This window comes from Ambystoma mexicanum, chromosome 5q, assembly GCF_040938575.1.
Source record: "Ambystoma mexicanum isolate Mex_15411 chromosome 5q, UKY_AmexF1_1, whole genome shotgun sequence".
Taxonomy (NCBI): Eukaryota; Metazoa; Chordata; class Amphibia; order Caudata; family Ambystomatidae; genus Ambystoma; species Ambystoma mexicanum.
In genome coordinates, this window is record NC_090933.1 from 1,371,922,705 (window position 1) to 1,372,211,062 (window position 288,358).

At 48.1% G+C, this 288,358-nt stretch overlaps 2 protein-coding genes across 4 annotated transcripts; both read right to left on the reverse strand.

Annotated features, from left to right (window-relative positions):
• Window positions 1-3,023: 3,023 nt before the first annotated feature.
• Window positions 3,024-231,387, reverse strand: LOC138498168 (zinc finger protein 84-like). Of its 3 annotated transcripts, none has more exons than XM_069622049.1 (4): window positions 231,315-231,387; window positions 214,169-214,231; window positions 172,725-174,394; window positions 3,024-4,730 (listed from the first exon to the last, which is right to left on the reverse strand). In XM_069622049.1, the coding sequence occupies exons 3-4, from the start codon at window positions 173,656-173,658 to the stop codon at window positions 3,385-3,387; spliced, it is 2,280 nt and encodes a 759-aa protein (XP_069478150.1). In that variant the 5' UTR covers window positions 173,659-174,394; window positions 214,169-214,231; window positions 231,315-231,387; the 3' UTR covers window positions 3,024-3,384. The 3 variants fall into 3 exon arrangements, with proteins under 3 accessions (XP_069478150.1, XP_069478148.1, XP_069478149.1); XM_069622047.1 differs by lacking the exon at window positions 172,725-174,394 and adding an exon at window positions 194,007-194,183 and having other exon boundaries at window positions 3,024-5,491; window positions 231,315-231,381; XM_069622048.1 differs by lacking the exon at window positions 172,725-174,394 and having other exon boundaries at window positions 3,024-5,491.
• LOC138498166 (zinc finger protein 84-like) lies at window positions 199,092-231,387 on the reverse strand. The gene is made up of 3 exons (XM_069622044.1): window positions 231,315-231,387; window positions 214,169-214,231; window positions 199,092-203,549 (listed from the first exon to the last, which is right to left on the reverse strand). The coding sequence occupies exon 3, from the start codon at window positions 202,752-202,754 to the stop codon at window positions 201,132-201,134; it is 1,623 nt and encodes a 540-aa protein (XP_069478145.1). The 5' UTR covers window positions 202,755-203,549; window positions 214,169-214,231; window positions 231,315-231,387; the 3' UTR covers window positions 199,092-201,131.
• Window positions 231,388-288,358: the final 56,971 nt, after the last annotated feature.

A 288,358-nucleotide genomic window follows, 5' to 3' on the forward strand; every position in this document is an offset into this window, starting at 1 on the left:
ACTCAATTGTCCTCCTTCTGATTTTATTACTAAGTCTAGGAAGTTTATTGTGTGACTGTCAAACTCCATGGTGAACTTGATAGTCGGATGACATCCATTTAGCCAATCTAGGAAATTATAGAGGGACCCATCTGTCCCTGTCCAGATGAAAATAATGTCATCGATATATCTGAATCAGTTTGCAATTTGTGGTTTAAAAGTATTGTTCTCTGCGAGTACAAATTCCTCTTCAAAGGCTGCCATGAACAGGATAACTAAACAGGGCGCAAAAGCAGCTCCCATCACTGTCCCAAATTGCAAATAAAACTGATTGGCATATTGGAAAAAGATTTTAAGAGCTATGCTCATAAGGTTTAAGATGAATTCACATGGGACTCTTTGTTCTCTTGGCGTGTGTTAGTAGTCTCTAATTTTTTCTATTGCCTGATCTTGTGGGATGTTAGTGTATAGAGATTTTATGTCCATGGTCACCAAGAATTTAGTACGGTCATCGTATTGCAAACCCTCAAACGTCTTAATAGTCGCCATGGTGTCTTTGATGTACGTAGGTGTAGCTTTACTAAGCGGTTGCAAAGAAAGATCAATACATTTGCACAACGGCTCCAGGATCGAGCAACAGCCTGACACTATGGCGGGTGGTTTGGTTGCACCTTTATGCATTTTGGGGAGGGCATAGAAGCTTGGTGTTCTGAGTAATTCAAGTACTCCAATTCCTTCTTACAAATCCAACCCCATCGACTCCAAATTGAGTTGCTTCCAAAATGTATGGTCTAATTTCTGGCGAGGGATCTCTTCTGAGGGTGCATTAGCTCTTGTTACCATTTATTAGTTCAGAGACCATATCATGGTAATGGGCATTTATTGAAAACCTCTATTCCCCCCACATTTATTAGCCGATTTGATTGTTAATCTGCTGTCTGCTTATAAGGTGTGTAGTGCTTCCCTCTCTGCATTGGATAAATTGTGTCTCACATTCTGTTTTTGAGAGCCGAGTCTTATAAGGTCCCCTGCGACGCATTTTTCAAAAAGGATACGTTCCTTTGGAATTTGATTATCCAATGGTGTAAAGATTGAAGGAATAAATAACCCAGTGGCCTCTGTACCTTCACCAGGGTCATGGTCTTGGAAAAAGCATTGTAGTCTCAGTTTCCTAAAGAATTTTTTTATCTCAAGCTCGGATGTAAACCGATCTGTCTGATTGGTGGGGACAAAGGATAATCATTTTGAGAGAACATGGAGTTGTATTTGTGTGAAAGTCATGCCTGAAAGGTTCAATACTGGCATTCCCCCTTTGGGATCATTATCAAGTGTTTTTGCCCACCTGTCGCCTATCTGTTGTATGCACGCCTCCGGGGTCCTTGTCTTCTCCTGCTGTACTAGGCAGTGAAATCTGGGTATAACGTGTCCCATGTGCGGTCTCGGGATAGCCTCTGCCTAAAAAAGGTCTCTGTCATCGTACGCGTTGGAACTGTTCATAGCCATAGTCATAGGGATCATCTCCTGTTGAGTCGCTACTTGTGTCTGAAGAAGTTACGCATCTTTTCTCCTCCCCTTCAACTATTAGAGGTGTATTGTGTTTTCTGTAAGTTCTTGTTTTCCAAGAAGTTGGCAGCTAGCTATGGATACATTATTTCAGATTTAAAATCCTGTATATCCTTGTTCAGTTTTTTGGTTTTCCTAGTCAATATATTGGATTTCAAATCCTCAAATTGCTGCTAAAACTTCTCTTAGTTTGTCTTCAGCATTGGTTATGGCCGTGTTGCTGCGAAATGTAGCCACCTCTATGTTGAGGAACTCCTGTAGGGTTGCTCCAATAAGTTGGGCGGTTGAGATAGTCCGTATCATTAGATCCCTGCTGCACTTAGTGGCTATGTAACTAAAGTTGTTTTTTATAAGTCTCATCCTCTAGAAAGAGGCATGATTTATTATGTACCACCAGACCAGCCAGGATATTAGATTTCAGATATTCTCTAAGAAAGTGGCAGTGTAATTCTGTTAAAAAACCCTTCTTCTTAAGTTTAAGTGATTCATCCGAGGAGGAAAAGGCTCAATTATGTGAGCCTGTACACCCTAGATCAAAGATAGAGGGGCTTCTTATGATGTCTGAAATGCGTGCTTCACTGTAGTGCAGCGTAGCATTCTCTGTCATACTATGTGGGGATATGGTGGGTCGACGAAAGAGAGAAGAGAATAGGAGTCTAAAGTGCCTCCTGTTGGAAAGCCCAACTTTCACTCAGTGCCTTCTACAAAAGAAATGTAAACTAACTATGTGTACCAGTATTGATCATAAAGTTACGATCAGTGCACATATTATAGCCCTAAACCAGCCAGACAGCTGTGGGAACAAGATATATACTTGAGGGCAACCCCAACTCTGGCAGGGGCCGGGTAATATCAACAGAATACAAAGAAAAAGTGCCCAGCCAGGGCACATTTTCTTTGAACACAAACACCCAGGACATCAAAAATGACATTGCTTGTTTATTCATTTAATATGGGATGTCATCAGTGATGTCATCCATGACATTTGTGATGTCATCTTTCATGTCCTGGGTGTTAGTCTTAGCAGTGCACGGTGGTGGTGCGAGTTATGGTTGCTTAGCTTACCGTAACTAGCGAATTTCAGGGGGGTTTCAGTTTTACTTGTAACCATAACGCCCCCTTAAAGTTTTTCCAGTGAACATATATATATATATATATATATATATATATATATATATATATATATATATATATATATATATATATATATATATATATATATATGGCAAAGTTGTGGATTTGTGTGTGTCTATTCGAAATGTTCAGCATACTTCCCAACACGCAACAAACCTGAAAATTGACATGTGGATAGGTATCATGGTGTAGACAGTCCAATTTCTTTCTTTAGTAGGAATTACTGTGCGAAGCACGGGTACTAACTCTCTATAAAATGAACTGCCCAAATGTATTTTAAATCATTCATTCAAACAGCAATTTATTCCAATTAGCATATTGCTTAAATAATCTGGTCCATCTCAATATGGCTAGCAGTTATTTTTAATCCAAAATATGAGGCCGTGTGGACACCAAGGTCCGATGTAGTCAATGCATTTCAGACTATGTCTGTCCTCAGGGCTAAGCAAAACAAAAATATCACATACAAGCACATCATGAGAAATGAAAAACAATACAATTACATAGACAAAAAATACAGACTAAAAGACAAATAAAAGTGGTATTAGTGTCATACTTATATGTCAAATGCGGAGGGGCTTTCCCCCGTTATTTAAAAACAATGAAATTATTTTTCCTGCATATGATCATTCTGCAGTTTGAACTGGAGATGTAAAGAAAAAAAAAACTTTCTCCCTTCACTTTCCACATTATTTGCACTACGGTTTCTCACCTGTGTGTTCTCTGGTGGCGATTAAGATCTCCCTTCAAAAGGAAACTCTTACCACATTCAGTGCACTTATGAGGTTTTTCTCCTGTATGCATTCTCTGGTGAGATATAAGACTTCCCTTCATAGAAAATGCTTTCCCACATTCAGTGCACCAATAAGGTTTCTCACCTGTATGTGTTCTCTGGTGGTGAATAAGCTGGCCCTTCTGATCAAACCCTCTCCCACATTCAGTGCACATATGAGGTTTTTCACCTGTATGCATTCTCTGGTGATAAGTAAGATCTCTATTCACAGAAAATTCTTTCCCACATTCAGTGCACTGATAAGGTTTCTCACCTGTATGTGTTCTCTGGTGGTGTATAAGCTGTCCCTTCTGACCAAACCCTCTCCCACATTCAGTGCACTTATGGGGTTTGTCACCTGTATGCATTCTCTGATGGGAAGTAAGATTTGCTCTCGTAGCAAATTCCTTCCCACATTCAGTGCACTGGTAGGGTTTTTCACCTGTATGTGTTCGCTGGTGGTTAATGAGCCTGCCCTTCTGAGAAAATCCTCGTCCACATTCAGAACACGTATGGGGTTTCTCACCTGTATGTGTTCTCTGGTGGTAAGTAAGATGTACCTTCTTAGTAAATTCTTTCCCACATTCAGTGCACTGATACGGTTTCTCGCCTGTATGTGTTCTCTGGTGGTAAATAAGCTGGTCCTTCTGGGCAAACCCTCTACCACATTCACTGCAGTTATGTGGTTTCTCACCTGTGTGCAATCTCTGGTGTTTACCAAGATGTCCTTTCTTAGCAAATGTTTTCCCACATTCAGAACATGGATAAGGTTTCTCACCTGTATGCATTCTCTGGTGAAGACAAAGCTGGCCCTTCGAAACAAACCCTTTCCCACATTCAGTGCACTGGTAAGGTTTCTCACCTGTATGTGTTCTGTGGTGGACAATAAGATGACGCTTCAAAAGGAAGCTTTTACCACATTCAGTACACTGATGAGGTTTTTCACCTATATGCATTCTTTGGTGATAAGTAAGATTTCTCTTGACAGAAAATTCTTTCCCACATTCTGTGCACTTATAAGGTTTCTCACCTGTATGTGTTCTCTGGTGATATGTAAGATCTCTCTTCACAGAAAATGCTTTCCCACATTCAGTGCACTGATAAGGTTTCTCACCTGTATGTGTTCTCTGGTGGGAAATAAGAGTTCCTTTCAAAGAAAAGCTCTTCCCACATTCAGCACACTTATGAGGTTTCTCACCTGTATGTGAGAACTGATGGTAAATGAGACTTGTATTGTGACTGAAACTTCTCCCACATTCAATGCACTGATAAGGTTTCTCACCTGTATGCCTTCTCTGGTGAGAAATAAGAGCTCTCTCTGCTGCAAAACCTTTCCCACATTCAGTGCACTGATGAGGTTTTTCACTTATGTTCAGACATGGGCCATTAGTATACACATTAGAAAGCACCTTTTCACACATCCTGTGCATTGGTTTAAGGTTTCTTGACAGTTTATTTTGTCAGGTGCTTAATAAGAAGATTCCTTTTACTGGACCTTGTTTTTCAAATTGCAAGTGCATACGAGTTTCCTAATCTGTAGGTCATTTCTGGTGACAGGATTTTTCTTCCGACTGAATCTTTAAAAATATTTACTGCATGGATTCTCTGTACATTTACAAGTGTTTCACAAAATCCTTTACACAAACTAGACTTACATTCATAATATGAACTAGCACTCACATTTGGTCTCTTACACATTTGTTCTCTCTGGAATAACGGGCAAAACCAAAAGGCATCTCTTTTTGCACAACAAACACTGTTGCTATCGTTAGCAAACAATGTTGCTATTAGTCTGTAATGCTAGGTATTTATAGCAGCTCTGTTGTTCTGGATTCTACCACGAATGTATTGGAGGAAACCCATTGTGTATTCCATAGCTTTCTCAATGCCAGTTCCTGATCATCTGAAAAGACAACTGGCACACAAACTTTTATCCTTCTAAGATGTTAGTAAATTGCAGATTGTTTCAATGACGCTTTGCACTTTAATAGTGCAGAGAATTTAACTTTCACTGTTGTTGGATTTGTGTGTAGTATCGATCACCTAAAGAAATAAAAGGAGAAGAACATTATTAGTTTCATACTTTCACAACTGCAGGCATCGCTAACAGGGAGAATGGGTCCCAGTAGATGTGATGTGCATTACTTCAGAGGTAATTAAGCAATATAACCCTAGCCGGGGCGAATTAGGAGTCAGGTAAGGCCCTGGGGCATAAGTTAGAAGCCAGAGCGAAGGGAGGGCTTTAATGTTAACCCAGATGCCTTACCCGACAGGTAATGCCTCCTCCCCAATGTGAGGGTTATATTGCTGTTAGTACCCCAGGCATGTTGTACCAGGGTACTAATAGTGTTTTTTCTCAAGTTGCAAAACAGCGTGTATGCTGTTTCTCAACTTGAGGAAAAACTACATGTAGTCCCTTCTCACTTTTCATGGCAGCCATTTTGAGAAAGGTGATGCCCCTTTAATACACAGTGTTCCTGGAGCCTACGATGTATGGAGGAGCGCAAGTTAAGTGGGGTAAGAGGATGAAAGGAGGGGATGGGGCGCACTTACACATTCCCGTGTGGGTTGATGGAGGCCTCCGGCTCCGAGGAGGCTCAGAGCAGGGGTTTTGCCATGTGGTAAAAAGCCTGTTCTGAGCCTTCCGATTGGCTGAAAGGCTGCCACACCACCCTAGACAGGTACTAGTATTTAACCCCTTAAATTCTAAGGACGAATATGCTCATACTTTTTGCATAGACTTGATTAAAGCCCAGCGGTTAAGGGGTTAAGACATTCAAGTCCCATCTATTGGGCAAAGGCACCCTAATAGGTGGCAAAGTAGTGGTCCACCAATGATCAAATACAATATGCAGCAGAAATAGTGGAAGTCATTTTAATTTAGACCCATTAATTATACAAGAGCATGAAGAAAAGCGAATCACACAGCCTGTTGAACTAAACCCTGCATATGGACCACGCTTATATGTGCTAAGCATGTTATATGTGCTAACATTTTAGGTGGGTGTTTGACACCAGGGGCCAGATTATCAAAGATTTGCACTAGTGCAAAAAAAGTGGAGCAAATTAATTTAGCACCAATTTTGCTGCTCTTATAATAGATAATTTAGTAAACAGGTTGAGCCCCAATCAGTGTCTCAAAATGTTTTCACAGGGGGGTGTGGGGGGGAAAATTGGAGTAGGCGGTTTGATTTACTTTTTCACTTTTAAAATCTTTTATTCAGTTTTTGAACCATAAAAGAGCATCATCACATGTCATTGTTACTTATCAATTCATTCAATTTGAGTTCATACATCAAAATAGCATTCAATATGTTCAAATTCTAAAAGCAATCAATTGTAAGAGTGTAAAATTAATAAAATCTGATGGCACTATGTTTTAAGTGGGAGATATTCTAGTGACATGTCATGAACTTTAAATCTCGCAGCCTCCCAGACTGGAATATCACCTAGAACTAAGGCAACAACTCATAATGTAAACCTTATAATATCCATGTCATCATTCCTTATTTCATTGAATCCCAAGATGTTATTTAAGTGGTCTGGTGTGACGTCAAAAAGAAATAACATTCAATTCATCCACACTTAATCTTATGACCATGTATTTTTTTGGGAGGAGGGATTGTAACAGATGGAACAAGTTACTTACCTGTAACTGTTGTTCTCCAGCATGGGTCTGGCATGGATTCACATGCTCATGAATATTCCCCGTCGTCAGGCTGGGAATCCTCGGTAAAGAAAAAAACAGTATCAGTTTCGTTTCTGATCTGTCTTTTGTAGTAGTAACCAATCACTGATCTCTGCGTCATACTGACCACAGCCAATGACTGCCCTCTACCTAAGCCCCGCCTCTGGCAGCCATCTTCAGATTTGGAAGCACGTGAAGTGGTAGTATGACCAAGTGAAGAGCCGCAGAGGGGTAGGCGGGAGGGTTCGCATGTGAATCCATGCCAGACCCATGCTGGAGAACAACAGTTACAGGTAAGTAACTTGTTCCTTCTCCAGCATGGGGTCTGGCATGAATTCACATGCTCATGAATAAAGAATACGTAGCAGTACACACATGCACAACCATGGGAGGTGGCAAAGGCTCAACATTAAGCATTACATCAAACTCAACATTAAGCACCTTACCTCCTCACCAGGCTCACCTTAGGCGAACAGGTTGCGCAGCACTGCTTGGCCGACCCTGGACTCCTCCCTGGAATCCCGATCGACGCAGTAGAATTTCGTGAAGGTGTGCGTCGACCTCCACGTAGCAGCCCTGCAGATGTCCAGCAGGGGCACACCAGAAAGGAACGCCGTGGTAGCTGCGATCGCTCTGGTGGAATGGGCTCTCGGACGGCCAGGCAGCGGTCGGTTTGCCAACCGATGACAGTACATGATACAGCCGGAGAGCCATCTGGAAATGGAAGCCTTCGAGAGAGCCTTCCCCTGATTGACAGGTCCAAAGTTCACAAAGAGTTGTGACGTCTTCCGAAAACACTTCGTGCGGTCCACGTAGAACTTCAGCGCTCTAGCCACATCCAGCGAGTGCAAAGTCCTCTCAGCCGGCGACGAAGGCGACGGGAAGAAAACAGGCAACACCAAGGGTCCGTTGAGGTGGAAGTCCGACGGCACCTTGGGCATGAAGGAGGGGTGCGTCCTGAGCACTACCCTCGTGTCGTGAAAAGTCAAGTACGGGGCCTTGCAGGAAAGGGCCTGGATCTCTCCCACCCGTCGTGCGGAGTTGATGGCCACAAGAAACGCTGTTTTCCACGACAAGAACTTCAACGGGGCCGAGTGCAGAGGCTCGAACGGAGGTCCCATGAGCTTGGTCAGCACCACGTTGAGCTCCCACGCCGGCCTTCACCGGCGGGAACGATCTGAACAGTCCCTTCATGAACTCTTTCACCAGACGATGAGACCACAAGGACGGCCGCCCCGTGGTTCTGGTGTATCGGGAGATCGCAGCAAGATGAATCTTGATGGATGCATGTGCCAGTCCAGCTTTGGCCAGCGTCAGTAGGTACGGCAGTACTTGGGGAGCCGTAATCCGTAGAGGGTTAATCTTCTGTGCGTGGCACCAGACAGAGAACCTCTTCCATTTGTGTCCATAGCATTTAAGAGTCGAGGACGCCCTGGCCTTTGCAAGAACCTCTCTGCAGTCGGCCGGTATGTCGTATCCTCCACACTCTAACGCTGCAGGAGCCAGGCCTGCAAGTTCAGCGACTTCGGGTCGTGATGGAGGATGGCGCCTCCTTCCCTGGAGAGCAGATCCGCGACCACTGGCAGCTTGATTGACGGGGACAAGTCCAGAAGGTCCGGGAACCATATCTGCCTCGGCCACGCAGGTGCGACGAGGATTATCCTGCACCGTGACCTCTTGAGCTGGTTGATGAGCCGGATCAGCAATGGCAATGGAGGGAACGCGTATAGGAACAGGCCCTCCCAGGGGAACGAGAAAGCATCGCCCATGCTCCTCGGCTGGGGGAACCTGCTGGCGAACCTCCGGCACTTGGAGTTCGTCGCCGTCGCGAACAGATCGATCTGGGGTGTGCCCCACCGTCGGAAGAGGCGGCCCACTAGATCCTGTCATAGTTCCCACTCGTGGCACGAGCGCAGCTCCCTGCTGAGTGAGTCGGCGATGGTGTTTTTTATCCCTGCCAGATGAAACGGCACCAGAAACATCCTTTGGGCGACGGCCCAATGCCACAGGTCCTGCGCCTCCTTGGACAGGGCTGGGGACCTGGTTCCGCCCTGTTTCCTGATGTAAAACATGGTGGTAGTGTTGTCGGTGAAGATCCTCACCACCTTGCCCTTGAGGGATGGAAGGAAGGACCTGAGGGCCCAAAACACTGCACGGAGCTCCAGGACGTTGATATGGAGGGACTTCTCCGTCGGGAGCCAAAGGCCTCTCGCGTGCAGATTTTCGGTGTGCGCTCCCCACCCTTCCAGGGAGGCATCCGTGGTCACTGTCTCCTGGTGGCCGGGGGTCTGGAAGTCCATGCCCGCCGTCAGATGCGCGCGGGTGCCCCACCACCGGATCGCTCGTCGGAAACTCTCGTCGAGTGTGATCCTCTCCTCGAAGCTGCCCGTCGTCTGGATCCAGCGCGCGTCCAGGAACTCCTGCAACGGGCGCATCCGGAGCCTGCACAGGTGGATGAGGTAGATGCAAGAAGACATCATTCCGAGGAGGGACTTGATGGACCTCACCTTGGCTGCGTCCGCGACCAGCATCCGCTGCACCTTGCCCAGAATGGCCCTCGTCCTTTCCTCCGACGGGGAGGCCAGAAGGGACACTGTGTCGAGCTTCGCTACCAGAAACAGTGCGTCTTGCGCGGGCACCAGGTGGGACTTGGCATAGTTTACGGAGAATCCCAGGTCCATGAGAAGTTGGACGGTCCTTGCCGTGTGAGCCACGGCGAGCTCCCTCGTCTTGGCTCGGATGAGCCAGTCGTCCAGGTAGGGGTAGACGTGGATCCCCTCTCTGCGCAGCTGCGCCGCCACCGGTGCGAGGCACTTGGTGAACACCCTGGGTGCCGACCGTAGTCCGAAGGGAAGGGCTCTGAACTGATAGTGACGCCCTTGGACCACGAATCTGAGAAACTTTCGGTGCCCCTTTAGGATGGGAATATGGAAGTAGGCATCCTCCAAATCAAACGACGACAGGAAATCGCCCTCCTCCAGCTGACCCAGGACGTGCTGGAGGGTGACGATCCGGAACTTCTATGCCTTGATGAATTTGTTCAGTCGTCGTAGGTCTAGGATGGGGCGCCATCCTCCCGTCTTCTTCTTCACGAGGAAGTATCTTGAGTAAACTCCGGAGCCCCGAAGCCTCTTTGGGGCGAGTTCGATGGCGCCCTTCCTGAGCATCGCCTTTACCTCCAAGAGAAGTTGAGGGACGTGAAGCTCTTTCCTGGCCACAGGGGGGACGCGCGGGCACCTTCTTTGAAACTCGAGCGCATGGCCCTGGGCTAGGGCGTCAGCACCCAACGGTCAGTGGAGATGGACTCCCACACCCTGACGAAGCTCACCAGCCGGCCTCCCACCGGGGTGCTTCGGTGGGGGCCCGACCCCACGGCCGGTTCAGTCCTGCTTCGACGAGGCTTTGCCACCTTGACCTCCTTGGCGACGACGGCGGGGTCCGCCTGACTTGCCTCGTCCCCTGTAAGCTTCCTGCGACGACGAACGGGCCGTTTGACGGTAGGTGGAAAACCCGCCGCCGGAACCTTGGGAGGCGCCCTTGCCTCTGCCGCTCCGAAAGGGCGGCCGCCGTTGCTGGAGAACCCCGAGAGCCCGGGCCGTCTCCGTGTCCGCTTTGATGGCTTGAATGGAATCGTCCACTGTTTTCCCAAACAGGTTGTTTCCATCGAACGGCATGTCCAAGACTCTGGTCTGCACGTCTTGACGGAAGTCAGTAGCCTTGAGCCATCCACGCCGCCTAAGGCACACGCCGTTGCCCAACTGGCAAAATCCAGTGTCAGCGATATCCGTCGCAATCGTGATGGCGTGGTCCGATGCCACCTCACCTTCCTGCAAGATCTCTAGGGCATCCGCCCGCTTGTCGTCCGGTAGGAAGTCCAGCAGGGGGGCCAGTTTGTACCACAGCTCCCTGTCGTATCGGGCTACGATAGCCAAGGCGTTGGCCACCTTAATCGTCGTCGCTGCAGACGAGATGACCCTGCGCCCCATCGTATCCAATTTCTTTCCCTCGCCGTCCGGCGGGGAAGTCAACGTGGAGGCCGCACCCCCCCGCTTTCTTCCTGGCAGCCGCGGAGATGACGGAGTCCGGGGTCGACTGTGCCCGGAGGCACAAGGAGGCCGCGTCCGGGACCCGGTACTTCTTCTCGTACCGATCTCTTCTAGCCGGCGTCGTGGATGGGTTCTTGAGGAGGGCGAGGCCCTCATCCCAAATATCGTCCAGTAGAGGCACGGCGAGGACCGTCTTCCTCTTGGCCTCGCGCCGTTGATAAAGGAAACCTTCCTTCTTCTTCTCCTCAGGGCAGAGCTGGAAGAGCTCGGATGCCCTGGCGATCATGGAGTGAAACGATCCAATCTCGTCGGGTGGGGAAGCCCGGGTGGGAGGTGACGACGGCAGATCCTCGTCGTAAACCTCGTCGTCCGTACCCGTCGCGGCCGTATCAGTCCCCGTATCATCCCCTCAAGTCGTGGACGGGGAGGAGGGCTGAACGGGGCGCGACGGCTGAAAAAGGAGGTGGAGGGTGAATCCTTCTTATCTTAGGGGGGGGCTCCCAGAAGGGCGTGGCTCAGGGTCCCCCGACGGGAGTGGTTCCTCCGCTGGTGGTAACGGCAGTCTCGTCCTTATCTCTGAGCATAAGGACTGTTTAGCCAACAAAATGGCCGCCGAGTTGTCTTGCAGCGCTGGTAGAGGGGAGTCCGACGGGCGGTCAGGGGCCCCGTCGGCACCCTCGACGATATCGTCGTCTCCTGCGTCAGGATCCCTCCCGACGGGCTGGTCTTCTTCCACGCCAACGCCGTGGCTTAAGACCTCGATCAGCTCTTCCTCAGAGGTTGAGGCCGAATCCACAACGACCTCCTGCCCCCCTTTTTCTTCTCCGCCGTGGGTTTCACGAGGGTCCTCTCGATGGGCACAAAAGAGGACTCCCTCCGGCAGGGAAACTCTGAGCCCCGAGGTCGCCACCACTGGTGTAGCCTCCACAGGCTGAGCGAGGGCCGCCGCGACTGTCTCGATAGAGGCCTTGGCCGGATGGATTAAGGCTTTCACCACCCTAGGTGCGCTCACCGCCTTCTCCTTGGGGGGGGGGAACACTGCCTCGCTCCCCCTCCGATGGGGCCTTCGAGCTCGACCAGGGCCTCTCCAGGAGCTTTGCCGGGTGCTCGGCCTTCCTCTTACCGGAATCAGAGCGTTGGCTCGTGGTTGATGGTGCTGGGGAGGATGCGCCCTGCCTGGCGCCCGTAGAGCACGACCGCTCGGCGCTCCCGGAGCCAGCGGACTCGCGGTGCTTGGCCTTTTGTTGGACCCCCGTCGCCGGGGCGTCCTCAAAGGTCTTAGAAGACCGCTCGGATTTCTTCCTCTTCTTCTCGCCTGACGGGCTCTTCCCTTCCAGCCAGTTGGCGAGACGTTGATGGCGGTCCTTCATGGTCCTTCCGACATGTTGCCGCAAAACGCACAGTCCTTCTCCACGTGCGTCTTGTCCTCATGTAGGCAGTAAAGACAAAAGGAGTGTTCTTCCTCCTTAAAGACATTCTGCAGCTGGCATCCAGGGCAGACCCTGAAAAGCTTTCCGGGCGTCGAGCTTCCCTTCTTTTGGGCCATGTCCGAGATGGGCCTGAGAAACTTCTGGAGTCCTCCAAAAGCGTAGCTCGACGATATCTTCACCATTGAGGGGCATAGACGAATCCGACACGGGTCCCCGTTGATCGGATGGAGAGTCGGTGGAGCTTGAGGCTCTTTTTGACCGAAAAAACGAAGTTTTTGAGAAAAAACGTAAAAAAATAGCACTAACGCTCGAGAGCAATAGCACGAGGATCCCAACACTTGAACGTGCGGTAAAAATCTGAAGATGGCTGCCAGAGGCGGGGCTTAGGTAGAGGGCAGTCATTGGCTGGGGTCAGTATGACGCAGAGATCAGTGATTGGTTACTACTACGAAAGACAGATCAGAAACAAAACTGATACTATTTTTTTCTTTACCGAGGATTCCCAGCCTGACGACGGGGAATATTCATAAGCATGTGAATCCATGCCAGACCCCATGCTGGAGAACATGGGGTTTTTAAAACTCGATCATCTATAGCTAAAACAGCAACTCATTTGGTTTTAAACCTAATACTACCCATCTTGTCATGCTATATTTCTTTGGACTCCAACATTTCATTTATAGGACCTAGCTTTGCATGTACTTAGCTTTGCATGTTTGGAGTCGAGAGGGCCGATAATAAGGAGCATGATTGGGTGCTCGCGGCTTCCCCGATCAAGTAGTTAATTTCATATAATTGCTGTGCAACATGAAGAGAAATGTAGCAGACACATTTTGTGGTATGCTAACAAGCAAATATAGTGCAACAAAACAGCCAGATACATGTTTGCCCTAGTGCAAACTTTGGCTAGATAATATGGATTATGACAAACTCTTTCTTGCAAAAATGCCTGGATAATGCACTTTTTAGCACCAGTGCAAATGTTAAGATAAGCTGAACGCTGGTCAGCAGTGTCGCCAATCACACATGTTTTGACCAGTGTATTATGTCATCAGTGACTACATCATTACCCTTGTCAAATGTATAATGCCCAAAACACAAATATATAGCCAACAGCACTATGGAAAAAGTGAGGACTGAATTGATATTTAATTAAACAGTCTCTTCGACAGTGAGAATGGCACTACATTCAAATATTTAAGCCCAAATAAATGCCAAAACCATACTTTGACAAAAAGCAAGCTCTGGCTCCAAAGTCTTTGAGGCGCTGCCAGGTTTCTCAATACATAAGCTTTTGTTATATAAGAGATAAGCCACCTGGCAATAGTGGTCTTAGCCATTTTATTGCAAGGAGAAAGACTAGCGTGAAATACAAACAACTGGTCCGTTTTTCAAAATATTTCATTTACTCTATGTAGAACTTTAACACCCTTGAAATATCCAGATTGTGTAAAGCCTCTTCCTCTGAAGATGAACAAGGACTAGGATGGAAAAACAGCAGGAACATTTCCTGACTCAAATGAAACCATCGGCAAGAAAGAAAACACTGTCTGGAGGACTGTCCTATCCCTTTGTAAAATTAGTAGAGGTTTCTTCTAGGAGTTGGAGCTCTCCCATTCTTCTAATCTGTTGTGGATTTCATTGTAAAGATTAGCATTGCGTCACATCTAGATAGAAATGTAAAGCTTAGCTTGTGTCATATCTAGACAGAATGGTGAAGATTATCATTGCGTCAGATCTAGACAGCATCGCGAAGACTAGCATTGCGTCACATCTAGACAGCATCGCGAAGACTAGCATTGCGTCACATCTAGACAAAATTGTAATACTAGCTTGCATCATATCTAGACAGAATTGACGACGGTCAGCTTGCATTACATCTAGATAGAATTGTGAAGATTAGCATTGCGTCACATCTAGACAGAACTGTAATACTAGCTTGCGTCCCACCCGGATAGAATTGTAAAGATTAGCTCACGTCACATCTAGACAGAATTGACGACGGTCAGCTTGCATTACATCTAGATAGAATTGTAAAGATTAGCATTGCACCACATCCAGACAGGATTGAGAAGATTAGAATGCATCGCTTCTAAATAGCAATGCTACCAACCAACCCCACTAAACAATCTCACCCCTCTGCATACACTTCTCAAACTCTACACAAACACAACCACACCTCCAAAGCACTACAACTACAAGCACTTCACTACATCGCAACAACAAAACATAACACACACAGGCCCGTACAACAACACATGACGGCTACCAACCTAAAAGCACACCTAAGCTCAGCGAATGGTGTTAACCGAACGGAGGTTGCCAACAGCACATCACAGCTCTCTTGCTCTTTTTCCCGCTCATCCTTACTAACCCATTCCACCCTCTTTGCTTTACAGATTCGCCAGAGCACCAGGGACCATTCGGTGGTGATAGTGCGCCGTATAAATGTCCTTTAACTTTAAAGTAACTAAGAAGGTTTGTTCATGAGTGGCTCTAAAAACAAATTTGAATCCCATTTAGATTAAGGCTCTCAAATGGATGGATACAAACAAAGAAGAACTTCAAAATGACACCAAATACCCTCATTCAGAAAAGAAAAATGGTTGTACTCTTTATTAAGGGAGGCACCTATCGCCAAAAGATAATACTTACACATATCAAAATCAACATCAGCAGTGACTAGAAACATCATGAAAATCATAACTTTGTGCACTGAAGCTTGAAGCGGATTCAAGCTCTGATCAAGTGGCCAGTAACAGAAACCACCATTTACCCGTGAACAGTTTACTTGAGGAATTTTTCCTGGCTGCCATCAATCATTTACTTTTCTTTTCCAAAATGGCCACAGGAGCTAAAAACTATTTTTCTGAAAGCAGGCTTTTGAGGTCAGAAATTGTGGTGAGGGACGAGGCGTGAGGCAACTGTCCCTTATGAGTTAGAAGTGCTCTCATTTGGGGGTAGGCCCATCAGAGGAAGAAAAGCCAAATCTGATGATCCCCAAACTAAATCTAAGGCACACAGGCTGGGACTATGATGATCATTGTCCAATGATCCCTTGGACTGCATTAATGTCCTGCGGATCAGAGCAAGTGGAGGAAAGGCGTTATAATCAGAAGAGTATCTCCTGAATAATGAAGACCCTGTCCTCTCTGTGAACAGATCAATTTCAGGAACAACATTTTTGCCTCAATGTTCAGTCTGCATTCATGAGGCAGTGGCCAAATTCTGCTTAGATTTCTCTTACCCTCCAGGTGTGACAAGGTCAGGAAAAAGTGGTTCTGCAGATTTCTTTTTTTTGTAAATATATTTATTGGTTTTTAATAAAAGGAAACAAAATAGTTCAATCCAAGATTATTCAACAAGATCATAAACCATATGAATTAACAGCAAATCGACATCACCTTGAAAAGAGAAAGGGAGAGACAAAGGGGGGGGGGAGAAAAAAAGGGGGAGAAAGGACAAGAACACATCAAAAAATACAAATCTTTAAAACTGCCCTTATCAACATCATATCTACTCTGTTTCATTTGGAAAACACGCTCTCTCTATTGGAAAGAAGTGTCCAACTATGCACGGATCTTATCCTAGAGCCTTAAATTGAACCTTTCCCACTTTCGACACAGACCATCTATTTCTGCAAGTTTAAGCCTAGTATTGTGCACAAGATCACCACAGCCATATTGAAATTGCAGCCAGTATCGCATTCAGGACACAAACAGCAAAACTAGCACACGCATGCAGAAATGGGGTGCATCCTTGGCACTCGTGAGAGAGGGCAGAGCTGCAGAGACTCAAAGCTTCCATGTCTCAAAGGTTGCCAGCATTCGTACCCTGGAAGGAATACGCACTTCAAGGCCACAGGAGAGGGGGAGAGGGGGCTGAGAGCTCTTTGGATGATGTGATCCCACGAGAAGGAGGGCACGGGCCTCCAACCCCCGTCAGTCCCAGTTCTCGAATCTCAAACTGGGTTGGAGCATGTGAATTATGGCGACCTCGAAACCTCCTCTGGGCCCTTTCCTGCAATACCAGTTGCACCTTAAGATAGAGAGCCTATTGTTTTTCTTTTGCATAATGATCAATTAGTTGCACCATCATGGACGATGAAGAGGGTGGAAGAGCCCACGTGGGAGAAGATTGGCAGAAGAGGCTGGGAACAATGGCCTGGCATCCCCATATGGAGCAGGTAGCCAATGTATAGGGTCTCTAAAACCAGCCACGCGGGTTTGCATGGTATGTGATTACGTCATTGATGATGCTGCATGCCTTTTAAAGTGCTGCATATCCTGATTTTGGGCAGAACCTTCAGCAACAGCAGAGCTCTTTGCTGGTGCATTTTTGTAGAAATAAAACTTTGTTCCACTCGCAAGAGCTAGGCTGGGCCCTTTTCCCTAGCGGGTTGCATTTTTTCTGGTATAAGCGTTGAGGGGCTTCCCTAAATTTTTGGTGACCCTGACATGATCCCAGCGACCCCCGAGATGACGGAGGCTTCCAGGCCGCATCTCTGGAGGGGCTGCGCCCTCCTGCAGCGACCAGTCCCAAGTGTGCAACCCACAGAGGTGTGCAGGAGCCATTTTTTTGCTCTTTGGCGCGGGGAGCAGCACCTAGGAGGGTGCAGGCCATTATTGGGACCCTGTGACGGTGGAGCTTGTGTAAACATGCAGATGTGAGTACACTCCTTGCAAGGGATAACAACGATGGTCGGAGTGGATGAGGGAGTGGGTATGCATGACTGAAAGGGGAGTGTAATAGGCCACACAGCAGGTTTGTGTTCTTTTTTATTACTATTATTAACAGGATAACACAGAGTAAATATGAGTGTGGGAGCCCTTCCGAGTGAGGAGAGAAGGGGGTGCCATATTTTTTCATTGTGATAAGGAGATAAGAGTAGGAGCTCCTTATAATTAGTGAGCTCGGCTTCCTTGCCCAATGTATTTCTGGTGGAGGAAAGGGGGAAAAAAGTAATGGTTGTTATTTTGGATTATTATTTTAGTTTATTACATTAGTGTGTAGGATGTGGAGGCCAAGAGTGGGCCTGTGAGGATAGTGTGGGTGTCAGGAGTGTGCCATGTGAGAGTGTGTGTGCAGGGGTGGGTGCGCGGACAAAGGAGTGACTGGGAGGTGGGACAGCAAACTGGTAGTGACATTTGTGATGAAACTGTGTGCAGCGCATAACTATAACATTGTTTTTGATCGTGAGGACTGCCAATATAGGAGGGGGGTTCTCCATTGGAGTATATGTATAGCGCAATGCCATTGTATAATGACAAGACAGAAAAATAGCACAGACAGTGGGTGGTAGCGACACAAGAGGGGATGCCCCGGCCAGAGCAGGTCACCCACAACAAAAGGGATATTTGAACACACAAGTACATTTCTAGCTGCCAAATACAAAGGCAAAAAACTCCAGAAGTGGAACGAGGTCCTAGAGTTGTGGAAAATGTCAGAGGACGTGGAGGATTCAGACGGGTGTAAGCCTCAGAACAATGAAGGTGCCGTCCGGGGGGTAGCATATGTAACAGCGCCAGAGGAAGTGCCACAACCACAACCCTCATCTAGGGAGCTCTACCCACTCAACGCCTGTCCAGACATGAGATACACAAACCTAACATATGTGCCCGCACCCGCCACTGTCCCAACCCCCTTTCAATTGACACCTGGCACAATCCCGCCCCAGAGAGCAAGTCACAAAAGGAGGTAGGTGAGGCTCTGGAAGTAACACAAGCAGAATTTGCCCGACTGAGGGCAACATGGGAGGGAGAGAGTAAACTGGGGTGTGGTCTGTGGAGGGCCGTAGACACTTTGTTTAGATTGGATAGTACAGTGATAAATGATGCACACATTAAGAAGGGGGATGGTGGTGATAGAGGAGCAGAGAGTGTAGGGTATAAAACAGTGAGGTCAGACAGGGACGCAGAAAGGAGTGTGGGACACCGTTGAGGAGGAGGAGGAAGGGTTAGCGCTGCAGGCACCAGAATTATCACCACGGGTAGAGGGTTTGTAGGGGCTGCTATTAAGGATAGGTTTGGGTGGGTGTTAGGCGGAAACCTGTGCAGTTCCCTCTGGGACCACTGCAAAAGATTTACGACTACAGGTGTTTGGCAGTAAACCCACTTGGTAGCCGTCTGTACCACACAGATTCACTTGGTAGCTGTGGCTGAGCAGTCAGACTTCCCTCAAGAAGAGTTAGACAGTATGTGGAGTATACAACATAGGGCAATTCTTCACAGTAAGACAAGCAAACACGCAACAAGGCTTCAGTGTAAAGATATAAAGGTATTTATTTATAACGACACATCTATAGAAAACACTATTACGGCAAACACTTCAATTACAATTACTCTACGAAGAAAAAGATCAATCCCCCTAACAATAGTTCGACAAGTCTAGGTTTTACCAGCATCACTTATTTGCAGACAAAGGTGTATACTTCAACCTAGATGGCACTCTAGTATTCGTTAGGACGGGAGAGAAAAATAAGCAAGTTACGAAATCAACCCGGTTCCAATACTTAACGTACAAATGCAAGGCAAGAAGACAAGAACCACGGTAGATCATAAAGTTCAGAGGCCAGGCCCACTCGGAGAGAGGCGAGGCGATATGTCCCAAAAAGTATCTTAGTGGAAATGTGTTCGAGTCTTTGTAGCAAATTGTTATCGGCAGATTGGACCAGTTCAGAACAACACGCTAGAGAAAGCTTGGAGGCGACCCTATGGAGAGGCGGGGATTAAGACACCTCACTCTATCCGGCACAAGGGAAGCCAGGCGGACACAGTACCTTGATTGTGGAGAGACAGCTCCGGCGGGGGCAGTTGTTCCTGGTGGTGGGTGCACGTCCGGTCTTTGCCAAGAGAAGAGAGGATCTCGTCGAAGGAAAGTTGAAGATCGCTGCACCACCAGGGAAGACACCAGCCGTGGAGTGCTCCATCACAAGGCACCACCTTTTGGTCGCGGTACAGGGGTAGTGGCTATCCGGTTGCCGAGGTGCTCTGCACGGGTAATTCGACCACTGCGTCCTGAGGCGAAGAAAAAGCAAAAGGGACTGGTTGTTCCCACCAGTCAGGGGAAGAGACTCTCCGGCAGGGAGATCTCCTCTGTCATCGGGAAGTGGTGAGTCACTTCAGCAGGGCTCCACCGGAGGCGTCGTCGTTGCAGGTCGGCTCAGCTTTACCCTCGTCGGATTCTTAGGTCCTGTGGCGACTTCTGAAGATCCAGTCCCAAAAGCCCTGCTTTTATGCAGAAAACCCCCATTCATTCAGCCTAGCTGTCAATCAACACACGCTAAGTGGTGAGCGGGGAGGCTCACCACTTGGGCCAATCACACCAGAGTGCAACCGGAGTTGGCAAGGCAACTCGGTCCAGGGTGCCTAAACCCCCTCCCACACCCCTGTGGTAACCCAGACAGAATGGCACCACTTTGTAGGGTCTCTGTACAGAAGCCCGCCAAAAGTGGAACAAAGGGCTCGACCTTTGGTTTAGGAGTGTCAGAGACGAACACAGACGCCATTTTAAAAACCGAGTTCGGGCAGAAAATACCAATCGATAGACTTATTTAAGATAATTAGACCGGTGGTATGTTAGAGACTAACGAGAAAAAGCATCAATCTCTAACAATGGGAAGAATCCCATAGGGTTATATTCGGGGTCGAACATAACAAGTAGTTTCCACTGCCACCAGCCAAAACTCAACGAGGGGGGACGGGACAGTGACCCTCGAATAACAGACCCAGGAGTAATCGAATTACCCCTACTAGTACGTCCACAATAGGATGGTTTGTACTAGTTCTGTTAGTAAATTTAGGTCTAGTAAAGCCAATGGTGACTTTACATGCCCGGGGAGACAGTAGTCAGTCCCCGGGTATGGACTCTATGAGGGAGGTCCGCAAGGACACCCCAGTGTTACAGCACGGAGGGTGCGGTGTAACACACATAGCAAAACATATGAGACCCTATGGAGTAAAGGACCCCATAGCCCATAGAACACATTGACATTCAAAGGAATTGCACACATTCATGTCCAGGAGTGGGACAAAAGGAGTCTCACTCTTGGCAGGATGGGAAAAACAAACTCCAAAAATCCAGCAAAGCTGCTGGGGGACTCACTAGGTTAGGAAATTCTGCCTAAACAGAGAATTCTCCCTAACAGTGGGTAGCAGTGACGAGGAAAAAGGGAAGAGACGGGGTGTAAAGCTAGGTGAGGGTCAGGCACGCAGATGCCACTACTGCATAAAGGACTAGGCAGGGTGCATTATGTACCCTGGGCCCAAATGGATGAGAATAACTTGATAAAATCACACATGCACCTCACTGCAGGGGTTAGGAAGTGGATATATGCATTCAAAAAGCAGTCAGTGGGTATTCCCCAGGGCGTGGAAGACATGAAACGTTTGCTGAAGGAGATCAGGCGGGGATGTGTGGGTTAAAGCAGAGTACCCGGGAGTGAAGCTAAACGATGACCTATATGACGGAGCACCCTTCAACAATATCAGAGCACAAGTGTGGGACGCACTGCGGCAGGCATACCTCGACACACCGGACTTGTAGTCTATAATGCAATACACCATGGGGGACAACGAAGACCCCTCACAGCATATTTTAAAGGTTCAGGAGATGTGGCGGACGGAGAATGGGGACCAGTGGGACTGATCAGTTCATCTTTTTTATTTAGTTATTAAAAGGGGTTTACCCAAGGAAGTTCAGAAAGCGCATGAGAAAATAGTGGGCATAGAAGCAAAGGGATGGCCCGAGATTCAGACTATAATTATACACCATTGTAAGGGATTAATGAACAAGAAAAGGAAATGGGTTGAAGGTTACAGGCGGAGGAAGCAAAACTGGTGCAGAAAAAGTTAGCCAAAATAGCAGTTGAGGGGGTGGGTGGACTCAAGTCCCTGTACCACGAGTACCAGCAAGGAGGTCAGCAGCAAGGGTGGAGTGGGTTTCGAGGGAGAAGAGGGGGGGTTTGGAGGTATGGGTCCCCACGGAGGGGGTATGGGGCCTTCCCAGTGTTGGAGATGTGGAAAGTGGGGCCATTTTGCAAGAGAATGTAGAAGCAGGCAGGGTGCGGGATACAATTGATACAGAAACCCTAGTCAGACACCGTCAGAACCCCAGCCCGATCAATTTCAGCCCCCAATAGCAACCTCCTTACCCCATTTTTTTTTTTTCAAACGTATTTTATTGGTTTTTGGTGAGGAAATACGTGCAATACAAACATGAAAATTAAACGGTAATGCAAACAAAGGAGGAAATAGTGAGGAGGGGAGAACAGAAGAAGAGGGAAGGAACAACAAAAACAACAACAGTCTTCTTGTAGTAGCGAACTTTTTGGTGGATGGATGGGTCGAGGCCAATGTCCCAGTGCTTCAGGAAGCAGGGGAGGTCACATACAGGGTCTGTCGGTTCGGGCCAGGTGCAGGGAGTTAGTGACGGTGTGATGCTATGGGATATCAGGGGGGTTTGTAGTCAGCGCTGAAGCGTATGTCTCTAAGGAGGGCCTTCCAAGAGTCCAAGGTGCCGCTCTCTGTTTCGCCGCTTGATGTGGTTCCATCTGACCAGGCTCTGGTTTCGGCTGCCGTCCATCTCTCCATCTCTTTAAGCCAGCGTTCATGCCTGGGGCACGATGGCGTCTTCCAAGCCATCGCGATGGTTCTCTTAGCCAGGATGCATGAGATGTCCATTAACCTAACAGCATGTTTGAATTTGCTGGGTCTGGGGTACTTCCCCAGTAGGCACTCGCCGGGAGTCCATTCGTACCTCCGCATTCCGGCGTCCATGCAAGTCTGTTTAGCTTTGGACCATAGTGTCATCGCCCTAGTGCCGGCCCAAAACATGTGGATCATGTCCGCTTTATTGTTCCCACACCATGGGCATGCTGGGGAGGATGTCTTGTTGAAGGAGGCGACCCTGTGTGGGGTCATGTATGTCCTGTACAGTACGTTCAACTGAATCTGGCCGAATCTAGCGTTCCTTGACACTTTTTTGGGGAATATTAACACTCTTTCCCATTCTTTATCTGTGCTCGGGGTCTCAAAGTCTGCTTCCCATCTCGCCCTCAGAGCTTCGCCTTTAGGGTTGGGTTTATCACATAGTCTGTTATAGAGCCTGGAGACTGGTCTCCAACCATCCGTGAGGTCATGCATCTCTTGTAGTAGAGGGTCTGGGGAGGGCTCCTCCGGCCAGCTGTTCCATTGTTTCTTGGTGGTCTGCTTGAGACGGTGGTACCAGAGAAACTGGCCTGGGGGTATTCCTTCAATGGCCTTTAGTGATTCAAAGTCCCTGAATTCCCCTTCCTCAAACATGTCACCCCATGTGTATATGCCGGCTGCTTCCCACCTCCTTGCTGTGGATAAGTCTGCCTCCGTTCTACAAGTGTCTGCCAAGATAGGGTTTCACTCGCCTGATGTAACAGGACCTGGCCCATATCTTCCTTCCTAGGTCAATTACCTGTAGGGTGACCGGGGATTGCCGTGTGGGGTGCCATAGGGTTTCCTTGGGAATCACGTTGTTCGAGGATTGCCTCAGTGGTTCCGTTTCAGCCGAAGGTTCGTCCGAGAGCCATTTCGTTATGTGGCTTGACTGGGCAGCCAGGTAGTATAACTGGAGATCTGGTAGCTTTATTCCTCCCTATTTATGTGGCAGGGATAGGATGGATAGCGACAGTTTGTGCCTGTGAGGTCCCCACAGGAAGTCCTTGAAGATTGCCTCCAGTTTCTTGAAGAAGGGCAGTCGGATATAGTGACAAATGTTCACGAAAAAGTATAGGAATCTGGGGAGTATGATCATCTTGACTATCGCTGCTCTGCCTACCATTGCCAGCGGGAGCTTGGACCAGAATTTTATAGAGCGTCGAAGACTCGTGGTTGCGACTTCTGTGTTGTGTTCATGTATGAGTAGCGGGGTGTGGCTCACGTTGATCCCTAGGTACCGAAACTTGACCAGTTGCCACCCTATTCCTACTGCCGGGAGATCGTTTTCTGGTGTGCCGCGTAGGCCCGCCAGGGGGAACACGGAGGACTTACTTCTGCTGAATCTGATCCCGGAGTATTTCGCATAATTGTCGAGTACCTCTAGCGCTGTTGGTGCGTTGACCTCGGGGTTTCTCAGGTATAGAAGAACGTCGTCCGCGTATAGGGATATTATGTGGTGTACATTGCCCACCTTGATGCCAGCGTCGAAGAGCTGTTGCCTAAAGTATAATGCGATCGGCTCCAGGCCCAGTATGTACAGCATGGGCGATAGCGGGCAACCCTGTCTCATTCCCCTTTGTATTTCCCAGGCTGCTGATACCATTCTTCCCGTTTTCACTCTTGCCATTGGGGAATTATAGAGGACCTCGATCCACCTGATGAAGCCCCCTCTGAAGCCGAATCTCCTCAAGACCTCCCTAATCCATTCCCAATATATGGAGTCGAAGGCCTTGATAGCGTCAAGCGACAACACCGCCAGGTCTTCATCTCTTTCGTATTTTTCGGCGATTATGTGTTGTAGCCTCCTTAGGTTAGCTGTGGTGTTGCGCCCAGGCACAAATCCGTTCTGGTCCTCATGGACTATGGATCCCACCACTCTGGCCAATTTGCCAGCTAATATGGATCTGAGAATCTTAGCATCATAGTTTAGCATGGCCAGGGGGCGATAGGACTCACAGTCGGTGGGTGATGTGTGTCTTGAGTATGGGAACGATTATGGTCTCTTTCATGGTGTTGGGAAGGACCCCATTTGTGTATGCCTCCTGGTAGACTTCGTGGAGAACTGGGGTGAGGATGGGCTCGTACGTTTTGTAGAACTCAGGTGGGAGGCCGTCGCTGCCGGGGGCTTTGCTGGTAGAGAGGGACCTGATTGCCCCTTGCATGTCTTCATGAGTGATCTCCATCTCCAGTTCTTCTCTCTGCTCGGCTGATATTCGGGGGAGATCTATCTCCTCAAGTGTTTCTATAATGTCCTCCGTGGGAATTTGTGCCTCGTGGGCGTATAATTTGGAATAGAATCTGGCAAATGCGTTGTTGATCCCCAGTTGTGTCGTGTGGGATATCCCATCGGCGTCCCGTATCTCCGTTGGGAGGTGCTTGGGGTGTTCTCGCTTGCAGAGCCAGGCCAGTAATCTCCCCGGTTTGTCCGATTCCTTGTGGGATCTGATGGTGTATGTGGTGAAGTCGAATTCCTCCAGTCTTTCCCATGCTTGCTGACATTCTGCTCTAGCTTCCCTCAATTTTCCCTAGGCCTCTGTGGAGTTGTCGTGGGTGGACTCTAGTCGGGAGATCTCTGCTTCTTGTGCTTCGAGTGTTGTCTTTAATTGCCTGCGAATTCCGCCGGCTTTCGATATAATTTCTCCTCTGGTCACCACCTTCATAGCTTCCCATAATGTTCTCCAGGAGGATACCGACCCCTTGTTGATTTCCAGATAATCTTCCAGTTTTCCGGCGAGGTCTTCCCTGAACTCAGGGTCTTCAAGTACCGCAGTCGGCATCCTCCACATAGGGATCGGGGGGTCTGGGTCCCTTTTGTTGCCATAACATGGTTAGTGGGGAATGGTCAGAGATCGTTCTCCCCAGATATTCTGTGGCTGCGGCTCCTGGGGCGAGCTCCTTGTCGATGAACAGATAGTCAATTCTTGTGTGGACTCTGTGCGGAGCTGAGTAGTGGGAGTAGGTCCTCTCGGTTGGGTGGTGTTCCCTCCAGATGTCCACCAGGTTGAGCTGCTCCAGAGTTTCCTCCAGGGCACGGGCTGTGAGGTTGCTCGGGTGGGGAGGAGGCAATGATCTGTCCATTCTTGCGTCAGCGACGCAGTTGAAGTCGCCACCCCATATAAAGGTGCGATCCCGGTGTTGAGTCAGCTTTGCGATCATTGTGGTGAGGTACGCCGGTATTTCGTGATGTGGGAAGTATGAGTTGCCCAGGCAAACCGGGGTCTGTTCCATTGTGCCCCAAATCACTGCATATCTCCCTTCTTTGTCTAGTTCACACCCCTCCATTTGGAAGGGCACGTCCGGGCTTATCCATGTTAGCACCCCTCTCGCATATTTGGAATAGGGGGAACCTCTCACAGTCCGGGCCCATCGGTCTGCAATCTTGGACATTGCCTCCGTCATGAGGTGGGTTTCCTGCAGCAGTGCAATCAAGACTTTCTTCCTTTTGAGATAGGATTGTATGCGATTCCGTCTGAGGTATGAGCCCATGCCCCTCACATTCCATGTCATCACGGTAAATTGTGCCGCCATCGGGACCGAGTTTCGGGTCTGGCACAGGACTCCGTCCCTAGGGTTTGGTTCTGCTTTAATACGCAGTGAGCGGGTTACAAGGAAGACACCGCTGGTTCCTGAGCTCCTGGGTCAAGTCCTGGGCCCATCCCGGTCTTTATTAGCGAGAGAAATTTGAAGACTGTGTAACTAGTGAAACTAATAACAAAACTCAAACTGGTGCGCCCAGCGACTACAACATTGTCGCGGTGCTCAGGCGCTCTCGAGCAGTCGAAGCCCATCCGGGAGGCAGGCGCGAGCTGGGTCAGGTGGGTGCCTGGCCCGACTGGATTCTACGCAGGGGGTAGGGCTAGGGCCTGGCGGCGGAGCCGAGTGAGGCCGTTTCCATGTGATAAACTGAGATTGGATTACCTTCTAGTTTCCGGTGTCTTATTTGCTGGTTCTTTACGGTTACTTGTGAGTTTCTTGTGAAATATGAGGGGGTTAGGCCTCTGTCCGTGGATTGTCCTTGCCGTCGGCAAGATTATTGTCCTCTAGCCACATGTTGGCTGCGTCTGGATTGTCGAGGAATACCACTCTCTCCTTATAAATTACCCTAAGGCGTGACGGGTATAGTAGCCTGTATTTTAGGTTCAGTTGGCGGAGCCTAGCTTTTATCGGACAAATGAATTCCTCTCTTTGCACCTTCTGCGTATAGTCCGGGTAAATGGAGATTTTGGAGTCCCCTCTTTCGATGGGGCCACCCTCCCTGGAGTGTCTTAAGATAGTTTCTCTGTCCTGAAAGTTCAGTATCTTAGCTATTATTGGTCTAGGGTGCGAGCCCGGGGGGGGCCCTTCTGGAGGGACCTGTGGGCCCTTTCGACCGAGAATCCCTGTGTCAGCTTGCCGGCCCCAATTTCTTGCAGCAGAAGGGTTTCGACAAAGGATGTGGTGTTTGCCCCTTCGCTTCCCTCTGGGACACCTAGGATTCTAATGTTGCCCCGTCTGGCCTCTTCCGCCCTCTCTTCCAGGAAGGCAACTTTCCTCTTCAGGTGGGCGACTTCAGACTGTATAGCTGTGGTGGCCTCAGATGTTTCCTCTGTTGATTGTTCAATGGTCGTTACCCTCTCAGCTAAGTTGCGTGCGTCCTGGCGAATTAGTTGGATGTCTATTTTGAATTCGTCGATCTTGGAGTCTATGTGCATTTTTAATGAAGCTATGGCTTCCAGTATTTGAGAGTGATTATCGGCGGCTACCCCTTCGCTCGTCTGGGCGATTTCAGAGGGACTGGCCCTAGCTTGAGTGGGGGTCTTTACCTTGGTGTAAACAAAGGAGTCCATGGTGGCAGCTCTGGTTTTGTTCTTGGCGGCCATCTTGAGGTGGCGGTTGTGGATGCCCTGGGCCTCAGGAGCTAGGTAGCATGCGGGGATGTGATTGGGGCCCCCTTCCGATGCTGGGCTTGGGGCAGGGGGCCCAAGACGGTGTTTTGCTTGCCCTTGGTCTTAGGCGTGCAGGCCCCTCTGGGTGGATGTCAGAAGAATAGGGATATGCGGGGGTTCCCTTTCGCAGGTGTTGCGAGGTCTCACGTACCTTGTCTTGTGGGTCCGGACCGGTGGAGTGTCCCGCGGCGCGTCTGTCTTCTCCTCCTGTGCGCCGGGGTGCTGGGCGATCCTTGCCGGAATATCTGGCGCCGTCCCGGTGAGATGAGCCGCAGTGCAGTCGGTTGCGGCCCCGGGAGACCCAGGATTGGGTTTGTAGATGTGTCCTTGTCCACGATTGCCCAGCCGCAGAGGTGTTCGCCGTTCCGGAGCTTGGTTCACCTCAGTGGGCCATGCGTAACTGCGGCAGGGCCCGCGTAGTGCGCTTATCTCAGCGCGTGTGACCCGGCCCGGGTGACCCCGCACTGTGCGATAGGGGAGCGTCCAGGCTGCGGACCTAGCTCTCGTGCCAGCTGGGCAGCCCCCGGGGGGGTCGCTCTCCTTGTCTTGCCTCCGCTTCGCCCCACCAGGCCGTGGGAGTCCGTTGGGGGAGGGGTTCCCCTCAGAGGCTCCGCTATGCGGTGCGAGGCGCCATCTTGGATTCAATCGGAGCGGAGGGGGGGGGAGAGCCATCTTAGAGCTCCGGTAGTGTCTAGGAGGTCCGATTCAATGGGCCCAACGGTGGTTCGGGTACAGGTCCGCTTCCCACAACAGCACATTCTTCTCCGAGGGCTGGTGCTTCACATGAGCCGGAGAAAAGGATCAGGAAACGGCGTCTCGGCCGGAGCTCGGCAGATCAGCTACCGCTCGCCATCAGCGCCAAGCCACGCCCGACCTCCTTACCCCATGAGATACATCAGGTGTATACCCAATTACCACTGAGGCCCCCAGGCGTGCAAGAATAAAGCCCCTAGATGGGCCGACCGCTAATGGCCCAGCAAAACCCCGTGTAAAGAGGCCAACTGGCCACAAATAATGCAGTGCCGAATGGTACTATAATGCCCTATCATGGGGGGTCAGTGTTATGGAGGGGAACACTTTCACGTTCCCAGGCACCAACACATATCTCGATTAGAACAGCTCACAGAGCTCTTCTGTGTCCAGTCCTGTCACATGCAGGGATTCTCTGGGACAGTTGCCACGGTTCCCTACACAGAAGAGGTGGATATCAAAATAGGAGGAAAAGTGGTGTGCGCACCCTTGTTGTATTCCTTGATAATTGTTGGGGCGAGATTTGTTGACCAAATTTAATATGACCATCTCCTTCACGGATAATACAGGCAAGGGGAGGAGACGTAGTGATTCGTGGCATTCCTCTAGACCCAAACCAGTTTGTGTATGGCATAAGAGTGCTTCTTGATGTGGTGCCCCAGATAGGTAAGGCTTGCTGCCGTGTACCATCTGATTTAATCTTCCAGCCTGTGGTGACCCCTGAGCTTGTAGCAGGAATGAGATACTTTCCCTAGATTTACAGCGTCTAGTGGTGTCAGCTAAACTGATTGTTGTAATTGGGACAGACTCCGATTGGGAGTTAGTGGCGCATGGTATCATGCATCAACCCGACAGTGCCCCTTAGAGAAGTGTTGTAGACCGATGCAGAATGGTTTGCGGACCGCGCTGATGAAATTGTGCTAGCGTTTTGTATCCCCTGTGAATTTATGGTGCAGTATCGTAAGCTGCAATGCTCTTTGATGGCCCTTATCACCCCACCCCACTTCACTGAGATAGACCTAGAATGGGTTCCCGAGAAATTATGGACAAGTGCCCACAATGTGGGACTCTTACAGGGAGTGGCCCCCGTTCGAATAACACTCAAACCAGGTGCTGTGCTGCCATGGGTAAAACAAAACCAAGAGGAAGGGATAAGAGATACCATTGTTGCGCTGATAAACCATGGAATAATTGTGCCTTCTACTTCCCCATGTAACACGGCAATCGATCGATAAAATAAGTAAAAGGGGGGAGTTGGAGGATGATTCAAGATCTCTGCCATCTTACTGAATTGGAGGCAGAATTTCCGGTAGTTAAGAACCCTGCAACAATCCTATGTAGCATCCCTAAAGAGGCGACCCACTTCACTGTGGTAGATCTTAAGAACGCCTTCTTTTCCATACCTTTACACCCCGACTTGCAGTACCTCACTGAGTTTATGCATGGGGAAATGCACTTTATGCACACAAGACTGCCCCAGGGGTACTGCAAGTCTCCCAATATCTTTAACAGTAGGCTGCACGTGGATCTGGGAAAAATTAAGGTGCCCAGTACCATCATTCAGTAAGTAGGTGATATGTTGGTGTGCAGTGATAGTGAACAACAGCGCTGGAAGGACTATCATACTCTTGCAGCTGCTAGTGTACAATGTGTCTACGCTATACGGGGCACCTGATTTCTGTACATGACAAAAGAATAATACATGATCGTGCCGCATCTGCGCACATTCCCTCCCCAGCTCAAGCTGGTCAAGGAAATGCAAAGGTTCCTAGGGTTGTGCAATTACTGTAGATTTTGGATCTTAGATTATGCAGCATATACCAGGCCCCTCTTGCAGGGTCTCAAAGAGGCTCAAAAGAATGACCAAAAGATCATGGAGACAGAACATGCTTGCCAATTTTATGGCCTCAAAGAAGTGATATCTACGGCACCAGTGTTAGCCACCTCTGATTATACACAAGTGTTTTACCTGCCTTTCCAATGGCCAACTGATGACTGCAGTACTCACGCAAAAGAGCACAATGGGCCACAAGCCCCTGGCTTATTACAGCAGAGTGTTAGACTCAGTAAATGAGGGACAATTCCCATGCCAATACGCACTTGCTGCTGCAGCATTCGCAATTGCGAAAAGTTCTGCTATCGTTATGGGATGCTCTCCAACACTATGTGGAGCATGCCGTGTTCGCAATGTTAAAACGCTACAAATCTGCACAGCGGGCATCGGCGCATGAGATCATCCTGTCCAGTCCAAACATGAATATAGTATGATGCAGAACTGTGAACCCAGACACATTTTTTAACAGAGATGTGCACCAACATGGATCTTACAATACATGACTGTGCGACTTTTGAAGCGGAGGAAGACGACATCCCAAAAGCATGAGATAACCCGCTCAAAGGAGGTGAGGGGCAGGTGGGAGTCCCGTTTGTTGATAAGTCAACAACTACTGACCATGGGACTGGCCTGAGGCATACGGGTGTGGCAGTTGTCTGCCTGGTAGATGAGGAGTACGAGATACTGATAAAGAAAATATTGCCAATGCATTATTCGGCCAAAGCAGCAGAATTCCTAGCACTCATCAAAGCAGTACAAGCATCTCTGTGGTGCCGTGTGGCAATCTACACCAACTTGGTGTACATCACCACCACGGTACACGCAGGGCTTGCTCTTTGGAAACAGACGGGGTTTAGGAGGGCTGACAGATCTCCAGTGCAGCATTGTTAGACAAGCTCATCGATGCACTGACTCAACCATCTTTAACGGCAGTCATAAAATGTACTGCCCATACCAACGACATGGACGAGGTCTCCCTTGGTAACGCTGCCGTGGATGCGGCAGCCAAACAAGCAGCATATCTCCCAGTGCCACATGTTTCGAAGTACCCAGTAGTAGCGCATAGCAGGGAACAGCTACCAGCATCCTATAATGCCTTACCAATTGCACAATTGATTGAGTCGCAAGGATGAGCACTGCAGGAAGAAAAGGACCTGTGGTGAGGAGGTGATGTAGGCAATCCCCTACCAACCTCTTGTGGCAACAGGAAACATCAGGAAAAGTGGGTATGCCACATGAACTACTGCTGGTCGCATTCGACCAACTACATCACCCATCCCAAGTCTCAAAACAGCACATTGCCGCAGACATACAGGAGGACTGGTTTGTCCCCAATTTGCAAGAAGACCAAAATGGTTATTCACTAATAGTACTATTCTTACCTTGAGAACAATCCGAGGCATCCTGCCCCACCCTACTGGCTGTTCCGTGAACCACACAGATTACGTGGACATGGGCGAGAGGTGTAATGGATCGCTTTATTTGATAGTTGTTATATGTCCTTTCTTGGTTTGAGGTAGGGCCTTGTGCACACCAGAGGCTAAGTGGGCAGCCACATTTCTGGTCAGAGGTTTTCCCTTGTTGGGGCGTGTGCAATGTATTAACATCGGACAACGGCACACACTTCTTTAATGAACTCTTTAGAGAAATATCAGCATCACTGGGCATAAAGCATCGGATGTGCACCATTTGCCACCCCCTATGCCATCGGGTCGTAGAGAGGATAAATTGATTATTGAAGAGCAAGTTGTTGAAGCTATGCACCACACTGAAAAAAGATTTTGTGCACTGCTTGCCTCTTGCGCCATACAGTTTGCGCACGCAGTCCTGTAAGGGTCACCACTTATCACCTCACAATGTGGTAACAAGACGGCAAATGCAGGCGACCCCATCTCCCATTAGCAGAGCATCGGATGCTCACAGGGTTGCGTCCATACTGGGGGATGAGTTCCAAAGTTATTTGTCTGCCTTAACAAAAGCTATAAAATGTATCTCTCAGCAGATTGCACCAGCCAGAACAGAGGATACGGCCAGCGCTGCAATGGATACACCAGCAACATCACCTCCTCTACAGCTGTTCCTAGCAATTTTGTCTATATCAAGAAATGTGTCCACCGGTGGAGTGAACCTGGACACAATGGCCTCTTTGAGGTCAACTATGCTACTCCCAGGGGCGTGGCTAGAAGGCCATGTGAGCAGACGTGCACTAACCCTTGGAAGATGGAAACATAGGTGCTAGCTCATGAATACACAGAGCGCAGATGCTGATAGTCTGAAGCCCACACAACCAAAGGAACATCAGATATGAGTGAGCGAAGTTCCCGGGGACGGAGACCCGAAAACGCAAAATGGCGGACGTTCCAGGACAAAGAAATAACATGTAGACCAGAAGCGGCACCCATTGCATGAACAGCCGTAAGGCAGGCCGAGTGAGGAGAAGATATATCTTCGGTGTGACAAGGATGAGCATATTATGCACTGGATGACCCCAATTGCAGAGGAATAAGAAGCCGGAGACCGCGTGAGGCGGAGGAGCGGCCGGCGCTAGGACCGCATCCGTATTGCGGCAGGAGCTGCTGGACCTCGCGGCCCGAGCGGGTTAGCGCTCCAGACATCCTGGGGCTGGAGGGGGCGAGCAATAGACCCCAGCCCAACAGCTGATCGGCAGGAGCCAGGGACTGCGACGCCGAACCGCGAATCGCCCGCCAATGAACATTGCTGCTCCGTAGACACGTGTATTCGGCGTGGAGCCCGGCAGCTGCACAAAGAAGCGCCCGGGTTGCTCTGCGCACTGGGGCACACAGAAGGTCAGACGACCGGCGCTGGGACTGCATATGAAGCAGGAATGGGCAGCTGGACCCCATGGCCCGAGCGGCCCTGGCATCCCATAGCGGGAGAAGGCGGGTGGAGCGACCAGAACTCACAGATGTTCGCCCCGGGGCTGCGGAGACAGTAGCCAGCTGTGGATACCGAATAGATGCAAAGTGGAGCCGGCATATGATTAGTGAAACGAGAAATGAAGTGGCCCGTCCGGCGAACATCTAAAATTGGATTCCAGGAAGTCCGTGAGGAGATCTAATAAAACTGAACCGCTAGTATTCCCCTCACCTGAGCTAGTCTGTTAGAAGCAGAATACAGTGCTCTAAACACTCCCCCACCCCACGGTGGAAGTGAGAGTGTAAGGGCCAGCTGATGGGCCCAAAATGGTGGCAGGTCCAGAACAAAGAGGTGTGCTGCAGGGACTATAGGCACTGACTAATACCCCAAACAGCCACAACCACCCAGCGTGCACGAAGCGGAGAGAGCAGGTATAAAGAGTGGGAAACATGAGGAGAGCTGGAGGACCTGTTCGAGCCCGCAGCCAGCCTGGACACAGTGCCTAGTTCAGCTGGCCCACAGTACGGGTGGGTGCTGGCGGGATCGGAGTGAAGACTTACATAATTACGTGGGAGGACACAACCCACTCCTGTAGCTAATAAGTAGTTTCAAGATACCCCTTGCGTAGCCTGTCCGGGCCCAAGCGCTAATAGCAGTCTAACCCCGCTGGGTCTGGCTAGTGGCGAGGCTTGCCCACAAGTCTTTGGCACAACGCCATGTCCAGCAAACCACTAAGAATGAAGAGCAAGCAACCCAAGCTGCACGAATACGCCAGAACACCGCCGGGCCCGGAAGGATCCGAGAGTAAAGACAAAACCCCCGCTGGGAGCGCAGTCACCATGGGCACTAACCAGGAGATCCTTGCTGCGATCGCTGACCTGAAAGTGGCCTGGGAGACCAAACTGGGACTGGCTATGACTGAATTGAAAGCAGCACTGGAGCTTAAAGTCGGGGCAGTACAAGATGAAGTGAACCTTCTCCGGCAAGATGTCAGGTCGCTGGCAGAACGCACAGAGAATTTGGAAAAAGGTGGGCCCGAACACAGCAGACTGTACAACACATAAAGCAGACCTTCATGCCATAGTGCAACGCGTGGGCAACCTAGAATGCAGGGCGGAGGAGGCGGAGGGAAGTGCCCGAAGGAATAACATCCACATTGTTGGTTTGCCGGACGGGGGCTGAGGGACCCAACCATACAGAGTTCATTGAATCTATGCTACTGCAGGAGATAACTGGAGGAGTGTTGTCCCAGGGGTTCGCGGTGGAAAGAGCGTACAGGGCCCCAATGAGGAGGCCGCCGCCAGGAACCCCCCCTAGGCCAGTGATTGCCAAGATCCTGAACTATCGAGATCAGGAAAGAATCCTTGTACACTTCCGGAAGGGCGGAACAATACAAAGGGGAACAGCAAACATAACCGCATACCCAGATTATACCCTGTTGGTACAACGTAGCCGCATGAACTTTGGGACTGTGAATAGAAGATTGCGTGAAGCAGGCCACAAGTATATGTTGCTCTACCCGGCAAAGCTGAAGGTGTTTGACAAAAACAGAACCTTGTTTTCCAAATCCCCGGAGGAAGCTATGGGGTGGCTCGACACGCAGAGCTGCCCCCATGAGTAGGGCATCCAGATGGGAGAAGGAGAAGGAAGAGATAAGTAATCTGTGTAGGTGGCACCAAGGGGTGTCGCAGTCTAAGACGATGGGACTTGATTATTGTAAAATATGTAGCTTATGGGCGGGCATGATCAGGGTATAAAGGGATATGATCCGTGAGCAAGGCTCCCTTGCTTTTAACACAGTAAGGGAGCCTTGCAGAGCTAGTCCTCATACCCCCATTTAGAGTAGCTTAGTTAGGTCTCTGGTAGCCCGGTGACACCCTGCCGGGCCTCTGCCCTCGGCATACCGAGGCAGAACCAAACACGGGGTCCCCTGAGATCCAGGAATGGAGCTGGGCATTTGTTGGCGTTGGGGGAGGGAAAGGGTGGTGTGTGGGGGTTTGTTGTTGGGAAAAGGGGGGAGGGGGAGTTTGATGGGAGTGGGTAGGTAACGAGCCAAAATGAGAATCTTATAAGGCGGGATGGGGCGGAGAGGGAGGGCAGGATATTGTATCTATGGCATTGGGGTGCCTTAGAGTGGATACCTGGAATGTCAGGGGCCTCAATAGTTACTGAAGCGTAATAAAGTAATGATGTACCTGAAAAGGAGGAGGATTGACATAGCATTATTGCAGGAGACCCACCTCACCAGGGAGAAATTGGAGGTGGTCAAGAGGATGTTGAGTGGGAGCATTGCGGATGCCACATACTCGGCCTACACAAGAGGAGTTATCACTTGGGTAGCACCTCATGTACCATTTCAATTGCTTCAGTCTACGGGAGACCCAGAAGGCAGAATGATAGTTGTGAGGGGGATGCTGGAAAACCGGCAAGTATTGTAAACTTATACGCCCCCAACAAAGATACAGCAGCTTACTTTCAGACTCTGTATGGCAAAATTAGCCCCCTATTAGGTGGCGGGATCCTATGGGGCGGAGACTTTAATTGTGTACTGAATCCTAAGGTGGACAGGTCAGATAGTAAGCTAGACAAACCCACCCCGGCTGCAAAGGTGCTACAGGCCATCCTGAGAGATTTTGACCTAGTAGATGTCTGGAGGCAGCTGCACCCAACAGATAGGCAATACTCACATTATGCAGCACCACATGACCTGCACCTGAGGCTGGACTACGTGTTCGCCACTGCCAAGCTGGTAGATGAGATGAGAAGCGCAGAATATTAGGCCAGGGTACTCTCAGGCCACTCCCCCTTGGTCCTGGAGTGGCGACACCAACCCCCTAGAACGCGGATTCCGACGTGGAAGCTCAGAGCGAGGCTCTGCAGGATTCTGGGAGGATTTAACGGAGGCGATCATGGAGTACTTTGAGATTAATACTGGCAGTGTTCGATCTATGGGAACTGTGTGGGAGGCATTTAAAGTGGTATTGCGGGGGGTGGCTATGTCAAAATCCAGAGGGCTCCAGGGGAGCATAGAACGAGAGCTGCAGGGAACAGAGGAAGATTTGGAAGACATTATGCGTAGGGAGGCACCTCTAGGGAGGATGGGGTCAGGATGAGACAGCTACAACAAGCTAGTAGTGAACACTGGGACAGGTTATGTAAATTAAGCTATAAGAAATATGTGGAGAGATAGCATGTGGGGGGAGACAAGCCGGGTAGGTTGCTGGCCTGGCTATGTAAGAGCGAGGCACCACGGCCAGTGATCAGGGAAATTAAAGGGGAGGGAGGCCAGACCCTGGATACCCAGGAAGGAGTGAATGAAGAGTTCCTGGGATACAACAAACGTCTCTATGAGGACCCAGGCGGAACGAGGGACCAAGAAATCCAGGAAACGCTAGAAGATATAGGCTTGCCCATCTTAGACGATTTAGAACGGGCAGACCTGGATGCCCCAATTACATTAGAAGAACTTCAGTTAGTGATTCAACACCTGCCCACTTGTAAGGCTCTGGGGTCAGATGGGCTCCCAAGTGAATTCTACAAAACCTACCAACAAGAGCTGCTTCCCCCGTTGCTGGCTATGCTTAATGAGGCGTATGAGCATGGCAGGTTGCCAGAGTCCCTACGCATAGCTCTCAACTCACACGCTTTTGGCGGGTGTCACCCCCCTTGTAAAGGGCTGACTCACCCGCCAAGCCTCCTGCACGCCCATTCATTCCAATGGGCCTCTCACCCGCCAAAAACAAAATCGGGTGATTTCACCCACCTTTGCAAGACAAATGGTTGAGAGCTATGCCCTACGAGAGGTGGTGATCATTCCGCTTTTAAAGCCGGGTAAGACTAGCACAGACTGCAGGTCATACAGACCCCCATCGATGCTTAACCAAGACAGCAAAATCCTTACGGCAGTGCTGGCAAACAGCCTTAAGCGAGTCATTGGTAAACTGATACATCCTGACCAAACAGGCTACGTCCCTGGTAGGAACATAACTGATAACCATAGAAGACTGCATCATATTATTGATCAGACAAAGGAGGACCCGGGTGAACTGGCGATCATCTTGCTTGATGCGGTTAAGGCTTTCAATTAAGTATGATGGCCCTGCTGTTGGCGACTTTGGGAGGCTATGGAATGGGGCCGTGGTATCTCAGGTGGGTTAAAATGTTATACAGCTCTCCAATTGCAAGGGTTAAAACGGGTGCCACTATCTCAGACAAATGGCAATTTAGCAGGGGCACTTGACCGGGCTGCCCCTGGTCGCCCATGTTGTATATACTAGCGTTGGAACCCTTGGCTGTCTGTCTTAAACAATATAGGGAAATAGGGATCTGCACTGCAAGTGGCCCGCATCTTATTTCATTATATGCGGACGATATACTCTTGTATCTGCGCTTCCCAGAAGAGAACATACAATACATCCTGGAGGTGATGGAACAATATGCTACCCTCTCCGGCATAGCGGTAAATCCCAATTAATCTAGCATGTTCTCCCTGGGGAGATATAGACTTGTCCTACCTAGAGGCTTTCCGATATTGCCAATACCCTGGCGAACCAAGTCGTTCCGATATCTCGGAATTGACATATACCACACGACAGGAGAAGTATATAAACACAACACGGAAAAGGCAGTCGAAGACATTAAAAATAGCATGGGATTCTGGTCCAGACTACCCCTAGCCATGATGGGGAGAGCTGCTCTAATTAAGATGGTAGTCTTGCCCAGACTGTTACACTTCTTTGTAAATATCCCGCATGTGATCCCTAGGCACTTCTTCGCTAGTCTCCACACTTGTGCAGGGGCTTTATATGGCACAACTCCAGGAACAGGGTGGCTCTTTGGAAATTAAAGAATTTGTGCGATAGGTGGGGAATAAACCTGCCGAATTTTGAGTTATATCATTTGGCGGGACAACTGCAATATGTGGCCATGTGGGTGGCTGTCTGAAGAAGAAACAGCTGAAACCACCAGGATACATGGAACCGGCTCCCTACTTCCTTAGAGAGGTAGTGTGGTTGTCCAAGCCAAAGGTACTAGAGATGGCGAGGCTGTTGGCGCTTCGCTGTGAGGTGTGGCAGAGGGCATGGCAGATGGTGGGATACCCGGCTCAGTTTTCTATGCAGGTGCCATTGGCAGCGCTTTGCAGAGAGGACCCCCAATTGAAACAAGGGGTCCGTAGATACTGGGAACCGATGGGCCTGGCCACCCTGGGAGACATATGGCAGGAAGGGGAGGCACTGGATTTCCAGAAACTAATAGAGGACACCGGGTTGCATAAAGGGCAACATATAACCTACTCCAGAATTGTTAAACGAGTGCGAGAAAAGTGGCCGGCGGTGGTGCTTACAGAACAACCGGATGCCACCATGGAGATGATATATGACATCTCGAAGGGTGGGCATGAGATATCCCGCATATATGAGCTACTGGGGTCCAAGGTGGGGAAGGAATTGTTCCAATTGAGACAATTCTGGGAGGAAGAGGTGGGAGAGCCCATGTCGGATGGGCTATGGGCTAGAGCCCGAAGGTATCATAAGAAAGTGTCCCGGAACGCGAGGCTCCAACAAATCCAATTATTTGTCACACATAGAGCATATCTGACCCCCAGTAAGATCGCCAGGTTTGTTGGCCAGTCGACCCCGATGCCCCAGGTGCGGGGAGGAGGAAGCCGGGATGTTACACATGTTCTGGGCTTGTCCGGAGGTGGGAAGGTTTTGGTCAGAACTGAAGATACACTTGGCAGGAAAAGGCATTACGCTGGAGGTGGAGTCAGCCTGGGTATGCATGCTAGGGGGCTTCCTAGGCCACGTAATCTGAGGCACATTAGCAAGATGAAAGACCTGGCATACATCCTGGCCAAACGGAGGATTGCAATGTGCTGGAAGGCAGACCATAGGCCTAGGATAGAGTTGTGGTGGGCTGACCTCATGAAATGGCAGAGGTAGAAACGGCTGCTTGGTTTGAAGCAGTCAGCAGGAGAGGAGGAGGTAGGACCCCTAATCGAATGGAGGCAACTGGTGGCCACCATGGTGGGCCCCCCCAGCCCCATCACAGTGATGATGATACGGATAAGATGAGGACAATAGACCCGCCTGAAGAAGTACAGGCTGATGACATGGACACAGTGGCTCAAGTTAATGGGGCGGGAGGGAGCGGGACTGAAAAACCTATTTTGTAATGTTATGTTGTTAAACTTGAGCATGGAAGTCCTAATGTTTGGTGTGTTGTTATAAAATAATAAAAAATCTTTTTTTTTAAACTATGCTACACCCCTTGCAGTGAAAGTTCGAGAGTTATGGTACTGGGTGCACTTGTCTGATGTATGCAAATCACCCCATGTAGTGCACCCCACTAACTATCTAAAACAAAATTAAACAAAAAGTAACGCACCCTGGCCATTACTTCTTCACGATATAATAAGCTCTCCCTTCAGAATTGCCAGTTCTAATGTAATAATGAATATATAAATAATATACCTTTGTAATCATTAAAAAGGCTTCTGCGTGTTCCTCGCACAGGGAGTGCATTCTTGCACTCCCCCATTCTCTCTTGCCCCCTCTCTCTCTCTCTCTCTCTCTCTCTCACTGAAATGGGTCGGATCACTCAGTGTATAAAAAACAACGCCAGGAGTACTCCTGCATTGCCGCATATTCCGCAACCTAGAACGGCGCTATGCACTGTGTCACTGGATAAGTTGCCATTTTTATGTTTGGATTAGGAATCTACCTAGGGTGTCGTTTTAAAATAGGAGTTGGGCATATAAAAGGGGCGGGGGGAGTAAAAGTATAAACAGTACTAACTGCTTTTTGACAGGTAAATAATGGATCTTATTAATCAACAGAAATAATACAGCGGCCACCGTCCCCGACATATACGTTAATACCACTGCTAGTAGCACATCTGTTACTCTGCAATGGTGAAGGCTGCCAAATTGTTACTGTTATCGTTTTTTCCAAAGGTTTTTTTTTCCAATACAAGTGCTGATTTCAGTTCCCTTGTTAATGATGCCCACAACAGTGTTTTAGGTCGTTCTAAAAGACAAATGAAAAGAACCACGTATGATGCATACCGAGGGTTTGGATCAAGATACAATAGAAGATGTGCTCCATCCAGAATTAAGCAATAGCTGGTACGCAGACATGAGCTTAGTGGGGAGAAGAGGGTTAATGGAAGTGGTTAGGTAGGTTCGTTGATACATGCTTTGGGAGCCCCCAAGGTCTTAATAACACAAGAAACTCCAATTTTGGTGGCTCAATGTTTAGTTCATCTGGCGTTGTGCAGGCTGCCAAGCACTTTAAAAGTGCGGAGCGTGCAATCAGAGGTAATAGATCCTGATCAACTACAATGTGCGGAGAATGTCAAAAATGTCCAGTGTTTACAAAGACCCTATCTGAAGCTGGAAGGTGTAAGGTTCATGGCAAATAAGTGGCAAGAGACTACAATAAGCTAAATGGCAGGTGGACTCGTGGGGTTCTGGGAAGAAGTTCTGGCCCGAGTGAACGAAGTGTGCAGACAATATTGGAATGAGCATGTGGCAAAATTGACATGGAAAGAGGCAATGGAGAAGCCGTAAAGTACAGAAGCAGGAAAATATGAACTGTGTTTAACAACGAAGGGGCTGTTTTTGTGGGGGCCAACCAAAGGTGCAATAAGACTGCTCATAACTACTGGGTGTGTGGTCAGCAGCCATTTCTGCACCTCCCGCCATCATGGAGGGGCTACTGCTCGCTGACCACGTTACACTCAGCTCTCCTCATGAACCTGAAGAGCATATAATAATGGGGTCCCAGGGCTTGCTTGCTTGCCCCAAAAAGAGTGCTGGTTACAGAGAGCCAAGCCAGAAGTCCACTGCCACTCCCAGTCTTTCGAATACTACCAGAGGAAGAAAAGAAAAATAAGTTGTGCATAAGAAAAAGGACCAACTAGTTGTCTCAAGACTCATCACAATTGCTCAAGGAAATGCCAGACGAATATATTTATTTTTTATTTATTTTATTTGTCATTTATAAGGCGCCTATACAACCAGACAGTGTTTCAAAGCATCACAAGGCAAAAGGGAGGGGAAGCAAGGGAACAAAATAGACAATAAAAGAATGATTAAATCAGAAAAACAAATAGTGGTCCTACTAGGCCTTGAGACAATTGGAACATGCAAGTGCAGAGAAAAAGAGAAAGAGGTGGGGAGCAGGATTTAAGTGCTGGAGGGTCCCCTGGGGCGGTGGGGTGCAACAGGTAAGTGCAAGGGCAGATACGTCCCAAGGGGGGGCTTACCACCCAATCTGTAAATGCAGGCCTGTGACAGGCCACCCGACAGGCAGTAGTGGGCCGAGAAGCCAGGGGGGGCAGATGCTGGTGGCGATTAGGCAGATGGCCAGGACCCTATAGGAATCTTGAGGGACCAGGCCGCCAATCTCAGCGACTGTGGTGAGGGTTAGCAGGGGTGGGAGAGAGGGAAGGAGAAGGAGAAAAGTCTTGAGTGGCTTGCAAAACCCAAAGAAAGCCGGTTCAATACGGAAAGAGGGAGACTGTTCCAGAGGAGGGAGCCAGCAGAGAGGGATCTGCCCCCAGCTCTATGCTTGTAAAAGCATTTAACCAGCAGAGAGCTGGAGCAAGATCAAAATGACATAGAAGGAGAGTATTTATTAAGAGATCACTGCAGATGGCTTGCTCCCAGAACCCCAGACAGCCTTATGAATGATGCAAAGGGTCTTGATTTTGATCCTTGCAGCAACCGTGAGCCAGTTGAGAGATATTAGGGCTGAAGATACAGTCCCTGGGCTTGAGGCCAAGGATAGGTCTTGCAGCACTGTTAGTTGGAGAGGGCAGCAGGAAGAAAGAGGCAAGGCTGTTGCAGTAATCCAGCTTGGAGAGGACCAGAGCTCTAAAAGACATTGAGCTTTTGCGGGAAAGTGAGGAAAGGGAAAATGACTAAGGAGGTGGAGTTGAAAGTGGGCCTTCTTGGCAAGGTCCAAAATGTGAGGGGTGAAGGAGAGAATGGAGTCGAAGATGACCCCAAAGATTTTGGCTTCAGTGGAATGAGAAGGATGAGAGCCCATAGAAGGTGGCCAGAGTGCAGGAGGGAAGCGGGGAACGGGTGTCCCGATAGGAAGAATCTGTTTTACTGGTATTAAGACAGAGATCATTGACGTGCACCAGGACTTGATAGCAGACAAGCAGTCCGGGATGATGGAGGAGGAAGGGAAAGAGGAAGAGGGGAGCTTAAAGAAGAGTTGTGTGTCATCTGCGTAACACTGGAAGTGAAGAGAGAAGGCAGAATTAAGAGGAGCAAGAGGAGCAAGGTAGTTGTTGAAGAGCCAAGGCGAGAGGATAGAGTCCAGGGGAACACCACATGTAGAGGTGGTGGAGAACACTGTCGGGAGAGCGATTCTATTCAAGGTACTGCCCATTTTGATGAGAAAAAAAAAAAATAAAAAATAAAAATAAATAAATCGATCGAATGGTACAAGTTGACCTATTTCGTCCAGTACTTTTCGATTTTATAAATACCAAAACATGTGTTGCGGAGGTGTCACCCACTCCCCATGTTCAGTATCTTTGGTCTAGGGTGGTTGCAGAAGTGTTTTCCCCTTTTTCCTCAAAATTGGAGGCGGGGACAGAAAAAAAAGAAAATAACGAAAAAGGGACCTTGCGGAGTCGGATCCGACCCGCGTTAGAGGGACAGGTCTGGCACAGCAGGGTTGCAGGGGAAGCGGCAGTGACCAAGCAGTTAAGTAGGGGAGGGGGTGGGTGGTGGCAAAAGGTACATTTTGGGTTGTTTGGCTGAAGTGCAAATCAATTTTCAGCGAAATTGACAACGGTGAATTCTGTTGCAAATAATTACACTTCGGTCAAACAACCCAGAACACCATTCAAGGCAGCTGGCCAGCACAAAATTTGCGCTACAGCTCAAGCCTGTGGAAATGCCCCGGTCACCTTTGAGAATAAGATGACCTGCTCATTTCCAAAAATGGGTTGTCTAAAAATAGCATATCCTCCGTTCTTTTTGTAAATGCCCCATTTTTTGAGGATCTGGGTCAAAATCTACATTTTTAAAAAAATTGTTACACTAAGAGAGAGGGAGAGTGATGGGTGAGATGTGAAGCAGTGGGTCAGAGGAGGAAGCACTGCACAAGAGAGCAGGGGAAGCAGTGATGTGGTGGGCCAGAAATCTGAGCACGAGCAGAGGTACAGAAAGTAGAGGGAGCGTGTGGTCAGTGAGCCAGAAAGCAGAGAGGAAGCGGTTGGCCAGAATGAGGCAGTGAGCTGCAGATTGGGAAAAAGGATGAGGGAAGAGTGCAATAGAATGGGAGAAAGGATGCAAGATGCAGAAGCAGCACAAAATTATTGTCATGATGCATACCCCCGGGCATCCAGACCACGTCCATCAGCCCCGGGAGCAGGCATCATGTTGCCTTGAGAAAACCCAGCAACCCCTGCTAGGGGCTGTCTGGGTTCAGTCCTAGCGCCTATGGCGCCAGGCTCATAGGTGCACACTTACCTGATGCAGACCATGCTGCAAGAAGATCCAAGCCCATGTGAGGCCTGGAAGGGACTACTTTACCTTAGGGACTATGTTATTACTCAGATGTGGTCGGAGATTAATACCTACCTGGGACTACTTTGGAGGCTATTTAAACCACACCCGAAGAGCAGCACACGCTTCGCGTTATTCTGCATCCAGCAGCGTAACGTTCACTGTGCCAGCAGCAGCATCCTACCTTCTGCAACGCCCGCCTCGAACCTGGAGCACCTAGAAAGAAGGAAAGAAGCAAAGGTTAGAACAAGAGTATTACCTGATTTCTTACCTGATTCATCGCATCTTCAAACCAGAGGAAAGATTTTGTTTTAAACGCGTCTCATTGGCAGCAGCAGCGCTGCGCCATACTCACCGTTCCACGCAGCATCTCTTCGATCCGGCGCTGTCTCCATCTTTACATCGCCGAATCCCGGCCCCTAAGCAGAGCAGAGAGAACAGACAGAGACAATCTCTTTAGCCGCCCTATGCTTACCTGATTTTACCGCCGGAGGTATAATTCATCAGCACGCCACATCTTATGCCGCACCTGTAAGATAAGGAGAAAGCAGCAAGTTTAACCCTTGGCATTATTTACCGGACAGTGTGGGGTAACAGACTTTTACCGGAGCGCTTTCAGCTGTCAATCTTCTTATTGGGTCAAAGCTGCAAGATAAAAGAGGAATTAGACAGGAGTGAATTCTAGACATTTTGAACTCTTACGAACTATATACTTACGGCTCTTCGCCAGGACCTTTTGGAGTCAGAATTCGTCTACAACTCTTCCAATATCTTCAGGCCAGTGAAGTAACTGGTCATCAACGCGCCCCTGTGTGCTTCGCAGGACGGAGGGCTCATCCTTCAAGAATATAAGGTGAGATTGCTGAGAGGGCGCTTCAGAGGTGATTAGTGGGGAGGACAGTGGGGGTGCTATCACTTGAATCCACAAGTGGCTAAATCCATCTCTCCACTTGTAGGAGAATATTTCTACGGGTCAAGCAGACAAGATTAGGAGGGCAGATCCAGTCAGTCATCGCTGCACTACGCATCACGTGGGTGGAGGCTGCAGCAGTCCGGGTCTGACCGATGCCCTTGTGGGAGCCAGGTGAGCGTAACAATAATGAAGGACTGTGTATTGCGGGAGGAATTGTAGAGTGTAAGGTGTGAGTTAGGAGTATGATTTGGAGTGTGGCAGGGGCTGGGCAGTGCAAATTGTGACTTGACAGTGTGACATAGCATGTGAGTATTTGTATGACAGAGTGAGAGGTTAAAGAATGCAAGTTGTGATGGGGAGTTGGTGAGATGTGCGTTTGTGAGAGAGGTGTGTGGGTTTTTGGGGGATTGGAGAACATACAAGGGGAATATTTTCAGCATTACAACTGATAATGATCACTTTAGTTAATACTATTAAATAGGCATGCATATTAAACAAAAATGTAGCCAAATCAAACACTGTTCTGCCAAGCCAGAGACATCTAGGAGTCTTCCTATTAAATTAATACAAAAGATACATAATAATGATACCCCGGCTCTCTTGTAGCCTTGCACTCTGCCTATTTCCTGCAATGTGGCAATCTTACACCCTACAGTTAATACAAAATGTCCCGCAAAATTGTTGCAATAAATAAAGATTTGTGACACAAAATTTGCCATTTCATGCCGCAAAATCCTGGAAGGTCTGCAAAGCAGTACCTAGCGGTGCCATGATGGCTTCAATTGGGGGACAAAATGCACCTTGCAGTACAAAAGATAGCGCAGCTCAAACTGATGACCCTGCTAAACCATGTATGGTTGCCATAGGACAACATCTTCACCATCGATGCACCACCACAATTGCCCCACCTGATCCCAAGAATTACACAGCGCAGTATGCCCAAGCAGGGGAAAGTTTATGTCATGTTTGTAGGGCATGGGTGCTCAAGGAAGGTTTGTTACGCTCACCTGGTCTCTGCAGGGGGCCGGACGGAGCTGGGTGTGGTCGTCTGCCGATTATGCTTCTGGTCTCTCTGGCAGTGAGCTTTGGGTTGAAAGGAAGCAGCTTCTTGGATGTGTGTTTGGTGGACTCTCCGTCCTGCTGGTCTATGCAGGGGCGCAGTTGCTTGCAAATGTCTGGAGGGCCTAGTTTCTTCACTGGTCCTTGAGTAAACTAAGCCTTGCCCAGACTGGCTGTGGCTAACCTTGTGGTCCTCGTTTCACTGCTTTTGACTGTCCTTACTTCATTCTGCGTTATGACTGTCCGTTTAACTATTCACACTTGCTCCCTTGCTCCCCTTTCTCCCTCTTTTCTTTCTATGCGTGTTCTTTGTGTACTTTCACACTTGCTCTGTTGCTCCTTTTTTCTCTATCCGTTCTTTCTATGTGTGTCCTTTGTATTCTTTCACACTTCCTAACCGTGCGGCAGGACTGCTGACTAATGCGTCATTTTCTCCTTGTCTCTGCAGGCGTTGCTTCTGCGGAATCGGATCAGCGTCAGAGGGACTCAGAAGACCTGTGGTTCAATTCTGCGGTGCGGATGGACGATGCTGATCAAGATGGTAGGTAAGTTCAGTTGCGCGAAGTGCTGGTGCTGAGCTGAAGGTTTCTGATGTTGCTAACCTGTTGCCTTGTGTTGCAGGACAGCTGCTCTGTCGGGTGGTGGATGATCAAGAAGACCGAGCGATATTCAGGACTCCCACCGGACTTTCAGGTAAGCAGGGATATTAACGTTTTTTTGCTTTCTTCTTCCTGCAGGTCAGTGGCTGGATCAGGATTGGAGTTCGTGAAACGCCAGGAGCTGAACATGGTGAGCGTTACGCTGCTGGGATGCAGAGCAACGCGAAGCACGGATTCAAACCTGGCCGTGGTTTATATAGCCAGCCACGCCCACGTGCTCAACCAAACCCATAACACTAGTCTGCACGACCCTATTAAGTAATAGGACCGTGACTTCCTGTCCTCCATGTTTGATTCAGATCTCCACTAACCACAATGATGAGCCTGGTGCCAGAGGTGCCAGGACTGAGACCAAGTGGTCCTCTTCGGGTGTTGGGGCCCCTTTTGGCTACTTTTCGGCACAATGTTCCCACAGGGGGTCGGGGCAGAGGTGCAAATGGCTATCATGTGTACTGACCGTGACAGCACTCCTACCTAAGGCCCCTCTCATGGTTGTTTTTCCGTCTGGTCCTGGTTTCGCTGGGTGGTTGCGATGGAAGCGTTAAACCAGCCGCGGCGCATGGACTTGATCGCTGGGCTCCCATGTCGAGTCCTGCTGGCTATATCCTTTCCAGTCCACTAAGTAGTAGAACTTGGACCTGGTCATTTTTGAATCTAGGATATCTTTGACTTCGAATTCTGGTATGCCACTGATTACCACAGGGTCCGGAGGCGCTTTAAACTGAGTACCAGGTTGAATAGGTTTTAGAAGTGACACGTGGAACACCGGATAGATTTGCATGTTTGATGGGAGGGCTAATTTTATTGCCACTAGGTTAATGATAGCTTGAATGGCGTATGGCCCTAAATATCTGGGCCAAAAAGTTTGGGTTCCTTTCATGGGTACATGTCCGGAAGCCAGCCAGATTTTATCTCTGATATGATAAACAGGGGCATTTTTACGGTGTTGGTTTGAGAACCTTTTATGGCGATCTTTGGCCTTGGCCAAGTGCTCAGCTGCTTTCTTGAAGACCTGAGTGTTAGTAGTGTGCAAGGTCTTCACTGCGGGCATTTCCAAGGGCTTAGGAGGGTCCAAACTGAAGGTGCGTGGGTTTCGTCCATATATGATGTAAAACGGGATTTGTCCAGTGCTGGTGTGTAGCGAGTCGTTATATGCATATTCGGCTATCCATAAGATATCCTTCCAGTTACTTTCAGTTTGATGTATCATGCACCTTAGGTATTGCTCCAGCATTTGATTTGTCCGTTCAGTCTGGCCGTCAGTTTGGAGATGGTAACTGGTGGACAGTCGGACATCGGTCTGTGCAAATGTACAGCTCTTTGAGAAGTTGGAGACAAATTGACTACCTCGGTCTGAGATCAGGATTGTGTAACGCTCACCTGATTCCCACGGAGGCGCGGGTCTTGGCAGGAAGGTGTCCGTAACACGAAACGTGATGTGCAGGATTCGGTTGGCTTCTGGGGTCGAACCTCTCCGCACTGTGTGTCGAACTCGAAGGGTGAGGTTTCTGCAGGTGAAATAATATGGGGATTAAAGGTCTGGGTTGTTGAATGTCCCTATCTCTCTCCTCCCAGCTTGTCTGTTGAACCCCCCTCCCAGGTCAACTTGCTCACCTTAGATAGGTGAATGCTGGGCTCTCCATCTGCGTCTAGTGCAGGGTGCCGTTGCCAGTTCCTTCACTGGTGAAACGTTAGCCTCTTGACTTCAGAGGATGAGTACCGTCGTTGTCTGCACGACCGGTAAGTTTCTGGACACCTTTAGTCTGTAAGTATGGCAAGCGCTCTTACTGTCTCTTTCTTTGTCTTTGCAGGCGACGATGCAGAAAGAAGAAATCCGGTGAGTGTAACACTGCTGTTGTCTATGCAGGTGAAGATGCAGCGTGAAGAATCCGAAATGCACAGCGTGGCGGTAAGTAGAATAATGCTGTTTATCTTTGTGCAGATGCAGCGTGAAGAATCTGGAATGCACGGCGTGCCGGTAAGTAAAATAATGCTGTTTGTCTTTGTGCAGATGCAGCGTGAAGAATCCGGAATGCACGGCGTGCCGGTAAGTAAATTAATGCTGTTTGTCTTTGTGCAGATGCAGCGTGAAGAATCCGGAATGCACGGCGTGCCGGTAAGTAAAGTAATGCTGTTTGTCTTTGCAGGCGAAGGTGCAGCGTGAGACACGGCCGCTGCCGATGGATCAGGTAAGCAAACACTGCGTGTGAAAGTTCGTTCTGCTAACCTGTTGTTTCTGATCTTTTGCAGGTGCTGATGTTGCTCGGGTACCGGAATGGTGAGTATAATTCTTGCAGGTTCAGGATCCAAAGAAGAAAAGCTGGAGCAGACTCGGTGAGCGTTCTGCTGCAGATGCAGAATAACGCGAAGCACGTTTCATCAATCGGGTGTGGTTTAAATAGCCTTGGAGTGATGAGGCGTCTCCTTCCACGGCCCCGCCTAGGTAAGAAAAGAGTTCCTGCTTCCAGAAGAGTTCCAGTGGAGTGGAGCTGCCCCACCCAGGTAAGAAAAGTAGTCCCAGTTCACCGAGGACTTTTAAGAGTCTGGCAAGTCAGCAGCATGGTCTGCCGCAGGTAAGTCCACCCAAGCATCTTCACACCTATGATGAGCCTGGCGCTTCCAGTGCCGGGACCAAGGCTTCTGATGAGCCTGGTGCCACCGGCGCCAGGACAAGGTCCAAAAGGTCCCTGTGGGGACCGGCTGGTGCCTAGGATCAGGGTTAGGGGCCTGCTTCCAATGACGTTGGACTGATCCTGGCTCCTTGGAAGCAGTGATCATGACAGATCGAGGGCAACCCGTGTAGACGGACAATTTGTTCTAAGAACACCTTCGCTAAGGTGGGAGCAGTTGGAAGGCCCGTTAAAGGGATGAAGTGGGCCATTTTGGAAAACAGGTCTACCACGACTAGGATGGTATTATAGCCATTGCAAGGAGGTAGGTTTTTGATGAAGTCAAGCGAAATCGTATGCCAAGGAGCAGGAGGTACCTCCAGAGGTTGCAAAAGGCCCACAGGTTTCTGCTTCTGTGACTTGTTTTGCGCACAAATCACACAAGATAGCACAAACTGAGCTATGTCCTTCCGCCATGTTGGCCACCAATAATGCCTTTTTACTTTAGCCAACGTTTTGGCGATTCCTGGGTGCCCTTCCACTAAGGAGTCATGGTAGCTCGAGATGACTTGTTCCCGTAGTTCTTGGTTGGGTAGATAAAGGCGCCCTTGGAAGTAGGGAAGCCTATCAATGATCGTGTGATGCTCACTCCTCGTGGCCCATTCCTGTTCCTTTTTGTTCATCTGGAGCTGGATTTCTTTTCTTAGATAATCCAAGGACGGAGCTGCCGTGAGGCCTAACAGTTTGTTGCCAGGAATGATAGGCCCCGGGTCGGGAGTTGCGTATGCGTCTTCACTGATACCCATGCGGGATAACGCGTCGGCTTTACCGGTCCGTACCCCTGGCCGATATGTCATCACAGAATCATATTCCACAAAAAATAGTGCCCATCGAGTTGACGGGGTGATTGGGCCTTTGCTGTCTTGAGGTATTGCATGTAACGGTGGTCTGTTATATTTGTGACGGTATGCCTCACACCCAGAAGGTAATGTCGCCAAGCTTTAAACGCTGATTTGATTGCCAGGAGTTCCTTGTCAGTTATTGCATAATTGAGTTCAGGCGCTGAAAACCTGTGCAACCAAAATGCTACCGGTGTAGTTGGTTGGTTTCGGGATCCTTCTGTAAGAGAACAGCCCCCATAGCTATGCTGGAGGCATCGGTTTCGACCACGTATGCGAGATCCTAACGAGGGTGACGCAATACCGGGGCCAAAGTGAATCATTGCTTGAAAACCTGGAAGACATTTTCAGCCTTATCAGGCCATTGGAAGCGTCTATTTTTCCACAACAAGGACGTAATCGGATGGACAATCTGGGAAAATCCGGGAATAAACCGGAGGTAGAAGTTTGCAAAGCTGAGCATACTTTGAACCCCTTTTACCGCGGATGGTGATGGCCAGTTGAGGATGGCGTTTACCTTACGAGTATCCATCAGGACACCTCGCTGAATGAGGATGAATCCTAGAAACTCAACTTCGGTAATGTGGAAGGAGCATTTTTCTAGCTTGGCGTATAACTGATGTTGCGGGAGTTTCTCCAGGACTGCACAGACATGAAGAACATGCTCTTTCTTTGTGGCCTAGTAAATCAAGATGTCGTCAATGTGGACTAACGCACAGACGTCGAGCAGTTCACGAAGTATGTCATTCATGAAAAACTGGAACGCTGCTGGTTTTTTGCAGTTCATTGCAGTTCGGATACAGTTGCTTCCTTGAAGGCAATAGTAGCGTGCAGATGGTTCACTGTGGGCATTTCTAAGTGTTGAGGCGAGTCAAGTTCTGAGGTTCGAGGATGTTGCCCGTATATGGTATAAAAGGGGCTTTGTCCAGTTCCAGAATGTACAGAGTTATTGTATGCATATTCGGCAAACCATAGAATGTCCTTCCAATTACTTTCAGTCTGGTCTAACATACAACGCAGGTACTGTTCAAGAGTCTGGTTGGTCCTCTCTGTTTGACCATCGGTCTGGGGGTGGTGACTGGTTGACAACCTCACGTCGATTTGCGCTAATTGACAACATTTCTTCCAAAAATGTGAAATGAATTGACTACCTCGGTCAGAGACCAATACGGAGGGAAATCCATGTAGTCGAACTATGTTTTCGAGAAACTCCTTGGCCAGAATTGAAGCAGAAGGTAATCCTTTTAAACGAATAAAGTGGGCCATCTTGGAAAAAAGATCCACAATAACCAGAATGCTGTGAAATCCATTACATGGAGGTAGGTCTGTAATAAAGTCCAACGATAAGGTGTGCCATGGTGTAGGTGGAATATCCAAAGGTTGTAAAAGGCCAGCAGGTTTTTTCTTCTGACTTTTGTTTTGAGCGCAAATGCCACAGGACATTACAAATGACTTTACGTCTTTTTGCCAGGTAGGTCATCAGAATTCTCTCTTAATTTTAGCTTCAGTTTTCGCAATGCCTGGGTGCCCTTCCATCAGGGTGTCATGATAATTGGAGATGACTAGTTCTTGTAGTTCCTGGAGTGGTAGAAATAGTCCTTGATAATAGGTAGGTCATTGATGACTGAGTAGTCTGAGCCTTTCTTTACCCAGTCCTGTAGGGCTGTTGGATCGAAGAGTTGTTGGATCTTTACCTGAATATCCTCTAGTGTTCGTGAAGTAGTTATGCCAAGAGTTCTTTGTTATGAAATTATAGGCACCGGTTCCAGGTCCGAATATGCTTCTCCCATTCCTATTCGGGATAAGGCATCTGCCTTGCCATTTCTACAGCCTGGTCGATAAGTGATCACAAAATCGAACTCGGCAAAGAACAATGCCCATCGCAGTTGGCGAGACGATTGGGCCGTGGCTGTCTTTAAATACTGCAAGTTTCGGTGATCAGTGATTACAGTAATGGTATGTCTGGCGCCGAGAAGATAGTGTCGCCAAGCCTTGAAGGCAGATTTGATGGCTAATAACTCCTTATCGGTAACCGCTTAGTTTAACTCGGGTGCCGAGAACTTTCTGGACCAAAATGCTACTGGGTGAAGTTGACCGGTTTCAGGATCCTTCTGGGACAGAACTGTTCCCACGGCTATACTGGATGCATCGGTTTCAACTATATATGGAAGGTCAGGGCGAGGATGCTTTAATACCGGTGCATACGTGAATTTAGTTTTCAGTTCTTGGAAGGCATTCTCAGCTTTTTCAGTCCACAAGAAGCGTTTGTTTTTTTGCAAAAGTGCGGTTATAGGATGTACAATGTGCAATAAATCTGGAATTAATCTGCGGTAGAAATTAGCAAACCCGAGCATGCTTTGTACTCCTTTAACTGAACTGGGTGATGGCCACTTGAGAATGGCGTCCACCTTTCGAGAGTTCATTCGAACTCCTTTTGGAGTCAAGATAAATCCAAGAAATTCAACTTCTGTAGTATGAAAAATGCATTTTTCCAATTTTGCATATAACTTGTGCTGGCGTAGTTTCACGAGGACTGCACGAACGTGCTCCACATGGTCTGATTCGGAAGAGGAGTACACTAGGATATCGTCTATGTATACAACAACACAGATGTCAATGAGTTCACGAAGGACATCGTTCATAAAGTACTGGAAGGCTGCTGGTGCATTGCACAACCCGAAGGGCATCACCTGGTATTCGAATAATCCGTACTTCGTGCGAAAAGCAGTCTTCCATTCTTCATCTTTCTTTACACGTACCAGACGATATGCCCCTCGAAGATCTAATTTTGTGTAGATGCAAGCGTCCTTTACTTGGTCCAGTAACTCGGGGATCAGAGGCAATGGGTATCGGTTTTTAACCGTGATCTGATTTAATGCGCGGTAGTCTATGCACGCTCTAAGGTCACCTTCCTTTTTTGGCACAACGAACAAAGCTGAAGATACAGGGGACTTGGATGGACGAATGAAGCCATTGGCAAGGTATTGGTCCAAGTATTGTTGTAGGTGAAGGTTCTCGGGTTCCGTAAGGGCGTAGATCCTATTGCATGGAGGTTGTGCACCAGGGATGAGATCAATTTGACAGTCGTATGACCGGTGAGGTGGTAAGGTGTTTGCCTGCTCCTTTTGAAAAACATCCTGGAATTCCTGATATTCTTGAGGTAACTGCATGGCTGGAGTAGCGACGGTGGCCAGGTCCTTGTTCAAGGTTTGTTTTAGATAACAGCTATGTGTACAATCCGGGAAGGTTATTCTCTTTTCTCGCCAATCAATACAAGGATTATGTTTTTCCAACCAAGGTATCCCCAGCATTATTTGAAACTGCGGGGCTTTGATTAAATCAAACACAATCATCTCTCGATGCCCATCCTGACCCAATAGTGTCATCTCAGTGGTGGAATGAGTTACCGGCCCAGAGGCAATTTCAGTTCCATCGACTGCGGTGATGACATCTGAAGTGATCTTTTTGCAGAGAGGTAGATTCATCCTAGAAGCCAATTCGTGGTCCAAATAGTTTCCTATGGCCCCGCTATCAATGTATGCCCTTACTGCGTGCATACATGATGGCTGCCTTGGATCCATAATGACCATTGGTATGATAAAATGCGAGGTCTGAGTATCCTTCAAGCTCGGCAAGCGGACCTCTATGCTTGTCGGGCGTGGTCGTTTCCCGAGTCAGGCTCCTTGTGGCTTTTATCAGCCGCTCCTACCATTTTCTTAAGTGTTTTTACAGGGCAATCCCGTAGAAAATGTCCCGAAGTTCCACAGTATAGACATAATTGCATTTGCCGCCTCTTCTCCCTTTGCTTTTGCGTCAAGGGTCCTTTAACTTCTCCGATTTGCATGGGTTCAGAGGCCTCTGTTCCTTTGGGGTTAGCATTGGGTTTAACCAACACCCGGTTCTCGGACTTGGCTCGATCAGCCTTTTGATTTTGAAGTCTGTGATCTAACTGGACCACTAAGTCTATGTATTCAGCACAGTCATGCGGTGGGTTCACGACTTGAGCCAAAACATAATTAAGTTCTCCTTGAAGGCCACGATGAAATAATGTAACCCTTTTTTCCTCAAGCCATCCAGTTTCCACCACCAGCCTATTAAAGCTTGCGATGTAGGTTAGCAGATCCTGGTTACCCTGTCGTAGGGACAAACGTTCGTTATCCAGGGCCTGTCCTTGGTAGTGTTGGGCAAATAGTCTTTCCATGCTCATTTGAAAACCCTGAAAATCCCAAAAAATAGGGTCATCCTGATTGACTAATGGGATTGACCAATCCTCTGCACTACTGCTGAGATAGGATAATACGAAGGCTACTTTAGCTTGATCGTTTGGAAAGGCTCCGGGTCTGCATAAAAAGTGCAAACGGCATTGGTTCATAAACACAGCGAATCTTTTCTGATCCCCCGCAAAACGTTCTGGCGGGGCTAAAGGGATATTTCCTGGTATAATCACTTGCACAGGGTTGCTTGATGTAACAGGGGTTGGCATCCCCCCCGAGTCCCGGTAGAGGGGTTTCCCCGCTTGGTTTTGCAATAATTGTCTAGCAAGGTCATCAGTGCGTTCCTTAGAAACAATCAGCTCTCTCCTGAGGGTATTAGTTTCTTGGCGAGCGGCATGTACTTCAGCCCTAAGTTCCCCTAATAATTGGGACAATTGGTCAGTCTCTGAGGTCTCCATGACACCCGGGTGAGGATTTGTAGGAAGTCTTCGCGTTCTGTTACGCTCCCCTGGCTCCGACAGGGGTGTCGGACGCAACTGGACTCCCACGGTCTCCACCAGTGTGATGCGTAGTGCAGAGATGACTGACTGGACTGGCCCACCTAGCTTTGTCTGCTTGACCTGTGGAATTAGTCTCCTAAAGACAGGGAAAGGGAATTAGCCACCTGTGGATTTGATTATTAGCACCTCACTGCGTTCCCACTTATCACCTCCGATATTCCCTTTCACAAAGCTCACCTTATAGTTTTGAATGATGAGCTCTCCATCCTGTGAGGAATGCAGGGGCGCGTTGATGGCCAGTTACTTCACTGGCTTGAAGATATTAGAAGAGTTCTAAAGAGTTCACAATGTCTGAGTAATCACTCTGTCCAATTCCTTTGTTTTCTGTTGCAGCTTAGATCCAAAAGAAAGTCGTCTTGTGGCAGCTGAAAGCGATCAGGTAAGAGTCTGTTATCCAACACTGACCGGTAAAAGTTGCCAAGGTTAAACTTGCTGCTTTCTCTTTTCATGCAGGTGCGGCGAAAGAGGATTTGGCGTTCTGGTGATTAATACCTCCGGCGGTAAAATCAGGTAAATATATGATGGAAAGAGATTGTCCTTGTTTGTTCCCTTGGCTCACCTTGTCGTTTTTTTCCTTGCTCCCCCTTAGGTGCTGGAATCCGGTAACCAAGTGCTGGAGACAGCGCCGGACCGTGGTGGTGCTGCGAGGAACGGGAAGTATGGAGCGGCGCTGCTGCTAGCGAAGCGACGCGTTTAAAATGAAGTCTTTTTCTGGTTCAAAGATGAGTTGAATCCGAAATCAGGTAAGAAATCCAGTAATGTTCTTGTTCTAACCTTTCTTTTTTCTCCTCCTTTCTAGGTGCTCTGGACTCGAAGCACGCGTGGAAGGATGCTGGATGCTGGCTGCAGGCACAGTGAGCGTCACGCTGCAGGATTCAGAATAACGCGAAGTATGTGCTGCTCTTCGGGTGTGGTTTAAATAGCCTCCAAAGTAGTTCCAGGTAAGTATTTCTCCACAACCACACCCAAGTAACAAAATAGTTCCCTAGGTAAAGTAGTCCCTTCCAAGCCTCACAAGAGCTTGGATTCCTTGCAGCATGGTCTGCATCAGGTAAGTTTAAACACATGAGCCTAGCGCCTATGGCGCCAGGACTGATACCCCATATGAGCCTGGCGCCACAGTCGCCAGGACTGTACCCAGATGGCCCCTAACAGGGGTTGCTGGGCTTGCTCCAGATGACATGATGCCTGCTTCCTGGGTTGATGGACTTGGTCTGGATGCCCGGGGGCAGGCATCATGACAGATAGTCTTGATATAACAATTGATGGGACCGCGGAGAGTATGTTGGGAAAGGAGAGGTATGGAAAAATGTGTCTAAGAGTTTTAAGGTGGTAGTGGTAGGACTTTGAGACATTGTTGACTTGGCGTGAGAGGGTTAGGTCAGAATCTAGGGTGAATCCAAGGTTTTTTACTGAATTAGAGAGTGTCTGAATTGCCCATGGCAGATGGCCAAGGTAGTGGGTGTGGAAGAAGTTCAGTGTTCCCACATACCACGATTTCAGTTTTGGATGGTTTTAGCAAGACTTATTTTGTGGTCATCCAGAGATCTATGTCGAGGAGGCAGGAAGCAAGGTCTGGTCGGCAGTTGGGTTTTGAGTTCAGGAGTTTTAGAATTAGTTGAGTGTCATCAGCGTAGTTGTAGCATAGGATGTTGTGTGAACAAATTATTCGTGGGAGGGTGGCCATGTATAGGTTAAACAGGAGGGCTGATAGACATGCTCCTTGTGGAACTCCAGTGTCGACTGGTCGGGCTTGGGAGCAGTTGGTGCAGAGTAGGGTTATTTGGTTCCTATTTTTGAGGAAGGATGCTATCCATTTGAGAGCGGTTCCACAAATTCCTAGGGAGTGGAGGCAGTCAAGGAGGATTGAGTGGATGATTGTGTCGAAGGCGGCGGATAGGTCAAGAAGGATTAATGCGGCACATCCTGCAGAATCTGCCGTGTTTTTAAGGTCATCCCAGATTGAGGTTAGGGTGGTTTTGGTTCCGTGTCGGGCTCTGAAACCTGATTGAGCGGGGTCTACGAGATTGTTGGCTTCGACAAAGGCATTTAGTTGGGAGTAGGCGGTTCGGTCAATGAGTTTGGCAAGGAACCTGGTGTTTGAGATGGGGCGGTAGTTTTTGGGCTCGAGAGGGTGGAGTGAAGGTTTTTTTTATAAGACGTTTGACATGAACCGTTTTGAATGCATCGGGAAAAATTCCAGAGGAGAGGGAGTCATTTATGATGGTTCGTGCGCGTTCTCCTGCGCAGGTAGATGCAAACATTTCTTTGAGGGTTGTGGCTGGGCAAGGGTCCAGCGGAGAGACGAATGGTTTGCGGGCAGAGAGAAGTTTGAGAAATTGGTCAGTTGATATTGGACTGAAGGAGTCAAATGTTGGTTGGGTAGTGGTCGCAGGCAGTGGGTTGGCCGGTATGGAGGATGGGTTGCCTGGTGGGTGTAAGAGAGCTAGTTTGTTGGTTAGAGCGTTTGTTCTTTTGAGAGCTCTGGTGTAAAAGTGGAGAGTGAGTCGCACAGCGAATGTGAGGGGGTCGGGAGGGTGGTGGTGCATGATGGTTTGGTGAATTCGGTGATGATTTTGTGAAGTTATTTGCTGGGGATTTTACAATTTAGGATTCGGGAGTTGTAATGGGCTTTTTTTGCTTTCCAGATTTCGGCCTTTTGCATTCCAGGGATTTATATAGTTGTTTGGTGGTCTTCAATTCGGGTGTGAACCATCTAGGAAAAAGGCCACTGCGGGCTGATGGTTTGCAAGAGGATGTGAGCCGTATTAGTGCAGTGTTGTGCAATGAGTCAAAGGCGTCGGGGGTTAGTTGATTATTGAGTAGGCAAGTAGGCGGAGGAGACTGAAGGAGTGCGTCGGCTAGCTCAGGAAGGATTATTCATTTCTTCCAGCATTTGCGTAGATTCGGAGGTTCAGGTTCGGGAAAGGGGAGCGGGTTGGGTGAGCGAATGGCGAAAGAAACAATGAAGTGATCGGACCAGATGATAGGGATGGGGAGGTTTAGATGTATCAGGTTGTGGGAGGTAAAGATGGCATCAAGTGTGTGTCCTTTCTAGTGAGTCGGGCTGTTTATGTGGGGTTGGATGTTGATTGCGTCTAGGCAGTCGACCAGAGAGTGTGTCATAGGGTTGGTGGGAATGTCGAGTCATATGTTGAACGCTCCTAGAAGGGGTGAGGTTGGGATGGTTTAGTTGGAAGGTGGAAATAGAGTCACAGAGGTTGTTTGAGAATTGTCTATCATAGCCAGGCGGTCTGTAGATTATTAGGAAGCTGTGTGAGAATGAAGGGGGGAGGGATAGTTTAACGAGGAGTGATCGCAGGAAGGAATGGATGGTTGGTTGTCGATGATTGAGGCGTGGAAGTGAGCCTTGAAGGCGAATGCTATTCCTCCTCCTCTAGAGGGACGGTTCAGTGGGATGAGGGCGTAGTCAGGGGGAAGGCTTCATTGGCAATAGGGGCGAAGTCGTCAGAGAACCAGTTTTCGGTGATGAAGACCAGGTCTGGTTTGTCAGAGGCGAGGAGGTCAAAGATGCTGTGTCTGTTTTTTGCTGCGGATCGGGCCTTAAATAGGATGCAATTCACTTCGATAGAGGAAGGTGATGTCAGAGCTGCAGAGATGGGGGTGGGGGAGGAGAGGGTGGAAACTCTAAAGGGGTGGGGTGGTTGATGGTCGATGGGAAGAGTGGGCGGAAGAGTGGGCGAGCAGAAGAGTTGGTGGGTTTCGAGTGGGAGTGGATGGACGCATGTATTGGGATGATCAGGTTTGGCACGGGGGATTTGAAGGTGGGGGTGGGGGGTTAGGAGTTTCAGGTGTGGTCAGTGAGAAATCGAGGCAGAGGGGTTTCAAGCAGGGTGAGGCATGAGGGGAGGGTGGTGAATGGGGGATGAGGTGGTGGGTCGAGACAGAAGAGGCGATGAGTACTGAGAGATTGAGGGGGGCCAGGTACATTTTCTCTTCAGTGTCTTTGTTGTGATTGGTGTGTGGGAGAGGGTAGGGGGGTCAGAGCTGGGTGAGGTTAATCACAGTTTCTATGATAAACTAAACATGGTGCTATTGTTCACGTATTCTAAGTATTATTGTTCTAAGTGTAAACTAGGCCATTGGTTGCTTTTAGGCAGATTTTCAAATGTTCTATTGGGCAGAGCTTCAAGTTGTAATTAGTCACAGATGCGCTGTTAGGCGCACTTCCTAAAAGCTCTTTCACCACAGTTAAGTCATTCGTGACATTTTCAACTACAATTACACCATAGAGGTGCTATTCGGCACACTTTCAAAATGCACCTACAGCGTGGATGCTATTAGCTGGACTTTCGAAATGCACGTATGCCCCAGTTATGCTATTGGGGAGACTTTCTAAATGCAACTTTCTAAGTGCAATTAAGCTACGTGAATGCTATTGGGCAGGCTTTCTAAATGCATTTATATCACAGATATGCAAATTCGACACACTTTCAGAGTGCAACTACACCATAGTGCAGGATGACTTTCTAAATGCTCACTAGACCACGGATATGCTATTAGGCAGACTTTCTAAATGCAATTATACTACAGATATGCTATTAGGATGACTTTCTAAATGACATTAAACCACAGATATGCTATTAGGAGGACTTTGAAAATGCAGACTAGACCACAGATACGCTATTAGGGGGACTTTCTAAATTCAGACTAGACCGCAGATCTGCTATTAGTAGGACTTACTAAATGCAATTAGATCACGGGTATGCTATTAGGAGGACTCTCTAAATGGAGTTATACCACAGATGTGTTATTAGGAGGACTTTCAAATGCAATTTTACCACAGATATGCTATTAGGGGGATGCTCTAAATGCAATTATACCACAGATATGCTATTAGGAGGACTTTCAAATGCAATTATACCACAATTATGTTGTTAGGAGGGCTTTCTAAATGCAATTATACCACAGATACGTTATCAGGTAGATTTCTGAGTGCAAATTTATATCACAGATGGAAGAATTTACAGCAGTTTAGGTACCGGTGTTGAGTGGTAGGGTAGTATGGCGTGAAGTAATTGCTTCAGTCCCCACCCTTGCCACACTTACTTATTGTTGGCTTCTTGCTCCTCCTGCGCATACCTGCAGATACAATCAGGAGCCATCTCTTTGGAGTCGTCCTTTGTCTTGGGTCCTTCGTCGCAGGGCTGCACGGCAGAGGGCTGTCCTGGGAAGATCAGTAATGGCCTGGGTAACGCGGACCTCAGGGCCAATCAGGGCACGGTGGGCGGGTCGGGGGGAGGATTGCAGAGAACCAGGAAGAAGCGAGGGCTGCGGGAGGGAAGATAGGGGCTGGCACACGGATTTACAGGAGTTTCACGGGCTATGGGCACCAAATCCGCACACAATTTGGAAGAAATATTGGGATTGATCACCGGATGGAATCAGAGGCAAAGAAGAGGGGTGAGGGCGCAGGAGACTTGGATAGACGGGTAAAACCATTTGCCAGGTATTGGTCCAGGTACAACTTCAAATGGAGATTTTCCTCTTCGGTGAGTCCATAAATTCGACTGCAAGGAATTTGGGAACCGGGTATGAGGTCGATTTGACAGTCATAAGGTCTGTGAGGGGTTAGAGTGTTTGCTTGTTCCTTTTGGAAGACGTCTTGGTATTCGCTCACCAACGTACTCGTTAAAGCCAGTACCACCTCTCCTTTCACTGAGGAAGGTTTTGTTTGTTCATTCAAGGATGCATCCACTGTATAGCATGAGTGAGCGCACTCATTGGAGAAGGTCAGACTCTTAGCGTGCCAGTCGATTTGAGGATGGGTCTCCAACCAGGGTATCCCCAGAAGCACACGAAACTGGGGAGCTCTGATAAGGTCAAAGACAATGTCTTCCCGGTGGCTGTCTTGACACAGGAGAGTCACTTCTGCTGTGCAATGCATCACAGGACCCAAGGATATCTGGGTTCCGTCGACGGTTGTGACGTGTTCCGTTATTAGGTTTTGACGGCGGGGCAGGCCCATCCTTTTTACCAGATCTTGGTCGATGTAGTTTCCAACTGCCTAGCTGTCCACATATGCATCTTGGACGGTTGGTGACTGATCAGGATCACGGTTGCGGCTAGGTGCGAGGTCTGTGGTTCCTTCTCATTGCTCGGCAAACAGACCTCTACGTTTGCTGGGCTTGGGAGTTTTCCGACACCGGTTCTGTATCTTCTTTGTCAGTCGCTCTGACCATTTTCCTAGGTGGCTTCACCCGACAATCCTGAAGGAAATAACTTGGCTTTCCGCAGTACAAACAACTGCTGTTGCCTACGTTGGTCCCTCTCTGCTTTGGTTAACGGACTCCTCACTCCCACCGATCTGCATAGGTTCAGAAAGGTTCTCAGATTGTCGAGGTGTGCCTTCTTTCGGGCGCACGTACACTGCGCAGCTCTCGGTTCGGGCTTCATCGATTTTTCGGTCCGGCCGTCTGTGATCCAACTGCATTGCCAGGTCGATGAACTCAGCACAGTCTCTCGGGGGATTTACTACCTGGGCTAGGATATCTTTTAGCTCTCCTCGTAAGGCTCGATGGAATAACGTGGTCCGCTTCTCCTGCAGCCAACCAGTTTCGGCGACTAGTCTATTGAAGGTAGCAGTGTACGTCAGTAAACCCTGGCTGTCTTGGCGAAGGGATAGAAGCTCATTGTCCAAAGCCTGACCCTGGGTGTGCCAGGCAAACAGTTTCTCCAGTTCTCGTTGAAAGCCTCCGAAGTCTTGCAGGCAGGGATTGTCCCTATTAACCAATGGTGCAGACCAATCTGCGGAACTGCCACCCAAATACGATAGCACAAACGCGACCCTTGTTTGGTCGGGAATGATCCGGGTCTGCAAAGAAAGTGCAGGCGCCATTGGTTCATGAACACCACATATTTCTTAGGGTCCCCTGCAAAGCGCTCTGGTGGGGCCAAAGGAACTGCCCCAGGCAGGACTACCTGTATCAGGGTCACTGACAGAGTTATGGCTGGTGGCGCATTGCCAGACAATGGGGTTTGACCGGCTTGCGCCTGAAGTAGTTGCCTGGCTAATTCGTCTGTGCGGTCCTTGTTCACAAATAACTCTCTCCTGAGAGCGTTGGTTTCCTGCTGAGCAGCATGCACCTCGGCCCGCAGTTCCCCTAACAATTGAGCTAGTTGGTTGGTATCTGATGTCTCCATGACGCCCAGGCAGAGAGTTGCAAAAGTAGGGCTTCGTGTTCGGTTACGCTCACCTGGTCTCTGCGGGGTGACGGATGGAGCTGGGTGTGGTTGTCTGCTGATTATGCTTCAGGTCTCTCTGGCGGTGAGCTTTGGGTTGAAAGAAGGCAGCTCCTTGGATGTGTGTGTGGTGGACTCTCCGTCCTGCTTGTCTATGCAGGGGCGAAGTTGCTTGCAAATGTCTGTAGGGCCTAATTGCTTCACTGGTCCTTGAGGAGACTGTAAGCCTAGCCCAGACCGGCTGTGGCTAACCTTGTAGTCCTCATTTCACTGCTTTTGACTGTCTTTACTTCATTCTGCGTTACGACTGTCCATTTAACTATTCCCTTGTATGTGTGTTTCACACTTGCTCCTCTTCTCTCTCTTTCTCAGGCATCAGGGTGTGGACATAAAGACAGAACTAGGAGTAAGACAGGACAGGGAACAAGAGGTCTAGTTAAGGAGTTGGGTAGCTTTATTTAAAGAGCAATGTTTTCAGTTTCTTTTAAAAAATCTGAAAATTGGTTTCTAGTCTGAGCGTGGTAGGCAGGCTATTGCATTTTAGGGATGCTTGAACAGGGAAAGAGCGTCCCATTCCATTTGCTTTCTTAGTCTGGATGATCTTAACTAGACCTTGGTTTTTTGATCTCAGTGATCGTCCTGGTTCATACAAGTATATTACAAGGATATTTGCACCTTTAGGTAGGTAGGGGCAGACCCGTAGAGGCAGTGGTGGACAATTGTGGCTGCTTTAAATGTAATGCAGTCTTCTACCGCCAGCCAGTATAAGGCTTTGCGCTCTTCTGTGATGGGATTTTGTTGGGACTTTGTCGGGATTTCTTTTTTATAGCTTTCACTGCATCATTCTGAATGACCTGGCACTGGTCAACACAGCCTTTGCTTGTTCCCAATAGCAGAGCATTGCCATAGTCCAGTCTTGAGAGGGTGACGGCTCTAGCGATGGTTGTGCTATTTTCTTCTTTTTTGAAGGGTCTTATATGCCAGAGTAGTCTATGGTAGTATCTGCAGTTTTTATTTTTTTTAGATATACTATGTGGGCATTAGATCCGAGGGAAAATTCCAAGTAAATTCCCAGGGTCTTCACTTTGCCCGCAGTGGGGATGCTAGAATTCTTTATGTTAAATTGGGTGTAGTCTGAGCTCAATTTTGCTCGAGCTTGGGAGGAGCCAAAGATCATGAGCTCCGTCTTACTGCTATTCAGGCAGAGCCAGTTAGATTTCATCCAAGCCTCGATTATACTGTAGATGGTGGCTATTTTGGTGCTGTCTGTACTGTAGCTTCCACTCAGCTCTATAATAAGATATAATACCATCCATTGGCTCAAGGAACATGACACCCAATGCTTTTCCTACTGCGCTTCACTATAACTACTGCAAATTGTGTATAAAAATATATATCTACTGATCTATGTCTCATCTTACTATATAACTTGTTAATAGTGTATATCTTATATCTTTTATAACCATAACTTTTTGTATTGGCTCTCATCGCTATAGATGCTTCCAACAATGTAACCTCAGTTGGAATGTATCTATGGCGCCACTGTAACTAAGCTTCACAATCCTCTTGCTGCTTCTGCGCTCTGCTACCCTTGGGTTAGGTGCGCATTACAAATAAATAAACAAACAAAGTGTCGTCAGCAAAGTTGGTGAATAGTACACCTAGGTTGTTGAGAAGGGGGCAGAGGCAGCGAAGATAGAGGTTAAAAAGGAGGGGAGAAAAACTAGCTCCCTGGGGTACACCATGGTTTATACCTATGTGGTTGGAGAATTTCTCCCCCCAGTGTATTTTAGAACTACGATCTGAGAGGAAAGAGGAGATGCAATCTATGGCCTCTTGTGAGCAATTTCCTGATGTCGCCAGTGCTTCCTGGGGTTTGTGGTGGTCTAGCAGGTCAAACGCTGCCGATAGGTCTAAAAGCATCAGCATGCCTGTCTTTCCCTTTTCCAAGATGTTCAGCATTCTGGTTTGTAGATCCAGCAGTGCGGTCTCTGTACTATGTGAGCTTCTAAATCCTGATTGCTGTGCGTGAAGTAGATTTGTGTTCGTCCACGTATGTTTGCAGTTGTTTAGTTGCAGCTTTGTTTAGGATTTTTAGAAATTAATTGCAGTTAGTTACTGGCCGAAGGTTTGTCGGATCTTTTTGGTCGAGACCGGTTTTTTTTTACTGGGGGTGCAATTGTCACGGATTTAATAGAAATGGGTACTTTCGTGTCCTTAAAAGAGGTATTTACAATTCTACGGATTAGCCGTGCAAATATGTCTAGGTTTTCAAGTACAATTTCTGGCGGTAGGATATTTTCTGCGCATGATGTCTGCTTAAGTGATGTAAGAAGCTTTTTTGTGTCATTTTTGGAGTTCTTTCACACTTGCTCTCTTGCTCCTTTTTTCTCTCTGTTCTTTCTATGCGTGTCCTTTGTATTCTTTCACACTTCCTAACCGTGCGGCAGGACGGCTGACTAACGTTGTTATTTTCTCCTTGCCTCTGCAGGCGTCGCTTCTGCGGAATTGGATCGGAGTCGGAGGGACTCAGAAGACCTGCAGCTCAACTCTGCTATGTGGATGGACAATGCTGGTCAAGATGGTAGGTAAGTTCATTTAAGCGAAGCGCTGGTGCTGGGCTGAAGATTTTCTGATGTTGCTAACGGTGTCCAGTCAAAGGATCGAAAACAAAAGGATCGAATACAGTAGTTGAGGATACATTTGCACTAATAACCTTAGTTTCAAATAGTCATTTGTGAGAATCATTTTCAAACAATATATCTAATAATAGAGACACTCATTGGTTTTGTAATAATAATGGTTTTATTTTAACATTGATGTAATATTGAGTTTATTTTAATACTGTTTTCTAATGTATTTATTATATTTGTATGTATATATAATTATAAACTGTATAGATAACAGATAATATCTAAATAATATTAGAAATTTGTTTATATATAAATAATATTTGCAATTTTTTTAAACATTAAACATTTCAACTTTAACTTTTTAAACTGGTATACTTTTCACACTGTAGATGGCGATGTTGGATTAGTTATTCTATTATTCAAGTTTTGTTTATGTTTCTAGGCCAGCATCCAACGTATGAAGTCCCACGTTTACGCATTCTTGAGTGGTCGCCATTGTGCGAGTTCTTTTTGTTCGGACAGGTTCCATGGCGTATGCGCTCTCAATTTTTTAATGGATTTGTATTTTTTTTCATGCTGGAGCGTTTTTTTTCTACAGTGCTGGCTTCTTGGACTGTTTTTTTTAAATCAGGGAATGGATTTTTTCTTCGCCTGGATGGATGCTTCATTTGGATTTACAATGCCTGATCACTTGGATTTTTTCTGCATGGATTTCCTTTTTTTTATGTTTTTTTTTCTCCTGGAATAGTTTTTATTTTACTTTTGGATGGATTTCGGATTATGGATTGGTTCATTTTGGATTTCTTGGATTTTGGTACTTTATTTGGATTGCAGATTCAGTGATTTGGGTGAGTTTTTGTTTATTCATTTTAACATTTCAAGTTATAAGATATGGCTTCTAAATACTGCATTGATTCCATTGACTTGAAATTGTTCACTATGTTTGTTATTCTCTCTTCACAATCCCTGTATTCTTTTTTTGTTTATGAATATTTTCCAGTGAAATACTTTGTGTAATTTTTATTTCCTGTGTTGTTTTCTCCATTTTCAGGTGTTTTAGGAAATGCCACAAGTGGGGTTATTTACATTGAATTCTTTGTTTATTTTGCTATGCCATCCTTCCTGAATATTGTTTGTTCTTGGCCAGTTTTCCTTTACCGCTCGGTAACAGTTCCAAATTGAAATTGGGTATTTGGCTCTTCTCCTTGTTCCTTTTCTTGTTAGTTGTCCTAATCATGTGTTTTCTAAATGACCCAACAAATCAGCACATTCGTCCTCATATATTGTGAAATATGGTGTTGCAATCCATGGCTCATAATATGTAATCACTTTGTCCTCTTGTACAAATGCCAATGAAAATATTTGTTTCATTTGGTGCTGAAAATCACTGTTTTCAATGTATTTTGTTCTTAGGCCTAACTTTTGTATTGTTCCCCATATTGCTTGTCCGAAATGAAAAAAACATCCTTGTACATGAGTGTTTGGGTATGTTCTTTGAAAACCTTTCAGTTGACCCTTCTCAAAGTCCATGATTATTGTATTCGGTGTTTTATCTGGTATTACCTCCTTGATTTTTGTAAATACACACCTGTATAGAACTTCGGTTTTGCCTGGCATTAACAAATAAATTAAAGGTATTACTGTTGCATTGATTATACCATGAATGCTAAAACATTGATGAAAGGGTTCTGGACAGGATTTAAATGTTGCTTCTCCGTGCCATACCGTTGAATTTCCTGGATGTGACAAATTATTATCAGTAGTAAAAATCAATATTTTCGCATCGTTAATCTCCAATGTTGCAAACAGAAATTGTTCCCCATTTTCAATTTTTTGTAAAATATCAGGTGCATTTATGTCAAGATAGGTTTGTGGTGCCATCGGCAGGTTTTCTTTCTGCTGTTTTTGTCTATTTATGCTTCTTTTTAGTAGTTTGTGTTGGGTATCTGGATCGCTACATGGAGCGGAATTTTTACATATGTTCTGTTCATTATTGAGCTACTTGCATCATTACGATTTTCTTCTGCATTTTTTTAATTTCATTTATCGACTTTTTTATTATTATCGCTGTAGTATCAGGCATATGGTTGTGTTCTCCTGTACATCTTATATTTTCACCTTCTGTGATCGCTCTTCCTGTACACTTTAATTTTCTATATTCAGTACATTTCCAGTAACTGGTTTCTTTACGTGTTATTTCTCGATTATAGGTGTAGCCTTTGTACACTAAGTGGGTTCCTCCCATTTGAGATTGTATATACACAATTTTCGCACTCATGTATCTTAAACAGCAAAATTTATCGTTAATTATTGTTTGCTGACTCTAATGTGTGTCTTTTACTATTATTTCATTAGTTTCATGCGTTTTGCTTACCTGATGATTTCAGTCACGTAATTTGATTCTCGTGTCAGCTGGTGTTTACTAGTCACTTTCTCTCACGCACTGACAAGTTTGTTTTCAACTGTCACCTGTGCATATGCTCTCTACACAAGGTTCTTTACTCGTCGTTCCTACCTATTGTATTAACCCTTTATCGATCGAGTTTTCAAGTACGATGTTGTTTAACCTTCGATTTTTTTTTTCTCGACCAAATGACTTTTTACATGTTTTCTACCAGATGTCGAAACTTTGACTTTCGATCCTTTTGATTCGATCCTTTTGTTTTTCGGCTCTGTTTTCGGTCCTATCACCTATAACCCTTGCTAACCTGTTGCCTTGTGTTGCAGGACAGCTGCTCTGACGGGTGGTAGATGATCAAGGAGACCGAGCGATATTCAGGACTTCCACCAGACTTTCTGGTAAGCGGGGATATTAACGTTGTCTTGCTTTCTTCTTCCTGCAGGTCGGCGGCTGGATCACGATTGGAGTTCGTGGAACGCTGGGAGCTAAACACGCCGAGCGTTACGCTGCTGGGATACAGAGCAACGCGAAGCACGGATTCAAGCCAGGGCGTGGCTTATATAGCCAGCCACGCCCACGTGCTCAACCACACCCATAACACTAGTCCACACGGCCCTATTGAACAATAGGGCCGTGTCTTCCTGTCCTCCATGTTTGATTCAGATCTCCACTAACCACAACGATGAGCCTGGTGCCAGAGGCGCCAGGACTGAGACCAAGTGTTCCTCTTCGGGTGTTTGGGCCCCTTTTGCCTACTTTTCAGAACAATGTTCCTGCAGGGTGTTGGGGGCAGAGGTGCGAATGGCTATCATGAGTACTGACAGTGACAGGTTCCCCGGCATACCTAGAAGCAGAGAGAATGGAGCAGGAACAAAGAGATAAGGAAGAAAGGAAAAGGTCTGCATGGGAGTTAATGTAGGATTAACGAAAGGGGGAATATTGGGAAGGGGGTCTATTATACCAGGCCTCCAAGCAGTTCAAAGTAAGGTACAAGCCTGGAAATGTAATGTAGGGGCTTAGAGGGGAAGGGGTGTCATTAGGGGTACGGCTAGTGCATTCCTTTAGATGTAGAGTACATGGGAAGTAAACCGCCATTTTAAAATCACTGCAGCCATACTGAAATCGAGGCCGGACCCGGCACTGCAGCCAGCATTGCAGACTCAAGCCACGAACAGCGAAATGAGCACACGCATGCAGAAAAGGGTTACGCCCTGGGCACTGGTGATAGAGGACAGAGCCGCAGAGACTCATCAACCTTTCAGTGTCTCAAAAGTTGCCAGCATTCGTACCCTAGAAGGAAAGCGCTCTGCACATCCACCGGAGAGGGGGCTGAGAGCTCTTTATACGATGCGATCCCACGAGAAGGAGGGCATGGGCCTCCAACCCCCGTCAGTTCCAGTTCTTAGTTATAGCACCTAAATGCCTCCGTCCCAAGACATCTGAATTCTGAGGTACCCGTCTGCCCCGGACCACCAACAATTAAACTGTTAGACCCCCCCCAGGCCTCCCAATCAATCAGAACGCAAGGCCTAGATGCCTTCACTTTTAGGGCATGTGATGTGTACTGCAAGGTTCAGGGAGGTAAAAACAACAGACTTGAAACAAGGCTGGAAAACCACCTTGGAAGGGGCGCCAACGTGTCTGTAACTGAGTTGGGGCATGTGAGTTACAGTGACCTCAAAATCTCCACTGGGCCCTTTCCTGCAGTACCAGGTGCACCTTAAAATAGAGAGCATATTGCTTTTCTTTTGCATAATGATCAATTAGTTGCAGCTTCATGGCCAATGACTATCGTGGGAGAGCCCTCTTGGGAGAAGATGGGCAGAAGAGGCTGGGATCAATGGCCTGGCATCCCCTATGGAGCAGGAAGCCTATGTATAGGGTCTCTCCAAACAGCCGCACTAATTTGCACTGTATGTGATTACGTCATTGATGACGCAGTATGCCTTTTTAAAGTGTTGCATATCCTGATTTTGGGCAGGACGTTCAGTGGGAGCAGAGCACTTTGCTGGTGTTGAAATAAAACTGTTCTCCTCGCAAGAGGTGTGCTGGACCTTTTTCCCTAGGGGGTTGCCTTTTTTCTGGTGTGACCGTTGAGGGGCTTCCCTACAGTATCTCTGGAAATATGGCTAATAATGCTAACTCTTACACATCGCACTGGAAGTGTCCTGCTAATTGGGTCAGGCAAAGTCAGGCACTTGACTCAAAGTGCATACATTTGATACCAATTAGCTCTCCCCACTCGGATAAAAGGCGAAACAAAGAGCATAGTTGGGGAGGTGAGGCCAAGCTTGTGGTACTTACCTTGACTCATAAACTGAAAGACAGTAAAAACAGAAAGAAGCGCATGATTGAAGTGGCAACATAATAGCGTACAATTGAAGGCTGCACGCGTGTGGAGGTGAAGTGAAGAAAGGCAGACCTGCGAATGAACCTTGAAGTGACGAAAGCTGTAAAGTCTGCGATACTGAGTAATGGAGTGGTCCAGTGAAAGGAAGTAACCCACTCCAATGTCTCTGTGAAAGGTGAAAGGTTTATGGCGATAAAGTGAATGAACTGTAAAAGCGAGGTGATTAAAAATGACCCAGAGAAAAGGGGAGAGTAAAAAGGTGAATGTTGAACTTTGGTGCATAATACAGTGAACTACCCAGACTAGGAAGCACTGGGGCAAATAACATAGGAGTGTAAGTTGAAAGCTAGAAAATCAAAGTGGTCCTGCAGAGATCTGTAGAAAAGCGCCACGCAGATTTGAAAGTCTTCGACATAAGGAAACGGTCTAAGCCCGACTGAGGCAGGCCGATGTGAACTTTTGCTTTGAGAGGTCTGAGCCCGACAAAGGGGGACCCAACGTGAACTTTTTGGTGAACTGTGTTTTGGAAGACTTTAACGTGGAAGACCAGACGGGCCTCGAGCCACGTCTTGAACTACCTTTGTATTAGGGGCCTGAGCCAGAGTGTGTCATCTTGCCTACAGGGACAGTCATATTCCGTGCTGTCCAACGTGGGGAGTAGAGCCGACACAGCCACATTTATTTTTGCATACATATTCTCCTTTTCACACAACATATAGAGCAGGCATTTGTTTTTTTTAGCATAGGCCATTTTGATTTGATGGATTCAACTAGGACTGTTTTATTTTTTTTTTGATTGCCGGGAATACCGCCATTTTAGCTATAGGGCAATACAGGGGTTTCTCCAAACCAATTCAAACTCCAATAAAGGTTTTACAAATTGTACCTTTTGCGTCAGTTTCGTACTTGTGATACCATGCCTCCCCTACACATCCCACACATCACGCTCTACATCAAACAAGTCTCTGTGGAACAAAGACGAGATTGGAAAGATTCAAGACTTAAAGACATTAACTTTATAATCTGAAACACTGCCAAATAGATGTAAAGAAGACATGAATGGCCAAAAGGAGCGTTCCGGGTCCGAGATCATCACTAAAAGGTCGTCAGCATAGAAGAGTATATTCAAGATACAGTTTAACTGAAATACCTTTTATGCCTTGGTGCGTGCGTTTTAAGCGAAATAGTTTGATTTATAAATAGAAATGTGAGCCAACGGCGATAAAGGGCATCCCGGGCACAGAGCCTCTGAATTTCATAGAACTTGCAGGACAAGGCTGCGGTGTTGAGTGATGCAGGTGCGCAGGAGACACTGCCCAACAATACGTAGCACGCTTTGCTACATCCACGCACACGTGCCTATAAGAACCAAGGTACGGACCCTCTGTGGCAAGGCCCTCGCAGGACAAACCTTCGATGTTGTCTAAATTAAAATCTCGCAATGTTGTCTAAATGAAAATCCTCTAATGAAGTTCAAGGAGGAGAGAGTTTTAACGCAGATAGTTGTACTTCCCTGAAGTGAAGCCAAATATAAAGTCGCAGTTATGGGGCCATAGATGATAATCTGTAATGGGCATCATAAGGAGTCCCTATAGTTTACACAGAGGACTTCACACACGGAAGATCAAGACAGGAAGAAGGGAAGCCATTACTGAGTTACACAAGCAGCTCTCTTCCATTTCCGAGGAATCATGTAAATGTTATAGTTTGCAGAGAAGATGAAGAAATAACAGGGCCAGAGTGTGCCTTCAATCAGGTAATACAATATTGTGAAATAAAACCCTGTCTCTCTAGATGGTGACACAGTATGGAAAAGGCAATAGGCCCATTGAAGAGGTCATTTTCTGGTTACTAGATTTGCTCCCGTTATGTAAAGTAACTAAGTTATTCTGACTAAAACAGTAGGATCCAGACGATATAGCAAACCTGCCTACATTTGAAAGTCCCAAACCCTCAGGTTTATTTAACGCAATGCCACGCCAGAGCCATTCAAGACTCCCGTCATCTTACCCAAGCACATGTTAAATAAATCTTAGTCACACGCTGGGTGATATAAAATATTCTTGTCATGATGTGCAACATTGGCTTCTCCTCACCTCATTGCACCCATTCCCCATGGCCAGATAAGCAGCAGCTTGCATATCTATTAAAATGAACGCATCCAATAATCTCAGTTTACCACTCCATCATCCCAACCAGTAGCCTCCTCTGACAGTGATCAATAAAGCATATGATCTGTTCCCCAACTGCGTTGATCAGTGCAGGAATCAGAATAATAAACAAGTAGCATTTCAAGGACAACATTAGGAGTCCACAATGAGGGGAGTGGTTTTCTATCACAGATGCAGGACTCATCTCAACAATAGCCACCACGAGGACAATATACTACCTGTAGCATAAATGCAAGACACAGATCAGCATGACAAAGGTTCACCCCCCCCCCCCCCCCAGCATAGACACAGAACTTAGATTAGCAGCCTCACAGAATGTACAAGTGTTCAAGCATGGATATAGGAGGCACATTGGTAGCAATGAGGAAGGGGCAGATGATGGCATCTGCACTAGACATAGGTTACAAGCTCCCAGGAAGGGGCACATGATGGCATCTGCAGTAGACATAGGTTACAAGCTCCCAGGAAGGGGCACATGATGGCATCTGCACTAGACATAGGTTACAAGCTCCCAGGAAGGGGCACATGATGGCATCTGCAGTAGACATAGGTTACAAGCTCCCAGGAAGGGGCACATGATGGCATCTGCAGTAGACATAGGTTACAAGCTCCCAGGAAGGGGCACATGATGTCATCTGCAGTAGACATAGGTTACAAGCTCCCAGGAAGGGGCACATTATCCAAACATAAACAGAGATTAGAGGATGTCCGTGGATTTCAAGTGGTGTTGCCCTGAGTGGACCAAGTAACAAACGATGTATATTAATTATCACTAAAATAATATATTGAGCAACAGTAATGCCAGTTTAAGCACCATTGAGCTTAACCTGAGAACTAAATCACTCCATGTAACCGACCATTGTGAAATATTTAGGGCCTGGAAATGTGGATAGGTTAGCCACAGAGATTAAATGTGTTGCCCATGACCACACACTTTTTGTGGTAAATATGGGATTTGTGCTCAGTCTACAATTTTAACCATCAACTACACTGTTTGCCAGTTCTTCATACAGCAAGAAATATTTGTGAATATATGACATCCATGAACAAAAATACCATGTTTCCTAGACCTGCCAGAGGAAGTACACTAATCAATTAATAAACCATTAAGCGCGACTAGCAAGTGGGCTTCAAGTGGGCTGTTTGCTGTTTGGAAGACTGATCGAGGATTTAACACAGCCTGCCTTTCATATATTACACGAATCCTATGGAGAGCTAAGAAGGAAGTTGACACTACTTATCATATATGATGGACTTTTAAATGAATTTAGGGAAGTATACTATAATTATAGAGTACTAATATGATGTTTATTTGAATTTTTATAGGCCACTCCCCCTTTCTAACGATCGTCATAAAAAGCCCAGAATGCGCGCTCCTGCACGCGCGACTAGCAAGTGGGCTTCAACTGGACTGTTTGCTGTTCGCTGTTCGTAGCTCAGTGGAGCAGTCCCATGAAAGCTGGGTGTAATATGTGCCCGATAAGAAACATATGTATGGGGAGATGCTAGGCGAAGTTAACTTACACAAAAATGGTATCTACGCCCAACAAAGAGAAGCGGCATGCTAAAACAGTAAGTAAAGTGGTAACAAGGCGAGCTAGCATGGCGCTGGCAACAGCAACGCCAATTCCAGTATCGTCCGATATGGACGAGGATGTGCTGGAGAGTGCCCAAACTGTTTCTGAAGATGGGGAAGAATTGTTTAATGTGGAAAGCACTATTCACTCGCAATGCTTGTTTGATGATGGTGTTAAACACGCTCTAATTGTAGATACTGGAATAGAGTTAAATGCAAATGAATCCTTTGCTGATACACCCTTGATCTTTAGCACAGGTGAAATCACTATGCTAAATTTGACGCAACACCTGAATACGATTAATGAAGAACACGATGAACTCGAAGCAAAGAGTAGTAGCCAAATCCTTAATAAGGAAAAGGAATTAGGACAGGCAAGTACTCAAGGTATGATGTTTATTGAATTAAAAAAGCATTCGAGGTTAATGGATGAAATTGTTCTAGCTCTGAGAGCACTGCCAGTACTGTGCAGAACTTTAATGTTGGAATGGCATGAAGGAGCATACAAGATGGATAACATCGACGCAAAGCATCAAACAGAACAGTGCGCGATAAGTGAAAATAATAAATGTCATGCGCAGGACAGCGGAGGTAATTCAGGTGGAGGAAATAGCGTCACATACTACAGAAAAAGATCCAGCAATTTCATCCGTCCCGACTCTCACCGGGGAAGTAGGTGGAGAGAGGGGCCTAAGTATGAATAATACCAAAACCGGTGTTAATACGGGGTCAACCAAAAATAAAAAATAATAATAATAACAACAAAGGAAAAAAAATGGCACCAAGGGTGGGGGACCCAACATGTCGTCTCACAAATTTATGCGAGGAGTAGACCTGCATAATGAATTAGCAGATTTTCAGTCTGAAAGGGATAGGTCTGTACATGAAGATACTCGAAGCACAGGTAAGACCCCGAAACAAAAAACAAATAGGATTCTCCCTGGCTTGGCTCCTGAGTCTTGTAACACTGAAAATGAATACATTGAAGGGACTTCAAAGCTCTCAGAGGCTCTAAAAACACAAAGATGTCTCCGATAGAATTGACAAAAATCTCTGTATCCTTGAAAGAGGTGTAGCAGACATTTTTGACATCTTTCAAAATACCGAAGTAATCGCAAGGGAAAACACGGCGACATCGGCATGTACCATCATGAAAAACAAAAGTAACAAGATAAGTGACCAGTCCTTACTGTGCAAAGACGATCTGATTACAAAAAGGGCTGAAAACAATGGGGAATATGGCAGACAGAACCGATGGGGCTAACCAACACAATGAGATGCCCTATTTAGGAAACAACTTACCCGCTTCAAATAATATGACAGATAAAAGTGAGAATGATAATCTTAAGAACATGTCTGTGCAGGATCTAAATATGGCCATAGACAGGATAATTGCACAAAGGCTTACTTTAGTCACGGATTGTTCCAACTTAAATGGAAGTGCGGAAGAGAACCACCAAAATCGAATCAATCCTTTAATGCTTAGAATTCGACCACGATAAAAAAACCTTAGAGGTTAACAATCGTGCATTGGAAGACAAAGAATCTAGAGAGTCTGGCAAATCAGTAGACCACTATATAAACCACCAGGAAAATTTTAGGGATCCAGTGTTTCCAAATGAGCCACGTTTAATATTGTATTATGTATTTGACGAAGGGGGACCCAGATCTTTGAACAGATCTTGAATTTTAAACTTGTTTGAAGACATTCCAGAATTAAGATTGATTTCCTCCACGGACATGCAACTAGTGGACTTCATGCACAAAATAAGATAGGACTATGTGCGGCTGATTATTACCTCGCCACTGGTTAGAGCGCTGATTCTAAGAGAGGCAGGCTCTCTGCAAAAAAAAGGTTATGACGTTATGACCTACACACACAGGGAATCGAAAAAACCAGATAACTTTAGACCCAAAAATGGGATACAATATGAAGACAGATATTCGGATGAAAGGTCTGTTTAAGGTGAAGGGTAGGCAGTCGTGAATGAAGCCAGGGCATGCCTTAAAGATATGAAAGAGTGGAGAACCCTGGCCTCGTCTCTGAGAGAATCATTAGAAATGATAAAATCAACCCAGAAACCGATTTAGTAAAGGTTCTTTCTTTCGACTTGCATCCTGGAATACAAGGGGACATAAACAGTTATTAAAAAACGAGGAAGATTGCATCAAGTTGAAAGAGTTTGACTTCATTATGTTGCAGGAGACATGGGCCTTAAGTGAGTTATATTTAGATGGATATAAAGGCTGATTAGGTAGACCTAGTGGTGGGCTCATGATTGCATACAAAACAGATGGTAACATAGTTTTCGAATGCTGTCATATGGTGCTAGATTGTGCGATATTAGCCGGTTTTGTTTTATGCGAGTCGAGTCGAGATTTCATATTTTACTATGTAACATACTGGAATGCCTGCTCTAAGCGAAATGAACAATTGGATGATTTGTTTGAAAGCTCTACACGTGGTGTTGGATAATTGGCTGGAAATCCACCCTCTCGGCTTTATTGTATTGGGTGGAGATTTGAATGCAGATTGTGAAGTATCTAAATGCGAATTATTGGTGCACAGTATGGGTTTAGAGTATTGGTCAGGAGGAAAAGAAGAGAGGTAGTCAATGGCTTAACTTTGCCAAAAGTAGGAACCTGATGTTAGTATTTAATAATAAGCATACGTGGCATGCTCGGGGTAAGAGCTCCATAATTGATTACATATTCACAAGTGCGCAAGAAATACTGAGTTGCAGTAATTTAGTGGTTATACCCTCTGTACGAAGTGATCATGCAATGTTGTGTATAGATCTGCCATGGGCAAAAAATCAAGACAACGATGTATACTTCCTCATTCAGATCATCACTAGCAATGATGGTAAGTGCATAAGGTGGTCCGAACACAATATGAATATATTTAATGGAATGTTGTGACAAGAGAATGCAAACTCCTAATATGAACTGAAATATGCCAATTATTCTGTGGAATTGTACGCTGAATACATAGGGCCTCATTACGACCCAGGCGGTAAGTTACCGCCTGGGCCGTGACTTTACCACCATGGCGTAAACTACGTTTACGCCATGGTGGTTGGCGGACTTACCGTCCCATTCCGACCTAGGCGGGGCGGTAAGTCCCCAATCCCCATTTACCCTTCCCCATTCCCATTTTTGCCCCATAGGGCATAATGGGAGTGGGGAAGGCGTTAATTACGCCACCGTAAATTACGGTGGCGTAATTAACTCCATGGTCCCTTAGCGCCATGGATTTTAACACCTGCTAAAAGCAGGTGTTAAAAGCACCATGGCGCTAGGGGACCTCGTAATCAGGCGGTAAGGGTCGGCGCTGTTAACGCTGCCATAAACCCCTTACCGCCTGAGTTGTAATGAGGCCCATAGAAGGCACTATAGAGCGAAGTAAAATTCGTAATAATGCTTCACAAGGGGTACAAAAACATCACAAACATTCCTTTAGCGAGGTGGTGAAAATAAAGAAAAAGACTCTTAGACAGGCTATTAGAGAAATCCAAAAGGTCGCAGGGAGATCGTCTGAGGGAATAGTGAGGATCAAGGTATGCAAACAGAACTACAAAAATTGGCATAAAAGCATCAAGGCCAATATTAATCAAGATGATGGGGAACAAATGCTGAAAGCCATGAATACATCTAATCCACATAAATATTGGTCCATTATTAACAAGGACAAAGGTGTTGAACACCAGTTGCAAATGAACCCAATCGATGCTGAAACATGGCAGGGGCACTTCAGTTTAATTTACACTAACTCTACTGTGGCTTGGAAAAATGATAAGGGGACTGATGGTTGTTGGCTCTTGGATACTACAGAATTAAATATCCTGAACCATATTAAAAAATCTAAGAGTACTTCCACACCAGGTCCGAATTCGTTGTCATTTGCTAACCTGAAGAATGATCCACTCATATGGGCAAAACTAATGACAGTATTGTTTCAGGATATATGTCATAAAAAAAATCCCAGAGGCATGGAAAATGTCTTACTGATATATAAAAAAGGGGATAGGATGTGCCCACACAATTATAGACCTATCACCCTTCTGAACGTCGAATCTAAAATATTCACATCCATGGTGTTAGAAAAACGAAATAATTGGATTAATGACAAAGCGGTTTTAGATGTGAGACAGATTGGGTTTAGAAGAAGTATTGGTATAGATGCAGGGGGGCTCTTACTACATCATTTGTTGAACTCGGTGAAAGGCAAAAGGTCTGAGAATCTTTATGTAGCATCAATGGACTTGACGTCAGCCTTTGACCTAGTGGATAGGCCCACTTTGTGGAAAACCCTAATGTCACTGGGGATCGACAATGGACTACTAAATATTATCATCAACCTATACTCAGATACAGTGATGAGGGTCAGGTTAAACAACAAGGGATTACTAACTGACATCATAAACACCTCAAATGGACTAAAACAAGGCCGCAGGCTCGCAGCCACTTTATTCAACCTATATGTGACTGAAGCTGGGAAAAAACTAAATAAGAGTGGACTGATTGGTCTAAAGATAGGTGGTCTTATGATACGATGGATCACCTACGCTGATGATTTTCTGCTGATCGATGGCTCCAAAATAGGGCTACAAAGACTAATAAATGACTTCGGCGAATACATCTCAGAACGAAAATTAAAAATTAACCCAAGTAAAACAGTCATCTTTCATGTAGGGTGTAACAAGGAGAAATACTCGTGGCAGTGCGGTGGTATGGAAATAAAAAGCCAATCGCTATTAAGATTCCTGGGATATGTTGTACATAAATCCTATTCGAATGAGATAGCAAAAAAGACACTGTTACTGAAAGCAAAAAAAGCCCTGTTCCAAATGAAAGCAGAAGGAAGAAGATTCGGGAAATTTACCATAGCACTGTGTATACAATTCTATAGGCTGAAAATGATCCCAATACTAACTTATGGGATGGAATTCCTACCGGATTCTATGGTAAACTTCTTGAAACAGGTCAAAGCGACAATATGGCGCAAAATACTATTCTTTATACCCACGTGCGTACCATTTGAGATTATTCGGTATGAGTTGGGCTTCACGTCTTTGGCCTGCATCATGAAGATAAAAAAAACTTGCTCTGATGAGAAAATGTCTTACGGCAAAAAATGATTCCCTGTACTATTATATGCACGTAGATAAGAAGAGCAAATTTATGATGGCCTTAAATGAGTCATGTCTCAAAACGCTGGTAGGTGTGGGTTTGTCATTTCAAACATTGATAAGTAAACCAGCAAAAGTAAAAGAAACAGTAAAAGCGTTTGACTGGGTAGAGAACAATATCATACTGTTGAATTCGAAATTATTTGCACACGTGGTATCTTTTTGGAAATGGTGTCCAAAGCCAGAGAATTATCTCTTAAAATACCCCTCCAAGTTGTTTAGAAACAGGATGATGCGCTTTTGTTTTAATGTTATGAACTGTAACAAAATACTAGTAATAAGAGGTTTAAATGCTATGGGCTGTACTGGATGCAGATTTTGCAAAGATACAAAGATGAAAGAATCACTGTTACATCTGTTGTTGGAATGTACCGATTTAAATGTATCAAGAAATGAATACTTCTCCAGATTTGTAAGGGATATTTTGCACGTTAACAGAGAAATTATGGCACGATATGCTACATGGCAGCTCAATAGCATTGAATTTGAAAGTGTTGTCATTTTAAATACCATTTGTTCACTAGAGTGAACTATAGGATGGAGCAACTGCTTAGCTGGATCTTAATTAGTACTCAATATTTTGTAAAAAAAAAAAAGTAATATCTAAACAAGGAACTGTACGATCTGTAAATAATTGATACCACAAAAGCATGGAATCAATTATGAATGCTTTTATTCCATTTTAAGTGAAGATCTGTTTGTATAGTGTGATTTGTTTAGAAGCATGTGAATTTTTGTGAAAAATGTTAGTGGTTGTAAATATGCAAACTTTTGTAAGTAAATATTTGTGAAATATTGTATGAAAATGCTGTAAATTGTGAAAGGTTTATATAAACCAAACAATAAAAGAATAATAATAAAAATTAATAAACCAATATGACAATATGTTTTGGAAAAAATCCTTTAAGAACCATATTATGCACAATAAGCTACTAGTCTTCCATCATAAATGGAGGTGCAGCTGAACTAGAGACCTAAAAGGTTTAACTCGGATGATGAAGCCACCTGTTTATAGTCTGAGTTGGCACAGACTTGCAGATTGCTATACAGGACACGAGGAACATTTGACAATCTTTAAAAAGCAAATTGTTAGCGTCATATAAGCTCACCAGACGCCGAAAGCATGTGCCTGGCCTTCTCCTGTCTAGGAGCCCTTCTACTCGAATTGCCTGGATGACAGGAAAGAGCAGGCAATGGGCTAAATAATTCAACTGAATGTGAGCCGGAAAACCTTTTAATAGAATATGGACCAGTCTTATATAATAAGCCAGGATGTTCTGTCCAGGATCCCTACATTTGTCTGCTTGTTAAGTCAGGATACGAGTCTTGGCACAATGGTTTTACAGTCTCTAATGTGACTACCTAACCACCAATGCCAACTATGCATTAACCTCTTCATAAGGAAAGGTAAATAGACATAACATAATGGCGCTTATTTTTGTTTATATAACTACTGCTTTTAATTGCATGTTGTTTTTTAGCATGGTAAGTGCTACTATCAACATATATGAGCGCAAATGACCCAGCAAAAGGAAAAACTGAGTTGCCATTGCAGGATTGGGTATTGTGGCACGGCACATGAACACAGATTTCTGACATAAGTGCTTAACTCACTGAGCTATCTTCTTCAACATGGAGGCACTCAAACTTATCAGTATCACTTTCAAGAATGATCATTCCATTTGATCAATCTAGTCCCCAAAGAACATTGAAATACTAGGAAGGTTTTGTTACAGTGCATTCACAGAGTGGGGCAACTAGAGTGAGCACTGAATGCATTCCAGGTTCCATTGATCTGAAATGTGCCATAGCCTCAGCAGCCTGTACATTCTCATGACGGGTTTCAAGTCTGTATAAAAAATGTGCAACAACTTCTTTACATCCGACAGCCAGAAAATAGAGCAAAGGAGGAAGCCATTGATAGAGGGTGCCATTGATGATGAGCAAGAGAATGAGAAGGGGAACAGAGCAAGGGAGGAAGCCATGGATAGAGGGTGCCATTGAGGATGAGCAATAGAATGAGAAGTGGAGTAGAGCAAGGGAGGAAGCCATGGATAGAGGGTGCCATTGAGGATGAGCAATAGAATGAGAAGTGGAGTAGAGCAAGGGAGGAAGCCATTGATAGAGGGTGCCATTGAGGATGACCAATAAAATGAGATGGGGAACAGAGCAAGGGAGGAAGCCATGGATAGAGGGTGCCATTGATGATGAGCAAGAGAATGAGATGGGGAACAGAGCGAGGGAGGAAGCCATGGATAGAGGGTGCCATTAATGATGAGCAAGAGAATGAGATGGGGAACAGAGCGAGGGAGGAAGCCATGGATAGAGGGTGCCATTGATGATGAGCAAGAGAATGAGACGGGGAACAGAGCGAGGGAGGAAGCCATTGATAGAGGGTGCCATTGATGATGAGCAATAGAATGAGATGGGGAACAGAGCGAGGGAGGAAGCCATGGATAGAGGGTGCCATTGAGGATGAGCAATAGAATGAGACGGGGAACAGAGCGAAGGAGGAAGCCATTGATAGAGGGTAACATTGAGGATGAGCAATAGAATGAGAAGGGGAACAGAGCGAGGGAGGAAGCCATTGATAGAGGGTGCCATTGAGGATGAGCAATAGAATGAGATGGGGAACAGAGCGAGGGAGGAAGCCATTGATAGAGGGTGCCATTGAGGATGAGCAATAGAATGAGAAGGGGAACAGAGCGAGGGAGGAAGCCATTGATAGAGGGTGCCATTGAGGATGAGCAATAGAATGAGAAGGGGAACAGAGCGAGGGAGGAAGCCATTGATAGAGGGTGCCATTGAGGATGAGCAATAGAATGAGAAGGGGAACAGAGCGAGGGAGGAAGCCATTGATAGAGGGTGCCATTGAGGATGAGCAATAGAATGAGATGGGGAACAGAGCGAGGGAGGAAGCCATTGATAGAGGGTGCCATTGAGGATGAGCAATAGAATGAGAAGGGGAACAGAGCGAGGGAGGAAGCCATTGATAGAGGGTGCCATTGAGGATGAGCAATAGAATGAGATGGGGAACAGAGCGAGGGAGGAAGCCATTGATAGAGGGTGCCATTGAGGATGAGCAATAGAATGAGATGGGGAACAGAGCGAGGGAGGAAGCCATTGATAGAGGGTGCCATTGAGGATGAGCAATAGAATGAGATGGGGAACAGAGCGAGGGAGGAAGCCATTGATAGAGGGTGCCATTGAGGATGAGCAATAGAATGAGATGGGGAACAGAGCGAGGGAGGAAGCCATGGATAGAGGGTGCCATTGAGGATGAGCAATAGAATGAGAAGGGGAACAGAGCGAGGGAGGAAGCCATTGATAGAGGGTGCCATTGAGGATGAGCAATAGAATGAGATGGGGAACAGAGCGAGGGAGGAAGCCATTGATAGAGGGTAACATTGAGGATGAGCAATAGAATGAGATGGGGAACAGAGCGAGGGAGGAAGCCATTGATAGAGGGTGCCATTGAGGATGAGCAATAGAATGAGACGGGGAACAGAGCGAGGGAGGAAGCCATTGATAGAGGGTGCCATTGAGGATGAGCAATAGAATGAGATGGGGAACAGAGCGAGGGAGGAAGCCATTGATAGAGGGTGCCATTGAGGATGAGCAATAGAATGAGATGGGGAACAGAGCGAGGGAGGAAGCCATGGATAGAGGGTGCCATTGAGGATGAGCAATAGAATGAGATGGGGAACAGAGCGAGGGAGGAAGCCATTGATAGAGGGTGCCATTGAGGATGAGCAATAGAATGAGACGGGGAACAGAGCGAGGGAGGAAGCCATTGATAGAGGGTGCCATTGAGGATGAGCAATAGAATGAGAAGGGGAACAGAGCGAGGGAGGAAGCCATTGATAGTCAGATATGGTTTATGGCCAGAATATGTTGCAAATTGTGCTTTTTAAAGAATGTGTGATCAGTAATAATGGTCAATTCTATTAGCTACAAAGGAAAGCAACTCCCCAAATTAGCCCACTTTGGCCAAAAAGTGGCCAATTTGACATGTTTTTTCTTATGTTTTACGCATTGCTATTTATCCTTTCTGCCTCGATACAATAGTCTCATCATTGGCGCCTTGCACCTTTACTAGTGGCGAGGAACTGTAGAGCTGTGGCAAATCTGACATAGGAGAGTGCATACATGGCTGTAGTTTTCCTTAACCTTTTTTTAGCAGCGACAATGGGCCATGCTGAGAATTGCCTCGCTGCATACCTAGTCATGCATTCATTCTTCCCTGGGGATCATATACTGCTCAAGGCCCTCTGTTGGGTATAGGTAGGAGCACTTTAAAGCAGGAAGGTGTTTTGAATCAGGTGTCGTGCTACCTCTCCGTGCAGTGCATAGTCCCATTGATCATGTGTAGGTGTCGCTCTTTAGACATCTGTTAACATTGTTATTACATACGTTAATGAGACGCTGTGCATGGGAAACAATGCACATTGCCCTGCTCTTCAGAGTCATTGTATCTGTAATTGCTCCTTTGCTTAATGACTTCATGATTAACTAGGCAGCGTATTGATACAAATAGGAAGACAAGGGAAAGATGAGGAGGTGTGAACATTGTGACCTATAGTTCAAGTTAACTCACTGCCATGCAGTTACTGCATATTCTTCATCTGCAGTGGAAGGGGTCAGGGTTCATGCAATCCCATAATAAACCCCGTCCGCTGCCCCCTGGTCCGGCTGCCCAATGACATCCCTGCTGCAGTCTGGCGGCTGCCCCCCTCACATCCCTGCAGCAGTCTGGTGGCTGCCCCCCTGACATCCCTGCTGCAGTCTGGAGGCTGCCCCCCGACATCCCTGCTGCAGTCTGGAGGCTGCCCCCCTCACATCCCTGCTGCAGTCTGGTTGCTGCCCCCCTGACATCCCTGCTGTAGTCTGGTGGCTGGCCCTCTGACATCCCTGCTGCAGTCTGGCGGCTGCCCCCTGACATCGCTGCTGTAGTCTGGAGGCTGCCCACCTGATATCCCTGCTGCAGTCTGGCGGCTGCCCCCCTGTCATCCCTGCTGCAGTCTGGCGGCTGCCCCCCTGACATCCCTGCTTCAGTCTGGCAGCTGCCCCCCGACATCCCTGCTGCAGTCTGGCGGCTGCCCCCTGACATCCCTGCTGCAGTCTGGCGGCTGCCACCTGACATCCCTGCTGCAGCCTTGTGGCTGGCCTCCTGACATCCCTGCTGCAGTCTGGCGGCTGCCCCCTGACATCGCTGCTGTAGTCTGGAGGCTGCCCCCCTGATATCCCTGCTGCAGTCTGGCGGCTGCCCCCTGACATCCCTGCTGCAGTCTGGCGGCTGCCCCCTGACATCGCTGCTGTAGTCTGGCGGCTGCCCCCCTGACATCCCTGCTGCAGTCTAGCGGCTGCCACCTGACATCCCTGCTGCAGTCTGGCTGCTGCCCCCCTGACATCCCTGCTGCCGTCTGGTGGCTGCCCCCTGACATCCCTGCTGCAGTCTGGCGGCTGCGTCCATAAGACACGGTAGAGCCGAGGCGAGTGCAGCTTCACCTACCCCTCTGCGGCTCCACTCGAGATGCACACACGCCTCCCTCAGTGCAACACCCTCTGTGCCACCTGACATCCCTGCTGCAGTCTGGTGGCTGCCACCTGACATCCCTGCTGCAGTCTGGCGGCTGCCCCCCTGACATTCCTGCTGCAGTCTGGCGGCTGCCCCCCTGACATCCCTGCTGCAGTCTAGCGGCTGCCACCTGACATCCCTGCTGCAGTCTGGCGGCTGCCACCTGACATCCCTGCTGCAGTCTGGCGGCTGCCCCACCAACATCCCTGCTGCAGTCTGGCGGCTGCCCCCCTGACATCCCTGCTGCAGTCTGGCGGCTGCCACCTGACATCCCTGCTGAAGTCTGGTGGCTGCCACCTGACATCCCTACTGCAGTCTGGCGGCTGCCCCCTGACATCCCTGCTGCCGTCTGGCGGCTGCCCCCTGACATCCCTGCTGCAGTCTGGCGGCTGCGTCAATAAGACACGGTAGAGCCGAGGCGAGTGCAGCTTCACCTACCCCTCTGCGGCTCCACTCGAGATGCACACACGCCTCCCTCAGTGCAACACCCTCTGTGCTCTCCCCACTCTGCCACAACCTGGTGCCCTAGACATGGAAGAGGGACTAGGCTGCCATGGAAGATGGACATGGCTGCCATGGAAGATGGACGAGGCTGCCATGGACGCGGCTGCCATGGAAGAAGGGCGAGTCTGCCATGTAAGAAGGCCTTCTTCCATGGATGAAGGACTAGGCTGCCATGGAAGAAGGCTGCCATTGAAGAAGGACTAGGCTGCCATGGAAGAAGGCTAAACCAAAAGACAACACAGACACAGGGTTGCCACTTACTGGGTCTCTGCTGCAGTGCCCGAAGAGGCCCTTTTTATTCCTTCGAGTCATCAGGACTCATTCTTAAAAGGGCTACACATGGCCACACACCACACTCCTCCTTTACCATAATCAAACTAAACAAAACAGCAACACAAGTCCTGTACCCGTGCCCTCAACTTTGGGGCATTCCAGTCCGCACACCAGTACTATTAACCATGTACATAACCACAGCACACTTTGGTGTTTTCCAGTCCGCGCACCCACATGGTTACCATTTTCATGAAACCCAACAACCCACTCAGATCACAGCGCCCCTATATGCATGGATCAAACTTAATCACGGGGAACCATACTCCGGTCTTCCTGCATGTGCTGGAGACGCCCCTGGTCACTTCTCTGGTTGCAGGATAGGAAGAATGCCTTTTGGCGATCTCCTCTGCATAGTCAAACTGCCTTCTCTCTTGCTCTGCTATCTTTGATTTCTTTGCTGTTGCTGGTCTCATATCTTCCTTTGAGGCACTCCCTGCTACCGGCTGGCGCCAGTGGGCTAGGAGGTGATGGGGCTGGGCAGACCCTTGCGAAATGGACTTTCCCACACCTTCCGTACGAATGTCCTTTGGCTGGGCTCTTATGGGTGTCCAGCAGGCCCCATCCGCACTTCGGGCATAACATTGCGCCCATCTCCTTATGTGGCCACTCCCCTTTTCTTGCCAATTTACTTCCCAGCCATTTGCCTACAACACACACCTTCAGTTTCACCCGTTCCATTGGGGCTTCCAGCTTGAACTGCTGCTTGGAGATATCCCTGGCAGACGTGCGTACCTCCGCCAGCTCCAGGGCTCGTCCCAATTCCAGGATTCTTTCCAAGTTTAGCCCTGGCTCCCTGGGGACCTGCTTCCGCAGATGGAAAGAGCTGCAGCCGTAAATTATCTGAGCCCCGATCTCATCATCCTCAAAGTTGTTCTGAAGCTTGCTATGATATGCATCAAAACTCTCCCCTTCCTCTTGTCTCGCACATCCATTCTGAACCGTTCATAGTCACAGTTGATCATGGGCATGAAGTATTTATTAATTCATTGTGGCAATGGCTGTGGTATATGTTTGGTCCCTGGGTCGCAAAGTCTTGAACAACTTTTGAACTGCAGGGCCTGCTGAGTACAGCAGAGTTAGCCGTTTTGCACTTTTCTCTCCACTGCCTCAAAATACAGTCAAGGTTCTCCATCCATGCCATCCAACAGGGTCCTAGACTGGCAGGTGCTCCTACCACATGGCACAAGCAGTCCATGTTGCTGATACGCCCCTTGGGCATCATCATCCTCATCTCCCATGACGGGTGCCTGATGTTGCATGAACACTCACTAGAAGCTGCTACCCTGTGGTGAGCCCATGCGCGAGCGATAGTATGACCTTACTCGCCACTGCCTTCTGGATTCCTGGGCTCCCCCACGTGTAAGCACATCAACTGGATGTCTGTGAAGTCCTTTGCTGCTCGAGCCGGCAGAGTGCAAAGTCACCCGCAGCACCGCGTCTTTGTGACTGTAATCTCACCAGGAAGAAATATTACACACTGCCACCTGGGCTGTTGGGGGAGGGGGGGCTTCTCCCCATCAGGACTGCCCCGAGAGGGAGCCCCTTGGAACTCACCGCTGGGCGGCCCGGGTGTGCGGCTGCATGTGGTACCACTACTCCTGTTTATTACTTTTCTTTTTGTTTTTCCTTCTGCGCTGACCCGGACCACAGTTAGTCACTGTTGGGCGGCCCGGGTGCAGCAGATGAAGGAGCGGGCAACCATGCAGTATTATTTTTTCCTTTTCTTCTGCTCCGACCCAGAACGCAGCTACAGTCACCATTGGACGGCCCGGGTAGAGCAGATGAGGGACACGAAGAGCCACGCGGCTCTTCCCTACGCTTTGCTCGGCGGAAGGCTGGCAGACGCCCAGCCAGAGGCTCCAACCTGGTGCACCAGCACACACTCACAACCCCCGGCCTAGGCGTGATGGGGGAATGGGCACGGGCAACCACATGGCTTCTCTTACCATCACCGCCAGTGGCCCCAGGATCCTCGAGACAACGCTGGCTATGCCTCTCCTCTTTGGCGGCCGACGCCGTTTCCCCGCGTCCTCCGCGGGTGCTGGGCAGCCAGCAGGTTGCGAAGGACGCACAGATAGGGCATGAGGCCCCGACTCCATCGCCAGTGTGGTGTCCCGCTCTGGGGGCACCCCGATGGAACACACAGCAGCCGTGAGGCAACCAGCTGCACAATGACACTACGATCACGTAATGTGACACACGGCAGGGGGCACCCTGTGAAGGTTCCGGAGCACCTGACATTGTTACTGGCACTGGGGGAACAACAACCAGAATGCACCTTGTCTGTGTTGCAGTGCTGCTTTGCACCCTGACACACAAGAGTAACCTTGCCCGGGGCACTACACAGGGATGCAAAGTGAGAGGAATGCAATACCCATCCACGAAACCACTGTAGAGGACCCAGAACAAACCCAAACATGAACATACTGAGAGAGTGACCCATGAATGCACATTTACATGCATGTGAAACAAAACTAAAACTGGTGCCATGTAGCTGAAGTTCCACCATTCACGGAGACAGCCACAACCAAATACAAATCACCACTGGTGTCATGATGCCTACCTCCAAGGAGCCAGGCCGGGCCCAGCAACCCCAGAGGCAGACATCATTTTCCCCAGGGAAGTCTCAGCGGGCCCAAGTCGGGGCCCTTTGGACTCAGTCCTGGCGCCACGGGCGCCAGGCTCATAGAAGAGGATATGTGTTTAAGTGATTGGGTGCACACTTACCTGATGCAGACCTTGCTGCTTCATCCAGGCCCTCTTGAGGCCTGAATGGGACTACTTTACCTGTAGGACTACTTCACCACCCGGGTGTGGTCGGGGAAGGATACATACCCGATTGGTGGAAGGATACATACCAGGAACTTCTTCCAAGGCTATTTAAACCCCACCCGAACAGCCACACGTGCTTCGCGTTGTTCTGCACCTAGCAGCTGGACGCTCACCGTGTCAGCTCCTGCATCCTGACTTCAGCCACGCCTGCCAGCACCCTGGAACACCTGCAAGGGGAGAAAAGGAGAAGAAAAGCCCTTACCTGCTAAATCTGCATCCCGGAGTCATTTCTCCAACGGCCCTGAAAAGGAAGACATCATTTTAAAGGCATTTTGTTTCGAGCGCTGCAGCGCTGCATTTTACTCACCTTTGCAAGGCGCTTCCATCTTCAGCAGCGATCTTCCGGATTCAGCTACGCCCCGGCGCCTAGAGGAAAAAAGACAAGAACAAAGGTGAGAGGGAGAAAAGGAATAAGGAAAGCTCAGTTTCCTTTTAAGTCTTACCTGTTGGATTATTCCCACTGCATTTCGTGTTCCGCCGCTTCCTGGCATCTCCGGACCCCGGCCCCTATGGGGAAAAAACACAAAGACATTGAATGAGCGAATGCAAAGACATTACCTGAGCGCTCATCCAGAACTGTTCACTTCGGGTCGGCGCCATATCTCCCGCACTCCGAACCCCGGCCCCTAAGGGGAAAAAGACATAAGCATTAGCGCTTGCTGCAATTAGACAACGAACATTATTATTAAGCTTGAACTTTTGAACAGAACTTTACAGCGCCTTACCTGAACAGTCAAGCTTACCTGAACTCCCATCAATCCTCAATCCAGTGAAGTAACTGGGTTTCAACGCGCCCCTGCATCAGAAGCAGGATGGAGAGCTCATCCTTCCACACCCTAAGGAGGGTATCCAACGAGCCAGGGAAGCCAGAATAGAGGGGCCCTTCCTGTCCATCTTCAGAGTTCTGCGCCTTCGACGCCGCGCCTCCGTGGGAACCAGGTGAGCGTTACAGAACGCGAAGCCTTACCACAATTTCCCACCTGGGCGCTATGGAGACTTCCGAGACAGATCAGCTGGCCCATCTTTTAGGGGAATTACGGACAGAAGTGCACTCAGCCCGCCAGGAGACTAATGCTCTCAGAAGGGAACTAATCCTATCCAAGGAAAGAACTGATGATCTGGCCAAAAGGTTATTGCAGGGCCAGGCAGAGCACACTCCTTTACCTGTTTCCGGAGATATTTCTACAACAATGGGTTCGAATAACCCGGTACAAATCAATCTACCTGGACACATGCCTTTGGCCCCGCCGGAACGTTTTGCGGGGGATCCCAAGAAATATGCCGTTTTTATGAACCAATGCTGTTTACACTTTTTATGCAGGCCCGGGGCCTTCCCCAACGACCAGACCAAAGTAGCCTTTGTACTATCTTACCTCAGTGGCTGTGCTGCCGATTGGTCTATTCCATTGGTAAATCAGGATGATCCCATTCTCCGGGATTTCCAGGGCTTCCAGGCCAGCATGGAAAGATTGTTCGCTCGACACTCACAGGGACAGGCCCTTGACAACGAACTGCTATCCTTACGACAAGGTAATCAGGATCTTTTGTCCTATATCGCCACCTTTAATAGACTAGTTGTGGAAACCGGATGGCCTGAAAATAAAAGGATCACATTGTTTCATCGAGGCCTGCGCGGAGAGCTTAAAGATGTTATAGCTCAGATAGTAGATCCACCCCAGGCCTGCGCAGACTACATAGACTTAGTGGTTCAACTTGATCACAGACTTCAAAATAGAAAAGCAGATCGGCTCAAGTATGAAACCAGAGTACCTATCAAGACCCACGTTAACTCCAAGAGTACTGACGTTTCCGAACCTATGCAAATTGGCAGTGTTAAAGGACCATTAATGCAGAAGGAACGAGAGAGAAGGCGACAAATGCAACTTTGTCTGTATTGCGGAACTTCCGGTCACTTTCTTCAAAGTTGTCCAGTTAAACCACCCAAGAAGGTGGTTGGAGCCACTGATAACGAGTTATTGACACCTGGTTCGGGAAACGACCTAGCCCGACAAGCGTAGGGGTCCGCTTGCCGAGCTTGAAAACAAACTCTTTGACCTCACATTTTGTCATGCCAATGGTGCTTGTGAACCCAAAACAGCCTCAGCAGTTGCATGCTATAAAAGCATACATAGACAGTGGAGCTATTGGAAATTACATAGACCGTGAATTGGCTTCCAGGATTAAGCTTCCTCTCCGCCCGAAAGTAACCCAACATGTAATTACTACAGTTGATGGAACCGAAATAGCCTCAGGGCCTGTAACGCATTCCACAGTTGAAATCACTCTGGTGGGTCAGGACGGACATCGGGAAGCAATCATGTTTGATGTGATCAAGGCCCCACAATTTCAAGTACTTCTTGGTATCCCTTGGTTAGAAACACATAATCCGAGAATAGACTGGCGAGCAAAGAAGATAACTTTTCCTGATTGTGAACCAACCTGTTACCCAAGGAATCCAGCTATGGGTCTAGCCTCTGTAACTTCCACCCCTGTACAGCTACCATCTGAATACCAAGAATTCCAAGACGTTTTTCAGAAAGAGCAGGCTAACACCTTACCTCCCCATCGATCTTACGATTGCCAAATCGACTTGGTACCCAATGCACAACTACCTTGTAGTAGGATTTATGCTCTTACTGAACCTGAGAACCTGCATTTGCGCCAGTATTTGGATCAATACCTGGCCAATGGCTTCATTCGCCCATCAAAGTCACCAGTCTCTTCCGCTTTGTTCTTCGTACCTAAAAAGGAAGGAGACCTTAGGGCCTGTATTGACTACCGCGCCCTAAATCAGATAACGATTAAGAATCGTTACCCTTTGCCCCTGATACCTGAGCTTATCGACCAAGTAAAAGATGCTCGTGTGTACACCAAGCTAGATCTCCGAGGAGCTTACCACCTGGTACGTATAAAAGAGGGCGACGAGTGGAAGACTGCATTCCGCACCAAATTTGGGCTCTTCGAATATCAAGTAATGCCCTTCGGTTTGTGCAACGCACCTGCCGCCTTTCAGTACTTCATGAATGATGTTTTTCAGAAACTTATCGATGTTTGTGTCATCGTTTATATTGACGACATCCTGGTGTATTCCTCCTCAGAATCTGATCACAGAAACCATGTTAGGGCAGTTCTTGAGAAATTGCGCCAGCACAAATTATTTGCCAAGCTCGAAAAATGCGTTTTTCATACCACAGAAGTGGAGTTTCTCGGATTCATCCTGACACCTCAAGGAATCCGAATGGACTCGCGGAAAGTGGACGCCATTCTCAAATGGCCATCTCCTAGCTCTGTGAAGGGAGTGCAAAGCATGCTTGGCTTTGCCAATTTCTATGGAAGGTTCATCCCGGAATTTTCTCGAACTGTTCAACCCATCACAGCTCTCCTAAAGAAAAATAAACGCTTTGAATGGACTCTTGAGGCTGAACAAGCCTTTCAGGACCTGAAAACCAAATTCACCTCTGCACCTGTATTGAAGCACCCGCGCCCAGATCTCCCTTACATCGTGGAAACCGATGCATCCAGTTCGGCCATGGGAGCTGTCCTGTCGCAAAGAGACCCAGAAACTAACCAACTACACCCTGCAGCCTTTTGGTCCAGAAAATTCTCTCCACCTGAACTCAATTACGCAATTACCGACAAAGAACTACTGGCTATTAAATCAGCTTTCAAGGCTTGGCGTCACTATCTTCTCGGTGCAAGACACACCATCACCGTAATTACGGACCACAGAAATTTGCAGTATTTAAAGACGGCCAAAGCTCAATCTTCGCGACAACTCCGATGGGCTTTATTCTTTGCGGAATTTGATTTTGTAATTACCTATCGCCCTGGCTGCAAGAATGGTAAGGCAGATGCCTTATCCCGGATAGGCATGGAAGAACCCAATTCGAGTTTAGAACCTGTGCCAATCATACCGGAACAAAGAATTCTGGGCTTGACTTCATTGCAAACCATTGAGGACATCCAAGCTCAAGTAAAACAGCTTTTTGACACTTCTGCCTTACAGGAATGGAGTCAAAAGGGTCCTCACTACACCGTTAAGGATGATTTACCCTACTTCCAAGAGCGGTTATTTCTGCCAAGTAAAGAATTGCAGGAACTTGTCATTACCCGTCATCATGAATCATTAATGGAAGGACACCCCGGTATCGCGAAAACAGAATAAAAGATCAAACGCCACTTCTGGTGGCCTTCTTGGAGAAAAGACATAAAGTCATTTGTGTTGTCTTGCGGAATCTGTGCCCAAAATAAGAGTCAAAAGAAAAGGCCAGCCGGCCTACTTCAACCTTTGGACATTCCACCAGCACCTTGGCACACCTTGTCAATGGACTTTATAACTGACCTGCCTCCTTGTGGTGGTTACAACACGATTCTCGTAATAGTGGATCTATTCTCCAAAATGGCCCATTTTATCCCTTTAAAAGGTTTGCCGTCAGCTTCCACCTTGGCCAAGGAATTTATGGAAAATATAGTGCGGTTACATGGTTTCCCTTCCATATTAGTCTCAGACCGTGGAAGTCAATTTATCTCCCACTTTTGGAAGAAATGTTGCCAACTAGCACAAATAGACGTGCGGTTATCCACCAGCCACCACCCCCAGACCGACGGACAAACCGAGAGAACCAATCAGACTCTCGAGCAATATCTGCGGTGCATGTTACACCAATCCGAGTTAAATTGGAAAGACATCCTTTGGATTGCAGAATATGCATACAACAATTCAGTGCATTCTGGAACCGGACAGACTCCTTTTTATACCCTGTATGGTCAACATCCTCGGACCTCTGACCTAGATCCACCTATGACCATGGAGATGCCTGCAGTAAATCACCTACATTCCACAATAACCCAAGCCTTCAAAGAAGCTACAACCAACTTACAGCAAGCCAAGAAAAAGTATAAAGAAAACGCTGATTTGCACCGAAGTAAAACTCCTCCTTACCAAGTAGGAGATCAGGTATGGCTAGCAACTAAACATCTACCCCTCAAGGGTCAGCGAACTTTTAATCCCAGATTCATTGGGCCTTACCCCATCAAAGCTATTATCAACCCAGTGGCCTTTAAACTCAATTTACCATCCAACATGCGGATTCATCCCGTTTTTCACGCATCTCTTCTAAAACCAGTACAACCTGGAACCAGACTGTCTGAGCCCCCAGGCCCTGTCCAAATTGATGGAGAATTAGAATTCGAAGTGAAAGACATTTTAGATTCCAAGATAGTTAAGTCGAAACTCTTCTGTCTTGTTGATTGGAAAGGATATGGACCTCAGGAAAGATCTTGGGAACCCAGTAACTATGTTCACGCACCACGATTAATTCAACGATTCCATCGAAGATTCCCGCACAAACCAAAACCCCCGGAGGAAAAGACCTTGGGAGGGGCCTTGGGGGGGGGGGGGGGTACTGTCATGATGCCTACCTCCAAGGAGCCAGGCCGGGCCCAGCAACCCCAGAGGCAGACATCATTTTCCCCAGGGAAGTCTCAGCAGGCCCAAGTCGGGGCCCTTTGGACTCAGTCCTGGCGCCTTAGGCGCCAGGCTCATAGCGGACCCCAGTCCTGGCGCCTTAGGCGCCAGGCTCATAGAAGAGGATATGTGTTTAAGTGCTTGGGTGTACACTTACCTGATGCAGACCTTGCTGCTTCATCCATGCCCTCTTGAGGCCTGAATGGGACTACTTTACCTGTAGGACTACTTCACCACCCGGGTGTGGTCGGGGAAGGATACATACCTGATTGGTGGAAGGATACATACCAGGAACTTCTTGCAAGGCTATTTAAACCCCACCCGAACAGCCACACGTGCTTCGCGTTGTTCTGCACCTAGCAGCTGGACGCTCACCGTGTCAGCTCCTGCATCCTGACTTCAGCCACGCCTGCCAGCACCCTGGAACACCTGCAAGGGGAGAAAGGAAGAGAAAAGGAGAAGAAAAGCCCTTACCTGCTGAATCTGCATCCCGGAGTCATTTCTCCAACGGCCCTGAAAAGGAAGACATCATTTTAAAGGCATTTTGTTTCGATCGCTGCAGCGCTGCATTTTACTCACCTTTGCAAGGCGCTTCCATCTTCAGCAGCGATCTTCCGGATTCAGCTACGCCCCGGCGCCAAGAGGAAAAAAGACAAGAACAAAGGTGAGAGGGAGAAAAGGAATAAGGAAAGCTCAGTTTCCTTTTAAGTCTTACCTGTTGGATTATTCCCACTGCATTTCGGGTTCCGCCGCTTCCTGGCATCTCCGGACCCAGGCCCCTATGGAGAAAAAACACAAAGACATTGAATGAGCGAATGCAAAGACATTACCTGAGCGCTCATCCAGAACTGTTCACTTCGGATCGGCGCCATATCTCCGGCACTCCGAACCCGGCCCCTAAGGGGAAAAAGACATAAAATCATTAGCGCTTGCTGCAATTAGACAACGAACATTATTATTAAGCTTGAACTTTTTAACAGAACTTTACAGCGCCTTACCTGAACAGTCAAGCTTACCTGAACTCCCATCAATCCTCAATCCAGTGAAGTAACTGGGTTTCAACGCGCCCCTGCATCAGAAGCAGGATGGAGAGCTCATCCTTCCACACCCTAAGGAGGGTATCCAACGAGCCAGGGAAGCCAGAATAGAGGGGCCCTTCCTGTCCATCTTCAGAGTTCGACGCCGCGCCTCCGTGGGAACCAGGTGAGCGTTACAACTGGCCACGAACAGGCAGTCATGATGGGAGCCTCATTCTGGCGGTATGGATGCACCATTGTGCCAATCAAACCCAGGGAGCGGTGCATGTAGAAAGGGGGCTAGAAGGGACATGGCGCACATTTCAGAGCAAACCTGTGGAACATGAATACACCATGGTTACATGACGGTACTTGTTAGGCATGAGTGTCACACACAATCCCATACACATAGGTCATCATCCACCGGTGCGAGTCCAGTCATCCCATGTGCAGCCAAATGTAATCTGCCACAGCACAGGCCACTCAATCACACAGGGTGCATGTATGGGTCAGATGATGCATGTCCTGAAAGATGATGGATGTATACCAATCAGCCAATCACATTGCATGCCCCCGTTGCACACTCAGATGACCACAGTCCATCCTGTATTGATGCTTATTCCTTGCACACCCAGTGAAGCAACCTAGGCCTCATGTACACATTTTATCCCATGTAGGAGATTTCAGGACACCCGCAGCTCACATGGCTGCTGACCCCTGTGGGGAATCCACAAACTCCAGCAGAACTGGCATATAACAATGCCCACAGTCATACCCGCATATGTGTGGAAAGGACATTTGGTTTGTTGAAGGCACGATTCCGATGCCTGGACCGCACTGGTTGGCAAGGTTGTACTCACTTGTGCCATGCTGCACAACATCTGCTGCCATGGGAATGTGCCACTACCCCCTGATGCGCAACAGGCAGGGGATGGGAGTGACGATGACCATGTGCCCGTTGCCAGGACTAATGCAAAATGGGATGGGGTGGGGGAGGGTCGGTTGCCCAGACAGGCGCTGATTGAGAATTATTTCTGAAGCAGTGGATGGGCACATGTCACAAAGAGCACTTGTAAAATAAATAACACTTGTACACAATCATGAATGCCCTTACTTTGCCATGTTTGAACAGGCATTAAAGTGGAACTGACCCCCTCACTCCACCAAATGCCCAGCACACACACCCCCCTCCACCCACCAACTCCACACCAACTCCCCACCACACACAGCCCCCACCGTCACCAACTCCCCATCGCACATACACCCCCCCAAACACAGTGCATATGGGTCCATATGCCCGGCCGTCCATCTAACATGGACGGTATTGATTCCCACATGCTCTGCCTTCAGGTGAGTACCTTTGTAAATGACGCAGTGACCTACGCCTGGGTGACCCCTGTAGGGAGCCCTCTGTGGGGGTGGTTGAGGCAGATGGCACCGATACAGCCAACTGTAGCTTCTGGCAGAGGAGATTATTTGACTCATGCATCTGTTTGCCATGTGCAGATTGCACCTTGCATAATTCACATACTCACTTGCCAAAACCCATGCTGGCCATGCCCCCTTATCCTCATCTGGCGTGCCTCCATCACATCCAGGCGTGCCATGACTGCATTGGCCGGACCTGGTCCTGTCTTCCGTGTGGGGCTCCTGGGCCTAGCAGGTCTGGGTGGGGTAGTGGGGCTGCTGTGCCTGGCAGGTCTACGCGGGATAGTGGGGCTGCTGTGCCTGGCAGTGCTGGGCTGTCTAGGGGGGCTGCCGTGGATGGAGGGGCTGCCAGCAGATGACCCATATGAAGGTGTGTCCTCATCGCCACTGGTGTGTGTGCGCAGCAGTGGCATGCACAGACATGTGGACTGTGGCTGGGAGTTTCCACATGCTCTGGGGTCCCTTTGGGTGTGTCCATTTGCTGCACTGGACTGTGTATTGGCGTTATGACAGGTACAGTATGCTGCTCTTCACCGGATGAGACACCCTCATCTGGGCTGGTTGTACTCGTAGCAACTTCAACATCCTGTGAGCCCCTGGTGGCTTAGGATGGGCTTGGTGAGGCAGCCCGCGTAGCTTGTGTGCACCGAGGTGGTGAGCCCCTGGTGCGGTGGGGTGGGGTGGGTCCTCTGCCTTGGTGTGTCCTGCCGGGCCCTTTGCGGGGTGGTGGTGGTACTGTTGGAGGAGCGTCTGGGCAGATGTTGGGATGGGCCTGCCTCCTCAACATCAACGTTGCACTCGGATGATGCGTGCGTGCCTGTAGGGGACAGGGCATGGTATGAGGACAGAGCACATCAAATTATTTTCATGCATTTCAAGGCTTACAGGGGGGGTGGGAGGGTGGTGTACAGGACAGTTTCAATCATGCTTGGGCCTGACCCGTTTAGTATTCATGATGTTGGTATTCCTGGGGATTACTACGTGAGGGGGGGACACAGTTCAGAGTTGTTGGCATAGCCTTTTCATGCCTAGGATAGAAATGCACAGCTGGCAGGGAGGGTGGTACTACACCTGCTCACCGGACCTTGATGTGCCCCTGCCAGGGATGTGTGTGCCATGATGCTTTCATGTGTCCATTGGCTGTCCTACTCACAACCCTGAATCTCTGGGGTCGCCTATGTGCACTGGTACAAGGGTGCAGTCGTGGGTAGCTGAGGTCGATCACATGCACTGCACCCGCTCACAGTGCCCGGCTGTTGGGCATACACACTGGGGATGGAGTAATGGCCTATTTACAATGCAATGTACAATGGGGGTGGCTCACCTCCAGCCTCCTGGGTGCAAGTGCATGCCTCTGCTCCCTCAATAGATGTCATGTCAATGAGGGTGGTGCTCTGCTCCTCCCATGGTGTCAGCTCTGGTGTTGGCCCTCCACCAGTCGTATGCAGCAGTCACCTCCATCCCTGAAGACACGGCCCGCTGCAGTGACCTTCTGGCTGATGTCTGCACAGATGGGGTTAAGCCACTGTGAGCCCATCTTTTTTTGTTGAGGACCATAGAGTTCATCCTGGTGGGAAACAAACTCCCATCAGTATTGTGAGTTCTGAGTCACAGAACTTAGGTTTGTGGACCCTGTCCAGAGCAGACTTACCCCTCACAGGCTCTGGAGGCATTTTTTGAGTTTTTTTGGAGTGGATTGCTTCCAGGGGCTCTGATTTTAGGAGGATTGGGATTTCCAAAATGGCCACCACTATGTTTCCCATTCTGAGGGAGACGCATTTCCCGCGGCGCTATTAGCGCACACTAGAAGCACGAGATTCCGGCGGTAACACAATGTTCGCTGAGTTTTAGGGTTTTCAGCCACTATTACCACCTAATGATATTTGCGTTAACGCCCGGGCTGCGTGCGCATGACAGCCAACTCATGATGGGGCGTTGCGTTGTTTGCGCCACAATTTATAGCGTTAATGCAAATACCGTTCTGCGGTATATGCACCCAGATACCGCACAACTCGTGATGAGGCCCTGTGTCTCTTATTTGGTTAAAGGTACACTCCCCAATTGGCTATATCCAAACACTCACTCACCCACCAATCAGACCCAAAGACTCTACGTCTAACCCTCTTGCCTCAGATCAACTGTTCAGATATAGCCTTCTACTCCGAGTGCATGTGTGGTGAGATTGAGAGCCTCCTCTTCTATCTGCAGATTCAAGAACATCTGCCTTCCACAACCTACAAATAAGAAGGCATACTACACATATGCTCTCATTTTTTGCATCAGTGTTTTGATAACTTCAACAAGTAATGCCCTGTGCTGCAAAACAACATCTCACTGCAGCACCCATCCATACACCAAATCAGTGATTTAAAAACCGTTTCCATTCTAAGTGACTCAGTTGTGCTACTACTTAGATCCCTCCACAATTGCACCGATTCGAATCGGTGGATCCTTATCCAAAAATGTTTTTCATTCTCCATTGTACAACATGTAATTTTCTGTATGTTACTAACTGTGCAATTCAATAATAAAAATAATCTCCATTATCAAACTACAGTACATGAAATATTTCACCTACTAAAAAATTGCCTGTCTTATCTGAAAAGTGTGGAACACCACTATATTACACCTGGTCTTTAACTTCGCTTCAACTGCAAGACATGTTCCATGCAACAAAACAAATTGTACTGCAACACCCACCCAAACAGCTCCTTACTACTTTCAAAGTACTTCTGCTTCCATACTTCATCTCCTACTGCCTACACTAAGCAACAATTCCATATTTTAAAAAAGGACCTTAATTATACATTTACAGTACACAACACATATTAACACCTTCTTTTCAATAAGCATTAGCAATGTAACAGTTTCCACTTTTGTGTAGATAGGGAAACGGCACGTCTCAAACACTGCCGTAGGAGTATGAACTAAATGCTTCAGTACATGATCCTCTGAGAGCAGTTCCTAGCAAATGGCAAATAAATATAGTAAGTGATTTAAATGGGCTGGTACTACCACCCTCAGTATCTGCACTTCTTATTTTCTAGCATTTGAGTACCTGCACTTCTCAAAATCTGAAATAGAGTACCAGGGCTAAACAATGTGGCGAGGTGAAAATAAAAGCATTTCATTTAACTTCATCACATTGTATGACTAAGGTCCTGCAGCCTTTGCTGTAGAAAGAAGAAACCTCTCCCCCCTCCTCTCTCCATCACCTGCAGCGCCGATAGTGTCTTTTTCAGTGCTCATCTTGCAGAACAAAATGAAAGGCAGACCCGCATCCCTGAGCTTTCAGAACACTGGGTGCGGAACACTATTTCACTTAGTGGAATTCGCCTGTTACCCATTGGGTCCCTAGAGAGTTTGCATATAAAGCAAGGACTCATTTGGAAAGCCTGGGCCATTACTATTTTAACGTGTTTCTTTGTTATTAGCAGGGCCTTATGTAATATGCAAGTTTCCATAATTGGAGTTGCGATGGAAGGTTTTGGACTGAAAACCTGCACACATCTCCAGTTACCCAACCATGCCTCTATTCCTGTAACTAAGTTCTTGCAAGTAACAGCGCCTCAATGCCCATGGGCTACTTGCGCGCTATATAAATAAATACATTTCCTTGTTACACAATGAAAGCAAGCAGTAACACCCCCGCCCGCCCCTCTTCACTGGCTCCTGGTGCCTTCACGGATTAAATTCAAACCCCTCTGTATCACCCACAAGGCTGTCTGGGGCCGGGGACCACACTATCTGCAACTCTCTCTTACGAAATATTCCCCCTCTAGGCCTCTGCGCTGCTCTGGCACCAGATCTTTGTGTGTAAAGCATTTTGTTAAGCAGAGGGCAGGATGTCAAATGCTTTCCTCAACTGGCTCCCTTCTTTAGAACAGCCTTCTCCTTCCTCTTCTTCTTCTTGAGGAGGACTTTCCAAAATTCCGGAAGCTCCTCAAGACTTCCCTCTTTACCTTCTCCTTCCCCGCTCTCTCCTATCTCAAAGTTGCTTGTTTGGTGTTAGGGCACTTCTGCATCCTCTGGCCCCCGGACCTCTTCACTGAATCACCCTCAGCACTTGCCTCGGCTCACCGTCCAACCTGCGGCTCCAGCACCTGTCCCATTCCACCTCCCTTCTGCACTTGTACCTTCTGAACAAGGAATAGTAGGTTCTCTCTCCCCCAATGCATTTAATATTTTGTAGGAATTTTAATTGTTTCACATCCCCTTGCCCCCTCCCGGTTGCCCTGTGTGCGCTTACAAACAGAATTTACTTCCTTTATAAGCGTCTAACAAGCAAACAATAAATAAATAAAGCTTAGTTAGCAGATATGATTTCTGCTAGTTTGAGATGCAAAAAAAGAACGCCTCAATTTATATGGATATTCAAATGTTCTTAGCACATCCCATAACAATAAACTGGAAGTGGAAGTTTGAGCGACAGAATCACAATTTAATCTCACTATGCATTGTCTGTAAAAAGTGGGGGTCCTCAAAGCATGCCATCTTTTAAACATAAAAATATTAGGTCAAAATCAGTCTGTAATTGAGGAGTGTCTTTGAGAAATTACTGCATTAGACGGACAATCAAATTTAAAGGTAATGACTTACATTATACTGACAGTTTGGTTGAAAACGTTGACAAGTTTCAGCTGAGCATGCTCCAAAGGTCAGCCTCCACCAAGAGTTAAAGAGGGTGTGAGAAGCCAGACGCGTAAACACATAGGGGCCTGAGTGAGCAAGAGCCACCCAAAATCTGTAAATGCCCACTCAGCAGCGCTCTGTGGGCATTTACAGATGTTAATGTTACTGAGGTGGGACCAACTATATGAGGCCCCACATGTTAGACAATCCTGGCTACGCTTCCGGTGAGAACATAACTGAAGTGTGGTGAGACATAGAAATGAACACAAAGAGAATGAGACACAATGAGAGAAAGTGAGACAAATGGACAACTAGGAAAAATGGAGTTGGGGAAGCACGTACAGGGTGAGATTAATTGAAATGGCTCAATGAGCCTTGGCCGGGCTCCAGCACGAGAGCGATTTTAAGACCCTCCTAGGCTGATCCAAGGTCTTCTTGAAGATCAGCGAGTACCTGCACTTCTTTTTTCCATTTAAAGCACAGCATATACTCAAGCTAAAATGGTAGCCTTTACTAATGCTTGTTTTTAACAGCACTTCCCTAAATGACATATAATTCTTACAAATGTACCATCTAAACTCACCTGGTTTACAGCGCCAATTAACTCATTAACTCTCAAGAAACTGAGAACCAGGGATACTGTGTTTCAACCAAGGGTACCTCATAACCACTCCCCAATTCTCCTCCACCCAGGTGATCTTCCCTCACATATGCACTGCCGGGGTCAGGATCCGATAGCGATGGCCTTTACCTGACCACCTGGGAGGAGGATAAATTGGGGAAAGAATTGAGGATGCCCTCAGAGTCCTCACAGTGCCCATTATATCGATGGATTGAGGCTGGTCCATGAGTGCCTAATGATGACAAATCTGCTGCCAAATTCCTGATGAGAGAAGTGTTCCCAGATGGAATGTGATGTTTTGGGGTCTGACAATGGTCCTAATTTTGCAAACAAACTCTTTAGAGAGATTACCAAATTACTGGGGAATAAGCACACATTATGCACAGCATACCACCCACAAGTCAAGGGGATTGTAGAGTGATTGGATGCATTTCTCTACACTAAAATGGTCAAAATATGCCACTCATTGAAAAAGAGCTGGTTTTACTGCCTCCCACGGGCACAGTTCAGATTACGCAACCAGCCAGGCAAGGACCACCACCCGACACTGCATGAAGTGGCGACAGGTAGGCGGATGCACACACTGGTAGCGCCGGCTCAGTGTCAGATGTTCATAAGAGTGCATAAGTCTTGGGAGAATTATTTACAGGATAATTGAGGGAGTGGACATCATGTGTCAGAACTGTGCCTTAGCAGGCATCCACCGAAGTGCACCAACAGTCTGCACCAAACGCAAAACAACCCAGCAACTGAAGAACCAGATCAGTTACAACATGTTGACCAAGTCTATGTAAAGACGTATAAAAGGAAGTGGAGAGTCAAGATGTGCAGGTCCTCATCAAGTAGTCTACACTACACCAACAGATGAGGACCAATTGCCCTGGTCCTCAGTTAATTTTATTGACATTTGATGACTTGCAAAATGCTGTCTGTGCCTCAGGTCTAGAGGTTCTACTTATAAAGCACCAGAAAGTAACGTTAAAGTGTGTGCTAGTGAACACGCAGGCAAGCAATGTCATTGAGCTGACCGGACTGAAGCACCCCACAAAATCTTAGCTGAGGGGCGGGCTTCCGTGCCCTTTAACAGTTCAAAGGATAAGGAACTTCTGGCGCATTTTGTTTCTTCCGAGGCAAATCTATCTGCTCGGCTCATATGATCAAGCACTGCCCATTTTCCAGAGTCACAGGGCCTCCGAGACACACAGGCTGCGTGTTCCTGGCTCTGCAGCCAGTGCCGTAATGAACTCAACACGTTTCTTTTGTCATCAGCAGCATAGCATCTCATGTGCATGATGGTGAATTTAAAACTGAAAGACCACCAGTCACCTTGCAAACCTTTGACAATTAAAGTGAGCAACACAATAGAGCACCCTTTGAAAATGTGTTCATACCCATAAATTCCAATAGCTTGATATGCAAAAAAAAGTAGTTTTCTTTGATGTCCTTAGTTGGATGTTCTTAACACCATACATAACACACTGGAGGTCTGTGACAAATCTCCAAACCTAAGTGAGTTTATGACAAATTATTTTATTGTGTGTCTTAAAGTGCTGAAAATAAAGTGGGTAAATAGATGTTTTGCCTCTTATAGTTTTCCAGTTTTCCATTCAGGATTTGGAAAATAAAAGTACACTGATATTATTTTGGCCCAACATGCTGCTGTAAGGATATACATGTCATGATGCTTGACCATGCAATTTGGGTATTTTGCAAGTAAACCCTACAGGACAGTATTATTGTAGGTCTTGACACCCAAAACTTTTTTGTTCCAAGTAAAAGCATGAAAGAAGGTACCCAAATTGCAGAGTGGGTAAAATCCCTGTTTCGCCGTTTAGCGCAAGTGTGTGATCACTGGCAAATAACGTAATATCACCCCCAACTTCAACTAGAAAAATTGGAGTGCTTATAAGCAGCCCTGCAGATAACGTGCATAATGAGCCGTTTTACGCATTTAATTATGGCAAATACACATGATTTAATTTTCTACTGCGTACCGTGTACGCTTTGATTTATTAATTAAAACAAACATACTTTCCACCACTAGATGGCACTGTAGCGTTTCTTTTGTCAGCAGCATAGCCTTTCTTACACATGATGGTGAATTTCCAACTGAAAGACCAAATCTGTGACAGCTAAGCGAGCAACATAATAAAGCATGCACCCTTTTAAAATGTGTTCATACCCATAACATCTAACAGCTTGATATGCTAAAAAGTAAAGTTTGCTTTGATGTCCTAAGTTGAATATTCTTTAATAACCATACATAACACGCTGGAAGTTTGTGACAAATCTCCAAACCTAAGTGAGTTTATGGCACAACTTATTTTTTGGGGTGATTTTAAAGCTCTGAAAATGAAGTGGGTAAATCCAGGATGTTTTGCCTTTTGCATCTTCTAGTTTTCCATGCAGGATGTGGAAAATAAGGTACAGTGATTATTTTGGCACAAAATGCGGCCAATACGATTTACCTGTTATGATGCTTAGTATGCAAGTAAACTCTAAAGGACATTATTATTGTAGGTCTTGACACCCAAAACTAAATGTTTTGTTCCAAGTAAAGCACAGAAGAAGGTTGCCATGCCCAAATTGAAAGAGCGGGTTAAAATCCCAGCTTCGGTGTTTAGCCCAAGTGTGTAATGCTGGGCAAATAATGTAATCTCATTCTGACTTCAATTGCAAAAATTGGAGTGCATATACGTTTACACCATTACAAAAGGACAGTTATAATAAGTGTAGGGGCACATTGGTGTATACTGGTGCTCCTCGGCTAGTGGCTCCAATACCGCTGCATAGAATTGCATTATTGCTGCACTGGCCCGCCCCCATTCTTGTAACACTGGATTGGACAGGCAGACATAGTGCCACGAGTTGTGTACCAGAGATTCTAGTATAGCGGACTGTGGTAGAACCAACATTACATTTTTTTCCCCCTGTTGCTCCCAGCCACTGAAGGTGCTTGGGCCATCCAGAGTACTGCCCCACACACTGCAATGCCCTGTTATGTTAGGATATGGAGCCTTTCATTTCACACCATCTGCCATTTTCACACTTTCTAGGACCTTCAGGTTCTGAAAGAAGTGGGTGTTTCAAACTCAAAGGAGAGAGCAGTTAACTGAGTGTAACATTGAAGCTGCACTAGAATATTCTTATTGCAATGAGTAATGAAGGTAGATCCCCCTACACAAGTAAGTTTGCCATTCCTCCACAGTCTCTGAAGTTAGTGACTCTCCCAACATTTGAAGGGTTAGTCCCAGCCTACATTTTAGCCTAGGTGCACCCCTGGATGTGTGCACTTGCATTTTGATAGGCAGGGAGGTGAGGGAAGTCTTTCCCCCAAACTGGCGGTGTTAAAGTTTTGCTGTGTGTGCTCAGAAAAATGTACTTGAACAAACGCAGTAAAACTTTAAAGCTGTTACTTTCACGAAAGTCTTACATCACCTCTGCATATTGTGCTTTAAAATATACTATTCAATAGTTGTTCCCCACACCAGACCATGGGAGGAGTTGGGTAGAACAGTGGGGGCAGAGCCTCCAAGTTTGCCCTGCCTATTTTCTGAAGTGGCCCCTCCCACCATGACTTAATTCCCCCTCCTGCCCCCCGAAATGTAGGTTTTGTTGTGCCCCTGCATGGGAGGGGAGGTCAGGTAGGTCAGCTTACTCTCACAAGCCACCAGCCACCCCCACCTCTCCCCTCAAAGTGCTGAAATAAAGGGGAGCGGGAGCCAACACATCTGCAATTATTACTTTACTTGCTGCCTGTTGTAAACCTGCTCTGTAATGTATAATTTATAAAGTTATGCTGGCTGTAGTAAGACGTGCGCTTGCTGTTGGGCTATACCACGAGGAATGGGCCATTACCCCATGCAGGGATGAACGGTTCCATTAGCCTGAACTGAATATATTTGCCAATCGCACATGCAGGGAGGCCATGAGCCACTGGCGCATGCAGAAAAGAGATGCTCAGTTAGCATGTGCAGAGAGGAGATGTGCTGCTGCATGTGTACGGAGGCTATGCCAATAACAGGTCAAAAAGGAGTATGTGCTCTTACATAGCGCTTTTAGCCAAATTCCTTCTGCTTTTAAGCACTGTGGTACCAGTCATTATCCCATTTCGAATGGTACTTCATTTATTACAGCAAAACAGAGCAGAATGCCAGGGGAGCACTGTTGGGCATTGTGATGGGGGCTTGCGAGGACATGTTTGAGTCAGGCTTAATAAGGAAAGGGGAGGGGGAAAATCGGGTACATTTGGCCCCAGTACATTTTGTCAATTTCCAGCACTGATAGTAACTTGTGTGAACAGTCATTCTTCATTATTGCATTTCTTATTAAGAAGCGACTCCTTTGCGGTCTTCCCTCTGTACCACACCCATTAAAGGCTGCGTCACGTAATTGGAACTTGGGAAGTGCAGGCCGCCCTCCTGTCTAGTAGTTTTCTGCCCTTTCTTTGGATGCAACGTTTTAGCCTGTGCAGAAGGGAGCCCTTCCGTTAAGACTGGCAGAGAGCAAATGTGCTGTTATAGCATGGGCAGAGGAGATGCTACGTTAGCACTCACAGAGAAGAAATGTCCCCATAGTATGTACTTCGTAAAGATGTGTCATTTGCGTGTGCCATGGAACAGAAGGGCAATTAGCATGCAGAGCCGAGATGTGCTGTTAGCATCTGCATAGACAGGATGTGGAGTTTGCACATGCTAACTGCACATCCTGTCGCTGCACAGGATGTGCAGTTAGTACGTGCAGGGATGGGATGTGCAGTTAGCATGTGCATAGAAGGCATGTTGTTAGCATGCACATCTCTGTGTAAATGCGCGCAGTTATCACACATGTACAGAGAGTTGTCCCACTAGTATGTGCGCAGAGAAGATGCACCATTAGATGAGAAGAGATGTGCCAATAGCATGCACAGAGAAGAGATTGGAGGTCACTATGGGTAGAGATATGTCCTGTCAACGTGTACAAATATCAGGCTTGCTAAACAGAACATGTTCTATCAATAGGTTAAAACAATGTCTGCCATTAGCATGTGCATAGAGATGTGCTGTTAGCATGCGCATAGTGTAAAGGTGCAATTTACACATGCAAATGACACAAGGTGCAATTTACACATGCAAATGACACAAATTTGCTCTTCAAATGCTAACAGCACATCTCTGAAAATGCTGAAAGTAGATGTGCCTTTACCATGTGTAGAGTACGTGGCGTACTCGTTAGTATGTGTCAAGAGGAGATGCGTAGCTGGCATGTTCAGGGAGGATATATGCCATTATCAAGTGCAGTGATGTGCTGTTACTATGTGCCCAGGCAGGATGTGCCGTTTGCATGTGGAGTACAGGGCTCTGCACAAGCCAGACAACTGATCTACAACGCTTTTGGTCTATGGGTATAATTTTACGTATGCACTGGGTGTATGTGTTGGATAAGTTTTACTCTCTTGCAGAGGAGAAAACTCATTTTTACTCTCTTGAAATTGCATTTAATCTCCAATTTGTTTTAAAATCATGCGTAAAATACTCCCACCTCAAATTATTATCTGGAGCACTGCTTATAAGTGCTTACGTTTACACTATTACAATAGGACATGTAATAAGTGCAGGGACACATTGGTGTACCCTGGTGCTCCTCTGCTAGTGGCTCCAATACGGTCACATAGAATTGCATTCTTACTGCACTGACCCTCCCCCAGTCTCATAACACTTGATTTGACAGACACCAGCCAGTCAGTAAACCAGAAATTCTAATATGGAGGACTAATTTTGGTAGAACCTACATTACATATTCTCCCCCATTGCTCCCAGCCAGTGAAGTTGCTTGGGCCGTCCATAGTACTGCCCCACCCTCTGCAATGTCCCGTTATAGTACAATATTGAGTCTTTCATTGCACACCACCTGCCATTTCTGTTACCCGGGGCTCAATGGGTTAACGCTCATGAGCCCCCTCCGTTGGAAAGGCGGAGTTTGACTGGGCAAGGGAGTTATGGGGCACGTGCGCAGCAAGCGACAGTTCCTGCTTGGTTGTTAGAGAATAAAGAAGTTCCTCCTATCTCTCCGTGTGTGCGTCCTTCATTAGGCCTAGATCCCTAGGCAACATTTGGCGACGAGGATTTCTCCCGCACACTGGAGTCCTCCTCCTGCAGCAGCCCGCTCGTGGTGGGCAACCCAGCGAGCCTCCTCCTCCTGCTCCACCTCCGCGCAACACGGCACTCCGCCGGATCCGCCTCGCCGGACCTCCTCCTCCGAAGCTCCGCGGAAGCGATCCTGCCCGCGCCTCCATCCTGTACCCTGCCCGTCGATGCCTGGCCGTAAAAGAGGCCTGAATCGGCAGAAGCGGTGGACCCCCTTTGCCGGGCGCCGGGTGCACGTGGGCTCGTTCTAGGCCCGACTACCTCGCCCCACGCGCCGCCTACACACGTGCGGGCCTAGTCTCCCAGGCGCCATGAGCACCTCCAACCCTGGGTCCAGCCAGGGCTCTCCTCAACTGCCGCGGGTGGCGAAGTCGATACAACTACGTCTGCCCCCGCCGTTCACCATGACTCCTCAAGCCACCAAAGGCCCCAGGTGGACCGACTGGATGGATGATTTGTCATTTCGTGAGAGGATCCGGCGACGGGGACTCCCCCAACATGAGAGACATTTTCCTCAACCTGGTAGGGGGGGGAAATAAAAACGGTTGTGAAGGCTATTCCGGCCACAGACCAAGACACGTTTCCCAAGTTGATTGGTGCTTTGGACAAACTGCTGATCATCGAGGTCAATCGGGACTATGAAAGATATTTGTTCAACCAGTGCACCCAACTCCCGCAAGAGACTGTCGACGAATTCATCACACGCCTACGAGTGAAAGGGGCGAACTGCCAATTTGATGCGTTCTCGCTAGAGGAAGCCATTCGGCTGAGGGTGATTGAAGGGTGCCTCTCCCCCGCACTCAAGAAACAGCTACTCAAAAAACCGCTCACCATGCCCGAGGTGAGCGAACTTGCCCGCATCCATGAGAGAGTGGATGCGCAGGCCTCAGCCATGGGACACTCCAACAACCCTAAAGCAGACACGGGGGAACTTGTGGCCGCCATACAACCCCCCCGTCAAGGCGACAGGGGCCCTCAGCCATACAGACCGCCGCCAACCTCTTCGACGTCCACCCCGCGTCTACAAAGACAGTGCTACCGCTGCGGGATGTCCTTCCCCCATTCGGGGTCATGCCCAGCCCTGTCCCAGCGATGCACCAACTGCTGGAGAGAAGGACACTTTCACTCCGTTTGCAGGGAGGGCGTACCTTTTCCCCCGATGCGACCCCCAGGCGGCCCCCAGAATGCTCTTCCGGCCGCAGCCCCTGCAGTACAGTCAGCCAAGACCATACCAACAGGGCCTCGGGCAGAGGCGCTATGTTCGAGCGATGGATGAATACCAAGCGGCAGGATATGCCCCACCGTATGATCAGGCTGAACAGCCTAGACACTTCACGGACGAATATGACAACCCTCCTGCAGACTACAGGCCCGAGACCCTCTACCAAGAAGACCAGGCGATGGCCTACTACGCACCGCAGGAACAATACGACCACGACGAGTTTGTGAACCTTATACTCAATAACAAAGAGGCCAGGGAGGCCCCGCAAATCCCGCTCAAGATGGGGAATTGCCAATTTCAATTTATGATTGACTCCGGGGCCACAGTGAACATCATGGGTGAACAAGACTATGACCGCATACCATGCCCACCACAGCTCAATCCGTCCCGTTCCAGAATTTTCCAGTGGGGAGCCGCCACCCCGTTACAGACGGTGGGCCAATTCACCCAATGCCTTCTCCTGAATGGGCGGCAAGTGGATGCGACCATTCACGTGATACGGTCCCTCGCCAGGAGTCGATGCCTCCTCAGCTACCACACGGCTTCGCACCTGGGGCTGATCGAGATCCACGTGAATGTGGGAGACGTAATCACCGCCGCAGCGGCCAACCCCAGCCCGGGGAACGTTGTAGGATCGATAGCTTCTCATCAGACTCAATCGCTCATCTCACAAGAAGACATCGCAGGTGCCTTCCCCAAACTATGCGAGGGGCTAGGAAAGCTCCGGGGACCCCCCATCAAGCTCCACATCGACCCCAACGTACGACCAGTGCCGCAGCATCCCAGAAGGGTTGGTTTCCATCTTCAGGAGACAGTATCGGAGGCACTCCAGCAACTGCTCCGCGACGGCATCATCGAACCGGCGACGGGGCCGACGCCGTGGGTGTCCCCCTTGTGGTGGTACCCAAGAAAGGGGGAAAGATCCAGTTGTGTGTGGACATGAGGGTGGCCAACACGGCAATTCAACGGGAGAGACACCCGGGACCATGTATCGAGGACATGATTGTGCTGCTGAACAGTGCCCAAATGTTCTCCAAACTGGACCTAAATCAGGGATACCATCAGTTGGAGCTCCACCCTGATTCCCGGCCCATCACCACGTTTGCGACACACGATGGGCTCTTCAGATGCCGGAGACTGAACTTTGGAATCTCATCGGCCGCTGAGATTTTCCAGGAGGCAATACGCCAGATCATCAGACCTATAAAAGGGGCTCTAAATTACAGCGACGACATACTCGTCTTTGGATCGTCCAAGGAAGCCCATGACAGGGCACTACACGACACATGCGAAGCCCTTCAGAGAGCCGGCCTCACGCTTAACATCTTGAAGTGCCGGTTCAGTAAAACGAAACTCAAGTTCTTTGGACACATCTTCTCCAAGGATGGCATGATGCCTGACCCCGAGAAGGTCGAGACGATCACCAACCTCGGCGAGCCCCGGCAGGTGGCGGACGTCCGCTCGTTCCTCGGCATGGCGGGATACTGTGCGAGGTACATCCCCCACTATGCCTCCATCACAGACCCGCTGAGGAAACTGTTGCAGAAGGAGTCGTCGTTCGAATGGACACCGGCCTGCCAACAGGCCTTTGCGGACATCAAGCAAGCACTCGCGGAAGCTCACCGTCTCGCATACTTCAACCCACAGTGGCACACCGAGGTGGTAGTGGATGCCAGCCCCGTAGGCCTCGGTGCCATCCTGGCCCAAACCAGTGGCGCGGATGTTAACCCCAGACACGTGGTTGCATACGCGAGCCGAGCGCTGTCGACGCCTGAACTAGCCTACTCCCAGGCCGAGAAGGAGAGCTTGGCAGCAGTCTGGGCGTGTGAGCATTTCCACAACTTCATCATCGGCAAAAGGTTCACGCTGATCACCGACCACCAGGCACTTCTATCACTGTTCGGGAACCCGCACACCAAGATGCCGCCGAGGATTGAGAGGTGGGGCATCCGCCTCCAGGAATATGATTATGACATTGTACACCGCCCGGGGGGGCGACCTCAACCCCGCAGACTACCTCTCCCGACACCCCGTAGGGGCCCCGCTCGCACGGAAGGGTGACGTCGCGTATGTGCAATATGTGGCAGCCCAAGCGCTGCCTCCGGCGCTGTCCCTTGAAAGGGTAGCCGCCGCATCAGCAGCCGACCCGACGACAGCCCTGGCGATCAGCCTCACGACAGCCAGCAAATGGAAAGATCACCACAGAGCCATCCTAGCTCACCCGGGGGTGAACAAACAAGAAATCGAACGGCTAGCCCGAGTACATGGTGAACTTGCGGTGAAGGACAATAATATCCTGCTCAGAGGGTGCAGGATCGTCATCCCCGCCACACTCAGGAGCGAGGTGGTCAGCATAGCGCACGAAGGTCACAGAGGAGCCGAGAACACAAAGAAGCAGCTCAGGTGCCACGTGTGGTTCCCTCTCCTGGATGCAGCCGTTGACGAGTGGGTAAGGAACTGCCACGCCTGTCAGTGCACAGCCCCTGCCGAACGTCCGCCCCCACTGCAATACCTGATCACCCATGGGAACGAGTAGCCATGGATTTCTACGGGCCGACCGAAGCGGGTGACTACATCTTACTCTTCATAGATGAGCACTCAAGGTTCCCGATTGCCAAGGTGGTCAATTCCACGGCGTTCACTCAAGTGGCGGCGACGATAGAAGAGGTTTTTAGCGAGTGGGGGATCCCCAAATGGTTCAAGTCCGACAACGGACCACCATTCTGTGGACACGAGTTTGGGACACTGGCAGAGCACCTGGGGTTCAGGCACATGAAGATCACACCTCGCCACCCCCAGGCAAATGGAATGGCGGAGCGCTTCATGGCGTCGATCAAGAAGACTATACAGAGGGCACGGCTTGACGCAGTCGATACACACCAAGCGCTATGCCGCCTGTTAAGAGACTACAGGAACACTCCTCATGAGGTCACAAATAAGACGCCCGCCGAGCTCATGTTCCGACATGAGGTGCGAACCCGCATCCCGAGAAGTACGGCGCAGGCAGAGCCGGCCGACCATGATCTGCTCCAGAGAGACGCAGTGGCAAAAGAAAACGCGAGGCTCCGTACCGATGCACGGAGAGGAGCGGTGGCGCCGGAGTTCCAGGTAGGAGATGAAGTCCTGGTGCAACAGCCGACGACTAGAAAGACAGACCCGCGGTTTGCTCCAAGCCCCATGAGGATTGTTGCAGTGAAAGGTACGATGGTGACGGCTGAAGACCAGAATAGGGCCGTCACCAGGAACTGTCAGCAGTTCAGGCAATACGCAAGAAGAGAAAACACAGAAGGACCTCAGCGGGCACTCTCACCAGAACCAAGGATGCAGAGGGATGATGAGTGGTTTCCCCCGGAAGGAGATCCCCGGGACATGGGCCAGAGTGAAGCGATTGAAGAGGAGCCCGATCTGGGGACTCGAGGTGAGAGGCCGAGACGACTCATAAAGAAGCCGACGAGACTTGTTGAAGAGTGCTGAGTTATTGTTTAGACACAGAGTGTCAAGTTGATGTTTGGACATATTGTCCAGGGGTAGTGTTACCCGGGGCTCAATGGGTTAACGCTCATGAGCCCCCTCCGTTGGAAAGGCGGAGTTTGACTGGGCAAGGGAGTTATGGGGCACGTGCGCAGCAAGCGACAGTTCCTGCTTGGTTGTAAGAGAATAAAGAAGTTCCTCCTATCTCTCCGTGTGTGTGTCCTTCATTAGGCCTAGATCCCTAGGCAACAATTTCCACACTAGACCTTCACGATATGCAAGAAGTGGGTGTTTTCAGACTTAAGAGATTTAACTGATTTGTAACATTGAAGCAGCATTAGAATAGTTTCATTACAATGAGTAAAGAAGTTAGATGTCCCTACACAAGAAAGTTTGCCACTCATCCAACATCTCTGAAGTTAGCGCCTCTCCGAACATTTGAAGGGTTAGTCCCTGCCTAAATTTTAGCCTAGGTGCGCCTCTGGATGTGACCACTTGCATTTTGTTAGGCAGAGAGGTGAGGGAAGCCTTTCCCCGACACTGGCAGTAGTAAAGTTTTACTGTTTGTTCAGAAAAATGTACTTGAACAAATGCAGTAAAACTTTAAAGCTGCTACTTTCAAGAAAGACTTCCATTGCTTCTCTGCATATTGAGCTTTAAAATATACTATTTGATAGTTGGTCCCCACATTAGACCAGTGGGGAGGGGGTCAGAACAGTGGAAGCAGAGCATCAAAGTTTGTCCGGCCTATTTTCTGGAGTGGCCTCTCCCATCATCACTTAGTCCCCCTCAATTTAGGTTTCATTGCGCCCCTGAGGACACGTCATGTCCATTATCTGCCAAACCTGGAAGTGCCTCAAAGGGAATCAGGGCACACTGTGCGCTACTGAGAAAGCCTCACTCCTGCTGCTGCAATCCTGGCACTGGCCTTTCGTTAGGGTGACCAAATTTTTTTTTTTTTAAACCAGGGACGGGTCATAGAAATTGACATAGGACTAAAGTAAATACAAATACACTTTAGTCCTACTTCTATTTCACTGGCCTGTTGCGGGGGACGCGCTCACAGGCACACTCCTCTCATTGGAGGAGGGCACCTGAGAGGGGATGGGGGAGGAAATGGGGGCATGAAAAGCATTTCACGCCCCCATTCAGGCAGGAAGAGTTGCGCCAGGACCCGATTTCATTCGGGTCCCCGCTTTATTTACAAACCACGGACAGGGTTCATAACATTAAAAAATTCCCAGGACCCCGGTACAAAGGGTGATTTCCCTGGACTGTCCCAGGAAAACCGGGACATCTAGTCACCCTACCTTTCATGCACTGGCCTTCACAGACTTGCCAAGATCCACAGGAGCCTGAAAGCCTTGCCCTCTGACATCACTGCAGATGCAAAGGAGAAGGCCCATCCCCCTGCTCTCTCTTCTGACGTGACTGCAGATGCATGGAGGTGGCCCAGGACCCTGCACTCTCCTCTGACGTCACTGCATGTGCAAGGAGGCAGCCCAGGCCCCTGCTCTCTCATCTGACATCACTTGATATGCAAGGAGGCGGCCCAGGCCCTTGTTCTCTCCTCTGACGTCACTGCAGATGCAAAGGAGGCAGCCCATCCCCCTGCTCTCTCTTCTGACGTCACTGCAGATGCAAGGAGGTGGCCCAGGACCCTGCACTCTCCTCTGACGTCACTGCATGTGCAAGGAGGCGGCCCAGGCCCCTGCTCTCTCATCTGACATCACTGCATATGCAAGGAGGCGGCCCAGGCCCTTGTTCTCTCCTCTGACGTCACTGCACATGCAAGGAGGTGGCCCATCCCCCTGCTCTCTCCTCTGATGTCACTGCAGATGCAAGGAGGCGGCCCATCCCCCTGCTCTCTCCTCTGACGTCACTGCATATGCAAGGAGGCGGCACAGGCCCCTGCTTTCTCCTCTGATGTCACTGCATATGCAAGGAGGCGGCACAGGCCCCTGCTCTCTCCTCTGACGTCACTGCAGATGCAAGGAGGTGGCCCATCCCCCTGCTCTCTCCTCTGATGTCACTGCAGATGCAAGGAGGCAGCCCATCCCCCTGCTCTCTCCTCTGATGTCACTGCATATGCAAGGAGGCGGCACAGGCCCCTGCTCTCTCCTCTGATGTTACTGGAGATGCAAGTAGGTGACCCATCCCCCTGCTCTCTCCTCTGATGTCACTGCAGATGCAAGGAGGCAGCCCATCCCCCTGCTCTCTCCTCTGACGTCACTGCATATGCAAGGAGGCGGCACAGGCCCCTGCTTTCTCCTCTGACGTCACTGGAGATTCAAGGAGGCGGCCCCTCCCCCTGCTCTCTCCTCGGACGTCAATGCAGATGCAAGGAGGCAGCCCATCTCCCTGCTGTCTCTTCTGACGTCACTGCATATGCAAGGAGCAGAGCACACGAAAATCGTCTGTGCTGGAGCAGGAGCTCCTAGCCACTGCTGGAGCTGCTCGACCACCATTACAGCACACGAGGCTGAATCCATTCCAAGATGGCCGCCCGTGTCTTCTGAAGCCTCCCCTCCTCTGTGCTTCCTTCACCTGACCTGAGAAGCCAGATGATTGTCTCTCCCACCCTACTTCTCCACCCATCAGTCGCCGGGAGGCGCAAGCCGGCCCTTCTGGGAAAGGCCCTGAGGGCAAGGCCAACAACTGTCCAGAGACTGTCCTGCGCTGACCAGAGCCCAGGGCCATACCCCCTGCTTGTTTCTTATGAGGTTGTGAGTAATCCATATTCGTCCATTCAATCTGCTCCCTTTATTACCTTACCGGCATCCGCTATGTGCCCAGTCACTGCATTGGATGTTAAGTTTGCTTAAAACATTCGCAACAGTGCGCCACCTTTAGTCAGATCTATGTACTCTACATTCTGGTAGACATCTCTACTATCCCCTCTCCTCATAGACAATCACATTTATGTGTTCGTTACTAATGCATTTGAACTTGTGCCTTTCTGCATTTTAATCGACTGCCTTTTTGGCTCCCTCTGCTAAAATCAAATCTAGGTATGTTTGGATTATGTATTTGAACTTGTGCCTTTCTGCATTTTAATCGACTGCCTTTTTGGCTCCCTCTGCTAAAATCAAATCTAGGTATGTTTGGATTATGTATTTGAACTTGTGCCTTTCTGCATTTTAATCGACTGCCTATTTGGCTCCCTCTGCTAAAATCGAATCTAGGTATCTGTACCCTAATACACTGCTACCGCGGTTACTGCTGCCTTACTTTCTGTGCACGCCACTGCATCTACGGTGGTCATTGTTATTATTGTTTAACATTGTGGGCAATTGCCTATGACAGCACCTCTACCTCAACCACCCTTTTTGTAGATCTGGTAGGCATCTGCTTTTAGACTGTATTAGGCCAACATGCCCTCCACCCTCACTACTCTATTTGCAAGAATACTGCCCACCCTACTCTACCTCACATGGCACACCGGTGGGACAGTACCCAATTACACCGCTGCCTCCCTCCACTACCCCAATCTTCACAACACCATGACTATGCCGTCCATTGCTCACCACACCAACCCTTACCTCAACAACCCAGCCTTATGGCTCCAACATTTTGCTTCCAGACCTTCACCAAACATACCATGTTCTATCACCCTGAGAAATGCCAGACTTGGCTCACGACTCACGCACGCCTCCCATCACTCTGTGCATCTTAACAAACAGCCTCTGACCTCCACCGCTTCCACACCCTTGAAAAACGCATCATCACCTCACCCCAACCTCCCTAACACTAGCAATATTAAGTGTGCATTAATCAATGTCAGATCACTCACGGCTGACCTTATTCTTACCCTCGACCTCGACTTTATGGCTATCACCGAAACTTGGCTACACGCAGCCTCTGGCCCACTACTCTCCCTTGCCATCCCTCCAGGTTACAACATTATCAGACACGATCGTAACTCTAACCAGTCCGAAGGTGGTGGCATTGCCATCATCCATTAAAATGCTCTAAACTTCCACCTCTCCTCTGTGCATCACTTTTCCTCTATGGAACCCCAATCGCTCAACCACCATCCGTTCCATAACCTTACACAGCACAACAGTCAGTGCAATCGGCCTATACGGTTTACACTCCGTAGGGACCTTGCCACCCTTCAAAATCGCCACCACAATCGCTCTCTTCCACAACCTCAGCAAAACTCCACTCTTCCAGATCTCATTGAACAGAGCCAACACCTCCAGTTTACATTCCACTGGTAACTTTTCCAAAAATACATACATGACCCCATCCACCCCTGGACTAGACCACTTCCCCACCCAAATCGCCCCATCCAACTCCACCATAGAAAACAGAACCTCATACTTCTCTTCCCAAGGCCCAACATCCGCCAACAACTCCCGCATCTCCTCCTCAACCACACCCATACCTAGCCTCACTGCCTCCGGGAAGTTCCCTGAACTGTGCACTCCCGCAAAATACTCCCCCAACAAATTTGCCTTCTCCCCATCCTCACTGACCACCTCCACCCCTTTCAACAACGCAGACATACCACCCTGCGGCCTCATCAACCCGGACATCCGCTTAAACTGCTTCCAAACCTCACCCACACCAGAATTACTCCCCAGGGACCCACAATAGCCCCTCCAATATGCACGCTTCCTTTCCATAATCACCCTCTGCACCACCGCCTTAGCCTTCTTATATGCCAACAAATCCTCCAACATTCCCGATCTCACCGCCCTGGCCCTAGCCTTCTTACGCGCCGCCACAGCCCGTGAACATTCCACTGACCACCAAGGAACCTCGACCTTCCCACCCTTCCCCTTCACAACCTCCGGAACTGACGCCGCTCTCATTCCCTGCACCAGATGCTCTTTCCGTTAATCCACCCCCCCATCCCTATCCCGAGAAACAATCAGTTCCTGACATAATCCCTTATACAACTCCCAATCAGCCTTCCTAAAATTCAACCGACTCCCAAGCATCAGGGACCTGACTCCTACCTCACCCCTCACAGTCACCAAAATGCCAGAATGATCGCTCCCCATATCCCCATCCTCACGCACCTCCCAATCACATTCACCCGCAATCGCAGCAGACACCCAGGTCAGATCCAAACACGACAACTTCCCAGCCCTCACATCCAACCGCATGCCCGAACCATCATTCAGCAAAAACAGACACAATTCATCAGCCATGCCCTCCAACAGTTCCCCATTCGCATCCGTCCGATCACTACCCCACAACGTATTGGCACTGTTGAAATCACCACACAAAACGCAAGGTCCCACATGTCCCCTTATCACTCCAGACAGCACACCCACCTCCACCACCTCACACGGATTATAATAATTCAACACCAATACTTCCGATCCCCCTACCCGAATCCCCGCCCCGATAGCCTCCACTGCTCCATCTACCACAATCTCCCCTGCAACCAACCCCTACCGAACTGCCAGAACTGGGAGAGAGAAAATCGGAAAGGATACCCCACCCATAGGGTAAACGGATCAGCAGGCTGAGCACGTAGTAAATTGGGACACCGGATGAACCCGGGGGCACATTCTTCATTAAGCAAGTTAAAAAAGGGGCATCCATGACCCTCCTGTGGAGTTAGTGATCAATGCCAGGAACTAGGGGGAAAAGGACAACTTGGAAGCCCTGTGGGATATGTTGACGCACTCAGATGTGCCTCACTACATCACTTTACTGCAATGGTGAAAGAAGCAGTCCAAAATGACCGTGCTGACTCCTGTGCTCACCAAAATCTTTAAAACTGCGTTTGTGTCACAACAAGAAAAAGGATGCACAGCCTGCCACACACAGTTCAGGTGGGGTGAAAACAAAGTCCTCACTGCAGGAACATGCCAGTGGGCTCTGCGACATTATACATGAAGCAAAGTGAAGGAAACAGCATCATTGTGCTGAAAACCCGAAAATGCCTTTCAAATGGACACTTTCCCAATCTTAAAAAGTGCTGCTTGGCCGCTAAATCCATTAATTTCTCATAAACCATTATGATCAAAAAGGGCCCTGCAATACCCAGGATTATTCATTGTGGCTCAGAGGAACCGGGCCTTATTGAATGACAGCTCCTGGCAACAGTATCGTTGGAAAAGCAAACCAGGGACTGTTTTTCATTTTCCATGGGAAACACAGCTGAAACTTTGCAACAAGTATCAAGAATCAGCTGTGCAAAGAGAGACTCTAAACAAATGTCTGATACATGTATCCATTCTGCAAAACAATTCTAGCACTCAAGACAAGAACTAACAGCTGCACAAAGTGTATATTTGCTGCAGAGGAAAACCGAATTTAAAGGAAATGGTAAAATAGGCTTTTTCCTGACTGAAGGGGGAAAATCACCTATTTCAAAAGTACATTGTTGCGCCATGGCTTAATTACTTAACAAATGTAAAAGGATTTGTAATGGTAAAGACACTTATAAACTGTTTTAATTCTATGTTTAAAGTTAAGATTTAAAAGTATAAATCAAAGCTCAACCCAGTCTGAATGGCAAACTATAGTTAAAAGAAAAACTTGCTCTTTCAGGCTGACCTTGAGAAAGGATGACACTTCAAACTGCTGGCACGGGAAAGGCTAATTGCTGGCTGGGGGCTTGAAATCCCCAGTACAATGGGGCCTTTCAAGTCACATTAGAGATTCATCTTTGCCCTAAGCCAAGACAATAGCAGGCTAAGACACTCAGGGGGTAATTCATAGAATTAAGCGCACAAGTGGCGCACGCGGCTGGCGCACAGTGTGCGCGTGCGAATCCCTGAGCCAGCCGCGTGCGCTAAAATCCATTTCCGCGCACAGCGTATTCATGGATTCCAGCCACCAAAACCAGCCGTGGCGCACAGTGGTGCAGCGACCCTGCAGCAGCGCCAGTTACGCCCCCAAGAACGCCTCTCGCGCAGGGAAAAGCCATCAATATACCCAATCCAGCGCAAAGGGCTGCGCTAACCCTGTACCAGCACGGCAAGCAGGCTACGTGTATCACTGGGGTGCGCGGGAAGTACCTCACGCGATTGGCCCCGTGCGAGCAGGGTACGCGTATCTCAGGGGTGCGCGGGAAGTTCCACACGCGATTTCCGCAGGGTACGTGTATTTCTGGGGTGCGCAGGAATTTCCACACGCGATTGGGTCCCTGCGAGCAGGGTACGCGTATCTCAGGGGTGCGCAGGAAGTGCCACATGAGATTTCAGCAGGGTACGTGTATTTCAGGGGTGCACGGGAATTTCCACACGCGATTGGGGGTACGCGTATCTCAGGGTTGCGGGGGAAGTTTCACATGCGACATCAGCATGGCACGTGTATTTCAGGGGTGCGCGGGAAGTTCCACACGCGATTGGGTCCGTGCGAGCAGGGTACGCGTATCTCAGGGGTGCGCAGGAAGTGCCACACGCGATTTCAGCAGGGTACGCGTATTTCAGGGGTGCGCGGGAAGTTCCACACGCGATTTCCACAGGGTACGTGTATTTCAGTGGTGCGCAGGAATCACCACACGTGATTTCATCATGGTACGTGTATTTTGGGGTGCGGGGGAAGTATCACACGCGACATCAGCAGGGCACGTGTATTCCAGGGGTGCGCGGGAAGTTCCACACGCGATCTCATCAGGGTACGTGTATTCCGTGGTGCGGGGGAAGTTTCACACACGACATCAGCAGGGTACGTGTATTCCAGGGGTGCGCGGGAAGTTCCACACGCGATTGGGCCCGTGCGAGTAGGGTACGCGCATTTCAGGGGTGCGCGGGAAGTTCCACACGCGATTCCATCAGGGTACGTGTATTACAGGGGTGCGCGGGGAGCACCACACGTGAATTGCACGTGTGGGTCCTCCCAGGTGTTCCCTCTACACCCTCCACGGCCCCTGCAGGTGGCTCACACCAAAGGGGCCTACCCTGCACATGTCCTGCAGGCACACCATCCACCATAGCCATGACCCCCAGCCAACCCACATGTCAACTTGCACTACTGCCCACCAACCCATGTCCCCCTGCACCCCCAGTCACCAGGGGCACCCTCCACCAGGCCCCCACCCATGTCTCCCAGCACCCCCACCCCCCAGCAGTGCAGGGGCACCCACCACCAGGCCCCCACCCATGTCGACCACCAGCCCCACCCCCCAGCCATCAGGGGCACCTGCCAGCAGGCCCCGACCCATGTCCAACTCATGTGCCCCACCTCCCCCACCCCCCAGCCACCAGGGGCAGCCTCCACCAGGCCCCCACCTATGTCTCCCAGCACCCCCACCCCCCAGCACTGTGGGCCACCTGCCAGCAGGCCCCCACCCATGTCTAACTCATGTCTCCCAGCACCCCCACCCCCCAGCAGTGCAGGGGCACCCACCACCAGGCCCCCACCCATGTCCAACTCAAGTTCCACACCACCCCCACCCCGCAGCACTGTGGGGCACCTGCCAGCAGGCCCCCACCCATGTCCAACTCATGTCTCCCAGCACCCCCACCCCCCAGCACTGTGGGGCACCTGCCAGCAGGCCCCCACCCATGTCCAACTCATGTCTCCCAGCACCCCCACCCCCCAGCAGTGCAGGGGCACCCACCACCAGGCCCCCACCCATGTCCAACTCATGTTCCCCACCACCCCCACCCCCCAGCACTGTGGGGCACCTGCCAGCAGGCCCCCACCCATGTCCAACTCATGTTCCCCACCACCCTCACCCCCCAGCAGTGCAGGGTCACCCTCCACCAGGCCCCCACCCATGTCTCCCACCACCCCCACCCCCCAGCACTGTGGGGCACCTGCCAGCAGGCCCCCACCCATGTCCAACTCATGTCTCCCACCACCACCACCCCCCCCAGTCACCAGGGGCAGCCTCCACCAGGCCCCCACCCATGTCCCCCAGCACCCCCACCCCCCAGCACTGTGGGGCACCTGCCAGCAGGCCCCCACCCATGTCCAACTCATGTCTCCCAGCACCCGCACCCCCCAGCACTGTGGGGCACCTGCCAGCAGGCCCCCACCCATGTCCAACTCATGTCTCCCAGCACCCCCACCCCCCAGCACTGTGGGGCACCTGCCAGCAGGCCCCCACCCATGTCCAACTCATGTCTCCCAGCACCCCCACCCCCCAGCACTGTGGGGCACCTGCCAGCAGGCCGCCACCCATGTCCAGCTCATGTCTCCCAGCACCCCCACCCCCCAGCACTGTGGGGCACCTGCCAGCAGGCCCCCACCCATGTCCAACTCATGTCTCCCAGCACCCCCACCCCCAGCAGTGCAGGGGCACCCGCCACCAGGCCCCCACCCATGTCCAACTCATGTTCCCCACCACCCCCACCCCCCAGCACTGTGGGGCACCTGCCAGCAGGCCCCCACCCATGTCCAACTGATGTTCCCCACCACCCCCACCCCCCAGCAGTGCAGGGTCACCCTCCACCAGGCCCCCACCCATGTCTCCCACCACCCCCACCCCCCAGCACTGTGGGGCACCTGCCAGCAGGCCCCCACCCATGTCCAACTGATGTTCCCCACCACCCCCACCCCCCAGCAGTGCAGGGGCACCCACCACCAGGCCCCCACCCATGTCCAACTCATGTTCCCCACCACCCCATCCCCCAGCAGTGCAGGGTCAAAATCCACCACCAGGCCCCCACCCATGTCTCCAACCACCCCCGCCCCCCAGCACTGTGGGGCACCTGCCAGCAGGCCCCCACCCATGTCCAACTCATGTCTCCCAGCACCCCCACCCCCCAGCAGTGCAGGGGCACCCACCACCAGGCCCCCACCCATGTCCAACTGATGTTCCACACCCCCCCCCCAGCACTGTGGGGCACCTGCCAGCAGGCCCCCACCCATGTCCAACTCATGTCTCCCAGCACCCCCACCCCCCAGCACTGTGGGGCACCTGCCAGCAGGCCCCCACCCATGTCCAACTCATGTCTCCCACCACCACCACCACCACCACCACCCCCACCCCCCCAGTCACCAGGGGCAGCCTCCACCAGGCCCCCACCCATGTCCCCCAGCACCCCCACCCCCCAGCACTGTGGGGCACCTGCCAGCAGGCCCCCACCCATGTCCAACTCATGTCTCCCAGCACCCCACCCCCCAGCACTGTGGGGCACCTGCCAGCAGGCCCCCACCCATGTCCAACTCATGTCTCCCACCACCCCCACCACCCCCACCCCCCCCCCAGTCACCAGGGGCAGCCTCCACCAGGCCCCCACCCATGTCCCCCAGCACCCCCACCCCCCAGCACTGTGGGGCACCTGCCAGCAGGCCCCCACCCATGTCCAACTCATGTGCCCCACCACCCCCACCCCCCAGCACTGTGGGGCACCTGCCAGCAGGCCCCCACCCATGTCCAACTCATGTTCCCCACCACCCCCACCCCCAGCAGTGCAGGGTCACCCTCCACTAGCCCCCACCTTTGTCTCCCACCACCCCACCCCCCAGCACTGTGGGGCACCTGCCAGCAGGCCCCCACCCATGTCCAACTCATGTCTCCCACCACCCCCACCCCCCCAGTCACCAGGGGCCGCCTCCACCAGGCCCCCACCCATGTCCCCCAGCACCCCCACCCCCCAGCACTGTGGGGCACCTGCCAGCAGGCCCCCACCCATGTCCAACTCATGTGCCCCACCACCCCCACCCCCCAGCACTGTGGGGCACCTGCCAGCAGGCCCCCACCCATGTCCAACTCATGTCTCCCAGCACCCCCACCCCCCAGCACTGTGGGGCACCTGCCAGCAGGCCCCCACCCATGTCCAACTCATGTCTCCCAGCACCCCCAACCCCCCAGCACTGTGGGGCACCTGCCAGCAGGCCCCCACCCATGTCCAACTTATGTCTCCCAGCACCCCCACCCCCCAGCACTCTGGGGCACCTGCCAGCAGGCCCCCACTCATGTCTCCCAGCACCCCCACCGCCCAGCAGTGCAGGGGCACCCGCCACCAGGCACCCACCCATGTCTCCCACCACCCCCACCCCCCAGCATTGTGGGGCACCTGCCAGCAGGCCCCCACCCATGTCCAACTCATGTCTCCCACCACCCCCACCCCCCCAGTCACCAGGGGCAGCCTCCACCAGGCCCCCACCCATGTCCTCCAGCACCCCCACCCCCCAGCACTGTGGGGCACCTGCCAGCAGGCCCCCACCCATGTCCAACTCATGTGCCCCACCACCCCCATCCCCCAGCACTGTGGGGCACCTGCCAGCAGGCCCCCACCCATGTCCAACTCATGTCTCCCAGCACCCCCACCCCCCAGCAGTGCAGGGGCACCCACCACCAGGCCCCCACCCATGTCCAACTCATGTCTCCCAGCACCCCCACCCCCCAGCACTGTGGGGCACCTGCCAGCAGGCCCCCACCCATGTCCAACTCATGTCTCCCAGCACCCCCACCCCCCAGCAGTGCAGGGTCACCCTCCACCAGGCCCCCACCCATGTCCAACTCATGTCTCCCAGCACCCCCACCCCCAGCAGTGCAGGGGCACCCACCATCAGGCCCCCACCCATGTCGAACTCATGTTCCCCACCACCCCCACCCCCCAGCACTGTGGGCCACCTGCCAGCAGGCCCCCACCCATGTCCAACTCATGTTCCCCAGCCAACATGTCATCACAATCTAGATCCCTGGTCCCTATGGTCAGCCTCCAAATGCAAAACACCCACCCGAGTATTGCATCCACCCACTCATAATTGGCAATTACATCACAGAACACCAATTGCAAGTTCCGAAACAAACACATTTCCCTCACATACACCCAATGGGTGTCAGTGAATCACAAAACACATATCATGAAATGCATGAAACCAATGAGATACCACACACTGAAGTTCACCAAAAAAAAATGTATTAAAGGAAACAAATTGAATCAAAAATGAAGAAACAGAAATGTGAATGTACAAAAATGAAAAGAAGCATGTCCGTCAAAAAAAAGCAAAACCAAAAATTAAAATCCAAAGTAATGTTGTCCAAAGTCAATGTCCACAAAACAAAATCCAATGTGAAAAAAAAGAAGAAAGCCATTGCTCCATGGTGAAAATACACAAACCAACTGAACTATGTACATGGCAACAAGCCAGGGTCCATTACCCCAACAAAATAAAGGAAACCTATCTAACTAATGAAAAAAAAATATATACAAAAATGTGGCCAATGTCCAAAAGGTCCAAATGAAATAAAAACAAAAATGAAACCTAACACTACCTACATAACTATGTACAAGGGCAGCGGGCTAGTTTCAAGGCTCACTTGTGGATGTCCCGGGCCAGGGCATCATCGAACTCCTCCTCAATGTCCCGGAGGCGGTCCTCCTCCATGGCCCCGAGGGTCCGCAGGGCCGTCGACGTGTCCACCTCCAACCCCCTGCGGATTGCCTCGAGGCACTCGGCCCGCCTCAGGGCCCTCCGCATGGAGTTCTCCGCCCTGACCATTGTGAGCCGTGCCTCTTCCGCCCGCTGCCGCTCCGCATCTATGGCGTGGCCCAACCGCTGCCACACGGAAGACACTCTGTCCTGGGTCCTCCTGCCCTCCGGCCGATGCCTGCCCCTCCGATGTTGAAGGCCCCGAGCCTTCATGGCTACCACCACGTTGCTGCTGCTGCTGTGCCTCTGCCCCTGCACTGCCTCCTGCTGCCTGCACATCCTCCGCCGGCTGGGGTGCAGTCGTAGATGTGCCCACCCCTGCTGGACGTCCGACTCCCGACTGTGGCAGGGATGCCTCCTCCACCAGCCTGGCCGCACCGTCAGAGGCAGCTCCACAGGGCACCCAGGTGACTGATGGGTGGGAAGATGGCACAGAGGACGACTGGCGCGTAGGGGGTCCAGCTGAGGAGGGGGTCGTACCAAGCCCCATCAGACGGAGCAATCCGGCCTGGGTGACCTGTCCCAGCAGGCTGACGTGGTCAACGAGCCATTCAAGATGACGTGCAGTCTCTTCATGAAAAGACTGCAGGTCACCTCGCATGGCCCGTTGACGCAACGCCACACCAGCCAGGACAGGCTCAAACCGGACCTGGATAGCCACGTCCGCAGGCAGATAAGGCCAGTTGACGTCAGCTCATCCCCTGCCTGAAAACGGGTCTGGACGTCGGCATCCCTGCTGGTGCAAGATGATGCAGGGACAGGATTGCACACAGGCACCTCCGCGGCGGCCTGTGCTGCCTCCTGTCCCTGATCCTGCACTGCACCACTAGCACCAGTGGGATCCCCACCTCCAAGCCCCGTCTCTGGTGCTTGCACGGCCTCCTCCTCCACCAAACCCCCCACCAACCTGGATGACTCCGTGCCATCTTCCCCTGTAGGGCCCTTTGGGGTCCCAGCTGCCCCTTCTGCTGCCGAGGAGTCCAACTCCAACCTCCGCCTCTTGGACATCCCCCCGGCAGCTGCGGCCTGGGACGCGGCACCGGACTCCTCACTCCCCGACGAGATGACAACATGGGAGGGGAGCCGGGCCTTGCGTCTCCGGCTGGCGGTGGGATGCCCGCCGCTGTGCTCCACAGCACCTTCTCCGCCCTCTTCATCAGTTGATGCTGCAGACAGGGAGAAACAAAACACAGGCATCAGGGCACTGTACAATGGACACATACACACATGACAGTTGTACATGAGTGGCATTGGCAAACCCCAGACATGTCATCACAATCCCCAACACACGTCATTACAACTCGCACACATGAGCCATACCACAGTCATATCGCAACTGCCACCACCATCCATACACATACAACAGCATGAGCAGCCAAAGGGGAGCCAGACATCACATGCAACACAGGAAGTGCACCACACATGTACACACACCACCACACTTGCATGCATGTGTACACCTCTGCCAAGTGTCGCAGTGTTCAGACGGGCATCCATGTCACATCTGCCCATCAGGCTTCCACATACCGCTGTCACATGCATCCATGTTGCATCACTGTTGCACCCTTGTCAAATACACACACATGCACATGTACACAGCGCTGATACATGCAGCAGAAAACAACATACATTCGTGACATCACGGACATGTCTCCTCACATACACATTCATCCAAACATGTGTGCCCACACAACTGCATTTGGCATGCAAGCCCACACACACAAGCACCATCCATGTCTCACACATTACAGCCCTCGCATGTGTCAGCCCCACGGCCCTGTACACCCCCACCCATACTCGACCCCATACAAACAGATGTGGAACCTGCACACTACTGAACAATCACCACACGCACTGCTCACAATCAGGATGCATGTACACTTACCGCTCGACTCCAGATGGGTCTGCCTCTCAAGGATCTGGACGTGGAGCGCTGGGGATGTGCGTTCCAGGACCCTCATCTGTTCTTCCGACAAGTGGCCCCGGCACCCCTTGGCATCCGCTGCCTTCAAGAGGCGCCGGGCCTTGTTCAGGGTCCTGGACCTGAAGTCCTCCCAGCGCTTCTTGACATGTTGTAAGTCGCGGACTGCCACCCCCTCCGCGTTGATGGCAGTCACGATGTCAGTCCAGATCCGAGTCCGTCCTTCCTTGTCAGCGCAGGAACTTCCGAAGAGGGCATCATACTGCCCCAGGACTTGCTCCACCAGGACACCAACTTCGGTGGCACTGAAGCTGGTGCCCCTCTGCCTCTCTGGCCGGGGGTTGTCAGTGGTCACAGATGGTGTTTGCCCCGACATGACAACCCCAGAGGCAGGAGTGGGTGGGCAACTGGGTCCTGGGGCTGGGCTGTGGAGCGATGGAATCCCAGTCGGGAGTCTTTGGTTCCAGCAGGGGTGGTCACACCAACAGCACCCCTGGCTGATGTGCAGGCAGCAAATGGCAGGGCACGTGGGCAGCAGGCAGTCAGGCAGCAGCAGATGGCAGGTGGGAGCGTGCTCGGGGCTCTGGGGGGCAGTAGTTCGGCCTTCTGGGCAGGCGCGTGGTCTTCCGTAAATAGGTAATGTAGTTTTCCATAGTTAGTGTAATTAGTTAATAGTTGAGTTAGTTTAAAATTGCTATTCTATTGTGCTTTCATGTGACGGTGCGGTGCCTTGTGGCTTTTGAAGGCATCCACTGTCTGTTCCAGCTGGGCCCTTCATGGTTGTCTTGTGTATGTGTTTGCTGCTTGGGGTCCTTGACTCACATATGCCACTCCTGCCTCCCTTATCCATGGGCTCGCAAGGATGGTTCGGTGTTACAGAACATTACACAAGGGCTTTGGACTGTCATATCTGTGGCATGTCTGGTGCTGTGTGACTTGTGTTGACACCCCTAGTGGGGATGATTTAGGTGTCATTGTCCACTGTTCAGCTTTTGCTAGATGGGGTGTGTCATGATTAATGTGGACATTGATTGCTATGCATTGTGTAGTATGTTTCATATCTTTCCTGTACATGTGCTTGTTGCAATTCATGCTGTAGATAGTGTTCCACACTTTGGAGGTGAAAGATGGACTGATGGTGTGATTTGTGATGTGACTCTCTGACATGGTCAAGTAATGAGATGCCTGATGAGACACACACAGATGACTTTGAAGCATTAATCATGTGTTTCATGCCCTTTCTGCAGGGGGATGAGCCTCCAGAGCACCTTTGCCAGCAGACATGGCCCATTGGACAACGGAATTCCTGACCCGTTTTTGGTGCCCACATGCACATGTGTGCACAAGCAGAGGCACAGTGATTGCAGACCCACATCCTAGAACTGCTGACATGTTCCAAGGAACTCCAGGCAAGGTGAGCATCACAGGGGGCCACGACACAGCAAAGCTTGCACCAGGCGAGTTGCACATGCAGGCTTAGTCACAGCACTGAGGGTGAGCTTAGACGAATATTGGTGTTGAAGCACGCAATGCAGCTCAGATGTATTTGTGGACTGATGGCTGTTGATAGTAGGGTTGTCTGGGACACATGCAGGGGCAGTGGCACATACCCTGTGGTACACCAAGGTTCATTGAGGCACTTGTATCAACCATGTAGCCTTCCAAGACATGGAAAGGGGCAGCTCACAGGGACATACAGCAAGGGACAAACTCGGGTGCAGTGCATGTCTTTTCCACGTACTTCATGATAAATGCACTGCCAACTTTGTTTTGGTCATGGTGGTACGCAACTTGCTCTGTAGTCATGGCTTGCTATATGGGTCTGTCTGCTTACCCAGGGAACATTGCATGTTGTGTGAATTGTGACACATTGGTGTTCCATTTGCCACGCACCCACCAGCGGCTGACTTACTGCATTGACTGTGTATGACCCGTCACAGGGGTGATGTTATGTATGGGTACGAAGCATCGAGCACAGATTGTCCGTTTGCAGAGTAGTTTGTTGCTATGGGGCATGTTTGGTGTTGTGTTTTTGTGTAATTGGCACGTACAGGTTGTTGACTGTGGCTCTCTTTGCAGCATTGCAGTGCTCCTGTAACCGGACCTGAGAGTGCGCAGGCAGGAGGCCAGCACTCAAAACCAGAGCTAAGTGTCTTGTTGTTTTTCTTTCGAACTGCTCTGCATAGGCTTGCTGGGGAGTGTACTGATGCATGGATGTATGTGTGGTTCAATTTGGTATGTTTTTTTTCCCTAATCACCCGTGATCCTATGCAATTTTGAAACCTGTACCCTCTACCCAGTGTTCCTGCTTCCCGTGCCTATCCAAGCAATGTTCCCTGACCCTCTTTCCCCACTGGGGTTGCGGATGCCTGTGTAAGCCCCGAACTTGCAGGAGCCAAAACCCTAGAGGGGGTGGTTGGTTCGTACCACTCCTGAGCCTGGACTACAGAAGGCCATGACAATGATGTCCAAGTTTGTTTGGATTGTGTATGTGTTCATGCAGGTTGTACATTTTCGTGCATTCCCTAGTTTCATGTGTCATTCCTCCTCCCCTCTCCTGCCACTCATTCCAGTCATCCAGTGTGTCTACACCTGTCCCGACTGCATATCCCTGAACCTCATTCCCCACCAGGATCTCAGGGGCCTGTGTGAGTTTGACCTTGCAGGCACCCGGGACATGATGTGGGTGGTTGTTTCATGACACTCCCGCGCCTGTACAGGGGACCTGTGACAGTACACATCCATTCATGGTGCATCATCCTATGTAATGTACCACACATGTCTCACATCCTGTCGTGACATTGTTTTGCTGTGCTACCTTGGTTGTTGCATCATTGTGGTAGTACTTGGCGTTTGTGAGGTACTGCTACGTCAAGTCATCTACTGGAGGGTGTTCGGGTTCGTTTTCATGCCTTGGATTTCGTGATTTTGGAAATGAGTGTGGATTCTGAGGGTTCAGGCATCTTTTTACACACAAGGTGGGAGATGGCCACGAAGGGTAAAGGTGATCCTGTGGCCAGGTGGAAATGAGGGTTGGAGGCTCCATGACCCAGGTGCAGTTGTTCAGTGGGTCATGGTCATTTGTGAGGGAGGGGGGGGGGGGGTTGTTGTTGATAGTTGCGTTGCCCTGCAGTGTGATGGGAACTCTGACATAGTAATGTTGTTATCCTATGTACATGTGTTCTGCTGATCAATGCCTGTTCATGTGTTGTGTTTTCCTTTCAGGTGCGAGGGGATAGTTGTGGTTTGACATGCTGGGGTGTACACATGGTGGATGTTCACATGTGATGTGATGTGTAGGGAACACTGATGGTCACTTGAGTGCACATGCATATGTGGAGTGCATGTCCTTGCAGAACCACACACTTGCACTCGGATGCACTCCATGTACTCCCACCCTTGCATATCCACGTGTACACTGTTTGCCTTCTGGTGCCCACTGTGTCCCGGCAGCACATGTTCTGTGACCGATTATGGTTCTAGTACATGCCTAATTTGATGTTTGATGTGGTCTGTCACTTCGATGTGATGCTAAGGGTGTGCATCACACACAATGGCTGTTCACTGTGCTGTGCGCTGAGCAGTGTGATGCAGGAGTAGGACACTGCACACGTGAGCTGCAGTGTTGATTTTGCAATGCATAATGTGCATGTAGACAGGCATTCATTGTGATGTTACGTCTACGACTGTTGTAATGCATTTGGAAACGACTTATTTTGGGTGGGACATTTTGTTGGTCTGTCATTTCATCTGATTCCGGGTCAGGCATCATTGACCGATGCCACTGCACATTTAGGACATGGCAATGTGTACCTTATCGTTACTGCGTTGGTGTATGGGTATTGCTTGCCATGTCATGTTGATGTTTGGGAGGGTTTGAGTGACATGACAGTGATGGCCATGGCCTGTTTTGCAGGTGTGTGTGATGCACACCTTGCATGTCCGGGTCATCCGCTTCTCAGAGCAACTAGCTGGGGGTAGGTTTCTCTCCGCAGCAGGGCCCTCCCCCTGGAACAGACTTCCTGCCTGACTTGAACTTGAGGGGAACCATCTCCAGTTCTGGAAGCACCTCAAGACCTTCCTCTTTGCTTCTGCTTACTCTCTGCTTCTCCCTTGCAGAATTCTTCACTGGAACTGCACAGGAGCTGCAACTGGGACACTCTCACCAACCTCGGTCCCTGGCCCAGCCACTCTCCACTTGCACTGCCACCCTGGCAGCCCCTGCACTGCAGTACTGTCTCTATATCCCTACAGCCCTCCCTTCACAGCACTTGTCTGCACTTACCTTTTCAGTTGCCACCAGGCGACCTATGTATTATTGTTTTGGCCTACTTCCCCTGTACTGGACTCCCCCCCACCCTTCCCCTTGCACATTTCCCTTCCCCCTACCCCTGCACTTGCACAATTTCAATGACACCTGGCCTAGCAGTACCGTTCTCTGTGTTCCCTTGCCCCCCCCCCCCTCCCTGCCTCATTGCGCCTTGGAATACTTGTGTATGGCCCATATCATGTCACATGTCATATGTGTGCATTTTGGTCACACAGGATAGCTTGTGTTTAAGTAGCTAGGGATGCAGACAATGTGGCACTTCCATGGCAACTATCTCAGGGTGGTAGGGTTGTGACAGTTGACTGTCTCTTTGTCATCATCGATTGTCACCTGGTATGTGCCAGGCCTGTGTGCACTCCGCAGGGGTGGGAGTTTAGGTGAAAAATGTGGCCACAAGCTGGGTCCGGGCTTCCTCGCCACGTGCCTTGTCCCCTCCCATGGGCAGCGCCTGTGCCTGTGGTTGGGGATGTGGGGGCACCACCATGTCCACCGGGACGCCCTGCCGTGTTGCAACATTGTGCAGGACACAGGCTGCCACAATGATCCTGCACACTACTGGTGGTGCATAGAGTAGTTTCCCACCAGAGCGGTCAAGGGAGCGGAAACGTGACTTGAGCACTCCGAATGTGCGCTCCACTATGCCCCTGGTTGCAATATGGGCGGCGTTGTATCTTACCTGGGGTGGTGTGGTGGGGTTCCGGATTGGCGTCATCATGTGGTTGCTCAGAGGGTAGGCACTGTCCCCTGGGGAGGTGATAATAGTTGAGATTATTAGGGTTTGGATATTTGTCTGTGTGTGACTTGCATGCATGTGCAAGGGCATTTGTACTGACCTAGGAGCCATGTGTCGCCATGCTGCCCAGCTTCCAGGGCCCGGCTCAGGGCGGACATTCTGTATATGAAACTGTCATGGGTGGAGCCAGGGTAGTTTGCATAGACAGAGGTGATGATTCCCTTTGCATCGCATACCACCTGTACATTGATGGAATGCCAGTGCTTGGCAGTCATTGGCAGCTTCCAGAGGGGCACTGAAGCTGGTGCCCCTCTGCCTCTCTGGCCGGGGGTTGTCAGTGGTCACAGATGGTGTTTGCCCCGACATGACAACCCCAGAGGCAGGAGTGGGTGGGCACTGGGTCCTGGGGCTGGGCTGTGGAGCGATGGAATCCCAGTCGGGAGTCTTTGGTTCCAGCAGGGGTGGTCACACCAACAGCACCCCTGGCTGATGTGCAGGCAGCAAATGGCAGGGCACGTGGGCAGCAGGCAGTCAGGCAGCAGCAGATGGCAGGTGGGAGCGTGCTCGGGGCTCTGGGGGGGCAGTAGTTCGGCCTTCTGGGCAGGAGCGTGGTCTTCCGTGTGCTTACGCGTGGCCAGCTTGATACGGAGTGATTTGGCACGTGAAAAATCTGCACGTCAGCGTGTAATTCGAGGAAAGGCCCTTAGCGCGTAAGCGCGTCTGCACGCATACGCATTTTCATTGGACAGAAGGCCCCTCAAGCGCAAGCACCCCAGTGACGTGACGCGTACAGACGTGCATGGGCATTAAAGCGCGCGTGAAAAAATGCACGTCCGTGTGTAATACGAGGAAAGGCCCTTAGCGCGTAAGCGCGTCTGCACGCATACGCATTTTCATTGGACAGAAGGCCCCTCAAGCGCAAGCGCCCCTGTGACGTGACGCGTACAGACGTGCATGGGCATTACAGCGCGTGTGAAAAAATGCACGTCCGCGTGTAATACGAGGAAAGGCCCTTAGCGCGTATGCACGGCAGCACGCATATGCGATTTCATTGGACCAAAGGCCCTCAGCGCGTGAGCGCGTCTGAGACGTGACGTGCGCAGGTGTATCCCTCATTGCACATGATGACAGAACACACGTGGATTTCAACCAATCGCATGTGAAAGTTCCCGGCACCCCGGAACACACGTACCCAGGCCAATCGCGTGTACGCTCACTCCCCTCCGATCACACGCGATGACACCCAAATACGGGAAACCCGCGCACAGCAAAAGACGTGCACAGGCGTCAACGAGTCCGCCCACACGGAGGCGTCCCTCACACAGCATAAAAGTGCGCGCAAACAACAAACACGTATATACAGCTACGATGAATGCCCCATTTGTTGCTGCACTGATCGTGGGACACTGCAGGAGGAGGAGAATAGCCAGGGCATGCATTTTTGCACCACGGACAAGCCTTTTTGGGATGCCTGACGACCAGGTCTACGGCAGGTATAGGTTTCCACCCCATATCATCCTGCAACTGTCATGTGTGTATGTGTCCATTGTACAGTGCCCTGATGCCTGTGTTTTGTTTCTCCCTGTCTGCAGCATCAACTGATGAAGAGGGCGGAGAAGGTGCTGTGGAGCACAGCGGCGGGGATCCCACCACCAGCCGGAGACGCAAGGCCCGGCTCCCCTCCCATGTTGTCATCTCGTCGGGGAGTGAGGAGTCCGGTGCCGCGTCCCAGGCCGCAGCTGCCGGGGGGATGTCCAAGAGGCAGAGGTTGGAGTTGGACTCCTCGGCAACAGAAGGGGCAGCTGGGACCCCACAGGGCCCAACAGGGGAAGATGGCACGGAGTCATCCAGGTTGCATACATGCCAACATTCTGTGACCAAAAATCTGTAGGATCTTAAAGTTTCAAAAATAGTCAGGTGAGGAGGTAATGATAGGAATAGGGCGCGTCAGCAGCCCATTGTCATTGAATGAGCCCGCCGCCGCGGGTGCATTCAATGACAATGAGGTGCCTGCCACGCCTTCTGCCATCACGCCAGCTCGGGGGAGCCCTTGAAAGACTCACCGGAGTTGACGTGGTGGGGGGGATAATGGCGCCTTTTGTGAAAGGCACTCGTGGCGGAGGGGCGCCCTTAGCCCACCGCCGTGGGCGCCTTTCACATCAAAGACCTGCATGCTGAGCCTTCACCCGCTACGCCAGCTCAGGGAAGTCCTTGAAAGACTCCCCCGAGCTGGTGTGGTGGGGGGCTAATGGCGCCTTTGGCCAAAAGGCACCCGCGGTGGAGGGGCGCTTTTAGCCCACCGCCGTGGGTGCCTTTGACATTTAAAGCCTGCATGCTGCGCCTTCTCCCGCTACACCAGCTCGGGGAAGTCCTTGAAAGACTCCCCCCCGAGTTTGCGTGGTGGGGGGCTAATGGCGCCTTTTGCCAAAGGCACCAGCGGAGGGGCGCTTTTAGCCCACCGCCGTGGGTGCCTTTGACATTAACAGCCTGCATGCCACGCCTTCTCCCGCTACGCCAGCTCGGGGAAGTCCTTGAAAGACGCCCCCAAACTGGCGTGGTGGGGGACTAATGGCGCCTTTTGCCAAAGGCACCTGCGGCGGAGGGGCGCTTTAGCCCACCGCCGTGGGTGCCTTTGACATTAAAAGCCTGAATACCGGGCATTCTCCCGGTACGCCAGCCCTTGAAAGACTCCCCCGAGCTGGCGTGGGCAAAAAAAAAAAAATAATAATAAAAAATACAAAAATAAAAATCGGTATTTGGTGTCAAAAAAAAATCGGTAGGCGGTAGGACTGCTTAAAAAGCGGTATCCTACCGCCTAAATCGGTAGGGTTGGCAAGTATGAGGTTGGTGGGGGGTTTGGTGGAGGAGGAGGCCGTGCAAGCACCAGAGATGGGGTCTGGAGGTGGGGATCCCACTGGTGCTAGTGGTGCAGTGCAGGACCAGGGACAGGAGGCAGCACAGGCCGCCGCGGAGGTGCCTGTGTGCAATCCTGTCCCTGCATCATCTTGCACCAGCAGGGATGCCGACGTCCAGACCCGTTTTCAGGCAGGGGATGAGCTGACGTCAACTGGCCCTCCTCTGCCTGCGGACGTGGCTATCCAGGTCCGGGTTGAGCCTGTCCTGGCTGGTGTGGCGTTGCGTCAACGGGCCATGCGAGGTGACCTGCAGTCTTTTCATGAAGAGACTGCACGTCATCCGAATGGCTCGTTGACCACGTCAGCCTGCTGGGACAGGTCACCCAGGCCGGATTGCTCCGTCTGATGAGGCTTGGTACGACCCCCTCCTCAGCTGGACCACCTACGCGCCAGTCGTCCTCTGTGCCATCTTCCCACCCATCAGTCACCTGGGTGCCCTGTGGAGCTGCCTCTGACGGTGCGGCCAGGCTGGTGGAGGAGGCATCCCTGCCACAGTCAGGAGTCGGACGTCCAGCAGGGGTGGCCACGTCTACGACTGCACGCCAGGCGGCGGAGGATGTGCAGGCAGCAGGAGGCAGTGCAGGGGCAGAGGCACAGCAGCAGCAGCAATGTGGTGGGAGCCATGAAGGCTCGGGGCCTTCAACATCGGAGGGGCAGGCATCGGCCGGAAGGCAGGAGGACCCAGGACAGAGAGTGTCTTCCGTGTGGCAGCGGTTGGGCCACGCCATAGATGCGGAGCGGCAGCGGGCGGAAGAGGCACGGCTCACAATGGTCAGGGCGGAGAACTCCATGCGGAGGGCCCTGAGGCGGGCCGAGTGCCTCGAGGCAATCCGCAGGGGTTTGGAGGTGGACACGTCGACGGCCCTGCGGACCCTCGGGGCCATGGAGGAGGACCGCCTCCGGGACATTGAGGAGGAGTTCGATGATGCCCTGGCCCGGGACATCCACAAGTGAGCCGTGAAACTAGCCCGCTGCCCTTGTACATAGTTATGTAGGTAGTGTTAGGTTTCATTTTTGTTTTTATTTCATTTGGACCTTTCGGACATTGGCCACATTTTTGTATATAGTTTTTTTCATTAGTTAGTGTAGTTCGATAGGTTTCCTTTATTTTGTTGGGATAATGGACCCTGGCTTGTTGCCATGTACATAGTTCACAGTTGGATTGTATTTTTTGTTCACTTTTTCACCATGGAGCAATGGCTTTCTTTTTTTTTTCACATTGGATTTTGTTTTGTGGACATTGACTTTGGACAACATTACTTTGGATTTTAATTTTTGGTTTTGCTTTTTTTGACGGACATGCTTCTTTTCATTTTTGTACATTCACATTTCTGTTTCTTCATGTTTGATTCAATTTATGTTTCCTTTAATACATTTTTTTTTTGGTGAAGTTCAATGTGTGGTATCTCATTGGTTTCATGCATTTCATGATATGTGTTTTGAGATTCACTGACACCCATTGGGTGTATGTGAGGGAAATGTGTTTGTTTCGGAACTTGCAATTGGTGTTCTGTGATGTAATTGCATATTATGAGTGGGTGGATGCAATACTCGGGTGGGTGTTTTGCATTTGGAGGCTGACCATAGGGACCAGGGATCTAGATTGTGATGACATGTTGGCTGGGGAACATGAGTTGGACATGGGTGGGGGCCTGCTGGCAGGTGCCCCACAGTGCTGGGGGGTGGGGGTGCTGGGAGACATGGGTGGGGGCCTGCTGGCAGGTGGCCCACAGTGCTGGGTGGTGGGGGTGGTGGGGCACATGAGTTGGACATGGGTGGGGGCCTGCTGGCAGGTGCCCCACAGTGCTGGGTGGGGGTGCTGGGAGACATGGGTGGGGGCCTGCTGGCAGGTGCCCCACAGTGCTGGGGGGTGGGGGTGCTGGGGGGTGGGGGCCTGGTGGAGGCTGCCCCTGGTGGCTGGGGGATGGGGTGGTGGGGCACATGAGTTGGACATGGGTGGGGGCCTGCTGGCAGGTGCCCCACAGTGCTGGGGGGTGGGGGTGGTGGGGCACATGAGTTGGACATGGGTGGGGGGCTGCTGGCAGGTGCCCCACAGTGCTGGGGGGTGGGGGTGCTGGGAGACATGGGGGGGCCTTCTGGCAGGTGCCCCACAGTGCTGGGGGGGTAGGGGTGCTGGGAGACATGGGTGGGGGCCTGCTGGCAGGTGCCCCACAGTGCTGGGGGGTGGGGGTGCTGGGAGACATGGGTGGGGGCCTGGTGGAGGCTGCCCCTGGTGACTGGGGGGTGGGGGTGGTGTGGCACATGAGTTGGACATGGGTGGGGGCCTGCTGGCAGGTGCCCCACAGTGCTGGGGGGGCGGGGGTGCTGGGAGACATGGGTGGGGGCCTGGTGGAGGCTGCCCCTGGTGGCTGGGGGATGGGGGTGGTGGGGCACATGAGTTGGACATGGTTGGGGGCCTGCTGGCAGGTGCCCCACAGTGCTGGGGGGTGGGGGTGCTGGGAGACATGGGTGGGGGCCTGCTGGCAGGTGGCCCACAGTGCTGGGGGGTGGGGGTGGTGGGGCACATGAATTGGACATGGGTGGGGGCCTGCTGGCAGGTGCCCCACAGTGCTGGGGGGTGGGGGTGCTGGGAGACATGGGGGGGCCTGCTGGCAGGTGCCCCACAGTGCTCGGGGGTGGGGGTGCTGGGAGACATGGGTGCGGGCCTGCTGGCAGGTGCCCCACAGTGCTGGGGGGGTGGGGGTGCTGGGAGATATGGGTGGGGGCCTGGTGGAGGCTGCCCCTGGTGGCTGGGGGATGGGGGTGGTGGGGCACATGAGTTGGACATGGGTGGGGGCCTGCTGGCAGGTGCCCCACAGTGCTGGGGGGTGGGGAACATGAGTTGGACATGGGTGGGTGCCTGGTGGAGGCTGCCCCTGGTGGCTGGGGGATGGGGGTGGTGGGGCACATGAGTTGGACATGGGTGGGGGCCTGCTGGCAGGTGCCCCACAGTGCTGGGGGTTGGGGGTGGTGGGGCACATGAGTTGGACATGGGTGGGGGCCTGCTGGCAGGTGCCCCACAGTGCTGGGGGTTGGGGGTGGTGGGGCACATGAGTTGGACATGGGTGGGGGCGTGCTGGCAGGTGCCTCACAGTGCTGGGGGTGGGGGTGCTGGGAGACATGGGTGGGGGCCTGGTGGTGGGTGCCCCTGCACTGCTGGGGGGTGGGGGTGCTGGGAGACATGGGTGGGGGCCTGGTGGTGGGTGCCCCTGCACTGCTGGGGGGTGGGGGTGCTGGGAGACATGGGTGGGGGCCTGGTGGAGGGTGCCCCTGGTGACTGGGGGTGCAGGGGGACATGCGTTGGTGGCCAGTAGTGCAAGTTGACATGTGGGTTGGCTGGGGGTCATGGCCATGGTGGATGGGTTGCCTACAGGACACGTGCAGGGTAGGCCCCTGTGGTGTGAGCCACCTGCAGGGGCCGTGTAGAGGGAACACCTGGGAGGACTCACACGTGCAATTCATGTGTGGAACTTCCCGCGCACCCCCGAAATACGCGTACCCTGCAGAAATCGCGTGTGGAACTTCCCGCGCACCCCCGATATACACGTACCCTGCTGAAATCGCGTGTGGTACTTCCTGCGCACCCCTGAAATGCAAGTACCCTGCTGGGATCGCGTGTGGTACTTCCCGCGCACCCCTGAAATACACGTAGCCCGCTCCCCCAGGCCCGATCGCGTGACAAACTTCACGCGAACCCCTGAAATACACGTGGCCCGCTCCCCCAGGCCCGATCGCGTGATGAACTTCACGCAAACCCCTGAAATACACGTAGCCCGCTCCCCCAGGCCCGATCGTGTGAGAAACTCCACGCGAACCCCTGATATACACGTAGCCCGCTCCCCCAGGCCCGATCGCGTGACAAACTTCACGCGAACCCCTGATATACACGTAGCCCGCTCCCCCAGGCCCGATCGTGTGAGAAACTCCACGCGAACCCCTGATATACACGTACCCCGCTCAATCGCGTGTGTAACTTCCTGCGCACCCCCGCAATACACATACCCCGCTCAATCCCGTGTGTAACTTCCCGCGCACCCCCGATTTACACGTGCCCCGCTCAATCGCGTGTGTAACTTCCCGCGCGCCACTTTTTTGATGCGCTGGGACTCTACCGCCTGCCTTCGTGTGGCGGACGTGTTTCAGCTTGTGCATGTCTTTGGCTGTGCGTGGCTTTGCCCTATTCGATTCCATGAATACGTGTGGTTCGAGTGCGTGTGGGCGTTCCGTCTGCTTCCCTGCAGTACATCCCCAGTTACGCCCTTATTTTCGCGCGTTTTTCCCCATTCCGCGCGTTACGCCCCGTGTCCCGCCCACTTTCTGGTGTATGCGCTGAGGCTGTGCGCTTTCACTGTGCGCGTCGTGCCCGCCTTTCGGGATGTTGCAGTGACTTGTGCGCCATGCACGGGTTTGGCGCACATCCCGCGGTGAACACACGCAGGGACTTCCATGAATCGCACACGTGCGCGTGCGCCTGTTTTTTTTCCGCTTGCGCCTGCTTGCGCGATGATTTTCGGCACGTGTGTTACATGAATCGGCCCCTCACCCTTCTAGTGGGAGGGGCAGGAAGCTTCACTCTCAAGGGAGGGACCCCACCCTGCTTCAAAGGATTTGACACTTGCTTACAGTTGAAAGAAAGAAAATAAAACATGCTCAAGTGACAATGGACTTCCTTTTGGTTTTAGAATACCTATTTTGCAATTGAACTTCAAGAAATTAACTTTGCCACAAGAATGAGAACAATTTGAAAAGTGCATAATTCTAAATTTAATTGAATGATCTTTCTTTGAAGACGCGATTGAACCCAGTACTACAAAAGGAACAGAAGTTGTAAAGAATAACCGTTTGTGGGGAAAGTATGGAAATTTTGGACATGACATTTTGTACACATATTCCAGGGGTAAATGCACATGTACGTACAAAATTGGGAAATTTTAGGCCAAATCTTTCATGGTTAAAATTGCCAAAATGCAGCAGAAAGGCAAATCCAGGTCTCACAGATTTGGGACTTGGATCGAAATGTGACCCACGAGATATGTAACATGTGCATCTGATTTTCCTAGAGGTCATAACCACATAAATATGTATTTGTGGGAAAGTTAGATTTTGGTCCCAATAGCTATGGGAGGTTTACAGATCATCTCATAAAACATGACATCCCTTTCTGTCACCCAATCATCGAAAAGCAAGGCAGAGATTATGATTTTGCACAATCCTAGCAGTAGGGGTGTGGACAGTAGGCTTGCCCCTGCCATATAATTTAGAGATGTCATTTGGTATGATAAATAAGGGAACATCACAGCACACAAAACACACAGATTTCTGACTTAATCCTGATTTCTGCGTGGTGCCCTTTTCCTGAATTCTCCATCCTTGTTCCCGATTCCTGATTTCATTACAAAGCCAAGGCCTCAGCATTGCTGAACTCTTTTTCCAGCTAGGCCTCAAAATTCTGAAACAAATCCCAAAACTCAAGATGATTCCCTGGGTCCAGCTGGCTTGCTACTACGAAAGGCTTGCCTGCAGCAAACTCGCCATCCCACTGATCTTCCGTCTCCAGTAACCAGCGCAGTCCAGTGTGCAGTCTGGTAACCAGAACCACCCAGCTGAACTTATTCCGCCAGATGTGCCCTGCTGTCCTTGGTTAGACTGATCTGTGTGATGACCAGAACCCTTGACTGTCCAAAATCTTAAATTAAAGTGGACTGCAAGTATTAATAGGAAGCATAGAAAATCACAGCATACCTTGTTTTGTTCCTTCCCAATCTCTAAACCATCCAATCCTTATCTTAATAACTTGTCACATTGTCAGAATCCTTATTTTCTGATCTATCTTGCTAAGCGCCAATTCTTTAATCATTTTCATCTTGTGTAAATCTTAACCCATCCATCCTACTTCGAGTGATCCGACTGGTTCCGCCAGGAGAGGACACTGGGGATTTGGTGTTTAAGTCATGAATCAACTCCAGAGCTTACTTTGTCCCTCCTTCGTATTCTAGCCGGAATGCTCTAGTCATAGAGTAAAACTATAGTAAATATTTTCTTGTCCAAACTGAGTTCTTTTCTGTTTTCACTGCCTGATTTTTCTAAAACATCCCTCTCATTCAACCTTGCATTTCTTCCTTAGTTTAATAGCTAGAGACTTCATTTCAACTCTGACTTATACATAAGACCTGTAGCTACATCCCAACACAAACCGCACACCATAACAGTGTATTTCATCAATTTTTAAAAAACACGGTTTAGTGAATTTTAGGCGGGAAATCGCATTTCTGCAAAGTTTTACACGTGTGATCGTTGTTTTAAATTATTTCCAAACTTCCATTCAGATTCAAAGTCTTTACTTTTGGTCAAACTATAGCTCATGATTGTTAGCACCTTTCCAATGTTACTCCCATAAAATTGCTTATTTGTGGTTTAAGGAATTTTGCAGGGGGAAATCTTAACTCAAGTGCCATCTTTCAAACAAGCCAAAACTGTTCTTTTCTCTGTGTTTTATATACTGTGTTGCTAAAAGTGATTTTAACTGCCTTACATACCTACCTATCTGTCATTGTCACCACATGGGTGAATGCTGCTCCCTATTTAAAGTATAGGTTTTTATTTGAATTTAAATACATAAATAAATATTACCTTTACCAACCAGCCCGATTCCTGGTCCACTGTGACCTGGGGTTATTTTGAGAAGGGGTGTGATATGAGTGGTATATCACTCAGAATGTTGAATCTATAGACATAATAAAATAATTATTTCATTTGTTCGCTGCATGCTAGGCTGAGACCCGGTGTATCGCCTATTGAAATACTTAACAGGGGGCCCGTGCTGTGATTTTGAGTTCGAGTTACCACTCGTGATGGTCTAACACAGCAGACTAACCTGCAGGGTAGAGACACCTTGTTTGGTTGGTGTACTGTGCTACACTGTACAAGCACCTCTCAAAATAAATACTCCAAAGAACAGGCCAGTCTGTAAAAGTAAATCAACCCTGAAATAATTCACAAAGAAATTGATAGTTCCAAAATGATGATCTGTGTAGAAATCAAAATGGCTAGGGAGCACCTCCTGCACAAGCTTTTTGTCAGGGGTGAGTGGCCAGAACAGAATGAACAGGTCTGGCTGCAGGAAATCACAGAACAGGTTACTGCCATGAACCTGGATGCATGGCAGGACAAGGGCACATTACACCAAGCTCTTAGTGAACTGTACATGGCCCCAAAAGTTAAAGAGGAGCAAAGTAACATTGGCAGAATTGCGGCCTACCTACAACTCCACATAGGAGTGATGCAGGAAAAGCACGCTGCAAACATAGTTCTGGCACAGAATCAGGTTGAAACACTAGAGAGAATCCAGAATGATCTAGAATCTGCAGAACAAAGACTACAATAGAGCCAAGAATTAGAGGCGGAATCTAGACAGTAGGTCACAAACTTAAAAGATCTGGCTCTCCTACAGAAAGATAATGCAGAGCAAGGCACCCAATTACAGGCACTGAAAGAGGAGTGTCTGGAAAGGGTTGACTCTCTGCAACAGAGACAACAAAAGCTGGCTCAACAATTAAAGTATAATCGAGCCTGTGCAGAACAGATAGTTACCCTACAAAACCAAATAGAAACCTTGGAAGACAAAAATAAATTAATTATGAGAGACCTACGCTCTCAAACAAAATTTGATGAGGAGCGCCAGAAATCCAGTGCCATCAAAAAACAAAGGCATGACCTGGCTGAACAGAGGGGCACCCTAAATCAGGAGAGGGACGCCTTAGGTCAGGAAGTAAGCCAATTAAAAACCAGGCTAGAGGGAAGAAAGCTGGCCCTCCAGGAGCTCAAAGAATTAAAAACAGAATATGGGAAGCTACTAGAGCACACCAGCCGGGTAGAGGATGCTCTGAAAGGGAACACCCAGACCAAAGATGCTAAATCTCAGGAGTTGAGTCTCCTGCAGCAGAAATTGGCCCAGTATTCCCAGACCATGCAGGAAGCGCAGAGAGACAATGAAGCTCTCTGTGAAAAGAATGATAGCCTCCACCAACAAGTAGCAATGCAAGAGCGAATCATTGAGACCAGTAAGGCCTTGATAGAGGAACAAAAGGCTCATATGTTTGCTCATCACAAGGAAATAGGGGCGGAAAGAGAAAAGGTAGAGAGGGACAGAGCAACCCCTGATCCTAACATCAGGACCCTTGAACTCAGGGATTCTAACCCCTTCAATACCATGAACTCTGCCAGCTTTATGTCCACTGGCTCATATGAACCAGGGGCCATGGGGATGGTAGACTTCAACAGAGTTGGGAAGATGGGACCGACGTATCAGCGCCCCCCCAGAAATTGATGGACGGGCGTCCCTGTACAGATCCCCAAAGATGAGGGCCAATATCACTGACCAAGAAGACTCATGAGGGGAGAGTCAGGGAACTGGATCCACAAAACTACTGCCTTCCAAAAGATCAATTTGTAAAATTTGGTGGGGAACTCCAGGAAATAGAGCCCAAAGTATACTGAAGACCTCTACCCAGTTAGGGCAGCTGGGGGGGGGGGGGTACTTTGTCAACCCTGGGAGCAGAGGAGAGTCAGAAGACTTTTCTGAGCACCACAGGAATAGGGAAACTAGGCCCACACATTCTGCAAGCCCTTCTCAAGCTCACAGAATCAGGGAGTGCCTAGAGGATCAAGAAGCCACCTCCAGTAGTAGTGCCTCCGAGTCTGAGGACGAGTGGACTCGGGTGACTAAAACCAAAAAGGCAAACAAAATTAAGAGAGCTATGCAAAAAGATCCCCTTAAGCAGATCAAGGCCATTAGGAGTGCTATAACTCTGTATCACAAAAATGCAAAGTATTCAGTCTGGGAACACCTTGAATTATATGAACAGATGATGGACACTTTTCATCAGAAAGATAGACAGAATTGCATCCAGTATGTGAAATGGACATTCTCTCCGGAATACTCCAGTTTCGTTGTGGGACTGGAGAATCAGAATCACTCAAGATGGTCCACCTACAGGGCGGCCAGCTTAAAACACTCCTCTGCACATAGAAACGCCCAAGAGGCCCGCGAGGCGGCCTACAATCTGCAGTGAAGGGAGGATCAGGCCCCACAAGAATTTGTGCAGGAACTCAAACGTGCCTTTGTGCAGACAGGGTGCGCACAGATAGTAGGGAGTTCAGTAGGGAGTTCATCAACACCTTTTTCCAAGCACTCCCCAAATATATAATGACCCAGCTGGTGAGGGACTTTCACAAGAAGAGATCACTGGATTGGGTCATAGAACAGGCGACCCATATTTATGAGGTACAGAAAACTGTAGAGAACAAGAACACAAATAAAAAAACCAAACCAGCCATCACCCCTGCTGCTACTAAGGTGGTGGAGGTGAAGGTTGCCCCATGTTATATCTGGAGGGGGGGGGGCTAAAAATACACCTGTACAAAATCCATCCAGCCAAAGAACCAGAAGGCCCTCGGGCCAATCCCAGACAGGTGGTAGTCAAGTAGGTAATCCCACAAATGGGACCCCCAACTCCCCTGATTACATTAGCCCCCGGTACAAGGGTAACAAACCCATCCTGAAGTATGTGTGGACTCCCCCAGCCCAAGGGGTGGGGGTTCCAACCAGGAAGCTACCAACCCAGGAAACTTCCCTCCCATCTTTCCCCAGAAGGGCAGTAATCCCCCAAATACCGGGTTGAGTTTCATTCCCCGGTACCCTCAAAACATCAACCTGCAAAACAACCCTCCTTTCTTTCCCCACTTTCCAGAGCCTAGACAGTCCAATCCGGGAGAGGGGAGGCCAAGGGTGGAGGGTTACCCCAATGTTCTAAACCCAGGGTACTATGGGAGAAGGGATAGCTACCCTTCCCGTGACGCACCTAGGATGGACCAGAGACCTCCGTACCAGTTAGAACGGGTGTCACAACTGGAGCGCCAGGTCCAAAACCTGTCCCAGGATCTGGGTCGCATGTTGAGGGCTCAGCAGAACCCTCAGATGAACATAGCGGCTCAGAACCCCACAAACCAAGGGTCTGGTACTCCAGAACAATGACAGGCAGAGAACCCCGACAACTCACCGGTTCCAAAGGAGGAGGCACGGGGGAAGGGAGGTGTAAAGCCTTAGAGGAATCTTCCTTCCCCACTCGTGAAAAGCCCCTGGAAACCCAGGAACCGGAATCAAAATCTCCTGCCCCCGAAAGTCTGCAACCCAAGGAACAGAGGGCGGGTAGGAGAAATAAAGAACCTAAAAAGGCCCATTTTGTGGAGGAGGTTAGTGTCCTCCAATTTGAAGGAGAGGGGTCCTCAGAGGACTCTGGGAAAAAGATCTTCAGGGACGGGGGAACTCCTCCCAAAGAAAAATGGGTCCTGAGAAATCCTAATGAAGACTGGGTGAATCTGGGGACTGAGTTGGAATCACCCATCATTGAAACCCAGAATGATAATCTTGGTAACCACACTGCCAAAACCTATTCTGGTGACTGCCTCCAAAAAGGGAGGGGCGGCCCAGAATCAGAGAAAGAAGATTCTCCAGCTCCCCAAAGCCATTCTGGTGATTGTCTCCAAAAAGGGCAGGGGGAGGAGAAAAAGCACAGAATCAGAAAAGGAGGAGCACGAGACTCCACAAACCCCTGAGTGCGAGATTTTACTTTCAAGTTCCCAAACTCCCCAACTCCATTCTAGGGACCGCCTCCTAGAATGGGGCAGCCCAGAACCAGCACGAGAGGAACCCCAAATCTCACCAAACAACCCCTGTATTAACTGCCTCCAAAAAAGGGGGGGGCAGCCCAAGATCAAAAAAAAGGGAGCCCGAAACTCCCCAAATAGCAGTGTGCCAAAAATCTTTGTCATATTCCCCCAACTCCAACACCAACTATCCCTGTGTCGGAGTCAGAAATAAGGAAATTGACCACCCATCTTACCCAGAATGCCCATTACCTTTGCCCCTTGGAAAAGAAAGAAGGTAGATTCTATGCCTCCATCCAAGTGCAAGGGCAATGTGCAATTCCAGCACTGGTGGACACTGGATCCCAAGTCACTTCTGTCAAGGAGGACCTTTGAGCAGCTAAATTCAGGAAGGGGGAGAGATACCAGATCCCTCTCACCCCTCGTCCTGGACAACCCCAAAACTTTGAGGGGTCTGCAGAGCTGGAAATTAAAAATTGGGCACCACAAGATGAAGCATCTGGTCATAGTTGTGACGCCGGAGGGAACCCCCTATCTATTAGGGAATTACATACTCCGTAGGTTGTCTCCCCTAATAGACTGTGTGAATAAGATACTCTGGACCCAGACTCACAGGCCAATCAAATTAAAACAGAGTGTCAACCATGTTAGTTTAAATGGCGCATGCCACATGGTTGAATAAAAACCAGATCAAATTAAGTTTCATCTTCAAAATAATGAAATACCCAATGTTACCATAATTGCTGTGGGACAACAAACTGGTAATGGGAACTCCTCTCCATTTCTGAAAATCAACCTTCCCTCCAGTCTCAAGTGGCATTCCACACTGGAAGAAATACTCTGAAATTCTATACTAATTCACAATCGGAAAATTCCAATTCCATAGCCAAAATGGATAAAAAAACAGCACCAAGTGTAGCTGGCATTCAGAAGAAGGGCGAACAGCTCCTCCTCCCAATTCAGTTAAATGATGGGAAGGAGTCTGTCCTCGCCCGAGATGACGTGAATAGCGAAGAAAGCTTAATCAGTGAAGTATTATTTGGAGAAACTCCCAAAAGACCAGACCCTGCCCACCGTTGAGTCAATTTGTCCATGGGTATGGGGTCTGGAAATTCCCTGTTCCGAACATCGTCTGCTTAGCAGTTGTATGATAAAAATGTCTAGCGGTGACAAAAGCATAGAACACAATTGTTGGGTCGTGCGAGGTGTTCCTTCCGCCTTTTATATGAGCAGTCACATCCTGAATCCTAAAGAAAGCCTTCCAGTCAGCCCTAGTTCTACGGTAGGAAATGGAAGTTCAGAAATGGAGAAGAGGTCACCATCCCAGGCCTCACCTACAGAATCTGCATCCCCAAAGGTGACTTTATGAAAGAAAAAGCAGGTCACATCAACCAACTAAAGAGTTGCCACCCCAGGCACACTTTGCGGCAAATAGAGGAGTCCATAGAAAACCCAGTGGGGATACCTCTGAAGCATAAAAATATGTCAATGTTTACTGAATGCATGTATATCCACTGCTGAAATCCCGAGTGGCGGACAGTAGGGGGGGAAATTGTCAAAACCAGGTTTGCGTTCTATTTTATAGATTTGCACTGATGATACCTAACAACCAAGGATGACCTCCTCGGAGACCCGGAAGGAGAAACCCAAGGAAATCCGGGGTGTTGCTACACACCAGAAAAGATAATCTGAGAGAAGGTGGGGGGGTATCGTTCCACATTCCGAACAGAGCCGGCGAGGAGAGCATGTCGCATCATTCCCTGTTGGAAGAAGGACTTACACCTGACTAAACCTGTTTTTTTTCAAGAAAGAAAAATCCCACTTGCCCGACTCCCCCATGACTGGAAGTGAAGCCAAAGTCACGGGGGGGAATTCTGTGGGATATTTTGACCCACTCAGATGTGCCTCACTACATCACTTTACTGCAATGGTGAAAGAAACAGCCCAAAATGACCACGCTGACTCCTGTGCACGACTAAATCTTTAAAACTGTGTTTGTGTCACAACCAGAAAAAGGCTGCACACTCTGCCACACACAGTTCAGGTGGGCGGAAAACAGTCCTCACTGCAGGACCATGCCAGTGGGCTCTGTCACATTTTACATGGAGCAAAGTGAATGAACATCATCAATGTGCTGAAAACCTGAAAATGCCTTTTAAACTGACACCCAATCTTAAAAAGTGCTGCTTGGGGCTAAATCCATTCATTTCTCATAAATCATTATGATCAAAAAGGGCCCTGCAATACCCAGGATTATTCATTGTGGCTCAGAGGAACCAGGCCGCATTGAATGACCGCTCCTGGCAACAGTATCCTTGGAAAAGCAAACCAGGGACTGTGTTTTTCATTTTCCACAGGAAACGTGGCTAAAACTTTGCAACAATTATCAAGAATCAGCTGTGCAGAGAGAGACTCTAAACAAATGTCTGATACATGTATCCATTCTGCAAAACAATTCTAGCACTCAAGACAAGAACTACCAGCTGCACAAAGTGTATATTTGCTGCAGAGGAAAACCGAATTTAAAGAAAATGGTAAAATGGGCTTTTTCCTAACTGAAGGGGTAAAATCGCCTATTTCAAAAGTACATTTGTGTGTCCAGGCTTAGTTACTTAAGAAATGTAAAAGGATTTGTAATGGACACACTTATAAACTGTTTTAATTCTATATTTTTAAAGTTAAGATTTAAAAGTATAAATCAAAGCTCAACCCAGTCTGAATGGCAAAGTATAATTAAAATAAAATAAAACTTGCTCTGTCAGGCTGACCCTGAGAAAGGATGACACTTCAAACTGCAGGCACAGGAAAGGCTAATTGCTGACTGGAGGCTTGGAATCCCCAGTACAATGGGGCCTTTCAAGTGACATTAGACATGTCTTTGTCCCAGGCCAAGACAATAGCAGGCTAAGACACTCACCCTTCCAGTGGGAGGGGCAGGAAGCTTCACTCTCAAGGGAGGGACCCTACCCTGCTTCAAAGGATTTCACACTTGCTTACAGTTGAAAGAAAGAAAAAACCCTGCTTAAGTTGCAATGGACTTACTTTTGGTTTTAAAATACCCATTTTGCAATTGAACTTCAAGACATTTAACTTTAAAAATGTGAACATGTAATTTTATGATCTTTCTTTGAAGACGTGATTGAACCCAGTACTACATAAGGAACAGAAGTTGTAAAGAATTGGGGAAAGTATTGAAATTGCGCACATGACATTTTGTACACAAATCCCAGGGGTAAATGTGCATCTATGTACAAAATTGGGAAATTTTAGGCTAAATCTTTCATGTTTGAAATTGACAAAATGCAGCAGAAAGGCAAAACCAGGTCTCACAGATTTGGGACTTGGATTGAAATGTGACCCACGAGATATGTAACATATGCATCTTATTTTCTTAGAGGTCAGAACTACATAAATATGTATTTGTGGGAAAGTTAGATTTTGGTCCCAATAGCTATCGGAGGTTTCCAGACATTGTAAAGATCATCTCATAAAACATGACATCCCTTTCTGTCATCCAATCAGCGAAAAGCAAGGCAGAGATTATGCATTTGCCCAATCCTAGCAGTAGGGGTGTGGACAGTAGGCTTCTCCCTGCCATATAAGTTAGTGATGTCATTTGGCATGATAAATAAGGGCACCTCACAGCACACAAAACACACCGATTCCTGACTTCATCCCGATTTCCACGTGGTATCCTGTTCCTGAATTCTCCATCCTTGTTCCCAATTCCTGATTTCATTACAAAGCCAAGGCTTCAGCATTGCTGAACTCTTTCAGCTAGGCCTCAAAATTCTGAAACAAATCCCAAAACCCCAGGGAAACATCTTGATCCAGCTGGCTTGCTATTACTAAAGGCTTGCCTGCAGCAAACTCGCCATCCCACTGATCTTCCGTCTCCAGTAACCAGCGCAGTCCAGTGTGCAGTCCGGTGACCAGAAGCGCCCAGTTGACCTTATGCCGCCAGATGTGCCCTGCTGTCCTTGGTTAGACTGATCCATGTGATGACCAGAACCCTTGACGGTCCAAATTCTTAAACTAAAGTGGACTGTAAGTATTAATAGGAAGCATAGAAAATCACAGTATACCTTGTTTTGTTCCATCCCAATCTCTAAACCATCCAATCATTACCTTAATAACTTGTCACATTGTCAGAATGCTTATTGCAATCCTGTCTTTGATCTATCTTGCTAAGCGCCATTTCTTTAGTCATTTTCATCTTGTGTAAATCTTAACCCATCCATCTTACTTCGAGTGATCCGACTGGTTCCGCCAGGAGAAGACACTGGGGATTTGGTGTTGAAGTCATGAATCAACTCCAGAACTTACTTTGTCCCTCCTTCGTATTCTAGCCGGAATGCTCTAGTCATAGAGTAAAACTATAGTAAATATTTTCTTGCCCAAACTGAGCTCTTTTCTGTTTTCAGTGCCCGATTTTTCTAAAAACGCCTCTCATTCAACCTTGCATATCTTCCTCAGTATAATAGCTAGAGATGTAATTTCAACTCCGACTTATACATAAGACCTGTAGCTACATCCCAACATGCGAAAACAGTGCATTTCATCCGTTTTTCTTAAATGTTTAGTGAATTTTAGGCGAGAATTCGCATTTCTGCCAAGTTTTACACGTGTGATTGTTATTTTAAATCATTTCCAAAGACACCATACTAGTGGCTTGCAATAATACTTTGTGGCGAGAGATGGAGGAGTTTCCACACAACCCAAGTAGGGACAGACAGGAACAGTTATTTTCAGCCATTCAGGAGGATAGGATTGTTTCCCCTGAAATTCTAGAGTCATCCGCTTGGCAGCCTAGTGAGAGGGGTGTGAATGGGCCTGGATTTTTGCAGAACCGCCTGGCTGTAGAGCACTACGCTCTGACCAAAAGTGCATGAACAGGTCTCAACTCTTAGCCTTAGATGGCTGAATCTTTTTCACCATAGGACTGATGAATTTACAACAAAAAAAGACCCTCACCCTTATGGCAAGAAGTCTTTTAGCCTACTCGAAGCCTGCAGCACCGGGACAACCGAGTGGCCCTAGGACCTCAGCATTTTTTAGGGGGTTCTTGGCCAGGTTTCAATGAAGGGACAGACTAAGCCAGAGTTTAGAACCTTGGATCGGCAAAACGTTCTTGAGCATCATGACAAGCTAGGGTGAAAATCCTAAGATTTGACGTACCGTACTCCCCCACCAGTTCCAGCAGCATGCAACACCAGTGGGCAGATGGGTATCCCTCCACTTTTCAGCATCGACTGAAACAACATCAGACCCTTGGCCCTCGTCTGCGACAAGGAGCGGGTACGGTCAACCATACCATCCTGCTCAACCGTCTCCGTGATAACCTGGGTATCACCGATCAGGCCCTGGCTTGTCCGACCACTTTCCTCTCCGATGGAACCTCCCGGGTGAACTTGGGCTCTTCCTCTCCTGTATCTCTACCTGTGGTGTTCCCCAGGGGTATAACCTCTCTCTGGCTGTTCGACCACTACCTGGCACTTCTTGCCCACTGCATTGCCGCTCTCTGGCCCAACTTTCAGTGCTATGCGGACAACACTCCGCTCATTTTCAGGCTCCCTTCTGCCACCTCCTCTCCTTCTCTCATCTCTGTCTGTCTGCTCTCCATGAGTGGTGTGCCGCCCATGATCACTGCCTTAATGTCAGTAAGACTGAGATTCTCCTCATCGGCACACCTGCTCCCTCCTTTCCTATTACTCTCTGGCCAGCCTCTCTTGGCACCCTTCCTTCTCTTACCTGCGAGGCTAAAAACCTCAGGTCATCTTCGACTCCACACTCATCTTCTCTCCTCACATCTCTGACATCTCTAAGAAGTCACACTACCAGCTGCACCTCAGAGGTATTCTTCCTTTCCTCACCTTTCCCCAGAAGCTTACTGTCTGCAGAGCTCTGGTTCTCTCTAGGCTGGACTACTGCAACAGCCTCTTTCTAAATCTGCCTTCTTCTACTCTACGCCCTCTGCAACTCATCCAGAACAGGACTGGGAGACTTGTCCTTGGCCTCAAGCCCAGGGATCGTATCTCTCCAGGACTGAAATGTTTTCACTGGCTCCCAGTGGTGGCGAGGATCAAGTTAAAAAACCCTCTGCATTGTCCACAAGGCCTTCTGGGGCCTGGGGCTTCAATACCTTCAAATCATTCTTCCTAAATATCGTCCTTCTCGAGCTCTTCGCTAATCTGTCTCCAACTCCCTCAGGGTCAGCCGCTTCTCTGAGCAACGAGTTGGTGGTAGATCTCTTTCTTCGGCTGAGGCCTCCCTTTGGAGCAGCCTGCCTCCCTGAAACTTGAGGAGAACCATCTCCAGTTCCGGAAGCACCTCAAGACCTTCCTCTTTGCTTCTGGCTTCTCTCCTCCTCTCCTGAACTCTTGGCTGAATATGCACTGGTCACCTGGGTACCCTCTGATCTCGGGCCCAGGTCCCCTCCCCTGCCAGCTGCACATCTACACTGCCCCCCTGGAAACCCTTGAACTTGGGGGCTGTTTTTGTATCTCTACAGTTCCCTCCAGCTCTTGACACTTGATGTCTGCACTTACCCCTGCACTTGCCACAAGCTGGCTGCCCTTTTTACCTATCATTTTATTTATTGTATTTATTTATTACTGTTTATCCTATGTACTGCACTGCCCCCTGGCCCTGCACTTTCCCTTCCCCCATCGTCTACACTTGCGCAATCTCAATGTCACCTGGCCTAGTAAGATTGTTGTCTCCGTTTTCCCTCTGTTCCCCCTCCCTTGCCTCGTCGCCCCTTGAAACACTTGTGTATAGGCACATTATAATTACCATATTGTCAGAAATAAGGGCTGGGGCGGACGTGGGGTGTTGCAGTTTACCCGGTAATAAAGGTTTGCAGCATGAACAGGCTATTAAGAATGGAAAACAGCCTGTGAACTTCAAATCCCAGCAGCCTCTGGGACCAAGGGTAGTTTCACTGTGCGTGTGCGTATTCAGCTGACAGTGATTGTTGTCAGCTTATTAGCAGGCAAAGCACGGCCCAGGTGCAGATTATTTTGTTTGGGCACAGGGCGAGAGGAGGAAAATTCTCTGCACGTTTTCTCGCACACCGAAGGACTGCAGGAGGAGGGACCGAGGACCGTGGGCCTTGCGGCAGTGAATCATCCAGGGTCCCTGACTACGCGCTACTTCATCAGTCCGGGTAGTTCCGCGTGGCTCGCGGACCAAAAGCTAAGTACTTGTGTGCATGATTCTAAAAGCTTGACATTACGGGCTGCATTAAAAACGGGATTTCCGGCATTTTACAAGTATAGCCTCATGTCGTATACATTACATTTGAAAGACAGCAATAGCGTTTTGTCTCCATTACTCCCGACGTAGGGGGAAGAAGACCGTTCATTAAGGGTGCGAACGCAGACTTTGGAATGGCATATGATTTACCCACAGCAATGGTCATGAGAAGCGGGATACGTTTTGGTCATGTGGGATTAGAAAACACGTGTAATTTCTACTCAGCAAGCTTGGTGCAACATTGTTCATGCTAAGTGATGTTATGTTACTGCTGTGCAAGTTGCTTCTGCATGCCCCCAGGGCCATGCGTTTCCCTTGTTTGGTTCATTCAGCTTGCTGCTACTTGTCCTTATGCCTCATGTTTTTATGTGTCCATGTTATATGTTGTGTGTAACTAGATCATGAAGAAAGCAGGGAGTTGATTAAGTCCATATGGTACAGGAGTCTCAGAGTTCAATAGGCAGGCAGGAATTGGAGAATATGAGTATGTCTAGGTATGTTTATGTATGTTAGGTTTTTACCCGTTGCTCCCCCATACCTATCCAAACTAGGTTTTCCCTCTACCTCTTTCCGGTTTTCTTACTTACCCCCAAACTCTCCCTAATCCCCATCTCCCCCCCATTGGCTGCCACGTGGTACTCTTTGTTTCACGGTGGGAGGATCGAATCCATTCGGCTTCTGTGGTTCGGGGGAGAGTGTTGAAAAGTCTTGCCTTGTAAGTGTTGTTGACACATATACTACATTCCCCACCGCACCCCATTCAAGAATTTGCATCAAATATGGAAGGACTTCATAAACTCTGAAAGTTGGATGCAACAGAGATAGTATGTCTAATCTCACAAAACATCGATTTTTTGATTTCTTTTGCCCTCTTCAAGAAGCACAAGTCAGATTGGAGGACCATCCTCGGTCTCTCTCCAGCCGAAAGGTTCAAGACGTTTACCTAGGGCCAAATCTTGATACCTCTCATCGAGTTTGGTGTTGCTCATTGGACTGCAGAATGCCTACATGCAAATACCTATTTGGAGGCCCACAGAAAGTTTCTACACTTCAACATTCACAATACACACACTATCAACACAATGTCATGCCATTCGGGCAAAATTCTGCACCAAGGTGATGGATGCTGTGATATGCCAACTGCTACGCCAGGGGATCCATATTTACCTATAACCGTACAATTGGATAATTTGTGCATCCACTATTTCTCAAGTACGAGGAAGGCCTGCGTTGGAGACAAAGATATCCCTCTTGAACATGTTATACCAGACTTAGTGAGAGGGATAGGATAGAATAGAATAGAATAGGAGATAGAGTAGCAGTTAGACAAGATGGGAACAAATCAAGAGCACCCCAGGGGGTGCAAGGAGGAAAGTGGGGGAAGTGAGAGAGAGGAGGCCAGCCTGGCACAGCACAAGCTGTGCAGAGAAGAGGGCGGAGGGGGACCCAGTAGGGAAACAACAAGAAGCAGCTAGTAAGGTGACACAACAAAGTTCAACAGTAACCGCAGTGTAGTGGGAACCTAGAGAGTGGGAGAGAGACTAGTGGACACAGCAAAACAGTTACCAACAGATACCAACCGTGGAATAGGAACCTAAAAGAGGGAAAACAGACCTAGAGAGCACAACACGAGTGGAACAGAGACGCAGTAGCCAACAGAACCACATTGGTGTGGAAACCTAGAGAGTGGGAGCACGCCTAGTGGCCACAACAATGTAGTAGGAACATGGAGGGGGGGAAACAGACCTAGAGGGCACAACAGTTAACCAAGAGAGCCCAGTGGGATGAATCTAGATGGGGAAAAACAGACCAAGATACAACAGTTAGCTGTGAGGAGGCACAGCAGCCCCGGGACACAGAAGGGCACAGAAACACAAAGTATGGCTAACCGCAAGAGTGGAAGGCCTAAATTGCACAGAGACAGAGCATGTTAAGCCAGGCAGTTAAGTAGAATTATGTGCAAGGCCAGGCAGTGTAGTAGAGAGTACTAGTGGCTGCTCCCAAAGCACACCTGTCGGTCACTGCTGGTTGACGGCTGAGTGTCATACCCGCACTCTGTGCTGCTACCCCTTCATCGTCAAACACATGCATCACACAACACTGCGGCCTGGTCCTGCACGGTCCACAAAGAAAACTCTGCGTGGGCATAGCGCAACGTGCTACGTATCGATGGGCAGTGTCTCCTACTTTGCACAACAAGTGGCCTCGTCCTGCAAGGGCTTTGCTTCAGAGGGTCCAATCCTCGGTTCTTAAAAGATACATAGCACGTTACGCCCACACCGCGTATCGATGGGCAGCATCTCCTGTGGTCCTGCGTCGCACAACACCACAGCCTAGTCCTGCTAGGGTTTTCCTGCAGAGGGTCCGATCCTTAGTTCTTAAAGGATACACTGCATGGGCATAGCGCAACGTGCCACGTATCGACCGCCAGTATCTCATGCAGTCCTGACTCAAACATCACAGCCGTGTCCTGCAAGGGCATCTGCTCTCACCTACGGTTGGTCAATTTGGCATCATTTCTATATTCTTTTTGGCAGCAATGCAGATTCAGTTTATTTGTTTGTTTGTGCATTTATATAGCGCTAGAAATATCTGAGCGCTGCTTATTTCCCACTTTGTGTGGTGCTCATTTATCGCCCTCGGAAGGCTGAAAGGCTGAGTTTGGCCCTGCCGGGATTCGAACCTGCGTCAGCAAGCTCTGCATGGATGTCAAAGCGAGCGTGTTACTCGCTGTGCTATCTGACCGGCTTGTGGTGTAGGTGTAACCTCGTAGGAGTTTGCGGGTGGTGCCTAAATTGCCTGGCAGCATGTTGGGTGTTGCTAGTAGAGATCTTTATCGTCTATGGGAGTCTGTTTCTTGCTGTATTGCCGTTTCTGTCTGTATGGTGTGGAGCGAGTGATTGTATGTTGTACTTCGTATGAAGGCATGGTTTTGCTAATTGTGCAATGCATGCGAGTGATAATAATTTCCAAGTTGCTATTGGCTCCTTGGACGTTAGGGTCTGTTGCAGCAGTCCTGCGTGCCAGCCCAAATAAAGGTAGTTCGTGCTTGGACTTGGCAGGCCGGAGGTTCAACAGTGGCAGTGGTGAACGGGAGATAAACTGTCATGGTCTGGTGGTTTGTGGTGGTAGGTTGCAGGCCCAGAAGGGGCAGGTTTTCACTCAAGCGTGGCAGGATTGAGACACACCAGTGGCAGCAGCTGGTATAACATGGAATGTGCATTTGTTGGTGGTTGTGAATGTGGATTTGTGGCGCAGGCTTTCTGCTGAATGTTAGTTATGCATGGCTGGGACAACCGCTTCTATTTGTTCCCGCAGGTGGTGGTATTTGAAGGTGTTTGTGTAGGTGTGTGTGTATGCTTCGATTGTATATTGAAGGATGGGAGGAGTGGTTTGCCCAGTCTGTCCTGTGCGTTTGTGTTTTCTGTGCGGCATGTTGAAGGAAGGGAAGTGTGTTATATCCTGTCTGCCTTCCTGCATGGAGGATGTGATGTCATGAGAGAATGTTGTGAGGGATCAGTAATGAGAGGTGGACAACTGCTTGTAGCTTTCTCAGTATTTGACATTTTATTTCAAAATAAAAATGCAAGTAAAACCTAACTATGCCTACTCTAAGAGGGGATTCCATAACTAGTCTAGAATCTAAGGTAGAATCTCCTAACATACACAAAACTGCCCTACACACTAAACAGAAATTAAAAACAAAGCAAAAACATAAAAAGATTACCAGACACCCAGTGTCTTGAATGACATATCTGGCATGGGTAGTTCTTCCCCAGCAATGTCCAAAGTCACTTTCTCCCAAAGAGAATGAAGTCTTAAATTCGTTCTTGAAAAGTTCCAAAAAACCAAACGTTCAGTGAAGCAAACATCCAGGGGTAACAGTTCCTTCTTGGTTTGTTGAAAAGTCCTCCTAAGTGCCACAAAGAAAACCACACAAATGGTAGTTGTTAGAAATCCGGGATCCCGCAGGCCCTGCGCCAGTTCCCAATCTCCACAGTCTAATCCCCATGCGCTTGTTTCATTGCACCGACACAATGTTGCTGCTCCTTTCCTTTGGCGTTGGTGGTTGCCCCAGAGATGGGCATCCGCCGTTCTACGTTCAGTGAAGCGTTGTGCTATGAAACCGCACCGTGTGACGTTGGACGCTCGTGATTGCACCAGCAGTTTTGCATAGGAGAAGGCGTTCCCACCCGGAGCCAGCTGCTTCTGATTGACTTGTGCTTTCTGGTAGCATCTTGCTGACTTTCATTGATCGTCTTCCTGATAAACGCTGCCTGTTTTACTGGACTCCCTTGCCTAATGATTTATTGCCTGAATTCCACACCTGTTAGACTGCCTGCCAAATACTGTTTTGTTCTTGGTTGCTCTGCCCGTTATCGGACCTTGCCTGCATTCGGATTGCCTTCCGCTCATTGTTTGGATTCTGGTTGCTAGTCGTACCCCTTGCCACGCCTGTGCTGCCTTGAGGACACCAACTCCTCTACTCAACAACAGGCACACTGTTGGACGCCCTTCTGATTGTGCTAGTGCACCATCCAGGAACTAAAGCGACCCTTGTGCCACCCGGGTTAGCTTCCTTACTAACCTCCCCCTTTTATTATTTTCACTTTTCGTTTGATCTTGTCTACTGGATAACAACTTCCATTGTCTTCAGCAGTCAACTCCTGTGGCCTTGTCCTGTATTACGCTGGTATGGAACTCGGTTTATCCTAAACCACAGTTCCTCATGATAGGGCTTTTCCATTAATAATATCCTTGTGTCCTTGAGTCAGCTGCCCTATTATTCCGTGATCGCCAAGCGACATAGATCAGGTTAATAACGTACAATTGCAAGAATATTGTCAACCTTATCCGTGGCGGGGCGCTGTTGTGCGGCTGACCAAGATGGCCACCAACTGAGAGGCTCTGGCTACAGCCTATAAATCCTCGTAAATATCCTCTGTCCAGACTGCCCGAATAACCCCGGAACCAGCAGAGCAGCCGGCTGATGGACTTGGGCACCCCGGGGTGCAATAACAGCCCTCAATGTAACTCTGCAGGGTAGCTCTGCTTGGTGGAAGCGGAGGGACCTCGGCAGGCTGACAGAGTGCAGGAGGGGCAGCCACACGTGGTGAGAGCAGCGTGTACTGAAGCCGCGCTGACCGGACACAACCTGGCAGGGCAAAATATCACGCTCCTCCCTGTAAGCTCCAAAGCAGAGCGTTGAATCATACAGGGGAGAACTACACCGCCGCTGCACTGCGAAAAAACCCTCCGGCCAGAGACCGTATCACCAACACGAAGCAGAGTATACGGAACCCAATCGGAAGAACAGCCCTGAACGTGGGGCTTGGCGAGGAGTGGAACTACAAGCCCGTGAGCCGGGTCCACAGTCCCGGGGCGACGTAGGCGACCTCCAGCTACAACAAGCCAGCAAGTCTCCCATGAAGGCAGGAACAACTGCAGCCAATTCAACACCACGGAAGGGGGTGGTTGAGCACCCACCCGCCCTCTCCTGCCGCCCGTAAGACAAAACTGCTCACAACAAGCAAACATGGGAGGGGTGCTTCAACGGGCACGAAGCACCAAACATTGAGAAAGCAGGCGCCCCACCCCCGGCCCTGACAACCCCCAAGCACATGCAAGAGTGTGATAGACAGAGGGGCCCAATGCAGTGCATACACGCTCCTCCCGGGTGGCCACAGGTGCCGCATGGCACTACACAAACGGATCAAAGTTGGGGACTCAAATTGGCCTGAAACTGGTGTCCCCCCCCACTCCCTCTGTCAAAGAGTTGAGGGGTCAAAATTGACGCACGGCAGAGGTGGATAAGCCCCGTCCTTCGCGCGGTGCCAGGGCCTGGACTTCTGGCACCCCTGCAAGTCATGCAACAGGCTGCTACTCCATCCAGCCAGGACACCAAGGTCAGCAACACCTAGCAGGCAATACAGGAGGACCCAGTTACACCCGGAAGAGACGAGCGAGCCCCTGGTGACTCCTCTGCAGGCCAGAACACACTAGAGGGGAGTACGGCTGGACCACAGTGCTGCCGGGACCATGGGGGGCTGAATAGTCAAAGCATAATGGGTATCAGTGCAGACAACCGCTGCACCTGCTAACAGACGGATACACATACTTGGTCCACACAACCCGTTGCCACATCTCAAGTCCCTACCCTGCGAGCCTCCAAAACACTTACCTCCGGATTGAGCGAGAGTAAGCCACCCGAGCACACCCGAAACAAGGGGGGTCCAGGGTAAGCAGAGTACATTAACAGGGCGAGATAAGGAGAAGCTGATACCACAGGGCAACAGTGTGACCAGAGTAGCAGAGCGATCCATTATAATAAGTGGAAGGTAATAAATCCCTATGGCTCAACGACAGGACCACTGCAAGACAGTATTGGAGGTGGTGGTGACTCGGGTGAGACCGTTGCACCCGAGAGAATGCCACACCAGACCAGGGCCTGGTAACATAGCTCCGACAGACAAAGCCCCAAGGATAGAATGGTGAACCCGAAAAAACAAGCCAAGATGGAACAATTTGCACAAAATGAACCTCCACAGACAGCTGCTACCCTCAACAACCCCAGAGGACGACCCAGGTGGACGTGACAGCACTTAATCAGGCACTGCTGGCCCTGAAGAGCAGTACAATCTGGGTGCAAAAATCGACACCCTCACTTGTAAGATGGATGTACCCGCAATACAATTAGACAAACTTTGTGGGTGCATGACGGAAGCTGAACAAAGAATTGGGAAAACGTACAAACTGTAAAGTGTGAAGTCATTTGTTTCAACACGCGGATAAGTAAGCAATCCGCACTGCAGAAGAGTATGTGTGCTAAAAAGACACGTGGGCATCGATTCAAATCCAACTAGTGCTGCAAACTAGTTTTTGGTTATGAATTATATGTATGTTCCTTGTATGTTGCTTATGCCTGCTCAAGGGGCCATGTGTTCTTGTCCTATCATATTGGGAAGATTCCCATTTGTTTGTTTTCATTACGCTTCTTGCAATATGTTCATCATGTGTGTTGCAATGGTCTAGTACACGTATTAAGGTGTGCTTAATCAGATACAGGCAGGGAACAGGTATATGGTGTACGTTTATCTCATGATTACATGCATTCCAGTATTTGAGTATAAGAAAGGGTATACATATGTTTAGATAGGTTAGGGGTTTTTTTTTCCCCTGTGATTCCCCTTCCCTATCCAAATTAGGTATTTCCTTAACCTTTTCCCGGTGTTCCTAATTTCCCCCCACCCCATCCACAACCTCTCCCTAACCCCACTTCCCCCCATTGGCTGCCACGTGGTGACCTGTATTATATCTATCAGGTGCCTGTGCCAACCACGGTGGGAGGGTCGAATTCATTCGGCTTCTGTGGTTCGGGGAGAGTGTCGATCTCTCTCCCCCCCCTACAAAGTGTGATTGTGACATATATGATTGAGCACGCCCACCGATCACTAGCGGCAAACCTCCCCTCCCCAGGAGCACCTGAACGACCCATAATAGCCAGAATCTTTTGCTACAGGGACAGAGACACCATACTTCGGACAGCCAGAGAAAAGAAAGACTTGAAATGGGGCTGCTCCACAATCAGACTCTTACCAGTACATCAATACAAGACCAACGAAAGATGTTCCATGCTGCCAAGTATATCCTGCGAAAGAAGGACGTGAGACACTCAATGTTATACCCGGTCAAGCTCCGAGTCCAACACAATGGCACGACAATGTTTTTCACCACCCCGGAATTGGCTGAAAGATTCGCCAAGAATGTCCCAGACCCAGGCGGGTCGCCACAATGATTGCCTTAAGCACATCGCCATATACTTTACAGCACTAGCTGCTTTGACATTAATGACGAGCCTCCTATTCAGTTTCCCGGGTCACACTAGGGAGCGCCTCGCCACCGAACGATGGCCGATGCCACATGGAGCGTAAAGGCCACCCTCAGTGCCCTATTCCTGCATAGACTGTGGATCTGTTTGACCATGTTCAAGTTGGTTGGTTATGAGGGGGCGGGGGCAAAGGGCCGGTAGGTTGTTGTTTCTGGCATTGGTGGGAGTGGGTGGTTGGACTATACTCTACCAGCATCACTTCTGGCCACAATGAGATAACTAGACGAAGTAGCGCTAGGGTGCCTGGATCCAGAACTGGGAGGGGAACTGAACAAACCAATAATGGAAGAGGCGATCCGAAAGGTGGATCTGTTTGACCATGTTCAAGTTGGTTGGTTATGAGGGGGCGGGGGCAAAGGGCCGGTAGGTTGTTGTTTCTGGCATTGGTGGGAGTGGGTGGTTGGACTATACTCTACCAGCATCACTTCTGGCCACAATGAGATAACTAGACGAAGTAGCGCTAGGGTGCCTGGATCCAGAACTGGGAGGGGAACTGAACAAACCAATAATGGAAGAGGCGATCCGAAAGGTGATCCAGTCCCTATCAAATGGCAAAACACCAGGCACCGACGACATAACCGTCGAATTCTACAAGGCATACGCCGACATCCTAATTGCCAGCCAGAATGCACTTGCGACTGGCACACTCCTGGGATCCACTAGTACTGCACTTATTACGGTTCTATTCAAACCCCGAAAAAGATCCCCAGGAATGGGCTTCATACAGACTGCTATCTTTGATTAACATGGACAAACATCTTAGCCGAGAGACTGCTCCCACACATGGCGGCACTGGTTCTCCCTGACCAGGCTGGGTTCCTACCTAATTGATCCACACAACACAATCTACGGCAATTGTTTGATCTCATGCACAATATAAATCCGAAGACTCCCATAGTGATAGTGGCATTAGATGCAGAGAAAGCTTCCGACTCCGTGGAGTGACCCTTTCTCTTTGAAGTGCTGCGTAGCTCGGGCCTATGGTTGCAATTTTCTGCAGTGGATTAGATTGCTATACACTGCCACGAAGGCAGCAGTATTCACAAATGGGATAGCATCAGAATACATATAACCATCGAGGGGGACGCGCCAGGGCTGCCCCATCTCCCCGATTTTGTTTGCCTTAGTGATGGACCCGCTGGCATGCCATATCAAGGAAATACATGCCCACCGGGGAGTACGACTACAAAAACAGCTCATTATAGTATCCCTATATGCGGACGATATCCTGCTATACGTGAAACATCCACGACTGAATCTCTCCCCGCTAATGCTAGAAATCAGTGAATTTGGTGATCTCTCGGGCCTCAGGATTAATTGGGGTAAATCTGAAATACTGCCACTAACCCTATCGGTGACCCGAGCCGATGTAGGACAGGAATTCCGTCGGTGCCCCCAGGGAATCTGATATTTGTGGGTGCTGGTGTCCACCAATGTGGGTGACCTTTACTCCAGTAACTACTCCAAGACACTGGATGTAATAGAGCATAACGTAGAATCATGGATACACCTCGCCTTATCTCAGGCAGCATGCATCTCGCTAGCCAAATGGTCGTTCTCCCCAAACTGCTCTATTTATTGAATAATGTGTCCATCAGGCCCCACAAAACCATTGGACACAAATAAAAAGCTTAATGGCAAGGCTGGCATGGGCAGAAAAACAAGCGAGAATATCCTAAAATACTCTGGTAATGCCATATGAACAGGGTGGTTTGGAATATCCAGACCTACACCTATACTACCCAACAGCACAGTTAAAATATATAGCAGGACGGGGACCTCAGACACCGGACTACCCACACTCCATACTGGATAGAGCTGCAAACTCTCTGGACGACAGTGTGGTCATTGTGGGGCAAGTGACAACAGATGCCGAGAAGCGGTTCAACCAACAGTAGTGCCATACAGAGCCTGGGGTTACATAGAACAATTGACGAGGGCAGAGACAACCTACTCCCCAGACCTCCCCCTCTACAATATACAAGGCATACCACTGACAAGAGAATTTCAGATCCACCTTCAAGGGCTAGGGGTCCAGACAAGGGGAATTTTATATCCTGAGAAACGCTGTGAACAAGAGGGGAGTGGACAGCAGTGATATTCTTTATGTATTATAGAAACAGGGAAACGCTTCATACCAAAATGGCTCGAATTTCCAAGAGTGCCCCAAGTCCACCCGGTGCTGCAATACGTGATCAATCCACTGTCGTCCCAGAAACTGGTATCCTCTATAAATAAACTGGTGAGGAATAAGAGGTTAGTCCCAGAGCAGAGGTTCAGAGCCACCTGGGAAGGAGAACTTGGGGTGGTGATAAGCGGCGAACATTGGAAAACTATATGCATGCAAACTCGTAAATTATCAATGAACAGATCTAAGCTTACGCACTATAAATTCCTTCACCAGGTTTATTATTCCCCAGATACACTACATAGAATATACCCAGACAGATCATCCGAGTGTAAGAGATGCAAAGCGGAGGCTGCAGACCTATCATGTAACCTGGACTTGCCTGCAAATACGGCTCTTTTGGGAGGGAGCCGAGGAGGTCATGAACTAAATGTAAGTGGGAATATATACCTACAGTACGGCTTTTAGATTTAGTAGTGGGAGACTCCAGATGGGAAAGGAAACTGCTGGGAATTGCCTCAGTAACAGCTCGGCACCTCATAGCAAACGCATGGAGGAAACGTGTGGCACCGGGATTCACGAGGTGGGTGGAGTACATGCACTTATGTGAACAGAGGCAAACTCGGTATGCAAAAACATTAGAAATAGATTACTGGCCACCCTTTCGACAGTTCTATGCTGAATGACAGCGCAATACATTGTCAGGTGAGGAAGGCTCACCCTGAATTTTACCAGAAACGTCCTGCTACCTGCCCCCGTGGAAACAGCGTTGGGGGTTGGAGTATGTTAAAGAACTATCTGTGTGCATGCAACCATAAGCCAAGGCCTACCAGACCATTTTCCCGCTCGTGAATAGGCCGCTCAGACTCAATCAACTATACAAACACCGACCATGTGAAGACTGTAACCCTTGCTAACCTATGTGTCAACAGGGAGAGGGGGTGGAGGGGGTCGGGGGGTTATGGGATTTCATGAGGGTTTAAGTAGATAATGTATGTTGTTGTTGAAATGAAAAATGACAAAGAAAGTTAAAAAAAAAAAGACTTATCCTTGGCATTCATTAACCGCTTTGCTTTTACTTTACTGCTTGGTATTATAAGCGGTGTGCGCTCCCCGCTTTTTCATTTGATTCACATCTCTGTCTGGCCTCATTCGAAATACAGCAGAGGGGTGTATCAAGAGGAATAGCTCCCTCATGTGAGGAGGCCTGGGTTAAGGAATAACCCAGGCTCTTCAATCAAGACGGTCAGGCTGGAATTCATACTCACCTCTTGGTTCCCCATCGATCCCAGTCAGTGAGTAACAGAATCAGAAGCTATAGAAGCATCCGACAATCTGGCTACACTGATGCAGATGATCACGGACCTTCGGTCCGATATGTCTGCAGCCCATGATGCATTACATCATCGGATCGATGCCCTAAAGGATCTAACCCAATCCAGATCACAAGCAGCCTCATTTCCTACTTCTACGACAAAAGCCGCTTTTGTCCTCTCCTACTTAAGGGGTACCGCGGCCGCATGAGCTAACCCCCTGTTAGAAACAAACATTTAAATATTGTATGATTGCAATGCACTATTTACAGAAATTAGCAGGATATTTGATACTCGATACAAGACCCAGGCCACGGACTTCGAACTGTTGAATCTCGGTCAAGGAACCTCTATACTCCTTGGTTATCTAGCCAAATTCAACAAATTGGCATCCAAGACAGACTGGATAGAGAACAAGAAAGTAGCTGTTTTCTATAAAGGTCTTTCCAAAAACCTCAAAGACACCTTGGCCACTGTTCGAGGTTCCCGTAGGCTTTCAGTAGTAGTTGGAGTTGGTACTACAGATTGATGCCCACCGAGTAGAAAGATGGGGTGAACGAAAGCCACCAGTCCCGGTTTCTTCGGCTCATGAACCGACTCCACCCTCATTGCCTCCCCCTGAACCTATGCAGGCAGGGGCCATTCGTGGTCCCTTGAACCCTGCCCAGAGGGAATATCTACGTACACATAACCTATACATCTACTGTTGGTCCTCTGAGCACCTGTCGCGGGAATGTCCAAAGAAGCCTGCATGGAAGGCGGGAAACAAAATCCCGGCAATAGAAGGGGTCCCTATGCCGGGAGCTTCTCTGTTGGACTCCCAGGTCACCACTCATCTGACCACTTTTAGTCTTCCGGTATTGTTTGCAGTTTCTATGGGGGCACCTTTTTGCGCTCAGGCTAACAGATTCAGGTGCCACGGGGAACTATATGGACCTACAGTACACAATTCACTCAGGGGACCCCGCCATAGCCAAGTCCAGCCCTGAAGGTGTAAATGCTGTGGATGGCACATCACTGGTCTCTAGTCCTGTAACACATCAGCCTGCAGTGCTACATATGAAGGCGGACATAGTTTTTAACCTTATCACGGCACTTCACTTCCAAGGTCATACTCGGTCTCTCTTGGTTGCGCTTGCATAACCCAGACATCGACTGGGTCTCCCAAGGAATAGTATTTTCCTCTGCCTTTTGCAATGACATGTATTCAAGAGCACAGCATTATCGAGAGTGTTCTTAGTCAGGTTCTGGTCTCCACAGTTCCCTGTATTGATTCAATTTCCTCTACATCACCTGAAGGAATCCCTTCTGAATATTCATTGTTCATGGATGTGTTCGACAAGTGCAAGGCAGACCTTGCCACCTCATTGTGCCTACGATTGCCCAACCGATCTCATTCCGGGTGCCAAGGTACCTTCAGGCAGTTTGTATTCACTCACACTCCTCGAGGACCGAGTACTCAAGGAATACATTGACAAGGCACTTTCTGTTTCATACATACTAAGTCCCCTGCGGCTTCTCCTTTGTTTTTTGTCCCAAGAAGGAAGGGGACCTCTGGCCCTGCATAGACTACAATGCCTTAAATGCAGCTACGATCAGTTCGGGTCTTTGGCCATTTAAACCAAACTGGACTTGCGGGGAGCGTATAACCTGGTCCGTATAAAGAAAGGGGACGAATGGAAGACAGCTTTCAAGACCCGATACGGGCTGTTCAAATATCTTGTCATCCCCGGCATCATGGACCAATTTGACATCCTGATCTACTCACCATCATATGAAGTACATGTTACACACATCAAGAAAGTCTTACAACGCCTGAGGGACCATCACCTCTACGTCAAGGCAGAGCAATGTGTATTTTACTCCAGGGAGGTTGAATTTCTGGGGTATGATTTGACACTGAATGGAATCAGGATGTGCTGCTCTAAAGCCAGGGCAATCCCTGCAGTCTTTTCTTGGTTTTTAAAATTGTTATCACTGGTTCATCCATTCATTCTCCTCTGTATCGGCCCAGTTGACTGCCTAACCAGTGCCAAACGATCCTTCCATTGGAATCCTGAAGCTCAAAGTGCTTGTACTTCTGCTCCTGTACTACCACACCCCGACCTGGATCTCCCGTTCTTGGTGGAAGCCGACGCTCCCAGTTTCGCTGTAGGGGTGTCCCGGCTCCAACAAAGTTCATCCTGTGGCCTTCTATTCTAGGAAGCTGGCTCCCTATAAATGTGATTATACGGTGACAGAGTGTGAACTATTGGCCATAAAGGACAACTTCACCGAATGGCGACACCATTTATTGGCGCTAAACACAAGGTCACTGCTTATTCAGACCATCACAGCCTGTTGGCTTTCAGGACTATGAAGTGTATCTCTGCCCAACAGGCGCATTGGCATCTTTTTTTCTCAGTTCGATTTCATGAGCACTTACTGTCCAGCCGGTTGCCACACGGGCACTGATGCACTTACCCATTCGTGCGCAGACACCCAGTAGTCGAAGGCAATGCTCCCTTGCTTCTACCTAGTAGGGTGGCCTGTGCTTGTACTCCTCAACCTCCCCTCAGGAACCTGCTACAGGAATGGCTGTCTGCCACCCCGACGAAGTGTCAGGAATGAACCTTGCCCATGTCCAAGGCCTACCCTACATTCAAGGGAGAATCTACATATCGCCTGGGGAGGCGGAGTCCTGTGCTCTGCTATGGTTGCACGATTCCCTGATTGCAGCACACCCTGGCAGACAAAAGACATTGGAGCTCTTGCGTCACTGGTCCTGGTGGCCTTCTAAGTCTAGGGACGTCATCAATGATACCTCTTTATCTGCTGTTAGTGTAAATCCACCCATGGCAAACCTGTGGCAGTACTGCAGCCTCTTCCCGTACCGCAAAAACCCTGGCACATGTCGTCCCTGGACTTTATTGTGGAGTTGCCACGGGTCCAGGGGTTTGATACGGTATGGGCGGTTGTGGACCATTTCACAAAACTAGCACTGTTTGTCCCCTGTTCAGGTCTACCGTCGACTCTGGTCCTGGGCGATTTATTTCTCAAACAGGTCTATCGCTCCTATGGACTACCATCAGTCATTGTCATGGATAGGGGCACTCAATTTACATCTCACTTCTGTGGGGCCCGAAGTTCTTCTTTTTCGATTAACTATCAGTATTCAACTTCCCACTATCCACAAACCGACGGGCAGACCGAACACTTGAATGCTATGCTTGAACAATATTTACGGTGCCTGTGCCCGAGTTATCAAAATACATGGTTGTCTGTTCTACACTCAGCGGAATTTGACTACAACAACTCCGTGCATTGGTGTTTCTCCGTTTTTTGCATTATATGGGTGTCATCCTCGCTCGCTGGCCCTGGAGCCAGACTTCCCTGTGGATAAGCCCCCCGCTCTTGCCTGCGTCAGAGACTGCTATCTGTGAACACCTTCTGCGGGCTTAGGTTCACTGACAAGCACCGTTCACCAGCGCCCGTCTACAAGGTGGGTATGCGTGTCTGTCTATCGACCAAGAATCTCTGGATACCAGGGACGAGGTCGCTCATCCCACACTATGTTGGACCGAATGTTATCACAACTCTGATTAATCCTGTTGCTTTGCGCCTGGCCCTTCCTTCCTCCTAACAGGAGCATATAAACTTTTACATATCATTGCTCAAGACATGCCCATCTGGTATGCGCCTACCTTCCCGTCCGTCCCCTGTTGTGGTGGATGGAGCTGAAGAATATGAAGTGGCAGCTATCCTGGACATGAGCTTGTGCGATGGCACTCCGTATTACCTTATGGGGTGGAAGGGCTATGGACCTGAAGACAGAACTTTGGAATCCTTGGCCAACATCCATGCCCCTGCTTCATTACGTGCCTTTCATGCCACCAGGGGGGGATGCCTCTGCCTATGGGGGTGGATACTGTTAGAAATCCGGCATCCTGCAGGCTCTGCACCTGTTCCCAATCTCCACGGACTAATCCCTATGTGCTTGTTTCATCATGCCGACACAATGTTGCTGCTCCTTTGCTTTGGCGTTTGCCTTCGAGACAGGCATCCATTGTTCTACGCTTGGTGAAGAGTTACGTCAAGAAACTGCGCCGCGTTTGGGTGCTCATGTGACTGCAGCAGTGGTTTTGCATAGGAGAAAACGCCTCGAGCTTTGTAGAAGAGGCTTCCCACCTGGAGCCAACTGCTTCTCATTGACTTATGCTTTCCGGTAGTGTCTTACAAACCTTCATTGATCGTCTTCCTGACAAACCCTGCCTGTTTTCCCGGACTCCCTTGCCTACTGATTTATTGCTTGAATTCTACGCCCATTGTTGAAACCTTGCCTGTTCCATCAGACTGTCTCCTGCACACTGTTTTGTTCTTGGTTGCTCCGGCCCTTATCAAACCTTGCTTGAATTCAATCTGATCAGGCTGAATTCATACTCACCTCTTGGTTCCCCATTGATCCCAGTCAGTGAGTAACAGTAGTCCTGGATGACCTCCGTCCAAGATTGAATAGAAAAATCATCAGCTTTAAGAACAAATATGCTCTTGCAGCCTCTGCAGTGTCTTATATAAAATGTGTCAGGATGCTTCTTCTAGGGGAGTTGCTCTTTCCTTAGCAACTTCCTCCTGGGACTGTTACCGTGAAAGAAGACTCATCTGCCTCACAGTCTACTACTGCTTCAATTTCATAATTTCAATCAAAGGAACATTAGACCACCACAGCGCTACTGCTTCTGCTGCAAATATGCATTTTTTAAATGTTATGCAATTTTGCACAAAACTCTTCGACCTCTACAGGTTGGCAAGGCACTCCTTTTACAATGTACGAAAAAGGCAGCCTCTTTATCTTTTCTTTCAGTCTTGCAGCTACCACAAAGAATCAGTCTCAGCTTCTAGACTGCTTCTTCCTGTCAATTATAACAGCCTCAGCTTCACAGATTGTTTAACAGGCATCCGGCTCCCTTCCATGCACAGCTTCCGATATCCAGAAGTTACCCCAAAGCTGTATTTCCACTTGTCCAGCCTTGGATAACCTTATCAGAGAATTCTGGGTTAGTATTACTTTCAACAACTTCCGAATATCGTGTTCAGATCTTAATTGGGCTAGTTTCACTTTATAAAGAAACAGTCTACTGGCTTGGGTGATGCCTGCAACTTCAACTTCACGTATTGTGTGTTTGTTCTGAATGTTGCAAGTATCCGTTTTCACTTCAGAAACATAACTAGGTATACGCAATATCTTTTTGATGGTAAACTCCAACTTCGTTCCCTTTTATTCAGTCAGTGTTCTACTTTAACAAGGATCGAGAAACAGTTTCTCATATGCAACCTGTGATGTGAAATGTTCTTGTAACACTAAGTCAATTACAACTTCTTGACCAATTACCGATAACAGCCTCCCGCTTAATAGGAGGCACGCAACATCCCGGTAATGGATTTAAAGGCAACAAATGGAAAAGAAGGATTATCTTCTTACGGGAGCACTTTAACTTAAGCTGAAAAAACACGATACAAATTTGATTTGTTATAGAAGACTTCCCACAACTGCGATCATCTTCACTCGCTCCAACTTCTACACAAGTGTGAATTCTGGTGGCTACAGTTACCGGCAAGGTAATTCTTGTGCTTTGGGAATAGAGTTTCACTCACCGGCTCCAAAAAAAACACTGTTTGCTGATAGCAGTAGCAAGAAAGTTGGGAAGGAGAAGCTACTTAGGCACGCTTGGGACACACCCCTCTGCTGCAAAGGTGTCTCAGATCCATCCTTGAAAATGGAGTCTTCTTTTCTCCAGCTTCCCTCGGCTTGCTTCTGCACACAGGGCTCATATGGATGCACAACTTCAGCTCTGCGTTCACAGCAATTAGGTGAACCTGGAAAGACTGCAGACACAGCAACATAGGGCTTGTGAGCACAGGACCAACTCAGAGCCTTTAGATGAAATCTGCTCTTCCTTCGCTCGGACGTCCCTTCTGTGGTCACACTTCCTAGTGACCCGACAGCCTCATGCCTTGCTTCTGCTGCTGCCGACCTTCCAGTTCCCGCTTCCCTCTTCTGCTCCTTCGTGCAGCAGCCTTTTAGGCCCCTCAGGTGGGTAACTGGCTTCAGGTACAGGCCCTTAGGGTTGATTGCCTGACCCTGTCACTGGCTTTCAGTCCTACCTGCTTGTTCTTCAGTTCAGCCCTCTTCTTCGCCACAGTCCACGAGTGATTCTGGGACATGTAGTCCTTTTTAAGGAAATACATTTTTTCGCATTATTTCTAAGTGTTTTTACCTCCCTTGATGTTTTCAGAGACCGATAGGACGTAAAGGGACACATTTTCATCATTCCTCTTGGTGTATCTTTGGCATTGAGGAGAATATATGATTTTAAAATTATGAAAGACCCGTTCTTGGGAGACAACACTTTGTTGGATCACACCCTCAGAGTTCAACCTTCCATTCTTAAAAGGTGGTCGAGATATATAAAAAGGACTATTAGCCAATTCCTCCTTAAATCAGTGGGAAGAGCATCCTCCTTCCAAGGAGAAATACCATGGCTCACCCGGCGAAATCACCCCACCACCCTGGGCCTCGTCTCCGCCCAGATGGTCCTCCTGCAGTACACCACCCCCAGGATTGGCACCAGGAAGTGTCTGCCCTCTGCTGGCCACCTGGAAGGAGACTCTAGGCTGGACTTTAGTGGGGGATTTGCAGGTTTCTCCAAAAGGTTCTGTGAGTGCATGTAATGTTTGTGGTCGAGTGAGTGTTCCACTCCAGGCAGTTGGAGGTATGTAGCCTAGGTGGTGGAAGCCAGTGAGCTCAGCTCCGAATGAACTCGATTGTCACCTGATGAATGTAACTTAATTAAGAAGACTTGATGACAACTTACCTGCTGTCTCCAAGATACCTGCTTTACAACAGGGACAACCTCTCTGGGAACAAGAAATGCTCCATGGATAACACCCTACCTTCCCTTTCACATAAACCTGGCATGTATACTGATTATGTGGGAAGTGAACAGGGCAATTATGTACATGGCCCATTTAACGTGTAAGACTCAGTTTCTGACATGTATTTGTTGTCACCTTCTTGTGAAAGCCAGCACTTCAAGACCGGCAAACCAGCATTAAAAGGGAGAGCATCCACTGTAGAGAGGAACGCAGGCCTGTTAAGCTGCGCGGAGCAGCACAGTACGGAGCAGACGCTGTAGTGGGTGGAACAAGGAAAAAGAACAGAGAATGTTGGAGCTTCCACGAAGGCGGAACCTTAAGCCAGAGAAGGACTACCGAGGCAGGAAGCGCCACCACTACCACGGAAGGCGAGAGTTACCGGCGTCCTGGAGATTAGATGCCAATGCTCCCTGCAGGGCGAGAATGCTTGGAGCAGCACCACCAAAAGGGACAACCAAGAGTATACCCCAAGCTGGGCGAATACAAAAACGTAACCCAGGGGCTGGAGAAGCCCGTAGCCTGCGAAGGGATCAACCAAGAACAGAAACGAATAAGGAAAGGGGCCAGAGAAGTCCATAGCCCATGAGGGACCGACCAAGAAAATAACCAAGATGGAGTGAATAGACCAGAGCATGCAAAGGGACCAGAGAAGCCAATAGCCCGTGAGATGCCAACAACGAGAATACCCCAGGACAGTGTGAACGAAACTAAGCAAGTAGCCCTCAATGGGCCAACCGAGATTATAACCCAGGATGAGATCATCAAAACCAAATAAGCAGAAGGGCCAGAGAAGTTGTAGTCCACAAGGGACATACCACAAGTTTATCCCAGGAAGGGATGAACAAAAGCTACCAAGAGCCCACCTGAGGCTAGGAAAAGCACCAACCAATTGGAAGGTAAATGTACAGTGGACCAGACCAAAAACATATGATGTGAAAGCCCAGCAGGGGCCTGAAATGAACATTCTTGAATTCGGGGTTCCAAGACACCCAGGGCAAATCTGCATATCCCTGGAGAAGGGATGCATTCTGATGGTTGGACGAGGACATTGTTTTGAACACAACACGAACCTTGAGACATTTTCTTTTAAAACATTTTGAGATTTCGAAATAAGGCATGGTTTTTGCTACCTGCTTTGGAGCTTCTGTTTGGTCAACCTTTTCATCTGGATGGGTTTGCGGGCAGTGCGGACATGAGTAGGGCTTGTTAAGTTTTGTTTGATCTATACCATTAGTAGCTTTCTGCATCCTGTCTTCCAAAAGATTGCAGAGAACAATTGGCAAATAAGCCATTGTTGGTCTCCGACTCCAGCTCTGTTATGTTCCATCGTGCATCATTTTCTCTTGCCTGTCAATTCCCCCCTCACCCATTGGGTTTCTTTGTTAGTCCTTCAAGGAGTGATGTGCATTTACAGGTGTGAAGGGAGTGTGCCAACATCTGGGCGTTGTTATAGCATCATATTCCTCTGAACACCAAAGGTCCATAAGTGCCTGAACCATCCCAAAATCATACTTTGACCATGGATTGGCTGGTTTCTTTCCTCCAAATGAATCGTCTGTTGCAAGAAGCAATTTATACAAAAGTGAAGCCATAAAAAAGAATGAACATTCAAATGGAGGTACTAACAATTGATTTTTAATGTTAACACAATGTCATATTGGAAGAAGCTCAACATTCTTATAAGCAGAATTGTATTCATTTTATGAACTTCAGTGTGTAAAGTTTAAAATGGACATATGAGCTTACCCAGGATCAATTTTATTTGGTGAACATTTTTGTCCCCTATTCCTTCTTGGAATTCAGAAATAATGGCAATGCTACTATGCCTAAAAGCCTTTCAGTTTAGTCAGAAACATACTATTTCATTTTCATACTAGCCTGAGTTATATTGCTGCACAGCTCAAATATTTATGTTCCATTTGCCCTTTCTACTATATTTGCAAAGGTCACATGTTTTATTACATGTCCTTAAAATGTAATGGAACACTTGACATTCCACAATCCCTTCACACCAAATCAGTTTCTTAAAATGTAGTGCTTTAAAAGTAGACATCCATCTTCTCTTATGCAATTGTACCTCTATATGCGCTTCTATGACAGGGAACTATGCACTAATCATAAGGATACTGGACAATAGTGGTAAAGCTGTAGAATTTTCTGGAAAAGAGTAAACATAGCGTTGAAGTAGAAGGGTAGTCGGGGTCAGACATGCATTTCTTGGAAATTCTGGCTTCTGGAATAATACTGAAGATTCCAGATCTATGGATTCCATGCTCACCATTGTCTTTTCACATTGTCTCAGGGGGATAGCTCAGGGGCAACACACTCGCCTTGGAAGCAAGACGACATGGAGCAACATAGGCGCTATCCCTGGGTCTGCACATAGAAATCTCTGGGTATTACATACGTTATAAAATAACCAATTATAATTATGTGCTGTGCCAAGTCTAATTATGCAAGTGAGAATACACCTTTTTTCCCAATTGTATTAAAGAGAGCTCTAGATAATTTGAATTGTACGTGTGTTTTGAGGCTGAAAGCAAAATTACATTTTGGGGGTGTACAAATGTAACTCATTTCCAGCGGAGGCATTGGTTAACATAAAAAACGTACAAAAACAGCTCTATTTGCAATTCACACTTCGTTTGCACCCAGCAATTAAAGTAAAATATGTATTTCTCCTTGACGGTTTTTCTACAGGCCCGTAGAACAACTTACATTGGTACTGCATGGCTAGTATCACTGGGCTATACATATCAATGGAGCCGACTGGGAGAAGTAGGGAGGCTGGAATCTATGTGTCCATTGCTTCTAAGTTTATAGTTTGTAGAATTGCTATTTTCTGTTGAGAGCATTTGCACATTCTTGGGGAGTATATGTGGCCAGAGGAGGGCACATTTTAGTAGCTGACATTTTCTTTGGCATTTGTTCATCTAGAGGATTACAGGTTCAAACAGCAGATGTATATTGACACAAGAGAATCCAGCCAAAATGAAGGAAAGGAAAAACAGGAAAAGATGCGTATCAGGAAGCATCTAGATGTCACTTGATTGTGACAGTCGCTTGACACTTTTTTTTCAAAATGTTGCTGCCCTTTAATTTGCCTAAGGTCTTTAGGCAAAGTGTTACATAGGAAGGGTACCTTAACACAGAAGGTGGTCTCCCTTCAAACTATTTCAGAAAGAATGTATTTCTAACAGTGATTCAACCAATCATAATCTGCCACTATTTGTTTTAGCTGGTGGTGACCAAGCGGTCTCTCCCAACCAAACCCTTTGCCACATTCTGTGCACTGATGAGGTTTCTCACCTGTATGTGTTTACTGATGTTAAATAAGACCTCTCTGCTGACAACCATTTCTGCCGTTCGGTGCACTGATAAGGTTTCCTATCTGTGCATGTTTGCTTGTGACAAATAAGCTCTCCCTTCAAAAGAATGCTCTTCCCACATTATGTGCACATACGTTTCTTACCTGTATGTGTTCTCTGGTGTACAGTAAAATTTGACTTTGTAACAAATTCTTTCCCACATTCTGTGCACTGATAGGGTTTCTCACCTGTATGTGTTCTCTGGTGTACAGTAAGTTGGCTCTTCCAAACAAACCCTTTCCCACATTCGGTGCACTGATGAGGTTTCTCACCTGTATGTGTGCTCTGGTGTACAATCAGCTGGCCCTTCCAGACAAACTCTTTCCCACATTCAGTGCACTGATAAGGTTTCTCACCTGTATGTGTTCTCTGGTGCACACTAAGCTGTCCCTTCCAAACAAACTCTTTCCCACATTCAGTGCACTGATAAGGTTTCTCACCTGTATGTGTTCTCTGGTGGTTAATAAGCTGGTCCTTCTGAGCAAATGCTTTCCCACATTCAGTACACTGATAAGGTTTCTCACCTGTATGCATTCTCTGGTGAGAAGTAAGATTTTTCTTGAAAGAATATTCTTGTCCACATTCAGTGCACTGATAAGGTTTCTCACCTGTATGCATTCTCTGGTGAGTAGTAAGATTTCTCCTGATAGAAAATGCTTTCCCACATTCAGTGCACGGATATGGTTTCACACCTGTATGTGTTCTCTGGTGGCGATTAAGATCGCCCATTAAAGAAAAGCTCTTTGCACATTCAGGACACTGATAAGGTTTCTCACCTGTATGTCTTCTTTGGTGGCGATAAAGATCTCCCATTAAAGAAAAGCTCTTTGCACATTCAGTACACTGATAAGGTTTCACACCTGTATGTGTTCTCAGGTGTACACTAAGCTGTCCCTTCCAAACAAATACCTTCCCACATTCAGTGCACTGATAAGGTTTCTCACCTGTATGTGTTCTTTGGTGGTTAATAAGCTGGTCCTTCTGAGCAAACCCTTTCCCACATTCACTGCAGTTATGCAGTTTACCACCTGTATGCATTATCTGATGGGAAGTAAGATTTGCATTTGTAGCAAATGCTTTCCCACATTCAGTACACTGATGAGGATTTGCACTTATGTTCGAACGTGGGCGATTAATATATCCATTAGAGCATTTTTACAACATTCTATGCATTGGGTTGAGGTTTCTTGCCAGTGTATTCTGTCAGGCGCTTAATAAGAGGATTCCTTCTACTGAACCTTTAACCAAATTGCAAGTGTATACGAGTTTCCTCATCTGTAGGTCCTTTCTGGTGACAAGATGTTTCATCTGACTGAAGGTTTAAACATATTTACTGCATGGATTCTCTGTACATTTACAGGTGTTTCACAAAATCCTTCAAACAAACCAGCCTTACATTCACAACATGAAATAGCACTCCCATTTTTTCTCTGTGGAATAATGGGCAAAACCAAAAGGCAGCTCTTTTTGCACAACACACACTGTTGCTATTGTTAGCAAACAATGTTGCTATTAGTCTGTAATGCTAGGTATTTATAGCAGCTCGTTCTTTCTGGATTCTACCACAAATGTGTTGAATTGAGGAAACCGATCATGTATTCCATAGCCTTCTCAATGCCAGTTCCCGAATAATCTGAAAAGACAACTGGACCACAAACTTGTATCCTTCTAAGTCATTAGGAAATTGCAGATTGCATCAATGACGCTTTGCTTTTTAATAGTCCAGAGAATGTAACATTCAAGGTTTTTGGATTTTTTGTGTGGAATCGATCACCTATTGAAATAAAAGGAGAAGCACATTATTAGTTTCATATGTTCACAACTGCAGGCATCGCTAACAGGGAGAATGGGTCTCAGTAGTTGTGATGTGCATTAGTTATGATTTAATTAAGCAATATAACCCTAGCCGAGGGGTGGTGTGGGGTAATTACAGGTCAGGTAATGCCCCAGGGCATAAATTAGAAGCCGAAGAGACTGCTTTAATGTTAGACTTGGTGCATTACCTGAGCATTAATACCCCCCCCCCATTTCAAGTATTATATTGCTGTTGGTACGCCGGCATGTTGTACCAGGGTACTAATAGTGTTTTTTTCTCAAGTTGTGAAACAGCCTGATTGCCATTTCTCAACGGGAGCAAAAAACAGGAACTACATTTAGTCCCTTCACCCGTTCCTTGGAGCCCATCTCCATTGAGCCCATTTCCGGGAAGGAGATGCGCCGGGAACACAGAGTGCTCCTGGCGTGAGCAATGGACAGAGGAGTGCAGGTACGTGGGTGGGGTAATGGGTGCACTGGGCACACTTACCGATTGCCTAGAAAAAAGATGCTGGCCTCCAGCTTGAGGCGGCTTGGAGCGGGGTTTTTGCCATGTGGTAAAGCTTCCGTTCTGAGCCTCCTGTTTGACTGGGAGGCTACTAAACTGCCCTTGCCCGGTACTAATATCTAACAAGACATTGAAGTGGTATCTAATGGGGTAAAGGCACCCTAATAGGTGGCAGAGAAGTGGTCCTCCAATGATTAAATACAATGTGATAGAGGTCATATGCATCTGAAATTGTGGAATTCATTTTTATTTATACCCGTTTCAAGAGCATGAGGAACACTGTATATGGATCATGCATATATGTTCTAACTTTTCAGGAAGGTGTTTGACACCAGGGCCCAGATCAAAGATTTGCACTTGTGCAAAAAAGTGAAGCAAATTAATTTAGCACAAATTTTGCTGCTCTGATAATAGTGGATTTAGTAAACAGTAGAGCCAATAGTAGATATCATATCCAATAGGTATTATCATAAAAGGTATTATCGGAACCAGGAGAACATTGGAGCAGGATGTTTTATTTACTATACTTGCTCTGTAACATGAAATGAAATACAGTAGACACATTGGGCCCAATTACAAGTATGCTACTCCGGTAATATCGTTGTCGGTATTAACATACTGGCATCCTTTACTGGACCGGAGTAGTCCGAGTTGCGATGCCAGTGTCACCGGCATCGCCAGGGACCCACCGTGGCCAGCCACACCGTTGCAGGTATCAGCGTTGACACACGGCAGCCGTGCCAGTGACACCGGCATGCCACAATTAAGTCCACATTAAGAGGTGTAGGGACATGCAAATACTGGTATGGACATGCCGGCAATAACAGATAAAATGATGCCAGAAACACTGGCATCGCGGACCAAGTGGTAATAGGAATCTGGTGTGTAGAAACCTGCCACAGGTGCACACAATCAGCAGAGGTGAAAGCAATGGACTGTGGCACAGCACAAAAGGACCACTCCCACACACACCACACCCCTTCCAAATCCGCAATGCTACCATTAGCACTAGCAGTAGCAAAGCTGGAGGCCATGCCTGCACAGCTACTCATTGAGGAGCCAGTGAGCCAGCGGAGGAGAAGGAGGGCGATTATGGGCCAGCAGATACCCAATGTGCAGGCAGTTGTACCCCACAGGCAGCCACCAATCCCTCACTCAGATCCACAACCTGTACCGGCTGGACAGGGACACCCTCACCACTATAGTGGACCTCATACATGATGACCTGGTGAGCCTAATCAATATCCGGACAGCGCCCCCTCCACCCCCTTGCTGAAGGTAGTGTGTGGTAGTAAACCAAAATAGCATTCCATGCACTTGCAGGCATGCCTAATGTAATAGGTGCTCTCAACTGTACACTGATGCTGAAAATGCATTGGAGGGAAAGGGCCTCCCTGTCCTTGTCCTGTAGTCCTTTTTCATGCGTGTTCTGCATTGTTTTCTGCCCAGGAGTCCACGTGGGACTCCTGGCAGTGCAGCTCTTCCTCTTTTTTGGTTTGGTGTAAAGACCCTTGGGATACCTTTATGGCACCCATGGGTGGGGGTACAACCCTGAACCCCTAGTGTATGTTTTTGGGCACCTTTGTGTGGCCCACAGAGCAGGGTATGGGCTGGTGGTAGCTCCATGCTGAATTTGACAGATGCTCTGAGTATCCTCCATTTTGGGATACCCAGGCCCTGCCATTGGAATCAGTTGATTCCTGATGGAAAACAAGATGGCCCCTGTGGCCTCCAAAATGTAGAACAGGTGATTAAAATGCTTCAAGAAAGAGACAAGCGAAATATGGAATTTAATGAATGCCAAATGCAAATGTGCGACATGCAGGAGGTAATTAATAAAATGAGTGATGAAAACAACTATTTGCAAAACGAAGCAGACAGGCTCCTTAAAAAGTGTAAGGACTTAGAACAGCAAATGTGCATTCCCAGGTCCCAGGAGAGGCAGCAGGGTACTACATTCAATGGAGTGGAGGTAAATTCTGTTTCTACCCAAAGAGCTAGTGCTCCAGTGACTGGGCCGGTGACTGAACTTGGTTGCAGCGCCCTTGGGGGATTTGATACTCCCATTGGGGGCCACCACCAATCCCATACACCTGGAACCAGGGTTGAGTCACCAGGTAATGCAATTCCATGCATTGCAACCAGTAGCCCCATAAAGATAATGAAATCCATCAAAGCCCTGATCAAACCATTTAAAAAAGGAGGGGAATGCTGCATTGAGGATCACTTAGAAGCGGTTCATGACATTTTTAAACCCCTCCAGATCCCCAAGGAACAGTACAGGCAGTATTTTCATTTAACTTTAGATGCTCCGACGGCCAGCATCATAAGGGGATTAAATGAACAGCAGAATATGACATGGGCGGAGTTTGAAAAAGAAATTGGGCGTCATTTTTCTCCTTTCCAGTCATTACAGGAGGCAAAGAAAGTTGCTTACACAATCACTGCTGGGCCTAATACATCCCCTCGCCAGTTTTTACAAGACTTAAAAAGAGCATTTTCTCGCTTTGATGCATCTTTTGACCCCAATTCTAATGAATTTAAAACTGCCTACTTCTATGGGCTACAGAAAGACATATCTCAATCGGTCCGTGAATTTGATCGTGACAAGTCCCTTGAGTGGATTGTGCATCAAAGCACAAAACTATATGAGGTACTCTATTGTCAGGGTAGAGAAAGTGATAAAATGAAAGATACTAGACCTAAATCTAAAGAACCCTCAGCAACAGTGATGGAAATCAGGTCAGCCAAAAAGTCCCTAGAGTCTGCTCAAAGTCTAGGTAAAAATAATTCGGCACCTGAACAAAGGTTTAATCAACAAAGGTCATCACACTCTGCACCAATGTTTCAATCACATGATCCTAGTAAAAGGGGAGAGCTACATCAGCCCTAGTTATTTAGGAGATAGCCTGCCCGGGTAGGATATCAGCCTGATAACCAGAGACAAAATCAAGATCAAAGAAATGATGGTCCCTACCAGACATTGGGGACACAGAGCAAATTGGATCCCAACACCATGATATATGGTAATCAGGATAGACCCCGATATGTGGATCGATTTGCTGATAATGGATACCCACAACATGAGAGACATGACATGAGACAGAACATGAATTACACCCCACGGCAGTACAATGATTCCCCACCAGGGGACTGTAACCAAAGGATGGGCGCACCCCGCCCCCTTCCACAAATGAATCAAGAGTTCAGAAACCATCCCAATAGAATTCACTCACCTGAGAGGTAACAGAATAGATCGAATCAGGGAGAAAACAATCAATATTGATCTAGGCCACAGAGAGGATTCTAGAGAGATGGAAAGATTCCAGTGTCTCGAGGCCAAGTGAAGATGTTGGCTGAACAAATAGGAAGGCTCTGTACAGTACAAAAACAACCAACAAAGGAGGGGGCAGATGGCCATAGCAATGACCGGGGAGCTTCTGAAAAGTGACTAAGTACTCAGGATGCCTACAGTGCCGAAAAGACAGAATGCTCTGATGTAATTTCGCATAAGGACTGAGATGTCTAATGATTTAAAAATGAAAATGCCAATAAGTGAACATGTAACAGAAAGTGCAAATACTTCTGAAAGAGAGGTACGGTTTAACCTAGAGCTAAATCAAACACTGAAGATTTGTACAAATGAAATAAGAAAACCTGAAACTCCAAAAGAACAAAAGACAGATTTAAGAAAAATGACTCATGCATGGGGAATACCAGTAAACAGGGAGTAAGTGGGGATGCTATAATTTCTTCCCTGGACACTCAGAACAATGACCAAACACAGGCAGAAAAAGGAAATACTAAAAAGGAGGGTACAGGTCAATCACCTGAAGAACTCTTTGAGCCACATATTTTTGAAGAGGCTGAAAGGGCTGGTACCACACTAAATGATCACAAATGCACAGCATTAAACAATGACAGATTGCTGAACGATGTTACACATCGTCAGTTGGAGGGTTGTAATGTGGCCCCTGATGATACCTGGATGGATGGGCGAACAGTGGCCACACTCCAAAAAACCTCTGAACATGGAGAAATGAATAAAGTCTATCGCGCAGAAATGGACAAAAAGGAGAGAAAAATGTCTTTCCATTTACCAATGTGTTTAGCCAAAAGTGAAAAAGGCCCGAGAAAGGTGAGCCCCGAAATCAGTAAGAATTTGAGGAAGTTGAAGACATGTATTATTCTCCCATCACTGTAGAAGAAAAATGCCAAACATTTGCAATGATTGACACTGGCGCACAGGCCACAATTATGTCTAAGGAGCTGGTAAAGAGTATCAATGAAGGGAGATCCCCACAAAATCAGATCACGGTGAAGGAAAATCAAGGTCCGGTGCATAACTTTAACGGGGAGGAGGTGCCCATTATAGGTAGAACTGAGGTTGACATAAAAATAGGAAAACACAGAATGAAACAAGAGGTATTAATCACATCTTTTTATGAAATTCCATTTCTGATGGGGACAGATTGCCTGAAAAGATGGTCTCCTCTCATAGATGGGGTAAATGGAGTGCTGTGGTCCTTATCCAAAAAACCATTGAGACCTAAGAAACTAAAATCACAAAACAGCAACATGAATGAATGTCAAACCGTTGCCAAAACAAATGATGCAATGGAGGTTTATCTCCATAATAGTTGCATACCTAGTGTCACTGTTATATTAATGTGTCAAGACAAAATGCAGAGTGACAATGAAAAACTACCTGTACAAATATACTTGGACCCAAGGAAAAAATGGCAGACTGCCATAGATGAGCACACCTTACGTTTTTATTTAAAGGAAAAGACATGCAAACAGGATACTGCTCCCAAAATAGGTTCAGAAAAAACACATTACCACTCTTGCTGAAATACACATGGAAGATGAGCAACCATGGGTTCATGTTGGTAGAAGTGACTGTTTTAAAACAATAAAAGCCACTTTAGCGCTTGAACAGGAAAGGAGCTTCATTAATGAGAAACTGTTGCAAAAAATATTGGAGAGGGAGGAGATACCGAAATTTAGGATTAAAAACCAGTACGTTTCTTGGTTGGACAGTCCAGACTTTGAAAACCGAATGCATGCTAAAAATTAGTATTGGGCAGAAAAGTATTTACCATAATGTATGGATAATGAGTGGAGCACAAAATTACTTTTGCATGGGCAATGACATCACGCACAGAATTTTATTTATTCGTATTTGTTAAGCGCACAGAATCAGCCCTGGGGCATTGTGGCGCTGGTTACAGAAATAGCGCTGGTTACAGGAATAGCGCGACTTAGTTACAGCATAGAGGCATACAAGTTTAGACAACAATATTTAGCAATGTGTGCCTGTTTGGCTGTAGGTAGAGGAAATTTAGTTAGAGAGGTTTTGAGTTTTTTTCTAAATGCTGCGAGGGAGCCTTCCGCTCTTAGAGCGTGGGGGAGATTGTTCCAGAGTTTTGGTGCTATGTAGGGGACACCCCCCCTCCTGCTGTAGTCTTATTGATGCGTGGTACAGTGAGTTGGTTAGTGTAGCACAGTCTGGTAGGTCTGGATGAGGTCGGTCTGAGAATAGTGTCTGAGAGATATGACGGTGCAGTGTGGTGGATACATTTGTGGGTGGTAGTCAGTACCTTGAAGGTGATGCGTTCGACAGGGAGCCAGTGAACAGATTGTCTTGCAAGTGAGATGTGGTCCCTTTTGGAGATGCTTAAGGCTGCTCTTAGAGCGTTATTTTGAGTGACCTGAAGTTTGTTTAGGTTTTTTTCAGAGGTACCGGCTAGGAGTGCATTGCAATAGTCAAGTTTAGCGCCTAGGGTAGCTCTTGCTATTGATAGGCAGTTTTCTTTGGAGAGGAATGGTTTGATGGCGTTGATGAATTTAGTGCTAAGTGCAGATGCTGAGACAATGGCACTAATTTGTTTGTCCATAGACAAGGTTGCATCAATGTAGACCCCTAGCGTTTTCACAGAAGATAGGACTGGGATAGTGCAGTTGTCAATGTTGAAATTGGCATGGCGACTATCTAGCCTGGCCAGTGGGGATTTTTTGGCCGAGGATAAGGATTTCAGTCTTATCCCCGTTAAAACATAGGCCGTTAGTGGCCATCCAGGCTTGAATGGTGGCGTATATGTGTTTTAGAGCCAGAGCGTCTTGGTGGTATGAGCCTGTTAGTGGGAGGAACACTTGGGTGTCGTCTGCGTAGTTGGTGTTGGCAATCCCAAGTGCATCCAGTTTATCGAAAAGGGGCTTAGTGAATAGGTTGTATAGCGTAGGTGCTGTACAAGAGCCTTGAGGGACACTGCAGTGTATTATGGATGGTGTTGCGTTAGAAGTGTTAGAAAAGACTTTCATGGCCCTCCCTTCAAGAAATGATGTTATCCATGAGGTGGCTTGGTCAGAGAAGTGTGCAGAGTGGGGGAGGTGTGAGGTGAGGGTCTTGTGGTCCACTAGGTCGAATGCCGCTGAGAGGTCGAGGAGAAGTAAAAGGGCGGGTTTACCTGTGTCCGGTATCTTGGTTATTTGGTTTTTAAGGTCCAGCAGAGCAGTCTCTGTTCCATGACCTTTGCGGAAGCCTGACTGTCTGGTACCTAGGATGGAGTTAGTTTCAAGGTATAGTTGGATTTGGCTGTGTGCCACTTTATCTAAAATCTTGAGAAGGAAAGGGACTGTTATAGGTCTGTAGTTAGGCACCGTGGGGTCGAGAGTGGGCTTTTTCAGAAGTGGACGCACCCAGGCTTCTTTAAGACTGTCTGGGACAGAGCAGGTCTTTAATGAGGCATTAATGAATGCAGTAATGAGTGGGGCAAGTGGTTCAGCGCAGTTGGAGGGCATGTATCGGCTTTGCAAGTCGATGGTTTCAAATGTTTCAGAATGTCCAGGACTTAAAGTTTCAGAACTAGGTTAAAGGCAAATTTGGGGATGTTAATGGTTTTGCTAGACGATTGAGAATCTGAGTGCCGACTCTGTTTCGGCAGGGTATTTTAGTGGTCACGGATTTTGTTTTGTAGGAGGTCTATTTTGTTGAGCATGGTGGCTTGGATACTGTTGCACCAGCCTTCATCCTTAATGATCTTGTCAGTGGGAGGCACAGTGAGCTCTTTAAAGATGAAGAGTTCTCCTGAGTGGGACTTCGAGTCTGATATTCAATGGTTGTATGATTCAGATTTGGCATTGAAGATGGCAGTTTTGTATTTTTTTGCAGTGTCTTTGAATAAGTCTTTGGTGATGTCGCATGGGTTGGCCTGCCAATTTTTAAGTGCTTGGCGCTTGTTGTTACACAGAGCTTGGAGGTCCTCTGTGAAATGCAATGATGAATAAAAATGCAGTACAGAAATAAACTGATAGGGTTTCACAAGAGATAATATGTTCACTTTTCCCCTTGTGGCAATTCACTCCCCCCCCTATGCAATATAAGGAGATGGAAGTAAAGCACACAGTTTTCAGGAATACAATCACAAGACGAATTTCAGCCCCCCCCCCCCCCCCTAGCAGGTTTAGAGAAACAGGGATGGTTTTAAACACAGGCAAAAGTACTTTTAAATGTGATATGCAAAGAAGGGAAAAATATGCTAAAAAGTCACACTGGCAATGATTCAGGAATGATTAGAGGGAAAACGGATTTCAGCAGTTGCGAGCAAAAGACGGCTATTTTTGACAGGAGCTAATTTTTCAATTTGCGGCAATTTAGTCGCGTGCGTGCGTCGAGCGCGATTACGGAATAACTATACGGAATAGAAAGGTTTTAGGCTTGTTGGAAAGCTTAGGATCTTAGCATTAAAATGAAAGTTAAATCCCGTCCCTAGCACATACGGATCAAAAGATAAAGGACGATTTTGTGGAGGTAGTTTCTCGAAATTAAAGTAAACTTCAGAATGACAAAATGACACTTTTACAGCTTTGAAATGACAGAATGAACACACGATTCCTACGATACAGTTCTGGACAGGTTCAAATGTTTTGAATCAGATTATTTTAAACTAAGAGATGGGTTCTGCATAGGCCTCAGGATACTCACTCCTAATTTTGGAAGGAATGGGCCTCGTCACGGATCTGGTCAACAGTTTGGACTGGACTTCTGGCGGCTTCTGGTACTGGTTCTGCTCACAGCTGTCTGGTCTGGGTCTGCTAGCGGTTCTGCACAGCGGTCTGGTCTGGGTCTGGTCTCTCTGGATACAGCACTGCTTTCTGGGTCTGCTACCGGTTCTGGCAAAAGTTCTTGGCAAAGAATCCAACAGCTTGCCCGGTTGTTGAATAGTTTGGTTAGGTTGCTAGATTCTGAGGCGTCTGAAAAGGATTCAGCTTGTGGACTAGGCCTCTCTGCTTAAGTTCTGTCCTGGTTCTGGGTCTATCTGGAGTGAAGTTCTGGATCTCTGGATATTGTCTGGATTTGACGTCGTCCGGCAAAATGCTTCGCAAGAAAATGGAAAGTGAGTGCGTTGCCTGTCCAAAGCAGTCTCTTTTTATGTGTTTTGAAAATGGGTGTGTGCGTGGGCATAACTAAGCCTGCCCCTCACAACTTATCATTGGCCAAGTCCTCCTCTCTCCCTTGATTGGGGGGAAGGAATGGAGTGTCATTGTGATGAGGTATGTTTTATGGGTCAGAGGATCCTCCCCTTTGGTTTCACTTAAAAATCAATTTTACCCAAAAGACATATTTCCCAGATACACTGTTTGTTGAAATGACATGTACACATATTACTTAAGGTAGGTCTCTGTTCCAACTCTGATGTTTCTAAGAGCTTGGGTTAAAAAATGACAACATATTGCGCTTTTTGGTTGGTTTTCCAATGCTGGGCTTTTACCCAAATTTACACAGAGGTACACCCCCCTTCTGGGCATATTACAGTAATTTACTAGGTCTCTAGCATAAACCTCGTGTCTGCAATATTAATAAATAGCAGGGTTCGGTCCCAGAACACCGGACAAAGTGGAGTTTGGTTTCAAATCGTGAGGGCATTTTTCATATTACGGACCCCCAAATTGTACATTTCTGTGAGCTTAATAAAAGATTTTATAAGCAATTTTATAAGCAATTTAATCAAACATACATTTGCCCTTAATTGAATTCACATATGAGTCTGGGTCCGCCCCCAGAAGCTTGGCTTGATAGAGATCAAATGTCTCTCCTTCCCCCAGAGCACTGTTTACAGTCACAGCTCAAATCAGCATATTCTATTCAATGGAAAGTCTTTTGTGTTGACTGAGGTCAGCAGACCAGGGGGCCACTCTGCATTTGGTTAACAGAAACCTGTGATTTCCTGCCTTCTTGTGTGGAGTTCTGAGGTGTGAAGGCTTCCCAGCCTCTTGGACTGTTAATTGAATCAGACTGTCTTCTGGGAACAGCAGGTGTTAAGAATGTTCATTAACCAGCAAGGCTTTGAAGTCCAGGCTGGCTCAGGCTCCTTTGTCAGCTATTGAAATACAGTTCTCCTGTCAGAGTTTAGACCGCTAGCGCTGGTTAGTGTCCAATGCCAGTACTGCACCTATTTTTGGAAGCTGTCTTGAATTGATACATTTCAATTAGAAAGGATTTTACTTGATAGTATATGATCCTTGCTTGACATGGCATTGATGTGGATCTGCAGTAGAATAAAGTAGAACACTCAACCAGAGTTGGATTTTTGTTTGGTGGTTTCGTGCCCATGATCTTAGCAATTTTTGACATTAATAGATTTTGAACAGAACCATCTTTCTTTGCACTGGTGGGTGGCAGGTCAGGCGACCATTTTGGTGTGCGCAAATCTGCGCGGTTCTCCTGGATTCTGGGGCAAATGTGGGCTTTTCCACCATCTTGGATTTTCGAAGCCCACAGCACCAAATTTTGTAGCATAATAGTTCAAACGTGGGTCAGGACACCCAACATGAGATGACGAGATAAGATGAGTTAGTATGCAAGCATTTAGCGGTGTTCCGATAGATTTGCGAAACCCCACTTGGGCTTTACACAAACTAGCATTTAGTCAAATAAATGCTTCATCTTCATGCAGGATCAATATGGCGAATATTTTTACCACAACATTGATTAGTGCTATTGGGCGAAAGTTGTTAGGATTGTCAATAGGTCCTTTTTTATGTAGCAGAATAATAATGGAAGTGAGCCATGAAGTTGGAATGGTCTTGGTTCTAAAAATAGATCGAAACAAGTCTAGGAAAATCATCGCCCAGAAACTGGGATATTTGATTACACATGGCGGAAGGCCATCAGGGAATGCACATTTAGAAGATTTGAGTTTATGGATAGCATGAATTATGTTGTCATATCCCCAGGGACAAATGTCAGGACTATGACAAACCGAAAGTCCATCAAAGGGCTTAAAAGCAGGGGACAAGGAATATTTATTCAGAAAGAAAGAAGTCCATGTTAACCCATCGATTGAGGATTCTAAATCCATATTCATAGGCATATCAATAGTTCTAATTGATTTCCAAATATCCCTGGTCTTACCTTTGCACAACTTTGACACCATGTCTTTATTAACTTCTAAAGATGACTGCAGACAGATTCTGTGTATCACTGTCATATTGCATCAGAATCCGTTTTTTTGTGCGAATGTATGTTTTTAAATCAATGCCCATCAAGAATTTCTTTATTTTTCGAAATTCACAATTTTTTCTTTGTCTAAGAAGAATGATTGTGTGTAAAGAGGGCAGATAGTGCATCGTGTCTGAAGGAATAGGTCTGGACGTAGAAGCAATAGAACAGAGATGAGCTTTTAGATTCCAGTGCAAAATGTTGTCCCAAGTGCAGGACAGGATCGTTTGAATGGACCCAAAGGTCGCAGTTTACTAGAAAGGATAACCTTCTACATGTGGCATTATTCCACTTTATAGCTAGCATCACCCTTTGAACATGAATTAGAGCAAGGGCTGGATCTAACTTAAAGTGTTTACATGAAGTAACTATCAATAGATGGTCTCTGAGCCTTGGAGTTAGGGTAACAATCGGTGAGAGAAGCTCCAGGATCTTTCTAGACACAGCTACATAATCTATCATAGAAGAATGGGTTCCTCTCTGCCAAGTGAAGTTAAGATGTACAGTAGAGGGCAGCACTACATGAATATCCCAACCTTTCAGGAAGTGTGTTCAAGTTCTTTCATTTTGGATTGAAAGCCTAAAATGGGCAGATTGGAAAGTTTAGGATCAAGCAGAGACAGAGGGTATAGAGTTGCATTAAAATCCCCGCCAATGATTTCAGCCTGACGATTGAGCATGTGTGCTTCAAGAAGAGCACTATGCAGTTCTACACAATCTTGTAAACTGTTGATGAAGTTGGATTCCAGTACAGCAAAATAAGAAACAAGTTTCTGCATTGGTGTACATCGAATTCCACTTCTATAATGAAATATAAATCCGATTCATACATGTGTTTTAGCGTAAATCGCAAGTTATTTATTATAATTGCGAGACCACCTGCTGGTCTACCTGCATTTTATTTAATTGCATGGTGAGAGATAGACGTATAGCCATCAAACTGGAGTTCTGTCAGACACATTGTTTCTTGTATTAGTAGGACAGAAGGCACTACATGAAGTGCAGGTTTTAGCATCCATTTTTTAAGGTTATTAAATCCACAGCAATTCCAAGAAACAATGCGTAAATCGTTCGATTATGAAGTAACTGAAGGGGGAATGTTTGCTACAGCAGCTTTTATAAGCGGTCCTAACCAGGTGAAGCCATTGAGTGCGGTAGTGAGTGATGCCAGTTGTTCGATCATTTGGTTAGTGTTGCCAGGATGAGATGATCAAAACCAAATAAGCACAAGGGCCAGAGAAGCTGGAGCCCAGAAGGGGCAGAACACATGTATATTCCAGGAAGGGATAAACAAAAGCCACCAAGAGCCCACATGTGGCTAAGAAAAGCACTAAACTATTGGAGGGTAAATGTACAGTGGACCAGACCAAAAACATTAGATGTGAAAGCCCAGCAGGGGCCTGAACGAACATTCTTGAACTTGGGGCACCGAGATACCCAGGGTAAATCTGTCTTTATTTATTACATTTTTTGTACGCCCAGACCCGGAGGTGTCACGGCGTAGTTACAGACATTGGGTAATACAATCTTCAACTATAAGAGAAACAGTGCAAACAGTACAGTAAAGCAAAAGTGATAATACATACAATATATATACATAAAATGGTGGCGGTCGAGTCAGGGTGTGAAGGGGCTGGTTCCGGTTAGTATTGGTTGAATAACCAAGTTTAGTGATTTTTTTTAATTGTGGGTAGGAGGTCTCGTTCTTGATGTTGGTAGGAAGAGTATTCCAGTGTCTTGGGGCAAGGACTTTGAAACTACTGCCCCCACTTTCTCTCTTTTGTATCTTGGGATTTCGAGGTGTGCGTTATTATTGGATCTGAGGAGTCTGGTATGGGATTTCATCATAACTGTGTTAATGAGGTATTTGGGAGCTTTGTTGGCAATACATTTGTATGCGATACTAAGGATTTTGAATAGTATCCTGGCTTTGATGGGAAGCCAGTGGTTGTCTCTCCTGATATTAGAGATGTGTTCAAACTTTTTTATGCCTAGTGCAGCTCAGAGGGCTTTATTCTGCAGGAGTTGGAGTTTGGCTATGTTGGTGTTGGATTTACCAAGGAAGATATTGCAGTAATCGAGTTTGGATAGTATTAGCGCTCTGATAACTGATCCAAAGGTCCTCTGAGCAGTATGAGAAAGGACAAGTGATCTTGCCTAAAACAAATGAGCAAATCCAGGCTATAGAGGGCTGGCAGACTGAACTGTGACAATTCCGTTGAACTTATGGACGTCAGGACAAGTGCAACGGAGAGAGATACCTGCGGCGAACTTTATCAGGAAGGACGATGAGAAACATGTTGGGACCGGTTTCAGCCTCCTCCTGCACCGCTGCTGAGAATGAGTTAATTATAAAGACTGTAAGCTTAAGGAAAACGCAGGGTAAAAAAAAATGTATGCTGGCACTGACAATCATGTGCTTCATGAGTGTGGTAGCACCAATAACGACAGCCTTAGTGTTATGGTATGTGGAATCTATACACCCATTGGGAATGTTTTTACCAATAGTTAATATGTCCACGGTTCAGGTGATTACTTATACCTTGTCCCCAATGGAAGAAAGACAGGGAAGGGTATGGGAATACGCTGTTACTGATTATGAACATGACACATGCAATTCTAAAGAAAACAAATTGCTGGGTATGTGCCCATTTACCACAGCATGCTGGGAAAGGAATAGGTTGGTATGTACAGCCATTACCATTAAGTTCTGCATGTAGTGCATCTTTAAGTGCAATGTTCTATGGGAAATGGAATAAGAGTGGTACGAGCCAATTAGAAAGAACAAACATTAATGAGTTTGAGGAAATTATTATGAGACATGTGGGTTGTTCCATATTCCATAAAGCACGTGTGATGATCACAGAGTCAACAGCGAAAAGTACGCGAAAAAGAACACAAGATAGATTGTCCCCACCAGTTAAAACATCTGTAATGACGTTTCGTGTAAGAACAGACGGGAACAAAGATGCAGTTCCACCTTCTTACACAGTGAATAATAACCCGAGAACTGTCCCTTTTTGTCTAAAAAAGAAAGGCTCCTATTCAGAAGGAACACTTACTGGATGCATGAATACAGCGGTAGTAAAATGGGAAATAGAACCAGTATATGTCGGATATCCAGTCTATTTTATATGTGGAGAGAAAGCATATTCTTGGTTGCCCAGAAACTTGGGAGGTACATGTTACCTAGGTCTACTGTTCCCGGGAGTGTTCCTCTTAGAAACAGCAGACATGGCCAGACTAGCCAGATCTAGAACCAAAAGGAGTAGCGAAGGTGTTTTGATAGTGACTGATGTAGCGAAATCATTCATTCCATTTTTGTCCCAGATAGTGAACTCCTATAACATAAGGCAGCTGTCCAGAACACTAAAAGACACCATAAACACAACGACATATTTACTATTTAGCATGACGTTGGAAGAATAAGGTCAATGATGCTGCAAAATAGAATGGCTCTCGATGTGATCGTGGGGGAATTTGCAAGATTGTGGGATCAGCGTGCTGCGTATTCGTAGATGACTATTCCCCTACGATTTTTGAAGCAAGAAAGAAAATGCATGTCCTAAGCTCCGAACTCCCTACTGGAGAAGGGGGCTGGGGAATAGAGTCCTGGTTTTGGGGAATACTGCGTTCTTGGGGATGGAAGTTGATCTTGATATTAGTAGTGGTGTTTGGAATATTCATAACGTGCTGTTGCATACACTGCCTACCGTTAGTTTGCACTGAGGTAACTGAGGGATGTACGAAGGGATGTATGCATATGATGACAAAAAGAAAACAAACTTATGATCGGGATGACCGAGACACAAATGAAATGGAAACAGTGAAAGAATTAATGGCTATAGACATTAATGAAGACGATGATGCTTATAGTAGCATGAAAAACTCAGACATAAGTGCTTTAGACTTATCGTCATCAAAGGATGACACTAAAAGAATAAGACGTTGGGCATACGGTCAAAGGAGGGTTTGTCAGTCTAGAAAAATGGATACCTCTGATTGACGGCAAACGTATTTGGGTGGCCGTGGGCCAACCGTCTCATGCACGATACGATAGGAATACAGGTTTCCGAGTTCACCAATGAACGGCCATTTTGATATAACAAGGATCGCCATTTTGTTTCCTAACAATTGCTCATTGCTTTCTGTTCAAATTGCTTCGCAGCACATTTTATGCTTACACTGCTCGACTGTTAACATTGTTGTCTGAACGTGAAAGGACAAGGCCGCAGGGCTGCGAGGCTAATAAGAGTTTGTTGAAACACAACGTAGGCAGTACCGGGAAAGAATGCCTGGCTCCATCCCGAATGTAGCCTTGAAGCAGAGCCGCAGGGCATTTAATCATTTCATAGCTGCCAGCCAGTCTCGTTATATGGTAGAATATGTTAGAATAAAGCAGTTAAAGGCTTGAATTATGCTCTTCTTATGGCCCCCCCTTTACCGGAGCGCGTCGGCTCCCAGGACGCGAATAGCACCTCATAGATAGCAAGGTCTGGAATGTGACTCTTCCGTGTGTAGCTCGCTTCCAAGAACAGAAGCACTGTGTTCTGTTCAACAACTGAAAGATGCCTCCGCACTTGCAAAATTGCATATTGTTACTAGAATAGATATTTGAAGGTGTCATATTTGTCGAAAGTGTCCATCATCACACCGAGTTCAAAGAAACCCAATAAAGGGGGGTGTTAAACGTGTCACAGCTGATTGTATGATATGCATTTTGTATATATGTAACTGATGTACGTAATTCGTTCTCTTGCGTACCTCAAGGTCTAGAGATACACGTTGCGGGGAGTGAGACCGAGTTGGCCAACTGAGACTATTTGCTTTGCAATAAACCCTAGCTTTGGGAATACAACCTTGTGTCTGGCGTATCTATAGTGTGTGGTGACTTGCCTTGTTTCCATAGACATGAGGGACCCCGAGGGGCCCCTTTCAGCCTGACTCCATAAGTACATTGTAGACCTCACACAAGATAGGAGCCAAGTCTGCTTCAAATTTCCTATAAAAGTCTGAGACTATACCATCCGGATCGCCAAATTAACTTCAGACTCATCAATCATAGCCTCCAGCTGATTTTTTTTATCCAAAGACAACTTGGAAAGAGTAATCTTATCAAAGAAAGCTGCTAAACTGTCATCCTCAGGCTGTACATCTTCTCTATACAAATTCTCATAAAAACCTCTGAAGTGTTCACAAATGTCTTCATTCTTATTTAACCTCTTAAGTGCCATTGAGGTCCCCCCCCCCAGTGCCAATGGGTTTTTTTTTTAAAAATCACGGTATTCACCGCCCAAACCCGCCAACATTTCCCCCCTCATTAAGTGCCACCGACGAGCCAGCTCGTCGGTGGCAACCTGGAGCGGTTTTTACCGACGTGCCGGCTCGTCGCTGCCATTTAAAGGGTTAAACACCAGCTTCCGTCAAAATAGATGAAACATTCATATCCACTGCAATTCCCTTAAGCTTATTAGCCAACAATCTCCCACTCCTATCCCCAAACTCCCAAAACCGTTGCTTCAAATAAAACATACCTTTATCCGCCAAAACCTGTACATAGTCGTTTACCTCAGACTCCAACTTCCTTAGACGTGTCCTGTTCTGTACCGAGTCATTATCCGCACAGACCTCATCTCTTATTCCATCTTCTTAAGTTCTTCCTGACTTTTCTTCCTAGCTTGAGCTGATCCATTAATCAGTTCACCCCCAAGAACTGCCTTAAACCAATCCCAAACAGATGTAACCCCAGCCGTACCTCTATTATCCTCAAAGAAACAACAAATGAAGTTCTCTAACCCCGACGTAACAGTATCATCTTTAAGTAAAGCAGCCTGCATTCTCCATCTCCTAGATCTTCTACCCACAATTCCAAAATTCACCTGCATATCAAGCAAAGCATGATCTGAGATACTTCTTTCCCCAATATTGGAGCTCTCTACCTGATTAATTAACACCTTACTAATGAAAAAATGATCTATCCTAGAGTAAGAATTATGGACAGGAGAATAAAACGTATACTCTCGAGATCGGATGAAGTTCCCCCATACATCTGCAAGTTCATACTTAAATAGTCATTCACGCAATTTTGCACTTATCTTCTCCCCAGAGTATTTGCAGTCAGATTTCCGGTCCAAATTATTATTCATAACTACATTAAAGTCCCCACCTAAAATAATCGTCTCACCCTCCATCTTATCTAGCAACAGGTCCAACTTGGTGAGAAAGTCAACAGTCAGCGAACACGGAGCATAGACTGTCCCAAACGTTATCATTTTCCCATCGTAAACGACATCAAGCAGCAAAATCAGTCCCTCATCATCCGTTAGTATTTTTTTCACCATCACCGGAAGGCCTTTCCTAAATACACTCACTCCCCTTGATCTTGAATCATAATAGAGATTACATGCAAGTACTTTGGACTGACCAAGTAAGCTCCACTTTGCTCAGTTAAATGAGTTTCCTGAAGCATAACCACTTCTGCTCGACTCCTCCAAATCCGCGCAAAACCTTGCGTCTCTTAATAGCACCTCCTATCCCCTTAACATTCCATGTTGCAAAAGTCAGCGAAGCCATAGTACAGCCCTCAAACTCAATATCTTCACCGTGACCACAATACAGTGAGAGAGAAAAAGAAAAAAGAAAAAATGGGGGAAAGGACACATGCACACATACACAACTAAAGCATTTCACGAATGAAAAGTCCAATATACAATCGAACTTGAAATAAGCAAAAATATATACATCTAGAACATCATTCCAAGCCATACCCACCAGAGATACATCCCATGCCCTACAATAAATCAAGATAAGCATAAAAAATTCCCCATTAAGCAAACTAGTAAACACACACAAAAAGAACATATACCAATCCTCCCCAACCCACCAGAAACATGAAAAATAAAAAAGGCGAAAAGTGAAGTAAGACACTTAATGAAGCAAAAACATATGCCAATACTAATTCGAAGAACAGTTCAACTCAACATGAGGACCAAAGCCATCCATGTACCTTTCCTTATTAATCTAGATGACATAAGAATAAAAATAATGTAAAATATCAGCAAACAACTGAGAAATGAAGCATCCCTCCCTCAGTCATAACTATATATAGGCAAACACATCCACCACAACACAGCTCACCACTACATCGTCCATACACCTAGCATATCACAAACTTGCTCCTCCTATAACCCATGTCACCAATATGTAACTCAAGGCACACAGATTGACCTATTCCCACACTCCATCATCCTGAAACACAATATACATTTTTTAAGCCACACAAGCCCACACCATACATTCTGGGTAGACATCCACATCTCTTACCACCCAATCCAACCACACACCTGCCACCTACAACGCTGTCATATCATCTGTTAACAGACCCATACATACATAAACTCTTATCCAAACCTTTCAAGAGCAGATAAAAAAAATATACATATACAAGGACAGTAACCATATCCTGCTCCAAACTATCAACGGAGCAGACTCTTTCAAACCCAATGCAAGGCACCTCAAAAGCGAGTATAACAAATTATACCTATCCCCAACTCCCACCCGCTAAACGCCACAAAGGATGTACTATTATTCAGCTTTAAACACTGTAAATTGCACATAGAGTACATCACGGTCTTGGGGTCTCGTAAGCTTGCCATTCACTGTTCATCCTCCAAGTGAGAATTAGCACCAGACATTGACTAGCCATCAGCATTTCTAATTATATCTACAGCCCCTCAAAGAATTCAATGACAGATGCCACAACATTTTGAAACATAACAGTGCGTGACAGGAGCTTTAAGGTCCAGGGCACCCCCAAATGCATCTGGGCACGTCAGGTCTCAATCACTGCCCCCAACACCCACTTGAAGATGTCTGCCCCCAGCAATCCTCGCACCCCATCCACCCAGCTGCACCGATTACTGTTTTTTTTTCTTTTATATGGCCAATTCAGTTTCCAAACAGCCTCAAGATTCCTCATCAAAGCATCCCTGCAAAGCCCCGTAGTCCAATGCTGCCAGACCAAGGACCACCGTGGCAGACGGGTACATCTCCCCCCTCGCTCCAAGTCACAACGAGGTATCCACCCGCAGTCACAAACTCCCCATGGCCCTACCATGACTTTCTCCACCACCGTGCAGTTCTTGGTTCCTGTTATAGTTCTCCACTCAATGAATTGGCGAAGTAGTATGGTCAGAACAGCATTTCACACCCCTGTGCTGCCAGGCTTTTCCGAAAGTTAAGGATTAGCTATGCATGTAGAATGGCAATTTCAAAATGGCCCCCTGTTCGGGCATGTTTCATTTTTTTCTTCAGCGTGACGAAAACGAAAGGCACACAAACGGAACTGCTTTGGATTAGTAGGGCGTATACTAGTCGTAAGGAGGTGTTTATTTTCACGGTTCAATAAGGATCTCTAGTCAGGCAGAAAGCTGCATTAGCATTGAAACAAACTGTATGTCCTTCGTTCTCACCGACGTGCAATTAACACTGACGCTCTAAGGATTTCAGTTTATATTTTCTAAACAATTAAGAACTCCACCAGCATAAACAGCTTGCTACCTGCGTAATCCTCCGCCACGCCAGTCCGCCATTCCACACAGTTCCGCTCCACAGGTCCGTCCGTATGCCGCCATAAACATGTCCATTCCAAACCAGATGCCCGGAAACCGTGTGCGTTCCGTTACGCAACGTGCGTCAGGTATAATAAAAGAAACAAAGGTGCCTTTCTCCACGCAGCTGCAATGTAAATGACACATGTTTGCATTCAAGGAAACCCAGCATTCCACGACAGTTATGTGAGCATTACCGAGCGCCATCTTGAGCCCGTATTATGAATGGGAGTAAAGTTTCAGATCAATGAAACAAAGCATAACACAAGTAAAACAGTCTCAAGCCATTCCCAAATTACAAGCGCCTACTGGAATCCAACCTTCCTTTTTTCTGTCTATTGACAGTGGCTAAGTCAGACGACATTCCTTCCATAGGGTCCACTTCCAAGTCAGATAGAAAAGTCTCTGCAGCCCTATTTTCAGTGAAGGAGTGCAGTTGACCATCCACCACAATCCTGAAGATAGCAGGATATATCATAGTATTTTAGCTTTTTCTCCTGGGCCTTCACTTTAGCATTATCAAAAGCCCTCCTTTTATCCAGAACATGCCTGCTGAGATCAGTGAACACCATACTCCTGTTACCGCCCCAAGCCAAGTCCTTCAGTTCCCTCGCCCTCTTCAAGACCAGTTCCTTTATGGGAAATCTGAGAAATGTAACTATAAGATGACAAAGTCTCTCACCTAGAGAAGGCTTAGGTCCAAGGGAACGATGCACCCTTTCCATTTCCAAAGTTACCGTTGAATCCAAATTCAACACCTTAGGCAAGATCCTCTGTAGGAAGTACATAGCATTCCCTTTTTCTGCATTTTCCGGAAAGCCAGCAAAGCGGAGGTGATTTCTCCTAGAAAGGTTTTCTTGCTCGGACAGCTTCAAATTAATCTTCGCATTGGCAACCCTTAATTCTCTAATCTGATCCATTAGCTTCCGGGTCCTCATCAATAAGGTTTAGGTGGTCTTCAGCTGATGCAACCCTCTTGGTCACATTTTCAAACTTCTCCTCAGACTTCAGGAGAGCTGTCTTGATCTCCACCATGTCCATTTTCATTTCACTCAGCAGAGCCAAAAGCTTGTCATCTCTATTCTCGTCTGTATTGTCTTTTTACTTCTTCATCCATTTCTGTCTCTTGGCATCCGGGGTATTTGGCAGAGACTGTCATATTTGTATAGGGAAACAGCAAGGACACAGGAGCACAGCAGTTCGTGTTGTTTTTCAATGTGAAGCTGATGACAAAGTGATCTGTCCAATCTACGGAAGGATGGAATCAATAGTGATTTGAGAGTTGAGAGTGAGAATCCAGTCCAGAGTTCTACCTTTGGAATGGGTGGGTTAATTGATCAATTGTGTGAAGTTCATGTCTGAAATGGCTGAATGGAAGGCTGATGCGTCGAGATCTAGGCGGTCGCTGTAGTCAAGGTTTATGTCACCAAGTATGATGCATTTAGTGTTAGGCTTGATAATGAGTGCAAGTAATAGAGGGATCTCTAAATTGGGGTGAGTATTTTTGTTGGGTGATCTGTACACTACCAGAAAATTGGTGGTGGTTTTGGGATTGGAAGTAAATTTAACTAATAGGAGTTTGTATCCCTTTATTTGTTCCATTGGGCAGGCTCTAATTTCCAACCTGGTTCTGGCTATTAGTGTGACTCTGCAACCTTGAATGTTGGTTCAAGGGCTAGGAGTGGGCCTGCGGCGGGACATAGGCATCTTTCGGTGACTACCAGGATGTCAAGCTGTTGATCCACGAGGAGGTCGTGGATTTCTATGGCATGTTCTCCAAGGGAGCGGGCATTAATGAGTGCGTCTTTGAGCGTGGGGGTGAGGTCTCGATGTGGTGTGTTACCTAGGTTTGGTGAGTGAGCAGTGGTTCTGGAATTAGTTAGGTGTTTGGTTAGTTTTTTGGAATGGTCTTTGTGTTGGCGATTGTTTGCGGTGGTGTCGCCTTTGGAGAGAGTATCTGTGGTTGTGGTGGGCTTAGTACCTGTTAGGAGGGTTTTGGTTCTGGCCCTGAGTCTGTTGAGTCTATCAAGACCTACTATAGGTGTTGAGTTGCCGTTTGTCTAAGTGGGTCGGCGGTTTTTGGCAGTATTGTGAGTGAGGCCTGTGATGATAGATACTGCTTTGTTCGTGGTGTTGGTGGGAATATTAGATCTGGGTGTTGTAGGGATAGGGAATGGGGGTAGGGAGGTTAGGAACTGGGTGGGTCAGGGAATCGGGTGGTGGTGCTGACAACCGAATCTGGCTAGTCCTTCATTGGTGTTGATGAAGTATCCTCCTGTGCATGGTATAGAATGGGGCATTATACAGAATGGGAACATGATGGTGGTCAGGAAATCCAGCATTATTTGGAGGGAATTCGATTCCAAGTACGTGTGAAATTCGGCATAATAGCATAGAAGTGGCTAAGGGATGGCTATACTGTACGGCCTTGGTAGTAAAGTATCATTATGAGCAATGAGTTCAGGTAGCCTAGCTAAATCATTAGGTTAGGATGACAGCAATCAGGTCTTACTTAGTCTGATGCAGTTGGGGAGTGGCAGCAAGCAATTCAGTATTAGCAAATAGGCTGGTACAACTGTGGCTTAGCAGCATACTATTCAGCAATTCAGTGTTCAGCAAGTAGGCTGGTGCAAAAGTGGCTTAGCAGCATACTATTCAGCAATTCAGTGTTTAGCAAGTAGGCTGGTGCAAAAGTGGCTTAGCAGCATACTATTCAGCAATTCAGTGTTCAGCAAGTAGGCTGGTGTAAAAGTGGCTTAGCAGCATACTATTCAGTGTTCAGCAAGTAGGCTGGTGCAAAAGTGGCTTAGCAGCATACTATTCAGCAATTCAGTGTTTAGCAAGTAGGCTGGTGTAAACGTGGCTTAGCAGCATACTATTCAGCAATTCAGTGTTCAGCAAGTAGGCTGGTGTAAACGTGGCTTAGCAGCATACTATTCAGCAATTCAGTATTTAGCAAGTAGGCTGGTGTAAAAGTGGCTTAGCAGCATACTATTCAGTGTTCAGCAAGTAGGCTGGTGCTAAAGTGGCTTAGCAGCATACTATTCAGCAATTCAGTTTTTAGAAAGTAGGCTGGTGTAAAAGTGGCTTAGCAGCATACTATTCAGCAATTCAGTGTTTAGCAAGTAGGCTGGTGCAAAAGTGGCTTAGCAGCATAGTATTCAGCAATTCAGTGTTTAGCAAGTAGGCTGGTGTAAAAGTGGCTTAGCAGCATACTATTCAGCAATTCAGTGTTTAGCAAGTAGTGCAACATATATATCAGTCATTGCAGTCAGGCTAGTACATATAAAGCTGATGCGGCTGAGGAGCGGCAAGGAGTCAGGCTAAACAGTGATGTGAATAGATAGTATGAAGCAGTAGTGGACTGTAAGAGAGAGTCTCTGTTGGGCGTGGTGGGCTAACGTTGGCTTTGTGAACGTAGCGTTTGGCAGTGGTTAAGCATATGCTATTGAGTGGATCACACTGCAAGGTAATTATGGGAGGATGGTATGGACATGCCCAGGGGTTGAGCTACCATGGAATACCGCTCACTACGTTGTGCTGTTACTGGCATGCCAGATAATGTAGTAGTGAAGTGTGCAATGCAGCAGGGAGCGTGCTTGTGATCTAGGCAATCAGTGTTAATAGCTTCGCTAGGTTAGCGATCCTCAGGGGGGGCGGGGGGGGGCCACAAGCAGGATAATGCCATAACGCTTACCGGTGGCGATTTTGCTAGAGGCGGTAGTTTGGCGCCCAGCAGCCACGACTCGGCAAGACAGGCAAACACAGGATCCTTGGTTCTGATCCTTTGTTGATCCGGCTAGCACCTTCCAGTGTGTAGGTCGGCCGGAAATAGGCTGCAGGTCGTGGATTAGACCAATCTGCTGGCCTGCATGCGTTGCTTAGCAACGAGGTTCGGCAGGATTCAGGAATCTCAATACGGCCATCTTTGGCTTGCACATGGTATTTGCGTGCCAAGCACGATGCGGGCACTTCATAAAAGGATTAAAGGCGGCCAATATACGGCAACTAGCCCCGCTCAGTGTGTGAAAGAGCCAGATGGGCTATGAGGGCCTTACCCCAGTGAGTTGGGGGTGGGGGGGGGGTTTGAGGGGCTGAGACCCTCCTCTTCTGACGTCCGGTTCAGCAGCATTAGGGGCTCCAGCCCTCGTCGGCAGCTACAGACGAACTGAAGGGCAAAGACAAGATCCTTGGTTCTGGAGAATATCCCTGGAGAAGGGATACAATCTGATGGTTGGATGAGGACATTGTTTTGAACACAACACAAACCATTTTTGTTTAAAACATTCTTTGATGCATCTCTCCGAACTCTGGTTTGAAGTACAGAAACCAGCCACCACTACTTGCTTGGGTGAAGTAACCATGAACTAAGCAGTAGCTTAGTTTATAATTGTATATATTAATAATTAGGTTCTAAGAGATTTGGAAATAAGGCATGGTTTTTGCTACCTGCCTTGGAGCTTTTGTTTGGTCAAACTTTTCATCTGGATGGGTTTGTGGGCAGTACTGACATGAGTAGGGCTGGTTAGGTTTACATTAGCAGCTTCTGCATCCTGTCTGCCAACAAGATTGCAGAGAACAATGGACAAATAAGCCATTGTTGGTCTCCGACTACAGCTCTGGTATGTTCCATCTTGCGTCATTTTCTCTTGCCAGTCACTTCCACCTCACCTATTGGGTTTCTCGGTTATTCCTTTAAGGAATGATCTGCATTTACAGCTGTGAAGGGAGTGTGCCAACATCTTGGAGTTGTTATAGCATCATTTTCCTCTGCATTTACAGAACACCAAAGTTTCATAAGTGCCTCAACCATCCCAAAATCATACTTTGACCATTGACTGGCTTGTTTATTTCATCCAATACTTTGAGATTTCCTTCCAGCACATAGCTGGCTTCTAACAGCTACAGATGGGGATGTGTTGCACATGTTGTACCTGCAACTGTCTAAATATGTTATCTGAATTCATTAAACGAAATTAATCCTGTTATGGTTAGAATTGTTTAGGCTCAAGGACAATTCAGAGAAATCCAAACATGACCATAAGAAAGTTTAATAAACTGACAATTATATTTGTTGTAACATAAAAGTGGAATCGAGATGGTCACACCACTTATTAAAACAAATGAATCGCCTCTGTTGCAAGAAGCAGTTTATACAAAAGTGAAGCAAAAAAATAAATAACATACATTATGGAGGTACTACTAACAATTTATTTTTAAGGTTAACACAATTTCATATTGGAAGAAGCCAAATATTCTTGGAAGCAGCATTTTATTCAGTTTATGAACTTTGGTGTGTAAGGTTTAAAAATCGGCATATCAGCTAAACCAGTATCAATTTAATTTGGTAAACATTTGTGTTGACTATTCCTTCTTGGAATGCAGAAATAATGGCGATATTAGGCCTAAAACATTTTAGGCAAAACATACCATTTCATTTCCATACTAGCCTGAGTTATATTGCTGCACAGCTCAGCAAATATTTCTATTCCATTTGCCCTTTCTACTCTATTCACAAAGGTCACATTTTTTACTCCATTAACTTATAATTGAATGGAACACTTGACATTCTCCAATCCCTTCACACCAAATAAATTCCTTAAATATGAGTCCTTTAAAAGTAGACATCAATCCTCTCGTATGCAATTGTATCTCTATATGCCGCTTCTATGACAAGGAACGGTATGACGTCCTTTCATCGCCAGGCATTTCAAAGCCTGCAATTTAAACATGTACAAAAGTTAATCAAATTTGTTTGGGGGATGGAAAAGGGCAGGTAAGTGGTGGAGAGGGGGGGGGGGGGGTAGTTATAGTTAGAAAAAAAAAAATACATTCGGTGAGGGGGGGGGGGGGGTCGTGGCAGGGGGGAGCCGGAAAAAAACATTCAGTGAACTTTCATACACGTTTAAATTGTAGGCTTTGAAATGCCAGACGATAAAAGGACATAGAACCACAGGAAACTATCTACTAATCACAAGTGATGCTGGACACTAGCGTTAAACCTTTAGCATTGTAGAATTTTCTCCAAAAGGGGAAACAGCGTTCAGGTAGAAGGGCAGTTGTGGCGAGGCATGCATTTATATGAAATTCTGGCTTCTGGAGTAATATTGAAGATTCCAGATTTATGAATTTCATTCTCACTTGTTTTCTCTTTATGAACTTTGTCTTTTCACGGGAGGATAGCTCACGGGCAACGCACTCGCCTTGGAAGCAAGACCATGCAGCGCACACAGACTTAATCCCTGAGTGTGCTTAGAAATCTTTGGGTATTACACGCATTATAAAAAAACAATTCTAATTATGTGTCGTGCCAACCTTAGTCTAATCATCCAAGTGAGAATACACCTTTTCTCCATTTTAGTAGCTGACATTTTCTATGGCATTCGTTCATCTAGAGGATTATAGGTTCAAACAGCAGGTGGACATTAAAACATAAGAGAATCCAGCCAAAATTAAGGAAAGGGAAAGCAGGAAAAGATGCATCTTTAGAAAGCATTTAGATGTCACTTGATTGGGACTGTCTCTTGAACATTTTTCAAAAAGTTGCTGACAATTTGCATAAGGTCCTTAGGCAAAGTGTTACATTTGACGGGTAGCTTAACACAAAAGGTAGTCTCCCTTCAAACTAACAGCTGTGTCAAGAGTCAATTGCAACACAGACTTCACCACATGCATGTCATCTTTGATGGCAGATAAGACTATGCGGTATACTGTATACTGAAATATTCCCTGCATTAAATTACACTGAAATGATCCTTATGTGTATGTTTTATGAGGTGCCTAACTAGGTTAATATTATTGAAGGTTTTGCCACATTCAGTGCACCAATAAGGTTTTTCACCTTTATGTTTTCTCTGGTGGTGACTAAGCCATCTTGTCCAAACAAACCCTTTGCTACATTCCCTGCACTTAAACAGTTCTTACCTGTATGTGATTATGTTAAATAAGACCCCATGCTGACAAAACCATTTCTGTCACCATTTCTGTCAGTCGGTGCACCGATTAGGTTTGCCATCTGTGTAGGTTTGCTGGTGACAAAAGAATGCTCTTTCCACATTTTGTGTACAGTGGTTTCTCACCTGTATGTGTTTTCTGGGTGTGTTTTCTGGTGGCGATTAAGATCTCCACTGAAAAGGAAGCTCTTTCCACATTCTTTGCAGCTATGCAATTCCTCACCTGTATGTGTTCTCTGGTGGGAAATAAGATTTGCCTTCATAGCAAATGCTTTCCCACATTCAGTACACTGATGAGGTTTCTCACCTATATGTGTTCTCTGGTGGGAAATAAGAGCCCTCTTTGCAGCAAAACTTTTCCCACATTCAGTGCACTGATGAGGTTTCTCACCTGTATGTGTTCTCTGGTGGGAAGTAAGATTTGCCTTCGTAGCAAATGCTTTCCCACATTCAGTGCACTGATGAGGTTTCTCACCTGTATGTGTTCTCTGGTGTAGACTAAGCTTGCCCTTCCAAACAAACCTTTTCCCACATTCAGTGCACTGATGAGGTTTCTCGCCTGTATGTGAGAACTGATGGTAAATGAGACTTGTATTTCGACTGAAACATCTCCCACATTCAGTGCACTGAGGAGGTTTCTCACCTGTATGTGTTCTCTGGTGTAGACTAAGCTTGCCCTTCCAAACAAACCTTTCCCCACATTCATTGCACCGATAAGGTTTCACACCTGTATGTGTTCTCTGGTGGGTATTAAGACTTGCCTTCGTAGCAAATGCTTTCCCACAGTCAGTACACCGATAGGGTTTTTCACCTGTATGTGTTCTCTGGTGGGAATTAAGATTTGCCTTCATGGTAAATGCTTTCCCACATTCAGTACACTGATAGGGTTTTTCACCTGTATGTGTTCTCTGGTGGCGATTAAGCTCTCCACTGAAAAGGAATCTCTTACCACATTCACTGCAGCTATGCAGTTTCTTACCTGTATGCCTTGTCTGATGGGAATTAAGATTTGTTTTTGTAGCAAATGCCTTCCCACATTCAGTGCACTGATAGGGTTTCTCGCCTGTATGTGTTCTCTGGTGGTTAATAAGCTGGTCCTTTTGAGCAAACCCTCTACCACATTCACTGCAATTATGCAGCTTCTCACCTGTATGCATTTTCTGATGGGAAGTAAAATGTGCCTTCATAGCAAATGCTTTCCCACATTCAGTACATTGATAGGGTTTCACACCTGTATGTGTTCTCTGGTGTAGACTAAGCTGGCCCTTCCAAAGAAACCTTTCCCCACATTCATTGCACTGATAAGGTTTCTCACGTGTATGTGTTCTCTGGTGGGAAGTAAGATTTGCCTTCGTAGCAAATGCTTTCCTACATTCAGTACACTGATGGGGTTTCTCACCTGTATGTGTTCTCTGGTGGGAAGTAAGATGTGCCTTCCTAGCAAATGCTTTCCTACATTCAGTGCACTGATGGGGTTTTTCACCTGTATGTGTTCTCTGGTGATAAGTAAGATCTCTCTTCACAGAAAATCCTTTCCCACATTCAGTGCAATGATAAGGTTGCTCACCTGTATGTGTTCTCTGGTGATAAGTAAGATCTCTCTTCACAGAAAATGCTTTCCCACATTCAATGCACTGATACGGTTTCTCACCTGTATGTGTTCTCTGATGGCGATTGAGACCTCCCTTGAAAAGGAAGTTCTTACCACATTCACTGCAGTCATGCAGTTTCTTACCTGTATGCATTGTCTGATGGGGATTAAGATTTGCCTTTGTAGCAAATTCTTTCCCACATTCAGTACAGTGAGGAGGTTTCTCACCTAAATGTGTTCTCTAGTGGGAAAGCTCTCTTTGCGATAAAACCTTTCCCACATTCAGTGCACTGATGATGTTCGAACATGGGCAATTAGTATATCAATTAGAGAAACATTTTTCCCACATTCTGTGCATTGGGTTGAGGTTTCTTGCCAGTTTATTCTGTCAGGTGCTTAATAGGAGGATTCCTTCTACTGAACCTTTATCCAAATTGAAAGTGCATACGAGTTTCCTCATCTGTAGGTCATTTCTGGTGACAAGATGTTTCATCTGACTGAAGGTTTAAAAATATTTACTGCATGGATTCTCTTTGTAAGCGTTTCACAAAATCCTTTAAACAAACCAGCCTTACATTCACAATTTGAAATAGCACTCACATTTGTTCTCTCTGGAATAATGGACAAAACCAAAAGGCAGCTCTTCCTGCAGAACAAACACTGTTGCTATTGTTAGCAAACAATGTTGCTATTAGTCTGTAATGCTAGGTATTTATAGCAGCTCGTTCTTTCTGGATTCTACCACTAATGTGTTGAATAGAGGAAACCCATCATGTATTCCATAGCCTGCTCAATGCCAATTCCTGCTAAATCTGAAAAGACAACTGGACCACAAACTTGTATCCTAAGACGTTAGGAAATTGCAGATTGCAACAATGACGCTTTGCTTTTTAATAGTCCAGAGAATTTAACATTCATTGTTTGGGATTTTGTGTGTGGAATCGTTCACCTATTGAAATAAAAGGAGAAGCACATTATTAGTTTCATATGTTCACAACTGCAGGCATCGCTAACAGGGAGAATGGGTCTCAGTAGTTGTAATGTGCATTCGTTTTGATGTAATTAAGCAATATAACCCTAGCCTGGGGGCTGGGAGGACATTATAGGTCAGGTAATGCCCCAGGGCATAAATTAGAAGCCTAAGCGAAGAGAGGGCTTTAATGTTAGACCTGGTGCATTACCCGAGCAGTAATGCTCCCCCACCCTTGTGATGGTTATATTGCTGTTTGTACCCCAGTATGTTGTACCAGGGCACCAATAGTGTTTTTCCTCAAGTTGCAAAACGGCCAGTTTGTCATTTCTCAACTTGAGCAAAAAAGAAAAACTACAAAACAAGATGGCCACCATGGATCCGGGAGAAGGGAACTACATGTAGTCCCTTCACCCTTTCCATGGAGCCCATTAGCAGGAAGGAGATGCGCCAGTAACACTGAGTTTTGACATGCGGTAAAGCCTCTGTTCTGAGCCTCCAGATTGGCTGGGATGCCGCCACACTGTTCTTGCCGGGTACTAATATCTACCCTTCAAATGGGAAAAGCACCCTAATAGGTGGCAGAGTAGTGGTCCTCCAATGATTAAATACAATGTGATAGAGCTCATATGCAGCAGAAATATGGGAAATTAATTTTTATTTACACCCGTTTCAAGAGCATGAGGAAAATCAAATCACACAGCCTGGTGAACTAAACACTGTATATGGATATTTTAATCAGTGCCGTGCATATATGTTCTAACCTTTTAGGAAGAGGTTTGACACCAGGGGCCAGAGCAAAGTTTTGCAGGTTTGACAAAAAGAGCAAGCTCTGGCAGAGGATGCCCAAAGTCTTTCAGGAGCTGCCCGTCTTCTCAATACATAAGGTTTTGTTATACAAGAGACAAGCCACCTGGCAATAGTGGTCTTAGCCACTTTACTGCAAGGCGAAAGACCAGCGTAGGATACAAACAACTGGTCCGATTTTCCAAATGCTTTGTACGCTCTATGTAGAACTTTAAAGCCCTTGAAACGTCCAGATTGTGAAAAGCCTCTTATGAAGATGAATGAGGAGAAGGATGGAAAACCAGCAGGAACATTTCCTGACTCAAATAAGAAACTACCTTTGGCAAGGAAGGAACTGTTCGGTGGACAGTCTGCTCCCTTTGGAAAATTAGAAAATGCTTCTTCTACGACTACAGCTTGGAGCTCTCTCACTCTTCTAGCCGGTCGAGACAGTCACTAGGAATGCGGTATTGCAGATTAATACTTTTGAACAAGCAGCCATAGGGTCAAAATGTTTGTTCATGAGTGCCAATAAAACCAAATTCAAATCAAACGCTCTTAAATGGGTGGATAAATACTCAAAAGACCTTCAAAAAGATGCCAAAAACCATCATTAGAAAAAGAAAAATATGTCTGCTCCTTATTCAGGGAGGCACCTGTTGCCAAAAGGTAATACGTCGATCCCGACATCTGCAGCGGCTAGAAACCACATGAAAATAACATTTTGCACTGAAGCTTGGAACTGGTGCAAGGTTTGATCAAGTGGCCAGTAACAAAAACCACCATTTACACATTCACAGTTTACTTGAGGACTCTTTCCTGGCTACCATCAATCATTTAATGTTGCTCCAAAAAGGAGACGGGAGCAAAAAACTATTCTCATGAAAGCAGGCTTTCAAGGTCAGCAATTGTGGGGAGGAATGAAGCAATTGTCCCTTATGCTAAGTTACAAGAATTCTTATTTGGGGTAGGTCCATCTGTTACGCTCACCTGGTATCCATGGGGACGCCACCCAGCCCTGGTTGGATGATTTGCACTCTCAAACCCTCTCCCGGTCCCTTGGCAAGGCCTCTGGTTAAATATGGGTCTGTAATATAGGAGAGCTGGATTCAATACCAGATTGTCTTTATGTTTACCTGCCTCCCTTGGCCTCAACTCCTTCCTCCCCCTTGGGCCTTCTCCTTACCTTAATATTGTAAAAGGTGAATTCTCTGTCCTGCTCCTCGTGGCAGGGGCACGTAGATGTGGGGGGCGAGCAGCAACCAGTTACTTCACTGGTGCAAGCCCCCCTGTGGGAATCCAGGCCTGCTGCGACTCTGTAGGTTTGCTGCTTTACAGTCTTTATACGCAGTTCTTATGTTCCTCTTAGCTCGAATAATAATGTCTTGCTTCTTTCCTTTTAGGTATGGAAAGGTATTTTGGTGTTATCATGCAGTTTGAAGAGGAGCATGGGCCAGTAGGCGAAAACACGGTGTGCGCGATGCTGTTGGTGAGTGATGCGCGATGCGCGATGCTGCTTCGCCTTTTATATTGCTAACCTGGGTCTTTTCTCAACTTGCAGTTTCGATGTTCGTCGCCGAGTGCCGTAATGTTCCAGCAATGATACTGACCAGGAGATAACTACCCAGGTAAGAATTGTGTGGCTTTCTTCATTCAGTAGGAAACGTGAGTAAACGCTTACTAATGCTGGCTTTCTTTCTCCTCTTTTCAAGTTATGGTATTCCAGGATGCATGCGGTGCCGGATGGGAGTTCGTACCTTCAGGTGAGTGGAACTGAAGTCAGTGATGGATTGAAGAGAGGATACTGTTCCAGGTAAGTTTCGTAGTGTTCTCCCTCTCTGCAGGTCCTTGGTTTCAGATAAGCTGGCATCAAAGTACTGGACACGGTGAGAATTACGCTGCCCACAGCAGAATAACGCAAAGCATGTTCTGCTGTTTGGGTGTGGTTTAAATAGTCTCAGGTAAAGTAGTCCAGGTAAAATAGCCCCAGGCCTGCCACACCCAAAGTAGTCCAGGTAAAGTAGTCCCAGGCCTGCCACACCTAAAAGACTAGACCGCATAGCTCAGTTCCTTGTAAATGAGCCATGTGTGTGCCTCCATGTTGGCTGAACCCCCCCCACCCCCACGTTAAATAGTCCCAAGTAAATAGTCCCATTCTAATGTTGGTCTTCATGATGGTTAAGAGCCTGGTGCCAAAGGCGCCAGGACTGACTCCAAGAGAGTCGTGTACGAGGTTTTAAGGCCTTTGACCTGGCCCTAACTGGAAGGCTGACTTGCCAGTGAGGGCAAGGGGCAAGGGTCATGACAGCAACAGAGGAAGAAAAGCCAAATCCAGAAGATGGAACAAGTTACCTGTAACTGTTGTTCTCCAGCATGGATTCACATGCTCATGAATATTCCCTGTCATCAGGCTGGGAATCCTCAGTAAAGAAATAAATTAGTTTCATTTCTGAACTGGCTTTCTCCTAACAACCAATCACTGAACTCTGGATCATAATGCCCCCAGCCAATGACTGCCCTCTGCCCAAGCCCCTCCTCTCGTAGCCATCTTCAGATTTGGTAGCACGTAAAGTGGCAGTAGGAGCAAGAGAAGAGCTGCAGAGTGGTGGGTAGATAGGAGGGTTCGCATGAGAATCCATGCCAGACCCATGCTGGAGAACAACAGTTACAAGTAAGTAACTTGTTCCTTCTCCAGCATGGGGTCTGGCATGGATTCACATGCTCATGAATCAAGAATACACAGCAGTACACACATGCACAACCATGGGAGGTGGCAAGGCTCAACATAAGCATCCCTTACCTCCTCACCAGGCTCACATTCAAGCGAACAGGTTGTGCAGCAATGCCTGGCCGACTCTGGACTCCTCCCTGGAATCCCATTCGACGCATAGAATTCCGTGAAGGTGTGCGTCGACCTCCACATCGTAGCCCTGAAGATGTCCAGCAGGGGCACACCAGACAGGAACGCCGTTCTAGCAGTGGGCTCTCGGACGGCCAGGCAGCGGTCGGTTTGCCAAACAGTGACAGTGGGTGATACAGCCGGAGACCCACCTCAAAATGGAAGCCTTGGACAGGGTATTCCCATGGTTAACAGTACCAAAGCGCACAAAGAGCTGAGAAGTTTTCCAGAAACTCTTCATGCGGGCCTCATAAAACATCAGCGCTCCAGCCACATCCAGCGAGTGCAAAGTCCTTTCAGCTGGCGACGAAGGTGTCGGAAAAAACACAGGTAACACCAAGGGCTCAGTTAGATGAAACTCTGACAGTGCCTTGGGCATGAACGAGGGGTGCATCCGCAGCACCAACCTCGTCTTGTTAAAAGTCAAGTAAGGTGGTTTACAGGAGAGGGCCTGGATCTCTCCCACTCATCGTGTGGAGGTGAGGGACACAAGAAAAGCAGTTTTCCACCACAAAACTTGAGGTGCAGAATGCATAGGCACAAACTGAGGTTCCATGAGCCTGGTAAGCACCACATAGAGCTCTCACGCTGAGGCTGGAGCCTTACCCGGCAGGGACGAGCGGAATAGTCCCTTGACAAATTCCTTGACCAAACGGTGCAACCACAAGGATGGCTGTCCTGGGGATCTGGTGTAGCGAGAGATAGCCGCCAGATGAACCTCGATGGAGGTGTGGGCCAGTCCCGATTTGGCCAACGACAGCAAATATGGAATTACCCTCAGCGGGTCGATCTTCTGGAACACCACCAAATAGCAAAGCTCTTCCATTTAGGTCCGTAGCATTTAAAAGTATACAATGCTTAGCCTTGGTGAGAACTTCCTTGCAGTCCGCCGGGAGATCGTAGCCACCGAATTCTAGCGCTGCAGGAGCCAAGCCTTCAGGTTCAGAGACCCTGGATCGTGGTGAAGAATGACGCCTTCTTCCCTGGCGAGAAGATCCGTGACCACTGGCAGCTTGACTGGTGGAGACGCTGACATGCTGAGAAGGTCCAGGTACCAGATCTGCCTCGGCCATGCCGTGCAACGAGGATCATTAGGCATCCAGCACTGTTTGAGTTCACTGATGGCAAAGTAACAGCAACAGAGGGAACGCATACAGAAAGAGGCCTTCCCAAGGGAATGAGAATGCGTTCCCCATGCCCCCTGCTGGGGAAACCTGCTGGGAAACCTCTGGCACTTAAGTGTTCATCGCTGTCGCGAATAAGTCGGTCTGGTTATTGCCCCATTTGCAGATCAGATTCTCCGCTAGGTCCTGACGAAGTTCCCACTTGTGGCACGAGCGAAGTTCCCTGCTCAGAGAGTCAGCGACCGTGTTCTGGATTCCTGCCAGATGAAACGGGATGAGGAACATCCCCTGAGCGACAGCGCAATGCCACAAGTCCAGCGCTTCTTTGGAGAGCGCTGGGGACCTAGTGCCCCTCTGCTTTCTGATGTAAAACATTGTGGTGGTATTGTCGGTAAAGACCTGTACCACCTTGCCCTTGAGGGACGGCAGGAACCATTTGAGGGCCCAGAACATTGCCCGTACCTCCAGCATGTTGATGTGCAATGTCTTTTCCTCCAGCACCCACAGGCCTCTGGCGTGAAGACTTCCGGTGTTGGCTCTCCATCCCTCGAGGGATGTGTCCGTCGTCACCGTCTCCTGATGTGGTGGGGTCTGGAAATCTGCGCCTCTGGTCATATGAGAGCGCCCGCCCCATCATCTTATCGCCCGACGGAACCCCTCATTGAACGCGATCTTGTCCTGGAAGCTTCCGGACACTTGAATCTAACGGGCGTCAAAGAATCCCTGCAGTGGCCGTACCAGTAGGCTGCAGAGTCGAATGAGGTAAAATGCATAACATGCCGAGTAGAGACTTGATGGCCCTCACTGTGGCGATCTTCAGAGCGAGCAGCCGTTGCACCTTGCCCAGGATGGCTGCCACGCTCTCCTCCGACTGACGGCAGGCACGATACTGCATTGAGCCGGGATCCCCGGAACAGCGCGTCCTCTGGTGGAGTCATGCAGGACTTTGCACAATTCACCGAGAACCCCAGAGCCGTCAGTAGACGGACGGTCTTCGCCGTGTGGTCGACGGCAATCCTCCTTGAGCTGGCCCGGATGAGCCAGTCGTCCAAGTAAGGTTAGACGTGGATCCCTTGCAGTCGCAGATATGCTGACACCGGCACCAAGCACTTGAAGACCCTTGGTGCCAACTTCAACCCGAAGGGAAGTGCCTTGAATTGGTAATGCTTCCCCTGAACGACAGAGCGCAGAAACTTGCGGTGTCCCTTGTGGATTGGGATCTGGAAGTACGCATCCTCCCGGTCCAACGACGACAGAAAGTCTCCCTCTTCTAGTTGTCTGAGGGACGTGCTGAAGAGTGACCATTTGAAACTTCTGGTACGTGATTTATTTGTTCAGTCAGAGATCGAGAATTGGCCTCCAGCACCCAGTCTGCTTTCTCACAAGGAAGCACCTTGAGTACACTACGGAGCCCCGGAACAGCATTGGGACAAGCTCCATTGCCCCTTTCTTTAGCATAGCCCGGACCTCCAGCAGCAGCTGAGGGACGTGGTTTTCATGACGGGCTACCAGTGGAATTTGGGGACACTTTAGTTGAAACTACAGGGTGTGTCCGTGGATGAGAGCATCCAGCACCCAACCGTTGGTGGAGATTGTCTTCCACACGCTGATTAAGTTCGCCAGTCAGCCTCCCACCGGGATGCGCAGGTGGGGACTCGACGTCACGGCCGGTTCATTCCTGCTTGGACATCTACGGGCTGCCTTTGGGTCCCTGGCAACGACATCCTCCTCCGAAAGCCTTGGAACAGCCCCCGTTGGTCTCTTGGGCCAAGGAGCGGCAGGGTTAGCGGTAATAAGAGAAACTACTGCCCTAACACTTGGCAGAATGGGGAGACTTGCCTCCTGAGGACCGAATGGACAGCCGTCGCTGCTATAGTGTTAGCTATAAGAGGGTTTACGTGTGATGCGATATACGGATTTCCTCCCCCCTGCTGAGTACATACTGCTGTAATTTGTTAAGGCAAAGCCGTCTTTATGATTGTATCAGAAGTTGTATACTTTTTAGGTAAACCATTTCTTACTTGTGGCCTATAACACCAAAACGGTGAAGTGATATAGATGTCTGACCTCGAACGCCGAGGACCAGCGCAGACTGGCTTGATGCTGAAGTGCCTGATGTTTTGCTTTATGCCGTTCTGGTGCTCCTGGGAAATGTAGTTTCCCTTTCCAGCACATATGCACAGTTCAGAATGTGTGGGAGAGTCATCCAACTAAGTTTGCTCGCTACAGAATGAAGTGTACCTTAACATAAGCAGAGTAACTAACAAGATTGTCAGCCAGTTAAGTTACAAACACTTCCGTTTTTTTACAGCTTATCGTAATGAACAAGCAAGGCAGAGGATCAATTGCTACAGTTATCGTTCTGAATTTTCAGTGGTGATCTGGGGTTTAAATAATCTCCCAGCAGTCAATCCAGTCATGCAAAATCAAACAGTACAAAACACAACCTGTCAGCCCAATGCATTCCAAGTGAGTTGTGGCTCATGGGGAACACGTCTCCATCTCAAGCATGTCCCCAGGCAGTGATTATTTTCATATTACTGCAAGCAAACACTTCACTGAAGTGAAACCCTGTTGTCCACAACCTGCAATTTACCTCCCTAGAGTTGCGTGGCTTTGCAAGGCAACTCCGAGTTTGCAAATAAACAGGGTAAATTTGTGAGAGCAAGAGGAGACAGGCAAGCCGTTATCATCCTTAACCGTTAACTGGATACAATGATAGCACAAAGGTTCAGTAGGAGAGAGGTTATTCAAAATTACAGTGTATTTAGTATTCTTACATGGTCACACAGTCTGAAAAAGGGGAAACAAAGCCTCGGCCTATCACTCCGCGACTGATGGGCAGACTGAAAGGACAAACCAATCTATGGAGCAGTATCTCCGGTGTCTTATCTTGCAGCAGCAGTTCTCCTGGTTGAGTGTTTTACGGCTTGCCGAGTTCGCCTACAATAACGTGGCTCACTCTGCTACGGTCTCTCTCCTTTCTACGCCCTCTATGGCCAACACCCCAAGGTCTTGCCCGTCCCTGACACTTCTGTCTCTTTGAATCCTGCGGCCACGGCTTTTCTTAAGGATCTGTCTGCTGTTCATGCTTGTACCCCGGGTGTGGTTGTCTTCCCGTCACCTTCGCCTGGTTGGTTGTCGGAAACTTCTGCCTCGCTTTGTTGGGCCGTAGGTGATCTCCCAGGTTGTGAATCCATTGGCTTTTCATCTGGTTCTCCCGAGCTCTTGGCGAATCCATCCTGTTTTTCATGTCTCCCTTCTCAAGCCTTGCCCCGATTCATCCCGTTTCCGTGCCCCGGTGGCCCTGGCCTCCCCTGATGTCTTTGAAGTGTCAGCTATTTGGGTTCCCGTTGGTTTAGGGGTGGGCTCCAGTATTTGGTGGATTGGACGGGTTATGGCCCGGAGGAGTGCTCTTGGTTTCCGCCCAGGATGTTAACGCTCCTCAGTTGGTGGCCCAGTTACATCGGGATCACCCGTCCTGCCCACGGGGTCGTGGGCCGTTGGGGGGGGGGGGGCTATGTTAGACGCTCCTCTGCACACCAGAACACTGCTAACACCTCCACAACACCTTCCCCGGGTTCCCACACTACTCCCTCCAGGTTTCGAGACTCACGTGATGTGGTTGCCCCAAAAGGACCGAAAGCTGCGTACCGGTTACAATGTACGTGCTCGGGTGCAGCCCTTCCTGCATTGGCAGTTGCCATGGAGAGCATACAGCAGAAGGGGCGGCAGAACGCTTCCGCATCAATCATCTGCTCACGTGATCCAGAGCGGCGTTTCCCACGTGACGATGGAGGGCGTCACAGATGCACGGAGCACTCACCGCTTCTCATCTGTCTTTCGACTCTAGCACTACGTTTGGACTTTGCTCTATTGGTTTACCTTGACTTTGGATCACTCACCTGGGCTCCCTCGGATTATCCTTTTGTACCTTTGTTTGGAACTGTTTACTCATTGCTGAACCTCGGCTCGTCCCTCACCTGCCTTCGGATCATCCCTTGGAACTTTGTTTGACTTCTGCCCTTTTGGGACTCACGCTATGCCTCCAGCCCTAGATTCAGGTGGGCTGTCCTGTGTCCACGTGTGATTCCGGTCCCTGTTGTTCTGGGGACTACCTCTCATCTGAGTCTCGAACCTCCTTCACTAGGTCTCCCGGGTTTTCTAACCACCGGATAGGTGATTATTCAGATCCTGTGATTCTTGTATTCTATTGTATTTGCCTGGTACTTAACTCCATTCTTTCTGCAGCAGCATCGGTGTTCCTGAGGTTCCGTGGATCCAGGAAGCAACATCTCCCACCTGTGGCTCAAAAGGTCGCACAGCAGGGTTCTTTTGATTCCCCTGTGCATCACTTGGGGACGGAGGTCTCAACGGTCTACACGACACTCAAGTCAGAACAGGTCTCATGGGGATCGGGGGGGGGGGGGGGGCTGCCAGGGTGGGCCATGGTGTTCCTAATGTCAAGATCCATGTGCTCCAAGCCTGCCACTGGTGTGCAAGTGGAGGTAATGAAAGAGTGAGGTGGAGTACAGTGGGCTAGTGCAGCATTGCTTCATGAAATTGGCCGTAGAGGATCTGCAGCATTGGCAATTCATCCCGGAAACACGCTGCAAGTCCAGAGAAGGAGAGGTCAATTTATCCCGACAAATCAAAGGCTGAGGCGGCAAGGAATTAAATACATGCTCCTTTACCCAGCAAAACTAAAAGTGCTTCACAAGGGGAGGGCTCTGTTCTTTCAGACTACAAAAGAGGTGAATGCATGTGTGGACACCAGTCAAATTAAACTCATTGCTGAGAAGGACAATAACTCGTAATGTTCAGCTGGTATAAGAGACGTCACTACAAATGAAGTGCACAGGCATGAGTAGACATGACCACCAGAGAGCACGGAGAGGCTGCAAGCTTGGTGAAACCCACAAGCACCTTCCTGGATCTAGAACTGGGAATCTGTGCATTGGAAGCCGATCAGCAGGTTCAGTCCTCGGAAGGTCCCTTTTTTCTACTTGTGGATACCAGGAGGTATCCAGCCGCCAAGTTCCACTAGAAAAGGTGGCGCAAATGGTGGTTACACCTCTACAGACGGGTTCTGGTGGGTGGTTTGTTCAAGTTCAAGGTAGTTTGTTATTGTTACAATACAGCATAGGTTAACAAGGGAGTGGAAGTTGGGTTACTATGGGGGGATGGAAGACCAAGGACAAAAAGGCATAAGAGTATCTGCTATGGGAAGGGAGGGTGGAGGGCATATGCGATATGACAATTGTGATATATCAATGTTGATTTTATATTTGCAAAAATCAAAATAAAATAATCTTCATGCATCTTGCATATAGTACGGGAGTACCTCACAGATTATGGTTAGAGTCTTGCCTCGCAAAAGACAGCGCCTCTCTCTCAGCAATACTGCTCGCAGCTCTGTCCCTTCCACTATCTGTAATGGCGGCTATACCCGTTTGAGCAGAGAATGGTTGTCTAGGACAGCCGTTTCAGTAGTGCCCTTCTTTCTACCTTTACATACTTTATCCCCCGCGGTGAAAGTAATCAGCCATTTCTCTGTCGGGGTTGGAGTTTAGGTCCCCCTGAAAAAGGCTTTGCACCATCCCCAAACTGGAACTTGCCTCAACACTGTTGGGGCCCTGGCAGTGGTCTTGGAAGGTAGATTATAGGAGTTGTTTTGCTTTGAGCTTTTGCTGGCATCTTTCAAATCCAAACGAGCCCAGAGTAGAAACGTTTAAGACAGAAGATAAATGCAGCTGCTTGAAGAACATGGAAACAATTATTCCTCTTACCTGAAGCATTGATTGGCCATCCCGGTCACTCCACCGATCTGCAGATGCTCAACTGCAATGCACCTAAAAAATTATATTTTTTTAGTTAAGTGTCTGTACGGCATCTTGTTCAATTATAATCATTGCATTGCTTTCATTACCATTGTGATGAATCCCTGGATGTCATCACTTATTTCTCCCCAAGGAGGAGCTCCTTCCCTTGAGGCTAGAGCGGTTCAGGCCGCTATCCAGCAGTCCGCCTGTGGGTGGAAAACAGTGGGAGGATCTCATGGGGAGAGACTCCACCTCTGGGGACAAGGACAAACGTCCAGGGAGAAAGCGGTACAATCACCCTCCCAAACCAGCCCTCATGTCCCCAATACATACCCCAAATCCAGACCTTGTCACCCCATGTATATGTTTAGGACCATAGGTCCAACACCTACTTGGACGAAGAAGAGTACAGACTACCCAAGGGAGACTTATGGAACAAGTACTGGGAGGAGGTACGGAACCACGAAGAGTGCTACTAGCAACATAGGTGACCATTCTTCTAGTGGTCCTCAAACTTACATTGAAGAATCTGAAATGACGAGGGTCTAAAGGAAGGGGCAATCATTCCCTGGAGTGTCAGAGCAGAGAACAGAAGAGGTGGCTGACCGGGACACTTAGAGGCAAGCAGCGACATACCCATCTGGTTCGTGCAGACAAAGCGAGAAAGCGAGGGGGGGAGCAGAGGTCCAGGCCTGTGAGGCAGCTGAACTCATGGCCGAGAGAAGATGCACAGCCTAAGAGGAACCAGATGCAGTGGAGCCACTGCAGCACACCGGAGAGCGAGAAGCCACAAGAAACTCTAGACAGAAGCCAGAAGAGCCCAGGACCGGCCGGTTCGCGAGGCTACAATTGAGTCAGGGGAAAGACTGAAATCCCAAAGGAAGATTCATACGAGAGATATCATCTTCTTCATGACAGTACGTGGCAGAACAGCAATACCCAGTCCAGGAGAAGGGAGTCCTTCTCCTGGACCAAAGACATTGGCACAACCTTTAGTTTAGTTACGAGTGTAAGGAACAGAGATAGGGACTTTGACACAGGACGGTGGGTGGACTCCAAGTCATTACAACATACTAACAACCCTGTTAGTATTTAAGTTGAGGCAGGGAAAACCCTCCCAGAATTAGGGAAAGTAAGGTTTTCTCTTTATTTTCTTTGCTAATAAAAATCTTTCGCAATCACCATAACATCTGTGTGTCAGTCTCCTCCATCTGAATCCTTACTTGTGTACCTCATTTCCACTTATGGATGCAATCATTACCCGTAAAATGAGTTACATCAGATAAGAAATTAAAAAAACATGCCCAATACTCATCCAAGTGGAGCACAGTGCCTGCCCTCAATGTTCCTCCCAGTGGAATGCACTGGATTCCCTCACAAACCTCTCCAAGTGCAAATCCCTAGTCACTCTCACAGTTTTCCAATTGCTACACAATAGTTACCCTCACAATACCTCCAAGTGCCAAACATAACCCATCCTCAATTCCTTCTAGTGCAATACCTTGGCTACCTATCCATTCCTTCTATCTTCAACACATTTGGCTAACTAGAGAGTGTGCAGTGTAAAACAACTCCATGTTGGACCATGTGGTTAGTAATGTAGAGGTGGTAGGGTTTTACTGGATACAAGAAATGGCTGAGGTCCCTGCCCACACCAACTTACCCGAGTAGTGGCTGTAGGGTGTTCCGTCGGTGTCCACAGGTGAAGAGGGGCAAACAGGGAAGGGGATATGCCAAGGAAGGAGGCTGCCCTTTGCCTCTGGCCCTTAGCCAGCTGCCCAGGGCGGTTTTCAGAAGATGGTTGCATCAGGTCACGTGATGCATTTGGGAGCCAATCATACCCAGTAGGGGTGGCCAGTCGGTGGGGAGGACTGCCTGCAAACACACAGCAGGAAGCCACAAGATGGGAAAGAAACCCAAGGAAAATATTTAAAAAGCACTGTTACGGAAAGCAGGCTGCCGATAAAAAGGCGCTCACATCCTACAGCACATCATCCAAAAGGCTCTGAAGTCAAAGCGGATAAAGGAATGCTGGTGTACGGTTCTTTTATTTGTTATATGCTCGTACATACTTTTCTCTTCTGGCACACCAATAGGCGGTTTTGCGAGTTTTGTGTATTTAAAAAAAAGTGGAACTCAAGTGACACTATAAACAAATAACCTAAGCAGCTGTGTATCTAAACAATAAAAGTCCAAAAGTCTTTAAAAAAATATATACAAAGTCCATACAGTGCACTGTACCAAAATCTATATATAAAACACCCTACTTCCAGGAGGGTCTCAAGGTCCTTGTTACTACTCTTTTCCTGATTTTGCTCTTGGTGTTGATGGCCCTGTGGCAAGCAGTTCTAAGCTATAGTTGGCAGCAGAAACAGTGTATGGGAGGGGCACAAAATATTATCTTTGTCTAGGCTGCGTATGCTACAAGTAGCCCAGCAGGCAGTTCCAGCGTGGGGGTGGGAGGGCCTACAACTCTCTTAAATCTGTGCCACGTTTGCCAGGTGTGGCCCTGGGAGTCCTGGTAGGCCACCCGACAGGGGGGGAGGGAGGGGGGGGGGAGGGTGGCCCCTTCAATTTTATCCAGCCCAGGAGGGCTGAAAGCCGAGCGCTCACTGCTGTGGGAAGCGTCCGTAATTATTAGTGGCCGGGGCTTGCAGTGCTCCCCTGCCAGTCAGGGGAGTGCCTCAATGCATGCCCGGGCAATGGCGGTGACAGGCGCAGAGTGCCTTCAAACCCATAGAGGGTGTTTACTGCTAACCCTGGCGCTCCGCACCCACCTGCAACTCTATAGGAAAGAGCCAACGTACGACAGTACTTTACTCAGTTTTCTTTTTCGTGTTAGGATGCCTGGCACGGTTCCTTTGCTTTTAATCCCCATACTGGATATAGAGCATAAACAGCTTGTGAATATAGGAATGGACTGCACTCCCGTGATCTCAGACAATGGAAGCACAAACATTGCAAAAATATTCAAATTTTATGTAAAGCCCAAGTCTTGAGGAGGTAAACAGATAACATCTGCAACGCGTTTGGCACCACTCGGTGCTTGATCACATGGCTAATGAAGGGTAGAACACTGCACACATAAATATGACGTCCGTCATCCTATCGATGTTCACAAACAGCCTGGTCTTGGTTGGCGACCATGTTTAGCTACACTACTACACACAAAATGTCATGTCGCCTTCTTCAAAGGCAATATAGACTCTGCATTCAGTGCAAGAAAGAGTCCATATTCAAGCCTGCACTCGGCAGCATCTAACAACAGGGCCAAACTTTTCAACGCCTGCAAGGAACTTGCAAACGCTTCTGCAGCCTCATCTTCCGCTGTGCCCACCCAAGCCCACTGCTTGGCATTGCATCACATTTCACCAACAAAACCTTGGGCATCCTTTCCTCCCACCTCACATTCACCAACATACTCGGAGCCCTCTCACACACTTCTCCCCCCTCTCCCTATTCCCCCCCCAATCACACCTGAGGAGGTTACTAGGCTAGTCTGGTCTATGAAAGCCCCTGGGGCACCCACTACTCAAAAAACCTTCTGCCGACCCTTCTATCCAGGAAAACTATCGCCCTATTTCCATCACTTCTTTCCTGGACAAACTACTGAAGAAGTTGGATCTCAGCTTACTCCCTCACCCAGAATCTGTTGGTTGTCTCCACGATCATCAGTTTGGCTTCAGAGCATCCAGAGGCACGGAACTGCTCTCCTGAACACCCGTGAAGACCTGCTCTCAAATCCTGACGAACTCTCCATCTGTCCTCATTCTCCTTGACCTTTCCTCTGCATTCGACACAATGAACCATAACACCCTGATCAATCATCTCTGTGATACCTTGGGCATCACTGATCAGGCCTTGGCGTGGCTTACCTCCTTTCTCTCTGACCGTTCTTCCCAGGTGGAACTTGGCCCGGCACCCTTACCCACCAGTGAGGCAAACAACCTGGGGGTCATCTTCGATTCCATTCTATCCTTCTCCTCGTACATCTCAGATACATCCAAGAAATCCCACTACCAGCTACACCTCCAAGGTATCCTACCTTTTATCACTTTCCCCCAGAGACTCATTGTCTCCAAAGCTCTGGACTGGACTACTGTAACAGTGTCTTTCTCAATCTCCCTGCTTCTACACTCAGACCTTTACAACCCATCAAGAACAGAACCGCGAGACTTCTCCTTGGCCTCAAGACCAGGGATCTCACCTCTCTGGCACTGAAATCCCTCCACTGGCTCCCCGTGGCAGCAAGGTTTAAGTACAAGACCCTCGGCATAGTTACCAAGACTTTCTGGGGTAGGGGGCCACAGTACTTACAAATCACTCTTCCCAAATACAATCCCTCTAGAGCACTACGCTCATCCTCCTCCAACACTCTGAGAGTGAGCCGTTTTTCCAAACAGAAACTTGGGGTTACACCCTTATCCTCTGCAGGGGCCCCCCTCCAGAATGGTCTCCCTGCCTCTCTCCAGCTCGAGCCAGATCTCCTTGAAATTCCCGGAAACTGCTCAACACCTTCCTCTTCTCCTCTGCCTTCTCTCTACCTCTCGCCTTCTACCTGTCACCACCTCCTTCTACTCAGCTTGCTGACTGATCGCCTAGCTCACCTCAGAATCTTACATGTCCCAGGACCCACACCAGTCCCTGCACTTGCCTCCGGGTCCCCACACTACTTGCCCCCGCACTACGCACTTCCCTAAGAGACAACCCTCTGCACTATTTCTGCCCTCCTGGTCCAGGTGCAACTCCCTTCGCCCATCACCCGCACTTCTGTTTCCGTCTACCCTTGCCCCCTCCCTCCCTTTGCATTGTGCACCTGAGACACTGTTAGGGGCACATTATAAAAGGCACAATACCCTGCTCATATCCCCTCCTATCCTAACTGCTGGTCACACACTGCACTATTGTCAGTTTGCTATGCTTGTACCACCCTCTCCTCCCTGCCCGTCCTGCCCCCAACCACCTGGTAACACACTTGAATTAGCAGAAATGTTGTCAGGCATAGTTTGTAAAGGTGTTACAGGGAAGGGGACACTGTCTCCCGTCCGGTGTCCCACTCCCACTTCCTGAAGATGCCTCACCCAGCTGATCCTCCCGCCCTGGTCCGCCCCCAGGAACTGGATCCAAAAGCAATGACCGTGTACTGGCCACCTGGATGACAGATACCCAGGGACTAGTGGGTGCAACACCTTCTACTTTCTCACAGGGTGCACCATGGGAAATGGAATACACAAGTGACAGAACAGTGCAAAAGGGCATAATAACAATCCATAGTCTGCTGTCACGCCTAGAGGGTAAGCCTGCTAAAGTGCAAAATGCATCTAGCAAAAAAGTACAAAAATGATAATGCAAACAGGATTGCTGGCCCGCCATGACAGGTCTGCTAAAGTGCATGGTGCAAGAAAGCAGCAGGATAATATCCTCACAATCCTATTAAGCTAATTAAGTATCTTATGTGTAAAGATATTCTCAACATGTGTACAGGAAGAGGCAAATGTGTTTTCATGGGGGGGGGGGGGGTTCAGTAGACCACCGGGGATGGCTTGCAAGGGGCGGGGTCATGAGTGGAGTGTAGATTTGTTTTGCTGGGTTGACCGTAGGTAACAAATGTTTTGTTTCGTTTACAGCTTTTTCTATGCAAGCAGCTGCAATGTTATGCAAGTACTGTTTATTATTCTATGGTTAGGGCACACTGTCAGTGGGGTGGGTGAGACTGGGGTTGGATTGTTGGTGTGGGTGGGAATGGGACGTCTGGGCAGATATTTTGGTGAGCTGGGACACAATTGCAGGGGCAGACCACAAATTGCCCCCCATGCCAGCAGAACATTGCTTTTTTCCCCTGGGAGTGGATGTCTCCCATATGGGTTGTCCGTCTGCAAGCCCAGGCTGTACCTCTGGCTGTGCTACGCTACAGATGTCACCTCCAGGGAAGAATGGGGATCCTGCTGGGGCTCCCTGGAGCTGCCGCTTTGCTTAGGGGACGGTACACCCACATGGTACATAGATGTCCGAGGTCAGGGACATCCCCTCCACCCGTCCTGGAGTTGTGGCTGGGCTGCATTACAGCTTTTCCCTTTGGGGAGGTATTGGCACACTGCCGGGACTCCCTGATGGGGAGAAGCTGTAACGCAGGCCAGCCAGAGCTCCAGCAAAGTCGGCGATAATGTCCCTGGCCTTGGGCACCCTTCTCCTATGTGGGTCTTTGACGGGGCTTGTGGGTAATACATTCTGGGTAGATTTGCGCAAGTCAGATCTCTGGATTCCCACGGGTGTCCTCCTTTGGGAAATGCATGGGGTTCCCAGTTTTCCTTGCTGGCTTCAACACCCTAGGGCCAAATCTGTAGGCTGCCCACATGAACAAAATGTGCTGTGCCGAAAGAAAGGCTTGTAGTTACCAGTGGGTTAGCCTTTTCCTTTTGCGTCCCGGTAGGTGCATTCACACATGTGAGGTACCGTTTTTGTCGGGACACCTGTGGGAACGCAAGATGGTATAACATCTGTTGTTGGCGACGTGTTTCGGTGAATGGACAGAGGGAAATGTCTCTGAAATTGGCTGGAAATAAAGACAATTTTCAGACATTTCGCTCTGGCCACCCACCGAAACACGCCGCCAACAACACATGGCCTACCTTCCAGCGTCCCCACACGTGTCCCGATGAAATCGGTACATCACATGTGTGGGCACACATACCTGGGCGCCAAAGGGAAAGCCTAAAACACGGTTAACCCAAAGTCTTTTCCGACAGCTGAGTTTCAGGATTTTTCCTGAATTGCACTCCATACCGATATGGGTGTAGGGTGTCCAAGCCACCAAAGAAAACTGGGAACCCCATGCATTTCTGAAAAAAGGACACCCATGGAAATCGGAGCATTGTTTTTCTCAAAATTCATAGAAGCCATTGCCGTACCAAGCCAACCATGTCCACCACATACCTTTTTTTCAGTATTTTCCCCGCTTTTCCCCCAAACTATGGAATTTTCCCCTACCTAGTTGTTGCCTGACCTGCGCAAATCACCCCTTCCTAAACTTGGAATTTTGTCTACTTTTCAGAAATCTATGCCTTCCTGTCCTCCAATACGGCTTTCCTACCCTTTTCTTCCATTCCGTCCACGCATGTCCAATTGGCAAAATCGCCTACCTCTCACAAAACAGGTGATAACCACGTCAAAATATTTTCCACTCAACCTGTTCTTGAAAGCCAGGACATTGGGGAATCAAGAACAAACCATTTGTTCCTAGCTCTTAAAAGGAAAGAACCACAGGCTTCTTGTACATCATTTTATTGGCATTTTTTCAAAAAATTCCAGATTTCCCCCTTTTTGGTTATTTTCTCTCACCCCTGTACAGCAACCTAGGATTCCTGGGTGGTGTTACGACCCACCCCCTACATGTGGGAAAAAAAGGGGCCAAATTTGGCTGAGATATCTCATGTAGCAAAAAAGTTAATGGCGACATGCCTAAATCACCAAAAAAGGCCTTGGCATTGGGAGGGGGGGACCCGGGGGACCCATGGCACTTAATGGGTTAAACATGCCTCTAGTATTCCAATTTTAAAGAAACCCACGGCTGACCCCCTGCTGGTTTCAAATGTATGTCCTATTTCCATATTGCCCTATCTTTTTAAACTACTTGAACAGTTGGTGTCCTCAAGTGTATACTTTTGTTTTATAAAAATCTTCTATTCTTCCAAGGAAACTGCTCTTTGTTCCGTTGTGAATTCTTTGCTTACTGAACGCTATTCTAAACACTCATCTCTTCTTATTTTGCTGGATCTTTCTGCTGCTTTTGACACTGTTAATCACCCTCTTCTCTTGGCTTCTCTTTCATCCTTTGATTTTTCTGGCTGTTATTTCTTAGTTTTAGTCATACCTGCCCCAAAAGAACATTTTCCGTTTCTTGGGCCGGCAAATCATCCAACACATTTTCCCTTGCTTGCGGTGTCCCACAAGGCTCCGTTTGGGTCCTTTTTTTCTCTCTACAATTCCCCTCTCACTGCGGCTATCTCCTTGTTTGGTTTTACACATCCATTTTTATGCCGATGATACTCCGCTTTTTCAGTGCTTTTCGTTTTTCTCTTCTGACATTCACCTCAAGAGTGTCCTCCTGTTTATTAACTATCAAACAAATATTGGATGTCTACTCACTATCTTACTCTTAATGCTGCTAAAACTGAGGTTCTTTTCTGCTAACACTCTTCCTCCCCCTATACCTCCCTCCTTTGTTTTGTTCACCCTATCCCAGCTCTTGATTTCTTCCACTACTTGCAATTTGGGGCTCCACCTTGATTCTGCCTTGTCCTTCACTCACCATATTTCACTGTCCTGCGCGCCTGTTGCTTCCATCTGCATAACATACGCAAAGCCCGCCCAGTTCTTACATTTCAAGCTACAAAACTGCAGATACCCTCTCTGATCTTTTCCCCGACTGTTCCACCGATCTCTTGGAGCTTCCTGCTACTCGTCTTGCTCCCCTTAAATCTGTTTTAATGCATCTGTCTACTGTGTCTTCTTTCTTTCTGCAACTCCATTTCCTCTTCCCTTTCTACTCTTGGCTGGCTAGCTTTCCACTCTCAACTCAAATTGAATTTTTGTCTTGTCTTCAAATCTCTCCATGATCTTGCACCCGACTATTTCTCCTCTCTGGTTTCTTTCTATACTCCTCTACGATCTCTTCATTCTACATCCCAATTTCTTCTAGTAGTTACCCATCCTCCCTTTGGTCAGTCTCGCTCTCAGTCTTTTTCACTTCTGGCACCCCTAAACCGGAAAGCCCTGCCTCCTTCTCTTCGTTCTATGTCCTCCTACTGCCTTTTTCTTAAGTCGTTGGTGTCCCACCTTCCTTCTTCACCCTGGTGAGCGAGACAGATTGCTTTAATTTTTTTGTTACCATTCATTGTATGTACTGTCCCGATTATCTGTACAGTGTCTTGGCTTAAGGCACTACATACAATTTAAATAAATACAAATATTGGCCAGGGGTACATGGCCAAATCTCCCGATACTGTAGACAGTGCCCGGACTGTCAACTGAAAAACCGAGCTGTGGTACCCAAGGCTACCCGGCAATGAATGTCCCTGGTCCAGCCACCCTTCCAGCGGATAGGTATGGACATTGTGAGTCTATTGGAACCATCCAGCTGAGGACATAAACATCTCCTGGCGATTGTTGACCATGCTACGCAGTACCCGGAGGCATTTCCATTACGGAACAGAACCACAACACAATTTTACAATGTCCTTATTCCCTTTATGGCATGGGTAGGTTTACCCAAGGAATTTGTGCCAGAGCATGCACTAAGTCCACAACACGGCTAGTGTTCGATTATGGTATGACTTAATATGTAAAGTTCATCAAATACATGAATGGCTGTGCAGAGATATAATAGCATTGGTGTAATATAGTAATGCATTGAGATAGTAGCTTGCATACATGCAGCACCTTAAGTAGCATTAGCGTCCAGGAGTAGGCTAGGTCAGGTTACACTTAAGCCCAGTGGCATAAACTACTATGATATGCAATCAAGTGTAGGTGGCTTACATGTACACAACACTTTAAAAAGCAATAGAATGCAAGGATAGGCTAATTCGAGTTTCACCGACTTAGGCACAGTTATGTGTAGGAGGCATGCCTGTGCACAACACATTAAATCGGTGGCGAGTTATAAACACGTGTTAATGTAATCAACAGTGTGTTGGTAGGGGAGAGATAGAGACTCGACATAATGCAAATAACCTGGTCACTAGAGTTTCAGTACATGTCAAGGCAATGGGCCGAATCAGCAGGATGACAGCCCTCTTCCAACCACTAGGCAACACCCGGCAAAGGTTACAAATAAATAAAATGCACCCCATCCTCATCCGGACAGCCCGCAAGTCACTCCAAGAAAGTGAAGGACATATCCATACTGGATATCCAATTGGCCACAACATTCAGCATACCCCGATTGACAGCCATAACCTCTGCCATTTCCCACCTGGACATCAGAGAATAATTTTCAGGGCTGTGCACACCTACAAAATACTTTCCCAGTGCCTCTGCTTTACCACCATCATCCACCATATCACACCCCTCATCAGTAATCACCAAAATACGAGATCCACCTCTCGCCTGCCTGGTCTTACAGCAAAACCCACCCACACCTTCGACAAACAAGTATCACTAGAGAGAGTACTACAAAAATTCCTCCAATACACCCGCTTATGACACCGAATCACCCTCTGCACCAGTGCCCTAGCCTTTTTATAGGCGACCACATCCGCCACTGCTTTAATAAGCATGGCATTCAGTCACCTCCTCTTCCTATCCTGAACAGCCACTGTACAATCCGACGACCACCATGGTACCTCAGGTTTCCCGAAGAGCTCACTTCAAGCCGGGGCCAGTTCCGCCACAACACTCTGAAAGATGTCTTGCAGAACCAAATCCATCTCATCCACAGTGGGTGGCACCCCCACCCCCAAGGCATCACCCAGCCCATCACACCCATCAACCTGATACACACCTCTCAAAACTTCACCCAATCCAAATTACAGAAGTTACACCCCATCTGGGCAGGACTTGCAGACCCTGACATGTACCTCTACGGATATATACCCATGATCACTCACCATGCGTCCTCAGTTTCCGGACACACTTAGAACTGAGACCCAGGTCAATTCCAGATAAGACCCCATACCGGTATGAACATCAGTCCTAGTATGCCCGGGCGAGTTCAATAAAACAAGCCCACACTCAGCCAGCAAGCACCCCAAGAAGACTAGCCCCATTAACATCTGTCACAGCACTATGTCACAACGTATTGTGACAATTAAAATCACCACAAAAAAAAATCTGCCACTTGCCCCAAGGCCTACTCCAAATCCACCACATGAAGAGGTCTACACGGATTGTAAAAATTCTAAACCACCAACACAAACACCCATAAACAACCTCACACCAATCATCCTCAACTCCCCTCCAAACTCAAGTACAGAACACTGAATACCATCCTTCACCAAAATCCCCCACGACCCGCCACTCTATCCTCATTCCTCCCCAGCCCCAAACACACACAGCCCCCTGCAGCAACAAAACACGCCGCCTTGCAAAAAGGGTGGCCACACCTGTAGCACCCCAACGTGTCCCACAAAGGGTGGCCAACTATAGGGTCCTGTATTGTGCAGGATTGTACAGTAATTCTGGACTCTGTCCCGCAGTTTGCCGGTTGGCTCTGCGGGACGCAGGTTGTCCCGACTTGCTCGGTTTGTGCATCTATGGTACATGACCACCTCCCGGCCCCTCTAATAGGAGCAGGTCATATACACACATTTCCTAGCAATCGGAAGAACAGTGGCTGGCAAGTGGCAGCTCATCTGCGAGACACCCTAAATAAGAGTCCTATGGCACTGCACCCGCAGCCGCTGACTGGACAGGGGTGGGGGGGGGCGGGGGCCGCCCCCCCCCCCGGTTGGTGGCCGCCCCCCCCCCCGGTCGGTCGGTCGGGTCAGCGGCTGCGGGTTTCTCCCCTGCCCGCCCGCTGCTCTGCGGTACTAGTGCATGCAGCCAGTGCTCTCGCCAGCCGTGGAGCGTTGATGGGAAGGAAGGGAGGGAGGGAGGGAGGGAGGGCACTGTCTGCTGACTCCAGAATTAGTGAGCGCCAAGGGTGCACATAATCCTCCCCAGGCCTGAGCACCAGCTGCAGGAAGCCGCTTTCCACACACCGTGGCTCGCAATAAGCAGCGCTCAGAGGCCCCAGGGCTCACTCGTAGCGCTAGATACATTATTATTATTTACAAACTGTGAGTGACGCTGTGAGGGCCGCATGCTCCCCTCTCGACCTACCTCTCGATCAGCGCCGCAGCGGGAGCCTCCGCCTCAGATCCCGGCTACTTCCCGCAAACGAAGCCGTGTGAGCTGAACACGCGCCACGAAGCCCGGCCTCTCTCTGCGCCTGCGGGTCACTGCCTTCTTCTTCTTAATTAATGAACGCGTGGGCGGACCCACGCAGGCGCTTCCCCATCCAATTGGATGATGTGCACCTATCCACTATTCAGCATTCAACCTACGTAAAACTCACAATTCCTCCCACCGTCCTGTCTGCCTCACAAAATCCAACAACACACTACTCCTCCTCCTGCCACTCACCCAGTCACCTCCCAACAAAGCCTTCCCACTCAACTCAGCCACACCTTGCGCAGACAATCGAACCCTCATCAATTCTCTCTCTACAGCGTATCTCTCACACCTAAACAGAAAATGTTCCACAGTCTCAGGCTCTCCACATACCGCACATTCCCTCGACTCTCGTTTCCCAACTCTAAACAGATATTCATTGAGCCCCACATGCCCTATTCTCAATCGATTCAGCATTACCTCCTCCCCCCTCCTCCATTCTAGACTTCCCGGATCCACCTTTACTGACACTTTCTCACGAATACCGAACATCCACCTACCTTTTACCCCACTCACCCACTTTTCCTGCCACTCATCCATGATCCGCCTCACCATCACTACCTTTGTCTCATCCACACTCAAAGGCAACCTTACATCAACTGCTTCCCTTCTCATACCCTCACCCGCCGCCAGATCCACTAACTCATTTCCCAGAATGCCGCTATGACTGGGGACCCACGCCAACTCCAGATCCATCCCCCCACGCACACATTGATCAATCTTTCTCCTGATATCCAAAATCACATCCTTCCTATCTCCATCCCCTGCCACAATCGCCTGCAACCCACTCAATGAAGCTGAAAATACCACTACTTTCTCAAACCTCAACTCGCATACCCTTTCAATCGCCATTGCAATCGCCACCAATTCAGCCGTACAAATTGACACATCATCCGTCAGACGCCCCACTTTATACTCCCCAGTGCTTTCCAAATAGTACGCCATTCCCACTCTTCCAGACACCGGATCCTTTGAACCATCCGTGAACACCCTGCACCCTTCTTTCTCTGCCACATATGCCTGACCTAAATCTTTGATCTCACCCCGCAATCCTCGCTTCTTTGACACCACACTCGTCAACTCCAAGCACACCTTAGGAGACCTCATCATCCACATCGGACACCTCACCAGATCCATATCTGTCACAACCATCAACTCGTCCACACCCCACTGCACCCCCTTCTCCCACATGTGAAACCCCAAAGTGCCCCCTTTCCTCCTCCACCGATCCCCATAATAGTCAAACCTCCAATTATACCGCAAACATTCACGTACCGGATGAGCCACACTCTTCGCACTACACTTCACCCACCACCTCATATTCAACACATCCCTTCTCAATCCCAATGGCATCTCTCCCACCAGTACCTGAACCGCATTCATTGGAGAGGACCTCATCACACCCGAACATACTCTCAACGCTCTCGCCTGCACCCTATCCAATCGTAACTTCTGACTCTTTGTGAAACCCACTGCCACCTGACATCCAAAATCTAGCACACTCAAAATCAATCCCTTATATAACATCCGTAAACACTTCTGCTGCGCACCCCACTCTTTCCCAGTCACTGCCCGCAACAAATTCAACCTGCGTTTACACTTGTCTATCACTCCATTCACTTGCACGTTCCAATTCAACTTTCTATCCAGAATCACCCCCAAATATCGAAACTCTTCCACGCTTTTCACCCTCACACCTTTCAAAACCAAATTCAACTCTTGCTGCACTCTTTTCCTTGAGAACACCATACTCACACTCTTATCCACAGACACCGAGAAACCCCATTTCCCACACCACTCCTCCATGCGTACAATCGCAGCTTGCAACCGTCTCTGTACCAACAACAAACACCGCCCTCTTACCCAGACCACACCATCATCCGCAAAGAAATCCACCTGACACCCACATCCTGCCAAAGCTCGAATCAACCCATCCACCATCGCATTAAACAACATCGCACTAATCACACTTCCCTGTGGTGTCCCATTCTCCATCTTCCAAACTTCAGACAGCACCCCCCTCACTCTCACCTGAAATGTCCTATCTGCCAAAAATGCTTTGATCCACCGAAACATTCTTCCCTTCACACCCATCTCCAACAGTCTTACTAACAACCCTCCCTTCCATACCATATCATACGCCTTCTCCAAATCCAAAAAGAACGCTCCCACCAACTCTCCATCACATAGTGCCTCCTCCACCCCAGTCACTAATCTCACTAATGGATCAGCCACCGACCGATTCCTCCTGAACCCACTCTGAAAGTCACTCAAACATCCATTCGACTCTAAATAAAACCCCAGTCGCTCAACCACCATCCGTTCCATAACCTTCCACAGCACAACAGTCAACGCAATCGGTCTATATGACTTACATTCTGTAGGAACCTTGCCACCCTTCAAAATCGCCACAACAATCGCTCTTTTCCACAACTTAGGCAAAACTCCATTCTTCCAGATCTCATTAAACAACGCTAATACCTCTAACTTACATTCCTCAGGCAACTTCTCCAAAAATACATACATAATTCCATCCACCCCAGGGCTAGACCACTTCCCTTTTCGAATCGCTCCATTCAACTCTGTCATCGAAAATGGAACCTCATATTGTTCCTCCCAAGGTCCAACATTCGCAACCACCTCTCTCGTCTCCTCCTCTACCACACCCGTTCGTATCCTCACCTCTTCTGGGAAGTTCCTCGAACTGTGAACCCCCGCAAAATACTCCCCCAACAAATTCGCCTTATCCCCATCCTCACTAATCACCTCCTCTCCTTTCAGCAACACAGACATACCACCCTGCGACCTCATTAATCCGGACATCCGTTTGAACTGTTTCCAAACCTCACTCACACCAGAAGCACTCCCCAGAGACCCACAATAGCCCCTCCAATATCCTCGCTTTCTTTCTCTAATCACTCTCTGCGCCACCGCCTTAGCCTTCTTATATGCCATCAGATCCACCAACATTCCCGTTCTCACCGCTCTTGCTCTAACCTTCTTTCGTACTGCCACTGCTCTTGAACATTCCACCGACCACCAAGGAACCTCAATCTTCCCACCCTTCCCCTTCTCAACCTCCGGAATTGCTGCCACAGACGCCGCTCTCATTCCCTGCACCAGATGTTCATTCCATTCATCCATTCCTCCCTCTCTTCCCCTTGGAACAATCAAATCCCGACACACTCCTTTGTACACCTCCCAATCAGCCTTCCTAAAATTCAACCGACTTCCAGTCATACGTGACCTGATCCCTACCTCACCCCTCACAGTCACCAAAATAGCAGAATGATCACTCCCCATGTCTCCATCCTCACGCACCTCCCAATCACATTCTCCTGCAATTGCAGCAGTCACCCAGGTCAAATCCAAGCACGATAGCTTCCCAGTCCTCACGTCCAATCTCGTACCCGATCCATCATTCAGCAATACCAGACTCAATTCATCCGCCATGTCTTCCAACAGTTCTCCATTCATATCTGTCCGATCACTACCCCACAACGTGTTGGCACTGTTAAAATCACCACACAAAACACACGATCCCACATGTCCTCTTATCACTCCAGTCAACACACCCACTTCCACCACCTCACACGGATTATAATAGTTCAGCACCAATACTTCTGATCCTCCTACCCGAATCCCTGCCCCAATCGCCTCTACTGCTCCATCCACCGCAATCTCCCTTGCAATCAACCCCTTTCGAACTGCTAGAGCCACACCTCCCCCTCTCCCTATCCTTACGAAACAACTAAAAACCTGGTATTACAAATCTTAAATCACCCCTCAACCATGTCTCCTGAATACAAACCACGTCAACATTCAATTCTTCACACAACACAGCTTTCAACTCCTGTCCATTCCTCAACAAACTCCTCGCGTTCCACTGCAAAATCCTCATACCGGTACCCCACTCAACTTCCGCACTTTAACAACCTTCTTAAACACATCTTCTTCTGATACATCTACAACATTCAAAAACCTCCTCTCAGCTTCCACCACTCCTTTCGTAAGATCCGATGAACTGATGGGCGTATTCCCCTGAACTAGATCTAGTACATTCACTATAAAGCACAAAAACTCCGTTTTTGAAACAACTACCATTTCTACACCTTTCACTTCACCCACCACTTTCTTTCTTCCCACAACCTCATCCACCACCAATTTTTCCTTACTCACCTCACTCACTACACGTACTGGTTTCACCTTTGCAATAGCCTGCGCATAAGACAGACCTTCCGCCGCCCTCACCTGTACCACTTCTCTCGCCACCCTGTAACTCTCACATCCCCTAAACGCGGAAGAATGCTCCCCGCCACAATTCACACATTTCTCCGGAGTCCCCACCTTGCATTCCTTTATATCATGCTCTCCACCACACCTCCCACAATGTCTCTCATTCCTGCATGCTCTTGCCATGTGTCCAAATCGTTGACATTTATAACATCTTAATGGCATTGCCACATATGCTTTCACACGATACCTCTGATAAGCCATCTCCACCACCTCCGGACACTCCGTTCTCTCAAATCTCACTGCCACAGTTGTAGACACCACATCCCCATGTGCATCCCTCCTCCCCAACCTCCATGCCTCCACCACCCCCACTCCCGCCAGTTGCTCCTCCACTTCAGACATACTCATAACCACTGGCACTCCATACAGCACCCCCTTACAAGACACTCCACTTTGATCAAACACTCTAACCGCATGTCTACCCAGGCAATGTACCTCCAGAATCTTTGCTTTGCTATCAGCATCCGACCCCTCCACCAACAACCGACCCCCAGCCACCACTTGTACCCGAGAAACATCTCCCACTGCTGCCTTCAACCATCTAGCAATCTCCGTCGGATTCACCCCCAGAAATGTCTTATCACGATTTTCAGGTTTCAACACTACCTTCCACACACTATCAGACTGCACCTTCTCTACAGACATACCGCTCACTGAGGCTTCCAGCCCCTCCAAAGCACACTTTCCTGGAGTCCCCGACCCTGAAATGTCCCGGACCAGCCCCCCTTCAACATCCCTCTGAGGGGATCTGCTGCGATGTCGTCCCTCATTTCCCCCCTCCCCCCCTCTACAGGTGTAAATTTCACAGATGACTTCCCCCTCTTTGCCTCCTCCTCCTCCACCCCCCTTTCTTTCCAACCTTCCCTTTCCCCTTACCCATTCTTACCGCCTCCTCTGAGCACTCTCACTCCTTGCATCCGACTCCAGAGACCGCTCCTCCTCCTCGAACCCAGCACTCTCTACCCAGTCGCTGCTCCGCCCTGCCTGGGTCCGCCTTCTCCGAGAGTCTCCTCTCCCCTGCAGCAGAGCCACCGTCCTCAGTTCTTGCTAAAGGAACGGGCCTCTACCAAAACGCACTGAACGCCAGTGTTTCCTCCCTGGTTCTCTTCCTGGGCCGATCCCCTAGCCTGGACTGCGCCCTCAGCCGTGCAGGCACCGCCGGGGGGCCCACGTGACCTCGGTAAAGTCCCGCGGGTAGCAGCTCCCCTTCAAGTTAGTCCTCGAGTCCTCGGCGGTCTGGGGTTTCACCACAGACCTGAGCGTATACTCGCCGCCCAGCCACACACAACGCTTCGTGTGCCCGTTGGAGCTGGCACCTCGGCAGTAACTCTGCCTGCCCACAACCTCTCCAGTCTCTGCCTGGTCCGTTCCTAATTACGCACTCTCCCGCCAACCCGCCCTGGGGACACCACCACCACCCCCCGTGCGGGTCACTGCCTCCGGAAGTGATACGGTAGTGCGGGGACCATAGCAACGCCCCGCCTCCTCTCCCTCACGTGACCAGTGACCAACCGAGGAACGGGCCGTGCAAGGCCCCGCCTCCTCTCCTGCACGTGACCGGGCTGTGACCATCCGAGGAACGGCCGTAGCAAGTCCCCGCCTCCTCCTTCACGTGACCAGTGACCATCCGAGGAACGGGCCTTGGCAAGGTCCCGCCTCCTCTCCTTCACGTGACCAGTGCCCATCCGAGGAACGTGCCGTAGCAAGGCCCCGCCTCCTCTCCCGCACGTGACCAGTGCCCATCCGAGGAACGTGCCGTAGCAAAGCCCCGCCTCCTCTCCCGCACGTGACCAGTGCCCATTCGAGGAACGGGCCGTAGCAAGGCCCCGCCTCCTCTCCCGCACGTGACCAGTGCCCATCCGAGGAACGGGCCGTGGCAAGGCCCCGCCTCCTCTCCCTCACGTGACCAGTGACCATCCGAGGAACGGGCCGTAGCAAGGCCCCGCCTCCTCTCCCGCACGTGACCAGTGCCCATCCGAGGAACGGGCCGTCGCAAGGCCCCCCCTCGTGCACGTCACGTGACTTTTTGCGCGTGGTGTCGCCCCGCCCCTCCGCAGGCAGGGGGAGGTTGGTTGTCAGCGCATGTTGCAGCCTCCTGGCTCCTGCACGGCAGCGCCTCTCTGTGTCTGCCGCTTGCCACAGAAAGGCCTTTAATGTTCCACGGATGCCAATGACCTGCCACTGTAAAAAGCAGTAAGATTGGCCAACATCCTATGGGGGTGGGTACTGTTAGAAATCCGGCGTCCTGCAGCCTCTGCACCTGTTCCCAATCTATGTGCTTGTTTCATCAGGCCGACGCCATGTTGCTGCTCCTTTGCTTTGGGCATCCATTGTTCTACGCTTGGGGAAGCGTTACGTCATGAAACTGCGCCACGTCACGTCACATTGGGCGCTCATGTGACTGCAGCAGTGGTTTTGCATAGGAGAAAACGCCTCGAGCTTTGTAGAAGAGGCTTCCCACCTGGAGCCAGCGGCTTCTCATTGGCTTGTGCTTTCCGGTAGTGTCTTACAAACCTTCATTGATCGTCTTCCTGACAAACCCTGACTCCCTTGCCTACTGAGTTATTGCTTGCATTCTACGCCCATTGTTGAAACCTTGCCTGTTCCATCAGACTGCCTCCTGCACACTGTTTTGTTCTTGGTTTCTCCGGCCCTTATCAAACCTTGCTTGAATTCAGATTGTCTGCTGCTCATTGTTTGGATGCTGGTTGCTAGTCGTACTCCTTGCCCCGCCTGTGCTGCTCCTCTCCTCAACAACAGGTACCAGTGCTTTATTTACTGCATCCCGTAGGACTGTCTGTTTACTAAACCCGGTCTGGGTTACTTAGCATTTTCTTGCAGTCTCCACGTGGACTTGCTTTCTCCCATGGCTTCCTTACTAACCTTCCCCTTTTATTATTTTAATCTTTTCTACTGGATAACAACCCCCATTGTCTTCAGCAGTCAACTACAGTGGCCTTGTCCTGTATTACGCTGGTAAGAAACACTATTTATCCTAAACCACACTTCCTCAGGATAGGGCTTTTCCATTAATATCCTTGTGTCCTTACTTAGGTACCCGAACCTTGCATCAGCTGCCCTATTATTCTGTGATTGCCAAGCGACATAGTTCAGGTTAATAAGCTACATTATGAGAGTATTGTCAACCTTATCCTTGACATTCACTAATCGCTTTGCTTTTCCTTTATAGCTTGGTATTGTAAGCGGTGTGTGCTCCCCACTCTTTCATTTGATCCATATCTCAGTCTGGCCTCAGCACAAGGGTGCATCAAGAGAAAGAGCTCCCTCACGCGATGAGGCCTGGTTTAAGGAATAACCCATGCTCTTCAATCAATCTGATCAGGCTGAATTCATACTCACCTCTTGGTTCCCCATTGATCCCAGTCAGTGAGTAACAGTAGTCCTGGATGACCTCCGTCCAAGATTGAATAGAAAAATCATCAGCTTTAAGAACCAATCTTCTCTTGCAGCCTCTGCAGTGTCTTATATAAAATGTGTCAGGATGCTTCTTTTAGGGGAGTTGATCTTTCCTTGGCAACTTCCTCCTGGGACTGTTACCGTGAAAGAAGACTCTGCCTCACAGTCTACTACTGCTTCAATTTCATAATTTCATTCAAAGGAACATTAGACCACCACAGCGCTACTGCTTCTGCTGCAAATGTGCATTTTTTAAATGTTATGCAATTTTGCACAAAACTCTTCGACCTCTACAGGTTGGCAAGGCACTCTTCTTTCTACAATGTACGGAAAAGGCAGCCTCTTTATCTTTTCTTTCAGTCTTGCAGCTACCACAAAGAATCAGTCTCCGCTTCTAGACTGCTTCTTCCTGTCAATTAGAACAGCCTCAGCTTCACAGATTGTTTAACAGGCATCCGGCTCCCTTCCATGCACAGCTTCCGATATCCAGAAGTTACCCCAAAGCTGTATTTCCACTTGTCCAGCCTTGGATAACCTTGTATCAGAGAATTCTGGGTTAGTACTACTTTCAACAACTTCCGAATATCGTGTTCAGATCTTAATTGGGCTGGTTTCACTTTATAAAGAAACAGTCTACTGGCTTGGGTAATGCCTGTGACTTCAACAACTTCACGTATTGTGCATTTGTTCTGAATGTTGCAAGTATCTGTTTTCACTTCAGAAACATAACTAGGTATACACAATATGTTTTTGATGGTAAACTCCAACTTCGTTCCCTTTTATTCAGTCAGTGTTCTACTTTAACAAGGATCGAGAAACAGTTTCTCATATGCAACCTTTCTGTGATGTGAAATGTTCTTGTAACACTAAGTCAATTACAACTTCTTGACCAATTACCAATAACAGCCTCCCACTTGATAGGAGGCACGCAACATCCTGGTAATGGATTTTAAGGCAACAAATGGAAAAGAAGGATTATCTCATTCACGTGACCAGTGACCATCCGAGGAACGGGCCGTAGCAAGGCCCCGCCTCCTTTCCCTCACGTGACCAGTGCCCATCCGAGGAACGGCCGTAGCAATGCCCCGCCTCCTCTCCTTCACGTGACCAGTGACCATCCAAGGAACAGGCCGTGGCAAGGCCCCGCCTCCTCTCCTTCACGTGACCAGTGACCAACCGAGGAACGGGCCGTGGCAAGGCCCCGCCTCCTCTCCTTCACGTGACCAGTGCCCATCCGAGGAACGGCCGTAGCAAGGCCCCGCCTCCTCTCCTTCACGTGACCAGTGACCATCTGAGGAACAGGCCGTGGCAAGGCCCCGCCTCCTCTCCTTCACGTGACCGGGCTGTGACCATCAGAGGAACGGGCAGTAGCAAGGCCCCGCCTCCTCTCCACGTGACCAGTGACCATCGAGGAATGGGTCGTAGCAAGGCCCCGCCTCTCCTTCACGTGACCGGGCTGTGACCAATCAGAGGAACAGGCTGTAGCAAGGCCCCGCCTCCTCTCCTTCACGTGACTATCCAACATTCTGTGACCGAAAAGATGTAGGAATTTTCAAGTTTCAAAAATAATAATTCCCATAACAATAACATCACAAGAAAATACAAAACATACATTTTTGGCACCATTGAAGCATTCTAAATTACTACAACCCATCAAACAGCACAGCATGGAAAGATCTTCAATTCTGAGTGGCAAGTCAACACCAAATTCAATTACCTAACTTCATGGAAGGTACTCACGCAGAGCTGGTAGGCAACGTTTGCCACTGCTCTGTAGTAGCAGCCTGGGCAATACATAGGTATTCCTGCAGTGCAAGTTGAACACTGAATGACATGGAAACTGATACCCCCCCTCAGTCTGATGCTGTGTGATGGTGCAACACTCTGCCACTTGCCTTCATTCGTGGTTCACCTAAGGGTTGTACCAGCAAGGGTGCAGGACAGAGTCACGTAGCTGTCGGGTCAATGGATTGGTCTGAGCCCAATCAAAGTAATCACCTACCATGCCACTGTACTGACAAACTAATTAATGTGTTGCATGCTTTGTCGTGCACTCTGCTTTAAATTCACATAAATGACCTGCCACTGTAAAAAGCAGTAAGATCTGTCACCCACGTATGTAGGCGGTAGGACTGCTTAAAAAGCAGTAGCCTACTGCCTAAATCTGTAGGGTTGGCAAGTATGACTTTGCCTGAAAGCAGCTCCTATCACGATGGAGGGAGGATGGTCACAGTTACATGACACTCCTAATCCCCTAAAGGCTCATGTATGTGTCACGTTCCTGTACATTATAAATCATCTCCTTAAATCTGACTTTTCCAAAATCCAAACATGAGCGCATTAGATTAGTCCCATCTAGACCTGGGAAGAGGCGCTCAGTTCCTCCCGAATCCAAACATGAGCGCATTAGATTAGTCCCATCTAGACCTGGGAAGAGGCGCTCAGTTCCTCCCGAGTCCAAACATGAGCGCATTAGATTAGTCCCATCTAGACCTGGGAAGAGGCGCTCAGTTCCTCCCGAATCCAAACATGAGCGCATTAGATTAGTCCCATCTAGACCTGGGAAGAGGCGCTCAGTTCCTCCCGAATCCAAACATGAGCGCCTTAGATTAGTCCCATCTAGACCTGGGAAGAGGCGCTCAGTTCTTCCCAAATCCAGACATGAGCGCCTTAGATTAGTCCCATCTAGACCTGGCAAGAGGCGCTCAGTTCTTCCCGAATCCAGACATGAGCGCCTTAGATTAGTCCCATCTAGACCTGGGAAGAGCCGCTCAGTTCTTCCCGAATCCAGACATGAGCGCCTTGGATTAGTCCCATCTAGACCTGGCAAGAGGCGCTCAGTTCTTCCCGAATCCAGACATGAGCACCATAGATTAGCCCCATCTAGACCTGGCAAGAGGCGCTCAGTTCTTCCCAAATCCAGACATGAGCGCCTTAGATTAGCCCCATCTAGACCTGGCAAGAGGCGCTCAGTTCTTCCCAATCCAAACATGAAAGCCTTAGATTAGTCCCATCTAGACCTGGCAAGAGGCACTCAGTTCTTCCCAAATCCAGACATGAGCGCCTTAGATTAGTCCCATCTAGACCTGGCAAGAGGCGCTCAGTTCTTCCCGAATCCAAACATGAGCGCCATAGATTAACCCCATCTAGACCTGGCAAGAGGCGCTCAGTTCTTCCCGAATCCAGACATGAGCACCATAGATTAGCCCCATCTAGACCTGGCAAGAGGCGCTCAGTTCTTCCCAAATCCAGACATGAGCGCCCTAGGTTAGCCCCATCTAGACCTGGGAAGAGGCGCTCAGTTCTTCCCAAATCCAAACATGAGCGCCTTAGATTAGCCCCAACTAGACCTGGGAAGAGGCGCTCAGGTATTCCAAAAACCAAACATGAGCGCCTTAGATTTGCCCCATCTAGACCTGGGAAGAGGCGCTCAGTTCTTCCCAAATCCAAACATGAGCGCCATAGATTAGTCCCATCTAGTCCCAACTAGACCTGGGAAGCTCAGTTCTTCCAAAGTCCAAACATGAGCGCCTTAGATTAGTCCCATCTAGACCTGGGAAGAGGCGCTCAGTTCTTCCCAAGTCCAAACATGAGCGCCTTAGATTAGTCCCATCTAGACCTGGCAAGAGGCGCTCAGTTCTTCCCAAGTCCAAACATGAGCGCCTTAGATTAGTCCCATCTAGACCTGGCAAGAGGCGCTCAGTTCTTCCCAAGTCCAAACATGAGCGCCTTAGATTAGATTAGTCCCATCTAAACCTGGCAAGAGGCGCTCAGTTCTTCCCAAGTCCAAACATGAGCGCCTTAGATTAGTCCCATCTAGACCTGGCAAGAGGCGCTCAGTTCTTCCCAAGTCCAAACATGAGCGCCTTAGATTAGCCCCATCTAGACCTGGCAAGAGGCGCTCAGTTCTTCCCAAGTCCAAACATGAGCGCCTTAGATTAGTCCCATCTAGACCTGGCAAGAGGCGCTCAGTTCTTCCCAAGTCCAGACATGAGCGCCTTAGATTAGTCCCATCTAGACCTGGGAAGAGGCGCTCAGCTCTTCCCAAGTCCAGACATGAGCGCCTTAGATTAGTCCCATCTAGACCTGGGAAGAGGCGCTCAGCTCTTCCCAAATCCAGACATGAGCGCCTTAGATTAGTCCCATCTAGACCTGGCAAGAGGCGCTCAGTTCTTCCCCAATCCAGACATGAGCGCCTTAGATTAGTCCCATGTAGACCTGGCAAGAGGCGCTCAGTTCTTCCCAAATCCAGACATGAGCGCCTTAGATTAGTCCCATCTAGACCTGGCAAGAGGCGCTCAGTTCTTCCCCAATCCAGACATGAGCGCCTTAGATTAGTCCCATCTAGACCTGGCAAGAGGCGCTCAGTTCTTCCCAAATCCAGACATGAGCGCCTTAGATTAGTCCCATCTAGACCTGGCAAGAGGCGCTCAGTTCTTCCCAAATCCAGACATGAGCGCCTTAGATTAGTCCCATCTAGACCTGGCAAGAGGCGCTCAGTTCTTCCCAAATCCAGACATGAGCGCCTTAGATTAGTCCCATCTAGACCTGGCAAGAGGCGCTCAGTTCTTCCCAAATCCAGACATGAGCGCCTTAGATTAGTCCCATCTAGACCTGGCAAGAGGCGCTCAGTTCTTCCCAAATCCAGACATGAGCGCCTTAGAGTAGTCCCATCTAGACCTGGCAAGAGGCGCTCAATTCTTCCCAAATCCAGACATGAGCGCCTTAGATTAGTCCCATCTAGACCTGGCAAGAGGCGCTCAGTTCTTCCCAAATCCAGACATGAGCGCCTTAGATTAGTCCCATCTAGACCTGGCAAGAGGCGCTCAATTCTTCCCAAGTCCAAACATGAGCGCCTCCCAGTCCACCACAAACGCATCTCTTAGAGCTCCTCTTGAGCGAACTTTCTTGGAGCAGAATAGCTTGAACTTCCGGTTGACACTGGTAGCAAACAGATCCACCTGACAGGTTCCCCAAAGGGTGAACATCTCTTGAAGGACTTCCTGAGCTACTTCCCACTCATGGGAGACTGTGCACTGCCTGCTCAATGTGTCTGCCACTGTGTTCTCCTATCCGGCTAGGTGAACTGCTGGTAGTGAGATTCCTTTTTAAATTGCCCAGTACCAGAGCTGAATTGCCTCTCTGCACAGTGGTAGAGACCCTACACCTCCTCTCTTGTTGAGGTAGTACATGTTACTCACCGGCATGCGAGTGGTTCGGGCAAGCGACCAGGAAGGTTGTACTGGATGTTGCTTGAAGAGCTCGAGGTGGAGCCTCCACCTGAGCCTCCTCTCTGTTGAGGGAAATAAGCTCTTTTTGATGATATGACTCTCAGCTGCACTAAATTACAGACTGAGAGACCGATCACCCAAAAGAGCGGAGAGAACACACAGCCACGGATCCAGCTAAAAGAAAAAGACAATTGGTAAATATTTGGGAAGAGCAAAGATCACCACAAGAAAAAAGCCCCTCAAAAGCAAAAAGTACCTGGGTCACCCACTCCCCTTGTAATCGAAAAGGAACAGAATTGGAATTTCCCCTGTAAGTACAGAAAAGAGATTAACTTCTATTTTGATGATTCAGATAGGAATGAATAAAGAAAGTTAATGAAGTCTTACCAGAACAGGAATTGAAATGACCTAATCAATCCAGGTTAGAACAACGGAGGTACAAAACAATAAACAGGAAGGTTATTAGGGATGCTATACCCGGGCGGCACGAGGGGCGCACTAGATACAGGTAGGTGCACTTCTCAGCAAGGCGTCCCTGTGTGCACTTTCAGAAATGAGTCTTTGTGTACAATCAGCAAAGCGTCCTTGCGTAAACTTGAGGGAGCAAATCCAAAACAACGGGATGGAGTCGGAATCCACAAAAGAACACTGGAATTGAAGAAGGAAACAGTACCCAGTACTTGGAGTCAGCTGGCAAGGTGAGGAAAACCAGTTGAAGGCGGTGGTAGGTAAATCGGGACAGAAGTTTCTGTACGGTAAGAATTTAACGGAAGGCAATCCAGTAAACCGGCAGCGAGATCTGATACACAGGCGGGCTAAGGACAGTACAGAATCAGGAAGTAAGCAATCCGTAGGACATGCAGAAGACAGTACAGAATCAGGAAGCAAGCAAACCGTAGAGCAGGCAAAGGTCCGGTACACAGGAAGGCCAAAGAATTGAGAAGTCTCAAGGCAGTCCGTAATTGGAAAAACAGGAATTGGTATACGGGAAGGCAATGATTGGGAAGGCGCAGAAAACGAAACTTCGGATGCCGGTTGCAACTTTAATCAGAAGCAGCGGTCTTCCCACTGCAGTGCCTAATATACCCAGGAGGTGGAGCACCGTAAGCCCGTCAGAGCTCACGTTCCAAATAGTCGGAACTACACGCAAAAAGTAGGTTTCCTGGGAGTTGTAGGCAAAGGCTGGGTTGTCGATACCTTTGATGTTTTTGAGCCCAATTTCCAGGGTAACCGCCACAGAGAGAAGTAATGGGCTGAGAAACGTCAGATACTGTGGCAAAGCGTCACGCCTTTGGTAGGTACCTTGAAAGTGGTCTGTTTCACCTGGCGTGATGAGGAGGCGCGCAGGTCATTCAGACCCCGATGTGTGACAGCATCCACCCCCAAAGGCAGCGCCAACCCCTTGCGGGCATGAAAACGGCGCAGAAGCTCAGGAGATCGGATGTTCCCCAATGGTTCCCAGGATCTATCCTCCAGGCCGTATCCCTTCCAATCAACAAGGTAGTACGGACGACCCCTGCGCAGCTGGAAATCCAAGATCTCCGCCACCTCGTATTCGACATCGCCATCCACCCGGATCGGGGGAGGACGAGCAGGCAAACGAGTAGAAGGCGGGCAAGGCTTGACCAGGGAAACATGAAAGACCGGATGCACTTTCCAAGATGAAGGCAAAGAAAGCCGCACAGCAACCGGACTAATCACCTCAGTGATGGCATATGGACCCACGAACTTGGGAAGGAGCAAGCGTTTTCCAGGGATCTTCAAGTTGCGAGTAGACAACCAAACTTTTGCACCCACTTTATAACTGGGAACAGGAATCCTATGCTGATCCGCATATTTTTTAGCCTTAACCTGAGCATGGAGGAGATGTTCCAGAACAGATTTATGAACAGATTTGAGATCCCGAATACAAGCTTGTGCAGCCGGGTTGTCAATAGGAAGTGTAGGATCCAGGGGCAAAGACTGAGGATAGTAGCCATACAAAGCAAAGAAAGGAGAAACACCAGAAGCCGAATGTCGCGAGTTGTTATAGGAGAATTCGGCGGGTGGCAACATCGCCAACCAGGATGACTGGAAATGAAGACAGAGACAACGCAGGTATTGTTCAAGAGTTGCATTGAGCCTTTCGGTTTGCCCATCCGTCTGCGGATGATACGCAGAACTGAACCTGTCATCAACACCAAGAGACGATGTCAACGCCCTCCAGAAGCGGGACGTAAACTGAGGGCTGCGGTCCGAAACCACAATGGAAGGGAGCCCAAAGAATCGGAAAACATGCTTTAGAAACATGGAGGCCAAAACAGGTGCAGAAGGCAGCCCGGAACATGGAATGAACAGTGCCATTTTAGTGAAATAATCGATGACAACCCAAATAGTATCAAAGCCATCCACAGAAGGTAGATCAACTATAAAATCTATAGAGACCATATACCATGGTTTATGTGGCACTGGAAGAGGCTGCAACAAACCCACAGGTTTAGATCTAGAGATTTTAGACTGAGAACATACTGAACAGGAGGCCAAATAATCAATTACGTCGCTGGACATAGAAGGCCACCAAGCCCAACGGCGCAAAGAGTCAAGGGTCTTTTGTTGTCCCGGATGAGCCGCCATCAGCAAATCATGAGACCAAGCAAGTGCACGTAAACGTGCATCACCAGGAGGTAGAAACTATCTGCCCTGGATGTAGGGCAAACCCTGCACTATATTGAGGTTGAGAGCCTCACACTCCCTTGCATGTGAGGAAACCCACTCAGAGATCAGGGAGCATAGTGGAGGTTGAGGAGTGCACCCACAGACCACTCTACAGGGTAGCAAGAGAGAGTGGTTGTTAGTTTTACCACCGGAATTGGAAGACAAACGTGACAAAGCGTCAGCACAGGTATTGAATTGGGCTGGCCGATAAGTAATGGTGAAGTTAAATTGTGAAAAGAAAAGATGCCAGCGAGCCTGTCTAGCGGTAAGACATTTCATGGACTTGAACGCAAGAAGACTCCAATGATCTGAAAAGACTGTGACAGGATGACGCTCACCCAGCAAATGATGTCTCCATTCAGAAAAAGCATCCTTGATGGCCAACAACTCTCTTTCCATGATAGGGTAGTTTTTTTTCATATTGAGTCAACTTCCGTGAATAAAAAGCAACAGGATGGTTTTCACCTGAATCGGGACAATGCTGGGATAGTACTGCTCCAATGGCGGAACCTGAGGCATCGGCTTCCACTAGATAAGGTAAGAGCGGATTTGGATGTTGCAGTACTGGAGCAGTCGAGAAGGCGGCTTTCCGAGCTTCAAAGGACTGTTGTGCCTCCCGACTCCATTGAAATGCCCATTTAGAGCTGGTCAACGCTGTCAAAGGAGCTGAGATGGATGAAAACGAGTGAATGAATCGTCTGTAAAAGTTTGAAAAACCCAAAAAGGATTGTAAGGCCTTGTTAGTAGTAGGCACAGGCCATTCAAGAACAGCTCTGACTTTAGAACGGCTCATTCTAATTCCGTGATTAGTAAGATCGTACCCTAAGAACTCTACTTCAGTAGAATTGAATACGCATTTTTCAGCTTTAACAAATACATGATTGTCTCGTAGTCTCTGAAGCACGAAAAGAACATGGTCAATGTGTTCCTCCATTGAAGAAGAGTATATCAAAATGTCGTCTAAGTAGACAATGACAAATTGATCCAGACAATCATGAAAAATATCATTCATGAATGCCTGGAAGGTAGCAGGCGCATTACACAGCCCAAAGGGCATCACCAGGTACTCAAACAGTCCATACCGGGTCTTGAAGGCTGTTTTCCACTCATCCCCCTCTCGTATTCGAACAAGGTTATATGCACCTCGAAGGTCCAGTTTAGCGAAAACTGTCGAAGAACCAAGCTGATCCAAAAGAACATATCAGCGGAAGAGGGTATTGATTCTTAACAGTTATAGCGTTCAAGGCCCTGTAATCAATGCAAGGGCGAAGATCGCCTTCTTTCTTAGGGACGAAAAAGAGGGGAGATGCCGCAGGAGACTTAGATGGTCTGATGAACCCGGTGATCAAGGCCTTGTCGATGTATTCCTTAAGTACTTTGTCTTTGGGCAGTGTAAGCGAATACACCCTTCCTGCTGGTATCTTAGGTCCTGACACTAAATCAATAGGGCAGTCGTAGGGTCTGTGAGGTGGCAGAACATCTGCACCCCCTTTGTCAAAGACATCTCGGAAATCACTGTATTCTGAGGGAACATGAACTTCCTTGGCAGTAGTAATATCACCGATAAATGCATTGGAGGCTGCCAATGCCTGACAAGAAGACACCGGACACACATTCGAGTCCTGAAAACATTTTTCATTGCAGACCGGGGAAGGAAATTGGACCGTTTTTGCAGCCCAATCAATGGCCGGGTTGTGATAGCGTAACCATGGAACTCCCAGGATGACCCGAAACTGGGGTGCTTTGATCAAATCAAAGGAGATAGTCTCCACATGTCCGTCTTCTGTTTGCATACGGACGAAAGACGTGTTTTGGGTTACCAACCCAGAAACCAGAGAAGTGCCGTCCACTGCGTGGACCGCCTCTGGTTGGGCCTTATCTAATACAGGAACCTTGTGATTGATGGCGTAATCATAGTCCATATAATTCCCTGTTGCCCCAGAATCGATGATAGCCAGAGAAGAAAAAGAAGTGTCAGCAGTTGCAGTAAATACTACTGGCAAAGTGACAGGGGCGGAGGCAGTACCATGAGAGTCCAATGATAAGATTCCCGGCGTAGGGACTCTGTCTATCGCTGTCAGAAATAAGGGCAAGCATGTGTATACTGGGCTCAGAGAGCTAAAACATTGAAAAATTCCAGCAAGACTACAATTCCCAGCAGTACTTGGGAGGCTGGGTAGTTTACTGCCGTTCGCGCGTGGGGCCAGCTGATCTTGATTGCTAACGGTTTATGAGCGGCCCACGGCGCACGGCAGGTGTGGCTTATTTTGTTTGGAGGTCGAAGCTGCGTCGGTCGAAGCAGCATCGGAGAAGTCAGGAGCCGCCCGCTATGGAATTGGCATGAACGCGGAGGCGGCAGGCGTGAGCACTTTGCAGCGGGGAGAGGAGTGATCTCCACGTCTACTACGGGCAACAGCATTCAACGTCCGGGAAGGCTCAGGAGCTTCCCGGACACAAGATAAGTGCGGAAAGGGCTTATTTGTCATTGATGAAATGCACATGTGATATTCGAGCATGCCCACTGAAGTACCCAGTGTTTGTTAGGCGTATGCTTTACAAAAGCACAAGACTGTGGGCAGTACGCAGAGGTGTCTTTAGAATTTGCATTGTCCCACATTGTTCCAACCCAGTAGGGGTTGCTACGGGATATTTATGGAGACAATGACCTACTGATAGACTGTGCATATTTTTCTGTTATGCTGCAAGGAAGCATTCGACAAATCTTTATGTCCTATATGTTTAAGTGCTTGTTGTGCTTGTTGTACTTGTTAGTAGCTATAAGTGTTGCATATACCAGCCCAGGGGGCCATGTGTCATGTCTTCATCTTGGGAGTATTCCCATCGTATGTTTCATATGCTAATCATGCTTTGTTTTGTTTCATGTCAACGACATACAGTGTGTGAGATACATGTATTAAGATGTTCTCAAGGTATGGTTTATCAGGTAACAGGCAGTAATACCACATATGAAATCAAGTACTCAAAGTATTACAGATTATGGTGTTACAAGTATTACTAAGTGTAGGATTTTTCCCTGTACTTCCCCCAGTCCTATCCAAACTAGGTTTTCCTCTACCCTCTATCCGGTGTTCCTAAAACTCCTCACCCTGTCCACAACCTCTCCCTAACCCTCTTCCCCCACTGGCTGCCACGTGGTGTCCTGTCTATATATATATATCAGGTACCTGTGCCAACCACAGTGGGAGGGTCGACTTCATTCGGCTTCTGTGGTTCGGGGGAGAGTGTCGACCTCTCCTCCTATTATTGTGTATTTTGACAATCGCCGGGATTTGGCGTTTCCCGCCTTCTTGTTGGGTTTCTTTGGACAGTCTTTCAGCGGGTGATCGGCCGAGCCGCAGTACATACATAGATTGTGAGAACGTCGATACTCACGTTGTGCAGGGGTTAGAGGGCCCCGCACTGCCCCCACTTGCATTGGCTCTGGAGCGGAAGATTGTGTTGGCACATGGTCAAAGGCGGGAGTTAAGTTTGCTTGTGGTTTATGCTCCCCCTTCCTTTCGGACCTTCTGGCGCCTGTCTGCAAAACTAAATCAATGAGTTCCCCAAAAACAGTAGGAACCACGGGGACAGTAGCTAGGGTGTCTTTTAATTCCTCAGACAGCCCTTTATAGAATACTGCCGACTTCTTCTCCTCAGGCCAATCTGTTTCAGCCGCCAATTGGTTGAAACGAGTAAGGTAGGTAAACTGAGAGGAAGTGCCCTGGCGTAGGTTCAAAAATTCCAGGTCTGTGGCCTGTGATTTGTAGTGGGTATCAAAGACCCTGTTCATGACTGTGATAAGAGCGTCACAGTCGTATAGAACGTAACTGTTAGATTCAAGTAAAGGATTAGCCCAAGCAGCTGCCGTCCCCCCCAGATGAGAAAGAATGAAAGCCGCCTTTGTCGTGGAATTGCGGAAAGCAGTTGGGCAGCAAAGAAAGTGTAGTTTACACTGATTAATGAAAGTACGGTATTGTTTTGGATCACCTGTGAAACGCTCCGGGGGGGCCAACGGAAACTGTGTAGCCATGAGCACAGGGTTTGCGGAAAACCCAGACGCAGCAGCCGTAGGGGCACCAGTACCTGAAGCCGTAGCACCGGAGGAATCTATGCCCAGAGTCTGAGAAGCTGGAAATCTCTGCAGACTGTCAATCCTGTGATGCAATGCATCATGCGCTGCCGTCATATTGGTATGGAGTTCGGACACCAAGCGAACCAAAGCGTTCAGAGGTTCCGTCTCATCCATGGCTTCTGATTTTGTTACTCACAGGCCGGCGAGTGGTTCGGGCAAGCGACCAGGAAGGTTGTACTGGATGTTGCTTGAAGAGCTTGAGATGGAGCCTCCACTTGAGCCTCCTCTCTGTTGAGGGAAATAAGCTCTTTTTGATGATATGACTCTCAGCTGCACTAAATTACAGACTGAGAGACCGATCACCGAAAAGAGCAGGGAGAACACACCGCCACTGACCCAGCTAAAAGAAAAAGACAATTTGGTAAATATTTGGGAAGAGCAAAGATCACCACAAGAAAAAAGCCCCTCAAAAGCAAAAAGTACCTGGGTCACCCACTCCCCTTGTAATCGAAAAGGAACAGAATTGGAATTTCCCCTGTAAGTACAGAAAAGAGATTAACTTCTATTTTGATGATTCAGATAGGAATGAATAAAGAAAGTTAATGAAGTCTTACCAGAACAGGAATTGAAATGACCTAATCAATTCAGGTTAGAACAACGGAGGTACAAAACAATAAACAGGAAGGTTAGTAGGGATGCTATACCCGGGCGGCACGAGGGGCGCACTAGATACAGGTAGGTGCACTTCTCAGCAAGGCGTCCCTGTGTGCACTTTCAGAAATGAGTCTTTGTGTACAATCAGCAAAGCGTCCTTGCGTAAACTTGAGGGAGCAAATCCAAACCAACGGGATGGAGTCGGAATCCACAAAAGAACACTGGAAATGAAGAAGGAAACAGTACCCAGTACTTGGAGTCAGCTGGGAAGGTGAGGAAAACCAGTTGAAGGCAGTGGTAGGCAAATCAGGACAGAAGTTTCTGTACGGTAAGAATTTAGCAGAAGGCAATCCAGTAAACAGGCAGCGAGATCTGATACACAGGCAGGCTAAGGACAGTACAGAATCAGGAAGTAAGCAATCCTTAGGACAGGCAAAAGTCCGGTACACAGGTAGGCAGAAGTCAGTACAGAATCAGGAAGCAAGCAAACCGTAGAGCAGGCAAAGGTCCGGTACACAGGAAGGCAGAAGAATTGAGAAGTCTCAAGGCAGTCTGTAATTGGAAAAACAGGAATTGGTACACGGGAAGGCAATGATTGGGAAGGCACAGAAGACGAAACTTCGGATGCCGGTTGCAATTTTAATCAGAAGCAGCGTCCTTCCCGCTGCAGTGCCTAATATACCCAGGAGGCGGAGCGCCGTAAGCCCGTCAGAGCTCACGTTCCGAATAGTCGGAACTACATGCAAAAAGTAGGTTTCCTGGGAGTTGTAGGCAAAGGCTGGGTTGTCGATACCTTTGATGTTGTTGAGTCCAATCTCCAGGGTAACCGCCACCAAGAGAAGTAAGGGGCTGAGAAACGTCGGATACTGTGGCGAAGCATCACGACTTTGGTAGGTACCTTGAAAGTGGTCTGTTTCACCTGGCGTGATGAGGAGGCGTGCGGGTCATTCAGACCCCGATGTGTGACAGTACATGGCCACTGTGTTGCCTCTCATTATCAGGACATTCTTTCCCAGTACAGAAGGCAGAAAGGCCTTCAGTGCTAGTCTGATTTCCCTCAGCTCCAAAGGGTTGATCTGTAGTTTGGACTCCGATAGAGATATAGGCTCCCCACCCTGTGAGTGAGGCGTCCATCACTACTGTTATCTCCGGCCATGGTTGCCAAAAGGGTTGTCGTAGTAAGATGTTCTCTCGACAGGCCCGCCACTGAAGGTGCAGTGAGACTCTGCTCGGGATTTGTAGGAGCTCTGACATCCTGCCTGAGAATTGGGACCATTGACACCTGAGAGCCCATTGGAGAGATCTCATTCTCAGACAGGCCTCTTGTACCAGGAAAATGCGGGATGCCATTGTAAAGACGCCGGAGGGGGGTGGTCTGTACTTCTGCTCTCTATGTGGCAGAGGAGAGGCACAAAGGACCCCAGCCAAGATTCTCTATTATTGATACGTGGTCGAGCAATCAAGGCCTAGCTTCTCAGGAGGTGATGCAGGCTCGTTCTTAAGTACTGTGTAGTCCCCAAGCACCCACAAAGGAATGTCCACACACTGTATCGGTTTAAAACACCGTCTTTATATAATTGATATTCAAGGTCACGTACACTATCACGATAACTAACTTTGTACTCGGAAATCAACAATGGTAAATATATACAGTTCTAAAGGGGTACCACAAACGTTATTAGATCTCATTAAAGTGCATACGGTCAGAATGACATAGAGATCGAATAAAGCAAACCAACAGTAGAGAAAAGAGGAAGGCAGTTGATAAGAACAATTGGCAGAAATATTGGTCACTACCGTTAAACACAGCTCTGTGTGGAGATCCCCCCACCTGGGCAACCTGTAGGAGAAAGATACAAGCCCAGTCCATATATTGTTCACAAGAGACTTCCCAATAGTTCTGCAACCCCAAAGTACCTGGCGTTGTAGCGTTCCTCGTCAGGGAATCGATGACCCTTCTTGAGTGACCTCCCTTTAAGGCAGGAGTCACGGGTGGTCGAACGTCTGACGGAGAACTGGTCGAGCTATGACGGTGAAGTGGCCGCGTCGTTCCTAGCGGTGCTCGTTGATGGGGAAGCGTAAACGTCATGCAAGGAAGAGGCGTGCGGGGCACTTAGGTGTCAATAGTTCTGGACCGCAAAGAGTAGAGCAACGTAGGCCCAGCAAGGGCGTCGAGTCGTCGGCATCTCTGTGGTCTTTGGGTGGTGGGAAACCCACTGGTGGATGCTCCTAAGTGCGTCAACGGTCAGGCCTCCTCCAGCAGGATACAGCGGTGACGATGCGGACGAGAGCGTCCTTGGATTCCAAAGTTCTTAGGCAAAACAAGAGCACGGCAGCTCCGGTCGGCGATGGCGGTCGGCGACAGTGGTGGACAACAGTCCGGGCGCTTCTCCTTGGAGTTCCGCAGCAGTCCCCGTATCGGATCGGCAGTCTGTCGAAGGTCTGTCTACCAGGGAGCTTTGGCAAAGATCAGCTCGAGCACGATGGTCCCTAGTAGCTCGGGAAGAGGGCGCCTTACCAGGTCCTCTCTGGGTCAGTCCTTGGAGGCACAGCAGCTTTCAGATTGTGAAGGAGAGCAACATCAATTCTTCTCGTCCAGCAGGGCTTCAAGGTCAAGCTTCAGTTACTCCAGTTACTCGTCGTAGTGGACTTCAGCTTCTAAACACGAATCCTAGCAGTGGGAGGTCCCCAGATATACTGTTGATCTTCCATTCATTCAGCTTGGTCACACTCAAGCATCCAATCACGACTAAGGGTATTCTTGCAGGCAGGCAGCCAATCAGGCACACAGTGCATTCAGGCCATTCACTTCTCTCCAGACACTCACAACAAGTTATGTGTATTGGGACAAGTACCGAGCCATTCAACACTCCATACTGCATTCATACCGGTTTCGGGCAGGGCTGTCTAAGTCATTGTGTCAACCACCAGATACTAGACATCCACAACACAGAATGCGTATTCATCACACACTCCATTCACCCAGGTCCCACCCACAGGCGTACCCACAACATACGGTCGTTGAGAAGGCTCCAGCCAGTCTGGTTGGCACTTCCCCACACTACCATATATGGAACTTCCACCCAACAGCCAGTCAGGGGGAAGGGACAGAGGCAAGGCTTCCCGGGACTTCGAGAAGATCAAGGTAACAGGCAACGGAAGGCAAGAGGCCATGGGGGCCATTTTGTCTCCATCAGGAATCTACAGATTCCAATGGCAGGGCCTGGGCATCCCAAAATGGAGTAAGCTCAGGGCACCAGTCATTTCAGCACGGACCTGCTACCAGCCTGTACCCTGCTCTGCGGGCCACACACAGGTGCCCAAAAACATACACTAGGGGCACAGGGTTGCACCCCTACCCATGGGTGCCATAAGGGTATCCCATGGGTCTGCTCACCAAACCAAAAGAGAAAGCTGCACCGCCAGGAGTCCCACACAAACTCCTGCGCGGAAAACACAACAGAACACACGAGAAAAAGCAGTAAACGACAAGGATACAGAGGCCCTGTCCCTCCGATGCATTTCCAGCATCACAGTCACCCCCTCCAGACTGAGGTTAGGGTGCCTCATCTCCCACGAGATAGACACCCTCATCCAGACGGTCAACATACCTTCTGGAAAGGTCATCTGCATTATCGTGACTCTTCCCTGGTCTGTGCTCTATGGTGAAGTCTAGCCCTTGCAGGCTAATGGACCACCTGAGCAGTTTCGGGTTCTCACCCTTCACCTGCATAAGCCACTTCAGGGGCTTATGATCTGTTTGGACCTTGAAGGTAGACCCGGTAAGGTAGGGTCTAAAACGCCTAAGGCTCCAGACTATAATTAAACATTCCTTTTCAACAGTAGCCCACCTAAGTTCCCTACCCTTAAGTTGTCTACTGATGAATATGATCGGATGTTCTCTTCCTTTGTCATCTAACTGGGACAAGACAACTCCAATTCCGGTGTCGCAGGCGTCAATTTGAACAATAAAGGACTTGCTGTAATCAGGCGCACACAACACGGGTGCCCTACACAGACTTTCTTTCAAGCCATCAAAGGCCCTCTGACAGTCTTCAGTCCATTTAACCTTCCTAGGCTGTTTGGGCAAAGTCAGAGCTGTCAGTGGTGCAGCTATTGTTCCATAGTCTGCCATGAAATTGCGATAATACCCAGTGAGGCCCAAAAAGGCTCTTACCTGGGTTTGAGTAGTGGGAGTCTCCCAGTCATGTACATCCTGTACTTTACTGGGGAGAGGTTTGATTTGACCCCCTCCTACTTCATGACCAAGATGCGTGACTTTCCCCTGAGCTATCTGGCACTTGGTGGCCTTGATAGTGAGGTTAGCCCTTTTCAAGGCCTGCAACACCTTATCCAGATGTGTCAAATGCGTTTCCCAGGTGAAACTGTAGACGGCAATGTCGTCTAAGTAGGCCACACAAAAGGCCTCCAGCCCACTGAGTGCATGTTTGACCAGTCTCTGGAAAGTGGCAGGGGCATTCTTCAACCCAAAAGGCATGACCCTAAACTGGTAGAGTCCCTCTGGTGTTGAGAACGCCGTCTTTTCCTTGGCATGGTCCGTCAGAGCTATTTGCCAATAGCCTGAGGTAAGGTCAAAGGTGCTCACAAATTTGGCAGCACCTATGGTGTCCACAAGCTCATTAGCCCTGGGCAATGGGTGCGCGTCAGTTTTGGTGACAGCATTGACTCCTCGGTAGTCTACACAGACCCTCCAATCTTTGGTACCAGCCTGGGAACTTGCCTTGGGGACAAGGACCACTGGACTGGACCAGGGACTGGTTGAGGGTTCAATAACACCCAGACCCAACATCTTGGCGACCTCAGCCTGGATGCGGTTCTTAACGGTATCTGACATACGGTAGCACCTGCTTTTGACAGGCAAACTGTCACCAGTGTCAATCACGTGCCCACACCACGGTGTAAGGCCTGGCATCAGTGAAAACAGAGAGGCATACTGCCAGAGCAAAGCTCTGCAGGCCTTCTGCTGCTCTGTGGTCAGATTGGGAGAGAGATGTACTCCCTCTACTGAGCCATCCGGAGGGTTGCTATGCAGCAAATCAGGAAGGGGCTCTCTCTCATCCTCTTCTTGATCTGAAGCTAGCAAGAGACATGAGACTTTGGCTCGCCTGTGGAAAGGCTTGAGCCTGTTAACATGGAATACCTGAGGGGCCACCCCAGAGGGTCCCATGTCAACCAGATAATTGACCTCGCCCATCTTGGAGATTATCCTGAAGGGTCTAGTCCATTTATCTCCCAAAGCCCGAGGCTTGTTAGGCTCCATCACGAGGACCTCCTGTCCCGGAGTCCAATCCACTTGCGATGCTTTAAGGTCATGCCAGTACTTATTCAATTCCTGGGTGGCCTTGAGATTCACTGTTGCTTGACCCATCATCTGTGTCATCCTCCGTCTGAGGCCTAACACATAGTCCCCCACTTCCTTGGCGGGACCTGGAGGGGTGGCCTCCCAACCTTCTCTGGTCAAGGCAAGGGGCCCCCTCACGGGATGTCCAAAGAGTAACTCAAAGGGGCTGAAACCAACACCCTCTTGAGGTACCTCTCTGTAAGCAAACAACAGGCATGGCAGGAGAAGATCCCACTTTTTCCGTAGGGGCTCTTCCAAAGTGCCTAGCATGCCCTTGAGAGTTTTTATTAAACCTCTCAATCAGACCGTTGGTCTGGGGGTGGTAAGAAGTGGAGAACTTGTAAGTTACTCTGCACTCTTTCCACATGGTTTTCATGTAACTCGACATGAAGTTGTATCCTCTATCAAAGACATCCTCCTTGGGGAATCTAGCACGGGTGAAAATGCCCAGGAGAGCCCTGGCGACCACCTTGGCCGTAACCGTCCAAAGGGGTATAGCCTCAGGGTACCTGGTGGCATGATTGACCAAGACAAGGATGAACCGATGTCCACCTGACGTCGGAGGGTCAAGGGGACCGACAATGTCGATGCCCACCCTCTCAAACGGTGTGCCAAGCACTGGCAATAGTTGCAATGGGACAATGACACTGCCTCCAGTCTTGCCAGACAACTGACAAGTGGGACAGGTCCTGCAGTGGGACTCCACTTCTACTCCCATCCGTGGCCAGTAGAAATGGGCAGAGAGTCTCTGCTTAGTCTTCTTGGTCCCAAGATGACCAGCTAAGGGCACCTCATGCGCCACCTGCAGCAGGAAGGGCCTGTAAACCTGGGGTACCACCAACCTCTTGAGGGCACCAGGTTCAGGCTTAGTGGGCTCACTAACAAGGAGCTCACCCTCCCAATAAATCCGAAACGTCCGAGGCACTTCTCCTTGTGCCTGGGACAGGCCTGTTTTCTCAGACCCTCAAGAGAGTGGCACTCTCTTTGTCCCTTACAGAAGTCTGCCCGGGAGGGTCCCCCTTCAGCTAACAAGCATTGAAGGTCGAGATGCTCCTCCGGGTTGAGAACCTCTCCCACAGGAAAGTATTCTGGCTCTTCTCCCACAGGAGTTGGGACAGGATTCACCACTGGACCCCAGCCCGTCCGGAGCATGCATCCCAATGGGTGCTGTCGAAACGGAGGTGGCCTTCTTACTCTTCCGTTTCCTTCGCGCCTTGGGTTTCCCCATCGGAGAGGGTGCCGGGCTCGCAGCCGGACCCTATGTGACCTGCGATCGGGTGACCGCCATAGCAGCCATGGGTAGACCATCTGTGATCAACACCAACTCGACCAAATCGTTTCCTAACAAAACATTCGCAGGCACGTTGTCCTGAACCAGGACCGGAAGCTTCGCTGTCTTGTCTCCAATCGTAATGCTGACTAAGGCTACAGGCGATAATTTGGAGGCCCACCAGCTAACCTGGTGGTTCTCACAGGAGCACCTACATAGTCCTCTGGCTTGAGCAGGGTCCTGTCTACCACTGTCATGCTTGTCCCAGTGTCTCTCAAACCAGTAGAAGGCTGGCCATTCAAGAGGACACTTCTCAAACACCTACGAGTGTTTTGTGGGATAGTCGCCAGTACTTCTGCGTACTGGTCCCAGGCCCCAAGGGACACTAGGGAAATCTCTACGGGAGCACCGAAGGTGATCCCGGTAGAGGAGGGGAGGACAGTGGCCTCGACCTCAGGTACGTAGTAGGGATAGGTCAGGTTGGCAGCCTGGACTCCAAGTGCCTTACCCTTACACTTGGGGTCACCCCTTCGGTTATCCAGAGCCCCACAATCCCAACAAGTGCCAGGAGTGCGGGGTACGGTACTGGAACCACTGGGACCCTGCTTTGCAGCAGGTGGACCACTAATCTTACTCCCACCCACAACAGACATATCCCCTCTAGGTTTTTGGGTCTTCGGAGAGGAAGGTTTTGGTTTACCCGAATGTGACTGCTTTTGGGACTCCTCAGCTTTCTGAGAGGCCCCCTTTTCTTTGTCCTTGTCCTTCCTACTGGAGTCCTTAGGGGACACCCGGTGGGAGACCCACTTGTCAGCCAACCTAGCCAGCTTAAAGGGATCCAAAATGTTCTGGTCGGCAACATACTGGTGAACAGGCTTCCGAAAAATGCTCAAAAAACAAGAGGTGGGACAATTCAACAAACGTTTTCACTTTGTAACCATCAATCCACCCCATCATGTTCATGTGCGCAGCACTCACCCAGTCAATCCAAGACACATTCTCTTGTTTCTTGAAATCCCTGAACCGTTTAATATATTGGGTAGGCGCCTTGCCAAACCTGGCGATTAAAGCAGACTTCATGCACTCATACTGACCCCTTTCTTCCACACTCAGCTTCAGAATGCAGTCATATCCAGTTTGAGGCACTCTGCTTAACAAACACTTAGCCCAATCTCTTTTATCAACATCATGAATTGCCCAAGCCATTTCAAACGCTTCAATACATTGGAGGATATCAGAACCCTCCGCATACACACCAACCAAATCGTTCATAAACTTGGTTGCTGGGGACCTGACACTCTCAACTGGTTTAGCTGAAGTCTCCACTTTAGCTTTCTCTAACTGGATTCGCTGACATTCAGTGTCCTTGTCTTTGAGTTCAAGATCCCTATTCTTGAGTTCCACTTGCTGTGCCAACTCCTCTTTCTTAAGCTCAGCATCTATTTTCAACTTGTGATATTCAAAGGCCAAGTTCATCCTTAATAACCCAAGCTCTAAGGAACTGCTGGGGTTTGAAACAGAGGCAGCAGGAATGGTGGCATTCCCAGAATCAGATTCGGCGACAACCCTCGGGGTAGAGTCCTCAGTGGGTGCATCCCCCCCTTCAAGAGTCTCACAATCAGTCTGGTAGTCCACCAGGGCAGCTATCAGCTTAGCCCTAGACTTATCCACAAAGTCTAACTCCCTGGCTTCACAAGCACTCTGGAGAACCTCTAAGCTCATCCGAGTCAATTTACCATTCGCAATAGATTCCATTGCTTGTAATGCAGTTATCTTGTACGCAACTAAACCTTAATTTAACAAAGTGCAGATATCCTTCGTAAGTGGCACGGTTATACACTGATTCTTAAAACCATAAGCATACCACCGCTGCCATCAGTGTAAAGACGCCGGAGAGGGGTGGTCTGTACTTCTGCTCTCTATATGGCAGAGGAGAGGCACAGAGGACCCCAACCAAGATTCTCTATTATTGGTACGTGGTCGAGCAATCAAGGCCTAGCTTCTCAGGAGGTGATGCAGGCTGGTTCTTAAGTACAGTGTAGTCCCCAAGCACCCACAAAGGAATGTCCACACACTGTATCAGTTTAAAACACAGTATTTATATAATTAATATTCAAGGTCACGTACACTATCACGATAACTCACTTTGTACAGGAAATCCACAATGGTAAATATATACAGTTCTAAAGTGGTACCACAAACATTATTAGATCTCATTAAAGTGCATACGGCCAGAATGACACACAAATCGAATGAAGGAAACCAACAGTAGAGAAAAGAGGAAGGCAGTTGATAAGAACAATTTGCAGAAATACTGGTCACTACCGTTAAACACAGCTCTGTGTGGAGATCCCCCCACCTGGGCAACCTGTAGGAGAAAGATACAAGCCCAGTCCATATATTGTTCACAAGAGACTTCCCAATAGTTTTGCAACCCCAAAGTACCTGGCGTTGTAGCGTTCCTCATCGGGGAATCGACGACCCTTCTTGAGTTCCCTCCCTTTAAGACAGGACTCATGGGTGGTCGAACGTCCGACAGAGAACAGGTCAGGCTACGACAGTGAAGGGGCTGCCTCATTTCTAGCGGTGCTCGTTGACAGGGAAGCGTAAACGTCCTGCAAGGAAGAGGCGTGCGGGGCACCTCAGTGTCGATATTTCTGGACTGCAAAGAGTAGAACAACGTAGGCCCAGCAAGGGCGTCGACTCGTCGGTGTCTCTGTGGTCTTTGGATGGCGGGAAGCCCACCGGTGAATGCTCCTCGGCACATCGACGGTCAGGCCCTCTCCAGCAGGATACAGCGGTGACGATGCGGACAAGAGCATCCTTGGATTAGAAAGTTCTTAGGCAAAACGTGAGCACGGCGGCTCCGGTCGGCGACAGTGCAGACAACAGTCCGGGCGCTTCTCCTTGGAGTTCCGCAGCAGTCCCCGTATCGGGTCTGCAGCCTGTCGAAGGTCTGTCTACCAGGGAGCTTTGGAAAAGATCAGCTGGTGCACAATGGTCCTTCGTAGCTCGGGAAGAGGGTGCCTTACCAGGTCCTCTCTGGGTCAGTCCTTGGAGACAAAGCAGCTTTCAGATTGTGAAGGAGAGCAACAGCAATTCCTCTCGTCCAGCAGGGCTTCAAGGTCAAGCTTCAGTTACTCGTCGTAGTGGACTTCAGCTTCTGATCACGATTCCTAGCAGTGAGAGGTCCCCAGATATACTGTTGATCTCCCATTCATTCCGCTGGGTCACACTCAAGCATCCAATCACGACTAAGGGTATTCTTGCAGGCAGGCAGGCAATCAGTCAGACAGTGCTTTCAGGCCATTCACTTCTCTCCAGACACTCACAACAAGTTATGTGTATTGGGACAAGTACCGAGCCATTCAACACTCCATACTGCCTTCATACCGGTTTCGGGCAGGGCTGTCTCAGTCATCGTGTCAACCACCAGATACTAGACATCCACAACACAGAATGCGTATTCGTCACACACTCCATTCACCCAGGTCCCACCCACAGGCGTACCCACAACATACGGTCATTGAGAAGGCTCCAGCCGGTCTGGTCGGCACTTCCCCACACTACCATATATGGAACTTCCACCCAACAGCCGGTCAGGGGGAAGGGACAGAGGCAGGGCTTCTCGAGACTTCGGGAAGATCAAGGTAACAGGCAACGGAAGGCAAGAGGCCATGGGGGGCATTTTGTCTCCATCAGGAATCTACCGATTCCAATGACGGGGCCTGGGCATCCCAAAATGGAGGAAGCTCAGGGCACCAGTCATTTCAGCATGGAGCTGCCACCAGCCCATACCGTGCTCTATGGGCCACACACACAGGTGCCCAAAAACATACACTATGGGCACAGGGTTGCACCCTTACCCATGGGTGCCATGAGGGTATCCCATGGGTCTGTTCACCAAACCAAAAGAGAGAGCTGCACCGCTAGGAGTCCCACACGAACTCCTGCATGTAAAACACGACAGAACACACGATAAAAAGCAGTAAAGGACAAGGATACGGAGGCCCTGTCCCTCCGATGCATTTCCAGCATCACAGCCATGAGGCCGAGCAACCACAAAAAATCAAAGGCCAGAAGACTCTGGGCACTCTGACATTTGGTGACCATCTGCAGAATGTGTTGAGCCCTCACCTAGGGTGGCAAGGCTTTTCCTGAGGAGGCATCCAGGACTGCTCTGATAAATTGGAGTCTTTGAGATGGTATCATATTTGACTTCTTGTAATTGAGCGAGAAGCCCAGTTTGTGGAGAAAGTGCCACGTCACGCTGAGGTGTTCCAGGGTCTGTTCTGGAGAACAAGCCCTGATCAGCCAGTCGTCCAGGTTGGGGTAGACATGAATCCCCCTCCCCTGAGACTCACTGCCACCACCGCCATCAACTTGGTGAAAACCCTCGGGCGGAGGACAGCCCGAATGGCAGAACTTGAAACTGAAAATGAAAATCGCCAACTGCAAAACTCAGATACTTTCTGTGCTTGTGATGGATCGGCACATGAAAGTAAGCATCCTAAAGATCCAATTATACCATCCAGTCTTGGAGTTGGATGGCCTGAAGGATCTGAGAAAGGGTAACTATCTGAACCTGTCCTTCCTGAGATGGGTCTCAATCCTCTGTCCTTTTTGGGGATTAGAAAATACGGGGAGTACCAACCCTTGTTCCTCTCCGCTGCAGGTACTGGTTCTATTGCACCTTTCTCTAGCAGGGTCAAAGTTTCCTGAATATGATATGATATGATGTGGCATTTATAACTTGCCTGTACAAAAGTGTTTCTAGGGGCGACAAGACAAGGAGGGGGAAACAAGGACAAAATAATGATCTTACTAGGTCTTGTGTCATTCATATCGTGCAAGTGCGGGAAAGAGGGAAGGAGAGAAGTATGGGGGACAAAAGGGGGAAGTGCAGTTAACTCACAAGTGCAGCCAGCGGGTGGCTCATAAGTGCAGATAGAAGGGACTGTAGGAGTGGATCTGGAATTTCCAATGAGCAGTTCCCTGGTGGATGATCCTGGGGCCTTTTTAGAAAGGAAGACAGTAAACCTTGGCTACCATTTCCAGTGCAGAAGCATCTGAAGTAATGTCTCGCCACTCTTTCAGATGCTGTGAGAGCCTGCCTCCCACTGGGGTTTTGTGGATCAAGGCCTCAGAGAGGTTTTGAGGCGGCTGAAGCAGTGTCTGAGGGCAAAGCTGCCGCTGCTTGGGCTGATTTAGCACCTCTCCCTCTTCCACCACAAGAGCCTTGACTGGCTTGTCCTCTCCCTCTTTCAATTGAGGAGTAGAAACGAAAGGACGTACCACTCCAAGATGACATACAGGACTAGGAATGTTGTGGCTGTCTAATAGCAGCGCTGAGAGATCTAGCTGCCGCTTTCGAGGTCTGTAGCCTTTCAGACTTTCATCTGCCTTGCTACCAACAGTCTTGAGCCGTCAAAAGGCATATTGAGTAATCTAGATTGCACGTCCGGTGCAAATTCAGACTTCCTCAACCACACAAATCTGCATAGTGCTAGTCACCATGGATCTACTAATACTATCTGCCATATCCAGACCTGACTGGAGGCACTCACACATTGCCTCCTTACCATCCTTGGTGATAGCCAGGAAGCTGTCTCTCTCTTCCCCTTCGGGGATGAGATCATCCGCCATTGCTACGCAATCCCACAGGATGAACAAAAACTTAGATAAGGCACGAGTGGCATTTGCTGATAAATACTTTCCGCACCCAAGCGTACACCCATTTATCATCCCTGTCTGTAGGAATGGTAGGATAAGCAGATTTTTTTGTTGACGTGGCTGCTTGGATCACTTTCTGGAGTCGGGTGCTTGGTCAAGTAATCTGAGTCACTGCTTGACGTCTACATTTCTTGGGAACATTTTTATTAACCGCAGAAATAGAATGATGGGGTGCCCCAATTTGTTGTAATGCTTTTTGGTAAAGCAATATGAGCGGCACAATGGGATTCCTCTATCTATCTTGGTCTAATATGTCCGTCAAGTCATCCGGTTGAAAAGGAGGAGCAGGTCTACTCCAGCCCAAGTATTCTACTACCTTGCTCATCTGTTGTCTATATGAGCAGTCAGCATGATCCGCCGGATCTGGCTTTCCAAATTCCAGCTCAGGAGATGCATCTACTCCACTGGCTGTTTGTAGTTTGTCATAGAGATCTTTAAGTCTAGATTCCTCTGAAATAAACTCATCTGGTACACTGTGTTAGGCAGAAACCTGTGCAGTTCCCTCTGGGACCACTGCAAAAGATTTAGGACTACAGGTGTTAGCAGTAAACCCACTTGGTAGCAGCCTGTACCACCCAGATTTACCTGGTAGCTGTGGCTGAGCAGTCAGACTTCCCTCAAGAAGAGTTAGGCAGTATGCAAAGTATACACATTAGGCACTCAGATACAATAATACAAGCAAACACTGACCAGAGCTTTGGTATCAAAGTATATAATTATTTATTTAAAAACACACTGTTTGAAACACTCCAGCACTCTTATTGTAAAACACTCTAAACACAGTTACTATTATAATATATACAACCCTTATTCCTTATCAGATAAGTCTTAGTTAACACCACTTATTTCCATACAGAGGTGAGCGCTTAACTATAGATAGCACTCCAATAAGTTCATGAAGAAGGGAGGGGAAAAGACAAAATATGGACAGATACACCACTCTAAGATTTAAGAACACTATTAGCAAGGCAGAAGAGCAAAAGTCACTTGTGAGCCAAAGTCCATAGGCTGGGCCCACTCTTAGAGAGAGCAGAGCACAAATGTGCCCAAGATCACACAGTTACACTAGGCTTAGAAAGTCTTGCAGAGAGTTCGAAAAGAGTTTAGAGAGGCTCAGAAAAGTTTAGCCAGGGTGTCCCTGGCTAACCCAGGTTCGAAAGCCGGGGGCTAAATCTACCCCGTACAGTCGGTGGCAAGGGAAGCCAGGCGGGACACGGTACCTTAAGTGGGAAGGATCCTCCAGTGGTGGCAGTTGTTCCTGGCAGCGGGTGCAAGTCTTGTCGTCGTCCAGGGGAAGAGAAGATCTCGACTTGGAGGAAAGATGAAGGTCGTTGCACTGCCAGGGAAGAAACCAGCCGCAGAGTTTTCCGGTTAAAGGTATTACCCTTTATTTTGCGGTCGTGGTAAAACGTGGTATTCCAGTTGCCGGGGTGCTTGGCACAGGCAAGGGGGCCACGAGATGCGTTGGGAAGGCAAAAAGACGGTGAAACTGGTTATCCCCACCAGTCAAAGGAAGAAGACTCTCCGGCGGGAGATCTCCTCTGTCATTGGGAAAAGTGGTGAGACGGTCCAGCAGGGCTCCACCGGTGGTGTCGTCGTGGCAGGTTGGCTCAGCTTCTCCCTCGTCGGATTCTTAGGTCCTGTGGTGAACTTCTGAAGTTCCAGTCCCCAAAGCCCTGCTTTTATGCAGAAAACCCCCATTCACTCAGCCTAGCTGTCACTCAAACATGCTAAGTGGTGAGCCGGTCGGCTCACCACTTGGGCCAATCAGGACGGAGTGCGACTTGAGTTGCCAAGGCAACTCAGTCCAGGGTGCCTAAATCCCCCTCCACCCCTCCTAAGTACCCCAGACAGAGTGGCACCACTTTGGTGGGCTTCTGTGGAGAAGCCCGCCAAAAAGTGGAACAAAGGGCTCGACTTGGGTTGGAGTCACAGAAGAGAACACAAACGCCATTTTAGAACCGAGTTTTGGCAAAAAATATCAACCGGAGAATTAATAATAATTAAATAAACTGGCGGTATGTTCGAGGCTATCATAATTAAATAAATAAAGATAGTAGCTTCGAACAATGGGAAAATCCCATAGAGAAATATTCGCAGTTGAATATAAAAAGTAGTATCCACTGCCACCAGCCAAAACTCGATCAGGGGGGATGGAGACGTGCCCCCTCGACTAACAGACCCCGGGGCAATCGAATTGCCCCAGCCAGTACGTCCACAATATGATGGTTGTACTGGTTCTGTTCAGAATTTAAGACTAGTAAAGTCAATGGTGACTTTACATGCCCTGGGAGACAGTAGTCAGTCCCAGGGTATGGAGTCTATACTGGGGGGTCACTATGACACCCCTGTGTTACTGCACTGAGGGTGCTGTGTAACACACATCACAAAAATACATGAAGCCCTATGGAGTAAAAGACCCCATAGCCCATTAAACACATCTAGAGTCAAAGAAACACACTCCAATCATGCCCAAGAGTGAGGGTAAAAGAGGCTCACTCTTGGCAGGAGAAAAAAATAAACCCCAAAAATCCAGCAAAGCTGCTGGGAAACTCACTAGGTTAGGAAATTCAGCCTAAACAGAGAATTCTCCCTAACACACTGGAGTACCATATAGAAGACCAAATGGTGTTTGATCATCATCAGATGGTTCATGTTCTTCATAGATTGAAGAAAGAGATTTAAATAAATCTTTTCATGGTAGAGGTTTGTAAAATTTCTGCTGTGTTGCCTTCACGATTGGAATTCTACCCACCGCCAATTTACCTTTGTGATCTCTCAGAGCCTAGCCAGTCATCGCCTGACAGAATTTGCACTCCTTCGTACGATGCTCCATGCTGAGGCACCACAGGCAAATGCAGTGGGGTTGGGTGATGGACATCTTGAACCCGCAATACTGACACTTCTTAAAACCCGTCTTGGGTGTCGATGGAGTCGACAGTGAAGACATGATGTTTCTTCATTTAACGAACCAAAGCGTGCCGTAATTTCTCTCAAAGCGAAACCTGCGTCAGAAAAACAGAACTGAAGCCAACGGGCGCTGCGCATACTACATATACTGTGGATGACATCGACCATCGGACTGAGGCCTTCATGGGACATTGAGTCATCAACGGTACCACACAGCGCCTTCTGTCGAGAACAAATCTTTCCGAAGCAGCTGAAGCTAGAAGATAAATATCAAGATGAGGAATACATATTCCTCATCTTGATATTTATCTTCCGGCTTCAGCTGCTTCGGAAAGATTTTCTTATGATCTTATGTTTGCGAATGGATTGTGTCCTCCCACGTGGGAGGACACAATCCATTCGAAAACATAAGACCAGGAAACAAGGCTAAAGAATCCTGCATTGTGTGTCAGAGATATCGAGGGTCCTCCTGCATAACTGACCAAGGCATAGAGGAGCAGCAGACGCTGTAGGATCGTCCTTGGCTCCAAGAACAAAGAAGCGACAGACAACAACACAGCCAGTGAGTTGGGGAGACCGGTCTGTGTTGAATTCAAGGTTGCAAGTGGCAAAATTGTAAAGTGAGCACTGGAAAGAACATTGTTAAATGCGTGTGATGAAAGACGCAAGTGAAGCTAAATTGCTGATGAATATTTGAACATTATAAGAAAAGATACGATACCGGTGACATAGTGGTCCGTCATGGTGAATGTGCTCAATCGAAGATCTCTGTTCGGTATCTTGATGAAAGGAAACAAAAGCAGAAGATTGATGTGAAGTGTCAACTGTGTGAAGTGAATCAAAGTGGTCCTGCGACAGTTTAAGCAAAACCCATTGCACATTCGAAAGTCTTCGATTCTGGTATCAAAAGGGGATCTGAGCCCAGAAGAGTGGGATCCATGGTCGTAGCCCGAATGAGGGAGACAGTTGTGAACATTGTAGAAAAGGTGTCTGAGCCTGGACGAGGGTGACCCGTGGTCTGAGCCCAAAGTAGGGAGTCCAGTCTTGAACTTGTGGAAGTGAAACCTCGACAAAGGAAAGGAACTTTTGTGTTTTGTTTGCTGCATTAAGAGACTGTCATTGCGAGAGAGACTTTGGCGGAAGGCCCTGATGCCTACGTGATGAACTGTTACCTCATGGCCAAGAAGCTAGAGTGTGTGCGAAGACCGCACATGCGTCCTTACCCCGTGCTGAAAAAGTGGGAAGCTAACTGCTCATCTATCCCAACATATCATTTCTTGAACACTTTTCTTTTGCACACATTGTTATCCCACACCATTTTGTATTTAGAAGTAAGGATTGGCAATAGGTTTATTAGTATAGGCCCTTTTATTTTGACAGACTCCACTAGGACTGCATTATTATTATTTGATGGTCGTAGCGTTCTCCCATCCTTAGATTTAGGTTTAGACAGGTGTTTTACCAAACCTTTGAAGTTCAATAAACACTCTTGAACTGTGATCACTTGTGTCTGTCTTCACTGTTTGATACCATACCTTCCTTACACTGCCCTATCTCTTGTACAAAAAACTTGAAAATTAAAAATGTCTATAAAAGGAAAAATCAGTGTTCAAATGATAATGTGGTTGAACCAGCTCTCCTCCCCACGTTGCCTTATGGAGTAAAGCGATCCTTGTAGGCAACTCTGTAGCTCGGTTTGCAACACAATAAATATAGTTCAAAAAGCTGTGGATCGAGGCCTGCCTGGCCTTCCACATTTGAGACTCTTTCTTTTCTTCCAAAATAATGTCTTATCCAAAACCTTCCCAAAAGATCCCCCTCTGTTGGGTTTAGACCTTTCACGACACAGTTCTTTTAGAACTCCCTCTGTCGGGCTCAGATCTCCTACGATAAAGTTCAATGCAAGTTGCAAGAGGGGTTCCCTTCCCCAAGCTTATTTCACTTTAGGTCTCCCTCTGTCAGGCTCTGACCCCTTTCGGATGTCAAAGACTTTCGAATGTGCGTGGCTTATTTGTCAGAGAACTGCAGGACCACTTCGACTCAAAGTTCACTGTGTTACTTTCACTCTTCCCTTCTCTAAGAATGAATCTTCCTCCTTTTACTTTTACTGTTCAGTCGCTTTCTCGCTTTAAACAAAGTACCTTTCAAGGAGACTTTCGAGTGGGTTACTTCCTTTCACCGGACCACTCTGTTACTTAGCATCGCTGATTTCCTAGCTGTTCTTTACATCAAAGTTCATTCACAGGTCTGCCTTTCTTTGCGTTTCATCCCTAGGCATGCAGTCTTTACTTGTGATATGATGCTGCTACTTCAATTACTTTAAAACACACCGGTCTGTGTGTGTTTCTTTCTTGTTTCGCGTTCACCTCCCCAACTCTGCCGTTCACCTGGGAGGGTCGCTGGGGTCCTTGAAACACAATGCAATCTTCACTTGTGTGATCTGGCCTTCTCCAGGCGTCTTTCATGGCCTTTCGGAGGCAACAACCTCCAATAGGGAAGCCTTGAGGTTTTCAACCCGCTGCTCTCGTCCCTTGGTCTGTTGCTCTGCTCCAGTAGGTGTGCCTTCGGTCCGGAAGTTCTGCTCATTCTCGTGTTCCGCCTTGCTCAGAGTGTGTCTTTGGTTTCTTCCTTTTATTCATGCGAGGAGAGCTAATTGGTATCAGGTGTATGCATTTAGGATTAAGTGCCTGACTTTGCCTGACCCGATTAGCGGGACATGGCCAGTACGATATATGCAAGTGAGTGTTGCTATTCTCAGTCATTCTCTTCCTCAGCCCAGTGTTTGTGTAAAAAGCGGGGAGGGGGAGTTGGTCTCTCGGAGCATCCTAAAACATAGGATGGGTTTGTTAAACAAAATAAAGGTGAATACAGCGTCTCGCCACGGTTAACTCAACGTCACTCCCTGAAGACCACTCACCCAGGTGATCCTCCTGCACTGATCCACCCCCCGGGTCTGGATCCAAAGGTGATGGCCCTGCCCTGGCCGTCTGAGAGAGAGATCCCCAGGGACTAGCGGTGAGACACTCTCTGGTTCCTCACATACCCTTCCCTATGCGATTAAGCCACATCTGTTTCACAGGGACTCTGGGAAAGGAAATCGAGGTTTCCCTGTTCTTTACCTTTTCGATGTTCCACAGTGAAACAGTAGGATTGCAGGCCTAAGAACCATCGCATGACCTGAGGGTTAGAGTCCTTTTGTTGGCTTATATATACCAAAGGTGAGTGGTCGGTGACAAGTTTGAACTTTCTCCCTAGAAGGTAGTATCTTAGATGGACAATTGCCCATTTGATGGCAAATGCCTCTAATTCCAACACAAAGTAGTTCCTCTCATGTGGGAATAGTTTATGACTAGTGAATAGAATAGAGTGTTCTAGGCCATCATGAATTTGTGATAAAACTGCTCCTAACCCTGTAGGAGAGGTATCAGTTTGCAACACAAATTATTTTGAAAAGTCTACTACTTTTAGGATTGGGTTCTGGCACAAGGTCTGTTTTAGGTTATTGTAACAGACATCGTCCTCCTCAGTCCGATGAATCTTCTGGGGTTCAGCATTCCTTAGTTTGGCTGTTAATCTGGAGGTTCTATCTGAAAATTCCGGGATAAACCTATGGTAATAACCAATCATCCTAGGAATGCCCCGAGGTCTCTCTTGGTCTTGGGTGTGGGGGCATCTAGGACTGTTTTCACTTTTTCTTGTTGGGGCTGGACACTGCCATTCCCTACAAAGAAGCATAGGTATTTCTCGGCCGATTGAGCCAGCTAACATTTGGATGGATTGGCAGTTAAGCTGGTCTCTCTGAGGGTTTTCATAATAGTAGAAAAATGGAAAAGATGGTCTGTCCAGGTTTTACTATAAATGACTATGTCGTCAGTATAGGCTCCAGAGAAATCAGAGTAGGGCTGTAATATCCTGTCCATAAGTTGTTGCAGGCCAAAAGGGAGGACTTTGAACCAAGTGACCAAGCGTGTTGAGAAAGCTGTCTTTTCCTTATCAGGTCAACATACTGGGACCTGGTAAAATCTCTTTGTTAAATCTTGGGTTGACAGGAATGTGGCATTTGCAAGGTTATAGATTAACTCATCGATGCATGATATAGGATAGGCATTGAATATGGAGATGGTGTTAACCTGCTGGAAGTCTATGCAAAACCTCCAAGAATTATCAGATTTACTTAGGAACAAAATAGAGGAGGACCAAGGACTTGAAGAGGGCGCTATAATGTTTGCTTTTAGCATTTTTTTCACTTCCTCAACCACTATTTGTTTTTGTGCTTCTGGGAGTCTATATGGTTTCAAATGGACCACTTTTCTTTTTGGAGTTCTAATATAATGATAGATACGATCTACTCTCCCTGGTTTCTCACAGAATACATCTGGGATTGCCATAATAAGGTCATTCAAATCTTCTTGTTTTTGTTTAGATAGTTCTTGGGGAATAAGTACAGAGTTATCTATCTCCTCCGGTACCAAACAAGATAATATTGAAAAGGAGGTAGCAGAAGGATTTTCTTTCCACTCCTTTAAGAGATTTATGTGGTAAAGTTGAGTCTTTTGCTTTCTATCTGGTTGGGGTATTTTATAGATTCAGGTCCCTGTTTGCTCTAGCACCTCATATGGCCCATGCCATTTTGAGACAAGTTTATTTTTAGAGGTAGTTAAGAGGACTAATACCTTCTGTCCTACTGAAAAAGATCTTAAATTCACTTTTTTGTCATAGGTGGACTTCTGTTGGGCTTGAGCTTTCTCCATATGAGTGTGGATTAGACTCTGGATGAGTTTGATGTGCTCTCATAATCAGGTAGCTGTTTGTGAGAGGGGAATAGGTGCCTCATCTCTCTCTTCCCAGGTCTCTTGGGGCATGGCTAAGACATCTCATGGTTCTCTACTGTAAAGTAGTTCAAAAGAAGAGAATCCAGTAGATGCCTGAGGGGTCTTTCGTACTGCAAATAGGGCCCATAAGATCATGCAATCCCAGTCCTACCCATCCTCATCTACACATTTTCTCAAAATCATTTTAAGGGTCTTGTTAAATCTCTCTACCAATCTCTCCATTTGGGGGTGGTAAACTGAGGTTCTTAAGGTGGTCATGTGTAGCAATTCCTTGACTTCACTCATAAGTTTGCTCATAAAGTTGGATCCCTGATCGGTTAAAATTTCCTTGGGAAAACCAACCCTAGAAAAATATGCATGCTACTCTGGTTCTTCTTCGTCTCAGTACCATTATCATTTACAGATGAAACATTAGACATTTTAATAATAATAATAATAATAATAATTTGGCATTTATATAGCACTACGAACCCTCAGGTATCTGAGCGCTGCTTATTATTACCCACGGTGTGTGGTGCTCATTTATCGACCTCGGAAGGATGAAAGGCTGAGTTTGGCCCCGCCAGGATTTGAACCTGCGTTAGCAGACTCTGCACCGATGTCAAAGCGAGTGCTCTACTCGCTGTGCCACTTGACCAGCTACTTTACAGTAATACACAGTATTCTCCTTCAGGGATACAGGGGAGGTAGTCAACAATGGCAAGGTGTCTGTGGGGTAAGGGGTTTGGAAGGGTTTTCACCCAACGTGAGTCCTTGTCCCCATGAGGTAGTCTCTCTCTATGAGGTTCTCCTGCTTTTTACCACTCTTAGGGGGATTAATGGGTAGCGGCCTTACTTCCCTATCCTCATAGGGAAGGGCTACCCCCTTGGGGAGAGGTGATGAGACCACGTGATTCATCACATACCCTTCCCCTAATGAATTTGGCTCCCCCATCTTTCTTCAAGGGAAATCGAGATAGAAAGTCAACATTCCCCGGTTCCGTTCCTTTCTTATGTTCATCATAGAAATAAAAGTTGAAGGTCTAGGAACCAACGCATTATACAAGGGTATGTATCCTTTTTCTAAGCTAAGCCATGTCAAAGGAGAAAGGTCAGTCACCAACTTAAATTTACGACCAGTTAGATAATATCATAAATATCCTATGGCCCACTTGATGGCAAGGGCCTCCAGCTCGATGGTGGCATAGTTTTTCACCTGCGGAAAGAGTTTCCTGCTTACATATAGAACAGGACGCTCTGCCTCATCATATTCTTGGGAAAGGAGAGCCCGAAAAACCCACCTTGGAGGCATCCGTCTGTAGTATAAATTCCTTGTTGAAATTAGGAACTTTTAATACAAGTTTACTACAGAGGATGCATTTCAAGGTATAAAAACTGGCCTGGTCTTGTTTTTCCCAGTGCAAATTCTGGAGCTCAGCGTTCTTCAATGTATCCGTCAGACAAGATATTATGGTAGAGTATCCAGGGATAAATCACCTATAATATTCTGTGAGGCCTAAAAATTACCAAATATCTCCATTCGTTTTAGGGAATAGTGTTTCTCAAACCGCCTTAGCCTTTTCAAGTTAGGGTTGTACAAGGCCATTTCCCACAAAAAAGCCAAGATATTTCACTGGCAACTGTACCAAATGTCATTCTTTTGGGTTTGCTCTTAATCTGGTTGTTTCAGGGCCCTTACAACCTCATACAGGTGGATCAGTATATCATCAAGGTATGTGCCTAAAAAATGAGAAAAGGTTTCAATACCTTGTCCATTAGCCTCCGAAATGTAGGTGGTGCGCCATTTAGTCCAAAGGGAAGAACTTTAAATTGAGATAATCCACGGGGAGTGGAGAAGGCTGTTTTTTCTTTGTCAGAGTGGAGTATTCTCATTTTTTTCATGCGAGAGAATGCATACCACTATACCTTCAATGCATTCCTTGTGCAACTATTCACATGATGTATATACAGCCGGCAGTACTACTGTGTGGTAATTGCGCAGAAAATTCCCCATTGGGTCCCCATTGGACCCAATGGGGAATGGGGATTAACAGTTAGTGCCCAACCCGTGATCTGGCGGTAATACCGCCGGACCGGTGTGTTAGGCAGAAACCTGTGCAGTTCCCTCTGGGACCACTGCAAAAGATTTAGGACTACAGGTGTTTGGCAGTAAACCCACTTGGAAGCAGTCTGTACCACACAGATTCAGTTGGTAGCTGTGGCTGAGCAGTCAGACTTCCCTCAAGAAGAGTTAGGCAGTATACAGAGTATTCACAATAGGTCAAGAGCACACAATAGAACAAGTAAACACTGACCAGGGCTTGGTGTAAAAGAGATATCATTTTTTTTTGGTGTTTTTTTTATTTGTGTGTAATCGTTTTAGATTTTTACAAAATGGTTTTTCATCGTTAGATGGACTAAAAAAAAATAAGTTATCACAAGAGCTTTGTTCGTCTAAACTTTGATCGTCTAGACTATGCAGGGAGATCTAGATCGCCGTCTAGCTCATGGATGCAAATTCACGTTGGCATCAATGAGGGTTGGTCTTTTCCATGGCGATGATTAGAAGTTTAGCCGTCGGAATTAGCCATCTAGTTCGAGCTCCTGTGATTAGACGGTTCCACCACGTATCTTCATCATCAAAGAGATATAATTATTTATTTAAAAACACATCTAGTTAAACACACTGGCACTAATGTTAAGCAGTTCAGAAACACGGTCACTAAAAGATATACACTCCCTTCAACGATTATTAGACAAGTCTTAAGTAAGGCAACACTTCTTTTCAGACAGCGGTGAGCGCTTAACGAAGATGGCACTCTAATCAATCGGTAACAAAAGGGAGAGAAAGGCAGAGCAAAGATAGAAACAGATCCCAACCCCTTTCGGATTAACACAGTAGGAGAAGAAAGCAGGTTAAAACCGTAAAGTCAAAGTTAACAAGGCCGGACCCACTTTAAGAGGCTCCGGTCGAAATGTGTCCAAGGTCACACGGTTAAAAGTGCCCAAAAGTCTTGCAATAGTTTCAGAAGGAGTTGGATCAACAGAAAGGGACCAGTTAGATGGTCAAGGCGGCCAGCCCAGTCCAGAAGGTTAAGGGATTATTGTTACCTTGTAGCAATCTTTAGAAAGGGAGGCCTGGCGGACATGGTACCTTAAAATGGTGAGAACGCTCCAGCGGGGGCAGTTGTTCCTGGCAGCGGGTGCAAGTCGGTGCTTCGTCCGGGGGAAGAGAGGATCTCGTCGGGGAGGAAAGCAGGAGTCTGTTGCACTGCCACGGAAGAAACCAGCCACTGAGTTCACAATTAAAAGGAGCAGTCCTTTTATTTGTGGTCCAGTGGTAAGTGGCTATCCGGTTGCCGGGGTGATTGGCACGGGCAATTCAACCACAGGACGTCCTGGGTTGCAAGCAAAGAAGGTAAACTGGTTGTGCCCACCAGTCAGGGGAAGAAGACTCTCCAGCAGGGAGATCTCCTCTGTCGTTGGGAAGTGGTGAGTCGGTTCAGCAGGGCTCCACCGGTGGTGTCGTCGTAGCAGGTCGGCTCAGCTTCTCCCTCGTTGGATTTTCAGGTCCTGTGGCGACTTCTGAAGTTCCAGTCCCAAAAGCCCTGCTTTTATGCAGCACACCCCCATTCACTCAGCCTTTATGAATATGTAAGTTATCAAGCATATTCCTAATTTCATTTTCAATCTTTTCACCCACTTTTACATTTGTCACATGTCCATATCAGCCAGAAATCTAGTCTAACTGGCCATTACAGTTCCCAGAGTCACATATTTATATCCCCAAAACTGCCTGGAAATTACATGAAAAATGGCATACAATTGAAATCAATCCTGAGTCTGATGGCTGCGCAAAATGGCTAAAACAAACAGTCTTTTAATATTAATTGGGAGTGTCTGTTCAACAAGTGGGAGGGCTGCTTCATCCCCCACAGCCATCTGTCTCCCTGGGCTTGTCTGTGACCAGAATTCTTTATGAGTTTCTTTGAAGTCAGTGTGTTTTTTTTTTAAGTGGGTGCTTCAAGGGCTCACACCTTTTGTCATGCTTTAGCCAAGGATGGCATTTCTTTGGAAGTCTCTGCCTTCTGCCAACCAGTCTGCAGAATAGGGAATTGTGATGCCTTCAGCAGCATCAAATGTATTGCGGGGTTGTAAACTGGGAGGTGGTAAATCCAGCTCAGCTGGAGTGGGGCTTTTCATTGTGAAGTTTCTGCGCCCAGCCAGAACACGACTCTCCAACTGTTACTGGAGTTCTGTGGGTGAAACATAATATACGTTTGCTTTGGTCACCCCGCAAATCATGTTTTGTTTTTCTGACATTTTTCTTTGAACAGTGATATCTTTTTCCATTGTGGCTTTTTAAAGTCGTTTTTATTTGCAAACCCATGTGCAGGCCGTTTTTGCTTTTAATGTTTGGAAATCCTGATTTTCATGTCACAGGATTCTTTGATTCCTCCTTCTTGTGTGGATTAACTGATGCTTGTCCATTGATAATGACAAATAGGCCCCTTTCCACAGGGCTCTCATACTTTACATGAAACAAAAAGAAAAAGCCAGGCTGTTTTTGTCGCAATGTTTAAATGCCTGCCATTCATGTGACAGGGAAAGGAAAAGCCAGGCTGTTTCTGGCACAGTGTTTAGGGCTGCTGTTCATGTGAAAGGGACTTCTGTTTGGGGCTTTTAAATTCACCCCACAATACAAAGGCTCCCCCTTCAAGACGGGATGGGCTGGAGTGCTTATCACAGGGGTGCAGACCCATTAACCTGCAAAGCAGGATGAGCTCAATGGACCAGAGCAGCCATACAAAGTAATTAATCTCATATCGTGTACACGCACAATAAGACAGGGAAGAACAAATGATTTAACAAATAAACAGACACTTCTATCACTCAGACTTGATTGATTCATAGCTGTGCCCATGAACATTTGGTTTGGCAAATTGGGAAAAGGATTGACATCCATATCAGCAGACAAGCTCAGGAAAGGACCAGAAAGTGTGGCACTCAGGACTTCTAATCAACAGTACCCGAGACCAGAATAGAAGGAGCTGAGCAATGCGTGTTAATGGAAGGCAGACACACTCAGGAAAGCAGCAGAAAGTGTGGCACTCTGGCCTTCTAATCAGAGACGTTTTTATGGGAGGGCAAAAGGGGCACTTGCCCAGGGCCCCCACCTTGGAGGGGGCCCCACAAGGCTGCCTGGTGTAAAGAAGTACGATTTCTTTGTTCACCAGACTTAAATAGCACACATCAGGATATGGTGCTGACTGTCTCTAAACCTATTTCCCGTCTGTTTTGCCAAGTACTTTCTGACTCGATAAATTCATCATGTAACGCTTTCTGTGTTCACTGTGGTATATATAGTTTGTGTGTTCCTTGCAGCACAACTGCTGTAGCATTCCTTCCTTCCTGTGGGAATTATGTTGATCATGTGCAATAGCCAAATTTGAAATGCATACTGGTAAATCGAGTGCCACAATGGTTCAGAAGGTAGCTCAGTGTGTTAAGCACTCATTGCAGAGATATATGTTCCTATGCAAGATTAGAATAGCACATTCCTGTAAGGCCGGCTGAGCCTTTCCTATGTCTGACATTTATAAACCTGCCTGCATATGTACTTGGTCTTGCAGCACAACAGGTGCTATTATCAGCAATGTACCTGCACCAGATAGGGGTTGCTATAAAAACAAACATGCCGTCCTTATGGTGAAGGTCCAGAAATAGGTTTGTTCATATGGGGTGTTATAAACCTAGGCAATCACCTCCAACGATGAGCATAAACTGTTAGTCCAAGACATGAATAAGTATCAGAATTTGGAACCAAAGCATTCATGCTTGTATCCTGGCTTTGTCAGCAGACAATACAGTGATCCTGATCAATCATTTTATATCTCGTACATTATTGTACTGTCTTCTGTGAAGTTTGCCTCCTCATATGCTGGTGGCATCGTTTAGCCCATTACTTGGGGCCTCATTACGACCCTGGCGTTAAGGGTTTAACGCGCCGTAAAAGGTGTTGGCGCCGTTAAACCCTTAACGCCTGATTACGAGGTCCCTTTGCGGGACCCGACCTTAACGGCTGGTTTCACCAGTCATTAATGTAGGGTGCCGCAAAGGGACCTTGGTGCTAAGTACGGTGCCGCAATTTGCGGCACCGTACTAGCGCCTTCCCCATTCCCATTGATCCCTATGGGGCAAAAATGGGAATGGGGAAGGGCCCATGGTGAATGGGGAATTACCGCCCCGCCAACCTTGGAATGGGGCGGTAATTCCGCCACTCACCATGGCGGACCCCGGCATGGACAATGGTGCTAATAGCACCATGGTTTAGCACCGGGGTCGTAATGAGGCCCTTGATCTTTCATCTAATGTAGGCCATTTGAGTGGAAGGGGTGGTAGACAGAAGGGAGCGGACCAGAGGGAGCAGGACTCCGGCAAGCATATTTTAAAGTCTGCTCTTTTGACACAAAAAAAGTTCGGCATTTTTGTAAAAGTCAAAGGTTTTTCTGCACGTTTATAAATGACAATTTGACAAGCCAGTGTTTGGAAGTATGTAAAAGTATGTAAAACTTGAAAATACAAAAGACCAACCCATATTACGTCTCTTGATGATGGAGAGAATGAAACTAGAATCATTCTGTGTTACACCCTTCTAGAATATTTAGTTTTTATAAATGGTCATGTTTGGTAATGTGATGATTGGTGTACTTTTCCAGTCAGTTTTACAAAATGAGATTATTTTAGTTCATGGTAAGAACTGGTAATGAAAGTGTTCAAATGCAGAAATTGCAGAGTTGGCACAAATCCCACATTCACCCCTTAACCAGTGTGTGTAATGCTGGGCATCTAATGTAATCTTGTATTGCCCGGCCTCTCGAAATTGCCAGTCCCTAAACCATTCAAAATTGTCAGCCCTTCAGAGTGATTTCCTTCTGAGGGTGTGATCCTCAGAAAAGTCTCACTCATAGGTTCACTGGCTATAGTGCTGCTTCCACTATAATAGTGAGCATTGATATACTGCACACCACAGGCACTTTATTCTTTTGATCTCGAATGGCAACACTATTTTAAAACCATGTCCCACTTCTAATCTCAGTCTGTCTGCATACTGACACCTTCCTGGTAGCTTCTAATCTGTATCCACTATCCATGCTATGGTATGTGTAGCTTTCTCCTTTCTACCAATAGGTCTCCTCTATCCATGCTTGAGCACGATTGCATTCTGTGAGGCAGCAAATGTGAGTTCTCGGTCTATTCTGGGTTACATCTAGCTTTTAAATACAGTCCTGCATTACTACTACAGACTGCATACCTTCCCGGATGCTATTGATAAAAAGTCTCCTGAGTCTATGCTAGAACAGAAGTAGCCTCTTCATAGACTGATAATGTTGGCCTTCAAATGGTTCTTGTTTATCAGTCTGATTAGAGCAAGAATGAAGAGGGTAAGCGGACTTAAAGGGGGTAAACCTCCTTATTCTTAATGCTGTGAGGCAGCATATCAACCTATGGGTTGTGATTGTGGCGGGGGGGGCAGATATTCTTGATCACTTAATTGCTTTGGTTTGGTGGATGGGGGCCCCCAAGATGTCCATGCCCAGGCCCCAAAAGTGCTTAAGATGGCCATGCTTCTAATAGGCAGCACCCGAGACCAGAATAGAAGGAGCTGAGCTCCGGCTGTTAATGGAAGGGAGGCACGGTTAGCATGTGCTAAATGCAGGCAGATTCCGTATACATGAATGCTATGCCTGCATGAACACCTCTCGTAGCCGTAAAATAGATGGTTTTGCAGGCAGAGCAGGAATGACGTGAAGGAAATGGATTTCCCCTCATGCGGCCCATTCAACCATCAAACATTTGTTAAATGCTGTGGCGCAGTACAACAAAGTGGTGTGATCCTTGTATGTCTTATTTTTACACTTATTCGACTCCAATGCAGCTTTTAAAAGGAGTTGCAGCGAGTACATTTCCCACATCCTGTAAATAAATAAATAAATAAATAAGCAATGGAAAAGGAGCGGGCACCAAGAAGCACGTAGCAGCTTTGCATAAATCAGAGAGCACTTTGGGACTAGAAGCATTACACCAGGGATTTATATTTGATAAATAGGTCTGTGATAGTGATTTAAACAGAAACCCTTCTGAGCAAGAAATGCCCTTTGGGCTTGGTCCTCATTCCACTGATCTCAGCACTCACCCTGACAGTGAAGGACTGTCATACCCCATGGATGCCTTGAAGCCTTGTATTTTACCCCTTTTGTAGCCCAGATTCTGTCTGTATTTTTATCCCCTGGTGTAGAGAGGGCTTTATGCTGCATCTTTCAGTTGTGTACTTTTAACAGTGTCTTGTCTTCCGTCAGCTCCCTTCACCCGCAACTCTTGACCAGCTCCTCTAAAAAAACAAGCATTGGCATAGCTAATCGTTTGGGAGTTTGTAATTGTTTATTGCATTATATATTTAGCATGCACAGTGCAAGCAGGAGAAATGTTAGTGCAAGGGAGAAGGAATGACAGCACAAGGGGAAAAGAATGACAGCACAAGAAGGGTAGGAATGACAGTGCAAGGCGTGAGGAATGAGAGACTAAGGGGGAAGGAATAACCACGCAGGTGGGTGGAATAACAGTGCAAGGGAGGAATGACAGGCCAAAGAGGAAGAGATGACAGCACAAGGGGGAATAAATGGCAGCTCAAGGTTGTAAGGAATGTGTTTGCTTTACCCTTGATGCCTAGTAAACAAATCCCACATCACACTACGCCTATATTTAGTGTAGGCCAGTCTAGCCACATAATTGCACTTATCATGTTTGCTTTACCTTTAATGCACTATCAATGGTAAAGCAAACTTAAGTGTTATTGCATTTAAATTTAAATTACATATATTATAGGCCAGTCTATGTTGATAGACTGACCTATATTTGATGTACAATACCCATGTAATAACACTTACCATGTTTGTGTTACCCTTGATGCACAGTAAATATACGTTACTGTGTACTTGTAATTTGTACTTTTCTGTGCATCAAGGGTAAAGCAAAAAAGAATGTCATGCCCCCAGCACCGGCCAGCGGGTGAGGGCTCCTAGGGGCATGGCAGGGCTCACCTCTACATTTAGCAGCCTCGCTCCTCCTTCACAAGCACTCACACATACAATACTTTCACACATATTTTCATACATCAAACAAATCCTTGCACACACACACTCAAATACACAAACACAGCAACATAAATGCATACATAAAAAAGAAATTACCTTCTAGTACCCTCACCCTGCTGCCACAAGTAACCAGATAGCCCTCCACTCCTCTCCCCAGTGTGGACAAGCTGAGTTAGTGTGTCCATGTTGGGTACATTTGGGGAGGGCCCTCTGGCCCACAGAGGGCCCCCTCATCAACATAGACAAGCTAACTGAGAGCTGTCAGTTAGCGTGTCCAATTTGGGTAGAAAATGGGAAGGCCATCCAGTCCACTATAGTGGCACTGCGTGTGATGAGGGTGTGAGCAGGTAAATGTTTTTTTAGATGTATTGAATGTGTCTGTATGTATTTAAATAACATACAGAAACATTACATAAAATAACAAAAAAACACTTACCTTCTCACATTCTCACCATGTGCTGCCAGGGAGGACCGGATAGCCCTCCCCTCCACAACGCGGACACGCTTGCGGACAGGACTCCTCCCCTGTTAGCTTGTCTATACAGTAAGCGCACAGAAGTGGGAGGACCATCTGGTCGTCCATGGCGGAGTAGCGAGGGTGTGAGCAGCTAATTATTTTTTTATGTTTTGTAATGTGTCTATGTATGTATGTTTATAGACATATAACATTTAAAAAAATACTTATCTGCTTGCACCCTCACGGTGTGCCACCACAGAGGACTGGATGGCCCTCCCCTCCACAAAGTGACCATGCTCGCTGACATCCTGTCAGTCAGCGAGTCTAGGCTGTTAGACCACAGATCCCAACGCGATGCTGAAGCAGTGCACACGTGATTTTAAATGTTATTCCCCATTGGCCAAATACATTAAACAGCCACAGTCATTTGTTTACATGGTGGAAAGCCATTGGAAAGTCGCAAACTGTGCGTTGGCCATTGCATCCAAGCATTGCCAGTTGTCTTTCTCCTTCTTTACTAGCAACGGTTTTGCCGTTATAATGGTGCCTCACACCACTAAAATGCACCAGAACCAATCATAGTCCTGCCATCATTCCGGCTGCGCACATACTGTACAAATGCAACCTTCACAGGCCACCGGAGGATGTTGCAGAGAGACGACACGCAACTCATTTTTAGGCTGCCCATGGCCACCTCCTCCACCTTCTCTCACCCCTGACTGTCTGTCTGCCATCCAGGAGTGGTGTGCCGCCAATGATCTTTGTCTGAATGCCAGCAAGACTGAGATCCTCCTCATCGGCACACCATCACCTTCCTTTCCCCTCACTCTCTGGCCGGCCTCCCTTGGCCCTCCTCCTATCCCCAACTGCGAGGCCAAGAACCTTGGTGTCACCTTTGATTCCACACTCTCCGTTTCCGCCCACATTGCTGATGTATCAAAAAAGTCAAACTTCCTACTGCACCTCCTCAGAGGTATTCTTCCTTTCCTCTCTTTCCCCCAGAAGCTCACTGTCTCCCAAGCTCTGGTTCTCTCTAAGTTGGACTATTGCAACAGCCTCTTTCTCAATCTACCTGCCTCTACTCTCCGCCCTTTGCAACTTATCCAGAACAGGACTGCAAGACTTGTCCTTGGCCTCAAGCCCTGGGATCGTATCTCTCCAGCTCTGAAATCTCTCCATTGGCTCCCAGTGGATGCAAGGATTAAATTCAAAATCATCTGCATTGTCCACAAGGCTTTCTGGGGCCTGTGTCCAACATACCTTCAGCTATCCCTCCGCAAATACCTCCCCTCTCGAGCACACCGCTCCTCTACTGGGGCCTCCCTCTGGAACAGCCTCCCTGCCACTCTAAAACTTGAGGAGAACCATCTCCCGTTCTGGAAGCACCTCAAGACCTTCCTCTTTGCTTCTGCCTTCACCACCCATCTCCCCTGCTGATTCTACTCTCCCTCGGCACCATGTACCTGGCCACCCTCTTTCCTCCGGGCCCAGGTACCTGCTCCTCTTGCCACCTGCATGCACTGCCTCCGGACCACCCCTTGCACTGGGGTCTGTATCGATACCCATACAGCCCCCCCTTTTTTGTTCTCCCTGCACTTATCAGACCTACCCAGCCTGCTGCCTTAAACCCAGCACTTGCCCCTTGCAGGCTGCTCTCCATTTGTTGCCTTTTTATTTATTAATTTATTATTATTTATGTTTTTTTCCTCCTTGCTCCGCACTCTCCTTTTGTTCCCCCTTCCATGCACTTCTCCCCCTACCCCTCTACCATTCACTTGCCCATTCCCAATGTCATTGGGCCTAGTAAGATCGTTGTTTTTGTTTCTCCCCTGCTCCCCTTCCCTTGTCACGCTCTGAAACACTTGTGTACGAGCGCAGTAGAAATAAAATATCAATAAATCAACATAATGTTGATTGAGAGAAATTTGGTTGTCTCGCAAACAACTCTAACAATGGTCACCAATAAGGAGAATGGTTTGCCATACAAGAACAAGAACCCTTCTGGTTCAATAGAACAAGAACTATTAAATGCCCCATGTAGTAAAAGTAAGACAAATAATGGTGAGAAGGACATAAGTGAGGAGGAACAAATAACACAATCTTCAGGAAAAAATCCTCTTTCTATTGCCGCAGGCACACAGATTCATAATAATGTTATGGCAGCATTGTCCATCTCACTTGCGCCTTACAAAAAGTTATATGAATCTATAAGCGACAGCTTAAAGGATAACAACACATTGCTAGCGCTGATTCGTTCATAACTTGCAGCACAAGAAATTACTTCCGCCAAGTTGGAGGCTCGGCTAAACCAAGAGGCGGAAACCTCAGCCACCTGGCAAAGGAGGCTTTATGATCTAGCTAGTAGCGAACAAGACGAAAAAGCAACCTTGATTCCCGCCCTGCTAGATTCACAAAAATGGATGAGGAAAACAGTAGAAGTAAAAGAGCCCGAGACACAAGTACTGCTAGCAAAAGAGATCCTGAACAAACCAGAACAAGGAGGATCTCCCAAATTTCCTGACGGTCTAATAATTCCTCCAGTTATGATTAAGGTATTTATTAAGCAAACCAGCCGATTCAAGTGGACAGGTTGTCCAAAAAAAGATTCTAAATCTAAACCTAACTTCAAAGTAAATGAAAAAAAGTTGTCCTCCTCGATTAATGGAAATATGGTGATCAGCTCCTAAAACAGACAGGAAAGTAAAAGAAAAGAGAGAACAATAAATTGAGCACAAAAGGAAAAGTGTATAGAGAGCAGCCGACACATGGGGAAAAAACAACAGATAATGAAAGCAGTGCTCATATCACATCAAACAGGGAGCTTTTAAAAAAAATCAACGACCATCGAAAATGAATGTATATATCCAGTCCTTGCTCCTTTTCAAGGACGGCTAAAGGAAAAATCAAACACGGAAGACATAAATAAAAGATCTGAGCCAGTTGGCATAATAAAGATGGTCAGAAAAGAGAAAGAGGAAAAAAAAGACAAAGAACATAAAAAGGTGTATTGTGCATCGAGGAACTGGCGCAAGGGCATTTATGAGAAACATACAAACTCCAAACACAAAACCCGCAAAAAGAACAAAAAAAGCCAGTAAATAACAGAGAAAGAGTAACAAACAAAGTGAGCGGAGGACACGCTACATCTCGAAGAACATTCAGGGTAGATGATAGCGATAGTAGAAGTGAAGTAGAAGTGAATCAGACAGAGTTAATGTCTCGCATGATTTAATAGACGATGCGTCTTTTAGGTCAATAAATTCCTTGGAATCAGATAACTAGATCTGATGACTCAATAGAGCATGACTAGGAAGAGGAAATTGATTTCCTCACGTTGGATCAAAAAAGAAACAAACGAAATTTGGAAAGAAAACATGTAATCAATTTGACTAAGAATATAGAAGATGAGACACATAATAAGACAAACTGGGATCCAAAAAAGTCCGCGGGGAATGCCGGGTCAAATGATACTAGAAAGCCAAAGAAAATAACGGAACATTGTGAAGATAAAGACAACCCGAAAATAAGAATTGAAAATATTCTACCTGGCAATGATGAAATGAATCTGAATCGACAAAACGTGATCCAGCTTTTACATTGTGTGCCTTAGCTAAGGAGTATAAAAACAGAAGACACAGCAGTTGTTGAATACATGGATGAACAGCGAGTAGACCGAGTAATCCTTCACTTGAACTCGACATAAGTAAAATCTATCATGCTGAAGAAAGGATCAAAACTGATAAAACGAGGCTATGAACTGTATGATCACGTGGTTTGGAATCTCGACCCATAGGTTGAAAAAAGTAAAACAGCTCGACCATGTCGAGATGACGGACAAAAACGTAATATCTTGAGGAGGCGTTCTCATAGATATGAGAGGTTTAAAATCAACGATTGACAATCGGACCCAGGAAGCGGAAATCAACTCAATTGAGGAAAAACCAAGAGGACTCAGTGGGCTAGAGATAGATGACTGGTCATGGCTAACCAAGTCACTGTCGACAAAGACCGAAAAGAACTAGCAAAACCAGTCAGTTGCCCTTGATCAGGAGAGTGTGATTTCGTAGAACACGAGGGGTTACAAGCACTTGTTGAACAAAGTGAACCCCCATCTTAAACAAGCCTCGATAATATGCTTGCCAGAAACCTGGTTGCAAGAGCTTCCTACTTGTGAAAATTATGACATCCACATAAACCCTGCAATAAAGGGGACCAACGGAAGTCCATCTGCAGGTCTCTTGACACTGATAAGACAAAGAAGAGGCAACTCAATCATACAAAAAGAGAATCCCAATCATTACATGCAATGGGCCTTAATTGAAACAAAGTAACCTGACTCAAGAAACCAAGAAAGATCATTAGTGTTGAATATATATTGGAACCCAGTAGGAATTAAAACTGAAATCTTGATAACAAAAAAGTGGAAGTAATAAAAAAAAAATCAGCAACAAATCCCCATTTAAACATCATCATATGTGGGACTTAAATATAAAATGTCTCAATAAACAAGGACTTGCAAAACTAGACCTTTTAAGCATGGGGTCAAAAGATGCTGCAAAATGGGTACAAATGGTCATTGAGAACAATCTATACATGCTGAATCGGCAAGTAAAGGGCGATATCCCAGGGAAACCAACTTGGACAAATGGCACTGCAAGCTCCACAATTGATTATATTTGGGTCTCTAAATCCAACCTGCGTAGGATAATTAGTTTTGAAGTATTATCACAATTAGACAGTGACCATAACATCTTAAAATTTAGTCAGCAAAGAAGATACCAAAAAGTCACCCAGATTGAAAGTTCAATACAGGGCAAAGTTGAGCTACATCCTGCAGGAAATTGCTTACGATGAAACAAAAACAATATCAAGATAATAACTGAAAGATACAAAGAGCAAACAAGTCGTTCTAATCCGCAGAACCACTGTTGAAGGTATGTGATACCAGAAAATCCAGCATAAAATTGGACCCATTTATAGCAAAACATCAGTACCGTGTAAAACTGGTTGATAGGAGAAAACAACTACATCGAGAAATTCAACGAATCAAAAAACGGAGCAATGGACAGTCTCATTTAAGTCAAATAAAAAAGGCACAACAGCTTTACAAAAATTGGCTCATCGAATTCCGGCAATGGGGAGATCAGGAGCAAGGAGAAATAATGTTAGCTGCCTTATCAAAGGCGACCACAAGAGAAACATGGGACATAATAAATAAAGTAACACTAAACCAACAGAAGCAGTTAATAAGTGGCGTCTCAGAACTCGAGTTTCACAAGTCTCTCCCCTTCTCACCTGTCTTTGTTGTGTACTTGCGACCTTCTGGGTTTTCTTCTTCTTCACGGCCCGGAATTTGTACAGACCCGAACGCTGGTCCTCGGCATCCAGTGTGAGGGTATCGGTTCAGCTTCCAGGAGTCTTCGTAAGTCCAGGGTAATACCAGGATGTAAATAAGTACGCTCGGAGACACGGAGGTCCGTGACTCGAGCGCGGAAGGGTTTCCAGGAGTTTTGGAGAGGGAAAAGGAACAGGACGGGATTCAAGGAACTGGGAATAGGGATAGAAGCGAGAGCCCCGAACGAACTCCGGCTAAACAAGTCTGACTACAGGTAGCGGTAGCGTTGAGACGCGCTGAGCCGTGAGGGCGTGTCTCTCTTGTACGATGAGCAGCGTGGACCGTATAGACTGGCCAGGAGCATTCTGTTCCGGGCAGCCATGTTGGAAGGATCACTGCATTCAATCCCCTGCGAGTCAGGGACCAGGAGGTCCAGAAGGGACATAGACGACGGTTCATGACAGCACGCCTCCTCTGAAACCCAGCTCCTCCGGGTTTGCTAGGATGGATCAGATGAAATCGTCGAACCAGTCTGGGAGCATTCATGTTTGACACGGGTTCCCAGGTACGCTCACTGGATGGGTAACCTTTCCACTCAACAAGATATTGTAGTTGACCACGTCGATATCTTGAGTCACAAATCCTGAAAACCTTGTACTCCAGTTGTTCATTTACGATAACATGGGTGGATCTAGGAGCCGTTCGGGATGACTGAATGTATGGTTTTAACAGAGAAGTGTCAAATACTGGATGGATTCTTTTCCAGGACTCAGGCAATCGAAGTCGAAAGGCTACTGGGTTGATAATCTCCTGTATATAAAAAGGACCATAATATCTGGGAGCCAGCTTATTAGGGCGCAGATGTCAAAGAAGAAGCTTCAAAGATAACCAAACCTTATTTCCTACTGAATATGAAGGTCCAGGTCTTCTTTTGGAGTCAGCATAATGTTTGACATCTTTTCAGGCCCTTTCTAGATATTCCTTAACCTCCTTTTGTACTGTGATGAGGTTCCCGATCCAGGCGTCTACTGCAGGCACTGGGGTAGGGTGAGCGAGTACGGAAGGTAGCACCAATGGATGAAATCCATGACTACAGAAGAAGGGACTGGTCTTGATAGCTGAATGATCTGAATTGTTATAATCAAATTCGGCCATAGGAATTAGGAGTGACTAATCGTCTTGAACTTTGGTGGCGATGCAACAAAGGTACTGTTCGAGAGTCTGGTTCACACGCTCAGTGGCTCCATTGGTTTGTGGATGGTAGCCAGATGATAAGGCACGTTGGATTCCCAAAATACAACATACTTGCTTCCAAAACTGTGATATGTACTGGGGTCCTCGGTCTGAAATGATCTTGGAAGGCAGCCCATGAAGTCGGAATATATGTTCCAGGAAGATTCCGGCAAAGTCAGATGAGGACGGCAGTTTGGATACGGGTGTAAAATGAGCCATGTGAGTAAACAAATCAATGGTAACCATGATTGTCATGTAGCCTCTAGAGGGTGGTAATTCCACAATAAAACCAGTGGCGATGATTTCCCAGGGTCTTGTTGGTATTGCTGGTTGGAGTAGGAGTCCGGCCGGCTTCCTATTATCGTGTTTGTTCTGATTGCAAACGGCGCATGTTTGGACATGGATCCTAATGTCATCCTTCATCTTCGGCCACCAAAACTGTCTCTGTACTAGATGGAGAGTGTTGGTAATTCCACAATGTCCCGGATGTAAGGTATCATGACAGAGACTTGTGATCCTTTTTCTCAGCCCAGGAGTTGGGATGACTAAGCGATTGTCCTTAAATAGATACCCATCCTTTGTTGTGAGATTCCATCTGTTATTTCTCTTGTGCTCCTTCCAGATGTCCGAATTTCGAGTTTGGCCTTGGATGTTTTCCAGGAGGGTGAGAGCTTGGGCCACAAAGATTTTTTCGTAGTCAGGATGTCTGGATAGGGCATCAGCAATTATGTTATGTGTTCCAGGAACTTGATGGATTTGAAACTGATATTGAGCAAAAAAGAAGGCCCAACGAACTTGACAACTGTTTCTGCATTCCAGGGATTGTAAGGCTTGAAGATTTCGATGATCCGTTCGGACCTGCACTGGGTGTTTGGCTCCCAGGAGAAGATGGCGTCAATCAGTAAAGGCTTGACGAATGGCAAGCAATTCCTTTTCCAAAACGGAGTAATGGGTTTCAATGGGTGTTAGAGTGCGAGAAAGATAGGCAATAGGGTGCTCTAAGTTGTCGTCCAATTCTTGTTTTAGGACGGCACCAATGGCGTAGTTGGAAGCATCAGTTTTAACAAGAAAAGGCCGCTCTATGTCAGGTTGGGCTAGGATGGGGGCTTGTGTAAAGTCCGACTTCAGGCGGTGAAAGGCCGCGTCTTGGGCTGCGGTCCACAAGAACGGGGTGTCTTTCTTCAATAAGGAGACGATAGGGTGCACAATCTCAAAAAAGGTTGGTATGAATTTACAATAAAAATGAGCAAGTCCTAGGAAGGATTGTATCTGTTTCACGGTGGTAGGAGTAAGCCAGGACAAAATGGAGTCTACCTTTGAAGAATCCATACCAATTCCTTTAGGGCTAAGGACAAAATCGAGATAGTGAACAGTTGAAACATGAAAAAGACACTTCTCAGGCTTGGCCTGGAGCTTATGTTCTCGTAGACATTGCAAGACTGCCTTCACGTGTTCCTCATATTTTCAATGGTCCTTTGAATATATCAGTATATCGTCTAGATATACTATAACGAAGATGAACAACATATCAGAGAACACTGAAACGTTGGAAGACTGCTGGGGCATTAGCAAGACCGAAGGGCATGACCAAGGACTCAAAATGGCCGAAGGGGGTTCTAAAGGCTGTTTTCCATTCATCACCTTCCTTTATACGAATGAGATGGTAGGCACCCCTTAGGTCTAATTTTGTAAAGATCACTGCACCTCTGACTGCTTCTAGGATATCTGAGATGAGGGGCAAGGGGTAACGGTCCTTGAGAGTGCACTGGTTTAGCCCACCGTAGTCCAAACATGGTCTGAGTTCCTTGGTGTCTTTCTTGGGCACGAAGAACAATGAAGCACCCGCAAATAGCAGTGACCGTAAATAAGCGGAACCGGAAGTAGCGTCATCGCACAGAAACAGGAAAGAGCATGGTGGCCATCTTGAAAAACACAATCCATTGCCATCCTCTGCACCCAGAATCCACATCAACACCACACCTGTCCAAAAAAGGAGCTGCGCGCCTGCACAAGGAGAGCTTCTTGGAAGAAGAGCTCAACATGCTATCGGACACCTTGGCTGAAAATGGGGATGTAGTTTTTTCTACTGATATGCGTCGACCAGCACTGTTGCGCAAAAAAGAGGTCTGGGTGAGGTAGCGCGTAAAGTGAGTGCTGTAGGAACCACCCCACGCACGGTGAAAGATGTCCGGAAGCGCTGGGACGACCTGCGCAAATGTGTAAGGAACATCCTCGCAGCAAACCGTAACGAGGGAATGGCTACAGGTGGCGGAGGTGGCTCACCCATAAAGATGCATCGCTGGGAAGAGATCTGTGCAACCACCATCAGAATGGAGTCAATCAAGGGAGTGGGGGATATGGAGCGAGGAGCCCCGTCATCGGCTGATGCAGGTAGGAGTCACAAATAAACCACTGTATTGCAAACCATGAAGATGTTGTTATATTCTTGATTGTCGTGCAGAGTATGGAACCTCCGTCCCAAAGCACCACAGAGGAAGAGTAAAAGCACTCCCTCTGCGGTTATTGGGGCCACAGGTGGGTTTCCCTCGCCGGTCTGATACCACGAAACTGCTGACCCCAGACAGCTGTAGAAAAAGGTCTGATTAGTTACCAAGCGAGCACAATAAAACACACTGATGAAAACAGAAGGCAGAGTCTTACCTATGTAGAGAGTTGGTATGCCGTATACCTATGCTGGGGTACTTCGTGGAGAGGTGGGTGATCAAGTGAGCTGGCCTCCCAGTAGTATCAAGACCAATGTCGTGCGAGGGTCCACCCAACCAACCTGCAGAGATATATGCGCAAGCTGGAATGGCGAGAAGCCAGATCCGAGACACAAAATCCGCAAGGGGCAAACCAAAGGCAATTCCGAATAACGTTCCAAAGCAAACAAGTAGTCAGGAGGGGCAGAAGAGCAGAGCAAGGTCCAGAGTCGAAATCCGTGTCAAAAGCCGTGAATCCAAGAAGCAGAATAGCTGAACAGAGTCCTCCGGTGCGAACAGCTGTGAAGCGCTGTTTCGCGGGAGTCCAGCGTTTAAATCCTGTGTGTCCCTGTGTCAGCTGATCCGCGAGCGGGACAGGTGAGCGTGTCACGTGACCCGGGACCAGGAAGTGCACGCTGGAACTGTGTTGACGAATGCCGAGGCGTTTGTCTGTAGTTGCTGTCCCGTAAGCGCCATGGAAGCCGCCAGTGGAGGTATGGAAAGCTCATATTGTACCTGGTTGTTTGGTGCTTCCGACCCCAGAGATGAGCCTGCTCACGTGACACCCCCGGACATGAGAGCGTGTGTGAGAGCTGTGTGAGGATGAGGGGTGTATGACTGGCGTACTTGAACGGAGCCGTGAGTGCGTGACAGAGCCCCCCCCCAAAGGCCCACGACCCCGTGGGCACAACGGATTATCCCTATGGAAACGGGAGACTAAACGAGGGGCAGAGACATCCCCAGCAGGGATCCAAGACCGCTCCTCGGGACCATAACCGACCCAGTCCACTAAGTACTGAAGACCCCCCCGAAAAAGACGGGAACCTAGAATGGCAGACACCTCAAAAACGTCCGGAGAGGACGGAGAAACCGGGGCAGCGGGGAAGCGAAGACGAGTAGGGCTAGGACATGGTCTGAGGAGAGAAACGTGAAAGACAGGATGCAGCCGCCAAGAGGAAGGGACCCGAAGGCGATAAGCCACCGGATTGATGACCCGAGAGACCTGATAAGGGTCCACAAAGCGGGGTAACAACTTGCGACAACCCCGCAAATGCAAGTGACGGGATGAGAGCCACACTCAATCCCCAACAGAAAAGGAAGGAGCGTCAGAGCGCTTCAGATCTGCAGAGGCTTTCATCTCTGAGATGCACTAGGGTCTGCGAGTGGATAGCAGAGAGATCACGGATGCACGAAGAGGCGGCCGGATTGCCAGATAGCGAATAGTCGGGAATGGGCAGGATCTTAGGGTGCTGGCCATACAAGGCGTAGAATGGGGTGAACCCTGTGGATGAATGAGTTGCATTGTTATAGGCAAATTCGGCTAAATGCAGGATGCGCAACCAGGACCGTTGGTGTTGGAGGGTCAGACAGCGTAAGTATTGTTCCATAGTCTGGTTGACCCTTTAGGTCTGGCCGTCCGTCTCGGGATGATATGCCGAAGAGTAGCGGGAGTCGATCCCAACTAACGTGGTCAAGGCTCGCCAAAAGCGGGAGATGAACTGGGAACCCCTGTCGGATACCAAGACAGACGGCAAACCGAAGAGACAGACGACGGAACGGAAAAACAACCCTGCCAACGCCGGGGCCGAGGGGATACCAGTGCACGGGATGAACCGTGCCATCTTGGTGAAGGAGTCAACCACTACCCAGATAGTATCGTAACCCTGGATCCTGGGGAGGTCTGTTACGAAATCCATCGACAAAGTGTGCCAAGGCCGAGGAGGGACGGGCAGGGGTTGAAGCAAGCCTAACGGACGGCCTCTCCGGTGCTTGCATTGGGCACAGACAGAGCAGGTGCTGACGTAGCACTCCACATCTCTCCTCATAGAGGGCCACCAGCACCACCGCTGTAACAAGGAGAGAGTCCGACGCTGACCAGGATGTGCGTGAACAGGAAGGTCATGTGACCATTCGAGGGCCAGGTTCCGGGCATCAGAAGTGGGTAGAAACAGCTTGTCATGGAAAAAGGGCAGGCCGTCCCGCACCGTCAAATCCCAGTCAGGAAGCAGGGAAGGATGGGCTGTAGTCCAGGAACGGATGCCGTCTAATAGAGGCAAAGAAGGGGTACAGAGGCATATGACGTTTTTTTTGTCAAGCAAGGTTTCGGGATAGGTAGGCAACGAGACACCACCAGGAGAACGGGACAATGCATCTGCCTTGCCATTGGATGAACCAGGACGGTGTGTGATAGTGAAATCATAGGCGGCGAAGAATAAGTGCCACCTGACTTGCCTGCCGTTCAGACACTTCATGGACGCCAAGTCACGTAGGTTTTGATGGTCCGAGAATACCGTGACCCGGTGCTTTGCACCCAACAAGTGATGACGCCAGACCTGGAAGGCCTCCTTGACCGCCAGAAGCTCTTTTTCTGTCACGGTGTAGTGACATTCCGACGGCGTAAACTTGCGTGAGTGAAACGCGACTGGCTGCAGTCGTTTAGTAGTGGGACACTCCTGGGACAATATTGCCCCTAGGGCGAAAGAGGATGCATCTGCCTCCACTACGAAAGGCAATTCAGGATCGGGGTGCTGAAGGACAGGGGCCGTGGTAAAAGCGGATTTGAGAGTGTCGAACGAAAACTGTTGCTCAGAGGACCATTTGAATGGGACGAGGGGACTGGTGAGAAGTGTAAGTGGAGCTGTTATGGAAGAAAACCCAGAGATGAATCTCCTATAGTAATTTGCGAAACCAAGGAACGATTGCAGAGCTTTCCGTGAAGGAGGGACCGGCCAATCCAGAACCGCCTTGACTTTTGCATGGTTCATAGTGAGGCCTTGAGGGGAGATGTGGAAACCCAGGAACTCGATGTTGTCAGTGTGGAAGTGGCATTTCTCGGCTTTGGCAAACAGGGAGAAGGTGCGCAAGCGCTTCAATACCTCCCGCACATGTACCAC

Excerpts from the sequence above, each read along its gene's own strand:
- LOC138498168 (XM_069622049.1), bottom strand. The coding sequence starts at position 173,658 with ATGCATACAGGTGGTAAACTGCATAACTGCAGTGAATGTGGGAAAGGG. Across the intron at positions 4,731-172,724 it reads ACACCAGAGAACACATACAG|GTGAGAAACCTTATCAGTGC; the intron begins GTAAGAAACGTA and ends GAAGGCATACAG.
- LOC138498166 (XM_069622044.1), bottom strand. The coding sequence starts at position 202,754 with ATGCATACAGGTAAGAAACTGCATGACTGCAGTGAATGTGGTAAGAAC.